The sequence below is a fragment of the Hemicordylus capensis genome, chromosome 6, assembly GCF_027244095.1.
Source record: "Hemicordylus capensis ecotype Gifberg chromosome 6, rHemCap1.1.pri, whole genome shotgun sequence".
Lineage (NCBI taxonomy): Eukaryota > Metazoa > Chordata > Lepidosauria > Squamata > Cordylidae > Hemicordylus > Hemicordylus capensis.
In genome coordinates this window covers 63,330,143-63,618,500 of record NC_069662.1, presented here as the reverse complement: position 1 = coordinate 63,618,500, position 288,358 = coordinate 63,330,143, and the positions used below count along the sequence as shown (strand labels likewise).

Genomic DNA, 288,358 nt, shown 5'->3' with positions numbered 1-288,358 from the left:
TGATTACATTGCACACACTGAAGTTAAAAGAAAAATTGGAAGTGAATACATCAGGAGAGTTAGAAAAATCCTCAAGTCCAAACTCAATGGCAGGAACACCATACAAGCCATAAACACCTGGGCTATACCTGTTATGAGATACATTGCAGGAATAATAGACTGGACCCAGGCAGAGCAAGAGACGCTAAATCGTAAGACCAGGAAAATCATGACCATCAATCATGCTCTGCACCCCTGCAGTGATGTCGATAGGCTATACCTCCCTCGCAGCTCAGGTGGAAGAGGAATGCTGCAAGTCCATCAAACAGTAGAGGAGGAGAAAAGAGGCCTTGAAGAATATATCAAGGACAGTGAAAAAGATACACTTCAGATGGTCAATAATGCGAAACTATTCAACACCAATGAAAGAAAGCAGGCTTACAAGAAAGAACAAGTCAAGAACTGAGCAGAAAATGGAGAAATAAGCCCCTGCATGGTTAATATTTGCACAATATAAGTGGAAAATCAGACATCACCAAGACCTGGTAATGGCTTAAGAATGGCAACTTGAAGAAAGAAACAGAGGGTTTAATACTGGCTGTGTGAGAACAGGCACTAAGAACAAATGCAATAAGAGCAAAAGTCGAAAAGTCAACAATAAACAGCAAATGCCGCCTTTTAAAGAAGCAGATGAAACAGTGGACAACCTAGTCAGCTGTTGTAAGAAGATTGCACAGACTGACTACAAACAAAGGCATGACAAAGTAGCAGGGATGATACACTGGAACATCTGCAAAAAATACAAGCTACCTGTATCCAAAAATTGGTGGGACCATAAAATTGAAAAAGTTGTAGAAAATGAAGATGCAAAAATATTATGGGACTTCCAACTACAAACAGACAAACATCTGCCACACAATACACCAGATATAACTGTAGTCGAGAAGAAAGAAAAACAAGTCAAAATAATTGACATAGCAATACCAGTGGACAGCAGAATAGAAGAAAAATAAATAGGAAAAATATCACAAAATACAAAAATCTACAAATTGAAATTGAAAGGCTGTGGCAGAAAAAGACCCAAATAATCCCAGTGGTAATTGGTACCCTAGGTGCAATTCCAAACAACTCGATGAGCACCTCAACACCATAGGGGCCACAGAAATCCCCATCAGCCAATTACAAAAAGCAACTTTACTGGGAACAGCCACTATTCTGCGACGATATCTATAATAACAGCAATAACATTGATATTGACCTAAATCCCATAGAAAATCTGTGGAGAGATTTGAAGATAGCAGTCCACCAACACCTACCATCCAATGTGACCGAACTTGAACAGTTCTGTATGGAGGAGTGGGCAAATATTGCTCCATCTAGATGTGCAAGGTTGATAGAGAAGTATCCCAACAGACTCAAGGCTGTTATTAAAGCAAAAGGTGGTTCAACAAAATATTGACATTGGGGGGGTGATCCTTTTTCAATCTCAGTAATTCTTGTTTTTTATTTCTGACACTTTTTCTGGACTGTAATTGTGATGTTTTTCAGTTGGATGTTATAGGTTGCATTGGATAAGTACAGCTGGTGAAGGGAATTTTCTTTGTGTTTTCATTTCAGGATGTAAGGGAACCAGAATTTAAGGTCTATCAAAGGGGGTGATTCTTTCCTATACCCACTGTACAGTAAATGTGTTGAAAGTGGCCTTACTGCGCAGGACCAAACCATCAGTTCTTAGGGTCCGTGAGCAGGTTGCTGAAATTATTCCTACTTCCTTGTTAACCAACTGTTTGTCAGAGTGACGGGGGCGGGGAGATTCTAAGTTCAATGTTGAGCATAGAGCTTTTTGGAATCTGCACTTGGAAATATGAACCAGGGTCTCAGGAAACAGGTCCAGGCACCTTGCAACTTGTGCCACCCAGGTGGCTCATGGACCAAAGGAGTTATTGAGCTGATCTTCTGCTGCAGCACCACCCTTGTACTGGGCCAGAGATGGTACTTCTCTTCATACATCCAGCTGGAACAGGTGACCTAAGGAATCAATAAGGGTTGATTTCAGGTTGTTTAAACAACTAATGCTGCCGAGTAACAACACAGACTGCTTTCCCTTGCCTTGCCTCACCTCACATCATCTGCCCATCCTTAACCATGCCTTTGGCTGCTGGACCTTTTTTATTCCTGCCTGCTCTGGAATCTGACTCCAGATTGTCTCAAACAAGCTCCCCCACCTGATCTGCCTGTACCAGAATTAGATCCCACAACTCTGTGGCCTGACTTATTGCATGTGCCAGCCAGTGATGATCCAAACTGGCCCCAAATAATGCAGTCCCTCCATCACACCACAGTCTCTTTTCATATGTATCCTGCTGTCTTTTAATCTAATGTTGCAGCACATTGCATCATCTTTCCCCATCTCCACTCAACTTATTTTGGGTTTAAAAGCATTTTAAAACACTTTTCGAGTTTAAAAAGTTTTTAACGAGCCTCTTCAATTTGTAAAAGCAAACCTTGTCTTCTAAAGAGCCTTTAAAATCTCTTTCTGAAATGTGTTAAGTTTTAGATGCTATGTCAGATTCAGAGATCCTTTCTCAACAGTAAACAAGTAGTTAGTAAGCCACCACGATTGATTTTGTGTTGGCACATGAAGTTGAGATGGGGGGCAAGCAGGGCTGGAGGTATGCAAACTCTTTTCCTTACCTATATTATCTTTTTGGTTAGGACAATAATGACTTTGAACACTTCTGTAAGCAGAGACAATTGAGGCTTTCCATATCTCCTGTTTAAGTTTGACATCTTGCCCATAAGGAGGTCATTCACACAATCTAAAACTGTGTTCTAGGGATATGCATGGTTCAATTCTAGTCTGTACTGGCCTGGGCATGTTTGATTTTGTCACACACACACACACATCCTCTGGTGAAGTTCGGATTGTTGGGCAGGGGTTCGTGAGGTTTGTTTGTTTGTTTGTTTGTTTGTTTTAATAGTTATGCCCATTGGGGCCTAACCACAGGAGAGGCAAGGAGGAGGAACATCTGCCCCCAGGCAGACCCCAGGGTGAGGGTCTGGGTGCCTGCCTGTCTGCTTCGACTTCTGCCTCCCCTGCTTACTATCTGCCTCCCAGGACAGGCTGCTGGACTGTGGTGAGGCTTTGCAGGACTGAGGCCCACAGGGGGTGACTTGGCAGTTTCCTGGGCTCCATCTGCTGGAGCTTGCTGCTCAGGGCTATTTAGGGTGCTGCCAGAGCCAGCGGGGTCACCGTGAAGGAGCAACACCAAAAGGGGTTGCCTGTTTGGGGGAGCCACTTCAAGGGACAGCGAGGGTGAGGGCCAGGCCTCCTGGCCCAGGTATTTGTATGTGGGGGGGCATTTAATATTGGGAGTTCTGTTTTAATTAGTCCTGGGCGAAATTGTTTTAGAATGTGTCTGGGCTTACCTGGAAATGGGGAGACAGAGGGGCATGTCCACTGACTGGAGCGGCAATTCCAGTGGTGGTGGGGAACAGAAGAAGTAACGTTTGCAGGTCAGTGGGTCATTGCAGGGGAAGGGGACTTGGAAATCTAAAAGCTGTTTCCCCTTCCGGTTGTCCTGCCAAAGCTCTTTGACCTTGGGGATCAGTGCCAACCACTAGGGATGTGCAGAACCAGTCCAGCGGTCCGTGATCTGACGGTTTGGTCCGGGGGTTCGTGGGTTTGTGATCAAACCGACCCTCCTCCCGGTTCTGTCCAAACTGGAACCGGACCGCCAGGTCCAGTCCAGCAGGTCCGTGAACTTTTTTTTTTTTTAAAAATTAAAATGTTAAAAGTAACTACCTGTAGCCCCTTTGAGGGGCTTGCTGTAGCCGTGGGGGGGGGAGTGTCCGTGTAGGTTCCCTCTCCCCCCACCGGCCTCCCTCATCACTGCCACGGCCAGGTAAACGTAGTCTTTTTGGCCCTTTCGGGCCTCCGTAAAAGTGAGCGGCCACCATTTTGGCCGCCACCGCACATGCGCAAACACCCTCTGTGAGGCCTGGCATGGCCTACAGCCTCACAGAGGGCATTTGCGCATGCATGGCAGCATCCAAAATGGTGGCCACTCACTTTTATGGAGGCCTGAAAGGGCCAGAAAGACTAAGTTTACCTGGCCGCAGCTGTGATGAGGGAGGCCAGCGGGGGGGGGGGGGGAGGGAACCCACGTGGACTTCCCCATGGCTACAGCAAGCCCCCCGAAGGGGCTACGGGTAGTTACTTTTTACATTTTAAATATATTTTTAAAAGGTTCGCTGACCGGTCCGGGACAGGACCGGGGGGGGGGGGCGTTCAATGGGGGCCGGACAGAACTGGCCCAGTTCCGTTAGAGGCTGGTCCGGCCTTGAACCGAACTGGGCCAGACGGTTCTGTGCACACCCTACCGACCACCCTTGGAACCTCACCTTGCTACTCTGTGATGCCAGGTCAGTCCAGAAGAAATCAGAAACCATCCATGATTTAATTCTGGAAGGCGCTGACCTGGTATGTTTTACAGAGACCTGATTGGGGGCAGCTGGTGGCCTGGTCTGGTCCCAGCTTCTTCCTCCAGGGTATTCTCCCTCGGGGGACGGGCCTTTTCTGCTCCTGCCCCAGGGCTTTGGAACGTGCTCCCTGCTAAAATAAGATCCTCCTCATCTCTGACAACTTTTAAAAAGTCTTTAAAGATGCACCTATTCACCCAGGCTTATAATTAAATATTATTTTAACAGTTTTAGCATCATTTTAAAATCTTGTTTTTAAAAATATAAATTGTAATGTCTTAACTTTTACTATGTCATTTATTTTGTTTTAACTACTGTTTTAAGTTTTTGTTATTTATTTTAACTAATGTTTTAGCTTTTTGTTTGTTTGTCGTAAACCAGATGGACACTCTGAGAGTGACGGTCTAGACTCCCATCTCTGTGCTCCTTGGACTACATGGAGCCCGAGGAGACACACGATCCCAGCAGCTGGGTTAAGGGAGTGCTTGCTCCTGTAACCTCAGCTAAAAGCCAGGCTTAGGAACAAGATTAGGCTTGGCAGGAGTGCCAGGATCTGCACGAATCTGGCACTCCACATGAGCAGCCTAGCCCTGGTTAGGCTGCTCTTGAAAACAGCCCCAAGAACTTCCAAGACAGAAACCAAAAGTCTCACCTTGCCCCAATCTTGCTTAGTTTTATGTCTTGCCTTCTGAAGAGAAACATGTTTTGCCATCTGTATTGCTTGGGAAATAGAGTTTGTGGTGGGATGTCAGATGCACAATTAGTTCCCATTAGTTTATTAATCCCAAACCAGATATGACATAATTTTAACTGCAGGATTTTCCCATTCAGATTTAATCCTGGACAATTCAGCATTTGTGTTTACTGCCTTGAATACACCCAGGAAACTAATAAACACCAATTACAGATGTGGAGGGATTACAAGATATTAAGCTATATCTTCCAGATGGAGCATCAATGGATATGAAAACAGCATTTACCAGCAATAATAGATGTTATCATTTTTGCATTGTCTGCTTACTGGGATTGGTTTTATACTATAAGCACACAAAAAAAAACCCTACACAACCCTTTGGCTAAATTTCTGTCTTTGTAGAGCATTTGAGGTTGATCTGTGACAATGAAACCTGTTGCTCTCTCAAATAAAAAACTGTATTTACTGTGTCAGTTCAAAACTATAGCACAGTATACTTCAGTTTGGTTGGTGTCACTAAGATTTTCAGGAAAAGCTGCTATTAATCTCTGAGACCTGTGTTCTTTTTGCTGGGATCACTAGTACAGCAATGGGTGAGTTCAGCCAATAAGTTCATTCTCATAATTGGCTATACCCAGTTGTGAAAAACGCTGGGATTGGCCCCGATCCCAGCACTCTGCTACAGAGTAGCCTGGTGTTTTTTTAAACCCAGGCTAATAGTGAAGTAGAAGGGCACAAGCATGCTCTTCTACCCCACCATCCATTGTATGAATTCTCAGGCTGCCTGAGGCCTGAGTGTTCAGAAAGCTGGGAGCATCAAGGGTGCTATGTCTCCTCACATTCCACACCACATAATTTTGTAGGAGGTTGGCTCAGATAAAGAGCCCCCAATCTATGGTGGTGGCGGCGGAATTGGTGGTGGCATTGATGATGATGATGACAATGATGATGATGATAACAGGCTCTCAAACAGTTTTTAAAACTTTAATAGCCAATATGTTTCAGGCTTCATTTAGAAACGTTTCAGTAGTTCTACAGTGTGCCAATGGTGGGATAGTTTCTGTTTATTATGTGCCCAAAGATAAGAACTTTATTATGTAAAGGCATCTTGTCAATATATACATATATTGGACTTCTAAGTAAGAAAAAGTCACATAAACAGCAGATGAGCTGATAAAACCATTTCTGAAACATACTGAGGCTATTCTCACTGGAAAGCGGGCTAAGCAGGGGCGTAACTACTATTAGGCAAGGGGAGGCGGCTGCCTGGGGGCCCCCACGCCTCGAGGGGCCCCCCAGAGGCAAGTCACATGACTATATATTGTGAAGTGTGTGTGTTTGTATCAGCGAGGGGCCCATTTTAAAATTTTGTCTCTGGGCCCACTCCAGCCTTGTTATGCCCCTGGGGCTAAGGGAACTGGCAGGCGAGCCCAGTGGTCCCAAGGCAGCTAGCCTGCCGAATTACCCCTCTGCTTAAATGAGGTTAACGGAGCGAGCGTTAACAGGCTTTTCAAACTGGCTTTCGGGCGGGCTATGGGGTGGAGACTGCCTTGGTCAGCCTGATGGATGATCTCCAATTGGGAATTGACAGAGGAGGTGTGACTCTGTTGGTCCTCTTGGACCTCTCAGCGACTTTTGATACTATCAACCATAGTATCCTTCTGGAGTGTCTGAGGGGGTTGGGAGTGAGAGGTACTGCTTTGTGGTTATGCTCCTACCTCTCAGGCAGCTTCCAGATGGTGTCTCTTGGAGAATTTTGTTCTTCAAAATCTGAACTTTTGTATGGTGTCCCTCAGGGCTCCGAATTGTCTCCGATGTTGTTTAACATCTACATGAAACCACTGGGAGAGATCATGAGGAGATTAGGTTCAGGGTACTATCAGTAAGCTAATGACACCCAAATCTAGTTCTCCATGTCAACTTCATCAGGAGAAGACATAACCTCCCTAAATGCCTCTCTGGAGGCGGTAATGGGCGGATCCAAGAGGATTCCAAGAAGCCTTGGAGGGATTTAGTGTTGGCTCTGCTGGTGACTCTGAAAACACTCTGGTGGAGAATTGGAATAATCAACTCACCAGGGCAGTGGACACGATCGCTCCTAAGCGTCCTCTCTGACCCACTTCAAAACTGGCAACTTGGTATACAGAAGAACTACGGGGGCTGAAGCAGCGAGGTAGATGACTAGAGTATAAGTGGAGGGAGACTTGAATCGAATCCGACAGCTTATTACATAGAGAGCATTTGAAGATCTATGCTCAGGCGATACGTACGTGTGGCAAAGAAGCGATTCTTTTCCTCCCATATCGCGTCCACAAGTTCACGTCCGGCAGAGTTGTTCAGAGTCGTGAAGGAGCTGATGTGCACCCTTCCCCCTTGAATCAGTACTTAGAATCAACAATTATTCGCTGTGATGTTTTTAATGAGTTATTTGTGGGGGGAAATCTCTTGTATTCGGGCCAACTTAGACTCAAACTCCACAACTGATACCTGATACCGAGGTGTCCAGCAGCTCCTCTTATGTGATGACCCTGGATAAGTTTCAGTTTGTGACTCCTGAGGATGTGGACAAGTTGCAAGACCACCTGCCCTCTTGATCCTTGTCCAACATGGCTAATACTATCTGGCAGGGAGGCTGTTGTAGAGGGCCTGGTAGAGATTATAAATGCTTCTCTGAGGGAGGGCAGGATGCCTCCTTGTCTTAAGGAAGCAATCATTAGACCACTTCTGAAAAAGCCTGCCTTGGATCCCTCAGAATTAAACAATTACATGCCTGTCTGCAACCTTCCATGGTTGGGCAAGGTGATTCAGAATGTGATGGCCTCCCAGCTCCAGGCGGTCTTGGAGGAAACTGATCATCTAGACCCGTTTCAAACCAGCTTTCAGGCAGGCTATGGGGTGGAGACTGCCTTGGTCGGCCTGATGGATGATCTCCAATTAGGAATTGACAGAGGGAGTGTGACTCTGTTGGTTCTTTTGGATCTCTCAGTGGCTTGACCATAGTATCCTTCTGGAACATCTGAGGGGACTGGGGGTGGGAGGCACTGCTTTGCAGTGGTTCTGCTCTTACCTCACAGGCAGATACCAGATGGTGTCTCTTTGAGACTGTTGTTCTTCCAACTCTGAACTCTCCTATGGTGTCCCTCAGGGCTCCGTATTTTCTCAAATGTTGTTTAACATCTACATGAAACTGCTGGGAGAGATCATCAGGGGATCTGGTGCAGGGTGTTATCAATATGCTGATGATACCCAAATCTATTTCTCCATGTCAACATCATCAGGAGAAGGCATAACCTCCCTAAACTCCTGCCTGGAGGCAGTAATGGCCTGGATGAGGGATAACAAACTGAGGCTGAATCCAAGTAAGACAGAGGTACTCATTGTGTGGGGTCGGAACTCAGGAGACAATTTTGATCTGGTGGTTTTTGATTGGGTCACACTCCTCCAGAAGGGACAGGTGTGCAGTCTGGGGGTACTTCTGGATCCAAACCTCTCCCTGTTCTCTCAGGTTGAGGCGGTGGCCAGAGGTGCTTTTTATCAGCTTTGGCTGATACACCAGCTGTGTCCATTTCTTGAGATAAACAACCTCAGAACAGTGGTTGGTAACCTCTAGGCTGTATTACTGCAATGTGCTCTATGTGGGGATGCCTTTGTATGCAGTCTGGAAACTGCAATTTGTTCAGAACGCGGCAGCCAGGTTGGTCTCTGGGTCATCTAGGAGAGACCATATTACTCCTGTATTGAAGGAATTGCACTGGCTGCCGATATGTTTCTGGGCAAAATACAAGGTGCTGGTTATTACCTATGAAGCCCTAAACAACTTATGCCCTGGATATTTAAGAGGATGTCTTCTTTGCCATGAGTGCCACCGCCTGCTCAAATCATCTGGAGAGGTTCGCCTGTGGCTTCTGTCAATTCATCTGGTGGCTACATGGAAACGGGCCTTCTCTATTGCAACCCCTAGACTTTGGAATGTGCTCCCTGTTGAAATAAGAGCCTCCCCATCTCTGACAACTTTTAAAAAGGCACTGAGGCATTTTAAAAAGGCATTTATTCACCCAGGCTTTTAATCAGATTTATAGTTTTAAATAATTTTAATATTGGGTTGTAAATGTTTTAAATCTTTTAAATGATTTTAATTGTTAATTGATTTAAAGTTTTAAATGATTTTAATTGTAAACTTCCCAGAGACACATGTTCTGGGTGGTATAGAAATATTTTAAATAAATAAAGTATTTTTGGTAATGATAATGATAATATTTCCATTTATTTCCACACTGACTACTCTCAACCTAAGCCATCCAATTTTAGGTCATTTTCCCTGCACTAAAGTGGGCAGTCTGGAAAGGCTCCTGGTAAAGGTGACCTACAACTAACAACCATGTGTCAAAAAAGTATAAATGAATTGCTAAAAGGTATAAGTGGCAAATTTAAAAATCCCAGCCTTTGTCTGAGCAACTAACTGCTTTCCGCATCTACCCCTGCACTACACTTCCCAAGTGGCATTAAAAGAATGTGCATGAGTTCCAGAAAGGAGTCACTCACAGGCAATAATCAATCAATCATCTTTATTATGGTCATAGACCAGCACAGTATAAAGTACAGATACAATATAATAAAACTCATGCTAAATAAAATATAACTCTGGAAGCTAAATATGATTAAAATATTTATAAAATTTAACTCTAAAAACTGTAAGGTAATTAGTAAAACAAAATACTACTGGCTAAGCCTAAAAACTGTGGGAAGATTAATAGAGTAAATGTACAACTATCCTTAAAAGTAGGGAAATGTAAAATGTGAAATGTATAAAATAGCATATACAAGCGACATAAAAGCAATATAGAAGCTATGAAGTAAACTGCAGATTAAAATTATAAAATCAAGTAGGAAAATGCTCAATAGTCATACATCTGTTGCCAGGGGTATTAACTGGTGATCAGGACCCTGCAGATCTTGCACACGTCCCCACAGAACCTGGCAACATTGTGTTGGGAATTCTCTCTGGTAGGAGAAACCCTTTTTCATTATAGCAGAGTGCACAGAAGCACAACACAGCGGAATTTAGTTAGGCATGTGTGTATGCTAAGAGTAAATTAACTTGGAGCCAGTTCATAGTTCCAAATCAATATAAATTGTATTTATTAGAGAACTCCATTCTAGATAGGAAAGTGAGGAGTTAGGATCTCTAATCTATCTAGCTAGCTGGATGCAGATGGATTCTGCATCTCTGCACACATGGTGCAGGGGAGAGGATCTTGCATGTTGCAAGGTAGAAGGAACAGGAAGAGAAGGGGAGAGAGGAGGAAGTGCAAAGCAGGAAGGAAGGAAGTTAGTCCCTAAGAGTAGCAATCTACATTCCAAAGGGATAGTGTCAGAGCAGTAGAGAAGGGATGACCAATGTCTTGACCCTCTAGCCCTCTGACTCACTAGTCTGTCCTCCACTGTCATTGAGACAAGAGACAGCGCAAAGTCCTTCACTTCCAACACATTGTACATGAAGGACCGATTGTCATCTGAGAGCAGCATCTTGGCGAAGACTTGACTGGAGCGACTAGGGTATTTAAGAAGCAGGGGAAAGATGAGCCGGTCCCAACTGTCTTTATAAGTTTTACTTATAGTAAAGTAAAACTTTATAAAGTAAAATGTTATAAGTTTTACGTCTTATAAGTTATAAGACATAAGTTTTGGACGGTATAGAAATATGCTAAATAAACAAACAAACAAACAAACAAATAAATAAATTATAAGGGACATGAAAGGAGCACATGCGCTATGATTTCTATCTCCCCAGAGTCACAAGGACAGAGCCTTTCCATGAATGGGAGCTTCTTGTATTTGCCTTCCAGAATGGCAGAGGGAAGGGCATGACACCGAACAAAGGTGAATGCCCTTCTATGGCTTGGTATTTCTAACTGTGCCAGATATGCCGAGGGGGAGACAATAAACCTATGACTGTCTGGGGCCAGAAAGCCTGTCGCCTTATTTAAATCATCCTGGTGTTCCGTTTCCAGAATCCTCTGTTTGATGGCCATTTTCACCTTATCCCAGCCCATTGCAAGCAGAAGGGACAGAGAGAAGCCCAGCTGTGCCATTTTGTTGAAGACTGCCCATTTCCATGAGGACTGAAAGTTGTCTTGCAGGGACAAAGGGCTAGTTTGAGGCAGTAGTTGAGAACTGTCATCCAAACCTTTTCCTCCACTTTTATCATGCCAGTTTCCAGCCATAGGGTGGCATTGGAGACAAAGCAGGTCACTTGAAAGGTCTCTCAAGAATTTAGGTTGAACACATTCCAGTATGGCAAGATTGCCGCCATCCTGGGTGGGCGTCATATAATAATTGTGCCAGCAACTTGGCTTCATATTATTTGAGCGCTGCAGGTACATAGTGGCTGCCTCTAGTATGAAAGAATTTCACGATGGCAGAGGAGCTCCTCTGTGCTGCTAGGGCAACATGTTCACAATGGGCCCTTCTTGAGCCAGAGGCATGAAGGACCACCTCCAGGTACGTAAAGCAGGTGACCTGCTCAATTCTGTGCCCATCAATATTCCAACAGTGGATCTTCAGTCTTCTAGTGAAGGCCATGATCTTGGGTTTTTTGATAGTTTATTGCCAGTTGTTCACTGTTGCAATGCTGAGATAGTGTTGCCAGTGCCCTTCTGAGACTTGCAGGAGTCCTCGAGAGGATGACAGCATCATCTGCATAGAATAAGATGGAGATGGCTCTTCTGGCCAACTTGGGAGGGTGGAAGTCAGGGTTGCTGAGGCAGCTCACCATGGCATTGATATAGAAGTTGAACAATAGTGGGGCCAGGATACATCTTTATTTAACTCCCTTCTGAAGTAGGGTTTGTAAGGTGTCCTTGGGGGCTACATCTCACCTTAAGAGATGTGTCTGTGTGAAGGGCGCAGATCAGATAAAGTAGACGTCGATCAATTGAGGAGGATTCAAGCTTTTTCCAAAGCGTAACTCGGGAGATAGAGTCAAATGCAACCTTAAGGTCTATGAAGGCAGCATAGAGGGAGTTAGATTTGTTAGAAGAGTACCTTTCAATGAGATGTTGGAGCACCAGGCACTGATCAGTCATAGATCTGCCTTCCCTAAATCCCGGTTGTTCATCTGCCAGCATCTCCTCTTGCTCTAGCCAGTCCTTGAATTTCCCATGTATGTGTCTGGCATACAGCTTGCTGATGATGCTGAGCAGGCTGATGGGCCTATAATTGACAGGGTCATCCCTTTGTCCCTTTTAAAATATGGAGATGATAATTGCCCACCCCCAGTCCTTGAGGATGTGGCCCTGGCAGTCAATATGGGTGAATAATGAGACCACGACTGGGGCCCAGCACTCCAGGTTACTTTTTATAAGATCTGTAGGGATGAGATCTCCTGGGGCCTTTCCCGCTTTAGATGGTGTGACAAGGGCTCAACTTCCACTGCAGTGACAAGTGGCCAGCTAGGCAGGTCTTTTATATCCTCTGGAGGGGAGCCTAGGTTTGCCATTGCATCCTTGTATAGGCTCTGGAAGTGCAATTCCTAAGATGTTGGATGGATGTGGGAATCTATTGGTGTCATGCCATTGTAGGAGACTTTGGCTGTGATGCGCCAAAATGTGGAGGAGTCCTTATCCTTGGCCGCCTGGATGAGTCATGACCAAGTGGCCCTCATGGCCTCTCTCTTCTTGGATGTCAGCAGATGTTTATATTTTTTCTTAAGTTGTGAGAGGCCCGCTAGGGCGTCAAGCACTGTAGGAGAGGGTAGCGGATGTAAGGACTTTCTTTGCTTCTATGCAGTCCTTATTGAACCAGGGTTTGGATGGGCGCCCAGGAGGCTTTGAAGCCTAGACTACCTTCCTAATTAAATTATGTTGGCATTCATGTACTAAAGCATCATACCTCTCCAAAGGGGCATGAGACGGCTCCTTTGAAGTAAAGTCTTGCTGATAGGTCAGGAAGGGTTCTACTGCAAGCAATTCTTTTATCGTTTGATCGAGCTGAGGTGTCCATTTAGCACGGCATCTCCCCTGACCCTCTGGTAAAATATTGGGAGTGTAGTGAATCTCCAGATGTAACTGTTGGGCCAAGGCCAACATTGGAGGAAGAGTGGAGAATGGTCACTATCTACATGAGGGATGGGTTCAAAGTTTATCACCCAAGGGAGCAGTTTCCTGGTAACAGCAATATAGTCTATGGTGCTTGTTTTGGTACTGGATAGATATGTGAATTCACCAGGTTAGTCACTATCCAGTGAGCCATTTAGGATCTGCAGATTAAGTTTGGCAGTCATTTGCACTAGGCAGAGTCCCGCAAAATTTGCTCTCTGGTCTTTGGACAGGCAGGTCAGGGGTAGGAGCTCCTGAGTGAGGGGAGGATAGCTGATGTTGATTAAATAAGGTGTGATCATCGGGTCCCAACCTAGCATTGAAGTCATCTCCCATCACCACCAGTGCTTTGGGGTTTGCCAGCAGTAGGTCATTTGTGTATTGCTCGAGCTCAGTCCATAAAGAGCAAATTACAGGTTTCTGTTGCTGAGGTGGTAGATATACATTGATTAGCAGCAGCGAATTGGGGCCACAATGGATTAACAAGGCCATAGCATATTGTTTTAATGAGGTGAGGGGGGTCAGTGTTGCTCACAGGGAGGTGGAGACAAGTATTGCCAAACCTCCTTTGAGCCTTCCACACCCAATCCCAGGTACCACCACCAAAGAGAATGAGTGGAATCCGTTGAGTGTAAGGTTGGCTTCTGTCCATGTTTCCTGAGCTAGGATAATATCAAATTGTGAGAGGAAGTTGTTGCAGTCTGTGTCTCTGCAACAAACCCAGCCGGCGAGGTTCCATGATATGAGCTTGATTCCCATGCTGGTCTGGGGGATGTCACAAGTTCAGGGCAGCTGTAAGATTAGCATGTTCATCGGCAGGTCCATTGGGGGATTGCAGTTGATGCCGGGGTATGGTGCCTCTATTGGCACCCTTCCTGTCCTCCCAGGGGGCTCTGCTGTGTCACTCTGGGATCCCATTGACTCCTTCAGTATCTGTCCTGTCTCCCTTCTCTGGGGCTCAGCAGGGAGGTCATGTGAGTTCACTGTATTGGTTGGCTTGTCAAGCATGCTCCACATGCTATCGGACTTAAGGCCCCAGCAGTCCTGGAGGGTCATGAGTGTTTTGCCAGGATCATGTCCCTGGATGTGGCTGTCCTCTGCAGGCTCTGGGAGACCTTGCTGAAAGATGAGTCGGGATGACTGGGCCCTCTGCATTGTCAGGCTGTCTGGAGCAATCAGTGCAATGAAATTGTCAAAATGGGGATCGCTGGCATAAGGCAGTCCTAGGGAGAGGGGCATTGTGCAGAAAGCCCAAGGTCCTTCTGAGCTGAAAACATAAGGAGGGACTGGGGCAGTGGATTATCATCTGGGTCAGCCTGCATTCAATATGTCTCCTCTGCACATAATGGAGTTAACAGATGTGGGCCCACCCTGGGGGTAGGGACATCAGCATCAAGGAGAGAGGGGGCTGGTGGCATGGGTCCCATCCCCAGCATGGGCTGTCGTGCAGGAGGAATGAATGGGCCAGGAGATTCAATCTCAGACTCATTATCTGAGGATATGAGTTCGTCAAAATGCACTGAGAGTTTTCTTTTAGGCTTTCTGGGTGTATTCGCATTTGTAGCCCCTTGCATCTCCATATCTCTCCCTGAGTCAGAAAGGGAGTCCTCTGTGCCAGTAATGATCTTGGTTAGAGCCTCTGAATTGTACCTTGCTTCTGCTATTTTAATTTTTAATTCAGCAAGATCCTGGTGAATTGCCTTTAACTTGAAACTTTGTAAGGGAGGGTTAACTTGCGGTGAGCTCAAAGAACTGGGTGCTTTGACAGGCGATTTATTCCAGTTTCTCCTAGCACAGAGTGGTCTGACCTCCACATCCATAAAGCAGCGCCAGGCAGCAAGGCAATAAAAACTTAGATGGTCAGTCAACCTTGAGAGGAGTGAGGGAATAGCAGCTGTTTTAAAGGTGAGAAAGGGTCTTTTGTAACCAGCTCTAGAGGGAAGGTAGTGAAAATCTCTCAGTTCAATGGTATCAAGCTGCAGTTTTAGAAGCTCCGATAACGAAGCCAGTATGGATTTCCTGTTTGCCCAAAGTCTAGAGTCCCTCCCAGGCAGCTCAGTAAGGACTTGGTGTAGTTGCAGAACTCTATCGTGATTTTGCCTGATGCCAGCATCCGGCTGATGTGGCAGTTTTCTAGCCCTCACAGTGGGGGCTGTGGTATCAAGTTGAGATTACAGTCTATGTGTGGGCATTGCCCCTGTGTAAATAGTTCTACATTAAGCCTGAGTTTGTCCAACTTAGTTGATATTTCATTCCATTTGGCAGTCAAGGAGATCAGAGTCTGGGCCGTTAGGAGACACGTGTCGCCTAAGCAATGAGCAAGGCATTCCCGGGGTGATGGGTTCGGGCACGGCAGCTTTAGGGCCCCCTTTTCTCTGTTCCTGGGGACATGCCCTGTTTGGTCGATTTACTGGATTGGAGGTGATAGGATTTATCTGGAGCTCCCCCATGCAGTACTTGGTGGGTTGGGGAGAGGGGCTTTCTGACTTTGTGGGTTGGGGAGAGGGGCTTTCTGAGCCCTGTGGACAGAGCTGTAAAACTGTTCAAAGTATGTGGGATGGTACTTACTGTTTCTCTTTGCTTCAATGGTGAAAGGAAGAGATCCAGTTTAAGCTGTTTTCCCCTCCTCCTTCCAGATTAATTTTGGGCACTGTTTTCAGTCTCAGGATTTTATTTGTTATCCCTGCTTCATCCCCCCCACCTTTTGATGACATGATGGATTGAGGGAAAGGTGCCCTTGGAGGGAGTTCTGAAGGGAGCCTCTCTAGGTAGCTGCTAGCCGAACGCCATCTTGGCTCCCACATGCAACAATAATGAGGCAACTTAGAACTCTTAAAAGAACAACACTGAGGTTTGTTTTGTGCATTTTTCAGTGCCGCTCGTAATTGCTGACTCATTTCCAATTCATGGTGAGAGGAGTGTGTTCCTCTCTAATTGTGATGCACCCCCAGCTCCTATAGAAGCTGGTGTCATGGTGCAAGCAGCAGGTGCTTAGTGTAGAAAGCTGCCAATTACCGAGTCAGACCATTGGTCCATCTAGCTCAGTATTGTCAATATTGACTGGCAGCAGCTCTCCAAAGTTTCAGGCAGGAGTCTTTCACAGCCCTACCTGGAGATGCCAGGCAGTGAACCTGGGCCCTTCTGAATGTAAGCAGATGCTCTACCACAGAGCTACGGCCCCATCCCCTGAGGGGAATATATTACAGCAGACACACTGCTCACATGTAGTCACCCATCTGGAAGCAAGGTCAAGAGTAGTCAAAGGGGAAACAAATGGAAATAAATGTTTTCAGGCATAATCGGGGTAAATCTGGGGCTGTTCATATTCCTCTATCTTATGAAGTTTGACTATGTTTCTGTACATTTTTTCCAAGCAGGGATTATTCATACTTCATGCTCTCCCAGCCATCCTTCTGGTCTATTTTTGGCCAATGGGGTAGGCATGCACAGAGGCTGGAACCGGACCCTCGGTAGCCTGCGCTGCTGGGGTGGAGCACCTGCTTCGCAAAGGGGACAGTTCATGCCTGCTGCCATAAGACCAGCTCTTCCACTTTGTCTTTCCCATTTGTTCAGCTCTTGGAGGAATGTATATGTTCATGGTGGCTTCTGTTGGCTATGTACATGGATTTCAAATCTGCTTCCCTGAAGCTCTGCTGGGGAGAAGCTTGCAATGAAGGACACTTTATAGGTCGCAGTACATTAAGAATCAAGACTTGTCAATAGCATATGGAAATAAGATCTCAGAAACACAAATGAATTCAGCACCAAGTGAGCGTTGCTAATGCTTTCCTATCTGTGAGCTCCACTGGGCTTTGCTTTGCTTCCTCAGTATAACAGTTATGCCCTTCATACTCCTCAGGCCTTCATACTCCTCAGGACTGTGGTTTACATGTTCCATTGATTCACACTTGGAAGAAAATGGGGCCATTCACACAACCTACCAGGCGGGTGGGCAGCAGGCTTCCCAAACCTTGCCTTCCCCCCAGATAATCACTTGTTGCTTGGTGGGAACACGCTTCCACATGGTCAGCCCTGCACTGTGTAGTGGAGAGCAGGGTGGGTCGATCTGAGGCTGGGACTCATCATCCCAGCCTCTGTGAATCCCACAATGGACCATTCAACATGTGCAATGCATTGGGGGATTCCTCCAAGAGATAGGTGCTCTCAGTGTGTGTCTGTGTGTGCAGCCAGGTTGGAAGCATCCTGAGTCACACATAAGCAAGCAGTGCAGGTTTAGGGAGTGCTTGCTCCCTAAACCTCAGCTAGCAGCTGGGCTAAAAAGCTGGCCTGTGCTGGCAGTGCTGGCCTGCCAGAACTGGGCCAGATCCCAGTGATTCTCATGTGCAACCTAACCCAGACTGGGTGTCCCTAGCCTGGGATAAGCTGTGCATGGGAACAGCCTCAATATGTGCCATTCTGAGGCAAATATAAATTAAAGACAATGTTTTCATGTACAAAGAAGATGTGAAGAAAGGTTACATATCTTTGTGGACCTTTGATGTTCTGTTTTGACAAGATTGCAAGCCCACAGGACACTCAGAAAGACCTTGAGCAGGAAACAGGCCTTAGAGGGCCTCAGATAGCTTCCAGTAAGAACTCTCCCACAAAAGGAAAATAATAGTATTTAGCATTTATATGTTGCTTTAGAGTGTCCAAAGCAGGTCAGATACATTATTTTGTAATCTTCACAACCCTGTAAGGTAGGTCAACATGATCGTTATAGATGAGGAGCTGACGCTGAGAGAAAGAGTTCTGTCTAAGGCCACCTAATGATTTAATGATGGAGATGAGAGTCAAATCAGAGGATTCTAGATCCATAGCTCAGTCACGTAGCCACTACAGACTGTGGTAGCACTGTATTTCAACAGGCTTCACTGAGTTACTGAGGTGTGTTACACTAGACTAGTGTGTTACACCAGTCTACTGTAACATGCCTCAATAACTCAGTGAAGCTTGATAAGTTTCAATTTAAACGTTGCCTGTATCTAATGAGCAAAACAGGCATAATGACTTTGGCATATTCTTGATCCCTTTATGAGAATGAACAACACTTACTTGCAAAGGCAGTGTGGTAATAATCACAGCTGTCAGAAAGATCTATTCTCATGTCCTGAAAGGGTGATTAATGGATCTTGACAATATCATTGCTTTGCATACTTAATCTGATTACACATCTGTGAAGAGTGGCGCACACTTAACATCTGTAGTCAAACCCCCACAAATCGACATTCAGATCGTGGTGACATCCAAAGCATGTCTCACTATTTGTGTCAATCTTTTGTTGACAAGTTAAAGCTGTGTCCCCAAACCATATAAATCATAGCATTAAAAAGGCTTCAGTTTTGAATCTCTAAATCCCTTATATTGGAAAAGAAGCTAAGGAGGTATTGGGAAAACCAGTGGATGCAATCGCTTTTAGACGAAGGCTGCTGAGGCCTACATTCCCATGGGGCTCTAATTTCTGGCTACAGTTAATAAAGCTGCATGCATGCCTTTCTCTGCTACAGCAGCTATAACAACAACAGCAACAATATTAGTAATACACGTTTATACATTTCTTTAGAGTCCTGGGATTAATGGATACTTCTGGATATTTTAAGGTGCACAAGATATTGGATAGTCCAAGGAGTCACCTACAGGGCCTGACAGAAGGTGGCCATTGATGCTCATAGTCTTGGATGCTGTGATAGGAAGGTTTCCCATACTTTGACCTCTAGCTGTAAAGCACAGTTATGTCAGACAATGGCTGTGCAGGACAATCCCACAAAATCAGTGTGAAAAGGTGCTACCTCCAAGAGGGACAAGGATAGGGCTCTATGCAGTAGGGATGCTGGGGTTTTGTCAGAAGGACTTTCTATTAGACTATGCAGGTCCAAAATAAACCAAAGGGGTAGGGGCCAGTTCATCTGCCTTCACCAGGGACTATATCCCCTGCTGGACTATACCCTATATCAGGACTATACCCTGTGCTGGCCTTCTTGAGTATACTGAGCGTGCAGGAGGGAGCAGGGAATTAACCTAAGGAACCAAAGGGCATTTTGCCTGACACACATGGAATCACTTTGGCAGGACTCTGTGTTATTCTTCTTCAGGTCTATGGGTAATGCCTCAGATTTGGGGGGAAACTTTGGGGGCAAATTCAAAATAGAAAAAAGGCTAAAACTGGCTTGTTTCAAGCCAAAGCTTTACAAAAGGTTCTGGATCTGAAGCCCTCCTTATGATCATCATTCCACTCACATGTGGAGGGATACGAATATTCCTTAGATTTTATATTAATTTTTGCTTTCCCCACTGCAGAAGCACAACGTAAAAGTGAAAGTTCTTTGAATGTTTCTGTTTTTGTGGTTAAAAAGAATATAACTTTCCCTTCTAGCCATTAAGGGGTTAAAAGGTGTGAAGTCCTTTTAATCCCTTTTAAAAGGTCTGCTGGTTCGTGCAATGGAGAAGGAAAAAATTAATATAAAATCTAAGGAATGTCTTTATTTTTCACATGCTGATGGAATGATAGTCCAAGGAGAGGCTTCAGATCCAAAACCTAATGTAAAGTTATGGCTCAAAATAAGCCAGGTTTGAATTTTTAGCCACCACCACCACCCCGACACACACAAAGTTGACAAAAAATCAGAGCAGTGACCCTTAGCTGGGGGGTGGGGGGATACACAGAGTCCTTCCAATGTGGGCTTTGTATTTGCCAGATTTCATAGCTGTATTCCCATCTATTCCAGAAATATTAAAGGAGTTCAAAAGAGATATGCTGTTACCCCTTTTCATGAAGGCAAAGGGCAGATTCCTCCACATGCTAGTGAAATGATGATCTAAGGAAGGTCTTCAGTTTCAGATGCTTTTGTATATTCTAGCTTGAAACAAGCCAGATTTCATCATCTTTAGCCATTTTTACAAATAATTCAAAAATTCATTTTAAAAAATCAGGAGATTGATACATTTTCTTCAAATACATGGCAGGGGTCCACAACTTTCTTCCCCACATGTGGGGCCAGTTTCAAGGCTCTGGTACCAAACAGGGTTTTTTTGTTTGTTTGTTTTTTTGTTTTTTGGTTGATTTAAAAAAAAAATTCCTAATCAACATCAAACATGTTTTGATTACATTTGGATTTCCCCCATGTTTTAACTTGGGTTACTATGCTATAAATCTTTTCCATGAGTCATCACCAATGGGCTGTTATCCCTTTCAATTAGGCTAGAATAGGGCACACATGGGGATGGCCTCTTTTTCTCTCTCAGTATAAGAACATAAGAACATAAGCACAGCCCTGCTGGATCAGGCCCAAGGCCCATATAGTCCAGTATTCTGTTTCACACAGTGGCCCACCAGATGTCATTGGAAGCCTACAGGCAGGAGTTGAGGGCATGCCCTCTCTCCTGCTGTTACTCCCCTGCAACTGGTACTCAGAGGCATCCGGCCTTGGAGTCTGGAGGTGGCCTATAGCCCTCCAACTAGTAGCCGATGATAGACCTCTCCTCCATGAAGTTATCCAAACCCCTCTTAAAGCCTTCCAGGTTGTTGGCTGTCACCACATCTTGAGGCAGAGAATTCCACAAGTTGATTATGCATTGTGTGAAAAAGTACTTCTGTTTGCTGGTCCTAAATTTCCTGGCAATCAATTTCATGGGATGACCCCTGGTTCTAGTGTTATGTGAGAGGGAGAAGAATTTCTCTCTATCCACTTTCTCCACACCATGCATGATTTTATAGACCTCTATCATGTCTCCCCACAGTTGTCTTTTTTCTAAACTAAAAAGCCCCAGGTGTTGTAGCCTTGCCTCATAAGAAAATGCTCTAGGCCCCTGATCATCTTGGTTGTCCTCTTCGGCACCTTTTCAAGTTCTACAATGTCCTTTTTTAGATGTGGTGACCAGAATTGTACGCTGTACTCCAGGTGTGGCTGCACCATCTTTTTGTAAGGGCATGTTAATATTAGCAGTTTTATTTTCAATACCCTTCCTAATGATCCCTAGCATAGAATTGGCCTTTTTCACAGCTGCCGCACAGTGAGTTGAGACGCTTTCAACGAGCTGTCCACCATGACCCCAAGATCCCTCTCCTTGTCAGTCACCAACAGCTCAGATCTCATCAGCGTATACTTGAAGTTGGGGTTTTTCGTTCCAATGTGCATCACTTTACACTTGCCAACACTGAACCGCATTTGCCATTTTGTCGCCCACTATGGTGTTAGAACCCCTTGTTTGTGTTATTAGAAACACAGACAATATAAAGGGCATTACACTAGGTGGGATTAAGCACAAGTTGATTTTATATGCAAATGGTATTTTATGTTTTATTGATGAACCAGAGGTCTTAGTTCCTAATCTTATTTCTTTAGTTTTTGGTAACTTATCAGGTTACTCCATAAATTGGGGCAAATAGGATTTGATGCCTTTGGTAGGGATTAGGGATGTGCGGTTTGGTTCGGATCCGAACCGGTTCATTCCGAACCGGTTCGGATTCGGAGGTTCGATCCCGGACCGAATCGGGCTCTTTTGGGACCGATCTGGACCGAATCCGAGCCGGTTCGGGAGTGCCAGAGGCTTCAATTGAGTGTCTTGAGTGTCTCTGTGAAGATAGAAGTGTGTCCTCCATTTTGTGGCTCATTTCCTGAAACTTTTGCTCCTGGCATCCATTTTGTGATGCTATTTTCAGGCATTGTATTGGCTGTGCTATTGATCCTTTGACTGGCCAGAATAAGTCCTCTGGTCTGGTAGGCTGCTTGGCTGTTGCACTGTTGAGAGCTGGCACCCTGTTGGCCGTGGGGGGAGTGCAAAGGTGGGGGCTTCCAAAGGAGGGAATTTCAAACCTATATAAACCCAAGCCTCTTGCCTAGAAACTTCTCTTGGCTGCAGTTGTGGGATCATCTCTGAGACCTTGCTCTTTTGCTGCTGGTGTCTGCTGTGAGTCCCTGACTGTGTGTCATATTAGTGTGTGTCTGTCTCTCTGCTCTCTCTCTGTGTTGTTGTGTGCCACCTTTTGTCCATCTGCCCTCTGTGTCTGTCTCATCTGTCCAAAGTTACCTCTTTACTTTTCCCTCAACTTTTCCCAACTTTTCCTGTTGTGTTTTCTTCTGTTCTCTTCTCCCTTTACCCTTTCTCTCTCTCTCTCTCACTCATTCCTACCAAAGTTTTTGACTTGCCCTCCCCCCCCATCTTCTGCATTGCTTTGCTGTTTTTGTGCCTTCTTGCCTGACTTTTGTTCCACTTCATTCAATTTTATTGTTTATTGCTTCTGTGTAAATTTATATATTTGCTGCTTTTGGTTTTTAATTAATAACTTGTGCCATTGTTATTGCTGGCTTTATATTATTGCTGCAATTGATTCCTTGGGTTCTGTTCTGATTTTGATTGTTAATTTGTTCCCCTCTGGCCCTGCTCCTAGCTTCCCCCCTCCCTCCCTCCCACCCAGATAAGATTGTTTCCCTCCTCGCTGGTGCTGCTGCCTGTTGAGTCTTGCATTCCTTTGGATTTTGTTGTGGAATTAGGTTCTTCTGGTTTTGGTTTTGCTCGCTGTGTGTGTCCCACCCACTCCCCAGTCCCTCCCTGGTAGTTGTTGCCCCCCCCCCCCCGAGACTTTCTGGCTGCCTTTTGTCCAAGGTTTCCTTTTTAAACTTTGCATATAGATTGTTTTGATTCAAATTTTTGATTGTTCCCCTCTGTGTGTGGTCCTGCTCCTAGCTTCCCTCCTCCCTCCCCTCCAGAAACCCACTCCCCCCACCACCGCTACCTCCTCCACTCCTGCCCTGCCCCCTCCCACCCAGACTGAGTGTTCATCCTCCCTGGTGCTGCTGCCTGTTGAGTCCTGTCTTCCTTTGGATTTTGTTGTGAGATTAGCTTCTTTTGCTTCTGGTTTTGCTGTGTGTGTATCCCACTCCCTTCCTCTGGTTGTTGTTGGTTCCTCCCCCACCCACGCCCCAGACTTTCTGCCCAGTTTGGTCCCAGGTTTTCTTTTTTGGACTTTTTTCATATTGATTGGTTTGGTTTGATTCATTGATTGTTCCCCTCTGTGTGGTCCTGCTCCTAGCTTCCCCCCTCCCTCCCCTCCAGAAACCCACTCCCCCCACCACCTCCACCTCCTCCACTCCTGCCCTGCCCTCTCCCACCCAGACTGAGTGTTATCCTCCCTGGTGCTGCTGCCTGTTGAGTCCTGTCTTCCTTTGGATTTTGTTGTGAGATTAGCTTCTTTTGGTTCTGGTTTTGCTGTGTGTGTATCCCACTCCCTTCCTCCCTGCTGGTTGTTGTTGGTTCCTCCCCCACCCCCACCCCAGACTTTCTGCCCAGTTTGGTCCCAGGTTTTCTTTTTTGGACTTTTTTTCATTACTGATTGGTTTGGTTTGATTCATTGATTGTTCCCCTTTGTGTGGTCCTCTGCTCCTAGCTTCCCCCTCCCTCCCCTCCAGAAACCCACTCCCCCCACTGCCAGCCACCTCCTCCACTCCTGCCCTGCCCCCTCCCACTCAGATTCTGCCCCCTTGACGCACACTAATCCCCCCAAAACACACCCTGCCCTCTGGTCTCTCCCCCTCTTGCCCCCCTGACTCCCTGCTACATACCCCAGACCCTCTGAAACACCTCCCACCCCCCAAACACCCTCTGGTCTCTCCCCCTCTTGACCCCCGACTCCCTGATACATACCCCAGACCCCCTGAAACACCCCCCACCCCCCAAACACCGTCTGGTCTCTCCCCCTCTTGAACCCCCGACTCCCTGCTACATACCTCAGACCCCCTGAAACACCCCCCACCCCCCAAACACCCTCTGGTCTCTCCCCCTCTTGACCCCCCGACTCCCTGCTACATACCCCAGACCCCCTGAAAGACACCCCACCCCCCCAAACACCCTCTGGTCTCTCCCCCTCTTGACCCCCTGACTCCCTGCTACATACCCCAGACCCCCTGAAACACCCCCCACCCCAAACACCCTCTGGTCTCTCCTCTTGGGACCGCTGCTGCTGCTGTCCTCCCACACCCGAATCCCCCCTCCCTGCTGCTACATTACAGCTCCCCGGGCTGCTCCTCCTCTCTTCTTCCTCTCTCTCTCTCTCTCTCTCTCTCTCCTCATCCCTTCACTTCTTCTTCCTCCCACAGCTGCAGCCACATAGTAGCCTACCTCCGACCTCACCTGGAGGTCCCCGCCATCGGTTTTTTTTTTCTTTTGAAAGTTGTTCATTTCATTTGTCTCTGCTTGGGGGTGAGTTGAGGGACACAAATAGTGTTGTCTGTCTCCTCACTTCTGCCCCTCCATCATTGACCTACCCCGGCTGCCTGTGCCTCATGCGGCCACCCTGTTGTGTCCCAGCCCAGGGGTGGCTGGCTAGCGGCGGCGCATCCGTGACCAGCAGTGAGTGGCAGGAGAAGGACCGGAAGAAGAGGGGTAAGTGCGTGTGCAATTGTGCACCTTTTGTTGCCCCCTTTCCCTCCCTAGTTGGCGGTTTTAAATAGGGACACCCCTATTTTGAAATGCATTTGGGTGTGGGGAGGAGGGAGGGACCCTTGGAGAGGAGATGTACTGTTGTAACTTGTGTCTTCTTGCTCAATGAAGAAATTGCTGCTGTGTGCTGCGTTGCATTGCATGCGTCTTGCAGTTGGTCTTTGAACAGGTGCCTTCCAGAGTGTTTCATGGCCTCTGGGGCAGAGTGGGGTCATGGGTTCCGATGCTGCCACTACATGCTGGGCCAATGCCATGCCAGAGTGTTTCCTTGCCTCTGGGGCAGTCTGAGTGGGGTCATGGGATCTGATGCTGCCACTACATGCTGGGCCAATACACACATATGATGATGATGTTCAATCCATGATGCTGCCACACACTGTGTTTCAGTTCACTAAATAAGGGTTTCCTCCTTTGATCTGCAGGTTCCCAAGCTTTGACTGCATCCCTCCCCCCCCCGTAGGTGCTGTGCCCCCCCCCATCCATTCTCCCCATCCCCAAAAATAATAGAAATACCTGCCACCCACACCACAACCACTCCACCCAACTGCCTGTGCCACCCAAACCAGGGGTCCACCCTTTAATCCCCATTAAAAACAACAACAACAACAACAACAACCCAGCCCCATCTCCCCAGTTGGCTTGACACCCAAATTTTAAAAGGTCACCCTCCCCCCCACTTCAATTGGCTTCCCCTCCATATCAAAAAGTCTTCCTTTCCCCCCAATTGGCTTACTTTTTCAAAAACAAACTTCCCCCCCGCCAGCTCCAAATCAATTGGCTTTTTTTTTGCCCCTCACAACCCGCTCCAAATTATTTTTTTGACCCTTTCTGGCCTTCCTCTTAAAGTCTCCCTCGTAACCGAGGCATGTCTGAGCGCCGTGTGGCGGGCAGGGCTCGCTCAAGGTTGGCAGGCAGAGGTGGGAGAGGCCAGGTGCGGGGTGTGCCTGCGGCATGGAGAGGGAGAGGACGCGGGGAGCCCGAGGACACCCCGCTCCTCCCCATTGGGCCAACCTTCGCCCCGGCTCCATCTTTGGTCTGCAGGATCACTTTCCCCCCGCCTGCTGCCAGCAATCGCGGCAGAGGCAGAGGCGTCGTTAGGGCTGTGGCGGGTCCCTCCTCGGTGGCACCAGGTGCTGCTGAGGTACCACCAGTTGTTGTGGTGGAGGAGACTGTGGAGGTGGAAGAGCAGGTAGAGGGCGGGGAGGATGTAGCCATCTTCTCCCTGCCTCTGGGGCCCCTTCCCCCTATCCTTTCGCCGCTCAGTGGGGCCCCCCCTCGTGAAGCCCGCTACTCTGGTGGGGAGCGGTCTGGCGAGGTGGTGGAAGAGAGGCCTGCCTCTCCGATGCCAGTGGAGCTGGGCCCTTCCTCTGGTGTGGAGGGTGGAAGGGGCGGGTTGGGTGCAGGACTGCAGCCACCCAGAGAAAAATGGCCTAGGACGGCGCCCAGGGCACAGGAGGCCAAGTGCAGTGGTGCATGGGTGCATTTTGAGGTCCCTCAAGATGCCCCATTCCACGCCCACTGTGTCCACTGCAGGATGCTTGTCAGCCGTGGAAGGGACCCTGTGCACCTGGGTACGATGCCTATGTGGAGACACATAGAGCGTCACCACCCAGGTCTCAGGGGATAGGCTGGCAGCGCTAGTGCGCCTTGTGCATCTGCAACTAGGGCGGGCAGCGGCAGTGTGCCAGCCAGCAGGCAGGCTACACTGCCCGTCCAGCGGTGGACGCAGTCCTCGGGCAGCCAGCGTATTGTTCGCGTGGACCATCATCACCTCACCCGCCTCATAGGGGAGATGATTAACACCGATGGCCAGCCGTTTCAGGTTGTCGAGAACAATGGCTTCCGCCAGATTCTCCAATACCTGGTGCCCGAATACGTCATCCCCTCAAGGACCACGTTCAGCCGGAACGTGGTCCCCTCCCTGTACCGCCAGTGCAGGGAGCTCGTGTCGGCCGAGCTGCATGCAGCTCCGGCGGGCACCAGCGTGCATTTCACGACTGACCTCTGGACCAGTGTCAGTGGGATGCACGCTGCTTTCCTGGCCCTCACTGCCCACTGGTGGGGACCGGAGAGTGAGGGGACCTCCTCGGGCGATGCTTCTGGGTCCAGCGCGGCTCCCGCTGCACTACGGCACAGGTGGGCCGTCTTGCACATGGAGACGATGGACACGAGGCACACCGGGGAGGAGGTGGCGGCCGTACTGACCGCCAGATAGAGGAGTGGATTGGCGGGTGTCCACACCTCTCCCGCGGCTTCATTGTCACCGACAATGGAGCCAACATTACCGCCGCTGTCGAGACGTTCATGGACTGTGTGAACATACGGTGTATGGCACACACGCTCCATCTGACTGTCAGGGACAACCTTGGCCTTAAGGAGCTGAAGGCATCCCAGGAGAGGGGGGGCCGCCCCGTCCCAGTTGCTGTTGCTGCCACGGCCACGCTTGTGGATAAGTCCCGCAATCTGGCCGCCCACTTCCACTGCAGTGAGAAGTCCAGGAGACTGCTTCGCCACAAGCAGGATGACCTTGGGCTTCCTCGCCATCTCATCCCTTCGGATGTTGAGACGCGGTGGAACTCCACCTTCCTCCTGTTCCAGTGCCTGTTGGAGCAGGAGAGAGCCCTTGTCAGCCTGGCGAGGGACGAGTCCTTGGATGTCTGCGACCTCTCGAACGCAGAGTGGAAGCAGATGTCCGAGGCGGTGTCAGCACTCCAGCCCTTCCAATTTGCCACAAAGGGCTTGTGTGCCGACACCACTCCCTTGAGCCAGGCGCTGCCCACAGCTATGGGTCTGGATAAGCTGATGGGTGAACTCCAGATTTCTCTGACCATGCCAGAGGGTCGTGCTCTGGCTGGGAGGCTGAAGTCTGGGGTTGACAGGCGGCTCATTGGGGTGCTGGGAGAGAGGGAGGAGTATGTCCTCACTTGTCTCTGTCACCCAGCCCTCAAGGGCAATGCTGTGAGTGCCCAGGTGGAGGGGCATCTTGGTAGAGAAGGTTAGGGAGGAGGAGGCCGCTAGGGCCCGCAGAGACCAGGATGTTGGTAGTGGTGCGGGGGCAGCCACCCAACCCGCACCCAGCAGCAGCATGGGTGGCCAGCCGGCGTCAGCTTCTCCTTCCCCTTCCTCTTCCCAGTCCAGCAGCGCAGCATCCCAGGCGGCGCCATCGCAGCAGCCAGTTGCTACCGACTCGAGATCCGCCCAGTGGTTTCAGCGGTTCTGCTATGGCGCCATGCCTGGTATGTGGGAGGCTCGACTTGCCAGGCCCCTCTCCAGTGCTGAGCAATGCATTGTGCAGTACTTGGAGGAGCCTGTGGAGGAAGACGGCGTGGACTGCGCACAGTTCTCGGTGAGCCACCGCCAAGTCTGGCCAGACCTGGCGGTGGTGGCTGTGCGCCTCCTCTCCTGCCCCCCAACCAGTGTCCAGAGCGAGCGGGTGTTTTCACGTGCCGGGGACGTGGTGACACTCTCTCACTCCCGCTTGGACCCTGGTCTGGTGGAACAGCTGGTCTTCCTTAAGGTGAACCTCCCCCTGTTGGGCTACCCCAAGCTGGAGTTTGAGCCGGGCGAGTGATTACCGTGGGTTGCCCTATGGTTGGTCACCTGCCTGGCTCGACCTCTGTGGTTATCCCTCCCCTCCCCACATCCACCTCTAGCTGAGCTGACGTGCCAGATGCTGAGCCGTGCCAGCCAGTCGCAGCATGTAGTGTGCCCACACAGAGATGCATTGGTAGTAGTAGTTGTAGTGCTGCGACTGGCCAGACGTTTACAATGCCCACGCTCACCTAAAAAGAAACCCAATGCTGACCAGCACAGGCCCTTATCTCTCCACCTGTCAGCATTTGGGGACCTGGCGTGGGCACGGCACACACCCCAAAAGTAGCACAGCCCAAATAGTACTAGACTCAGCGGCAGTGGCGGGTATATGTTCTAATGCAGTGTAAATATTGTAAATACTTGTATGTAAATAAACATGTAAATAATTTTTTCTGTAAAACCCCATGTTAAAACCAACCCTCAAAATTATGCAAAAGAAAAAAAAAGGTAACAAAGAGAGAAGAAAATGATTGATGCATGCTAAATGAATTGATTTTATTGAAAATGTTACCAGAAATCATGTGTGTTGGGGGCTTGGTTTACATGGAGAAAATAATTGGATGATTTTTTATAATGAAACGAATGAATTATTATCTTATGTTCATCTTGATTGTGGTCACTGTTGATGTTGGCTGATGGCAAAAAAAAACCCCACCCAAAAACCATCAGAATAGCAATGAACTGGCTGCCAACACAACATATTGATTGATAACTATGCAGGGGGGGAATTGGGTCTGTGTGTGTGTGTGTGTGTGTGTGTGTGTGTGTGTGTGGTGCAGGCTCAGTCTGTCTCTTCCTGTTGTGTGTCTCAGTGTCTGTCTGTGTGAATGGATGCCTAGCACTGTCTCTGTGTGTGGATGCTTTCTGTGTAGTGTGCTGTCTTCTGTGTCTGTGCTGTGTGTCTGTCTACCTTTTTTTTCCTCCCCCCCATGCCTCCCTCCATCCCTCCCCTCATCCTCCCCCCTTCCTCTTCACCACCCTCCATCCTCCCTTCCAGCCCACGACCACCTCACCTGCCCCCAAACCCCGGCCTGGCAGATGATGAGAATCTGGTCTCCCACCGAAGCACATACGTGATCACGTGTGTGCATAATATGTGGCTGACTCAACTCTGAGCCGGACCCTCCTCCCCCTTCAATCCCCTCTGCCACATCCCTCCCCCTCCCCTTCCCTCCCCCCTTCCCTCCCTCCCCCATCCTAGCTAGCAGCGCACACATACACACACAAAACACCTGTGGTTGCAAACACCACCAGCACACATGCACTCACACTGGTGCCACCACCTGCCTTGGGCCTCTCTGTGTCCTTGAGCAAATGTGGTGGTGGACCAGAGAAGCATTTCTTTCAAGTAAGGCAAAAGGGATGCACTCACTGCACACACACACACACATACACATACACACACACACACACACACACACACACGCGAAGAAGAGGTGAAAAGACAAGAAGAGGCAACTTCTAGAACCAGCAGCAGCAGGTAAGTGTTGTGTAATTGTGTTGTTTCCCAATGCCACTGCCAATGCTCAATGCTCAGTCTGCTGAAACTAAACTAGTAGCTACTATCATCCTCACACGCAGCTCAGCTGAGCTGCTGCACAGCACTCACTAACTAGACACTACAGCTGGTGGTGGTAGAAAAGAAGAAGATGTCCTGTCCTGGTGGATTTTAAACTTTCAAATCTGTGCTAGGATTGCCTCGCCTCCTCCTCCTCCTGCCTGTAATTGCGCCCTCTCCCCTTGCAGTTGCGTCGTGATGGGTTGGTGTGCGTGCGCCATCTACTTAGGTCTCCTCCTCATGTTGGCTTGGCTTGCTAGGCACTGGCTGGCAGCAGCTGTTGGCTGTGTGTGCTAGGCTCAGGCTGTGGCGCGCGTGACTGGACTGGGAATGTTAGTGTAGCAGCAACACTGGATGTGGTGGTAGCAGTAGTAGTAGTAGTTGTTGTTGCTGGGCTGGTGGCTGCTGGCCTGTGCTGACTCTGCGCACTTGGTCTGGTTTGGATGCAGATGTAGGGTGTGTGTGCATCATCCATGGGGAGCAGCAGAGTAGAGCAGAGCAGAGCAGGTTGGCTGGCTTCTGTCTGTTGGGCCTAGTCAGTGGCAGGCACTGAGTGAGGCGGTGGTTTCTTTGGACATCACATCACCCATCATGCAGAGCAGCAGGTCTGCTGCTCTGCTGCTCCGCCTCCTGCTTCTTCTCTCTGTGTGTGCTGTTGTGCTTAGTGTGCTGCTCCACTGCTGCTGCTGTGCTAGCAGGCAGCAACAGCAGTGGCCTTTTTGTTAGATCAGAGAGTTGGTGTTGTCTCTCTGAGTGTCCTCTTAGTTGCTTGGATAGGTGTGGTGGTAGTAGGTAGGCATTAAGGTGGACTGACTGGGTGTTACGTGTTAGGGCGCCCAGAGAGAGGGGCAAAAAAAGCTGGGGTGGCAATTGTTGGGTTGCCCCTAGCATTGTTGGTGGATTTCTTGAAAAGAAGAGAAAAAATCCCATTGGCTAGCTAGATTGGGATTTTTTGGGGGGCAGCCCCGGACCCGCCTCTGTGGGGTGGCAGCACCCCCAAAGTAGGTCCGGGGCCATGGCAAAAATGGCCTCGGTCCCTCCCAGCAATCCCCGGAGAGATAGGAGTGATGGTTTTTTTTATTAGGATTTCCTAAGGCATTAAATGAGTAACTGTCTCTCTATGTGGCTTCATCACCTTTCACCCAGTGACACACATTCTATTCTTTCCAATTAGATATTATTTAATGCCTTAGAAAATCTTAATTAAAAAAACCATCACTCCTATCTCTCCGGGGATTGCTGGGAAGGACGGAGGCCATTTTTGCCATGGCCCCGGACCCACTTTGGGGGTGCTGCCACCCCACAGAGGCGGGTCTGGGGCAGCCCCAAACCCCCATTCTAGCCAATGGGAAATTTTTTATTTTCAAAAATTCACCAATAATACTAGGAGCAACCAATTGCCTTGGGATTTTTGGGTTGGAGGACACCCATGGGTGGCTACCACCCACCCCAGCTTTTTGCCCCTAAGTGCTCCACATTGGGAGTTATGGGCAAAAATTGAATTTTTTATAAAAAATTGTAAAAAATCAGAGGAAGGTCCAATCAACTTGAAATTTGGGTGGCAGGTAGAACACAAGGTCCCCTTCAAAACCAGCTACTTTTTGAGATCTGAACCAGTTCAGTTCGGATCCGAACCGGTTTGGATCCAAACCAGACCAGGGGGGTGGTTCAGCAAAACCAAAACTGAACCACCCCAGTCCGGTTCGGACCCGGTTCGGATCTGAACCGAACCGGGAGAACCGGTTTTATGCACATCCCTAGTAGGGATGTGCAAGCTGCTTGAAACTGAGTTGGTTCTAAGACTTGAGCTCAAACCAAACCAGCCACATAAAGAATGGGGCCGGTCCAAGGTCAAGCCAAGTTGAGCCCGGTTCCATTGAGCTGGCTCGAAGGTGGCTTGATGGCTCAAGTGGCTATTTCATGGAGGGTGAGTGGCGGTGGCCATTTTATGACATGATATGTAAGTTTTCCCTATTGGCTGTCCTGCCACTGCCTGGATTGGCCAGCTGCATCCTCTGCTCCGTGTGTATGGCCCACACTCTGCACCTGGTGGTGTTGGAAGCCTTTGGCCTCAAGAAGGCCAGGGTGCCAGAGTGCCGGGCAGCCCACCAATAGGTCCTACTGCCGCCACAGCTACTCTTGTAGAGTAGAGCCACAAGTTTACAGCCTATTTCCATCTGAGCGAGAAAGACATGCAAATGCTTCATGTGCAGCAGCGTGAGCTTTACTTCCCTCAACACCTCATCCCAGGGGATGTCAAGAACCAATGGAACGCCACCCTCTAGCAAAAGGTGGCCCTCCATGACTTGGCAAGGAATCGTAGCTGCCACATATGCAACCTCTCCAACTCAGAATGGAAGCCCATGTTTGAGTCAGCCTTGACACTCAAGCCCTTCCAGTTTGCCACAAAGAGCTTGTGTGCTGGCAACGACTCTGAGCCAGGCCTTGCCCACCATGCTTCTCATTGAGAAGCTGATGGGCAAAATCCAGACCTCATTGACCACTAGGGAGGTCAGAAACCTGGCAGGTCAGCTGAGGACTAGGGTAGTGGAGAGGCTATGCAAGAAGTTGGGCAACTCAGAAGACCATGTTTTGGCCCACCTGTGTGACCCAACTATGAAGGGCAATGCTGTCTGCACAGATGACCCGCCTGGGTGGAGGGACCTTCTGGTTGAGCGAGTTAGAGGAAGTGTAGAGGAGGCTCAGGAACCAGGAGGAGGGTGCTGGTGCACCAACTAGTATGCTACTACTAAGTTCTACTACTTAGTAGAACACCCTCTCACACCCAACAGCAGTAAGAGTCTGTCCTCCCCTCTCCTCGACTAGCAGTGTGTTGTCCCTGGCAGCGCCAATGCAGCCAGCAGTTCCACCCATTTGTACCACCCAGTGGTTCAAACAAGGGTGCCTTGGTGCCTTGTTAGGGATATGGGAGGCTCTGCCAACCAGGCCCTGTAGTAATGCTGCCCAGAGTGTGCTCCATTACCTGTGGGACCTGGTGGAGGAAGACCTGGTGGACCATGTCCAGTTCTGGGCAGCACGCTGCCAGATCTGGCTGACCTGGCATCGGTTGCTGGATGCCTCTTCTCATGCCCAGCGACTAGAGCAAGAGGGTGTTCTCCATGGCTGGGGACATGGTGACACTCCATTGCTCATGCCCGAATGCTGGCTTGGTGGAGCAACTGGTGTTCCTCAAGGTGAACTTCCCCCTGCTGGGCTACCCTGAGCTGGAAGTGGAGGGTGCGTGAGTGACTCATGTCTCATGGTCACCCTCACCCACCTGCAACACCACTTCACCACACACCTCACCCTCATCCTGGCCAAAGCAGCTTTGTCACAGTCTGCTGCTAGTGCTGTTGACACACGCAGACACACATGCACGCACCCCACTGGCAACACCATGATAATGACCAACTGGTGCACCTGCCAAGCAGCACTCAGGGGCAGTGGCAGAGCACACATACTAGGAGGTAATTACTGTAAATAAAGTATGGTACATAAGAACAGCTCTGCTGGATCAGGTCCAAGGCCTCTCTTGTCCTGCATCATGCTTCACACAGTAGCCCATGTGATGCCTCTGGGGAGCCGTCAGGCAAGAGATGTGTGCATGCCCTCTCTCCTGCTGTTGCTCCCCTGCAAATAGTATTTAGAGGCATCATGCCTCTGAGGCTAGAGGTGGCCCACAGCCACCAGACTAGTAGCCATTGATAGAGCTGTCCTCCATGAATTTGTCTAAGCCCCCTTTAAAGCCATCGAAACTGGTGGCCATCACCACAACCCATGGCAAAGAATCCCATAGATTCTTTTCACGTAGTTAATGTGTCAAAATGTTGTATATAGTTGCTTTGCTTCCTTCCTCTTAGTTAGCATGCACAATATACATACATGCACCAGCAGTGATGAGTGAGTGGTCTTGTGCCATCATGTGTCTGTGAGCCTTGCAGGATCTCAGCAAAGCTGTGGTGGCCCTGACAGTCCAAGGTGGAATTATTTTTATTATAGCATGCACAAAGAGAAGAAAGAAGACTTCTTAGTAGGTACTTTATTTTAAACTTCCTTAAGCTCTGTGTTTTTTCTTAATGCTTGCTTTTTATGTCGTTTGTATTTGTAGTTTGTCAAGTTTTGGTTAGTGTTTTGTAGTTAGGTTTGTGGTGTGTGTAATTAGGTTTGTGGTTTCCTGAGTCTAGGTTTGTAGATTGTTGTTAATTTGGTTTGTGGTTTCTTGAAACCTTGGTTAGGTTACTGTTTTTTCTGTAGTTTGTGTTTGGTATTTTGGGTTGTGGCATGCCTAGGTACTCCAAAGTGGGTTGGGTGGCAAGGCAGCATGGATGTTGCCTACCACCCAACCCACATGGCAGTAGGCCACTCAGATTATTTTAAAGCATTTTTTTTTAGTTTTTCTGGGGTTTTTTAGCCTACTTTCCAGTAGGCTTATGATTTCACCTGGCATTCTGTGAGTGTGTCCATCTGTCTGTGTATCCCTATCAACTTTGCAAAGCCTAGACCAATATGAACCAAATTGGGCACAGATGTAGGGACTCATACGGACACCTCAATGGTATAGTTTGTGATGATGTCATCCAACCCAATCCAAGATGGCAGATACGTAACCTTTTGAGGCACAAGTGGGCTAACTTGTGAACCTCCTAACTGATTTGAACCAAATTTGCTACAGCTGTAGGGAAACATAGGTATGCCCTAATGGCATGGTGTTTGATGATGTCATCCAATTCAAAATGGTAGCCATGTGAACATCTGAGGTGCAAGTGGGCTAATTTGTGGGCTGCTTAACTCATTTGAACCAAATTGGGTACCGTTGCAGTGAGTAACACACAGGGACACCTCAATGGCATAGTTTTTGATGATGTCTTCCACACTGTTTCAACATAGTGGACACATGAATGTTTGAGGCACAAGTAGGTTACCACCCAACCCGTTTTGGTGTCCCTAGGTGCTACCCATGGAGAATTATGGGTCTCTTCAAATCCCCATTATTCCCTACGGCCGAACCTTTTAGAGCCGACTTGAGCAAGGTTTGAGCTCAAGTCGGCTTGACCAAACTGGTACTCAAGCTGGGGGACCCAGTTCAAGCCCGGTTCTAATTCAAATCAAACTGGGGAAACTGTTTTTGTGCACATCTCTACTGGATAATGAAATTATACATATTTGTGTCTCTGTGTGTGTATTTGTCATTGGATGGCCACGGTACCTAGAATTAGGAATATTTTCCAGTATCAAGGTGGTAAGATGTTTATTAGGTTTGTTGCCTTGCATTTCCAAGCAACTCAGAGCAACATACATGGATATACTTTCATTTTACTTCACACAACTACCCAGCAATGATGAGATGTGTTAGGCTCAGGAACAGCAACTTGTCAAAGTTGCCTAGTGAGAGTCATGGGTGAAGAAGATTTGAACCCTGGTCTCCCTAGCCTAGTTCTGCTATGCAATAGCAGCTCTCTAAATGTTACGTTCCCAAGTAAGCATGTCTATCTCCATTAACGTCACAGAGCACAGTCGGGGCAGATTAAGCTTTTTGCCACCCATAGGCAAAAGGGCTTTTGCTACCCTTTTACCTTAAACAAAGGTTTGCGCTTTTTTTAACAAGGTAAAAGGGGGGACTTTCTGCTCACCCACTTCACCCTTGCTGCAGCCACTGCTGGCCACAGAGAGGGGTGGCAAAATTTGAGGAGGGGCAAAATTTGCTGCTCCTCAAATTTTGCTGCTGTAGGCAAATGCCTACTCTGCCTCTCCGTTAGTCCACCACTGAGCTCAGTTTCTCCTTCACAAGTTCTATTGGAATGGATGAACTTAAATGTAATTTACCATGACCTTGTAATGTTCTAATGAATTTCTATGAGTTTGTGCAGTTCTTCCTGGTGAATTGTTCCCATAGAAACTTAGAACAATTTTCAAAGGTTCCTCCTATTTTTTAAAAAATACATGGAGATCAAACACATTCATTAAAAAGCTGTTTGTTAATGATATCACTACATTTTTATTTATTTTTTAAATCCTATAAAACATGAATGAAGGTGAGAAAAAGCAGTGAGGGGAAGGTGGCCATTTATTTTATGGATTTATCTAGAACCCCTACAACCCCAAGTCCAAATATGAAGCCAATTTACCCCAAACTTCTGATAGCTGAAGTACACTATTTTTCTGAGTTAAAATTGGAGACGTGTTCAGAGCAGGGACTCATACCGTGATGCAATGAATGACCTCCTCTGAGGGAGGATTATTCTGATTGTTTTCTGTTTTGTTTTGTAATTGGGGTATGATTGAATCATTGACTTACTTCCAGAATGCAGAGTCAGCAAAATTATTTGCCCTCTTAGGAGGGTGATTAAAATGAAGGCATTTCCACAGCTTCACAGGAAGCTCTGGTTAATAGAAGTGCTTAAATTAATTTATTTCTTGGAGAACAAGAGCAGTTCTTTCAAGTCACACTAGTATGGTTTGATGCAGTTTGGGGAGAAGTGTCTCAGCCAAGCCATTTGCTCCCTTGTAGAAAGGTTATTCCTCCTTCAGGTCCTCTGAGCTCATCCATTTAATTCCTTTCTAACCCAGCAAAAATGTGAAGGCTGTTTCTTCTCCTGATATCTTTGATTCATGCTTGTGCTTGACCCTAAGCATATGTTAGGTCAAAGGAAGAGTGATATAAAATGAAGATATTTGTGGGCTGAAATCCATCTCAAGCCCCAAGTGGCTATGGATCACTTTACATGAGAATTGATTATTGATTCTGAACAAGCCAGTGTTACTTGCCTTGAGTAGCCGTCTGGCAAAGGGGAAGAATCACTCAGATCATTTGCTCTGTGGTAACAACCTTTGAAGAAACAAAACTGCACTGATATCATCAGGGGAGTGTTTAAAAGCTCTCACCAGAATTGTGAGAAAAGCATCCGCAAGATGGTGTGATTTTGGCTGGAGACAGTAGCTCTCACAGAGAGTTGAAAGCAGGCTGAAAAGGGGATCACAACTCAAAGTGTGTATACTGATCACATGTTCACTGCTGAAAACAGGTTTAATAGACTTTTATTTTAATGTGTTTGACCAGCTATGATTTGAAAATAAGTCTGCCAGCTTTGATTGTGGGACAAAAGAACTGTGCATGTATCGAATAGCAGTTGCCTCTTTCCATAATTTTAGCACTTCTAATTATTATTGTCCATCTAGGGGGAAAGCTCCTTCTTGGAAACTTTTGAGAGGCTTGGGTGGTCCAGTTTAAATTTTTTGGCCATTGGCTCACACCAAGAGCAGATTACAGAACCATTTGGAATATCTTCAAAGTTAAGAACAAAAGAAGAACCTTGCTGGATAAAACCACTGCTTTCCACAGTGGCCAGCCAGATACTTCTGGAAAGCCTATAAGCAGAGCATGAAGGCAATAGCTCTCTCCTGCTATTGCTAACTATTGCAAACTAGTATTCAGAAATCAGGCCTGGTGTCTGCACCCACCCCTACCCTACGATGATGAATGGACCTGGCACCCCACTATTTGTTTTTGGGTTCCTCCTCTATGCCTCATTGGTTGGGCTTCAGTCCTCCTCTTCATCATTCACAACTCTTGGAAGGGTAGACCTTGGGTGGCAACTCATAGGAGCATAAGAAGCTGACTTTTACTGAGTCAGACTATTGGTCCATTGAGAAAAGTCACATTGTCTACACGGGACGCCTATGCACATTTGAAAAAGTCAGATTGCACCAGGATATGACCTGATCATATTCCATTCTATGGCCACATTCTATGGCCACTGGCAATGTCAGATATCAGACTGGAATTGGATTTCTTGTTGGCAATCCAACATAAAATTGAATTTCCCCCCATAGAGGTCAATGGGGAAATTGAAAATAATTCACAAAAAATCAACAGCTCGACCTAGGGCCTTGATATTGGGCCCACATGTGGGGGAGGATGTCAGGGGTCTCTGTGTTTAGTTTGAAGTGGCTTGGGCAATCTTTTGATTTTTGGTGAACTTTTGATTTTTTTTAAAGTATAAAAATTTCCCAAACTGGCTTGTTTCAAGCAGAGAATTACAGAAACTTCTGGAATTGTAGCCCTGCCTTGTGTTGCATAGTAATTAACTATCCTTTATCAAGCCAACTTTAACTGAGGAACAAGAGTTTGATATTTATCACTTTCTAACGTAGGTTAAGCAAACAATAAACAGGCTCACAGTCTCTTATGGAGATATATGGGGGAGAGAGGGGGGAGAGGGGGGTCAGAGGGGGAGAGAGGGGGGAGAGAGGGGGGAGAGAGGGGATCTCTTCTTATGACTGTTAAGAAGAATTCTGGGGTGGGCGGTGGGGAAGGCGGGTTTAACTGACCTTCCCTGCATATGATCTCCTCCAATGGACCGATTGCCAACCCAGATGACCGGTGGCTCCCCTGGCAGCTCCTGGGCTCGGGGTGCCAGGACATGCTGCCACACATCACCCCCCACCAATAATGCTCCAATAATGCACTGCATGAGTGCATGGTACATTATTGGTTCACCCCCCCCCCCCGTGTGCCAGCCGTGGCTGCAAGCTGCCACGACTGACACACGATCAAAAAAATGAAACACAATTTTAAAAAATGAAGTTAAGGGAGAGCTCTCTCTCTCTTCTCATTTTAGAGCAGGGGTGGGGAACCTTGGCCCTGCAGCTGTTTTTGAACTACAACTCCCACCATCCCCAGCCACGATGGTGGGAGTTGTAGTTCAAAAACAGCTGCAGGGCCAAGGTTCCCCACACCTGTTTTAGAAGGAGGCTACTTAGGTGTGTTTGCTGCTGTATAGCTGCTGGGATCGGGCCTGATCCTGGTGGTTCACATGCAAGTGCAAAACTGGGCTGGGCTCCCTTAGCTCAGTTTTGCATGCTTGTGTGAATAGCCTCAGAGAGAACCTCTCAGTTTGAATTTAAGTCAGCAAGTGAGGAGACAGAGTGACTCTACCCCCAAGACAGTGCACAGAAACATTCAAATATATACAAAACATGTCAGATCAAGAAAAGAGACAGTGCCTATAGCAAATCCCAACACCTTCGGCCATCATTCCATCCCTATGTGGAGTACTCTGACTTTGCCTTCATGAAAAAGTACACCCTTCCTAATTTTTATGACAAGCTTTCACATTTTCAGAAAGGCTAGCCATGGAATGCTGAAACTGGCCACAAAGTGTAGTCTTGAATGGAAGGACTCTTTTGCCTTTTATTTCAAGGAAATCCATCAATCCCATGATTTTTAATGATTTATTTTCTTCCTCTGAAGCAGGGAATTAAGAGGAAGCAAACCACCAGAATGCCTTAAGGAGCATACTCGGTGCAGGGGGGGACCCAATGGATTGAGACTTCTTGTTTTGTTTTGTTTTAAGGGTACACAAGCAGCTGAGATCTATTTAATTTTATAACCAAGTTTAGAAACAAAATCATATATATTTTTCAAGACCAGAGAAAATAAAATCCCTCATTGTCTTGCCAAATCTTTCTTCCTATCAAAAAATGCTAATTTGCAATTCTAAAGGCATCTGAGCAGCTGAAAGTTATTTTGCAATCCGAAGGGAAGAGTTACTAACTGGTATTCAACACACCAACTAGGGGTGTGCACAAAACCGGTTTGCCTGGTTCGGTTCAAATTTGAGCCAGGTTCAACCCGGGGGGTGGTTCGGTTTTGGTTTTGCTCGAACCCCCCTTTGGTTTGGTTTGAATTTGAACCTTGTTTGAACTGGTTTGAGCCTCCCAAACTGGGTTAGGTGGTAGGCACCCATGGGTGCCAGCTACCACCCAAATCCCAAAGCAATTGGACACTCCTATGATGATTTATTAATTTTTGATTTTTTATTATTGCCCATTATTTCCTATGTGAAGTACCTAGGGGCAAAAAACTGAGGTGGGTGGTTGGCACCCATGGGTGCCTACCACCCACCAAACCCTAAGGCAATTGGGTACTCCTACTATTAATGGTGAATTCCTTTAAAAAATCCCCATAAGGAACAATGGGAATTTGGGGCAGCCCCAAACCTCCCCTTTGGGGGGTGGCAGGGCACCCCAAAGTGGGTCTGGGAGCACAGCATGGCTGGCCTCAACTCCCCCCAGCTACCCACAAATCGATAGGATTGATTGCTCTTTATGAATTTTTAAAGATTTTTTTAAAAACTTCATTAGAACCAATGGTGGGAAGTGGGTCAGTAGGTGAAATGTTACTAGTCAATGCTTTCCAATGGAGTTTTAACAAATAATCTTAAAAAATTCATAAATAAAGAACAATCAATCCTATCAATTTTGGGGTGGCTTGGAGGAGTTGAGGCTGGACCTGCTGTGCCCCCAGACCTACTTTGGGGAGCCCTGCCACCCCCAAAAGGGGAGGTTAGGGGCTACCCCAAATCTCCATTGTTTCCTATGAGGAAATTATTATTTTTAGGAAATTCACCATTAATAGTAGGAGCACCCAATTGCCTTGGGGTTTGGTGGGTGGTAGGCACCCATGAGTGCCTACCACCCACCCCCTCTTGTGCCCCTAGCAGGCCTCCCTAACACCCAGGCCAGGCCACCTACCAAAAGCAACTGAGATGACACAAACCACCAACTCCAAAGCAAACTAAAAAACTACTGCCTACTGCCAGCCACCGCACAGAAGCAGACCTGCTCTGCTCCTGCATCATGCACAGAAAAACCACTACCCCAATGCCCATTGCAAGCCACCACAGAAGCAGACCTGCTCTCCTCCTGCCTCATGCACAGTTGAAAAAGCCAAGAAAGGGACCAATCCAAACAAAACCACAGACTAGCTACACCAACACCACTAATACAGCACAAGGCAGTAATAGCCAACCCGTGACACAACTACAAGAAACAGGGGAGGGCATATAGGCAATAACACACACACTAAAAGGAACTACTACCACATAGTGCAGCTGAAGGTCATAAGAACTTATAGCAACACTCACCTGCTGGTTCTTTCTAATCTGCTCTTCTCTTTAATTGCGCAGTGCATGCCTTTTGCCTTGGGGAAAGAAATGCCTCAGATTGTGTCTGTTCCACTACATCTTTGCTCTAGGACAGACAGGTCCCAGGCAGGTGGTGGCACCAGCGCATGCGCATTTGCGTTTGGTGTTGTGTGCGTGTGTGTGTGCTGCTAACTAGAAGAGGAGAAGGAGGGGGAGGGGAGGGGAGGGGGTCTCAGAAAAAATTAAAGGGAGAGGAATGTCCAGCTCTCAGAGTAGGTCGCAGGCCACATGCACACACACACACACACACACACACACACACACACACACACACACACACACAGAGCTTTGGTGGGAGACCATTTCTCATAAGCTTTCCAGACCAGTGCATGAATGTTGGTGTGTTTGTGTGTGTGCGTGTCAGCAGAAGCAAATGAGAGGGAAGAGAGCGGGGCTCAAAAAATTAAAGGGACAGGAAAGTCTGGCTCAGAGGTGGGTCAGTGGAGTCAACTTGGAGGCGGGTCGCCCAGAACTGTGCATGGTCCATCGTGGTGCCTTCCTCCACAAGCTCCTCCAAGTACTGGGCAACACATTGCTCAGCACTGGTGGGCGTGGCAGGCCGAGCCTCCTGCGCACCAGGCAAGGCGCCAAGGCATACCCACTGGAACCACTGGGCTGATATTGTGGGAGCAAGTGCCTGCTGCATTGGTGCTGCTGCCTGGGATTCCACACCACTGGTCTGAGAAGAGGAAAGGGAAGGGGTAGCTGACTCCTGGCCACTCATTCTGCTGCTGGGTGTGGGTCACTCAGGGGGAGTCGCACCCACACCACCCTCCTGGTCCTATTGACCTCCTCCTCCCTAACTCTCTGGACCAGGAGGTCCCTCCACCCAGGCAAATCACTGGCATGGACAACATTGCCCTTGATGGTTGGGTCACAGAGACAAGTGAGGACATACTCCTCCCTGCTACCCAACTCACCAACAAGCTGCTTGGCCATCCCAGTCTTCAGCCTTCCAGCAAGAGCATGACCCTCTTGCATGATCAGTGAAGTCTGGAGATTGCCCATCAGCTTCTCAAGGCCGAGAGCTGTGGACAGCACCTGGCTCAGGGGAGTGGTGTCAGCACACAAGCCCTTCGTGGCAAGCTGGAAGGGTTCAAGGGTCGACAACATCTTGGACATGTACTTCCACTCAGCAGGCGCTGGAACAGGAGGAAGGTGGAGTTCCACTGTGTCTCTCCATATGTTGGGATGAGATGGCAGGAAAGCCCGAGGTCACACTGCTTCTCATGAAGCAGGTGCCTAGACTTCCCACTGCGGTGGAAATGTGCAGCCATCTTGTGAGCCTTCTCGACAAGAATGGCCATGACAGCAACAGCAGCTGCAGGGGGGCGGACCTGTTCCCTGGTTGCCTTCAGCTCCCTAGGGCTGAGGGAGTCCCTGACAGCCAGATGGAGCGTGTGTGCCATACACCATATGTTCACACAACCCATCATTGTCTCGGTGGCAGAGGTCACATTGGAGCCATTGTCTGTTACAATGAAGCCCCGGGAGAGGTGTGGACACCCATCAATCTACTCCTCTATCTGGCGAGGAGTACAGCCACCACCTCCTCCATGGTGTGCTTTACATCCATGGTCTCCACATTCAAGATGGCCCACCTGTGCTGCAGTGCAGTGGGAGATGTGCTGGAGCCAGAGGCAGCGCCCAAGGAGGTCCCCTCTGTCTCCGGGCCCCACCAGTGGGCAGGGAGGGCCAGAAAAGCAATGTGCATTCCACTGACACTGGTCCAGAGGTCAGTCATGGAATGTATGCTGGTGCCAGCTGGTGCTGCATGCAGCCTGGCTGACACAGACTCTCTGCACCGTTGGTACAGGGAGGGGAACACATTCCGGCTGAACATGGTCCTTGAGGGGATCGTGTAGCTGGGTGCAAGGTATAGGGGAATCCCGTGGAAGCTGGAGTTCTCAACCACCTGGAAAGTTTGGTCGTCGGTGGAAATCATGTCCCCTATGAGGCGGGTGAGGTAACAATGGTCCACCTGACCAGTCCGTTTGCTGCCCAACACCCATGTCCACCGCTGGACTGGCAGGGTTGCCTGATTTTTGTCACCCACCCCACTTCCGCCCTGCATGGAGGAGGAAGGGCCCAGTTTCACTGGCAGAGGAGAGGCAGGCCTCCCCACGACCTCAGCAGACCCATGGGCATCATCCCCAGGTGCTTGGCATCCTTTTCCCAACTGACTTGTGCCCTGCAGTGGACACAGCAGGCAGTGGTTGAAGCATCTTGAAAGACCTCAAAATGCCACCAAACATCGCTGCCCTGGGAGGCTTTTGACGCCCTGGGCATCATCTCTTGCTCTTGGGTGACTGAGGTCCTATGCAGGGGCTGCCACTGCCTGCCCATCACTGTCACCCTCCCTTCTGCCCTGAGTGGAGGAGGAAGGGCCCAGTTTCACTGGCAGAGGAGAGGCAGGCCTCCCCATGACCTCAGCAGACCCTTCCTCATTGGAGCCAGAGTGGGAGGACCCAGCACTGGCCTCTGACATGACTACCTGGGCTTCCATGAGAGGTGGCACTGAGCGGCAAAAGAATTGGTGGAGAGGACCCAAGAAGGAGGGAAAATCTGGCTGCACTGGCAGCCATCACATCCTCCCTGTCCTCTGCCTCCTACCCCACACCACCAGTCTCCAGCACCACTGGTGGTGCACCACCACCTGGCTGAGACGGACCCGCCACAGGTCTAGGGCCTTGGGTTTGGCCTTGTTCGGCGCCAGCAGCAGGCTGATGGGGTAGTTCAGTCTGTGCGCAAACACCTCACCTGGGGCAAAGAATTTCCAAATGGGGAGGACTCTGGTATCAGCGGGCTCCTCATGTCCTCTCTGCTCCACAGGCACAGCCCAGCCCCAGTCTCTCCCACCTGTGCCTGTCAACCTTTTGTAAGGCCTGCCTTAAACACAGCACTCACGTTGATCAGACATCTTGAAAATTTAAGGAAATGTGGGAGACTTTAAGAGAAAGACTGAAAGGGGAAATCAATTTTTTTGTGGGTGGGGGGAGGGGAGTGCCAATTGGGGAGGAGGAAAACTTTTTTGGGGGAAAGCCAATTGGGAAGAGAGAAAACTTTTCAAATAAAATTGGAAAGGTTAGGGATGGTGGTGGGGAACTTAAAAAAAGAGAGAGAGAACACCTGGAGTGGCAGGAAGTTGTAACCACTTAAGAAACCAGGTGGAAGAGTGGGGGGAACCTTTTTGGGGAAAACAAATTTGGGGGGAACCTTTGAGAACTCCTGCCAGCCCTTAAAAAAAAAAGGAAGAACCTAAATCAAATCAAAATTTCTCCATCTTTCTAATTATTATTTTTTTAAAAAAAATTTAAAAATTAAATATATATTTAACTAACCCCTTTTAACACAAAAACCTACCCACAGCAATACAATAAATAATGCAGTAAGCAATCAATAACAATAACCTACAGTGAGGGAGGGAGGAACCTATAAAAAGAGAAACATGCAAAAAAAAGGAACCTGAAAGAGAAAACAATAGCAAGCAAATAACACACAAAATATCCCTCCCCACACCCAAATGCAAAATTAAGGAGGCCCTATTAAAAACCAACTGGGGGGAAAGGGGACAACACAAAATCTGAACACTCACCCGTCTTCTTCTGGTTCTTCTGCCCCATACTGGTCAAGGCAAGGACAAAAGAGAGAGAGCCCAGTGCCAGTAGGCTGGCACACAGCACAGGGAGGCACAGGCGGTGGGCACAGCCAGGGCAAGGGGGAGGGCCGAATGAGCTGCTTTCCAGTGACTCACCCACCCAAGCAGCAGACAACTTAAAATAATAACTTTTAAAATAAATTAAAAGTCTGGGTGGTGTGACTGGCTGTGAGGGAAGGGAAGGGGGTGTTGGCAGCAGGCAGCCACCAAAAGAGGGAGGGAGAGAGAGAGAGAGAGAGAGAGAGAGAGAGAGAGAGAGAGAGAGAGAGAGAACAAACAACAACGGGGGCAGTTAAAGTTTAAAGGGACTGACTGTCTGGGACAGAGAGAGAGAAAGGGAAGGAATAAAATTATCAGCAACAAAAACAGCAATAAGAGAGGTGAGACAGAGCTGAATGAGCAAGGGAGGGGTGATGTAGGTGGGGAGGAGGGATAGCAGAAGGACCAGGCCCCAGGCAGGTGGTGGGCCTTGGCCAAAATTTAAAGGACTGGGATGGGAACAATTAACACTAACAGAACAGTCACACACAAATTTATCAACAGTTAAAATCAAAGCAAAAACCAAACCACAGAGGGGGAGGCAATGCAGGTGCGGGGGGAGGAATGACAAGAGTACCAGGTCCCAGGCAGTTGGTAGGCACTGGCCAAAATTTAAAGGACTGGGATGGCAACAATTAACAGAACACACACACACAAACAGTTAATCAAAGCCAAATCCAAAGCACAGAGGGAAGGGAAGAGGACAATGCAGGTGGGAGGGGGGATGGCAGGAGGAGGACCAGGCCCCAGCCAGGGACTGGCCTGGGACGGGATGCAGGGCAGGCAGGAACAATTACGGAACACACACACACACACACACACACACACACACACACACACACCCCTAATCACTGCAAAAAGAAAAGCACAAAGGATGCAGGGGGCAATGCAGGTGGGATGGCAGGAGGAGGACCACTGGCCCAAGCCAGGGACTGGGATGGGATGCAGGGGTGAGGCAGGGAACAATTAATAGAACACAATAAACAAAATCAAAGCAAAAAGCAGCAGGTCATAGGACAGGAGAAGACAAGGGAGGTAGGGCAATGCAGGTAGGGTGGAATGGGGGGGCCTGGTAGGGCCCTGACCAAATAAAGGAAGGAATGAGAGAGAGAGAGAGAGAGAGAGAGAGAGAGAGAGAGAGAGAGAGAGAAGAGGGGAAAAAACCCCAAACTGGGAAAAGGTTTAAAGCAGTGAGGAGGACAGGACAGAAAGAGAAGGCAAAGAAGGGAACAGGATGGGAGGAATCAAAAAATCAATCTCTGCAAGGACTCACACACCAAGCAGCAACTGCAGCCAGAGAGAATTTTCCAGGCCAGAGCTTGGGTTTAAATAGGTTTGAAACTCCCTCCTTTGGGAGCCCCCACCTTTGCACACACCCCCAACCAACAGGGTGCCAGCTCTCAAACACTGGCACAGTGAACAGCCTACCAGACAGCTAGACTCATTCTGGCCAATCACAGAATCAATAACTCAGCCAATGTAAAGTCAGCAAGTCTCACAAAATGGAGGACAGCCAAATTGAGCAAAACAAGTGTCACAAAATGTAGGACAGAACTCAGACAGACCTGTATGGACCCTAGGAGCTTTGAACCGGTTCGAACCTGGGGCTTTGGTTCAAACTTGGACTGGCACCCCAGAACCGGTTCGAACGCAAACTGGTTTGCACATCCCTAACACTAAACCCTCGGGGCGGGGGGGAGGTGGGCGGGTGAGGCCTTTTACTGAATTATACATAGTGTTCCTTTGGAGCATGTGCTGACCCCTATCTGCATTGTACGCATCTAAGTATGTCCATATTTCCTGACCATGTGCAGTGTCATATATATGTCCATAAACTTGGCTACACAATTAAATAGATTATATCAACCACTTGTGGGGTGATTCTCTTGCCCCTTTATAGAAAGCAATCAACAATCCAAGAAGTTGCATTTGTTTCTTGCCCCCTCCCCCCACCCCCACGGTAGCCCTGCTTTGTTTTTTTCCTTCATTTTCTTCTTCTGAATGAGAGACATGCTGGGCGGGGGGATCATGTCTGTAAAGTCAGCTGCTGTGTTCAAGAAAAAGATCCTCATGAGAATTTCAGAGATCACCCAAAAGTGCAGTAGAAATTTCTCAGAATCTCCCTCTGAGAAATTTTGGAGAATATTTGGGATTTTCTCCATGTTTGGTAGTCTTTTCTTCCACTAAAATATTTTGGAGACAAACTAAATGAAGTATCTGAGATGTCACTGACTCCCTGCTTGATATAGCTTAATGGTAGAAGAAAAGAGTTAGAATTCTTTACTTTCAAAGATTTATCCTAAGCCTTTTACTTGCAGCAGAACTGTGTAGCTCAAAACACTCCAGTGTTTATTTCGATTCAGTGGATTAATAATTGTTGGGATATAAACAGAGACTTGCTGTGCATGGCCAGAGGATTTTTTTAAAAATGCAGATTCTAAGATGCCTGGGTTTCTATTCTTAGCTACAGATGGATGAGTGCTGAAAACCAGATAAATATAAAATAGCATGCTTTCTGACAGTCCCTCTAGGATTTATACTGCAGCTTGTGCTTGCCCAAGCTGTGGAACTGTTTGTGTGCAGTGGGGGTGGAGTGTTGTCAGGAACTGCTCTGCTTATTTGTTAATTCACTATAAAGCATAAAAAACAAATACACTATAGATTTCAGCTGATTGTATTTTCCCTTTAGCAGGACAAGTATGACACTGGCTCCAAGAGTTGGTAGAAACTACCCCAGATGTTTGAAGGAAAGTGAATAATGGAAGAATGTTAGAATTGGATTAGGCCAAAGATCCATCAAGTCTAGTCCTGTTTCTGTGAAGGCTCAAAAAAGCAATTCATGCTCCTCCCCTGTGGCTTGGCCCCAGTATCCAGTACTCAAAAACATACTGGGGCTGTTCTCACCACCAGCCTTACCCAGCCTGGAGCAACCCACCCTGGGTTTTGCCAGTTGTGAAAAGTAGTGGGATCCACACAGATCCCTCTGCTTCCTTCCTGCCTAACCCTCCTAAATATCCCGGCTGTTGGGTACCATGTGTCTCCTTGGGCTGAGTTCAGCCAGAGGAGACACAGAGAGGACTTATAGAGCACCTGTCTGCAGGGCCGGCTCTTACCAGTAAGCAGATGATGCACCGCATCAGGGCGCAGTCTGCAGAAGGGCATTGAGCCAATGAGTCAGGGCGTTGCTTCCCAACTGCGAGGCGCACCTGTGCAGTAACTGCACAGGCACGCCTCGCAGATGGGAAGCAATGCCGGGCGAAGCAGCAGGCCACGACATTGCTCTGATATCTTCTGCCACCGGGGGGGGGGGTAGAAGGACACACACGCACCCCCACAGCCATCCCCTCAGCCTTGCGGCAGCTTGAATTGGTGGGAGGCGGCGAGAAGAAAATGGCCCCAGATGCAGTGATGATGGAAGAGGGAGGAGGAGAAGGAAGCGGCCGGCGGTCTCATAAGGGAGCCTGGCGAAGGGCGGGCGAAAATGGCAGGGAGGGAGGGAGCCCGGTGGGGAGAGAAAGCGTTGTCGGGGGCGGGGGAAGCTGCCTCTGGCAGGATGTGGACGGGGACCTCCAGAACAATGGGGAACTGACTCTCTCTCTTTTTCTCGCCAAGACTGCTCCATTCTCTCTCTCTCTCTTTCTCTCTCTCATTCAAGCCAAGACTGCTCCATTTTCACTCACTCACTCAAGCCAAGACTGCTCCATTATCTTAAATACCCAGGGCCTAAGCTGTGTAGGGCTTTATAGGTTATAACCAGCACCTTGTATTTTGCCCAGAAGCGTATTGGTAGCCAAATAGCTCTTTAAGTATAGGAGTAATATAATTATAATTATATTATATACATATTATGTACATAATTATATTATATACAATGTTATATACATAATTAAGTAAAATCTTTGTGTATTAAATTTTGAATACACACTAATTGTAATTATTTTGAATTTTTATTTTTTACTATAAGGGGGGGGTGCTCAACAGAATGTTGCCTGGGGCGCCAGATCCCCCAGAGCCGGCCCTGCCTGTCTGATGGGGGAATCCCCCAATGCAATGCATGTGCTATGTGGTGCATTGTGGGATGCCCAGAGGCCAGAACAAGTTCCAGTTCTGGACCCCCCCGCCCTGATCCGTGTTTCATAGAGCTTCACAGAGCAGTACTGCCCATGTGGGAGTGCTGAGTGAGCTCCCACCACCTTCACCTTGCTCATCTGTGAGGAAGGTAAGATTTATCCTGCTTTCCCCACCCCCGCCTACCTGTGCAACCTGGTGCTCATGATAACTGCCTCAATGTCTCTTCTCATGGAGGTTCCATTTCACCATCTTGGTGAATAGCCATTGATAAACTACACCGTACCATACTGAGTGTTCATTTACACGCACAACGTTTATCCTGTCATCAAAAAATATTCAGTTTAAGAAGAGAGTTCAGATGCTTTGCATTTTCACTTGTGCTCTAAAAAGCATGAAAATTACAAGTTAAGGTGCCTGTCTGAACTTCTGTGCCATATAAGCTGTAATGATTTTGTACCGTCTCATATATTATACTGATTCAGAAATGGCTTTATGCACCCATATCTTTACATATGATTTGCTGGTTAATGACCGAATAAACTTATAACTAAAATCTTTACATATGAGAAGACCACACCCTTACTTGCAAATACACCCCATTACCTTACTTGTGAGCAGACCCACAACTTTACTTTTAAGAAAACCTTGTGTTCTTTGTTGTGAGTAGCTCTCTTGCTTATTCATTAGTAAGAGTGAGTAGGTTACTCATGAGTAAGCAAGAGGCCCGCTTATGACTACCCACTCTTACTCATTAGTAGATATGGAGCCAGGTCTCACGATCAGTGAGGCCCAGTTTAGAAGGGTGCATGGGGAGAGTGGGCTAAGCCTGCTCTCCCCACACATGAACAGGGAGGGAGCCCTGGGCGGTTGGATTGGCCACCCACATGATTGCTGTCTCCGTGATGGAGCCGGTGGAGTGGGGGCCGATCGGCCCCCAGAAGTTCCAGCATGCTCTGCGCGAGTGTGCAGGGCATGCTGGCAAGATCCCCGGAGCCGGGAGGTGGCTTTTCACCTCCCCTCCAGCGGTCTCCTCATGAGTAGCCACACTGTGGAGCTGTGTCGCAGCTACTCAAGATTAAAAAAAACCCCGGGTTTGCAGAGCATTCGCTCTGTAAACCCAGTTTTAGGGGAGGGGTACTTGAGCGGGTTACCCGCTCTAGAACCACTGGGCTTGCAGCTGAGCCCAGTGGTTCTCACGACTGCAGAAAATTGGGCTAGCGGAGGCTAGCCCAATTTTCTGCAATCGTGAGAATAGCCTCGTGTTCTTATGAGTAGACCCCACATTTACAGGTAATATTGATGATCTATTCATGCGTAGGGCTGTCTACTTGTGAGTAAGGATACACCCTTACTTACCGGTAAAGTCCTAGCTTCACTCAAGTAGACTGCACCCTTACCTGTGAATAGACCTGCAACCTTTCTCAGAAATAAACCTACTCACACGTTAAGAGTGAAGCCTACTCATTGAAGAGCTACTTACAAGCAAGGATGCACTGCTACTCACAAGTAAGTTTGAGAATCAGTTTGTGAGGAAGGCCAATTGTCTACCTATGAGTAAGGATGTGTTGTTTACACACAAATAAGTACAGGACTACTAGGAAGTAAGAATGGAAGGTCTACTCACAAGGATGCAAGGCTCTCATAAGGGCACGGGTCTACTCAAAAGTAAAGGTGAGTGTAAAGGCTATACTATGCATTTGGGTGAAGCACTATGCCTTTTGGAAATGCACCAAACACAAAACCATCAGGTATATCTGCAGGGAATTATTGTAGCTGCATTGGGGACCTCTTAAATTGGACATTTACTATGCAAGTGGCATTTTGGGATTAGGAGTACTGTGCCTTGTAAAGATACCTCAGGCAGAAATGCACCGGGAGAATCTCTAGCAAGTAATTGGGGAAACTGCACTTGCTGAATTTATGCCTGCATGCATTCCTTCCTATCCCAAAGTCCAGTTGAAGAAGCAAGGCAAAGTGTGGGTACATGGCACCTAATTTTTAAGGCAGCATAATATATGAGAGCATGCACAGTCTTTACAGCTTATATGGTGCAGAAGTTTAAGATGGGCACCTTAACTTGCAATTTTCACACGTTTTAGAACCCATTAAAATGTAAAGCATCTTAACTCTCTTCTTAAAGAGAGTTCTTTAAGTTGGGAAGCAGTTCTGTAGTTTGGAAGCAGCTCTTGAGAAGACAAGGCTCAGATGAGGAATGGCAGCAAATGTTTGGTGTTCTTTCCCTCACGCAAGCAAGCAAGGGAGAAAGGACAAGGTGAGTTTGTTAGGGCTAGTCTTTTCTAGAGCTTGATTTCTGGCTGGCTAGGGTTCGTTTTTGACAAGGCATGTTTCAGCTTCAGTTTCAGTTCTGCCTAGAGAGACAGTGAGTTGGGATTAACTGCAGGTGAGTCACACAGCTTCTGCGAGGGGCCACATTCCTAAGAAGGCTCTGTTTGGAAGCAGTTCTTGAGAAGACAAGGTAGCTTTGCTACCTGGAGTTTAACTCTAACATTTAAAGCCCTACACAATATGGGCCCTCCATACCTCCAGGACCGCCTTGTTCGATATGTCCCTCGCCGGGTCCTGAGATCGGCCACAAGTAATACCTTGGTGATCCCGGGCCCTAGGGATGTTAAACTGCAATCAATGAGAGCCAGGGCCTCCTCGGTGGTGGCCCCAGCTCTATGGAATGGCCTCCCGGATAATATCAGAGCTCTCCATGATTTGTTGGCTTTCTGTAAGGCATGCAAGACGGAAATGTTCTGTCGGGTGTTCGGTCTCTGAGATAGCTGGTCATAGAGTAATCCGGTAATCCATAGTTATTATGTCTTGTAATGAGTACTGTATGGGGTTGTGGTTACGATGTTATGTATGTTGTATTTTATAGAACTGTGTTGCTTTGTATGTTATTGCTTGTAAGCCGCCCTGAGTCCTATGGGAGTAGGGTGACATATAAATCTAAATAAATAAATAAATATCAAGGAGCTTTGCATGTTTAGTGGGGAAGTGTGTGCAGAAGCACACAAGTGGCTCCTCTTTATCACAAAAAAGACACTCAGCACAAGGAGAAGGTGAGTACTACTCCACTCTTGTAATTTTTGTAAAGGACAGTGCTTATTTATTTAATGAATCTGTATACTGCCCACTACCAAAGTCTCTAGGCAGGTTACAGCATAAAACCAACCAAGAATAAAACCAGATTAAAATATCTGTTAAAAACACCAACTAACTAAAATGCTTGGCTGAAAACATGTGTCTCTTCTGCTGTTTCCTAAAAGCCAACACAGATGGAGCAGCTCTAATCTCAGCAGGAAGTGCATTCCACAGTCCTGGGGCAACTACAGACAAGGCACAGCTTTGTGTCGCCGCCAGATGAGTTGGCGGCTAGGGACATGCACGAACCTTTTCAGAGGCCCTTTCACAGGCCTCTGAACAGGTTAAAATACTGGGAAGTTTGAAGGTGGGGGGGGGTCTCACTTTAAGGGTGGGGAAGGATGTACTTACCCCTTCCTCCACTTTTCCCCCACCGGCACTCGGTATTTTTAATTTCCTATGGGGCAGCAGCATACTTCCCTGCCACCCCATTTGTTTTGTGGCCAGAAGTAGCTGGGGGTGTGTGTGACTGCTGGGCGCTTGCGCACACCGTGCTCACCCACCTGACGTGCACAAGCCCAATGTGTGTGTGCCTGGAGGGCACATGAACACTAGCTACTTCTAGCCACTTGTGGACAAAGAATGAACGAGGCAGCAGAGAAGTACGCTGCCACCCCATAGGACATTAAAAATACCGAGTGCCAGAGGGGGAAAGTAGAGGGAGGTATAAGTACACCCTCCCCCACCCTTTGAAGTGTATCCCCCCACCCAGCATCAAGTCATTCCCACCTGGTTCCATGCACATCCCTGCTGGAGGCACCCTCAGACAAACCTCCCCTGAAGACCTTAATAGGTGGTGGGGTTCATAACAAAGAAGGCGTTCTATTAAATACCGTGGGCCCAAGCCATTAGGGCTTTATAGGTAATAACCAGCACTTTGTATTTTGCCTGGAAACCTAGTGCTTGAAACCTTTAATTATCTGACAACTGCAGCTAAGACTTGGCTTTCAAGTAATCGAGCTCTATATATTCTAAATAACCAAGAAAACCAATTATGTAGAATGCCACCAGGGAAGGGGGTGCTTCCCATTGTATTGCATGGAGTGTTGAATGTATGACTATCTGCCTGACGGGGAGAACCAGGGGTCATCACATGAAACTGAAGGCCAGAAAATTTAGCACCGACAAAAGGAAGTACTTTTTCACATAGTGAATAATTAATCTATGGAATTTTCTGCCATGAGATGTGGTGATGGCCACTAGCTTGGATGGCTTTAAAAGGGGCTGAGACACTGTCATGTAGGACAGGGCTCTCAATGGCTACTTGTTGGTGCTATAGGCCACCTCCAGCCTCAGAGGCAAGATGTCTCTGAATACCAGCTGCAGGGGAGCAACAACAGGAATGGGGGTGTGCCCTCACCTTTTGCCTGTGGGCTTCTCGGAGACTTCTGGTGGGTCAATGTGTGAAACAGGATGCTGGACCAGATAGGCAGTGGGCCTGTTCTTGTTTTCTTAATTTCTTAAAGCAAAGGTTTTTGGATGGCTGAATTTGCAGGTTTTTTGAAAAAGAAGCTCTGACTGGAACAGTGTGAAAGGGAAGCGTAACGGTAGCTCTTTCCCATCATTCCCAGCTACAATTTATTGTGTCTGGGGTGATGGGAGTTGCAGTTCAGCAATATCTGGAGGAACTCTGGTTGGAAACCACTGCTCTAATGTATAAAGTTCATGTTCTATCACCGCTTGGTGTGCACACAAAGGCACACAAATCTTGCCTCTGTTGCCTCTCTGTCAAGTCCATTTGCCACCTCACCCCACCTTGTGTGTCCTGACAAGTAGGGATGTGCACAGAACTGGCAGAGGCCAGTTCAACAGTGGTGGGGGAATAACTTTGAGGGTGGGGAGGGTGCACTTACCCCCTGATCGCCACAATTCCCCAGCGGTGCTCGGTTTCCTCAAAATCTGTCGGGGTGGCAGCATACCTCCCTGCCGCCCCATTGTCCCCTTTACTGGAAGTAACCAGAAGAATTCGACATGCCTGTGTGTGTCAGGGGTGCGTGCATGTCGCACTCGAGAGAGCACATGTCGGGGGCAGTGTCTCTTGTCACCTAGCTGATGTTTGCATGTGGTCAGGTAGATTTGACATACTTTTTGATTTTATGACCAATAGAACATTCAGGGCATATAATGGTAGTGTTGAAATAACTTCTCATCTTAACTATACTGTCACTACTGTGCCAGTATAATTTCAACCCTTTGCAGAGGGGGCAGGGGGAGATCAATTTTTTGAAAGATAAAAATTATTCTGTGAGAATGTAAATGACTATAGCTGACAGTAAGCAATTCCGAACTGATCAGACACAAGTTTCTCTTTCCCGTTGTTCTGCTGTAGGTATTTTTAAAATGCCACTTAGCATTATAAATCCTTCCAAAACTTAACAGCCCACAGGAGCTAAACTACCAATGTGATTTACAGAGCCCTGTTATAGGCAGTAACCTATTGCCCTCATTTTATTTTCATTTCATACAGTTCCCCTGTAGCTTATTTCATTTCATTCTCAGGGAATATTAATTCAGTCACTGCACAGCTTCCCTTTAGGTCATGGAAAGGCCAGGGAAGCCCAGAAACATCTTGCCAAGCTATTCAGTCATGGGAGCTGATGCTGAGAACTCCAGTAGCATCTCACCGTTTGATGTCTACAGGTTCTCTATCATAGGGATACCTGGAAATGGTCTTGGCTAATTCATAAAGTGCTATTTTTACCATTTGCTAGTGTTATGGGGCTGATGTAAGCAGAAGGTTGCCTGTGCAATAGCTAACTGTGGCATGGTTCACCCAATAATTCACAGGCCTCCAAGTGACTGTAGAAGCAGCTGTCAGAACCAGTAGCTAGTTAAAGACTCTCACACAGAGCTGCATTTTAGTCCTCTCAGCACTTCTACCCACTGCTTCCTTGCTTGCTTGCTTGCTCGCTCACTCGCTCACTCACTCACATACTTGCTCACTTGGCCTCTTCTAAAGACAAAGGTGAAAAGGGAAGTCATTGTGACATATTCCTCCTCTCTGCTAGTGCTTTTCAAAACTCCTGCCTTTGGGTAACCCTTTCCACGCCATCTGGATTGCAGGGAAACTCTGGTGCTCTATGCATATTTGGGCCCAGGTCACATCTTTCTTGACCCAGGTACATTATTTTCTTCATATACATGAAACCTGAACCCCTTCAGCCATTATTGTATGTAGAGATGCTGTATTCATGTTCAGTATCCCTCATGTACAGTATCCCTTGCAGGTGGCAGCACTCCTGAAAATGCCACTTCCATCCATACTGATATACTCTGAACATAGAGAGAGAGAAAGAGAGAGAGAAAGAGAGAGAGAGAGAGAGCGCGCGAGCGAGCTCCATGTTTACAGCAGTTGTCTGCAGAGGCAAACGCTTTGCCCATGTAGAGATTCTTCTCATGACTGGAATGTTGCAGCACAGTGTTTCTCTCTGAAAACCCTGTAACCATGGAGGGCGGGTGTGTGTGTGGAATTTTGAAGCACATCAGTGTGGGCGAAGAGCTTGCAAACACACGTTTGGGGGTGCTGCACAGAATCACCAGATGCAATAATGGCTGAACAGGGCTATAGTTTAGCCATTCATGCCCCCCACTACACATACACTCCCAGGGGTGTAGTGTTTGCCCCTCTCCCTGGCAGCTCCTCAGAGTGAAGGAGATAATGAAGAATATAGCGAGGGGAGGAGATGGGGGGGGCTGGGTGCTTTGAACCCATCTGCTCAATTATAGCTACGCCCCTACACACTCCTTTGCCTGGTTGGAATGGCCATGTTAATGGCTTCTATCTGCCAGCATTTTCAACAACCAGTGGGGCAAAATAATCTTACTTGTTTATCTTTCCATGGCTCATGTTGTCTCCCAGAGGGAAAAGGAAGAGAAGCTGCCTCTGGGGCCATCTAGTCTTCAGCCCATCAGTCCATCTAGTCCTCAGCCATTGTGCCTACATTTGCAAAGAAGGTGTTTATTATGTTCTCTTGCAGTGGCTGCTCTTAAGATGGTTGCTGTGGAATCAGCAAATGAAGCAGCAGCAGAAGCAGAGTGCCTGACAAAGAGAGGAGCAATGACTGAGGACTAGGTAGTGGGAGACTGGAAGTGGTAGCAGAGCTGTCCCTGGGTTGGCCCATGCCTGATGCCAGAGGCAGGGCACCAAATGCTGTTGCCCTCCTAGCTGGTGGAGTATGACACCTTGCTGTGGCAAACCCTGCCCGCAGCAATGTGAAACGAAGCCACTTCTGCTCCTCCTCTTTCCATGCTCCCTGAATTTAAAAAGGGAAGAGGCTGATAGAATAGAGGAGAAAGTGTCTATACTTGCTCTTCGGCTCTGCTCCACATTTATAGCGTGGGAGGAGGAGGAGGAGGAGATGTGAAGGTGGAGGGCACAGCTAAGCACATCATGATGATGATAGCCAGTGTGGTATAGTGGTGGACTAGGACCGGGGAGACCCGAGTTCAAATCCCCATTCAGCCATGAAACTAGCTGGGTGACTCTGGGCCAGTCACTTCTCTCTCAGCCTAACCTACTTCACAGGGCTGTTGTGAAAGAGAAACTCAAGTATGTAGTACACCACTCTGGATTCCTTGGAGGAAGAGTGGGATATAAATGTAATTTTTTAAAATAAATAAATAAATGATGATGATGATGATGGCGGCAGTGGCACACCCGTGGCCCCTACTAATCCATTGCCTCAGGTGACAGCCTCAGTCCACCAATTAAATGGGCTGTTCCTGAGCTTCTTTTTTCTCCCAGAGGGAGTATGAGAGGCAAGAAAGAAAGAAAGAAAGAAAGAAAGAAAGAAAGAAAGAAAGAAAGAAAGAAAGAAAGAAAGAAAGAAAGAAAGAAAGAAAGAAAAGTAAGCACCGCTGAGATGCAGATGGATCTCCCTATAATATTATATAATGGCTCTCCCTATAATATAATATAAACCGCCCTGAGCCATTTTTGGAAAGGCGGTATATAAATCGAATGGATGAATGAATGAATGAATGAATGAATATTAATCCTAAAATAGCTCCAGAGTTGGGGTTTTTTTGTTTTTGTTTTGCATGCACTGACTTTACTGTAGATTTCTCTGAATTTTCATGGATTTAATACTGCATTAGAACCCTAGTCTTCATTTCCACCTTTGAGAAGACATAGAGGCTCTTCTCACACACAGCCAAGACTGGGCTAGGAAAGCCAAGTCTTGGCTGCGCCCGATTCCGGCGGCACTTTGGCAGCAAGCCCACCTGCAAAGCCAGCCTCTTAAATAAGATTAATGGAGGGAGAGACTGCTGAGACCCATTTCCCTGCTTGTGTGCCGCGCCAGCTGCTCTTACCCAGCACTGTAACACTGATGGGTGCCCACTTGTCACTGGGGAGGATCCCCACAATGCACTGTGCACTTGCGCGGTGCATTGTGGGATTTCCAGGGGCTGGGACAATGTGCCCCGGCCCTGCACCTTGGCACTGCTAGAGCCAGCAACAGTGTGCAATTTGCATGCTCAGCAATGGCGCACCTATCATTAGCAGGGAAGGTGAACTTTTCTAGCCTTCTCCCCACGTGCCCTCAAACCCTTCTCACTAATAGTGAGAAAGGACTCATACTTTAGTGTTATAACCTCAAGACAAAATTGCTGTAACATGTTATGCATGGGGTTTCCACATAATTCTATTAATGGGCAAGATTGTCATTTGCCCTTTCTGTTGTTTCAATTGTATTTGTAAAATTTTGAGAAAATACACAACCTAAAGTTTTATGAAAAGATAGGTCACTAATAAATTATTAATTACATCAAGGTCTGCACAAGCTTCATTTTTATCTTCTAACTTGTTGCATGGTTGGGTTCCATTCTTTCCTCCTTATCATCAACCATCATCTTCAGGATTATACAGAGTGCTCTCCTCAGTGTATCATTTACTGTGACGTCTCACATGTACAAGGCAAGAACACAGTTATGGTATTTCTAGTACCCAGCACATAATTATGGAACCCTCTTTCCCTTAACTTTCCCTTAACCATAACTTCCCATAACTTTCATCACAACTTGATCCATTGATGAATCTTGCCTACCAGTCCCTCATATTAGGGAGAAAGACCTAATTTCAATGTGCTGATAGGTAGGCTAAAAGTGTTTATTTGTGTGGCACAGGGCCAACTTTATCCTTCATTCAAGTACACAGGTGCTCCATATGTAGCATTACTATGTCAGAGCTCTGTGGTTACAGTGGAGATCATACTGGCTTGCCAAAACTGCATGCTTCACTTCACCCAGTTTAGAGTTGATGCTAAGCATGTGGCACCCATGCAGCTAAGTTTTCATATGCTCAGTGTTATTCTAAGCCAGTCTCAAATTTCTATGAACTCAGTAGGACTTGCTTCTGAGTGAACATGCATAGAATTGCAACTTGTAATGACTGGGGTTAACCCGATATGGCAGTTTTGTTGAGCTGCCATTTGTGGTGTTTTGGGTTAATCCATCCCTTGATCCACATCAGCTTTAGTTACTTGTATTCCAGTCCTGGGGTAGAGGCAGGGCTAACAAAACAGCCAGCAGCAAGAGCACAGAAAAGCAGTCTGCATTTGCCTCTATGTACGTAGTATCTGTTTCATTAAACTATTAATACTCCTGATTCCACTCCACTGCCTTGTCCTTGCACGTCACAACTCTTTCCCTTGGATTCTGTACCATTTAACTATTGTAACTCCATATGAGTCCTTCAGAAGGTGCAGGCTGCAAAATGAAATAAAGAGATAACAGCAAAATGCATTAGGAAGCCAGATGTCTAACCTCGAAAGGCAACGTCCTTAGATATACAGCAAATCTGATTCAACAAACATGAGAAGAACTTAATTAGCAAACTGCTCTAGAGGGACTCTGTACAATGAAAGACAAATACTAATGGATTTATGTAGTTTCAGAACAAAATTAAGCTTCTACATATAAGTCTGTACTTCCTGTAGACATTGCTACTAAAACAATTAGCAATTCAGCATTGTCACCTGAGAATATCTGGAGCAGCACAGGCCAGCAAGTCAAATAGTAAATTTGTGAGAGGAAATGCAAGTATATTTCCTAAACCATATTAGGCTTATTAACTTTAACAAACTGAACTTTGTCAGTACATTGAAATGTGCCATATGGGTGTTTTCTTTAAAAACTACTTTCCAGATGCTGAAATCTGAGAAGTTGTTCGGAGGACAAGGGAAACCGTTTCAGTCTGAAATTTCTGAAGGCTAGAAACTTATCTTTTAAAGGACCAAGCCTCTTAAATATAAGGGTTATAATGAAGTTCCAAAGAGCTCATTGCCCTGCAACATTAAAGGTGTTCTAGCCCCAGTTTCTTTCTCCAGTTTTTACCAATGAGACATGCATTTACTTCTGTTCATTACATTTGAGATTAGGAATGTGCAAATCTATTCAAATCCTAAATGATTTGACTCAAATCTGGGGGGGGGGGGTTCAAGTGATTCGAATTCAAATAGAATCACCCCTTGATTCAGCAAGGGCAATTTGATTCAAATCCAAATCAAATTTTTAAAATTCTTTTCAAATTTGATTCAAATGCCATTTGGCACCTTTAAAAAACAATTCATGACCCCTGATTGGTTAAAGGTGCCAAAACAGGGTCAAATTGATTCAAATTCAATTCAAATTAGAATTTAATTTCCAGACCAGACTCGAATTTGATTTGAATTCAAAATGAATTTTCTGAATTTGATACAAATTTGAAATGAATAAAAAAATCCATTTTGTGCACATCTCTAGATGAGATTCTGCTTTGCCTTGATCTCAAAACAAAGCTTACTCTTGCAGAAGTTAATATAATACTGTTATTGCTAAAGATGCTGTGATGAAATAGTCAAATCAGTGCAAATAGCTCATGCATCTAAGCCTTGTTTTTTTCAAAGGATGTGTGCACTCATGCTCCAATTATTTCCACTTCTTTGCACAGTGTCTATTCTTTTGGACAGGAACTGCACCTGATGAAGTAATCTCCTATGAAGGCTCATACTAGAATAAGTTGTGCCATCTGATATTCAATATATGCCAGCTGGCGCACTGTAGAACTTGGCATAAGATTTCTCTGCTTGCAATGTTGTGCCGACATTGGGATTATAACTGCCAGCATAATGTTACACTGGCATATTCCTAAAGTCAGCGCTGTTAGTGTGTAGGCCAAAAGTGGGCAATGTCTCACTCAGTCCCTGCACCTGGCCCCTGTGCTGATGTAAAGTTACACTGACAAAAGAAATGGTGTGAGTCAAAACACTCACACTGAACTCAGTGGAGAGCCAAACCACACTGCTCTCCCCCACTACCTCCTACTTTGCACACACTATCAATATAGATTCCCAATAGACATCCATGGCTTGAACCTGCAGTTTTCTGGACCAAGAACTGGGCTGTTGGCAGAGGCATTCTTACCCCTGGACCTTGGGGCTCTGTGGCCCCAAGGACACTCCGGAGGCGTTCTTACCCCTGGACCTTGTGGCTCCGTGGCCCTGGCCTGTGGCCTCCAAATGGCCAGTGGGGGGCTCCTGCTGCCACCCTGCACCTGCCCTGCCACTGCCCCGCCACTGGGGTTCTTTTTCATAATTTCAACCACCATGTGTGCTGCCGGCGGGGGGGGGGGAGTGAGCCAAGCAGGCCTTCCCTCCCATGGTGGCCAAAGATGGAGTGACCACTGGGCCTATCCGTCTGGTACAGCAGCTCTTGAGAACTGTGAGGTGGTCCACCACACCTGTGCAGTTGACATAGATCATCACATGCCCATGACAAGGGGAGGCTCACAGCAGGGGGGCCTCTGAAGCCTTTCAGCCTCAGGTCCAGGTGCCAAAAATACCTAGATGTGCCCCTCGCTTCACACAAGCATCCCTACCCAGGTAGGGCTGTGCAATCCTGGGTAGGCCTGCTTGTGTGAACAGTCTTATCTTTTTGTTTGTCTGATTAAAATAGGACACATCTCCTCAAAATGTTTTAAAACCAGCATTTGCCAACATAATGAACTGATTGCTTTATTTATATAATATAATTTTAGGTGTCTATCATCTATGATGATAGATGTCAGCTATGAATCATGCTTAAGGCATTTTCCCTAATCAGTGAAGTTGCAGATTTTAAAAAGAACCAGAAATATTTATAATAAATGCATCTTGCCTTTCTTTTTTGGGAAACAACTCTCAATCTACTTTTGGCTTTTCTTGTATCCTATCCTATATCTATCTTATATCCTACAGTTTTGTTATTTGCATGGTGGGTCTTGTGTATTTTATGTAACAAGCATGCATTTGTCTTTGAATGAACAAAATGCATTTGTCTTTAATAAACAAAAGAGAGGGAGAAAAGGCTCTCAGGGTCTTAATGAGACAAACAGATTTCTCAGTGGTGGATCAGCATCAATGGAAAGCTTGTATCACATGATCCGTGCTAGAACCAGATGCTCTTAACAAATATATATATATTATAAATATATAAATATAAATAAATATAAATAAATATATATATATATATATATATATATATATATATATATATATATATATATATAAAATTGGCATGGGACTAACTGTACAAAGCCAGGAGGCGGCTGATGTGTCCCTGCAAGCAGGTCAGGAGTCTGACAGTTCAGCTCTGTACATATTGCAATTTGATATAACTGATAAAAAAAGCCCAGCTAACAAGGAACTGCAGCAATCAGATTGTTCAAAGGGGCAAAAATCAATGGGCAAACAAGGGTTTCAATCTTCTTAGGAGAAAACATAAATGAAGGCAGGCTGCATTCCTCCAGCAGAGCTTGTGGAGTGGGGATCAACCATGGTAAAAATTAATCTCAACGATGAAAATTCATCAAAACACTGTTTCTGTCAAAAATAAGTAGAAGAAGTTTTTGTTATAGACAAAAGCTGTTCAGAACCAGTGTAATGAAGGGCTGAGCTGAAACTACAAATCTATTTTTGTGTTTATTTTCACCAATTGAGGGGAAACCCCATTTATTTTTAAATATTTGCCAATGCTCTCTGTGTTCATATGAATTTTTTTTTATTTGCATGAAATCAAATTGTAATTGTGGACTTGGTTCATGTGACTCCTGTGTGTTTCCTAATTTTCTGTCTTTGCTGTCATATCAGTCAGAGAATTTAAGGCCTGTTGGATGATACTTTGAACCACTGTACTAAATGCATGGGACATTGCATTTCTTCCTCCACACAAAAGCCTTGTGCCTACTTGTGTCTTCTATTTGCACATATTCATCCAAACTACCCTGAAATGCATTGATGAAGTGCTACAATAGCTAGTTTGCGCTTTTGCCCCCGGCCTGGTTAAGAGACATTGCATCAGCACATTGCTCTGGGAGGGAGATGAACACATCTACTACCCTCCTCCATTCACTGAGGACATGCATTTCGTGTATCATCCTGTGATTTGCATCAGCATGTGATAAAGTTTTCAGCATAAAACCTTATTAGCTGCATTAGGTTTGGACCCTGGATACCAGAGGGACCATCTGCTCCACGAGTTGCTGCCCACTTGACAAGGTCATCTGGGTGCGCTCTGCTCCAGGTGCTCACAATGAGGGAGGTTCGGCTGTTGTGCACACCGGACAGGGCCTTCTCTGTTGTTGCCCCCAGACTCTGGAATGCTCTCTCAGTGGCCATCTGTTCCTCAATCTTCATCACAGTTTTCAGAAAGCATGTTAAAGCTTGGCTTTTTACCCAAGCTTTTATATGATTTTTTCTGTTGCCACTGCTTTGTATTTTTTAATGGTTATATTGTACTTGTTTTTTAATCTTTTAAATCAGATTTGTATTTTCATATTCTATCTTAATATTTTAACTGTATAATCTTTATAGTCTTGTTTATAACTTTTGAGTGAACTGCCTTGATTGTTTTAATGAAAAGCGGTATAGAAATTTAACAATACATATATACATACAATCATAATTTTAGGGAATGTGTGTGCCTCAAGGAAGGGGAGAATAGAGGTGATGAATCTCCTTCCCCGCTTTTAAGAGATTCATTTCCCTCATCCTAGAAACCATGTCTAGGATGACAGGTCTATCAAAGGCTACTGGTCTTGGGGCTATAGGCCATCTCCAGCCTCGGTGGCAAGATGCCTCTAAATACCAGCTGCAGGGGAGCAACAGTAGGAGAAATGGCATGCCCTCCTCTTGTGCCTGTGGGATTCTTAGAGGCATCTGGTGGGCCACTGTGTGGAACAGGATGCTGGGCTAGATAGGCCTTGGGCCTGATCCAGCTGGGCTGCTCTTGTGTTCAAAAAGAAAAGTTAAACATTGTAGCTTTAAGGAACTCATAATTGTCCTATTGTCCAAAAAGGGGCTCCAATGTAAGAGTTGTAAGAATGTCCCCACTATGATTGTCACATTCTTTGTAAATAATTCCTGGACACAACTGTCAAAACTGAGGGGAAGCGGGGTGTGTGTGTGTGTGCAGATGTTAAAACCCTCTATTTTTTACCAGAATTGGAAAGAGTGCTAGACAGTGGTACCGGGTGCCTGTTTTGCACACTTTTCCTTATAGCATTCTTCACAGGAGAGAGCTAGGAGCTCTTCTCCTCAATAAACACAATCAAATATGTGAAATAAATATACTGACAGTAACAGAAGTGCATGTGAGAAATGCAAGAAACCTATATTTAGTATTTACTTTATAAAGTGGCCATTGTTTAAATACAGTTGGACTTAGAACATTTTTATTTTTTCCTTCTATGCATGGTGTCTCCTGTTGCTGTCTTTAGCAAATCTTTTTGATTTGTTGCCAATTAGAAAAGCAGCAAATTCTGAATGGGTTTCACTGAAGTTCATCCTCACTTGTAGTTCTGCCTTCACTAATTCTACAGTCATTTTGTGGCCACATTAGCATGCAATGCAGAACCACAAGTCCAATGGACCCACAGTTCCTCTCCTACCCCACCCCCACCCCACTTGCCTGCCTGCATTTGGACGAAACAGAAAGCAGGCTCTCTGCAGTAAGGGAGACTGCAGAGAGGAGGGGGAACTGGCTGTGCAGGCTTCCTTCTTGCATGAAGGACAGCCACACAGCCAACCATGCCCAGAAAGTGGGAGGAGCTTCCTCCAACAATTCCAGTTTGACAGAATGCAGCCTCCCATGCTGCATTTGCATGTAATGGTCCCAGACTGAAACCCTAGTTTTGAGCTGTGAAACTCATTACAAACCAAGGGTTCAAATTGCAGTCTGCAGAGTGCAACCTTGGGTTGCTGGACAAACAGGACCAGAGTTGCATGTATCTGGATGTAACGATAGGGAAACCTCTGGCCCCTGCAACTCCAGTTCCACATTATGTGTGAATGTGGCATGTTTCTTTCAACCACAAGCTTGACAAATGTCTGAAGAGCTAAACCCAGAGGCCCACTACCATTTTCACAAATGCTAGAGATGACCCAGAAAGGCAGGGCAGGGGTTTAAGTTATGTAGAGTGAGCAAGTTGGCAGCACTGGTGCCAGAAAGAAAGATTATAGGGTTTTAAAACATTGACACCATATACTACAATGCCTAGAAAGAAGCACCATAAAAATGGGTAAAATGCTTTAAAGCAGTTTTACAACCCAGATTTCTGAACATGTTGTGACTTAGACAATACATGTCCTATATCCTGGACTGGAGGATGTCCAGTTCCTAGACTTTTCAAGCAAGTCCTGGACAAATGGTAACTCTAGTCTCCAATGCTCTTGACTGGTTTAGAAGTTCTGAAAGGACTACTGGATGTGGACAAGCTTTTACTTCTCTAGGTGCCTGGGGAATGTAGAGAGAAGAGAAGGGGGCAAAGGAAGTAAAAGCTCATCCTCTTCACCAGAGCAGACACAAGGAATGTCTTAACAGCTTCTCTGGAAACTGTTCTTATACTTTCCCCATCTGTTTCCTTCCCACTCACTGGTAATGGCTTGGTACGGGAGAGGAGATTGGGTGAGTTGCAAACAAGCACCTCCAGACTTGCAGCTTTCCCTAGTCCCACCATGCATTGATTCACAACACCATTATGCATTGCAGGTACTAAAGTGATTCCCCTGTAAAAGTATACCTGAGCTGGTCTGAGAACCAGGGGGGCCAGTCTGGTTCGAATTTGGAGCACCTGAACCAGGCTGGCTCGATGTCAAGCTAACCTGAAGCGAGCCAGCTTGCACATCTCTAATTGTCAACCATAGAAACCCAGAACATTATGGCAAGTGTTGGATTAAAAAAAGGAGTACCACACGTGTATATAAAGAGCAACTATTTTAGACATAAAAATAATTGGAAAGAGAGAGGAAATCACAAAAATTTGGCACGGTACGAGTATTATCCCTTATACATAGAATGTTACACACATAATTTAAAGAAAGCTAATTAAATTCAGTTTTCAGCATCATGTGAGGCTTAGAGAAAGGACCTCATGGTGGCAGCATCAAAAGATGTAAAAGTGGAATAAATATTATAAAGCAGCCAAAGGCTGTAAAGGATGCTGTAAATTGGGCAATAGATAACAGTGTAAAACACTGATTACACTACTAATTCTGAGAAAAGAATTTCAGACCCAGTGCATTATATGGTCATGCATGGAACTGAGGGGGAAGCAGGCTGAAGAGAATAAGGATTAGTCTCTAGGGGGCAGCTAAAAACGAAATCAATTCAAAGCTGTTCTTGAAAATCCAACATGCGTTTCCAAGCATGATATTAAAATTTCATGATCAATAGTGCTGAAAGCTGCATTCTAATGTCCAGGCTAACATAAGTGCTGACAATTCACTGACATATGAAATGTCATTTACTAGTAGACTCGAACAGCAGCACCTTTACTAAATTATCTCTTTGATTAGGAACAGTGTCAACCTTTCTGGTTGAAACCTGTAGGGCATGGTACCTTTATACAGCTGCTGCTAAGAGCCTGTTGGATGATGTGCAAGGTCCAAGGGGAACCAGTCTACCACTAAAGACAATCGGTAGTAGGCAGTAGAACACGGAATAGAGGGAGTAGAGGGAGTAGTAGGTAGAGTACAGGGAGTACTGGGAGTAGTAGGAGTAGTAGGCAATAGAACAGGCAGTAGAACAGGGATCAGTTAGCAGAGGGCCAGTCAGGCTAGGATGTTAGTCTTTTTTCATGCCTATTAATTCCTCATACACATATTTATTCAAATCAATTCATTTATTACAATCAAAGATTGGGTACATTGGATACTCAATGCAGTTACAAAAGAAAAAAACCTATTCAATTTAACTACCACATTTATTTGATTTGTTTATCATTCTGCAATTTTCACCCCCATAATCTTTTGAAAATCTATAATCATGGAGGGGGCTGGAGGTGGTATCCCTGGCCCAGTCTCCCGTTTTTAAGCCTCATAAGACATGCTGCACAGATGCCTGATCAACCTCCTTGGGGAGAAAAATGACTGAGTGCTCTACTGTGCACACAGAAACCGAGAATAAAAAAGCAGAGCAAGTTATTTGCTGTTAATTTACATGTGAGCTGGTGTATATAGCCAGGAGTTAATAAAATAAAATAAAATGTTGTGGTCTGCAGATGAACAGAATTTTAGAACATGTAATGGTGAATGAGGAAGTGTCATGCCATAGTATTACCAACCACTGTTCTTGAAAATACTCGAGGAGAGCTGGTCTTGTGGTAGCAAGCATGACTTGTCCCCATAGCTAAGCAGGGTCTGCCCTGGTTGCATATGAATGGGAGACTTGGTGTGTGAGCACTGCAAGATATTCCATGAAGCCGCTCTGGGAAAAGCAGAAGGTTTCAAGTTCCCTCCCTGGCTTCTCCAAGATAGGGCTGAGAGAAATTCCTGCCTGCAACCTTGGAGAAGCCACTGCCAGTCTGTGAAGACAATACTGAGCTAGATAGACCAATGGTCTGACTCAGTATATGTCAGTTTCCTATGTTTCCTATGTTCCTATGTAACCACGCACAACAGAAATCACATATTACAAAGCCTATGGAGCTCCGAAATTTGTTAAGACCAAAAACTGAAGTGGAAAAAAGGTAGGAGGGCACCTAAAAATAATAATAATGGAAATGCCAGGTATGGAAACGGTTTGGGAGAAGTATTATCTTGATTCTTAGCAAGAAATGAGTAAGCTGGTGGTGTCTCTAATGGGGAAAGATTACTGCCCCATGCAGGAGCGTCCATCAATGACAGGGCAGTTGAAATATGTGTGTCAAAAGGAACAAGTAATTATCCCTAATGCTAAGAGTTTGGAGATTAAGTGGCCAAATTTGTTAAAGCTGGCCATTAACAAGTTTGTCTGAATTAAAAATTTCAGCTGGGAAATGAACATAGAGTAGCATCTATGATCGCAGAGATACTTCAGTTCCATTTTTACTAGAAAATGTATTTCAAATGCAAGACTTCCAGAATATCACCATATTCCAGATTGGGTTTACATTTTGAGGTCCTTGTTTCACCCACATTATTTATGGAAATGTTTCAGAGATTACTTATGCAATGTCATTACCTTGAAGTACCATCCCTTGTTGACACAGCAGGGAGTCCAAAGAGGCATGGCAGAACTGTACTAGTAGCTCAGTGTCACAGGTCATTGCCACTTGTTGCGATGTGGGGAGCTTCTCTGAGGAATTGTGTTAATGTTATCAAAATGCTTTTGACTTCACTCAACATTCCTCAGGTGCCTAGATTCCCCCAGATCTCATCAGAGAGTCAATCTGGAATGTGGGCTGAGCATGGAGGAGAGTTGGTCTTGTAGTAGCAAGCATAATTCCCCTTAGCTAAGCAGGGTCTGCCCTGGTTGCATATGAATGTGAGACCACAAGTGTGAGCACTGTGAGATATTTCCCTTAGGGGAAGAAGCTGCTCTGGGAAGAGCAGAAGGTTTCAAGTTCCCTCCCTGGCTTCTCCAAGATAGGGCTGAGAGGGATTCTTGCCTGCACCCCTGGAGAGGCCTCAGCCAGTCTGTGAAGACAATACAGATAGACAGACCAATGGTCTGACCCAGTATATGGCAGCTTCCTATGTTTCTATGTTGAGTCCAATATACCCTCTGTTGAGAGTTGTTGGAGGGAATTCCATCACAACAGCAGGGAGCCCCTAAAAATTTGACTCCCTGAGGTCCTAGAACTCAATTGGAGATCTCTGTCGGACACCTCTCCCCACTTCGGTTGCCAGATTTGGCTTTTTAAAAGCCAAATTCTGGGTTACGGCCCCTATTTCACATGTGTTTTGGCCCCACCCCCGGCATTTTGCTGCTCTCTCCTTCAACTGTGTGAGGGTAGGGGGCCAGATGTACTCACCCCCACCTTAAAAAAAATCCCTTCTAGGTTCTGTGAGTGGTGCAAGTACTTCTGGGATTGGTAGTTTTCAGAAAAAACTTGCACCACTGTAGAATTCAAGGGAAAGAGTTGTGGTATGCAAGGACAAGGCAGTGGAGTTTAATCAGGAATAGTAATAGTTTAATGAAATAGATATTATTTTAAATATAATGTGCAGAGAGGCCAGTGCAGTCTACCTTCAGTGCTCTTGCTGCTGGCTGTTTTTTTAGCCTGCCTCTAGTCCAGGACTGGAATACAAAAGCTGGCCTGGATCAAGGAATGGATTAACCAAAAGCACCACGCACTCAAGAAGGGATTTAAAATAAATAAAAATAAAAATAAAAGTAAAACCCTGTCCCTTTTAAACGCAATCTGCAAAAGGCAGCTCCTTGTGTTTACCTGCTCGTTCTGGAATGAAGATCAAGCAATGTCCTGTTCTCTGCCCTCAGCCAGGCAAATGTAAAGGAGGAACAGACCTCCTTTACTCTTAGTGGCACAGTCCACAACAGTCAGTATATACTGGGGATGTGAGAAACGTTTTGGGTACAAAACTATTTCAGGTGATTTGTCACCAAAACAAATCACCCTTTTCACCATCCAAAAATTTTGGCAACAAAACAAATTGTTCTTGTTTCGGCTCCAAAAGTTTTGTTGTTTCGGAGCCCTATTTTGTGATCTCTGAGTAGTTTGTCTCCAGTCTCCATTTTGTGTTTGATATCAGTTTGAATTTCCCACCCTTCCAGCCTGCAGATTGGTAAATTAAAGCATGGGCTAATCTGCTGGAAATTGTCTCCTTCTTTCCGGTTGGCTCTTTTGGCTCTTGCAAGAGTAAAATTTACCCCCATTGGCCAGCGGGAGGTCAAAGAAGCGGCAAGGGTGAGGGGAATTTTTGGAGGGGTTTTGCACAGGGTAATTAAAGGGGCAGCAGGCACAATTTCTTCCTTTCTGCTGCCTCGTGTGGGAGAAGAGAGAGCATTGACCTAATTGTTCAGCCTTGCCTCCATTGTTCATCCTTGCTTCCAGCCTGCCTTTTCTCCTGCATTTTTAGTTTAGTTTAAAAAAAAAAAGAAAAAGAGAATTGGGAGAGAAGAAGATAATTCATTTTTAACCACTGTTCTGCCTTGCTGCCAGCCTGCTACCTGTGCCAGCCTGAGGTGGATTCTCTCCTGCATTCACACCACACCACACCACACCACACACATCTCTTGAATGGTGTATTCTTGAAGGTTTTTTTCCTGTTTGGAGGGAGGTTTTGGTTTGCAACTGAATTTTAAAAGTTGTGTGCTATTTATTTAGAATAAGTTTAAATAGGGGTTCTGTTTAGCTTTAGAGTTGAAATAGGGATCCCCATTAGCTAGCTAGTACTAGTAGGTGGTTAGGAGGTAGTGTTGCCTTGTGTTTTTAAAAAAATAATTCTCTTTTCCCTTTCCAAATAATTTTTTTGCATTTTTTTAAAAAAGAGGCTTATCTGCCAGTGCCCTAATATATATTAAATATTGCTATTCTCTGCCCAGCAGCCTAGGCTCTGCAGTGGGGAGGGCACACACTTTGTGTTGTTTTTAAAAAACAGAAGCTTGCCCCATCCATCCATCTAGTGGTCTTCTGTGCCCATTTTATGAGCAGTAGTATATTATTCTCTGCCCATTCTCCGTGGTGCTGCTGTAGCCTAGCCAAGATATTTTGTATCTTGTTGTTAATCGCTAGTTCCCTAATTGTATCAATCTGTGTGTCCAGAATTCCCAGTTACATTGTATTTGCTGATGTTGGTTATTGACATTCTATCTATCCATCTGTCCTGGCTCCTAGTAGTTATTGACACATTGTTCCCTTTCCCTTCTAATAGTATCTGATTCTGGTTACAAATAAAGTTCCTGAATCTCTAGCCTGTATATCTATCTCTGTTCTACTGCCCAGCAGCCCCTACAGGCAGGCACCACTGACTGAGTGAGTGAGTGGGCATTCCAGTGCCACCCACCCCAACTACAGCCTTAAAGAAAGCAGCAGCAGGCACCACCACCACAACCCATTGGCACTAGGTGTGTGTGTCGGGGGGCACACTCTGCTGAAGTCAGCCCAGCCCTTCGTGGTCCTTCTCCCAACTGAGTGTCCCTGTCCTGAGACACTCACCCATCCCACTACATTTACACCACTTCTGCCCCTTGCCCCCATCCTTTAAAAAAAGTGGGGGGTTTTTGGTCAGGGTTTTAAAAAGAAGCCCCAAAAGAGATGGCTGGGAGGGGTGGAAGAGTGCCAGGTAGGGGGGGGGATGCCAGGTAGGGGGAGGCTTTTTCCTGCTGGTTGTGGTTGGGGGGCTATTCCCCAAGTCACCCTGCCCCTGCTTTGGTGCGCAGGCAGGAATTCGCTAGTCTGCCTGGCCCTATGCCAGGGCCTGCAGCCAGGCAGCATTTAGGGGGGAGGGCCTCCCCTGCGAGGGAATAAGAAGTTCTTCTTGTGGCAGATGTGGAGGTGGTGCAGGTGGAGCTGGATGCCAGTCCAGCCAGATCCCCTCCAGTCCCTGTGGGGGATGTGAGCCCCAAAGAGGAGGCCCAGGAGGTCTGAGGAGGCCAAGGAGGAGGTCTGAGGAGGTCCAGGAGGGAGTCCTTCCTGTCTCTGGGCCTTCCCGGGCCAGCTCTGAGGGCAGTGGTGGTGGCATTCCCCAGAAAGAACCAGCACAAGTGCCACCAGCCAAGCAGCCATGTGTCATGGGAAAGTCCAGCAGTGTGGTCTGGGATCACTTTGAACTTTGCCCTAGTGATCACAGCCATGCTGCCTGCACCCACTGCAAGGCACTTGTCAGCAGAGGCAAGGACCCGAAGCACTTCAGCATGTCGGGTCTGCTACTGCACCTGCAGCGGCGGCACCTGGATGTGGAGACCTCTGCTGGCAGCAGCACTAGGCCAAGTGCCTCCACTAGCAGCAAGCAACCAGAGGCTCCCGCTCCTAGGCAGGAAAATCTGACTTAGTAGTGGGTGCAGCCTCTGGGGAAGCAGTCTGATCGCCCAAAACCATATTTCATAACCTGGGCCACTGGGGAGATGATGGCTTTGGACGATCAGCCTTTTAATATTGTGGAGAATGTCGGCTTCTGCTGTCTGCTCCAGCAGCTCACCCCAGAGTACAAAATCCCCTCATGCACCACCTTCAGTAGGAGGGTGGCGCCCTCCCTGTGCTGTGTTGGCCCGGTTGTGTTCGGCCAGGCCCAGCACCAGTGTGCACTTCACTGTGGATCTCTGGAAGAGCCGCAGTGTGCTGAAGGACTGTGACTGAAGCAGCAGCACATACACACAGGCACCCACATAGCCCTACCCCCACCCACCCCAACAGCCAGAGCCAAGGGTGAGCTTGCTGCTGGTGCCCTCAAAAATGTCTGTCTCACGGAGACTTAGAGAGCACATAGCATTCTGAGGCCATGGCCAAAATTTTACCCCTAAACCTACTAACCCTTTCACAGAGCACGCACACACAGGCATACTATAGTTTTTTGTCCCCCCCCCACTACATAATCTCAAGTTAGCAGTATGCAATTCAAATGCCTTGGTTTGTTGTTGTGCCTATGTTTTGAGGGACCTCATGGGTGGGCAAAAGACAGGTTTGTTCGCTCTCTCTCTCTCTCTCTCTCTATGTCTTTGCGATGAAGATTGGATCATATTGTGAGTTGTAGCATCATCAGTGTTTTTATTCAAAGATTGCTTGCATCTACAATAGGTGCTACAGGCTCCGATCCATTGAAGAAATGTCAAAGAAATGGACCAAAAAATTGTGTTCCGTTGTTTCATCATCACTCTTTCAACTTGTGTAGGTGGGAGGGGGTCCAAGCCGCACTGTTCCACTGGCAGAATGCATTCTTACTTAACCTGCTTTTATGGCCGGGTGCCACTGTTGCTGTGTCTCTGTTGCTTGTGGATGAAAAATGCTTGAGGGAGGGAGGGCAGGGCTCATTTGATGCTATTGTGTTGGCCCTAGTCTGCTGCATCTGTGATATCATGCTTGCTTTGGAAGCCTGGTTCTTTACAAAGCTCTTCTGTTGTTGATATGTGCTGTTAATGTTATTTGGGGCAGAAAGGGGGCTTTGGGGCAGAAGAGTGGGTCAGGTGGTAGTACCCCAATGGATGCCTGCCACCACCCACATTTCAAAGGAATCAGGAAAAGGGCTGATTTTTTTTAGGAATTGTTGAAGTCTACGTGTCTTTGGGGCAAATTTGGGGCAGAAAGAGGACTTGGGGGGCTGAAGAGTGGGTCAGGTGGTAGTGCCCCAATGGCTGCCTGCCACAACCCACATTTCAAAGGAATTGGGCAAAGGGCTGATTTTTTAGGAATTTAGGAAGTTTATGTGTCTTTGGGGCAGATTCAGGGCAGAAAGAGGACTTTGGGGGCAGAAGAGTGGGTCAGGAGGTAGTGCCCCAATGGGTGCCTGCCACCACCAAGATTTCAAAGGAATCTTTCATAGGGCTGATATTTTTAGGAATTTTTGAAATTTATGTGTCTTTAAGATTTCCCCCCCTTAGGGAATAATGGAGGTTTCAGTGTACATAGGGAACCAACAACCTTCATGGGTTGCTAACCCATGGGGTACAGGGTTTTGCTATGTCAGAGGCATTCTGAGTGTAGATTCTCTGGTAGCAAATGACAGTGGATTCATGGTTTGTCATTGAAAATCTCATATGCTACCAAAGAATCTACACTCAGAACACCTTCGAAACAACAAAACCCTATACACCATGGGTTAGCAACCCATGGGGGAAGTTGGCACCCTATGTGCACTACACAACCACTCACTCTGGGCCACCCCAGTGCCCCCTCCAAGTGGAGTTATGGGGCTGCTGAAACCTCCATTATTGCTTATGGGGGGAAATCTTAAAGATGCATAAACTTCAAAAATTCATTTTAAAAAATCAGCCCTTTGCCCAATTGCACTTTGGGTGGTAGTTTCCACCCTTTGGGTACTACCACCACCCCAACTCTTTTTGCCCCGGGACCCCTTTTTTGATCCAAATTGGTTCAGATTGAGAAAAAATAGGGTACAAATGGAATCAGGGGTGATTTGGGGGGTCAGATTCAGACCCAAAACAAATTGGGAGTCTTTTGAATTGGGTACAAATTTCTATTTGGGTACAAATTGAAACAGACAAATCAATTCGTGCACACCCCTACTGTTTTCCCCTGGAAGTCTTGGGCTGGGTAGGCTCCAGGATGTCTTCTACCACTCTGTGAAATGGAGTGTCCCTGCCAGACAAGGGCTGTAAAGGTGTCTGCCCTTCTCCCTGCCTCCCCCCGCCTTTCTGGCATACCTCACATGACTTCACATACTTAGTCACATCCTGGCCAAACCCAGTCTAGCAAAGGTTTTCCCTCACTCTGTCCTTTGTTCTCCCCACCCCCATGCATCTATTTGAGTGGGCATGCACCATCTCTAAGATGTGCAAGTGGTGTCTCTTAGGCACTACAAGTTGCCTCTGGAGTTTGCATCCCACCCTGTGAGTTTTAGGGATATACTCATGGTACAGCAACCCATCCTGGATGACGATCTGGGAGCTCAGTGGTTCGCTGAGAGGTGGTGAGCTTGGGCTCACCTGCTCCCGCAGTTGCGCCAAACTTGGGTCTGCTTTCTGCTCTCTACGGAACTCCTCAGCTCTGCTGCTGATGGCTGCTCCTGGCATGTCCTCCATAGTGCCTCCCTCCTGGACACTTGCCTGCCACACATGCTCAGGGTTGGGGGCCTCAGCCTTGTCCCTGGTTGCAGCTGGACTTCTCTTTCCCTGGGCCTCTCAGCGCTCAAGCTGGATCCTGGCCTCTCCCCGGTGCTGTCTTCCGGTATGACTGCAGCCTGTCTAAGAGGTGCTGGCTGGGACCCGGTACCTTGGTTCAGCCTGTCTACCTCCACCTCCACTGGAACCTTGTCTCCTGGGTGATGCTGAGTCTCCCAAATGTGGACAGCTAAATCTTCTCCAATCAGCATGGCACAGGACCGCTCATCTCCCATCACAGCAAATTCCCATTCTCCCTCCCAGTCAGGCAACCGGACTGGTACATTCACTATGGGCATTTCTGCCCAGCCTCTGGCTAAGAAAACCTGCCCCGGGAGGCCTGGGCAAACTTCTGGGCCTTGAGAGGTGTATGGCCGAGATTGTAGCCCCAGAGTCCCTCCAGGCTGTGACTTGCTGGCCATTAACCCAAACATTCACTTGCCACCTGAGTGGAATGATGTCCACATCAAAACAAGGGATTGACCCCCTTCTGTGCTGCGGCCGCTTGGCTCCTATCACTGTCCTGGTGCATTTGGAAGGCTTTACCCTGAGGGCCATCTCTCCCAAAGTGTCCTGCATAACCAGGCAGTGACCCCTTCTGGGCCTCTGCCGCCTCTGGGCTTCTATCCTGCATCATTGGGACAGTCCCTCTTGAAGTGTCCCCTCTACTCCACACAAAGTACTTAGGGCTGGCCTGCTGAGTCACTCTGTCCCCTTGTGGTTTAGCAGGTGGGGTGTGACTCATGTCCCCTGGGCTCACCTTGGTCTGATTCTTGGGCTCCTCCTTTTGCAGACACTGAGACTCTTCCTGCTTTGAAACAGACTTGGGTCGGTTCCATTGCGGCACCTCTGCTGTCTCCCTTACCCTGGTGTCAGCCAATCTCTGTGCCAATTCTCCAGCAGCCCCAATGGTCTGGGGCTCCTGAACAATAGCTCAAAACGGTGATCTGGTAGTTGGGTAAGGAATTGCTTGATTTGAATCAGTTCTGTGACATCCTCCACTGTCTTCACCCCTGCCCGTTCCAACCATGAGCACAATGCCCTCTTTAGCTTGTGGGCATAGGTCTGATAAGACTCTGCAGCCTTCTTCCTCAGACCCCTGAAGTTATACCTGGCAGTTTCTGGGGTAAGTCCTAGTCTGGACTTAACCATATCTTTAAACATCCCATAGTCATCCATGTCATCAACTGGCATCTCAACACTGCCAGAAGAGAACCAGTCAAACAAGGTCTCAAGTACCTCATATACAAGCTCTCCTCAATCCAATAGCTTTTGCATGTCCTTTCAAAATTTGTCTGGATCCTCACCTTCTTTAAACTCTGGGAACTTGAGTTTTCCATCTGGAGGGTTGGCTGGAGTAGCTGGGGCTCCTGCTTGCCCTTTCTCTATCCTGGTGAGTTCAGCTGCATTGGCAAGTTCAATTTTTCTTTGTTCCAGTGCCCTCTCTTTTTCTCTTTCAGCCCTTTGGAATTTGTGTTCCTTTTCTCTCTCCTCCTTCTCCAGCTTTCTAATTTCCAGCGCCTGCTGCCTGTCTTTTTCCTCCTTTTCCAGCTTTTTCAATTCCAGCTTAATCTGCCAGAAAGCTATGTCCTGGGGGTTTGCCTCTGCTGGCATATCTGCCTGAGCAGCTTCCCCCTTTCCTCTTGCTTGAGACATCTTTCTTTCTGCTGGAACCTTCCTTGAAGGGTGCAAGATTCCTTGCCAGAACTCAACAACATGAAGTGGCCCCTTTCCCCTCTCTAATTCCTAGCTATTCTGTCGATCCTGAAAGCTAAAAATTAAAATAAGAGTGTATGCTTACAATCCCTTTTGTTCTCAGCCAACACTTAGGCTCCCTGGTCAAAAAACCAAAATTCAAAAGGAAAGAAAATCCCTATTTGTTTTCAGCCAAAGCACTTAGGCAAAACAAACAAAAAGCAAAAAGCAAAAGCAAAATCCCTGTTTGGAATCAAAACCTCCCAAACAGAAGTCTCTCCTGCTTTGCTGCTACAAAAAGGCAAGCAGATAGTATAACTGGTCACTGCCTGACAGACAGGACAGGGCTCCCTCCTGGTTCACTCCTTAGGGTAAGGGAGGGGCCAATTGCTACAGATCCTCATTCAAGGGATGAAGAAAAAAACAATAGCAGCCAGCCACCATTGAGGGGAACAGAAAGAATTGAGGCTTCTTGGATCGTTGTATGTTTTCTATAAAAAAACATGATAATCACTCCACAATTGTCTGATATAATCCATTCAATTTTATAGCCAGGTTTATGGTTATAAACTTTGACTCTGCACATGCAGTAGGGATGTGAATCGACCGAGGTTCATGCGTTGGTTCAGTGCCGTGGGAAGGGGAGCAGCAAGTGGGATCTTTTGAAATGAGGAGAGCAGGTCCTTACCTGCTCTCCACCATCACATGCACCCTCCCTGCTCCTTAAAGGTACCCCCACACACAAACCGCTGCTGAACCATCTGCCCAACGGTTTGTGCGCATCCCTAGTTGATGTTGTGCTGATTATGACTCTTCTCTTTGGTTCAGCTACTCAGGTGCCTTTAAAATTGCAAATTAATATTTTTTGGTAGAAAGAAAGATTTGTCAAGCCAAAGATTTGTCAGGACAATATAAAGACAATGTTTCTCTGATCTTGAAATAAATATGATTTTATTCATAAAATTGGTTTTAAAATTAAATAGATTCTATCAGCCACTTGTGCACCCTTAAAAAAACCCAGAAGTCTCAGTAAATTGGGCCTCCCTCCTCCGGAATGCTGCTTAAGGCATTCTGTAGGGCTGATTCCTATATTAGTTGTGCCCCCACAGAACCATTTATAAATATGCAAATTATAAGCATTCTGCCCTCCTCCTAGCCAGGTGAAATATGTGAAAAAACAATGGCCAGAGAATATTCTCGTATTACCATATATAGCAAAGAATAATTGTCCACGTTTAGTTAAAGGTATAGCAAAGAATAAAGGAAAATGTGTGCTCTGTAAATGCTTTATCTTGTTTATTGAATGCTCTCCCCAGGGCAGATTGTCTGATGTCTGTTTTGATGTTCTATTGGCACCAGTTGAAGCGCTTTTATGTTCCCACATCTTTTAAATCTCGTAACCATTATGATGGTTTGACAACAGCTTCATCTGCTGCTCTTTTGTTTAGTTTACATTATTATTTTTTCCTAATAAATGATCACCTTGCTTATTTCACATACTGGAGTCCTGCAAAGGGTGGGGGGTAGAAGTCAAACTCATTCAAAGACAAAGGGGTGAGTGCAAAAAAGCCATGTAATGGGCCCCAATTGTGTGGTTTCTGGAGTTAAGGAGTTCTGGACATGAAGTGGGAATTTTATGTTTGAAGGTTATGACTGAGCCTAGGTTTACTATTTGGGCTTGTTTCTCTTCAAAACCCTCTTGAGGCACCATTTGGGCTTGTTTCTCTTCAAAACCCTCTTGAGGCACCGGACAAAACAAGCATGAAATAAGCAGCATGAACCCTCTGGAATGGACAGTTCTCATGTTTATATCATTCTGTCTTTCTGACATTGCTGCATTTTAGGTTCTTGTCTTTGCCCTGGCTCCAAACTCTGGTAGTAACAGCAGCTAACACTCGGACCCCTAGATTGGAGAACACATACCAGGTTTGGATTCTGGCCTGGACCTTATACCTGAGTAAAAAAACAAACCATCATCCAAATACTCTAAGACAGGGTTTCTTAACCTTGGGCCCCCAGATGTTATTGGACTACAACTCCCATCATCCTCAGCCACAAAGGCCATGTCTGGGGATGATGGAAGTTGTAGTCCAACAACATCTAAGGGCCCAAGGTTAAGAAACCCTGCTCTAGGATAGGGTGGGCAAACTTGGCCGTCCAACTGTTGTTGAACCGCAACTCCCATTATTCCCAGCCATAGCTGGGAATGATGAGAGTTGTAGTTCAACAACAGTTGGAGGGTCAGGTTTGCCTGCCCCTACTCTAGGAAGCAACTGCAGGGAAACAGCTTTTATGCCACTGACAAACAATGACATCTGCATTTTCCCCAAACTGTATTTGAGTTGCTTAAATAAGAGCTGGCATCAGGTTCTTGAAGCTCAAATTCTACTGGTGCCTGAGTGAATGGAATACATGAGTAATTGCACTGCTCCCTAGAAATGTCACCTTTAAATATATATTGCAGCTTACAAGTGCTAGGACATTTGAATCAATAAAGATGTGGGCACAGTCTTGCTTACTAAGAGGGTTGTGGGGTGCCTTTTAATTTGCAGACTGGAAAGTTAAAGATTTACACTAGAGAGGGAAGGAAACTTCCATGAATGTGGAGCAACTCTGACCTTTTTGACCTTTTAACATGCTTCCTTGATTAATTTGCTTAAGGCGCCTATTTTACATAGCAGTTCACAGCCGCAGTAAATTGATTTATCCCAGTGATGGCTGCTGCTGCTGACCAGAACAGTTTTTGGATTTTTAAATTACTTTGCACACTCTAAAAGTGACTTACTTATTTGGAAAGTTGCCCAAGTTTCATGCCAAACTGTGAAATGATCAAAAATCATTCTATCAGCCAATAAATAAGAAGAACTTTGATAATATAATATGGTTGCAGGACCTCATAAAAAAATCACATCAATGGCCCCAAAGCCTCAGGTGAGTAATTAGAAGTTGCAAATTTGTAAATTGGCTGGGGAAAATGCAGAAAAACAAGGCTGGTACATCTCTGTGTAAGCTTAGCTCTTCTGTTTTGACAAATGCAACTTAAATTATTTATTATAATATTGTGTACTATAGCACTGTTATGGCATAGTACATCTTGTAAAAGTAATGGAGGAAACTTCAGCATGGTATCCTGCAGTTAAATCTTTGCTGTGAAGTGAAGGGAGGGAATGGGAGGATTCCAGTGGGAATAATTCTTCATGTAAATTATTGGATTTGAGGATTACGCAGCACACAGATTGTTGATTTTCAGTGCATCACGTAGAGAGGAATTTAGGCAGAAGCAAAAGCCTATCCCCCAAATCCTGTCATTTACAATGTTTTTCTGTGTTTTTAATTTGACTGTATGCCCTTGGGCCAAAAACACTTTATAAACAAACAAACCCAAGCAAAATAGTACCTGGGGCTGTCAACTAGCCAGCATTTTACTAGACTAGGCAGTAAAAAAACTACCTGATAATCAATGCTGAGAATGAGTTACTACTACAACTCCTACTAGGATAGGCAGGGTGGGGTGGAGGAGACAGTGACCAAATGTGGTTGCTCTTCAGGAGCACATATATATCTATGCTTTTAGTTATAATGATTTTTTAAAAAAGTAACCAGAACAAGTCCTTTTGAAATTATTCTCTGGGTTTGTTTGTTTGTTTTTTAATTCTGGAATAAATCCAAGAGCAGGCTGTGAGGGCATGGTGGGGGTTAGGGCGACTGGACCGGCACGGGCAATGGGAACGCTCGGAGAGCCTTACCTCTCCATCAACATGTTGGGCCAGGGAGTCTCTCAAGACGAGGGAATCAGCACACCCTGCCCAGCTGATTCCCTCCACTGGCCCCTGGGATGGGAGGATGAGAGCCCAGCTTTAAGAAACGGGGTCTCGGAGAAGCCTGGTGAACTCTTGCAAGATCTCTGGGTGGGATCTTGTGGCTGGCTGAGATCTCACAAGACTTTCACAGAATGTCGGTGGGGGGGCTATTTAAGGAGGTGCTGGCTGATGACGAAGGGTCAGTATAAAATGAGAGCTCGACCTTGGAAGAGCTCTGGGACCTGTAAAGGGGGCAAAGAGTGGCTATTACCCCTGTAGGCCTGTGAGGTGAACAGGCCCAAGGGAAAAGAGGTTTTCCCCCTTGGCCCCTCTCTGCCAACATTCTGAGGCCCACCTTCGGGGACAGAACACTGTGGAGGGGAACAACGTGGGAGCTAGTGAAAGACCCAAGGAGAGAGCCTCACACAGGCCTTTGAATCTTGCTGCAAATCACAATCCACTCCAAACTGAACCTAACATGAATGTGCCAGATTTCTTCGTGGAATTGCCCCAGGTGGTCAGATGCTGTCATAGCCCTTCCCTTCTTGATTCCTTCTTCACACTTGCTGGTACATGGTGGTTGTTTTTGCTGTAGTTATTTTTTAAATGCCTAAAAAAGAAGGTGCAGTAAAAACATAAGATTAATTGTATAACAGCTTTCCTCATAAACACAATGTAATCAGAGGTAGATTTAACTAGGATTTTATTCAGAAAAACTCTAGTTTCTCCTTCCCTTCCCTTTTCCTTCACCCTCCCCCAACACACACAACCCCCCTCCCTCCAGGATCCCCACTGGGACAAACTTCTCAATGACAAAACGTAAAGGATTACTAGAATATAATTAACAATGATAAGGTATGTTTAACATCTATATAATTTCATTGCTATATACTTTATTAGTGTAAAAGTTGTACAATCTATGTAGAGTGTAACATAGATACAGATCTTAATGCAGCTATAGTTAATCACACATTATGTACATACATATACAATGTACACAGGTACAGCAACACACTTCCTATTTGTGTCTGTGTTTCAGGAGGCCTGCATGCAGGTTCACTTTTTAAATGAATGCAGGCACTATCATTCACACTAAAACATGTGCGTGTGTACAGGCATTACATGTGTACAACAGTGTCTGAACAAGCCTTTGATGAATGTGTAAACTAAGTGTATTGAAAATAATCAGGTCTGAGGTGACATAAGTGTGAACTGTCTGTCTATACTGTCAAATATGTGATCCCGATTCCCACACGCAAGTGTCATCACTTGATGTTGTGCCCGATGCCAGCAGGCCAAGCACCAAGTAATGAATGTTGCATGTACATAGTAACGAAGTGATGTACATGCACACATGAATCAGGGGATATCTCTCTCTGAAATAATGTCTAGGACATAATGTAGCAGTGTGCTTTCCTCATCTGCCCTTTCCCATCACCACAATTTCTCCTCCTCCTCCTCACTTCAGCTGGCTGGGTTGGAGCTCACCACTCATCATCCTGTGGATACAAATACGACAAATATTTCTATGCTGCTTTTCAACAAAAGTTTCCCAAAGTGGTTTACATTGAAATAAATAAAGTAAAGAAATAAATAAAATGGTTAAAATGGCAGCACTATCAGCAATGCTGCTATGTGGGAAAGGCTCAGCAGCTATATAGACAAAGAGGAGCAGTGATGGAAGAGGGCAAGATGATGGCCAACTGCTCTTCCTCACTGCTGCCATCTGGAGCTTTCCCAGACAGCAGGCTTTACCATGGGTTTTCTGCGAGCTTTTGCAGCAAGTTGGAAGTTGCAAAAGAAGAAGAAGAAGAAGAAGAAGAAGAAGAAGAAGAAGAAGAAGAAGAAGAAGAAGAAGGGGGGGGGGGAAGACGCAAAAAGTGGATTTTTTTAACAACCCTGGATATAAATCAGACTACACTCTAACACATAATGAAAAATCTGAATTGTGGGTGAAGTGCTCCTGATAGCTCAAAGGGACTTCAGGGTAAATCTGGCTGATATGTGAATGCACATCCTCCATTCTGGAGAAAATGTAGATTAAAAGCCGGATGTGAAAAACTCCCTGGTAGGTCTGGCATCAACAGCTGACAGTGCTCCCCCTGCCTCCTGTGATGGTTAGGAGATCTCATCTGTAGGATGGAACACTATTTCTGGATCTCTCTGGCTTTTTCCCCCACTGTGGGCAGGGGAGGCATCTGGTTTTTAGCCTGTCTCCATGACTGCTTCCTTCTTCTCCCCCAGCTTCCTACTATCATCCATTGTCCAGTGGAAGCTGGAGGGGAGGTCTTCTGCAGCTCACTGTGGCTATGTATGGGTCACAAGGCCTATGCTGGCTGCTGCTTTCAGTCAGCCAACAGAAGCAAGGGTCCAGCATGTGCCACAGGCAACTCAAGGTGGTGCCTAATGGCACCACCACCACAGTGATGGTGAGGAGGAGAGAAGAGCAAGTGGGTTCAAGCGATGCTGAGAGCTGGTCTAGGGGAGGACAGCTGGTCTTGTGGTAGCAAAACCAACAGGAGTCACGCGATAGTAACAAAAATAACCAAACAACCCACCGTGACTAGAACAATCTAAAGAGGAGTACTCAGACCGTCAACTTAACTTCTTTGGCTCTGATATGTTTATCAGATAAATTTATTGTAGAAGTTAAGTTGATGGTCTGAGTACTCTGAGTACTACAATCTTTAGATTGTTCTAGTCACGGTGGGTGGTTTGGTTATTTTGGTCTTGTGGTAGCCAGCATAACTTGTCCCCTTAGCTAAGCAGGGTCCACCCTCATTGCATATGACTTGATGTGTGAGCACTGTAAGATATTCCCCTTAGGGGATGGAGCTGCTCTGGGAAGAGCAGAAGGTTCCAAGTTCCCTCCCTGGCATCTTCAAGATAGGGCTGAGAGAGATTCCTGCCTGCAGCCTTGGAGAAGGTGCTGCAGGTCTGTGTAGACAATACTGAGCAAGAGGGACCTATGATCTGACTCAGTATATGGCAGCTTCCTATGTTCCTATGAGGCTTGTCTAGATCAGAGAGGGATCATAAGCAGCTCAAGCCATGGGTCTTGCTGCCTGGGGTTATCCCTGGCCTGGACACATGAGAGAAATGGAAGAGAGGAGCAGCAGCAGAGCTAGCCAGGATTGTGTGGAGGCAGTGGGTATGGCACACAGAGGCAGGCAGCACCAATGAGGCTGCAGCTGATGACCATTCTACCACACCAAGCCAATGAGAAGGGGAGATGCTATGAGTGGGACTCCCTGTGCATGTGCAGAGAGGGAGGGAGGGATGGCCAGCCTATGTGGGATGGGATTGGGAAGTGTAGGCTTTTGTTTTATTAAAGCATATCTAGTGGAAAAGACTGCCGTGTGTGTGTGTGTGTGTGTGTGTGTGTGTGTGTGTGTGTGTGTGTACAGATGCACACTTTGGTAGACTGAGGGAAGAGGTGGGGGCAGGATCATGAGAAGGGTATGCAAATACTTCTAGCAGTATTAGGCGGTGCTGTGAAACTAAAAAGCTGGCGAGAGTTGGATAATGGAACATAAGAACAACCCTGCTGGGGCCCATGTAGCCCAGGACCCTGCTTCCCACAGTGCCCCACCAGTTGCCTCTGGGAAGTCAAAGCCCACAGGCAAGAGATGAAGGCACATACCCCATCTTCCACTGTGGCTCTCCTGCAACTGGTATTCAGAGGCATCCTGCTTGTGAGCCTGGAGGTAGCCTATAGCCATCAAGACAAGTAGCCAGCCTCTTTTAAAGCCATCAAAGCTAGTGGCCATCACCACATCCTGGGGCAGTGAGCTCCACAGCTTATGTATGCAGTATGTAAAAAAAAAAAGTACTTCCTTTTGTTGGTCTAAACTTTCCTGGCGATAAGTTCCATGGGATGACCCTGGATCTGGTGTTGTGAGAGAGGGTGAAAACGATCTCTCTCCACGCCTTGCATAATTTTATAGACTTCTATCATGAAGGATGAAGGTTTTTACGTTTGTTATATCTTTTTAAGGTGTGCCTTTTTGAAATTCAGAAATGCTTATTGGATCCTGGACACAGTCCTGGGTGGGTCCAAAGAGATTTGTATCTCCCCACTGAAATTATCCTATTTTTAGCAAAGTGTTAGATTACATCAATTAACATATGCAATTCTATGCAAATTTTTATGCAAGGTGGAGACTTCTGGATACATTTTTTGTGAATAGCACCAAATATTTCCACTTTTTGAGGGGGATGGATTTAGACTTTCCCCCCCGGTGATCACATTGCTGACTTCTGATGCCAGGTCTGCAATTACAGCCAGTAATTGCAAACAGAGGTTTATTTGAGGAAACACAGTTTATTACAAAGATTCAATTGATCATCACACTATTTCAGTTGTCATTTCTTTCATGACTATGATAGTTAAACTATCACCCAACACTGCTGACAAGTATACCAGCATGATACATGTGGTGGCTCTCTTATATTTACTAGGGGGGAAGCAACTGTCCCAATTCAACCCTGTATGGTGTTCCTCTCAGTGACTGTTGCTGATCTCTCTCATGTTTCTTTTTCGATTGTGAACCGCTTTGGGACAGGGAAACAGTTATTTGCTATGTAAACAACTTTGAGAACTTTTTTGTTATTGAAAAGCAGTATAAGCAAAAACTGGTATTTGCAGGGGTTTCATTCTCAGTAAGTGTCGCAGATATCGAAACAAGTACTGAGGCATTGGGGCAATGCAAATCCAGGGGTTAGGTTCCAAAGGGGTAAAAACAGCCAAATATGGGGGGGGGGACAACAAAATATAGCCAGGTAAAGTGTCGTACCATGCTCCATAGTCATCTAAAATGGGTCCCTTTGGTCTTATCTGTCTGAAATTTAGCAGACTTGATCCTTGGGGGTGGGGTCTTGCTAAAGCTTGACATTGAGAATGGACATTGATCTTTAAAATGGGTGGGGTCTTGCTAAAGTTCGACATTCGGAATAGACATTGATCTTGTCTATACTCACACTGTGTTAGATAGTGAAACATGCATTGAATCAGATATAGTAACAAAGAAGTTCACAGTTCTGCGTCTTTTAAAATCATCTTAATCAGTAGGGTCATTTTATGTGTGTAAAGTACTTGACTGTCTCAACTCCCTGGAGACTTCTGCAATTTAACTGGAGAAACAAAGCTCTGAAATTCAATAGTGCCATTTAAGATCTAATTAATAGCAAGATAGTGTTACACACCTCCTTAAAATCATAATATATAAATGTTGCTTGGTTGTGGATTTTCTTTGACAGTGAGGTGAGTCTCACAATCAGTGAGACCCGCCAGGGGGTGTTCTGCGGGGAGAGTGGGCTTAGCTATCAAGGTTGCAGCCCTGGTTGGCTGGATCGGCCACCCACATGACTGCTGGCTCCATCATGTAGCCAGTGGGGGTTGCGGGGATCGGGGGCCGTGTGTCCTCCAAAAGTTCCAAGATGCAAGCGCGTGGGGCATGCTAAAGAGACCCCCGAGCCCAGGAGGCTGCTTGCAGCCTCCCGATGGGTGTCTCCCCATGTGTTGCCATGGCGTGGAGCCGTGCCACAGCAATACACAATCGGAAAACCTGGGTTAGCGGAGCGCTTGCTCCGCTAACCTGAGCTAAGGGGAGGGGTATTTAAGTGGGTTACATGCTTTGGGGAAACCAGGCTCACCTGCAAGCCCAGTGGTTTCCACAGTCCGTGGAAAGCGGGCTAAGCTCCCTTAGCCCGTTTTCTACTGATCGCGAGAATCTCCTCAGTGTCTACTAAGGCATGGATCATGTCACAGTTCAGTTACAATTTCACATGTAAACTCCCAGAACAGACAGAAAACATTGGCACTGGAAGGAAGGAGCACAGATTTCTGCAGACTCTGTAAAATAAAGACCTCTTGATCAAGTTTGGGAGGCCACTCCCTGTATATCCATTTTATATTGGTGTGAATTCATAGCATGGTTAACCTGCTGGCTTTGGCCTTAATGCCAGATGGAGCCTTCCCAGTTGTTCCCTCAACCAACCGTAAGTACTGCAAAGTGGACAACGATGAATATTTATATACCACTTTTCAACAAAAGTTCCCAAAGCAGTTTACATAGATATTAATAAATAAATTAAATGGCTTCCTGTCCCCAAAGGGCTCACATAAGAAACATAAGATAGACACCAGCAACAGACATTGAAGGAATGCTGTGCTGAGGATGGATAGGGCCAGTTGCTCTCCCCCTGCTAAATAAAGAGAATCACAATTCAAAAAGGCACCTCTTTGCTCAGTTAGCAGTGGAGAATGGCCACCTCACAGCAGGAACAAGGGACCTTATCTGGACTAGGGTGCAGCTTAACCCTCAGAGAAAGCCCAGTTCCAAGTCACCACCAAACAAGCCGGCAGCAACCATAACCAGATCTCTCCAGAAAATTGTAATAGGTGGCAGGGTTCATTGTTGCTATGTCCCATAATTTTAGTTAGCTATTCCTATCTCCAGGAATTCCAGGTTCCTTCCAAACTTGTACTTAACTCTTTCTGCAACTAGCAAGTTTTAGACCAAGATTTGGTTTCTAATTGGAATAATTGTATGGATACTTTTCTTTCTTTTAAAAAAAATCTATTCAGAATGCTTGATGTCTATAGTTTACTGCCCTTTTCTGTGTCTTTTCCCCCTTACAGGTTACCAACATAATGCAGATACACATTGATTATAATAGAATGCAAAAAGAAATATTGATGGGATCACATGCTCCCATCAAGATTCCATTCTTTCTGTGCTATGATTTAATCAAGTACATAGTCAGTCATGCAAATGATAACTTTCAGAGAAAACGCAAAGACAAGAACTGAAAACTGGTTAGTTGAACACATGATGAACCTGAGATTTATTTTAGACATTCCTCAAGTTAAACAGGAAGGCAGGCATCTGAGCACAGGGCAGCACCAGCCCACAGAAAAAATACTGGAGTGGGGAACATCCAATAATTTCCTTACTGAAAGTGGGACTGGAAGATTGAAGGGGAAATTTTGGTGGAGATTCCAACAAAGGAGGGACATAAAGAAAATCTAGACTCTCTTTAACATACAAAAGTAGTCTGGAATTTCACCATAGTTTTGGTGAGGACAGAAAGCCAATTATCTCAGGAAAACATATATTGTATTTCATCTGCATTTCTTGTCTAGGGCGGGAGTGGAGTGGAATACCGATTGCTTAACATAAAAATGCTGAAGCCATTAGTACAGCCTCATAAGAGTTGAAATAAACATATGTATTATGTGTCGCTAAGTCCCAGGGGACAGTACAACTGGTGTTATATTCCACTATAGATCCATTAGCAACATAATGACATCTAACCACTGGCCATGTTAATGGTTTTAAGTTAGAACATTTGGATATAAAAAAGGAGAGAAATCCATGGTTACTCATTAAAGAGAAGTATAAACTTCCATCAAATAATCCTTCAGATTTGTCAAACTGAATAACAAGAAAAGAATGGGAATGTATAATATAATTAAAATATTTATTAAGTTCCAAAGATCACTAGGTGCTGTACATTAAAAATTAGGATATTGGGCCCTGCCCAGAGACTTACAATCCAAATAACATAAAATAAGGAAGGAATATAAATAATAGAATAGAGAAGAGAAAAGAAATAGTGTGTGTTGGGGACAAATATGGCAAGCAATGCTGCAAGAGCTAAAAATACAGTCTTGGTGCAATTCTATGCATGTGTCTATGCATGAGAAATCCCAAGTATGCATGCATAGAATTGAAGCTTCAGTTAGCAAATTCAGTCCTAAACATGTTTACAGGTATTTATTTTATAAAAGAGACATTGTGAGAAGATATTTGATGTCACCCAGATACCAGAATGTTTGATGAAAGATGATCTGGCCACTCACCTCTAAAAGACCCCTCCAATGATCTCAAAATAGAAAGGTTTGTATTACTGAAAACATAAGAACCTAGCTGGGTCCATCCATAGACTCTATGGAAGCCCACAAGCAGGACTTGAAGCAATAGCTCTCCCCCATTTTTGCCTTGCCAGCAGTTGCTGTTCGGAGGTATATTGCCTCTGAATTTGGAAGTTCCATATAACCATCTTGATGGCTAAAGCTATTGTCCATGAATTTGTTTAATCACCTTTCTAAAGTCTGTGGCCATCATGCTGTAGTTATTCACAGGACTGCTGCATGTGGGGCTGGGGAATGTGGAGGAAAGGCAGGATTGCACCTACCTTCCCCCACATGACTGCCTGTTTCTTCCCAGCTGCGCTGCTCACATGCCCACATAAACACCACTGCAGTGAGCAGCTTGATGATCTGGAGCCAGGGGGAGTGAAGCCTCTGGGAATCCCACAATGCAATGCACAAAGAGCACACCGCATTGTGGAAATTCTAGAGGCTGGGTTGCTCCTTCCACTGGCCTCTATTGTTTTAATGGCTGCCTGCAGCCTGGTTGCCCACATGACAGGGTGGTGAGGAAGGGGGGTGGGTGTCATGAGAGCTCAGAGGAAGGCAACCATTATAGGTTACAGCTACTTTATTGTAGCATGTGTTGTAGCAGCAAATTCCACAAATTAATGATGCATTATGCAAAGAAATATTGTCTTGTGTCTGTTCCAAATTTCCTGCCAATCATTTTCACTGGTGATCCTGAGTTCGTGTATTATGACTGCTCACCTGCAATTGTTAAGCTTGTTTGTTTGTTTAATTAATTAATTTAGGTTAAAGAGTACAGACCTCAAATCTCTCAATTGAAAGAACTTTCTATTACCGTTTGCTTCCCATTGTTTAACCCATAACCTGTCCCTTATCCCAGCCTGCTTTCAGAGCTAGATAAAGACATTTTTATTTTACAAGCAAGTCCATCACTGGAGGTAGACAATAGTTTATGAAATAAATTGAGACCTGAATGATTACCCTTGTCTCTCAAACCATATTGGGCTGCACCACTTAGGACTGCAGGTGGAGGCTGACATGACTGAACAGTTTACTCCATAAGGGAAAAAAATCCCTTCACATAGAAAACTAGATGTCAGTCTAGCCTTCTCTCTACCATACTAGGTTTGTATATACAGGTGGTTTTTGTTTGTTTGCGTGGAAGCATTAAAATTTTTTTTCATACCCTAATGCCTCCATCTGCGGTATGAAGCGGTACATCTGCAGAAACGTCAGTGAGGACTACAGCATTTATGATATATGTCACACTACCTTCAGTTTCAACTCATCCATTTCCAACCAATGATGCTACTTGAAATAATGATAGCATAGTACAGAAGCGTAGTAATAAAGATTGAGAACTGTGAACCAGGAAATACCTGACTTGTGCTCAACTTTGGCAAGGGGGAACCCTTTATATGTAATTACCCATAGCTTATGTAGTTGTAAAAGTTTCTGAGATTATTATGTTGTTCACACATCCCTAGCTTCTGGGGCTGGGGGTGAGAGGCAGGAGCTTACCTGCCTTTCCCTCACACAAGCAATGGACTCTACCATGCTGCTGGCCCACATGACTGGCATGACAGCAGAGTCCCGTGGTGGGATTGGAAAGAAGAAGTCCTTCCACATCCCACAAGGCACCACACAAGCAGTGGAACAGCTTCTCTCAGTAGTGCAGCCACTCCACTCTGCATTAGGGATGTGCAAACCTGTTCAAGTTCGAACCCATCCAAGTTGGTTCGAGCTTGGTTCAAATTCGAACCGAACCAAGGTGGTTCGAGCAAAACCTCCCCTCCCCGGTTCAAACCTGGTTTGAATTCGAACTGAACCAGGCAAACCAGTTTTGTGCACATCCCTACTCTGCATGGCTGCTCCATACTTTGGCTCACCACCTAAAATGGCAGTGAGTCAATTGGGATCCCAGCTACCTGGGGGCAATCGTGCACACGATCACCTACCGAGGTAGAACAAACATGCAGTTCGTTCTACCTTGGCAAAGAGCTGGGTAGAGATGCTGGGCTCCACAGGTCTGGAGCAGCCAGGATTGGAGGGCTATTGGTGTTCCAGATGACACAGGCTGCCTGGGGTGACACAGGCAGCTCATGTCGTGCAAATAGTCTCAATGTGTGTGAAGCAGCTTGAGCATTAAAGGAAAGTGCTGCACTGCAATTTACAAGGTGGTGCCCCTGAAAGAGCGTCCTCTACAAGTTCACCCCCATGGTTGCCATAATATGTACATTGTACTTATCACATGATTTGACTCCATCGTGGGAAGCAATGGAACTGGTTTCTTCATTTAATACTCGTTTGTATTTGTATTTATTTGTAAAATGGATGCATGTTTTGCTTTTTAAATGTGTTTAAAAGTCAGCCAAAGGTTAAAAAGTCAGCCAAGAACCCAAAGTATAGGCACAATTGAAAATTAAAACTAAGTGGACAAGAGGAAATAAATTCAATAATGTAATAAAATGGCATGAATTGAACAATGCTGTGTATCTTGAGACACAATAATGTACAAAGTGGAAACAATGAGACAAATTCAGAATCAGTGTGTGAGGTAGTAAGTGAACCCCTAGTGTCCTTAGCACAATTAATGGGCTAATCACAATCAGGTGCCTAACCGATTGGGTAACTATACACCACTCTGCATAGGAAAGCTGCATGACTTTCCTCATCTTGTCCTTTATAAAGGTCCTGAGTTGGGTCTGTACCATGCCAGTCAGTGGGAACTCATCATGCCACGATCAAAAGAAATTCCAGAGGATCTATGAAAAAGCATGGTTGATGCTCATCTGTCTGGATAGGGTTACAAGGCCATTTCTAAGCATTTGGGGTTCCACCCACTGTCAGGCAGATAGTCTACAAATGGAAAAAGCTGAAGACTACAGTGACTCTACCCAGGAGCAGTTGTTCTTGCAAGATCACCCCAAGAGCAACCCGGGAAATCATCCACAAAGTAACAAAGAACCCAGACTAACATCTACAGATCTGCAGGCCTCTCTTGTTGCATCTGTAGGAGAGTTTATATGTCAACCATGAGGAAAAAACTGAATGGGAATGGTTGGTGTTTATGGAAAGATAGTAGGAAGAAACCACTGCTCTCTAAAAAGAACATTGCAGCCTTGCTCAGGTTCGCCACAGAGCATCTGGATGACCCAAAGGCTTCTGGAATAATATTCTCTGAACAAATGAATCAAAAATTGAACATTTTGGACACAATCACAAATGTTTTGTTTTGCAAAAACCAAATACTGCCTTCTGAAGTAAGAAACTCATCCTGACTGTCAAGTATGGTGGTGGAGGCATCACGGTTTGGGACTGCTTTGCTGCATTAGGACCTGAACCAGCTTGTTGTCATTGATGGAATCATGAATTCAGCTGCATTTCAGAAAATTCTAGAGGACAATATCAGGCCATCTGTCCGAGAGCTGAACCTGAGCTGAAAGTGGGTAATGCAGCAAGACAATGACCCTAAACATTCAAATAAGTCTACCACACAATGGCTGAAGAAGAGATTTCATGTTTTGGAGTGGCCAAGTCAACGTTGCGACCTAAATCCTATTGAAATGTTGTGGCAATTCCTGAAGCGAGTTGTTCATGTAAGAAAGCCTTCAAATGTCACAGAGCGGAAACAGTTTTGTATGGAACTATGGGGCAAGATTCCTCCAAGCTGATGTGAGAGATTGATCACTCGTTACAGGAAATGTTTAATTGCAATTACTGCTGCACAAGGAGGTCTACCAGAGGGGTTCACATAGTTTTTTACACATGGATGTATGTTTTTGAATCTTTCTTTTGGGTGAATATTCAAAATATATCCTTTTTGCCTGAGTTACTTATTCAATGGGGTGCCTTTCTCTCTTATCTGGGTTTAGCTTGATCTAATCATGTTTTGCATGACAATTGTGCTGAAATATAGACCACCCTAGAGGACTCACAAACATCTTCTTAGCACTGTATGGTTTTGTGTGTGTGCACATGTGTCAGAAGAAATTTTAGACCTTTCTGTAATATGCCAACTTGGTGTTTTGTTATTTATTTTTTGAAAGAAAAATCCTACCTTGTTGAGTCATTCTGGGTTTTTGTTGTTTTTGTTTCCCATCCTGGCTCTACCTACAATCATAGTGAGACTTTTAAAAGGTTTTTAATGCTGTTTAGCCTCTGCAAAGTAAAGGTAAAGTTGTGCCATCGAGTCAGTGTCACATCCTGGTGACCACAGAACCATGTGGTTTTCTTTGGTAGAATACAGGAGGGATTTACTATTGCCATCTCCCACACAGTATGAGATGATGCCTTTCAGCATCTTCCTATAGCCATAGAAAAATAATTTCCCAACTGGTGGCAGCAGTAGAAGCCAGAGAGAGAAAGGAATAAAAAGGTGGTTTGGCTCATCTCCCCTCCCACTCTTGGTGCAAGCCAGTGATGAGCCATGACAGATACTTACTACATGATGCAGCTGTATCATGTTGTAAGAAGTTGCGCACATTCATTCATTCATTCAATTTCTATACCACCCTTCCAAAAATGGCTCAGGGCAGTTTACACAGAGAAATAATAAATAAATAAGATGGATCCCTGTCCCCAAAGGGCTCACAATCTAATAAGAAACACAAGATAGACACCAGCAACAGTCACTGGAGGTACTAAGCTGGGGGTGGAGAGGGCCAGTTACTCTCCCCCCGCGAAATATAAAGAGAATCACCATGTTAAAAGGTGCCTCTTTGCCAAGTTAGCAGGGGCAGCATTACAGTGGGGAGGCAGAATAGGCAGCCTGAGACATTGAGGCTTTGCACACGAGCACCCAAACTCAGGCTAGGGCAGCCCAGCCTGGGTTTGGCTGACAATGTGCACCACTGGGATTAAGCCCGATCCTAGCATTGCCCTCGTGGGTCGCCCAAGCTTTTTACTCTGGTGGCTGGCCATTACCCAGGGTCTAATGGTATGAGCATGCCCTTAACCCCCGCAATGGGATTGCATGTAGCCCGAGGATACACAGAATCAAGAGCCCAGAACGCCCAATTCCTCAGGGAATCCCCCAATGCACTGTGCTCATTGTGCAGTTCATTTTGGGATTCCTAGAGGCCAGGAAAATGAGTCCTGGCCTCCACTGAATGATGTGTGATGGTGCACTGAAGAATTCAGACACCATCCCTGCCTTCCCCCCACCTGCCTTCCCACCTGGTCATGTGAATAGCCTTATTCTGGTTTTGTAACATGTACCCTAGTTCTAAGCTCATGTAAGGGCTGTTTGCTTGAGCAGCCCTATCCAGCTAGAGCTGCTTGTGTGGAGTGCCAGGGTCAGGCCCAATCTTGGCATTGCCACGCTGGGTAGTCCATGTTTTATCCCCAGGCTTTTACCGAGGTAGAAGGGTGCAAACACCACCTTCCAACCCAGGCCCTGATTGTGTGGCTGCTCAGGCTACCTGCAGGCAGTTAGAGTGTCTGGCAGCGGGGAAATCTCCCAATGCACTGTGCTCCTCATGCAATGCATTGTGGGAAGTGGGAGCCCATAGCCTGCTCCTCCCCCCTCGCTGTTCTCAGAGCCATTGCATGCCGCTTGTGAGGGCACGTGGTGATAGGAAGCCCAGGATCAGGGTTGGTTGTGGGGGGGAAGGCAGGAAGGCTCCTGCCCCCCACCCAGCCCTCCCCAGGCTGGGTAAGTCGGGGTCATGAGAATGACTTTATATTCGCACATGGAATGAGGTGGGGGTCTTGCTCTTGAGCAAACAATGTAAAAACATCAATCACCCCATGTATATTACTATAAAACTGCTGGCTAGGCTACATTGGGGTCTCTATCAGCAACACTAATCCTTTAAATATAAGTTCCTTGGAAAGGAGCTTGTAAAGGAACTTGTAAAGTTCCAAGGAACTTGTAAAGTTCCAAGTGTTTTCTTATACAGTCATTGCATTGACAGAATATTCTCCTGTGGCCAGAGTTCAAGGCTAGATACATGTGGCATAATTTGCTGGAGAGATGGGAGGATTTTTAATTTTACCGTTTAAGACTTCAGACTTGCAATTTTCAATGATCCTAGATGTGCTCTGTATTGAATGAAGGGCATTCCCCCCCCCCCGCTTCATGTAAGAGAACATTTACAAACATAGGGGCAGCATCCAGACTAAGTTACACCTTGTCCTATTTAAATCAAGTAGTCCTTTAGAGTAACTCCTTTAGAGTACTCAGAAGCATGGGGAGCTTGGCTACAGCCAAAGGATGAAGTCCTACAGTGGCTCCCCCATCTCCTAACCTTTACAATCATGTGCGTTTCGTGTGCACTCCCCAATCCACGCCTTCTGTGTCTGATGTCAGATAAAAAGGAGCGGGCCCAATACTGAGAATGGGCCTGTCAGCCCCAGCAGTGTTTTCCCAGTGAGCAGTTTGTGGAATAGCTGACCGGGAGCTCCTTTCCTGGCCTTCTCAAGAGGTCATATAGGGGCTCAAGAAGGCAGGGAAAGGAGTTCCCAGTCAGGAGGGCCTTTATTTTACCGCGCAGCCACACCCTCCCATCAGCCGTTCTAGAAGGCAGGTTCAAGAAGATCCCACTTGTGGAGAGACTATGTCCTAAGTTGCGACACAGGGCAGATCGAAACCACAGCTCATGTTCTCCTCTTCTGTACCTTCTATAGAGATAGCCACACCAACCTCATCTCACTAGTAAATTTGCACAAATTGCACAAGTAAATTTTATACCTTGCTGCTGCTCTTGAATGAAGACCCCACCATCATGCACGACACTGCAGCGTGTCCATGGGGCCCTGACAGCTTCCACCTAGAGGGAGTGCAGGCTGAGCCTACATAAATCCAGTCTCGGCCTCATAAATTATTGAAATCTCCTTTTAATTGCTTATTTTTAATCTCTTCTATATGCTTTTAAACACCTGTAACTATTAAAGTAGTTGTATGTGTTGAGCCCTTCTGGCCTACTGCTTTCTAGGCTCTAGACTTCTTCCCTTAGTAATTTATATATTATATTAGCTGACCCTGCACAGAGCATCTGTGTGCTCTTTGGAGCTGGTGGTTCCCCCCTCCTCCCAGCTTCTGCCCCAACCTCTCTCCTGCCCTCCCCTACCTTCTGCCCCAGTCTCTCACCTGCCATCCCCACATCTTCTGCCCCAGTGTCTCTCCTTGCTTCACCTCCTTCTTGCCACGGCCTGGCCTTGCTGCAGCCAGTTCCAGCGGCTCTTCCTCACCCCAGCCCAGGCCCAGGATTTTTTTGGATTTTTTTGGAAAAATTGGATTTTTTTGATTTAAATCGGATTTTTTTGATTAAATCGGATTTTTTTGATTTTTATCCACCCTGCTAGTGATTTAAATCGTGATTTAAATCAGTTTGATTTAAATCAAATCCACCCTGGCCTGGGACCTTTTGGCTCGTTTGGACCCTCTCCCATCCTCACCAGTCAGCGTTTCATTGAAACACTGGCTGGGGAGAAGAGGGACTTGTCTCACACTCCCAGCTGGCTAGTGCTTCATTTGATGGCTGGGTGCGGGAGGGGGCAAGGGGGTACCCTGTCTGAGGGCATTTTGTCCTTGGTTGGGGACCCAACCCAGACCCTGGCACCTGGGGAAAAGTCATCCTCCCTTGCTCTATAGTCCCTATGCCCCTGGTAATACTATTGAGTATCTTGGTCTGAACGCTGGTCATAACCTCCTCCCACATTCTCAAGTGGTGCAGCACAAAACCTCAGCACCTGTGTAGCTTTTGGAGTCTGTATAGATTTTGGAATGGTTATGTGATAGAGAAGCATCCTGAATTTTAAATAGAGTGAGGTGGAGAATCATTCCCTGAGAGCTCCCACTATATTATGCTTCAAAGCTCCGTGAGAAGTATACTGAAAATTGAGATCATTTTGTGCTTTACTCCTTTAATTAACCATTTATCCTAATGACAACTCAAAGGATAATCTATGGTGTTTTCTCTCCATCAGCAGCTTTCCTACATTCAGTCCTCCATCATGTAAATGGAAAAGCCCCCCAATACACACAATGAACCTTTTTACCATCATTGTTTGTGTTCTAAATTGAATGATGAATGATACTACATGAGTTGACTGAAGCATACACAGTTGCTAGTGATGATGGAAAACATGGTGGAATTAATTAATGTTGTGAGAGACACAAAAGACAGTAAAGTTGCCTCATCAGACTCAGTGACAACACTCTAAGGCCTTGTACATGATAAGGTTGATGTCGTGACAACAGTATAATAATGCCTAACCAACATGTTCCTATTTTCCCATGCAGGTGAATGGGAAAATAGGAACATGTTGGCAGGTATGGTATTAACACATAACATTTTGGCATGAGCAGGGCACATAGAATGGCTAGGGCTGCAAAGCAACTGAAGTGGGGGAAGCAATCCTGCTGTGGGGAGGGGGTTGGTATCTGGCTTAGTATCATAATTATTAGTATCATAATTATTGTGGAAAGTTGAATTGGTGGCCAGATTCTTATCAGCTGAAGTTAGCAACACACCATCGCTTTCACTTTTGGCACATATTTGGCAACACATGCATGTACATGAGATACTGAAGCAAGTTCATCAGTTCATATGCTGCTAAATAGAAGTGTGCTTACTCCATAACAACCCTTCCAACAAGATTGCTGGAACCAAGGCAGGCAGCAAAATGTGGCAGTTTGGCAGTGGTAGTTCTGGAGAGTGCTTCTGAAACTACTTTCCTATGTAGTTCCTTTATCCTATACTAGAATGATATACAGACTTAGGCTGGTATGCTGTTTATCCTGTCCCACTGTCCATCCTGAATGCAGAATCCACAAAAGCTTCTTTCTATTCCTACATAACTGGAATAGTGTTTGAACTGCATCATAACAAAACCCAAAGACTTAGGAAGGCTGTGTCTGTTGTGTCTTGTTGTTTTGATCTGCAGAATTTTTTTTATTTTAATTTTTATATTTCATTTTTTGCTAATCTGCATCAGGCACTTATTTATGTATGCATCTTTCATGAAACTGCTTGAAGGCAGTATGCAATCTAAATATACAATAACAATGAAATAAAACATGATATTAAAAAAACAATAGCTTAAACTATAAGTTTTCAACACTCCCTCACCATTTCCCACTGTAATTCCCAAATGATCTAACAACTAATATGTTGCCAATCACAGTACTTTGAGGTCACACAAAAAGGCACCCCTCCCCATGATCTAGTACAAGCATCAAGCTACAGGCTAATCACCTTCAGTAACATAGCAGCCCCTGCCTTCTTGGCATGGGAAGGTCATTATCACAGGCAGAATTGGGCAACACGCGTCCAGGTCAAAGACTAAAAGACAGGAAAAGGGTGTTACAAACTGCTCTATTTCAGAGTAAAGCTGGCTTGTAGTCCATCAAAAGGAAGCAATATTGGGTTAAAAAAAAAAAAAGCTAAGCTCTAGCCCTTGTAAAAGTGGAGTTATGGAGCAAAATGTGTGGCCAATATTTTTCAAGTGTTTGGATTCTTTGTTGTATAATAACTTTCCCTCAATGAATCCCCATGAGGATTCATTACAAACCTTCATTTCTTCTTTTCATTTTGACTGTCTTTTTGACAGTGCCAACTGTCAGTTGCCATGTGCCAACTACACCCCACTCCCACCCGCAAGGCAGTGGGGTACTACTCAGTTTATGTTCTATTATTTTTCCCCCAAGTGATTAGGCTCTTTGGTGTCTAATAACCTTTCCTCATAATGAATCCCTATGAGGATTCATTACACACCAAAGAGTCTAAACACCTCAAAAATTCCTAAAATATAAACCTAGTACCCAGTGGCTTGTGGATTGGGGGGCAGTTGGAATATGGGATGCCACTAATTTGCCACTCCCACCTGAAAAGTAGTGGGGTCAAAATGAACAGAAGAAATGAAGGTCTGTAATGAAGACACCAAAGAATCTAAACACTTCAAAAATACCTAAAAAATAAACTGAGTACCCCAGTCTGTGTGTGTGTGTGTGTGTGTGTGTGTGTGGCGGGGGGGGGGTAGTTGACACATGGCAGTTGACAGCTGGCACTGTCCAGTGATAGTCAAAATGAACAGAAGAAATGAAGGTTTATAATGAATCCTCATATGAATTCATTATGAGGAAAAGTTATTAAACGCCAAAGAATCCGAACACTTGAAAAATAACGACCACACATTTTGCTCCATAACTCCACTTCTGCAAGGGCTAGAGCTTAGCTTTTTTTTTTAAATGAAAGCTGGGGATCTGTGTTAGGGTTAGGATATGGCAACATTGATTGTTTCATATGGCAGAAATATTCAAAATCAGTAAAAAATAAAATAATTCATTAAAAATCAACCATGTGTCCCACTGCCTTGAAATTTGGGTGGTAGGTGGCACCCATGGCTCCTAGGGCCTTGTTAAGTGGTGCGAATTGGTCCAAATCCAAACTGAATCAGAGCAAATCCAAATCCAATCTGTGGTGATGGGGGGTGGGGAGATTTGGATACAAAACAAATCAGGGGTGATTTGTTTGGGGGCACAAATTGAATTTAAAAAATCAATTTGTGCACATCCCTACCCTAGATATGATTTTGGGTTTATTTCCCCCCAAGCCATATGGCTTTGGAATTTGTTATCCAACAAACTCTCACAAGGCAAGCTGTGGTTACTGCCGCCTGCCTCCTTCCCCCTTTTTGCCCTGCCATGCACCCCACTCCCAAGGAGTGCCAGATAGAACTTTGTGCACTGGATGCGTGTTAGGAAGGATAAGTAACACTTCCCACCCAGTGATAGCTATTTCTCCAGGTTCCCTTGCCTCTCTCTCATTCTTTGCTCTTCCTCACCAGGCACTTCCCTTAAGGATTTCTAACTAAGCTCTCATTTTCTTTCTCTAAAATGCCAGGGAAATTTTAAAAGAGTCATAACCAAATTCCCTCTTCTTTCTGTCACTTCCCAATTTTGCCTTAATAAAGCTTTGGAACTCATAATTATGCCTCCCTCTTTCTCTGAAACTTTACAATAGACCTTACATGCTTAAATTGATACTGTGTCACAACTGCACTCAAATTTGAGTTAAGTTTCCCCACGCAAGCCTAAAAGCATAGCCGAAGTGTCTAGCCAGAGCTTCTGTGCAGTTCTAGTAACAGATGCGAGTCAGTTGCACATTTGAAAAGTTGCCATGAAAAAATATTGGAGGACTTCTCTACATATTATTGGTGTGTATGTGGAGCATAGCTCTGTCTGAAAGGTTAACATATCAAAGAAAGCCCTCTAAAGGATTTGTCAAGCAGGATGATTTTTATTCTCTGTAGCATCCACTCATTTATTTTGTTAACAGTTATGAAGATTCTTCCAAACCAAACAAATTACATCAATCCTAATGGAAATATTTATTAGGATGAGTTATTTCTTATGTTTCTTCTGTTTCAGAACAATCTTGATCTATGTTTTGTTTTTCTCATATTTGTTTCTTTCCCTACTGTTTTGCTGGCTGTATAATTCTCTTGTCTTTCATGTAACAAACATTCATTAAACTGAGTTGTTGTTTTTTAAGTTCTAATGGCCCTTCTCCACTGCTGTGACCTCTACCTAGACCTATGCCTGAGGCCACTTTGGCCTCCAGCAGCCAAAAAACTGGACCAGTACTGCTGCTAACGCTGAGGGATTTGGGCTGCTGTCTACGGATTGGACCATCCCTTGTAGTGGTGGCGGCAGATAGTGCTGCTGATGTGATGACAGAACTAGTGGTGTCAACAGCTGTGATTGCTTAAGGTACCTGGCTAGCTGGCTGTCGAGTTCTCTCCTGTCATTTCAGAAAGTGTTTGCTGCTTGAAAGCATCTATTTCCTTTTCTCTCTCTCACTGGAGGGAGAGACAAGGAAATAGATGCTTTCAGGCAGCAAACGCTGCCTGAAAAGGACAGGGGACTACTTGCTCTGGGCCCGGGTGTAGGTGGGGGGAGTTTGCTCAGGGCTCTTCTGGAGCCCAAGCCATGCCCCATGAGTTAGTTAGTTATACGTTTATTCGGTCTTTGACCAGCAAACCATGCCCCCTGAGTATAACCTCGCTAGGGGCTGCTGGGTGGGGCCAGACCCAGGCCTCCATTTGGCTGGCTCCGCACCTGGTTATATATGTTTGATGACTATTGTGTGTAATAAAAAATTGTTTTTTAAAGTTTCAAAATTAGTTTAAAATGGTTTTTAAATTGTTTTATATTGTTTTTAGCACTGTGTTTTTAAATGGTGTGTGTTTTTATGTCTTTTTAAATTTGTTGTACACCACCCAGAGCCTTTGGATGGGGTGGTTTATAAATGTAATAAATAACATAAACAAAATAAACAAAACAAAACAAACAAACAAATAATTGCTTTTCACCAGTTTGACTGGAACAGCTGTTAAATAACCAGGCCTGTCATTTCCTGAATCCCCAACCCCAATTCCTTCTTGAACTATTTTTTTTTATATTGGCTACTCTACAGTGTCCTGGTATATGGAGGCCATTTTAAAGGACTAGTTGCATCTTTTTGTTAGATTAGCAATCTTATGTTTGAGTTCCTGAATAACTCTCAGGTGGATGCTGTCCAATTCTGGGGATTTGCTGACTTTTAATTGGTTGATTAGCTCTCAGCTTAATTTCTTGTGACTCTTCCTGAAAAAGTAAGTCAACGCTAAGTCATCTGTCTTACATCTTCCACAGTGAAGGCAGATGGAAATCAAGATTCTCTGCAATCTCCCTGTGCTCCACTAACATACTTTTCATTCCCTTGTTTAACCAACCACCTCTCTGAGCTGGTTTTCTGCTTCTGATTCATTTACTGAAATAGTTATGGTTGATCTTAATGTTTAAAGTAGTTTAATGAGTGGAGAAGCTAAAGAATTCAGCATTGTTTGCTTCACTTCTACTGCACTTTGGTTCCCTGACAGACAGTACTTCACTGCAAACGGGGTGAAGATGTTACTCCCCAGTAGGGCTGTGCGAAGCTTTGGAGGCCTTTAAAAAACCAAAAAAAACCCAAATACAGCTGGACCTCATTATCCACGGGGGTTCCATTCCTTGGGTAATGAAACTGTGGATAATGAGTAAATGAGTTGATGGGAACATGGGGGGTTAGGTTTCCAGACTAAAAAAAACCAAACACACACCCAAAATCCCAAAACTTACAGCATTTTCTCTCTGAAGAAAGGCTAAAATCAGGGGCATTGAACAAGGGACCATTGAACAAGGGGGGATGACCATCCCTTGGCTGCAAGGGTCTGGGGGAGCACCAAGGCACACCTTCATCCTCAAACAGGGTGCCCCCTTTCCCCCTCCCACATCCAACCAGTGAATTGATAGGAAGAGATCCAGTACTCTGTGTAATGTAGAACTAATTTATGGAGTTCTTTAACATGGAATGTGTTGGTAGCCACTAGCTTAGTATTTGGAAAAGGGAATTAGCAAAATCCATGTAGAAATCTATCTCTGGTTATTGGCCAACAAGGCTACGTGGAACCTCTGTGTTCAGAGGCAATATACCTCTGAATGCCAGTTGCTAGGGGGGCATCAGTACAAGAGGGCTATTGCCTTCATGTTCTGCTTGTTAGCTTCCCAGGAGCATCTGATTGACCACTGTGAGAAAGAGAATGCTGGGCTTCATGGTCTACCAGTAGGGCAGACACTGGTAGCATTTTGCTAAAAGCTACCTCATGAACTGAGCTCAAAGCCAGGGGCGTAGCAAGGTTGGAGTGGGCCCAGAGACGAGATTTTAAAATGCCCCCCCCCCTCAAAGTCCAGGGCCTCCACAAACCCCAGGCCCCCAGGGATTTAAGTCTGATATTTCAAAATAAGTATGCTGCTTAGAAACACATTTCACTGAATACACACAGACACTTCACAATATATAGTGATATACATTGAGTACTATATATTTGTGCTACTTTTAATGCCTAGAACACACTAGCAATGCTAATTATTAAAATGGGACCCTCGCTGCAGATTAGCAAAGGAGACTTTCAACCATGCAGGGTGAGCCTATGTTTGTTTGATTGCAGGAGGTTTTTTCACAGGAGGCTTTTAAAGCCCTTTAACACACATCTCCTCTGGAATGGAGGTGCTGCATTCACATGTTGGCCAGATTTACCCTGAAGCCCCTGAGAGTTATTGGGGAGCAGTTCACACACAAGAAAAATAAAATAAAATAAAATAAAATAAAAGCACCACACATGCTTCACAGTTCTCACTCAGACCTTCTGGGTTGCAAAACAACTTGAGCATAAGTGCATTTATAAATGAATGAATGAATGAATGAATGAAAAAATATAATATTGTTTATTCCAGAAGTGTTTATAATTTTCAGCCATGAAACAAGCCACTTACAGGACTTTTTAGATAGTTTTTTTTTAAGCCAGCAAATTTTCCAAGCTGTTTTAAATTAAATATTCAGAGACTTCTCAGTCTCTCCCCCCTCCATATCAAAGCCCTATGGCAAGTAGATCCCTATATATGGGTGCTGGGGGGGGTGACCACAAAAAGGAGTTCACATTCTACCTGGCAAATGCTGGGCTGGGCAGAGGGTCTGATGCAGAGAGCTGTGGGGGCCACTCTGCCTACCTGCCTGCTTGCTTGCTTGCTTGGGGCCTCCCTGCAAGCCTACTCCAGTTCAGGCTTCACGGAGGCCTAGGCCTCCCTGGAAGCCCCGCCCACCCACCGATCAGCTGAGAGGTGGGGAGAGAAGGAGCTCTTTGCAGGCAGCTTGCCTGCTGCTTCGATTGCCGGCCAGGAGGACAAGCAGGAGAGAGGGCGAACAGGGCAAGTGGCTGAGGGGACCTGGGGCTGGGCTGGGCAGGGGGCAATGGGGCATTATGTGAGGTGTCTCTGCCCCCCCCCAGGCAGTGGGGCCCCCAGGCAACCGCCTCCCCTGCCTAATAGTAGTTAGGCCCCTGCTCACAGCAGAGATGAGATTGATTGATTGAATCTTTATTTTAGTCAGAGAGAGAGAGAGAAAGAAAGAAAGAGATGGAATTTGACCTGGGGAACTTCCAGAATCAAAGCTGACATCCTTAGCCTAGTACTCCACCAGTACTTTGATGAATGGTAATGCAGGAACTGAAACCAGCCTCACCCAATGCCATTGCCTGTCATCTGGAATGGATTCTTTGATGAGTTTGAAAGGGAGGAAAGGCTTTTGTGGTCAAAAGTCCAGCTATGGGTCAGGATTATTCTCTGCTAAGCCCAACACACATGACTGGCAACATGGTGAATTCCTAAAGAACTAGCAGGTAATAACATTGCTAACTAGTGCCACTGATGCCTAATCTTCTATCTAATGAGTGAAGATTGTTCAGGAAAGCCACCCTGTGATCTTTTTACCCTGATCAGGCATGCTCCCAGGATCCTTGGAAACAGACCCTCCCCACACATTGCAGCAATGAAGCAAAGGCAAGGTCAGTCAAGGGTCACTGCCACTGAGTTTGCTGTGTCAGACTTCTCAAAGGAAAGAAAACCCCTGTCCCATTAAATATGAAAATCCACCCATTGTCTGTGTGCTGATTGTATTCTACCTTCCAAAGCACAGTAGGGCTAGAGCCATGGCAACGCAAAGCAGTGGATGTGCATTGGCCTGCATCCTTTGCACGGGTGTCTTTAGCTCAGGGAAGTTTGGTTGAGAAGTAGGGGGAGAGAGAGAAGTGTGAATAATGTCCTCAACTATTATCGCTAATTGGACAGACATGAAAGGGGGACACTTTGTCTGACTAGATAAGCCCGTTGCACAGCTATTAACCAAGCATTCAAACCCTGCTGAATCAAGCTATTATTTCCTCTTGTCTTTGGAAAGCATGACATGTTATTGGAGTGCTACACAAAAAAAAAATATGTGTGGATGTTTGAAACATAGCTGCGCTAATCCTCTAAGCAGCAAGGCAGAAGACTCGGGATGTTTGGGGAATAATTGAATGTGCCGAGGTACCACATTACTGTTAAGTAATGGTGCTTTAATGTAATATATTTATATTGTAGTAATGTATCGTCTTAGCATCAATGACTCAGTGTGATTAAAGTATCTTGATTCCACCCTGCTGCTCTCCCTGATGAATTAATACAGCAGAGAGCATCAGCACCCAGACCCAAATAAGCCACATATAGCAAAGAGGTTTAAAATGCTGCACAAAAAGACAACAATGCCAGCAACTGCAATTATACAGCTCAGCATCTTTTCTTCTCTTTTTCTTTTCACTTTATATGGATTGCACAAGATTCACCCAGCTCCTTCCTGCATTTTTGATGCCAGCTGCAGAAAAGAGATGGGGAAGGAGGGGCTGAGATGTGTGCTGAGGAAAGGTAATGAAAACTTTGACGGCCTTAATATTTATAATTGTACAGTAGAAATTGCTCACATATCATCTTGATTGCTCACAGAGGTCTAGAAATTAGTTCTTCTGCTAAATGGAAGCTCACTTTTTTGGACTTCACAAAAGCAGACCCACTTTCCTCAATCTACAATCAGGCTCTTCTCCCTCTGTTGGCTAAATCAGGATTGTAAATTCCCTGAGGCACTCTGTAAAGCGCCATGTACATCAATGGTGCTGTATAAATGAAATAACAATGGCTGCAGCTACTAGGGATGTGCACAAAACTGGAGAACCCAGTTCCGTGCACACTCTAACCAGGCTCGGTTCAGGTTCAAACTGAGCTGGTTTGATGGGATCAGAAATTTACTGATAAAGTGGAATCCGGGAATACCCCACCCCACCCACAGCAGTTGCTGGCGCTGGTGGCACTTTAAAGGTAATTTGAGAATCCCCTCCTACCCGATTTAGGTTTAAGGAAGCCCCTCCCCCTGCTTCCCCCTTTACTAGTAAAGGGGAGTCCTTACCTGATTCCCCTTTACCAGTAGATTTCAGCTTGGCTTGACCCAGGACCAAACGGGGCCCGGTTCAGCTCTAATTGAGCTCTTTGAGCTGAGCTGGCTTGAACCCGAACCTGGCTCGATCCGAGCTGGCTCACACACCCCTAGCAGCTGCAGCCTACAATTGATGGAGCTATTCAACCCATTGTTGGCTGAATAATAATTCAATAATTGTGGCAATATCAATGCCAAAATGATACAATTTGTGGAGCTTCAAGGTCTCACAGAAATTCCTGATGTCAACATGGCATCACAGCTATGCCAATGGACTGTTATGCCAGCATATCCGCTCCACCTATGGAAGGGCTTAAACAGGGAGACACTGTGGATGTGAGGCTGGAGTAAGCAGACTGATGCCAGAATGTGTTCCTGATTCTGATGTAACAGCATATCAGAGATATGTCTTGACTGCATCTCAGCTAAACAGTATTGCTTTCTCTCTCTAAAACTAGTGGCCTTGTCATTCACCTCTGTGCTGTTCCGTTGAGCTGCCGCTCCTCATGCAACTCTCTTGGCCCCACATGACAAACAGGAAACTCGGTGGAAATAAAGGTTTGGATTCCACATATCCTTAAATGACTTGACTACCAGAACTCTGCATCCATAAAGAGTTCTGTGAATGGTCCTTCCCTCCCTCTCAGCTGCATGACAACGTCTTCTAATGACCCGGAAACACACCACTGATCAGATATTTGGTTAAGGTAATCTGAGCTACAAATGACTTGAAAAATCTTTTGTATGCTGCATTTCTGATCTCAGCCCCTGATCTCAGGATCCTGGGCTGGAGAACATACTTTGCAGGTCTGTATTTGAGTATGGATGACCACAGGCCTGGCCTAGACCTGACACCCTGTCACCTGCACTGATGGGACGCCTCTGCTAAGAGCAACCATTGCTTTGACTTACTGGTATTATTATTAAACCAGACTCCTATAGTATGGCTTGATTTGATTTCCTTAACTTCTCTTTCTCCTGCACTCCCACTGCACTGACCCTATTTACCAGGAACTTCAGTGTCCCTATTTTGTCCCTGTTTTTGTATTATTGGGATGTCTTGTTCAATCAGTTTTTCACAGGAGTTGCTAGAGTTGAAATTCTTCAGGATTCAGCTTCTTCTAGGGGTGTGCACGGAACCAGCTGGACCCGAACAGGACCAGGCCAGTTCAGTCTGGTACCCCCTTGGCTCCCCCCCCCTTCAGTCCAGTCTGGGGTGTGTGTTCGTGAGCTTTTATTTCTTTTCATATTTTAAACTTTACTTTAAATGCACCACCTCTGGGGGAGTTGTCCAAAGTTGTGGTGGCGGTCTGCAGAGGTTCCCTCTCCCCCCACTGGCCTCCCTTAGTCCAGAAATCATGCCAAACCACACAGAGGCCCATTGCACAGATGCAGCAGCCTCCAAAATGGACACCACACCAAGAGGAAAGGCCAAAAACTGGCTGAATAACACAATTTCTGGACTAAGGGAGGCCAGTGGGGGGGGGGTCCTATAGAGGGTAAGTTAAAAAAATTAAAATTGTTGAAGGGAGGGGGACTCGCAAACCCCTGGGGGGGTCAGTCCAGGGTTACCCAAAACAGTCGAACTGAAATAGTTCGATGTCAAACACATTCAACGTTGAACCTGTTTGCACATCCCTAGCCCAGAGTCTCTAGAAATTAAATCCTCATGTGAGCGGGTGGATGCATTTTGTCTCTAGCACACCTGCATATAAATAGGGGCACTGCACAGCTCGAAGACATAAAGAACAGCATATGGCAGGTTGAATCTTGTAATGTATGATAGTGGGGGCTGAAGATGGTATGTGAATTAATTTTTATGAGTGTGTTCCTATTTTCATCTGCGAAATGTTGGAGGGTGTGTGGGCTTGACTCATCTGTTTAGGTAATCTGGAATATTGTGCTCTGCATACACTTTATTACCTGCTCTCCATTTGAGTTCTTGTTTGTGCTCAGAATTGTAGGCCACATTTCCCAGGTTTCTTAACCATGCCCCCTACACATTCAAGGGCATATCCCTATTTTCATTGGTGAAATGTTGGAAGCCATGCATTCCACCTGTTTTAGAGTTCCCTTGTTTTTTCCGTTGTTTTAGAATTTCCTTGTTTTTTGAAATGGGTATTACTTCAGGGGAAATGGAATTTGGTTTCATTTATAATACTTAGCACCTGTGTTTTTAGGTATTAAAACAAGGCTTGCCATGGTTCCTAGAAATTTAACTGTGACACTGAATAACTGAATAGACAAAGCTATTCAGATGTAGAGTTATCTAATAAAATATTTATTTGTCCCAAGGAGCCCTTATTCTGTTCTTAGAATGTTACCTGTAAAGGGAATAAACAGAAGCCCATTTACCTCTCCCCATAATGTCTGTCACTAAGTCCAGTAATTTTGTCAAGAATCCATTATCTGGCTCTTAAATTTTGGGGCTGACTCCTAGCTCCAAACAAATTTGGCAAGGCCTGTTAAAAAGCACTCCACACGTATCGAGGTCATGCACAAAACCTCTGATTGCTGCTCCCAAGGGCTGCAGGGAAGGCAGGAGTTCGCCTGCCTTCCCTGGAAGAAGAGCAGCGGCCGTCTGTGCCTTCACGATGCTGCACACCCACACAAGTGATGGCGCGATGAAGGCTGGAGCTGGAAGCAGGAGGACTTCCCCCCTCCCACACTCCAGGGTGTGCCACACCATGAGTGCAGCAGCTGCTCACATTAGAGCAGCAGCTGCACTCCATGCAGCTGATCCTTCCCTCTGGCTCACTGGCAGAAATGGCGGCAGGCAGCGGGGAGAAGCCTTTTAACCTGGTGGTGATCATTCTTATGATTGCCTGCCGAGGTTAAATGAACCTCAGGTTCATTTAACTTAGTCTTAGGCTATACGGCGGGGTTAAAAGTCGGGTTGGGTGGGAGAGGAGAGCCAAGACTGGGCTCAAACCCAGTGCTGCACACAAATGGCCCAACCCAGGCTAGGCTGCCATAGCCTGCATTAGGCTGCTCATGCAAATAGGCTTATTATCTCAGTAATCTTTATATCAAGTCTGTAATGTAATCTGTATTTGTTATTATCCTATATTATTCCTATTTTATCATAGTTTGCCGAGTTGTTCAAGAACTGCACTAGGCATAGTCTATAATCCATTCTATAGTCCAGTCTCCAGAGAGAAGAAAGGGAAGCCGTTCATAGTTCAGTAAGTTTTAAAATAAATGGCAAATCAAGTGAATATCGCAAAGAGAGAGCCCAGGTCAGTAGAAGAAATGAAACACGCTAAAGACTGGAAATCAAGTGAAGTCTTGGAAACTCCCCACCCACACCTCTCCCTCCCCCACCCTAACACACACACACACACACACACACACACACACACACACACACACACACACACCCCTCTACATACCACATGCAAATGCCAGCATGGTGTAGTGGTTAGAGTGCTGGACTAGGACCGGGGAGACCCGAGTTCAAATCGCCATTCAGCCATAAAACTAGGTAGGTGACTCTGGGCCAGTCACTTCTCTCTCAGCCTAACCTACTTCACAGGGTTGTTGTGAAAGAGAAACTCAAGTATGTAGTACACTGCTCTGGGCTCCTTGGAGGAAGAGCAGGATATAAATATAAAAATAATAATAATACTCCTGAGGATGTGAACTAGCTATTTGGAACAATGTGTCCTACCACCTGCTCTCTCTCTCTCTCTTTTTAAAAAAATATTTTTTATTCAGTTTTTCCACAATACAAAAAGGAAAACACAAATAGAACAAACAAACAAACAAACAAACAAAAGGGGGAAAGAGCACATAAGGACTTCCATCTCATCATTGAAACAAGTATCAATAACAATACCCAGGTCTTGCCTGTAGTTTCATCATTCTCCCCCTGGTAAATCATACAGAAATCAGCTCTGAGATGTTTTTACGCATTTGTTGTTACCCCTCGAAGGCCTGATAAAAATCCATTTTATAATGTGTTTTTAAATAAACAAGAAGAAGGTCCCAATCCCTTTTAAAAATGTCAAGTTTATTTCTTAATGATGCTGTTAATTTTGCCATTTCTGCCAATTCTAATACTTTAAGTATCCAATCCTCTTTACTTGGGCAATGACTGTCTTTCCATTTGCGAGCAAATGTTAGTCTTGCTGCTGCTGTCAGATACATAAAGAGGATCCAGTATTTCCTCGGCAAAGCATTGTTGTCAATGCCTAATAGTATTGTTTCTGGGGTCTTGGTGAAAGTCATTTTAAACACTTTTTTGAGTTCATTATAAATTAAATCCCAATAGCCTTTAGACTTTTTACAAGTCCACTATAAATGTATATAGGAACCCTCCTATTTTTTACACTTCTGACATTTATTTGACACGTTCTTGTAGATTAAGGCCTTCTTGGGAGTTAGATGCCATCTGTACATCATATTGAGATTATTTTCCTTTAAACTAGAACAGACAGTATTTTTCATGTCTTTTATCCATAACTTTTCCCATTTATCCAAGTCAATATTATAACCAAAGTCCTGAGCCCATTTTTCTATAGAAGTTTTCAATACTTCCGTTCTTGTATCTTCCAGTAATAACAGACAGTACATCCTAGAGATTAGTTTTCCTTCCTTGTCACACAACTGTTGTTTAGATTCCGACTTTGATTGGTTAAAACCATTTTTACAGTCTTGCTGTACCACCTGCTCTCTTGACCCTTGTCCAACATGGCTTATATTATCAAGCAGGGAAATTGTTGGAGAGGGCCTGGTTGAGATCATAAATACTTCTCTGAGGGAAGGTAGGATGCCTCCTTGTTTAAAGAAGGCAATTATTAGACCTCTTTTAAAGAAACCTACATTGGATCTCTCACATTGGATCTCTCAGGCAATTGTAGGCCTGTTTCCAATATCCTATGGTTGGCCAAGGTGGTGACTCTCAACTCCAGGCAGTCTTGGATGAAACAGATTATCTGGATACATTTCAAAATGGCTTTCGGGGAGGTTATGTGGTGGAGAGGAGACTGCTTTGGTCAGCCCGATGGATGGTCTCCAAAGCGGAATTGACAGAGGGAGTGTGACTCTGTTTGTCCTTTTGGGTATCTCAGTGGCTTTCGATACCATCGGCCATGGTATCCTTCTGGATCACTTATGGGGACTCGGTGTAGGGGGCACAGCTTCGCAGTGCAAATTTCAGAAGGTGTTACTTGGAGACTGCTGCTTTACAAAGCAAGCAGCTTTTGTATGGGGTCCCTCAGGGCTCCATTTTCTCTCCAGTGCTTTTTAACATCTACATGAAACTGCTGGGAGAGATCATCATTGGATTTGGTGCAGGGTGTTATCAGTATGTTGACGACACCCAAATCTACTTCTCCATGTCAGCTTTATCAGGCAATGGCATAACTTCCCTAAATACATGCTTTAAGGCAGTAATGGGCTGGATGATGGATAACAAACTGAGACTGAATACAAACAAGATGGAGGTACTCACTGTAGGAAGCCTCAGTATGGAAAATGGGATAGAACTGCCAGTTCTGGATGGGGTTGCACTCCCCCAGAAGGAACAGGTTTGCAGTTTTATTATTTGAGAGTGCTTCTGGACCCAACCCTCTCTCTGATACCTCAAGTGGAGGCTGTGGCCAGGAGTGCTTTCTATAAGCTTTGACTGGTTCGCCAACTGTGCACTTTCCTGGAAGTGAGTGACCTTAAGACAGTGGTGCACATGCTGTTAACCTCCAGGCTTGACTACTACAATGCACTCTGTGTGGCGCTGCCTTTGTACGTAGTCTGGAAGCTGCAGTTAGTGCAGAATGCTGCTGCCAGATTGGTCTCTGGGACGTCCCATAGAGACCATATTACTCTGGTTTTAAAAGATCTAAACTGAAAACCAATAGGTTTCTGGGCAAAATACAAAGTGCAGGTTGTTACCTTTAAGCCCTTAACAGCTTGGGCCCACAGTATTTAAGAAAACACCTTGTTCGTTATGAACCCCACCACCTATTAATATCTGAGGGGAGGTTCATCTGAGGGTGCCACCCAGGGTGGCACCTAGGTAATTTTGGTGCCCAAACCTGAAGGGCTGGGGAGCCCCCCTGAATTTTGGAGGCCACGGACTGGGGACCCAAGGTTTGGGGGTAAGAGCACCTCTGGTGCCGCCAGCTCATCTGGTGATGACTCAAAAGTGAGCCTTCTCTGTAGTAGTTGTTGCTGTTGTTGTTGTTATTATTATTTATTACATTTATATCCCGTTCTTCCTCCAAGGAGCCCAGAGAGGTGTACTACATACTTGAGTTTCTCTTTCACAACAACCCTGTGAAGTAGGTTAGGCTGAGAGAGAAGTGACTGGCCCAGAGTCACCCAGCTAGTTTCAAGGCTGAATGGGGATTTGAACTCGGGTCTCCCCGGTCCTAGTCCAGCACTCTAACCACTACACCACGCTGCTCTAGTTGCTGTGGAATACACTTCCTGCTGAGATTGGAGCTGTTCAATCCCTGTTAGCTTTTAGGAAACAACTAAAGACACATTCTGACATGTGTTTTGTGTAAATGCATGTGGTTGTGGCAACACAGTTTTAACATGGCTTGGTGTGATGTCCACAGACCAGGAGGCCCCCAGATCAAGTGCTGGCTGTCCCCAGAACCTGTATGTAGGAATATTGCTCTATGAGCTTGTGCACCACTGAAATGTAAAGGGGCTGTAACACAAATAGTACAAGCTGGAAAGGGGACAGTAGCAAAAAAGTTCAGGTTGGTCAAGGGGAGGGAGAAGGCAATGAAGGACTGTACGCTTGTGCTTGGAAAACACATGTTATTGTAACAAACTAGTTGCTTTCAACACCCAACTTTGAGATATTTCTGTTCTGCTAAAAGACAAGGAGATTCCCCAAATCACAAGCAGACGTCAAGCCTGTGGTCACTGTGAATGCATAAAAAGCCTCTCAGCCTGCTGAGTGCTGAGCATGGTTATCATTATTAACATGGGAAGTTTAACAAGTTGCCTTTTATGCCTCCTGGCAGACTTCACAATTCCATTACTGTCATGATCAGTCTGGGATCCCTGGTCATCCCCCTCCCCTGACTATGCATACAGAAGAAGATAAAAAACAGATTACAGCAAAGATGTAGGGCTGCCCAGAGTGATGTATTGACTTTTTGTCATTGCCTTTTCTCCCTGGCAGAGATCTGGGCATTTTTCACACAGGGCTTTTATCTCTCATCTCCTCCAGAATGGAGGATGTGCATTCACATATTGGCCAGATTAACCTGAAGAAGTCTCTGTGAGCTATTATTTCTTGTTTACACAGTCAGACAGGTGTTATTGACTGGTTTGTTTTATCCAGACATCGAGTCCTTCCCAAGGACCTGGGACGACTGAATTTTATTGTCAATGTTGTTGCTGTTGTTATAGATATTGTCGCAGAATATAGGCTGTTCCCAGTAAAGCTGCTTTTTGTAATTGGCTGATGGTGATTTCTGTGGCCCCTATGGTGCTCTTCAAGGCCCCTATGTGGCCCTATGTGATTTCTGTGGCCCCTATGGTGCTCTTCAAGGTCTTTTGGAACATTATTATTATTATTACTATTACTATTATTATTAATTAGATTTATATACCACCCTTCCAAAAATGGCTCAGGGTGGTTTACACAAAGAAATAATAAATAAATAAGATGGATCCCTGTGTCTAACATGATAGACACCAGCAACAGTCACTGGAGGTACTGTGCTGGGGGTGGATAGGGCCAGTTACCCTTCCCCTGCTAAATAAAGAGAATCACCACTTTAAAAGGTGCAGGGGGTAGCAGGGGTAACCTATGGGGAGCACACAATTCAGGTTTTTTATTACGTGTTAGAGTGTAGCCTAATTTATACTTAGGGTTTAAAAAAAATCAACTTTTTGCATTGTTTTTGGCTGGCAACTTCAGACTCGCAGTAAAACCTCACAGTAAACTTATGGTAAAGCCTGCTGTGTGAAAAATGCCCTGGAGGAGTACCCCCCCCCCCGCATATCTATATCAACACACTATGCTACTATCCAGCACTAGGGATGTGCACAGAACAGCATTTGCGTTCTGTTCCAAGCGGTTAGAAAGTTCTGACCATAAACAGTTCTACACATCCCTATCCAGTCCTTTATGCTGGAAAACTATGAATATTTAAATCACAAATTTATGCAGCATGGAAACCAGGGAGTAAAATCATTTCAAATTTGGGTTCAGTTTTAGTTTGGGTTCATCTGGCACAGTGGAGAAGTAGTTTGCCTAGGGAAACAAGAAGCTGTTAGTTCAAATCCCCGCCGGTGTGCTTGTAGTCACCTACATTGGGCAGCAGCAATATAGGAAGGTGCTGGAGACGGATGCTCACTTCAATGACAACGGCAAAGGCACCATCTCATACTGCGCGGGAGGAAGGCGATGGTAAACCATTCCTGTATTCTACCATGAAAACCACATGGCTCTGTGGTCACCAGTAGTCGATGCTGACTCGACGGCACAATCTTTCCTTTTTTTCTTTTCAGTTTGGGTTCATCAGCATTTTTAAGTCTCCGGTTCAGACACTAAAAGTAGTTCAGCAACCAGTTCACACATCAAACCAATTTAGAATTAGTCTAGATACATTACATGCAGAGTCATTTCAAACTCTTTTGCTTGCAATGTAACTGTAAAATGAATAAGGGCGGAAAAGAAATTAATTTTTAAACTGCTGATTTTTAAAGGGTTTTACAAACAAAATGTTGACAATGTTTTTACTCTTTTTTTGTTCACCATGTTCAACTGTCTTTTGGCCAGGAAAGATGGGATATACATGTGTTAAAATAAAATATAGTGCATAATAAAACCTAGGAAAAGAAAACATGAATCATACAGTGGAAAGCTGAACGCCTGATTATAGAACTCATCACCTACCCCCACAATTGCCAAACAGATCTCCCTATTTTTATTTGTGAACAGGGTGATGAAAATAGCATCGTGTTTGGAGCTGTACTCATGTATATGCACATGTCAACCAGCCCGGAGCTGTAACCAATTCTCTCTCCCATTGACAGGCATACCTGTGTGTTGCACACAAACACATTTTGTCACATTTGCTTATCTACCCATTTTTGTTTCCCCATACTCCTTCTCACTCTCTTTTGCTATAAGGATTGCTTTAATGAAAGGCGGTATATAAATTTAACAATAAAATAAATAAATAAATAAACCCCAAATAATATCCTCCATTCTGCAACACACTTTTTCTCAGTTGTGCTCTTTATAATTGGAACATTTTGAGACTATTCACACAAGCAACCCAACCCAGGCTAGGGCAGCCCAGCCTGGGTTGGGCAGCTTGTGTGGAGTGCTAGGATCACTCCCAATCCCGGTGCTTCCACCTAGGGATGTGCGAACCAGTTTGAATTCAAACTGGTTCAAATTCGAAACAGGGTGGTTCAAAGGTTCGAATTCGAAGCGAACCAGCCATCAGGTTCGAGCTGCAGGTTCGAATTCAAACTGAACCAGGGGATGGTTCTATTCAAACTGGTTTGAACTGGTTCAGACATCCAAAAATTGGTAAGATGGTAGCTGGCACCCAGGGGTACCTGCCACCCAAATCCCAAAGCAATTCAACACTCGTACGATTTTTTATGAATTTTTGAAAATTATTTTTATTTTTTCTCATAGGGTATAATGGGACTCCAACCAGCCCATTATACCTTATTGTGGAGCACCCATGGGTGCCAACAACCACCCAAACCCTGAAGCAATCGGACAGTACTACAATTTTTTATGAATATTTGAAATATTTTCAATTATTTTTCTCATAGAGTATAATGGGATCAGAACCAGTCCATATCCCCTATTGTGGAGGATCTAGGGGCACAAAAGTGGGGTGAGTGGTAGACCGACAGGGGTGCCTACCACCCACAAAACCCCAAGGCAATTGGACACTCCTCTGATTATTGGTGAATTGTTAAAGTATTTTTGAATTCCTCATAGGGAATAATTAGGATTGCAGCAAAAGTATAGCTTCACGTTGGGGGGGGAGGGGTGTCATAGAGCTGAGTGTGGTGGGTGGTAGTTCCTACGGTGGGCAAGGAAGCTATCAGAATTATTTGAAAGGAATTGGGCAAAGGGCTGATTTTTAAGAGATTTTTGAAGTTTACGCGTATTTAAGGTTTTTCTCCATAGAGAAGCATGGAGGTGTCAGCAAATGTATAGCTTCACGTCGGGGGGGAAGGGGTAGCCTAGAGCAGAGTGTGGTGGGTGGTAGTGCCCAAGGGGGTCCAGGAAGCTATCAGAATTATTTGAAAGGAATTGGGCAAAGGGCTGACTTTTAAGTGATTTTTGAAGTTTATGTGTCTTTAAGGTTAGCAATGAGAGTGGATTCATGGTTTTTCATTGAAAATCTTATATGCTACCAAAGAATCTACACTCAGAACACTTCAGAAACAACAATACCCAGTACCCCATGGGTTAGCAACCCATGGGGGTGGTTGGCACCCTCTTTGCACTAGACCACCACTCACTCTGGGCCACCCCAGCACCCCACAAGTGGCTTTAAGGTTTTTCTCCATAGGGAAGAATGGAGGTTTCAGCAGCCCCATAACTGAACTTGGGGGGTGCTGGGGTGGCCCAGAGCGAGGGTGCCAACCACCTCCATCGGTTGCTAACCCAATGTGGCCCTGACTCAGATGGTCAGTGATGTGGCCCTGACACAGATGGTTCTGTCACAAGCTGTGGGCCAGCCATAGAAAACAATTTATTTCATAGAATAGATGTTTCCACCTAACTTCCATCACTCCCAATCCCGGAACTTCCACCCCCACTAGCCCAAGGCTCTTAACCAAGGTTAGAGGGCACGAGCACACCTTCAGCCCCCGGTTCGGGATCATGTGTGTGCTTGGGATGACTCACAGGGGAATCTGTTAATACACCACGCTTGTTGCGTGGTGTTCCTGGAGGTTGGGACTCATTTTCCTGGAGAAATACTATATACTATAGTATATAGAAACACTATATACTATAGTGCATAGAATGGGGGGAAAACAGTGTTGACATTGGCCAGGATATTTCTTTCATGTCCTAATTAGATATGTAGTATAGAATATGCCAACATTTGGTATATGTCTCTAAGCAAACATTAATTGATAACAAAAACCATCAATACACAGCCACACAGGTGCACATGCACACAGGTACTTCCAGGGTTTCATTAACCCTAGCATTACACCAAGGAACAGATGCCAAGGCATGACTATGCAAATAAAGGAGTGGGGTGACACAAATAGAGATCAGCTAAGCCACACAGTTGAGACAGAAGCAAACTTGATCCTGAATTCCAAGCTGACCAGAGTCAGGAATCAGGCTAAGCCCTATCCCACTCATGTTTTGAATGTTCCCTTTACTTTCTTCCCAAAACCCCAAATGTCAACAGGAAACCCTCAGGGAGGAGTGCCAGCACATACACAAATGGGCCCTGTAATATATCAATATCCCTTACACCTCTGCTTGCCCATCAGCCTGCCATAGTGACAGATATTGAGGTCCTTCACATGACCTCTGGCTGCTGCTCAGAAGGGCTGCGGGGAAGGTAGGAGCTCACCTGCCTTCCCCAGCAGATGAGCAGGAGCCATCTGTCCCTCTGCTGCACTGCGTGCCCACATGAGCAGTGGTGTAGTGAAGGCCAGAGCTGGGAGTGGGAGGACACCCCCCTCCCATTTCCCATAATGCCCCACACCATGAGCGCAGCAACTGCTCTCATTAGAGCAACTGCTGCGCTCAGTGTAGCAGCTTCTTTCCTCTGGCTCGCTGCCAGAAATGGCAGTGGGCTGGAGGGGAAGCCTTTTAACCCAGCAGCAATGGTTCTCACAATTGCCTGCTGAGGTTAAATGATCTATAGGTTCATTTATCCTTGGTTGAATTCTGGGTTAAAAAGTCAGGCTAGCGGGGCAGAAGTGCCAGGATCAGGAGTGATCCTGGTGCTCCACATGAGCAGCCATACCCAAGCTGGGCTGCCCTAGGCTGGGTTAGGTTGCTTGTGTAAATAGCCATTCAGTGTGAACATATGCAAGTGAATCTTAGCAGAAGATTCCATGAATGTTCCTATGTTTTAAAAGGGAATTTGTTGCAGTTGCAACTGTCTTGTAGCTTCGCTTATTAGAGCTGCAATAAGCTCTTATAGTTTGGTGGTATTGAACAGGGGTGACGAACTTCTGTTCTATTAAAGCAGAATTAATCTGAACCATGCTGGTGCTGGCACGAAAAGGCAATTAAAAACACTCCAGTACCATCATTTTGAATCAAATTTTTTAAAATGCTAAGGTTGGAGAGAGGAAAACGTTTCCAGAAAAATGATCAGCTAGTTGAGAGCATTCAGTTCTGCTTGCCAAGATCTGTATATCTTTTTGCAGGTAAGGGTGGAACAAGCATCATTTTTCAGATGGCAGCCTCCTATATCTATTGTAGCATCAGTGGTGCCAAGGCTGGAACTGTTCTGCCTTCCCTTCTGTGCCCTGTGCAAATTTAGTAAGGATTACAGCGTCCATGGACAGATTGTTAATATCACTCACCAGCCTACTGGGGCAGAGATGTGTACCAGCCGCCATCTAAAATAGATTCTGAGAGTCAAGGGGGAAGAATCTGTATGAGCAAACATTGGCACAGATTAGTAAATATTTGTTACTAATATTTTTGCATCTGAGCAAAATGCAAACCAAATCAGCTAGAGAGATGGGGAGGGAAAACACACTGCAGGAACTGAACTGTGCTGTAACAGGGACAATCTTTTAGATGCAGTAAGGGAAGGACAGATATTTCTCTGTGTGTTGGGAGGTGAAAGCAAGATTCATAGCAAAGTTTAAAGGCTTGCTCTTAGATATATTCAAGATTACAGTTGCAAAAATGCAATGTTTTCTAAAAGCATTCCAAATTACATTTTAAAATCTAATTATCCAAAAATTCACATTTTTAAAATAAGGAAATGTATTTGTGCCTTTGCCATGCTTACTTTGTATACAGCTGGATATTGTTGTTTGTAACAATATTATTTAATATAGCACCATCAGTGTACATAGTACTTAAGAGAGTAATATAAGCAAAAGGCAAGTCCCTCCCTCGAGGAGCTTACAGTAGAAATGACCATTCAGTGTCAAACAGTGAGTTGGCCAGAAATATAGGTGCTCTTGAGGAATACTCCCATAAAGATGGGAATTATTGCTGCCCTGACTCTAAAACAGTACCCTTTCAACTAGGATGAAAACAGAAACTGTAGATCTGTAACTACTGTTTAGACCTCTTTCTGTGTTTGCATGGGATGCATTTGCACATAATGTGAAACTGCAGTTAAATGGGGCAGTGGATGGAATTTGGGAATGTCTGAATGCGTGAAACAGCAGTTTAACAGCAAAAGGGACCTGTGGAAACCTCACCAAACTCCAATTTGAACCTTCGGTTTGTAGTGAGTTTCGCCACCCCAACCTGAGGTTTGGGGGTGGCAGCATTACATCTGAACACAGATGCCACCATATGCATGGTTTCATGCTGTTTCTGGGACTGTAATCATAGAGAGGGTGGCCCAGACCCACCCAGGATCACATCCACTCTATCCAGTGCTTCTTGCTGGCTGCTTCTCTGAGCACTTCCCCACCCCATCTCCGATCTACTCGAGTCATTGCCCAGCAACAGTGACCCCGCCACATCCTATCCCAAGCTTGTAAGACTGTCAAATGGAAAAGTCACAATGGGGCATGCCCTCTTCCCACTTTGTCCCTTGCCGCCCAACTCCCAGCAATCAGATGACAAGATGAGCACTATGTGCTTTGCTCTCCTAAAATGAAGTGATAAAGAAATATGTTTACAAGTACATGCAGTCACGGTGGCACCATAAACAGGGCAACCTGATTAGATCACTGGGAAGGTAACATATGGCAAGGTGGCAATACCTGGGGCTGGGTTTAAAAGGCAGCCCCAACCAGGAATTTTTGAATGGCTTAGGTCTGTCTTTTGTACAATGATGTTGGGGAAGGGGGGTCCAGTCCCTTCCCATTTGGTTAATCCCTAGGCTTGCTCATGAGAAGAATGGTCCAGCAGGAGGGAATGAGACAACTCTCTGCGGCCAACTCTCTGCGGCCAACTCACTGTGGGACACCTCAGCACAGCTGACTCACTGCAGGGACAACTCAATGCAAATCTCTGACAAACACTTCAAAGCAGCTCCCTGCTCTCTCTTCTCAAACAAACAGCCCACCCCGCACTTCAAGTGCCCCACACTTCAAAACAGTTCCCTGCTCTCTCTATAGGGATGGGAAGTGGGTGAAGGAGGCGGCGAGCAGCCCGCTCCTGCCAGCAACCAGTGGACACGCAATTATTACTTTATTTGAATTTGAGTCGCATCCAGCAAGCCCAATAGTGCCCCGCACTTCAGAACAGTTTCCTGCTCTCTCTATAGGGATGGGAGCACTGCTCCTGTCAGGATATGCCAGTATTCATGCAGCTGAGCTTGGCTGTAAGACCTGCTGTCTAGTCAGAGCAGACAGTCATGTGCTTGATAGTGTTTAGCATTTTACTGATCATTTCTAATTTCATATATAAAGCGTATTGTTTTAATTGTGGTTTTAGCCTGGTCTTTTAACTTTTTAACCTTATTAATGTTCTATCCTATATTGTATCTGTTTTATTAATGTTGTAAGCTGCCCTGTGCACTGAAAATATTGTAAATAAATAAATTGATAGGCTAATGATCTGAATCAGTATAAAGTAGCTTAACACATCCAAGTAAAATGTGCTCATTGCTCTTTCTACATTTGTTGTCAGTACTCACAACTCTTCTTTTTCTCCTACCTGCACATAGCTACTATAGCAGGGCTGCACAACTTCAGCCTCAAAGGTTTTTTGGTCTACAACTGCCATCATAACAGGTGCCATCATAACATAGGTAACAAGGGAGCAGGGCCATTTCATCTGCCTTGCTGGGATTTACCATCTAGCCCCTTTGCCCCCTGTGGACAGTCCAGCACAGACAGAGTGCAGCCTGCTTGTTGGCTGCCAAGTTCCAGCTGGCTGGTTGCCAGCCGCCCAGATTGCTCAAGACTGCTTAAGTTCTACCACCTGCCGCCTGTCCTGGGAGCTGCTTGTGTGAGGAGTGGCTTCTGTGGCTTGCAGGCTTAAAAGCAAGGAGGCTCGCCATAGGCGTAGCTGTTGACGTGGCCATCAGGCCACTTGTAGGCGGCTGCCAAAGCCGGCCGCCAAAGGGGGCCTGCCTTTGGGGCCGGGCCTTCGGGGGTGGGACTGAGGGCTGGGGGGTTGGGTTGGGCCAGGCCTCTTGCAGAAATGTGTTTGGGCTCTCTTGAGGGGGATGGTGCTGGGGGTGTGCCTAGCAGTTCAGGGGCAGCTATTACTGTAGTGGTGGGGAATAGAAGAATTGGCGCTGGCAGAGCAGCTGGCCGTTACAGGGGAAGGGAAGTCAGTAATTTAGTAACTGTTTCCACTTCCAACTGTTCTGTCAACTCTTCGGCCTTGGGGAGCAGCTCCAACGACCCACAGAATCTGGCCTTGCTCCTTTGCAATGCCAGGTCAGTTCAGAATAAGACCAAAATTATCCACGATTTGATTGTGGATGAGGGAGCTGACCTGGCATGTATAACGGAGACCTGATTGGGGGAGGCGAGTGGTCCAGTGTGGGCTCAGCTTCTCCCACCAGGTTACTCTGTTGTGGAACAGGCCAGGGGAAGTGTGCAGGGGGGTGGAGTGGCTGTGGTCCATAAGAATACCATTTCCCTTACCAGGGCCCCTGTGAGACAGCTGACTTATATTGAGTGCATATTTTTGAGGGATAGATTGGGGATTTTGTTGGTGTACCATCCACCCCGCTGCCCAACTGACTCCCTAACTGAGCTGACGGAGCTGGTCGCAGAGTTGGTGTTGGAGTCTCCTAGACTTTTGGTGCTGCGGGACTTCAATATCCACTTTGGGGCTGGCTTGTCTGGTGCGGCTCAGGAGTTCATAGCAGCCATGACAACTATGGGCCTATCTCAACTAGTTTTTGAACTGACTCACGTTGCCAGCCATGCACTCAATTTGGTCTTTTGTTCGGATCAGGGTGGTGTTCCATGGGTGGGGAAGCCAGTGGTTTCCCCATTGTCATGGACGGACCACTACCTGGTTAAGGTTGGTCTCACAGCCGCAAGCCACCACTGCAGGGGTGGTGGACCTATTAGGATGGTCCGTCCGAAAAGGCTGCTGGACCCAGTGGGATTTCAAAAGGCCTTGGAGGATTTTGACGTTGGTGTGGCCGGTGATTCTGTCAATGCCCTCATGGGAACCTGGAACAGGGAACTCAACAGGGCAGTAGACATGATTGCTCCTAAGCGTCCCTTCCGACCTGCTGCAAAAAGGGCCCCTTGGTATATTGAGGAGCTGCGGGGGCTGAAGCGGTTGGGTAGGCGACTAGAGCGCAAGTGGAGGAACACTTGGTTCGAATCTGACAGGATTCAGCACGTGACCCATTTGAAGGCTTATGCGGTGGCAGTGCGCGCAGCGCAAAAGAGATTCTGGTCTGCGCGCATTGCAGCTGCAGGTTCACGCTCGGCGGAACTATCCCGGGTTGTGAGGAGTTTGGTTTCTGCTCCTTCTACTTCCAATCAGTCCCCGGGGTTGCTCTGCTGTGATGCCTTTAATGGGTTCTTTGCGAATAAGATCTCCTGTATTTGGGCTGACTTGGACTCCACTATTTCTGCAAGGTCTATGGAGGAGGTGTCCAGCAATCCTTCTTGCAGTATTAGATTAGATCAGTTTCAATCTGTGACTCCTGAGGATGTGGACAAGCTGCTTGGGGCGGTGCGGCCTACCACCTGTTCTCTGGATACTTGCCCGACTTGGCTGCTTCTATCTAGCAGGGAGATTGTTGGAGATGGCCTAATTAATATCGTAAATGCATCGCTGAGGGAGGGTAGGGTGCCCCCCTGCCTGAAGGAGGCAATGATTAGACCACTCTTAAAGAAGCCTTCCCTGGACCCCTTAGCGATGGACAGCTACAGGCCAATCTCCAATCTCCCTTGGTTGGGTAAGGTGATTGAGAAGGTGGTGGCTGACCAGCTCCAGGCAGTCTTGGAGGAAACTGATTATCTAGACCCATTTCAAACTGGCTTTAGAACGGGCTATGGAGTTGAGACAGCATTGGTCGGCCTGATGGATGACCTTTACCGGGGAATCGACAGAGGGAGTGTGACTCTGCTGGTTCTTCTGGATCTCTCAGCGGCGTTCGATACCATCGACCATGGTATCCTTCTGGATCGCCTGGGGGAGTTGGGGATAGGGGGCACTGCTTTGCAGTGGTTCCGTTCCTATCTCTTGGGTAGATTCCAGATGGTGGAGCTTGGTGACAGTTGCTCCTCAAAGTGGGAGCTGTTATATGGAGTCCCTCAGGGCTCCATTCTGTCACCAATGCTTTTTAACATCTACATGAAACTGCTGGGTGAGGTCATCAGGAGATTTGGTGCTGGGTGTTATCAGTATGCTGATGACACCCAAATCTACTTCTCCTTTTCATCCCCAGGAAATGGCACTCATTCTCTAAATGCCTGCCTACAGGCAGTAATGGGCTGGATGAGGGAGAACAAATTGAAGCTGAATCCAAGCAAGATGGAGGTGCTCATTGTGGGGGCTCAGAATCTGAGGGGTGAGTTAGATCTTCCTGTGCTGGATGGGGTTACACTCCCCCAGAAGGAGCAGGTGCACAACTTGGGAGTACTCCTGGACCCAGGCCTCACCCTGGTATCTCAGGTGGAGGCTATGGCCAGGAGTGCTTTCTATCAGCTCCGGCTGATTCGACAGCTGCGCCCATTCCTCGAAGAGGATGACCTCAAAACAGTGGTGCATCAGCTGGTAACCTCCCGGCTTGACTATTGCAACGCGCTCTACGTGGGGCTGCCTTTGTACGTAGTCCGGAAACTTCAGTTAGTTCAGAATGCGGCAGCCAGATTGGTCTCTGGGGTAACCCGGAGAGACCATATGATGCCTGTTTTGAAACCGTTACACTGGCTGCCAATATGTTTCCGGGCAAAATACAAAGTGCTGGTTATTCCCTTTAAAGCCCTGAACGGCTTGGGTCCAAGATATCTTAGAGAGCGCCTTCTTTTACATGATCCCCACTGCACGTTAAGGTCATCTGGGGAGGTCCATCTCCAGTTGTCACCGGTTCGTTTGGTGACGACTCAGAGGCGGGCCTTCTCTGTAGCTGCTCCTGGACTGTGGAATGCACTCCCAGCAGAAATTCGTAATCTTGATTCTTTGCTGACTTTCAAGAGAGTCCTTAAAACCCATCTGTTTGGCCTGGCCTTTCAGGGTTTTTAATCAGTTTTTAATTGTTTTAATGTTAACCTGGTTTTCAGGGTTTTAATTGTTTTGATAGTTTAATTGTTTTTAAGTTGTTTTAAATTGGTATTTGTATCTCTGTTTTAATTGTTTTTAATGTTTTCTGTTTTAATTGTAAACCGCCCTGAGCCATTTCGGAAGGGCTTGGTTTGATAAACATCAAATCAAATCAAATCAAATCAAATCAACTAACTAACTAACTAACTAAATAAATAAATAAATCATTCCCAGCCACAGCGGCCAATATTCTGGGATTATGGGAGTTTCAGGCTAACATCTGCTGAGGGATATATTGTGCAGCACTGTACTAAAGGATAGTTAGGTTGAATTTGTAATTCAATCCTGAACCCATTCCTAGGAAAGCGATGAGCACAAGAATCAATACATGGTCACAAGCAATGGCAGTTCAAAATGTGTTTATGTATGACAGTAAGGGTATTCACATGTGCAGCCTAACCCAGGCTAGGGCAGCCCTGCCTGGATTAGGATGCACACATGAAACTGCCCTGTTTTTAACCCACCATTTATCCAAGGTTAAGCGATATTTAGCTGTGGTTCACTTAACCTCAGCCAGCGATCATCTGGGCGATCACCACCAAGTTAAACAGTATCCCCCAGGCCCACCATCATTTCTGGCTGCAAGCTGGGGGGAAGGAGTGACCACACTGAATGTGGTGGCTGTTCTAACAAAAATAGCCACTGTGCTCATGCCCTGGGGCATCCAGGGATGTGGAATGGGGATGTCCTCCCATTCTCTACATTTCCTTTAACCACACCACCATTCGTGTGGCCACGCAGCATGGCGGAAGGGAGGGTGGTGGCCACTTGTCTGCTGGGGAAGGCAGACAATCTCGCCTTCCCACAGCCTGCCTGTCCTCTCCAGCAAGGTTCTGTGAATGATCTCAATGTGTTGTTGGCCTTGGGGAAAGTTACTACTGGAAGAGCCAATCAATTTAAATGGTTTTTTAAAAAAAGAATCAGAGACATCCCTCAGTTCTTGAACTGAACAAAATAGCCAAGGAGGTTGTTCACATGACCGGGTGGGCAGGGTGGAAGGCTGGTTGAACTCACCTTCCTCCCAGATGAGTTCTTGACCTTGCTGGGAGAGTGGAGCACACTTCCAGACAATCCATGCTGTGTGGCACAACACAGAGCTCCGGAGGCCAAGATGACATGTCCCAACCTCCATATATCCCACAATATACCACATGACATGCACGATGCATTGGAGGGTGCCCCCAAGAGATGGGCTCTCCAGGTACCCATCTCTGTGTCCGCTGGGGATGAACGTAGCTCCAGTGAACAAATGATCCCAGATCTTGGATTAAGGGCTCACCTGAGCCCTTAACCCTGGCTAAAAGCCAAGTTTCAAAGTGGAGCTAGGCAGTGCTGCCCCACCAGGATCAGGCCTGATCACAGCAGTTCTCATACACAGCCTAACCCATGCTGGGCTTCCCTAGCCTGGGTTAGGATGCGTATGAGAAGCCTCAAGGTGTAGTTGTAAAATATTAAATATCATAATGGGTGATCCGGCAGTGGTGTTTCAGTGCATGAGTGTATCACATTTTTTTGAGAAGCGTTAGTAAGGTTCTCTTTCTGGTGGATGTCAGTTGCCTGGATTCTTTATTTTCCCCACTGATGGACACAAAGTACTTTAGAAGTTGTTAAAAAGTAGTTCTATCTACTCTATTTTTATAAAAGCAATAGTAACTAAACTAATTTTGCAACTACTTCGAAGTACTTAAGTAACTTCAACTACTTTTTAATAACTGCCTTCTTAGGAGTATATTTGGGAGTGGAGATATTAACTAGGCCAAACAAAACAGTTAAGTAGCATTCAGGAACTGTAGACATGTATATTTCTCAAATAATAATATTCTTTCCTGGGCCCTTAAATCCTGTGAACAGCAAACTCCATGTAGGCCTTTCCAAGCTTCTGATGAAATGGCTATCCTCCAGGGCCAGGCAGAACTGCTAGAATAACCTGCCATCCCATGCTGTATACTGACCATGGTATACAATGAGCTGTAAGAATGGTAGGATGTTGCCACACCATCTGCTGGTAAATGCAGGCATACCTGTATTCTTTATAGTGACTGATCTAGTATTTATCTTGGTATTTATATGGGTTGTTTTTTTTTAGTATGATAATAAAAATAAATTATTGAACAATGTTTGTTTTCTAATCAGATTAAGATCATTGTTACTATGGGTAGTTTTTGTTGATAATAGGAATAGCTTTTCATAAAATAGTGAAACTACTAGCTGAACCCGCACAGAGGCTTCTGTGTGGTAGTTTACTTTCTTCTTGGAGTTTTATTGTGAGAATTTGGCTGGTTGTTCAGTTGTTTATTTTTCCATGTGTCCTCCTTGGCTCTTTGCAGTTCTTTCTGTGAATCAGTGCACTTTGTATTTGGATGTTTTGGGGGGGGGGGTTGGTGTTTAAAGTATTTGATCAGGAGTTTTTTTGTCTTGCCTTCCCCCCTCCCTCTTTTCCTAGTGTCTCCCCTGCCTTCCCCCCACCTCTTGCCCCAGTGTCTCGCCTGGCTTCCCCCTACCTTCTGCCTCAGTGTCTCACCTTCCATCCCCCTACCTTCTGCCCCAGTGTCTCGCCTTCCATCCCCCTACCTTCTGCCCCATTGTCTTTCCTTCCATCCCCCCACCTTCTGCCCCAGTGTCTCGCCTGCCTGACCCCACCTCTTGCCCCAGTGTCTCACCTGCCTTCCTCCTCACCTTCTGCCCCAGTGTCTCGCCTGCCTTCCCCCACCTTCTGCCCCAGTGTCTTGCCTGTCTTCCCCCACCTTCTGCCCAGTGTCTCGCCTGCCTTCCCCCTACCTTCTGCCCCAGTGTCTCGCCTGCCTTCCCCCACCTTCTGCCCCAGTGTCTCGCCTGCCTTCCCCACACCTCTTGCCCCATTGTCTCACCTGTCTTCCCCCAGCTTCTGCTCCAGTGTCTTGCCGGCCTTCCCCCACCTCCTGCCCCAGTGTCTCACCTGCTTTCCCCTCACCTCTTGCCCCAGTGTCTCGCCTGCTTTCCCCTCACCTCCTGCCCCAGTGTCTCGCCTGCTTTCCCCTCACCTCTTGCCCCAGTGTCTTGCCTGACTTCCCCCACCTCATGCCCCAGTGTCTCGCCTGCCTTCCCCCCACCTCTTCCCCCAGTGTCTCACCTTCCACCCCCCTACCTTCTGCCCCAGTGTCTCGCCTTCCATCCCCCTACCTTCTGCCCCAGTGTCTCGCCTGGCTTCCCCCTACCTTCTGCCTCAGTGTCTCACCTTCCATCCCCCCACCTCTTGCCCCAGTGTCTCGCCTTCCATCCCCTCACCTCTTGCCCCAGTGTCTCGCCTTGCATCCCCTCACCTCTTGCCCCAGTGTCTCGACTGCCTTCCCCCTCACCTCTTGCCCCAGTGTCTCGCCTGCCTTCCCCCTCACCTCTTGCCCCAGTGTCTCGCCTGCCTTCCCCCTCACCTCTTGCCCCAGTGTCTCACCTGCCTTCCCCCTCACCTCTTGCCCCAGTGTCTCACCTTCCATCCCCCTACCTTCTGCCCTAGTGTTTTGCCTGATTTCCCCCTCACCTCTTGACCCAGTGTCTCACCTTCCATCCCCTCACCTCTTGCCCCAGTGTCTTGCCTGCCTTCCCCCTCACCTCTTGCCCCAGTGTCTTGCCTGCCTTCCCCCTCACCTCTTGCCCCAGTGTCTTGCCTGCCTTCCCCCTCACCTCTTGCCCCAGTGTCTCACCTACCTTCCCCCTACCTTCTGCCCCAGTGTCTCGCCTACCTTCCCCCTACCTTCTGCCCCAGTGTCTCGCCTACCTTCCCCCTACCTTCTGCCCCAGTGTCTCGCTCAGGTGTTTTGTTTTGTTTTTTAGTGTTGAGTGTGGCTACTGTTGGCCCTATGTTTTTCCACTCAGTAGTTTGGGGGCGGGGGGTTGAGAGCCAGTCCTCACAGTCTGGCTCTCTGTAGCTTTGTCCCCCGCCCCGCAGCCCTTCGCTTTCCTCCCCCGCCACTTATTCTGCCCTTCTCTGTCATGTGCTGCCCTACTGTCTCCTTCTCATGCCCATTCCCGTGCCAGTCCCCTGAGTTTTGTTCCCCCCACCACTTGTGCAGCCTTACCCCCTTTGCTCTGTCGTTTTCTTTTCATATACTTTTTCTGGAGCAGCCGCCCCTCTTGCAGCCGGGTCCTACGGCTCTCTCTCACCCCAGCCTGGCTCTGGCTTATTGCAGGCTAGACCTGGCCACTCCACCTTATTGCCGCGCAGCCGGCCTTGCCGCTGCTGGGTCAAGCCAGCGACGCTCAGCCAAGCCTGCCATTTCGCCTGGCGCGGGCTCTCCACCCCCTTGCTCCTGCCAGGTTCAGTCAGTGGTGTTCTGCCTTGATGCTGCCGGGGCTGGCTTGCCCCCATGGCCAGGCCCCCTGCCATCTCTGGCCTCCCTGGCCATGCCTGCCAATGCAGCCTTTTGCCTGCGCAGCTGCCTGCCAGGCCTGCTGCCACTTGCCCCCACCGTCGGGCCCCCTGCCTTCTCGGGCCTCCCTGGCCATGCCTGCCAATGCCGCCGCTTGCCTGCGCGGCCACCGGCCATGCCCACCGCTGCTGCCGATTGCCTGTGCGGCCGCCGGGCCCACCGCCACTTCCCCGCAGCCGGGCCGCCTGCCTCCTTTGGCCTCCCCGGCCATGCCCCGCCCCCCACGCCTCTGGCCTCCTGGGTATGTCGCCCGGCGCCCAGCCAATCACATTCTAAAGGCACACCCAGGAGAAATATATATATAGATTTTAATGTTATTGAATGGTAATAATACTGGGAAAACCTCATTATCCACAAGGGTTCAATTCCCAAAGATTACCATGGGTAATGAAACTGTGGATAATGAATCGTTGAGTCTACAGGAATGCTGGGCAAATTCCCAGACTTTTTTTTAAAATTGCCCCCAAACACAAAAATGGGCCAAATAAAGTGCCCTACCATGTTGTGCAAGCTGTCAGGAGTCCAAGGATGCCCCCCGCAATGCAAAAGTTCCCCCAAATTCAGCTTAAAATCACATTTTTGTTTGTTTTTAAACACAAATGAGCCATAAAATGGCTTCTATCAGTGGTGGTCTTAACCCTAGACTTCTGGGTGAAAGTCCAGGGCCTACACACCTCCTGGGGACCAACAAATCCTCTTTAGTTTGTCCTGGGTGGTGTGGTCACCATGCTGCTGCACGTTGAAATGTTTCTGCTAATGCATATTTGCATAAATATACCTATTTTATATTCTTACATTCTTGTGAATTAAGTTGCTGTTTGTACCCACAAGAACTCACATATTAAAAATACTGTGAGGCTATTCCCACAATCACTGAAAAGTGAGCTAAGGGAGCTTAGCCCACTTTCCAGGAATTGTGGGAAGCACCCGGTTCACAGACAAGCCTGGTGCTCCCCAGGCAGCTAGCCCGCCTTATTCCCCCTCCCTTTAAATGAGGTTAGCGGAGCGAGCACTCTGTTAACCTCAATTTTTTTTTTGCTTGTGTGTCGCCGCGGTGCATGGCGACATACAAGTAGACCCCCGATCGGGAGGCTGCAAGCAGCCTCCCGGGCTTAGGGGTCTCTCCAGGATGCCCCCCGCACTCTCCCCACAAACCCAGAACAAGCTCTTCTCACCGATTGTGAGAAGAGCTTCTGTGTGTGTCACGGTGTGTGTGTGTGTGTGTGTGTGTAGGGGGGTGATTCTTAACTTGCAGTGGGCAGGTGGGGAGGGCTCCAAAGGCCTTTAGGTCCAAGCTCCAAAATTACCTAGGTGCACCTCTGGCTCCTGCGCTCAAAATGGGGGCCAGAAAAGACCTCTGAGGTCATTCCCAACCACCCCAACCCACGGTTATGCAGAATTAACCTTTTTGGCCAGATATTCTTCACGTATGCCAAGTTCGAGTGTCCATTACCCAACTGTGGATACACTAAAATGCAGATGGCAAGTCCATGGATGGATCATTAGGTTCTCCTGTATAATTACTTGTGGTTTAAACATTGCCCATCACTGATTCTCTCTCCATTTCAACTGACAAACCAAAGGGTACTACTCATGGTATGCACCAATTAATACCAGATTGCTTCTTTTGCTACACAAGCATGAAGCCCCTCATTTACAGATAGTTACAAATGGAACTACCCAAACTACATTTGCTTCATTCAGAGCTATTTGCGAGCTCTGCTATTTGTTTGTATTTCATAAGGAAACAAATGGTTCATGTTTTCATTTGTTATCAAATGCATGCATACCAATAATACAAATACTAAATGCTTGAGCTTTGCACAAACCTGTGCAAAGAGATTTCAATTTTGGCAGTATATGAATGTGTAAAATAAAATAAAATAAACCCAAATGAAAACCAATACCAAAATGACAAAGAAGATACTTAAGGTGCATATATATAAAGATGTCGTATCAAAGCCTGATTGTAATCTGGCATAATGCACCATATCAAGAGATGATGGGCATGTCTGATGAAGCAGCCAGAGAGAGGAATGGAGTTGCCATAGCAGAGCTAGCAACAAAACACATCTGCTCTAGTGAAACAAATTAAAAATCTTAAGAAAACACCTGAATGATTCATTATGTAGCTGGGAAACTGGGCAGGCTGTAAAACAGTGGCTGGAATTGGAGGCTCAGAGAAAAGGACACTGTTAGTTTAAGAGGCCTCAAGCTTTCAGCTGAGAGTCTAAGTTTTGCCTGTTACATGAATTAAACTTCAAAAGGATTGAAGAGGAGGGGGGCAAATAACCTAAGTGGGGGAGGGAACTCTCTCTCATTTGCAATAATGTTTGTGCCTGCCAGGATCATTTAATTTGTCCGTTCAACAGCTTTGTTAATGTGTTTATCCCTTTGAGACAGTTGAGAGTGGGGGGCATTCAAGGGTATAGAAATGGAATTCAGGCTACACCAAGCGTGCAGGACAAGGTTCCTGAGCCAGACACAATGAGAAAGCTCATCTGCATAATCCGTCCTACTTGCTTGATATGAGTGGATCGTAGGGATGTCAACCTTGACAGCTTTATTAAAGCCAAGCCTGATGCATTTGTCCAGGCTGCTTTACTACAGCCAGATGCTTGAAGTCTATAGTGGTGGTGGTGGGTGTTTGTGTCTATTTGATTATGGGGACATGGAAGAGCCTTGTGTGGGCAGTTTACCAAATATGTATTGCTAGAACAGCTTCTATTATGGGATGTAAGGAGAGTAAGGACTGGGTAAGCTTGCATGGCCCAAAAATTCACATAAATCTCCCCCCCCCCAAAAAAAACTACAACCCTAAACACATTTCCATTCATTTTGAGGGAAGGTTAATCCATTTAAGCATTACTAGTGCTAATTTAAGAGGGAAGCTGTAGATCCAAGCATCATAGGGCAAACTCCAGAGAACATTGTTGCTGGAGATGGTAATAGATCAAACAACTTTAATCTGCTACCTATGACCATAATATGCAAAGTAATATGTCACATGCAATCATAAATACATCACAAATACTCCATATAAAACCAATTTATAAAATCTGCTCACAAGCATGAATATCAAAGCCATCCACTACAAAATATGAATGAATAGAAAGTTATTTTGTTGCAGAATCCAAGAAAAGTTCCAAAGGATGTTTCTCATAGAACTCTGAAGAATGCCATTTGCTTCAAGATAATTATTGACAATCCTTTGGCATGAACAAGTAAATGCATGCTCCTTATGAAGCTCGACATGATAAGTCAATATGTCCAAGGAGATTCTTGGTAATCTTTTAGCACAAGCCAGATGTGTTTTGATTATGATGTAGTCTTCATCAGTGGCAGCAGCAATATAGGAAGATGCTGAAAGGCGTCATCTCATACTGCGTGGGAGATGGCAATGGTAAACCCTTCCTGTATGCTACCAAAGACAACCACAGGGCTCTGTGGTCATCAGGAGTTGACACCGACTCAACAGCACACTTTACCTTTACCTTCATCAGTGGTATTAATCAGAAAGATACAAACACCTTGTAATCCTATACAATCACGACATGTAGAGTGACTGTATTGGATTACAAGGAGTTTGAATCTTTCTGCAAATAGTTATAGGAAAAAACTCCTTTTGTCCTTTATCAGCTTCCTTGGTCTCCTCCCAAAGCAGCATCCATACATATTCATCCTTTGTTACTCTCTTCATCTGTTTCCATGACCAGCCCCATCAAAGCAAGGGTCTGCATTCAGCCTGTGAACTTGCCACCAGCAACAGTACGTTGGGAATTCCCACAGCCAATGGCCTTCTGGTTCTTCCTCCCATCCTATTTACTGCTATTGTGTATTGGGCCACATGAAGTGAAGGGTGAGAGACAGACTGGTTGATGAGGTGACCTGAGACAATAGCCAAAATATTTTGGCAATCAAGCAAATGAAGATTGGAAAGGGGGCACTGCTGGATATGATGAAGGAGGCCTAGCAATGTGAAAAGGTGAGGCAAAATAGGAATGTCAAAGGAAGCCAACATAATTTTAATAAGGTCATCACAATTCCTCAAGGGGACATTTTCACTTTCCTCATTCTGAAGTCCATGGCATATTGTTGTTAAGGCTATTTAGCAAATGACTGTTTAATATAATGTAAAAGGAGCACAATATGGGGCAAAGCCAAGAGTGACACTTTTTGTGAAGAGCGGCACTTTCATCAGTGGCAAAATTTTGACACCCACAGAGATATTTCAAAAGAGGGGTGAAAGTGTTTGGGCATTTACAATACTCATTGTAAATGGGCAAACATTACCACCCCCTTCTGCAAAACCCCTATGGTTGTTGCCCACATTGCCCTCACACTCAGACTGTTTTGTGACATCACCACATAGCTTAATCTGACTGACTACATAGTGTCAACCTTTAAAGTCCTAAATTTAAAGTCCTTTAAACTTTTAAACAACTTTTAAACAACCTTTAAAGTCCCAACCTTTAAAGTCCTAAAATGTCCATGGCTTGGATTACCTGAGAGAGCACCTTGCCCCATATGTCCGAACCTGGACCTTAAAATAGAGGCCCTCCGCTGAGTGCCCCTGCCAAATGAGGTGAGACAGGTGGCTACTAGGGAGAGGGCTGTTTCAGTAGTGGCACCCCATTTATGGAACAGCCTCCCAAGTGAGGTTCACTTGGCTTTATCACTTTGTTCTTTTAGATGCCTAGTGAAGACCTTTTTGTTCACTCAAGCCTTTTAAATTTAGATTTTTAAATTTGATTTAAACTTATTTTAAAAGAGTTTTAAAATTGATTTGTATTGCATTTTGTATTTTCTTTTGTTTGTTATGATTTATTATTTATTTGTTTACATTTATATGCCCAACCTTCCTGCAAGGAGCCCAGAGAAGTGCACATAGTTATGTTTATCCTCACAACAACCCTGTGAGGTAGGTTAGGCTGAGAGATACATGACTGGCCAAGAGTCACCCATTAAGTTTCATGGCTGAATGGAAATTTGAATTCAAGTCTCCCTGGTCCTAGTCCAACACTTTAACCATTATACCATACTGCCATTTAATGTATTATGTGTTTTTATCTTATGTTTTAATGGTGTGGTGAGCCACCCAAAGAACAATTAGTTATGGGGCAGCTAAAAAATAAAGTTTATTGTTGTTCATGAGGATGTTACATTTTGTTTTCTTAAAGGCTGGGATGACTGTTCTCAAGAATATGACCTGGGTTTTGTTTTTTGGGGTGGGGTGGGGGCATTAATTGATACCAAAGCACTAGCTAACTGCAGGATGAATAAGGAGCTACAGGTTGCAAAGAATATAAGCCCCTGGGGTGATTGAAGAACATACTGTATCCCTTCAGTCCCAGCACTACCTTTGTACCCAAAATAAAAAAGAATACAAGCCCCTGGGGTGATTGAAGAACATATCCCTTCAGTCCCAGCACTACCTTTGTACCCAAAATAAAAATGGGCATATGTTCGGCATAGCTCTAGTAGCATTCCTTCATTTTTTCAAAATGAATTTTAGTTCATGTAGTGCCACTTAGAAAAACAGAGTATGTCTTATGGGAGGAGGTAAAATGCATGATTGACTTCAAGTTTATTTTTTTTTAAATGACATTATCTCATCTCAGACTCCTTCACATTTGCATAGATTTTGTATTTATAACAGAAAATACTTCAATCCCATTTCTTATTTTGAATAAGTCATTTCTATCCTGGTGTATTTGCTAACGTGTGGAGTTTAGAAACGATTCAAACATGATGGTGCCATTTCCCATCCCCCTGGAAAACTAAGATTTTGCCCAAGTCATTGTTCCTTTGAGAGCTCATCTTATTCATGCTTAGAGAAGCTTTTTTTCCTCCTCCCCCCTTTTGAAATTCCAGATTGCTGTGCTGAAGAAAATAGGCATAGTTATTCTTTACATTACATGAATAGTGCAGCAAGATTATCTGTCACAGATAAAAGTACTATATTTATGTCTCATTATCCACCATTCATTGCTTTATGGACTCAAATCCCTTCAGGGAGTGTCACAAACTCGTGTAATTTTCTTGAGTACCACATTTTGCATTGGGATTTCTTATTTAGCTGACAGAGGTGGAAAAGCACATGAAACCAGACAAATCCCTTGTGAACGCACATGTGCAGATGCTGAAGCCAAAGATGGTCATAATTTTTGTTCTGAACACTGCATTCCCTTTTTGTTTCTATAGTATTTTTTTTTAAAGATTGCTTTATGAAAAAGATAGTTCTCTACTGATGTAAGTCAGTGCCATAGTCTTCATAGGATGGGAGGATTTTCAGCCAAAGAAAACCAGTGCATTTCCACTGCAGCATGGAGCTGCATTTGTAACTATGCGTATTTCTTATTTCCATTGGTTCACTACACAAGTCTGGAATTTGACTAAAAACTATATGCTCCAACTATCGACCTCTATTTTTGCCTTTGGGGAATGTCTTACTAAAACATGGTTTGTGTAACTTGCTAGAATTGTTGTCATTCTTCAGTATTTAGTCCCTCCTCAATTAAATCTCTGAGAGGGAGGGTAGATGCATCTTATCACTAATTTATACACATGTGAGTGAACATTAGCGCATTAAGGCACTATACATTGCAAAGTTTTAAACTCTTGCACATCCCAGACAATCATACAGATCTGGTGGGCAAACCTCCCCCACCCACACCCACACCCACCTGAAGTTTGGTCATGGTGAAATTCTGCTTCTGTACATAGGGGTTCCATTTACCTCCCATGTGTTAGAGTCAACAGGAACATAGGAAGCTTCCTTATATTGAGTCAGACCATTGGTCCACCTAGTTTAGTATAGTCTGCACTGACTGGCAGTGGCTAAAAAGCCAAGGTTTCAGGCAGGAGTCTTTCCCAACCCTATCTGGAGATGCCAGGCATTAAACCTGGGACCTTTTGCATGCAAAGCAGATGGTCTACCACTAAGCTACGGCTGCAGGAGCTTTCCCAGACAGCAAGGCTTTACCTTAGGTTTTCTGTAAGGCTTTACTGAAAGTTCAAAGTTGCCCAAAAAAAAACTGACACAAAAAGTGGAACTTTTTTTACCCCGGATGTAAATCAGGTATACTCTAGTAGCTATTAAAACAAAAACAAACAACAACAACAACAAAATTATGTGTGAAATGCTCCCTGAGCACTTGCAGGGACTTTGGGGTAAATTTGGCTGATATGTGAATGCATACCTCTGTTCTAGAGGAGATGCAAACTAAATGCTGGGTGTGAAAAACTCATAACCCATGCCTCTACTTGGAGACCAGGAATAGACCAGTTCTCCAAGAATTTGTCTAAACCTTTGTTAAAGCAATGTCATCATATAACTGATTTATACCTAAAGAAAGAAACCTAACCAAAGCCACTCAGCTTACAATTTATGCAAACAGATATTTATTTGTTTATTTATTTATTTATTAGATTTGTACACTGCCCCAAACTTTCATCTCTGGGCGGTTAACAATTGCATAAAACAGTTTAAAACACACAAAAACTAACTGGAGATGGACCTCCTCAGATGACCTCAATGGGCGGTGGGGCTTGGAGTGAAGAAGACGCTCTCTTAAATACCCAGGGCCTAAGCCGTTTAGGGCTTTATAACTAGCACTTTGTATTTTGTCCAGTAACCTATTGGCAGCCAGCGTAGCTCCATCAGTAAAGGAGTTATGTGGTCTCTCCAAGATGACCCAGAGACCAACCTGGTTGCCGCATTCTGAACCAGCTGAAGTTTCTGGACTATGTACAAAGGCAGCCCCACGTAGAGCACATTACAGAAGTCAAGTCTGGAGGTTACCAACAGATGTACCACTGTTTTGAGGTCATTGATCTCGAGAAACAGGTGCAGCTGGCGTATCAGCCAAAGCTGATAGAAAGCACCCCTGGCCACCGCCTCAACCTGAGAAACCAGGGAGAGGTGTGAATCCAGAAGTACTCCAGACTGCAAACCTGTTCCTTTTGGGGAAGTGTGACCCCATCTAGAACAGGCAGATTGAAATCATCTCTAGAGTTCTGAACCCGCACAATAAGTACCTCCATCTTATCCAGCTTCAGCTTCAGTTTATTCTCCCTCATCCAGCCCATTACTGCTTCCAGGCAGGTATTTAGGGTGGATATGCCAGCTCCTGAAGAAGTTGACATGGAGAAGTAGATCTGGGCATCATCAGCATATTGGTAACACCCAGCTCAAATTCCCCTGATGATCTCTCCCAGAGGTTTCCCAGAGGTTTCATGTAGGTGTTAAAAAGCATTGAGAAAGTACGGAGCCTTGAGGGACACTATACTTAAGCTCAGAAACTGAAGAGCAACAATCTCCAATTGATACCATCTGGAATCTATCCAAGAGGTAGGAGCAGAACCACTGTAAAACAGTGCCTCCCACCCCCAACACCCTCAGACGTTCCAGAGGGATACTATGGTCGTTAGTTTCGAAAGCTGCCGAGAGATCCAAAAGGATCAACAGAGTCACACTTCCTCTGTCAACTGCCAATTGGAGATCATCCATCAGGCCAACCAAGGCAGTCTCCACTCCATAACCCACCCGAAAGCCAGTTTGAAATGGGTCTAGATAATCAGTTTCCTCCAAGACCGCCTGGATCTGAGAAGCCACTACCCTCTCAATTACTTTGCCCAGCCATGGGAGGTTGGAAACAGGCCTATAGTTGGTAAACTCTGAGGGATCTAATGCAGGCTTCTTTAGAAGAGGTCTAATGATTGCCTCCTTAAGACAAGGAGGCATCCTGCCCTCCCTCAGAGAAGCATTTATGATTTCCATCAGGCTGTCTACAACAGCCTCCCTGCTAGATAGAACAAGCCATGTTGGACAAGTGTCAAGAGAACAAGTGGTAGTCCTCACCGCTCCAAGCACCTTGTCCACATCCTCAGGAGTCACAAACTGAAACCGATCCAGTTGAATCACATAACAGGAGTTGTTGGGCACCTCCACTTCGGACATCAAATTAGTTGTGGAGTCTCCATCTAGGTCGGCCCGAATGAGATTTTATCTGCGAAAAACTCTTTAAACACATCGCAGCGGGTAACTGATGACTCCAAATTCTGGTTCAAAGAAGGGGGAGCAGATACTAGTCCCCTCATAACCCCGAACAACTCTGCTGGGTGTGAACTCACAGAGGCAATACGGGCAGAAAAGAACCGCCTCTTTGCCGCACGTATTGCCTGAGCATAGATCTTTAGATGTGCTCTGTGTTGCAATCTGTTGGATTCGAGTTGAGGCTTTCTCCACTTGCTCTCCAGTCACCTGCCTTGCTGCTTCAGCCCCTGTAGATCTTCCATATACCAAGGGGCCAAATTTGAAGCAGGTCGGAAGGGACGCTTGGGAACAATTGTGTCCACTGTCCTGGTGAGCAAGTTGTTCCAATTCTCAACCAGGGCATCAACAAGATCACCAGCAAAGCCAACACTGAATCCCTCCAAGGCTTCTTGGAATCTTACTGGATCCAATAACCTCTTCGGTCAGACCATTCTAATAGGTCCCTCACCCCTGCGGAGGTGGGCAGTGGTTGTAAGTCCAACCTTAACCAGATGGTGGTCCGTCCATGACAATGGGGAAATCACAGGAATCCACACCCACAGAACACCTCCTTGATCAGAGTAAAAGACCAAATCAAGCATGTGACCTGCTGTTTGCGTTGGTCCAGAGACCACTTGGGATAGGCCCATAGTTGTCATGGCCGCTATGAACTCCTGAGCTGCCCCAGACAGATTGGTCCCTGGTAAGGGAGATGTTATCCTTATAGACCACCTCCCCGCCCACGTCCCCTCACCTGCTCCTCTACAGAATATCCTGGAGGGAGAAGCTGGGACCAAACTGGACCACTAGCCTCCCCCAACCAAGCCTCGGTAATACATACTAGGTCAGCACCTTCATCCATGATCAAATCATGGATGAGTTCAGGTTTATTTTGGACCGACCTGGCACTACAGAGGAGCAAGGTAAGGCTATGTGGGTTGTTGACAGTGCTCCCCGAAGTCACAGAGCTGGCAGGACAACCGGAAGGGGAGACAGCTAAATTTCTGGCTACCCTTCTCCTGGAACGGCCTGCTGACCTGCCAACATTAGAATCTTCTATTCCCCACCACCACCGGGATAGCTGCCCCATAGTCAATGAAGGCACCCCCTGTCCCCCCATCTTCAGATGAACCCAAACACATTACAACAACTTCAACCTAAGTCCCAAACAGCTTAAAACTGATTAAACAGAAACCCTCTAGCCCTTGTCCTCATTCTCCCCCAAGGTGGCTCCCTCAAAGGGGTGACCCCCTTTTGGTGTTGCCCCTTCGGTGGTGGGCCTGCCACCACAAGGAGCCTTCCTATAAAGCCCAAAACTGAGCAGATGACCCGAAGAACAGCTGAGTGACTCAGGGGCTGGTCCCAATCCTGCCCACACTTCCCACAGATGTTAACTTGAGGCTGCAGCCCCACAGGGGAAGCAGAAGCAGGCAGGCAACAGCAGAAGGAACCCCAGAACCCACCTGGTTTCTCATTCCAGGCAGTACTGGGTAGGAAGTGGATGGACTCTCCCTGTTCCTCTCTGCTGGACTTCTAGCACCCTGAAGTCACAAGGAGCCTTTCTATAAAGCCCAAAACTGAGCAGGTACCCGGGGAATAGCTGATTGACTCAGGGGCTGGTCCCATATACATTCATAAAACAAACCAAAAAATAATTAAAAATTAATTAGGAATGCACTAAGCCAATGGCTAGCACTTGTGTACCCTTAGAGGAAGACAAGAAAGGAGGCACCCAGGCCAGGAGAGTGTATAACATCAACTCCCATAGAGACCAGCCCTGGCCTGTGAGGACTGTGCCCAGGCCAGGAAGCTCTTGGCCTCAACTCCTGAAAAGATTGTCAATGGCCTGAGACAAACGTATTTATTTCTAATATTGCAAACCACCTTAGGTTTCTGCTGGTCGAGGCAGGAAGGCGGTATAAAAATGTAATCAATAAATGAGGCAGTGAATTCCATAAATTAATTATGTATTGTGTGAAGTACTTCCTTTTGCTTGTTCTGAACTTACTGCCAATCAGTTCATTGGATAACTTCCTTTAGTATGAGAGCAGGAGAAAAAAATCCGTTCCATCCCCCCTAAACATTCGTAATTGTATAGACTTCTAGTATAAAGGTAAAGTTGTGCTGTTGAGTCAGTGTCGCAAGCCCTCCCCTGCAAGCCCTCCTTAACATACACTCACACTGCCATGTGCCATCCCATCCCACAGGAGTGTGGATATTCCAGCCACATGGAACATGCTGATAGGTACATGTCCCATGTGACTGGTACACTCTGTGGACAAATACTGAGCCTCTGATGGGATTTGCTCCATCTCAACCTGTGGAGCATCCCCAAAGGCCAAGTTTATTTTGCCTGCTAGAGAGACTGTAAGCACTACTTCTTCTATGCCCAAGCAATTGCTGAAATAACAGGACATGTATACTGGGAACATGATCACTGAGACTGAGACATGAGACTGAGGAAGCCATCATAAAGAGCTTTGACCATGGCACCTTGGTCCCTGACACCCAAACGGCAACATCTTCATCCCAGCTACATACTCTGAAAGGCCAAGAAGATGCTAAGGCTATTCTCATGACATGAGCTGCCTGGGGTAACATCAGGGGGTGTTCGGTCCATGGTCAGACCAAACAGGGGGTGCTTTGGTTAGACTCTGAACGGTTGAACCAAACCGGTTTGACATCAAACAGGTTCGACGTCGAACCTGTTTGCACACCCCTACCCCCAAGCCCTCCCAAGTGGCAGCATGAGGTCATGTGAACATCCTCACCATGAACCTTCACTCCTCAGACTGTGCCACAGAGCTCTGCTGTGCCATCCACTGCTAGACCAAAATCTGCAAGCCTGCACTTAATGAAAGCCAAGTGTACATGAAACACCAAAAGAAAGGTTTGAAGAGTCTAAGTGCAGCTGGCCCTCAGCTGAAACCCTAAGTACAACTTCCTGACTAATTGCTTATTGGGCCTATATGAAGCTTCAGCCAAAGCTTAATACTCTGCACAGTTCTCCAGCACCATGTGGAGGCAACCATTCTCTCCATGAAAGGTTGTGCTTTGCCCAGCACCAGTGAGCTCCTTTAAGAGAAACAGAACCATCTTGAGCACCATCTTGGAAGGCGGGCACAGGATGCTGGGAAATGTAGCCCTTCCCAGTGTTTTTCTCTTAGTGCCCTTAAGAGAGAGCACTGTCTCTCTTAAAGGGCCCTCTCAGCACTGTGCAGAGGACAGAACAGTAAGAAATGGCTCTCATGTTGAAGGGGTTTTGTGTGTGTCAAAAGTGGCCCCTGCTTGAAAAATTGGCCAAGATCTGTAGGGAAACACTGTCTGTTTCCATTCCAAACACTTTCCCATCTTCTCAGATGCTCCTGAAGGGGCACTTTAGCCATGTGATTATTTTATTTGACATTTTCTGTGACTAGAAAAAGCACTTCTGAAAACTTTGTTGGGAAAGACAATAAGGATTGTGCACATGACCTCTCTGGGGAGGCAGGCAGGGAGGCTCCTGCCTGCCTCCCCGCATATGATCACCCTCCCCAGTTCACTCTGCCATTTCTCATAGTACACGAGCATTGCATCTGCGATTGGCAGAACAGGAAGCTGGAGGAGGAAGTCCTCCAGCATCCCTCAATGCACCAGGAGCGTGGTGCATGGAGGGATCCACCCTCAGCTGGGTGCTCTTGTTACCTGGCTCTGTATGTGCACAGAGGAGATTTTGCTTCAGGCTACCTGAAGCCTGAGCACACACATGACCCTTGTGCCGGGGTTAAGGGCGCACTCATGCCCTTAACCCAGGCTAAAGGCCGGGGTAAAAAGTTGGGTTAGGAAAGGTGGAGACACCAGGATATGCCTCAGTCCCAGCACTCCACACGAGCAGCCTAATCCAGGCTGGACTGCCCTCTCCTGGGTTATGCTGCTCATGAGATTTGCCTCATTGAAGTCTTGCTCCTTTGCTGAATTCTGTCTCAGAAGGTTCTCAAAGGTAACTTTGCAAGTTCCCCTTGGCACCACACTTATAACTAGTGACAACTTAAGATTCTCACTTGTTATTTCACATTCATCCAGTCTTCTTGAAAGCAGGCAATTTATTTATCCATCACCCTCAAGATGCAGCAAGATGTCATTGAGTTTCAAGATGAGTCTTACATTAAATCCTTTGACGGGCATAATGGAACCTTCTGCCTTCAAACTAATACATGGTAACTAATAATCAATGAACTACTACAGTAGGAGAACTCAAATTAAAATACTGACAGCTCAGGAAGCTTATCAGGCCTGCCAGTAAATAGGAGATTTTGCTATTATTATTGGCTTTTCTCAAACATGCCCCTGCATTAAAGCTTCAAGAGGCCAACGTTTACTTGCAGACCAGTAAACAACATTTACTTGCAGACCAGACAATCATCTTCAGATTATAGGTGAGTTCCCATCCAAGAAAACTTGTTTCCAGAAACATCTGGTAGCTATGTAATGTGGAAATTCATGCTCAAAAGAATCAGGACAAGTTAGGAGCATATGCAGCAAAACCTCTTATGCCCTTCTATTCAGTCTAGAACGGGTTTCTTAACCTTGGGCCCCCAGATGTTGTTGGACTACAACTCCTAGAATCCCCAGACATGGCCTTTGTGTCTGGGGATTCTGGGAGCTGTAGTCCAACAACATCTGGGGGCCCAAGGTTAAGAAACCCTGTTCTATCACAGGGGTGTTGTACATTTGGGATGAATAGTAAAACATAGCAGGACCCATTTGATTTGGAACAGCATCTGCTCATGCCAAGTCCTTCTCATGTCATCCCAAGGGCAGAACATTCATCAAAGGTCCCCTTTCCTTCTCACTGCACTCTGTGTCAATGCCATTTTTCCCATTGTCAATTGGAAACAAACATTTGCATACAAACATTTTGAAAACCATCTAGAATGATATCTGAATCAATAAAACAATATATTAATATTGTAATATACCTCTGGCTTCTGGGCAGAGGAACCCCTCCCTCTTCTTAGTCCACCCAAGTTGCATCCCAGCAAGCTCCATCCTGCTCATGTTGGCAAAGCATCAGCATGCTAGTAAAGCAAGCACTGGCTGCTATGTTAAAGGGAGCATGCTTAGTGTGATCCTGCCTTTTCGAGAGTGTTCACCCACCCTCGGCAGGGCAAAGACAATTTAACCCTTTCCTCACACCACTTGCATCATTGTCTTCCACAGTTGTCTTCCACAGCCCCATGTCTTCCTCTGGGATTCTCGGGCATATCCCTCAGTCTGGTCCTCACCCCCCACTGCACCTTTATGTACATTAAGGCCAAAGAAACCACACTCAAATAATAAGATCTGAGAGCCCCAGGAATTGGGCTAGATAGGGTGTTAGGTCAATGAAAAGGCTCCTTGCACTCTATGCTCCTTCTTTTATTTAAAGAGTGCTTTCCCCAGTGCTGTTCCATCCCTTTAAATGCAGGGATGCGGCATACCTGTTGCCAAGCTGCAGCAGGAGGAAAGGGGACAACTGAGGGTGGGGCATCAGCTCTGAGAGGTGGCCAGTGAGACATGCTACTGCCCTAGAACAGATGCATTTATGGGATGCTCTGAGCCGGCCTCTCAATGGTGCTGGGAGGAGCTTGCACACAAGATCCAGGTTATGGCGGGTGGCAGAATTCTAATAACAAAATGCTGCCTCCTAACCTCAGGTTTCAGCAGCGAAACTCACTACAAACCAAGGAGTCACATTCAGGTTTTGGAGCGGGGGGAAATCCACGGTTGCTTGATGAAACTGCAGCTTCACACTTTCAGATTTTTATATATATATATATATAAATTTTTTTTACAGTGTATACACACACACACACACACACACACACACACACACACACACACACTTAAATCCTGCTCATCCTCCAAGGAGCCCAAGTATATACACTCCAAGGAGTGAAGTATATGGTTATGTTTCTCCTCACAACAACTCTGTGAGATAGGTTAGGCTGAGAGATACGTAAAGTTTATTTAAATTTTATATTTTGGTATTATGTCCAAATAGGGCCATACTGTTAGAGAGCATTATAAAGCTATATTCTCTGCAGCAGGAAAACAGTTCCAACACTGATTGCAACAGGGTGCAGAGTGTGCTGAGAGCTTTCACTTTCAAGCATATTATTATTAATGTGGCAGAAGCTGAATACCACAGTTAGGACCTGATTTATATTTTAATCACAATTTGATTGAAAAATGTTCTGCTTCATTTTAGATATGAAGGTCATTAGCTAGTAAACTTTAAAGTGAACCTTGGTAGAGATCTACCCAGATGCAGGGATAGGAAGTGTACTGCTGTACCCATATTCAGCATAACATGTGAATAACTGTACCTGTTTACAGACCTGTATCTACGGTGGGTATAGGAAAGAATCACCCCCTTTGATAGACCTTAAATTCTGGTTCCCTTACATCCTGAAATGAAAACACAAAGAAAATTCCCTTCACCAGCTGTACTTATCCAATGCACCCTATAACATCCAACTGAAAAACATCACAATTACAGACCAGAAAAAGTGTCAGAAATAAAAAACAAGAATTACTGAGATTGAAAAAGGATCACCCCCCCCCATGTCAATATTTTGTTGAACCACCTTTTGCTTTAATAACAGCCTTGAGTCTGTTGGGATACTTCTCTATCAACCTTGCACATCTAGATGGAGCAATATTTGCCCACTCCTCCATAAAGAACTGTTCAAGTTCGGTCACATTGGATGGTAGGTGTTGGTGGACTGCTATCCTCCCTGGATCCGGTCGGCCCTCCAAACTGGATGGAAGAGCAAGGAGGAAACTGGTAAGAGAGGTTACCAAGAGGCCAATGGCCACTCTGAAGGAGTTAAAGGACTTCATGGCAAAGAGTGGTTGTTCTGTGCATGTGACAACAATTTCACGAGCGCTCCACAGATGTGGCTTGTTTGGGAGGGTCGCAAGGAGAAAGCCACTTCTCAAGAAAGGCCACATTAAAGCTCGTTTGAGCTTTGCCAGAAGGCACCTTGAAGATTCTGATGCCAAATGGAAAAAGGTCTTATGGTCAGATGAGACCAAGATTGAACTATTTGGCCTCAACACCAAACAGTACACCTGGCGTAAATCCAACGCAGCTCACCATCCACAACACACCATACCTACAGTGAAGCATGGAGGTGGAAGCATCCTGTTGTGGGGGTGTTTCTCTGCCTCAGGGACTGGGGCTCTCGTTAGGGTAGAAGGAAAAATGGATGGGGAAAAATACCGTCAGATTCTGGAAGAAAACCTGCTACCCTCTGCCAGACAGTTGAGGATGGGCAGAAGATTCACCTTTCAACATGACAACGATCCGAAGCACACAGCAAAATTGACCACACAGTGGCTGAAGGAGGAAAAAGTGAACGTCCTCATGTGGCCCAGTCAGAGCCCAGACCTAAATCCCATAGGAAATCTGTGGAGAGATTTGAAGATAGCAGTCCACCAACACCTACCATCCAATGTGACCGAACTTGAACAGTTCTGTATGGAGGAGTGGGCAAATATTGCTCCGTCTAGATGTGCAAGGTTGATAGAGAAGTATCCCAACAGACTCAAGGCTGTTATTAAAGCAAAAGGTGGTTCAACAAAATATTGACATGGGGGGGGGTTGATCCTTTTTCAATCTCAGTAATTCTTGTTTTTTATTTCTGACACTTTTTCTGGACTGTAATTGTGATGTTTTTCAGTTGGATGTTATAGGCTGCATTGGATAAGTACAGCTGGTGAAGGGAATTTTCTTTGTGTTTTCATTTCAGGATGTAAGGGAACCAGAATTTAAGGTCTATCAAAGGGGGTGATTCTTTCCTGTACCCACTGTATGTACACTCCACACCAGACTTCCGTCTAAGGTGTGCGCATGTGTGTGCACTCACACATTTTTGATGTCTGCTCAGTCAATTTTAGATCCTTCTCAGGCTGAATCAGGAAGGTGCCACTCTGAATGCATGTGCATGCACACTGCCTTGATACTGCCACCCAGAACAAAACTCATTCCCTCCCACAACTGCCATCACAGAGCAAGAAGGGACTGTCTTGCTCCGAGGGAAGGAGAGAAGAAAGAAGTGAGACTAAGACTTGTGAAAAGATGTCAGTATGTGGACTGATATATTGTTCTTTTTGCATTTTTTTGTAAACCAGGAGATTCACCTGATTCATATATAAGGTTCATGTAACAATAACAATAACAAACAAGTCAAAATAATCAACATAGCAATAGTTGATAGTAGAATAGAAGAAAAAGAAATAGAAAAAATAACAAAATACAAAGTTCTACAAATTGAAATTGAATGGCTGTAGCAGAAGAAGACCAAAATAATCCCAGTAGTAATTGGTGCCCTAGGTGCAATTCCAAAACATCCTGAAGAGCACCTCAACACCATAGAGGCCACAGAAATCACCTTCAGCTAATTACAAAAGGCAATTTTACTGGGAAGAACCTATATTTTGCAATGAAATCTATAAAAATAACAACAATATTGATAATGAAATTCAGCCATCTCAGGTCCTTGGGAAGGACTCAATGTCTGGATAATACAAACCAGTCAATAACACCTGTCTGACTGTGTAAACAAGAAATGATGATGATGATGATGATGATGATGATGATGATGATGATAATAATAATAATAATTATTATTATTATTATTATTGGCATGGTTGTGGGGCTTGTGTGCTCTGAGGAAGGTGAGAGCTATGCCAGAGGTCCAACCATACTGGACAGGTCTCACCAGAGGAGCCAGACAAAGAGTGCCTCTCCCATCAACAATATGGTGAGACGTAACTTTAATAAATCTATACCGGATTGGTTGTTGCCCAGGTCAACAAGGAACGCGCCAGGTGCTATAGTCTCTGGACATCTGGTGGCAAGTGGGCAACAGGACTCAGGATCTTCAGTTGAGCAACCAGGGCTGAAGACTGCAAGGTTACTGGAAGAAACGTCGCTTAACCGAAAGAAAAAAAATACGAAAACTGCCAACAAGGAAATAATGATCTGCTATTACAAATCTAGTCCAACTAGAAGAGGTTATTTAAAAAGAATGTACCAAATTTGGAAAGAGAAGCATCCAGATACAGAAATAACAGAACAAAGGCTAGCAGACCAGAGAAGATACATAATAAGAAATAAAGTATTCACAGGAGTTGAGCTGGAAGAACTGGAAAGAGCAACACAGGCTCAAGGTATGGAAGAAGAATTACCACCAATTGAAGAAGTTGCTCAGGTGCAGGTGGAGGAGGTGTTGGAAATAGAGGATGCCACTGTTACAGAACTTTTTCAAAACCAAAACCAGGCAACCACCCCTTCGCCTTCACCTCAAAAACCCAAATGCCGTTTAGCAGAAAAGCAACAAGAACTAAAGCAAAAAATAACTGCGCTCATGAACCAAACAACCACCAGGGTTCGACTTCCAGCTCTAAAAACAGTTGCCAAAAAACAACTTGCTCAGGCATTAAAAGATGTCAATGCTGCACTTGCAGAGATAACAACCAAGAATTTGCAAGAAAAAAACCAACTAATGTACAGTGCAGCAACAATAACAACACAAGTGCTCGGATATAAGATCAGTGGACCTGTAAAAAAAGAAAGCAGTACATCAATGGAAGATTAGATTAGAAAATAAAATCTCCAGACTTAGATCAGATGCTAGTAAATTGAAAGATATGAAAGACAAGAAGCTGAAGAATGAAAACACCAAACACTATCTGATCCAAAAATACCACCTAGATTCAAGGAAAATTAGAGAAGTCCTGGAAATAATAAAGCAGCAAATAACAGCAGTGTCAAAGAAGATTAGCAGATACGAAGCCAGAATTACACAACACAGGCAGAATCTCCAATTCCAGTCGAATCAGAGACGTTTCTACCAAAGCATAGAAGGAGAAACTGCAAGAAACCTAGAAACACCAAATAAAGAAGAAACAGTGCAATTCTGGGGGAAATTATGGGACAATCCAATAGATTATAATAAAAAAGCAGGCTGGATGAAAGAGGTCAAAAAATGTAACCAACAAATGCAAGATCTAATAATAACACCAGAATTAATAAGTGAAAGAGCAAAGAAAATTAAAAATTAGACTGCTCCAGGCGACGATGAACTGCATGGCTTTTGGCTTAAACACCTAACAAGCCTTCATAAACAACTATCAAAACAATTCAATCACATTTTGCAAGGAGGTGATATTGAACAATGGCTAACAACTGGGAAAACTCATCTCATCATGAAAGACCCAGCAAAAGGTGCAGTTCCAAGTAATTATAGACCGATAACCTGCCTTCCAACAATGTTCAAATTATTAACTGGAATAATAGCAGATGAAGTGATGCAACACTTATTAACTAACAAACAGCTTCCAGTTGAACAGAAAGGAAATTGCCCAAACACCAGAGGCACAAAAGACCAGCTGCTGATTGACAAAATGATTTTAGAAAATTGCAAGAGAAGAAAAACAAATCTAAGTGTTGCATGGATTGACTACAAGAAAGCCTTTGAATCATTGCCTCACACATGGATACTAAAATGTTTAGAAACAATTGGTGTCAGCAAAAACATTCAGATATTTATTTAAAAAGCAATGAACATGTGGAGTACACAGTTAACAATCAATGGCGAGACATTTGGACAGGTTAGCATTAGAAGAGGCATTTTCCAAGGGGACTCAATATCCCCTCTGTTGTTTGTAATCGCCATGACCCCACTTTCACAAATACTAAACAAAACAGGCCTCGGATACCAAACATCTAAAACATCCAGTAAAATCAACCATCTGCTGGACATGGACGATCTGAAGTTGTATGGAAAGTCCCAGTCAGAAATCGAATCACTGCTAAGCACTGTCCGTATATTCAGTAGCGATATAGCAATGGAGTTTGGACTAGACAAGTGTGCTGCATTAATAATGAACAGAGGGAAAATAAGAAAAACAGAAGGAATAGAACTGCCCAATGGAAGCAAGATCAAGAACCTGGAAGAGAAAGAACATTACAAATACTTGGGCATTCTCCAGGCTGATAACATCGCACACACTGAAGTTAAAAGAAAAATGGGAAGTGAATACATCAGGAGAGTTAGAAAAATCCTCAAGTCCAAACTCAATGGTGGGAACACCATACAAGCCATAAACACCTGGGCTATACCTGTTATCAGATACACTGCAGGAATAATAGACTGGACCCAGGCTGAGCTAGAGATGCTGGATCGTAAGACCAGGAAAATCATGACCATCAATCATGCTCTGCACCCCCGCAGTGATGTCGATAGGCTATACCTCCCTCGCAGCTCAGGTGGAAGAGGAATGCTGCAAGTCCATCAAACAGTAGAGGAGGAGAAAAGAGGCTTTGAAGAATATATCAAGGACAGTGAAGAAGATGCACTTCAAATGGTCAAGAATAAGAAACTATTCAACACCAATGAAAGAAAGCAGGCCTACAAGAAAGAACAAGTGAAGAACCGAGCAGAAAAATGGAGATATAAGCCCCTGCATGGTCAATATTTGCACAATATAAGTGGAAAATCAGACATCACCAAGACCTGGCAATGGCTTAAGAATGGCAACTTGAAGAAAGAAACAGAGGGTTTAATACTGGCTTCACAAGAATAGGCACTAAGAACAAATGGAATAAGAGCAAAAGTAGAAAAATCCACAACAAACAGCAAGTGCCGCCTTTGTAAAGAAGCAGATGAAACCGTGGACCACCTAATCAGTTGTTGTAAAAAGATCGCACAGACTGACTACAAACAAAGGCATGACAAAGCAGGGATGATACACTGGAATATCTGCCAAAAACGCAAGCTACCTGTAGCCAAGAATTGGTGGGACCATAAAATTGAAAAAGTTGAAGAAAATGAAGATGTAAAAATATTTTGGGACTTCCGACTACAAACAGACAAACATCTGCCACACAATACACCAGATATAACTGTAGTCGAGGAGAAAGAAAAACAAGTCAAAATAATCGACATAGCAATACCAGGGGATAGCAGAATAGAAGAAAAAGAAATAAAATAAATCACAAAATACAAAGATCTAAAAATCGAAATTGAAAGGCTGTGGCAGAAAAAGCCCAAAAGAATCCCAGTGGTAATTGGCGCCTTGGGTGCAGTGCAGTTCCAAAAGACCTTGAAGAGCACCTCAACACCATAGGTGCCACAGAAATCACCATCAGCTAATTACAAAAAGCAGCTTTACTGGGAACAGCTTATATTCTGCGATGATATCTATAACACTAGCAACAACATTGACAATAATATTCTGGCATCCCAGGTCCTTGGGAAGGACTCGATGTCTGGATAAAACGAACCAGTCAATAACACCTGTCTGACTGTGTAAAATAATAATAATAATAATAATAATAATAATAATAATAATAATAGCAGAAATAAATAAATAAATAATATAGAAACACTCAGAAGACCCAAGAGTTACTTATGTGCTGATTGAGAGAGAGCTAGTGTGGAGTGATGAATGCTAGTTTTTACAGAAGTTGAACCATAGGAGGGAATATGAACTAGTATAAGAGTGGCATCACTTCTTTCAAGAGCCTACATCTCTCTCTTCCCCTTCAGATGGCATTTAGAGTGGGTACATGGTCAAGCAAAATGCAACTTCAAAAATGTAGACAGATTGCTCATTTCAAATTGTTGCTGTTCTGCTGCCAAACTGGAGATTTGCATGTCTGTTATTTGTAAACAGCCCTATTAGATTTTTCTCCCTTTTACAGCTGAGCCTGCTTTAATGAATACCAAGTTTTTTCTTTCAGTCATATCAAGCAATCACATTTGCTTGATTTTACTATAATTAATAGATAGATAGATAGATAGATAGATAGATAGATAGATAGATAGATAGATAGATAGACTTTATTGCGGTCTTTGACCAGTAAAATTTTACTATGAATTTTCTCCTCTTTTAAGAAAATATATTAATGCAATCTAAACATTGCCATGCCTGAATGGTCCATAGAATAGCAAAATAGTTTAATGATGACACTACTTAACAGAATAGCAAAATAGTTTAATGATGACACTACTTAATATTAGCTGATAGGCAGCTCCATATGAAACCACTAGAGGGTAGGGATGTGTGAAGTGATTTTGGTACAAAATGATTTGCACCCGAATCTGTCCGATTCAGGTGATTTGTAGGCAAAACAAATCACCCCTGTCCTCAATTGCCCAGATTCAGGTACAAAACAAATAACCCCAGATTTTGATCTGAAAAATTTGGAGATTTGGACCTCCATTTTCTGGCCAAAGTGGGTTGGGTGGTAGTACCCAATGGGTGGAAGCTACCACCCAAATTTCAAAGAAATTGGGCAAAGGAGTGATTTTTAAAGAATTTTACAAGTTTACGCATCTTTAAGCTTTTCCTCATAGGGAATAATGGGAATTTCAGCAGGCTTAGTCATAACTCCCCGGGGGGGGTGGCACCAGGGTAGCCCAGAGCGGGTTGTGATGGGTGGTTCTGCCCAATGGGTGCAAGAAAGCTACCACCCAGATTTCTAATGAATTGGGCAAAGGGGTGATTTTTAAAGAATTTTTGAAGTTGGCATGAGTTTGGGGTAGATTCGCGGCAGGAAAGGGGTTTCAGGGGCAGAAGTGGTAGTGTCTCAATGGGTGCCCGCTACTATCCAGATTTCAAATAAATTGTTGAATGTGGTGATTTTTAAAGAATTTGTGAAGTTTGCGTGTCTTTAAGCTTTCCCCCTTAGGAAATAATGGGGATCTCAGAAGCCCCATAACTCCATTTGAGGGACACCAGGGTGGCCCAGGGTGAGTGGTGATGTAGTGCACATAGGGTGCCAACCACCCTCGAACCCACATGCCCATGGGGCACTGGGTTTTGTTGCTTCTGAGGTGTTCTTCTGAGTAGATTCTCTGGTAGCAAATGAGAGTGGATTCAATGACAAACATTTAAAAATCACCCCTTTGCCCAATTTCTTTGAAATTTGGGTGGTAGCTTCCACCCATTGGGCACTACCACCCACCCCACTCTTTTGGCCCCGGGACCCTTTTTTAATATCCAAATTGATTCAGATTTGGATTCAGAAAATTTGGGTACAAATAGAATCTGGGGTGATTCGAATAGAATCTGGGGTGATTCAGACCCAAAACAAATTGGGGTTGTTTCAATCCGGGTACAAATCAAAACAAAAATATCTATTCGTGCACACCCCTACCAGAGGGCTACAGTGGATGTGCAACAGGTCATGTTACCACAGAATATTGTCTTGTCTTCTGGATCCATGACATTAGCCCTAACATGAATTAATAATATCACTGGATTTACTTGACCTTAGATAAGGTGAGAAGAAAACATAAACAAGGATAAATTGGCTATAACTGATTTGTTTTGTTTTGTTTTTAAGTCATATCTGGTAGCAATGAATGGTACAACTTCTATCTATCTATCTATCTATCTATCTATCTATCTATCTATCTATCTATCTGTCTGTCTGTCTGTCTGTCTGTCTGTCTGTCTGTCTATCATATTTTTGTACTGCCTGATCTATACAACCTTTAGGAAGGATGGTTCCACTTCTGTCTGTCTATCATATTTTTGTACTGCCTGATCTATACAACCTTTAGGAAGGATGGTTCCACTTCTGTTGCAATCTAGGACATATTAAATTTAAACAATGCATTAAATTATCAAAGCATTTATTTATTCCAATTTTACAGTTGGGAAATTGAGGCTTGGAGATGATGGTACATCCAAGACCACACAAGGAATGATAAACAAATGATATGAAATGAAATTTCAGTCCAGTACTCTAACTGCAGGGACACTCTGGGTTCATTGTATTTCCTTATTTATACACACATTTATATTCCACAGTTTATCAAATGATACTGGGATGGATTACGATGATTATTACAATAAAAAGTAACAATCCATAAAAAGAATGAAGATAGCAGTACATAAACATGACACAATTTGTTCAATTGCAAAAAACGCAATGAGGCAAATCTTCAAATGATCATCCCTTCTCTAAATTTTGAAGGAACAGTGTGATCCAGAGCAGCATTAATATTCAGGACTCTAATTTGCCTCCAACAGATACACCTCTATGAATGTTCAGGGCTTGCTCTTCTATTATTCCCAGAAGTCTACTTGCATGCACAGGCTGCAGCATTACTTTCCAAAAAAAATACTTCTCATATGCAAAAATTACATACAGAAGGGAGATATCCTGTTGTTTATTGGAGCCTGGTATAAATGGGTAAGTTGATTACTTGAAAACCTACAGATAGTAGTAAAGTAAAGAGTGCTATTGAGTCGGTGTCAACTCCTGGCGACCACAGAACCCAGTGGTTGACTTTGGTAGGATACAGGAGGGGTTTACCATTGCCATTTCCCACATATGAGATGATACCTTTCAGCATCTTCCTATATCACTGCTGCCCGATATAGTACCAGTAGGGATTAGAATCGGCAACTGATCGTAAATTGGATCAACTGTGGGGGTCCCGACTTGCTTCAGGAAGGGGAGGGGGATCCCTATAATGCACTGCACACTAGTGCTGCAAGTTCCAGGGGGCAGGGTGATGCAGGGTGATGCACTCCTGACCCTCCAAGCTACCAGCAGAAGCCAGCAATCACCGGGGTGGCCAATCCAGCCACCAGCAACAAGAAGAGGATCATCCATGGGGGTAAACCTTTCAATGCTTCCTCCCCTATCCCCTTGAAGCCCTTCTCATGGATCATGAGAGGCTCTTGTTCTGTCATTCTTGTGCTCAGGTACAGGGGGAATTGAAGTGTGCTGGCTAGCCCCACCCTCCACAATAATGTGCTCCATAATGGCATCCCCAGCTTTCCCCGAGTACAGCATTTGTCTGCATGGAGGCAAACACTGTACCTAGGGAGAATTTCTACCCATGATCTGGCTTTTTGGGGCTTCCCTGGTTGATTGGCTCCACCATCTCTTTTGACAGGAAAAAGAACCTGCATTCACAAAGTGGCATGAGGAGGGGTGTGCAGGAATATAAAACATACAGACATGAGATTGCTACATTCCACCTTGGTTGCTCAGTTGAGGCAGAAAAGGGAAGAATAGTTGCAGGTTTATGCTTTGTGCAAGAAAACACTCACTGACTTCTTCCACAGGGCTACACAAATGGAAATAGCTCTGTGGATATGCAAAAAGATGTGGGTTTATTGCTCAATAGTCTTTCCCCACAGCCCCAGAAGCTGGGGGCGGGGAGGGAAATTATTTTTGCAGCTCTCTCCTCCCTCCAGCTGGAGTTTTTCTCTAGGAATCTATCCCTGAGGCTGTGCAACTCTATATTTCAGGTCTGTTAAGGATTTTAATTAAAGCAATGTGTTTTCCCCCCTGAGGGTATTTTTAGGGATTATACAGGCTCAGGATTACCTATATAGTTAAATGAGTATGTATTTTAACATTCTATCATCATTATAAAGCCTCCAAATTCTATTCATTCGAAAATCAAGACAATGTTTCCTATCCATAGGACATTCTGCAAGTATCTAAACCTACATTAGTCTTCTGCAGATGTTAAAAAAGCAGGAAGTATGTACTTGTATACAACATCCTAGGAGTGTGCACTGAAGCCCCACCCCGAGAGGTGAACCTAGGTAATTTTGGAGCCTGGACCTAAAGGCCTTTGGAGGTCCCCCACCTCCCCAGCAAAATTTAGCATCATCATACTCCGCCAGGCAACCACACCACCCAGGACAGACTAAAGAGGATTGTGGGGGTGGGGGAAGAGGCTGTGGAGGCCCTGGACTTAGGCCCCAAAGTCCAGGGGTAAGAGCACCTTTGCCCACCCCCATGCTGACATGGTCAGAAGCCTCACCCACCCACTGTCCACACTTTCAGCAGTTGTCTGAAGAGACAAACACTGTAATAATGGATAGTTTATTGCCATGATCAGAGGGCTGGGGTGCATCTCTTTACAGTTCGCATGGGCTGAATCTGTTCACAGCTACAGCATTTCCCTCTTGAGACAAACACTGTAAGTGTGGACAGCAGACAGGTGGAGCTTCTGAGTTCATTAGCATGGGGGCTCTCGAGACAATGGGGCTATTCTTACAATCACAAAAATCGGGCTAGGAAAATCCTAGCCCGATTTTTGTGATTGTCAGAACCACTGGGCTCGCAGCCAAGCCCGGTGGTTCTGGAGCGGCTAACCCGCTCCTGAAGCCCGCCCCTTAGCCCGGGTTTGCGGAGCAAGCGCTCCGCAAACCCGGGCTATCTGCTCGTGAGTAGCCATACCACGGCTCCGCGCCATAGCTACCCGCGAGTAGACCCCAGCTCGGTGGTCTCCCCAGTATGCCCTGCACGCTCGGGCAGGGTATACTGGGGCTTCCGGGGGCCATGCGGCCCCCGAGCTCCCCAGCCCCCGCCGGCTCCATCTCAGAGCTGGCCATCGTGTGGGCAGCCAATCCGGCCCCCCAGGGCTCCCTGCCCGCTCGTGAGCGGGAAGAGTGGGCTTAGCCCGCTCTTCCAGCTCACCGCTAGGAACCGGGTCTCACTGATCGTGAGACCCGGTCCAATGTATGTGAGTACAGTGTCAACAGGCATGTGGATAAAGGTGATCTGGTTGACATAGTATACTTGGACTTTCAAAAAGCTTTCAACAAAGTTCCTTATCAAAGACTCTTGAGAAAACATAGCAGTCATGGGATAAGGCGACAGCCAGGTTCATGTGTGGTTTGGTAACTGGTTGAAGGACATGAAACAGAGGTTAGGTATAAATTGACAGTTCTCTAAATAGAGGGAAGTAAGAAGTGGAGTCCCCCAGGGATGGTGCTTTATAATTTATTCATAAATGATCTAGAAGTTGGGGTAAGCAGCAAAGTGGCCAGATTTGCAGATGACACCAAACTATTTAGGGTAGTGAAATCCAAAAGAGATTACAAGGAGCTCCAAAAGGATCTCTTCCAAACTGGGGGAGTGGGCAACAAAATGGGAGATGTGGCTCAATGTTAGCAAATGTAAAGTGATGCATATTGGGGTAAAAAACTCCAGCTTCGTATATACGCTGATGGGGTCTGAGCTGTTGGTGACTGACCAGCAGCGAGAGCTTGGGGTCCTAATGGACAGCTCATTGAAAGTGTCCACACAATGTGCGGCAGCTGTGAAGAAGGTCTGCTCTTCTGCTAGTATATTTTCAGAGTCAAACCAGTCCAATAACCTATCATACAAATGCCTAATGTACATCCTACTTACTATACTTAGAAGGCTGGGAGGGTGATAGTTTGCCGGTAGACCTTGTTAATCTTTTTAATAGATTGGAATTATTATTGCAATGCCCCAATCTTTTGGGACACAGGCCGAATGGTCAGTATATGAAAAAAGGGAAGCAAAGACTGGTGCCCACTGGCTAGCATTCAAGATTATTTCTTAGTTCAGAGGAACTAAAATCATTTCCTGGGGCCTTACCAAATTTAAGCTGCTTGGCCAGGGAAAAGACTTCTGAACTCATTACTGGTGGAGACTCAGGGAGATGGTCTGCATTCGAGTCCAGGATATAATCATGTTCCTCATGAGTATGTATGATTTTAGAAAATGGGATGGGCTAGGAACACCAACATGTGAGGAGTTGAGAGAGGAGGAAGACTACTCCAACCCAAGCAAGGCCCCAAAAGCCTGGCCTCCCCAAAATTGTGGCCCTCAGACTTCCTTTAGAAGCTCTGTGGTGAAAGCTGCATCACACAGGATGGCAGGCTGGTGGGCTAGGCCCCAAGTTCCTGGCCCTCACATTGCTTTTCCCCATGCTCTTCACCACCAAGCTGACTTGCTCAGCAGATGTTCAAGGCCAGTCCTTCACTGTCCCTTCCATTACTCTGCACCAATACTCTCCTGCCTTGTGCTCCTCATGCACTGATAAGCTCCAAACCTGGCCACTGGGACTTTTTCTACAACTCTCTTTGCTCCAGGGACAGTAAGTAGCCATCATAGCCACAGTCAACCTGACAGCCATCCCCATAGCCATGCCCACCCCAACAGCCACACCTAGGTGTCTTAGTAGATGAACTGAACATGAGCCAGCAGTGTGATGCAGCTTCTAAAAAAGCAAATGCAGTCTCAGGCTGCACTAAAAGAAGCATAGATTTCAGATCATGAGAAGCAATGGTTCCACTCTATTCTGATTCAGTCAGACCTCATTTGGAATATTACTTTGTTTGTTTAACATATTTGTATACCACCCCAAATGCAAGTCTCTTTTTATTGTTACAACAAAACAATAAAAACAACAAATAAAAAGGTTAAAACATTACAATTTAAAATTTAAAATGTTAAAACTATTAAAAATCATCAAACTATTAAAACAGTATCTAATTAAAAGCCTGGATGAACAAATGTGTCTTGACTGCCTTTTAAAAAGTTGTAAGAGATGGGGAGGTTCTTGGAGCATGTTCCAAAGCCTCGGGGCAGCAACGGAGAAGGCCCGTCCCCGAGTAGCCACCAGACAAGCCGGTGGCAACCGCAGACGAACCTCTCCTGATGATCTCAATGGGTGGTGTGGTTTATAGCAAAGAAGATGTTCTCTTAAATACCTAGGGCCCAAGCTGTTTAGGGCTTTATAGTAGGGGTGTGCACAGAACTGGCTGGTCCAGTTGGCTTCGAGTCCGAACCAGACACAAACTGGACTGGGCCAGTTCGGTCCAGTCTAGGGAGGTTCACAAACATTTGTTCACCCTCCCACCGCTGGCCTCCCTTGATGCTCATACCGGCTGGCTGGCCAGCTCTTTGGCCCATTTGGGCCTTCCCCCTCCAGTGCAGCGGCCATTTTGGAGGTTGCCGTTCCTGCGCAACTGGCCTCTGCATGACCCAGACCAACAAGTCCCCCAGAAGGGGTAAGTCAAAAATATATGTATTTGTTTATTTATTAACTTTCTTAGAAATGTCTGTGAATCCCCCAAATGGTCAGGAGGTGTTCAGTCCAGGGTCGGATTGAACAGGGGATGGTTGGGTTCGACCCCGAATAGTCAAACCAAACCGGTTCGACATCTAACACATTCAACGATGAACCAGTGTGCACATCCCTACTTTATAGATTATAACCAAGACCTTGTATTTTTCCCAGAAACCTATTGGCAACCAGTGTAGATCTTTTAAGATAGGAGTGATATGGCCTCTCCAAGATGACCCAGAGACCAACCTGGCTGTTGCATTCAGGACCAACTGCAGTTTCCGGACTACATACAAAGGCAGCCCCACATAGAGTGCATTGCTGTAGTCAAGTCTGGTATCTATTTATAGACTACTGTATCTATTTATAGACCGCACATTTTAAGAAGGAGCATGGGCAGCTCGAGCCTGAGGGAAGGAACGAGATGATCATATTTATTTCATGCTTACTTTATACAGCAGGATTAAGTGGCAAACCTTTTCCTGGACTGCACTACTTAAATGTTTTCTCATATATGAATATTCTTGCATACAGAAAAGTAGCATATCAGGGAGAAGAGTTTAACCCAGCATTCTTTATGACATGCTATATTTCTATGGGGAGGGGAGAAGCTTTTCTAATTGTTTGTATTTGGGTTTGTGGTGGTGAGGGAAGAATGTTCAAATATGCAACCTTACCCTAGCTTGAAATGGTTTATTCCAGGAGAGGCTTTATTACTCTTAACAGTGCAGGGTTGCTGGGTTTCTGGCAATTTGCCTCAACTTCAATAGCCTCTAGTAATTGTTAGTAAATAGAAATCGCCAATACAAACTTGCCAATACATAGGAATCACCAGTACATAGGAAGACAGCTTCCTGTGTTCAATACCCTCCGGCATTGCATTGCTGAAAGTAGGGACATACTTATCATTCTGCAAAAAGAACTACAGTGTTCTTAACGTGCAAAACACCTCTCAAGAAATTAGGTGCACAAAACTGGTTTGCCCGGTTCAGCAAGTCCAAACTGGACTCAAACCAAACCCCACAGCTCGGCTCAAATTCAAGCTGGCTCGGGGGTTCTAAAGTTGTTGTTGTTTTAAAATCAACTCACCACCTCCAGGGTATGCTGCAGGTGTGTGTGTGTCTCCAGCAGTTCCCCCTCCCCCTGCCAGGGGGGTTTCCAGTGGGGGGGTCTCCAGCAGTTCCCCCTTCCCCTGCCAGCCTCTCCTGGTCACAAATGACCCAGTTTGGGCAATTTTCAGCCTGTTCTGAGCTTCTCTACACTGGCGGTGGCCATTTTAGAGGCCACCAGCTCAGAGAGGCCCAAAATGGGCCAGAGACAGCCAGAACCAGACCATTTGTGACCAGGGGAGGCCTGCAGGGGGAGGGAGGACCACTGGAGGATCTCCCATGGCCGTGGCAGCACCCCCCAGAGGCAGTGAAATTTTAAAAAATTAGCGTTAGAACCCCCAAACTGGCCCCGAGCTGGCTGCGAGGGTTCAGCTTGACCAGTTCGATGGCAAACCAGCTCAAGGTCATGCTGGTTTGCACATCCCAACAAAAAAGTTGGCTCTGTTCATCAGACAGTCAAAAATATTTTACTTGTCGAGCTATGATGATGCATTACTTCTCAGGATTTCTTTTTGCTTATCAGGCATCATTTTTCACTCATCACAGACAATTAGACTAGTGGATTTCCTGAGTCCTGCATCTCACACATGACAGAAAGTAGAAAAAGAAACTACTCAAATCTATCCACTCTCAGACAAGTGGACTAATACACCTCTCTCACAATACAAGTCCTACTAAAATGTTATGTTCAACACACATAAAATCACTGTATGCATATACAGGGCTGTAGTGTACAGTTTGTTCACACATCATGTTCAATACATGACAGTAATACTGTACATTTCCTGTCCTATTGCTTTGACAGGACATGTACATCAGTGATGGCCCAGAAAAAAAGTCTAAAGATCTGATTCACCATAAGAAAAAAATAGCAATGAAAGAGTCTTGGCAGGTGCTGATATAGGCTTCTAGGATGAAAAATTCTTCTAGATTTTGGTCACTAGTCAGAGGGAGAATAAGCCCCAAACAATCCAAGACCATTACCTGATTCCACCTGGTATTTGGGAATCCCATTTTCGTGCCCGTTTCATGGCCACTCCAGGTTATCTTTATACTACAGATGATAGGGTGAATTCTTCCACCCCAGAATGGCCCCCAGTTCCCCCTGGGGAGATTAATGAATTAGCTGGGCAACAAAGATCTGGGAAAGCACCTGGTACTGATTTTGCCCCCACTGAATTGAAAAAGTGTAATATGGCTTGGTGAGCCCCAATTTTAGCATCACTTGTCATATCTATCAGTCAGACTGTGTGTATCCCTCATGACTGGGGCCTAGCTATAATTATCCCAATCTTCAAGAAAGGCAATAAACTGATCCAGCTAATTATAGACCAATTAGCCTCCTCTCCATAATTGGTAAACCTTATGCCAGACTGGAATCTCCTTGATTGGATTGAGTGAGACCATGTACTGGCAGATGAGCAGGCTGGCTCTAGAGCTGGGTGATCCACCTTAGACTAGGGTCAGACCTGAAGCATCTAATACACAAGTATAAAAATAAGCCAAAGGGTGCACTGTGTGCTACCTTTGTTGATTTCAAGGCAGCCTTCAATCATCTCTCTTGTGATAGATTATGGGGAAATTATCAAATTCATCAATCAACTGAAGGTTCCTTCCGCTAATGAAAAATCTTTATAGGGACTCTCACCTAAGAGTGCACTGCAATCCACAGGGATACTTAACAAACCCCATTAGAGTGGAAAAGGAGGTCCGGCAGGGCTGTATATTAGCCCCACTACTGTTTAACTTCTATATTAATGATATGGTGGACAGACTTTCTAATTTGGAATTTCACCCACCGAAACTGAGCAGTAGACATCTAGCTATCCTTCTCTATGCAGATGATGCCATGATTCTGTCACAATCTCTGGTGTGGATGAGGAAAATGCTGAGAGTTTTGGCTGACTATTGTCATGAAAACTTACTCTCCATCAATTACCAGAAGACTAAGGTGGTAATGTTTGCCAAGAAACCTGTTATGCATAAATGGCAAATTAACAGGGCTGAAGTAGCACAGACAATGCAGTACAAATATTTGGGGGTTATCTTCCTGGTAACAGGTAGCTGGAAAGAGCAAACTAAGGCTATTGTAACAAATGCCCAGCAGACTACTATTGCGATCTTGAAATTCTTCTTTTTGGCAGGGTGCAGATATGTTCCAGCTGCCATTAAGGTATTTCAAACTAAGGTAATCTTGTAGCTTCTAGGGATGTGCACAAAACCGGTTTGCCCGGTTCGGTTCGAATTTGAACCAGGTTCGAACCAGGAGGGGGTGGTTCGGTTTTGGTTTTGCTCAAACCTCCCCCTGGTTCGGTTTGAATTCAAACCGGTTTGAACCGATTCGAACCGTTTTGAACTGGTACAGACACCCAAAAATTGGTAGGATGGTAGCTGGCACCCAGGGGTACCTGCCACCCAAACTCCAAAGCAATCGGACACTCGTACGATTTTTTAAAATGAATTTTTGAAAATTATTATTTTTTTCTCATAGGATATAATGGGACTCCAACCAGCCCATTATTCCTTATTGTGGAGCACCCATGGGTGCCAACAATGATGCAAACCCCAAAGCAATCAGACACCCCTATGACTTTTTATGAATATTTGAAATATTTTTAATTATTTATCTCATAGAGTATAATAGGACCCGAACCAGCCCATATCCCCTATTGTGGAGCACCTAGGGGCACAAAAGTGGGGTAGGTGGTAGACAACCAGGCGTGCCTACTATACACAAAGTTCCAAGGCAATCGAACACTCCTCTGATTATTGGTGAATTTTAAAATTATTTTGGAATTCCTCAGAGAATAATGAGGATTGCAGCAAATGTATAGCTTCACTTCGGGGAGAAAGGGGTGTCCTAGAGTGGAGTGTGGTGGGTGGTAGTTCACAAGGTGGGCAAGGAAGCTATCAGAATTATTTGAAAGTAATTGGGCAAAAGGCTGATTTTTAAGTGATTTTTGAAGTTTACGCGACTTTAAAATTTTTCTCCATAAAGAAGCATGGAGGTGTCAGCAAATGTATAGCTTCACGTCGGGGGCAAAGGGGTGGCCTAGAGCAGAGTGTGGTGGGTGGTAGTGCCCAAGGGGGTCAGGAAGCTATCAGAATTATTTGAAAGGAATTGGGCAAAGGGCTGATTTTTAAGTGATTTTTGAAGTTTATGTGTCTTTAAGGTTAGCAATGAGAGTGGATTCATGGTTTGTCACTGAAAATCTTATATGCTACCAAAGAATCTACACTCAGAACACTTCAGAAACAACAAAACCCAGTACACATAAACTTCAAAAATCACTTAAAAATCAGCCCTTTGCCCAACGTTCGAATTCCAACTGGTTCACACATCCCAAGTAGCTTCTTTATGGCTTACAGATTTTCATATATTGTTACTTTTGTCCACTTGAAAGGATCCAGTCCAAATTTCTCAGGGCTATTTTTTCAACCCCCTCTTGTGTGTCAGATGTCAAGCTGCTACTGGAAGCTGGTTTGTTAAACTTGGAGTCCTCTGCCTGGATTTATATTTTCAACTTCTGGCTGAAATTGATTTCCCCCCTTCTGGCTATGCTCCCTTAATCTTTAAGGATGAACACCCCTCTGATTGGACCCTCTTAATCACTGAAAAATTAAAAGTATATGGACTGTCAATAGAATTTCTTCTCCCCCTGGGCTATGATAATGCCAGAGTGATCCTTAAACAGCGAATTATTGACATGGGACACCAGATATATTTAGGTCGGGCATCAAACTACAGGTGGTTTGAAACAGTTAAACCCTTGCAAAAACCAGCCAACTATCTTTATAATCGTACATAATCCAACCCACAGAAGAGCCCTGATGCTAGCCCAGATGGAAGTGTGGTATTAGAGGGTAGATTTAGAAGGGTTCCTTTTTTGGAGAGATTGTGTCCTTGTGGGAATGGCGATGTTGAAATGGTAGGTCATGTGCTTTCGTATTGCTCATTTTATCGAGATCTTAGGCTTATTGCCCCTCTTGTTTTTAGATAGCCAAATAATTCTGATGAGTTTTATATAAACTTATTTCTTTCTGATATGTATACTGATGTCTTGCATCTGGTGGCCAAATTTTGTACGGTGTGTTGGAGATGGTTAATTCGGGCTCTTAATTCATTTTGTTCTCATTTTGATCTTATTCCATTTTATCTATCTATCTATCTATCTATCTATCTATCTATCTATCTATCTATCTATCTATATGCATGCACTGTTACTGATGTTCACTTTTGGGGACTCTTGTATCTGGATTTGATCTGTGTGCTGATCTTTGATCGTAATAACCTGAATTGAACATTACCAGTCTCATTTCCTTCCCATCCTCCCCTTAGTTTACTGAAATCATTTTTGCTGTCACCCTACTTACTAAACTTGGTTCTCAGATCACTCCAAAGTAACAAAAAGCTGAGAGAAATGCATTTTAAAAGTGGCCTGTCACTGAGGTGGTTGGTAGGACAATCAAGAACCTCCTCCACTTTCCATTTATTTGATCTCTCAGGGAGCCAGACCCCACTCCCCCCAGCCTTATTTTTGGGGCTTTCACTAAGGAAGGGGATACTGTTGAGGGAAGAGCTGAGTCAGCAGCAGCTGGAGAAGACCCTGCAGAACACCTAAGATGTAAATAGACTTTGCAGGAGGCAATCGTCTTAACATTGGACATTGTAATAAAAACAACTGACAGTAAAGGGTGCTCCCCTACCCCACAATTGCAGTAGCTGTGGTAGGCTTAAACTGGCCCTGAGACTAGCCTATACAGGAGAACCTTGTTATTCATGTGGGTTCCGTTACTTGCCTACTACAGCAAGGAACAGAACTGTGAATAATGAGGCATTACCGCCATGGGGAGTAGGGTGGAGGGTAAAAGCCCCCAAATGGCCCCAAACAACCCTTAGCAGTGAAAAAAACCTGACCTTGGCATGCTCTGCAGGTTCCCCATGTTCCAGGAATGCCCCCCAAATGACAAAATGCCTCCAAAACCCACAGAAAATCACCGGGGGGGGGGGGAGAGTCGGATTATTTGAATAAAAGAGCCACAAAATGGCTCCTTTAGACAAAATGGAGGGTGGAAGTGACCTCTCTGGTTGCTTCTGGCCTGTTAGGAAGCGTGGAAATGTGCATTTTAATCCTATCGCGGATATTAGAAATGGGTGTCTATTAGATACCGCTCAGATATGCAGAACCGCAAATAGTGGTTCAACAAATAACGAGGTTCTCCTGCATACAATATACCAGCCCTGGTACTAGCCTATATACAACCTATATACAGTGACCTGGCTCGCATCACTTATTGGGCATGCAAGGGACACACTGCCTACACAGACGGCAGCATTACTGCCTTGCGTCCCTTCGTACTGGGCACAACCACAGCCCAAACTCCCTAATAAGCTGGGCAGGAGTGGAATAACATTGCACATTTTTAAAATATATTAGTTGATTCAGCATTTATATTAGCTTTTACTGTAAATGTATAATTGCAACAAATTCTCAGTAAAATTCTATTTGCATATTCAAACAATTCCGCTGGCTTCAGTTGTTCTCACTCACTCAGAAACTTGATTTAATGGCAGCTTTAAAGTCCTAAAAAGCAGACAGATGTAATGACACAAGTTGGCATTCATCCTGCATCTAAATTCCCATGCCTCTTTTAAACAGAAAATAACGGGGCTCAGACAATACAGTTGTGGAAAAATTAGAGGTTTAACCAAAGGAGCTATTTAGATGAGAAAATTATAGCTGCATGTTAGCACATCTGCACCTTGACAATCAAATACATGAGCACATGATAATTTCCATGAATTATGCAAAAAGATAATTAAAAAGTCTAATGCACTAATCATCTCTCAGGGCCATAACTGGAATGGAATTGTATTAAGGGCAGCTACTGAGGACAGGTTCGTGAAGGTTTCCAGCATCCTGTGCTGTTATCAGAGATGGGGTGCCTTCCTCAAATGGTAGGAGCTTCCTCAGAAGTCCATGTGAGGAGGAGGGTCAAGAGCTCAGGAGTATTCTTGACCCCTCAGTCTGAGGGGCACGGAAAAAGGTTGCCAAAATGCTTGAGCAGAAAGACAGGACACGTGAGCATTGTCCCTGCTACCATGCCCACAGTCCTGTCATACCATGATGTAGTGTAGCAACGCAGGTGTGACAGTGCATCATAGTAAAACAGAGCAAATGGGCATCAGAAATACACACTTGAAATACACACTTGAAATACACACTTAAGTACAGAGGCATCTTCTAATATGCATCCTGGAGAGCCTGTAGCTCTATTCATATGTTATGCTCAACACTTGTCTGTGCACTTGTTCATGTTTTTGTGTAAATGACTGTGCCTTCGTTCATTTTAAACGTGAACCTGATTACATCAAATGCATGGTAAGTGTACTGAATACAGAGAGTGTACTGTTGTACCTGTGTTCAGCATAACATGAGAATAAGTGTACCTGTGTACAGATCTGTACACATGTACATTATACATTCATAGAGTTGCATTTGGCGTGTTGTGGCACCTATCTGCTCTGGGAAGAGCATCTAGGCTCCAAGTTCCTTCCCTGGCTTCTCCAAGATTGGGCTGAGAGAGATTCCTGCCTGCAACCTTGGAGAAGCCGCTACCAGTCTGTGCAGACAATACTGAGCTAGATAGACCAATGGTCTGACTCAGTATATGGCAGCTTCCTATGTTCCTATGTGTGTGTTTCAGCCCTTGTTTTCCTACAGCATACTGTGGTGTGCATGTGATGTGTTGTGGGACCTATCTATGTGTTGAGGTACACATTTGCCTGCAGTGTCATGTGGCGTACTGCAGTGTGTGATCTTGAAGTGCCCTTTATGTTTGACACGTTTCGGTGCCTGTTTGCATGCAGCACCATGCACTGCCTCTTTCTCTGTAATGTATTGTGGCACCTATTTGCATGTTTTAGTGCCTGTTTGCATGTGGCATGTTGTTGTGCCCATTTGTGCATGGTGTGTTGCGGTATATGTTTGCATGTGGTGTGTTGTGGTGCCTATTTGTGGATGGTGTTAACCTGGGGATCCTGTCCCTGTTGGGGACTCCTTTACACACACACACACACACACACACACACACACACACACACACACACACACACTATACCACATGACACTACACACAAATTTGTTTGCCTCAAATGCCTCAACACATAAATGGGTGCCACAACACACCATAGGCAAATGGGTGCTGCAGCACAGCACATGCACACCACAGTATGCTGTACACAAACAGGTGCTGAAACACACAACTAGGTGCCACAAACATGAATCTATGCCTTGAACAGTAATTGCTAATTTTTCTCTCCTTTACCTCCCTCTAATCTTCTTCATTGAGAAGAAATATGAATGACTGCTTCATGCTGGTTTGAAGGATGATATCTGCACGGGTGGGCATGAAATGAGTTGCAAGAGGTTGTGACTCTCTCTCACTTAGAGCTCCTATACCTGACAGTTCAGCCAACTCTACCAATATATCTTATTCTCTCTGTATTTATGATTTGTTCTGTCCATCTGTAAAGGTGAGAGCAAGAGCTCACTTGACCTTTCACATATGAAAGAAACTTGTGAGAGGACCGGAGATCCCACTTAAGGAAGTCTCAAGAGGAATTCCACATCTACTTTCACAACATCCACACACTATAAGATGAAGGACTAAAATATTGAGCTCAGCTGAAAAGAGTTTCTATGCCTCATTCCACAGCACTATGTGTCTACAGTTTCAGCCAAGATTAATTATAACAGAACTTATGCAAAACATCTCATGAAATGGAAACATATTTAATTACCTGAGAGAGTGAAAATACACACTTGATGCAAATACAGAAACACAATGATGCAATTTCAGAATCACAAAACCTCAGTGTATTTGAGTAGGAGACTGTCATTCAAACGACATCTTTTTTAAAAAGCTAGAGCTGCCTCTAAAATTTCATTTAAAACAAAATTCAAGGTGAATTTGCAGGTTCCTGCTCAGGCAAAATCTCTGAAGAATTTTGAGCCAATTAATTTCCACTAGACTGAGCAGATTTCTCAGTGCACTTCACACATCCACTGTGGGACCCTCCCCCCACAGAAAAGAAGTCCTCAAAGTTGCTCTTGCCCCTGGACTTCTGGGCCAAAGTCCAGGGCCTCCACACCCCCGGGGACCCACAAGTCTGTCTGAGGAGGTATGTTCACAGCCTACAGTGCACCAAGAATGACTGTGACCTGTGCCAGGCACCAGGGTGCTTTCCAGATTAGACCCTGCAATGGAGTCACGTTGGAACTGGGAAGTGTGCTTCCACATTTCCTGAATTGTGACACTGCAGTCCCTACGTGTACAGTAGAGTGCCGTTCACATTGCCAATGCCTTGTCTCGAATTTAATCGCTGCAATATAGAACTAGGATGTCATACAGTATATCCAGCATAAGGAAATTGCTGGGTTTGGGGGTTGTTAGTTGCTGCGAGGCTGCTCCACCTGCTATTTACATTTTCAATGTGACTTGCCTGAATGGAGGCATTTTGCTGCTCTTGAGCAGCTAGTCTGTAAAGTGTCCAGGTGTGACCTCTCCTTTAGAGACAGAGAGGGGAGTGCTGAGGGTGGGGGAGATATGTGGGATGGGAATATGTTAAGTTGTATGTTGAAATATTTCTGCTAATGCAGAAGATGCGAGGTTAGCGGGTCTTGTGGTAGCAAACATGAATTGTCCCCTTTACTAAGGCAGGGTCTGCCCTGGTTTGCATTTGAATGGGAGACTACATGTGTGAGCACTATAAGATATTCTCCTAGGGGGTGGGGCTGCTCTGCGAAGAGCACCTGCCTGCTTGCATGCAGAAGGTTCCAGTTTCCCTCCCTGGCATCTCCAAGATAGGGCTAGGAGAGATTCCTGCCTGCAACCTTGGAGAAGCCCCTGCCAGTCTGTGTAGACAATACTGAGCTAGATAGACCAATGGTCTGACTCGGTATCAGGCAGCTTCCCATGTTCCTATACTGGCATAAATATACCTGTTTTATATTCTTACATTCTTGTGAGTTCAGTTGCTCTTTGTGCCCTCAAGAGCCATGTGTTAAAAATACTGTGTGTGTCACAGTGTGTGTGCATAGGGGGATGATGCTTAACTTGCAGCAGAGACAGGAGCTCCAAAATTACCTAGGTGTACCTCTGGAAGCCCTTAGAAACTGGTGATGCAACCATGTGGTGCTGATATAATCAACCATTTAAGAATGGTTTTCCCCCTAAGGAATAACATTATGCTTGAAATGTGCCAGGATCCTTTGGAGAATAAAGCATCTGCATCATGTGGAGTAACCACTCATTGGGTTTGGCATTGACTGTTGAAGCTCTTTTCCTTGTGTATCTACTTCACCCCAGGGAGGCGTATGTATAGAAGCAAATAACCACAGTGTCACACATATTTACTGTATATAATCACTAATTCACTAATTTCACTAATTTGAACATCTTATTTATTTTATTTATTTTATTGTTAAATTTATATACCACCTTTCATTAAAATAATCCCAAGGCAGTTCACACAAAAAATTAAAACAAGACTATAAAAATACACAATTAAATATTAAGCTAGAATATAAAAACATAAATATGACTAAAAAGATTTAAAATACAAGCATAAAATAACCATATAAAATATAAAGAAGCAGCAATAGAGACAATCATATAAAAGCCTGGGTAAAAAGCCAAGATTTAACATAAGAACATAAGAACAGCCCTGCTGGATCAGGCCCAAGGCCCTTCTAGTCCAGCATCCTGTTTCGCACAGTGACCCACCAGATGCCGCTGGAAGCCACAGGCAGGAGTTGAGGGTGTGCCCTCTCTCCTGCCATTACTCCCCTGCAACTGGTACTCAGAGGCATCCTGCCTTTGAGGCTAGAGGTGGCCCACAGCCCTCCGACTAGTAGCCATTGATAGACCTCTCCTCCATGAAGTCATCCAAACCCCTCTTAAAGCCATCCAGGTTGCTGGCTGTCACCACATCCTGTGGCAGAGAATTCCACAAGTGGATCACGCGCTGTGTGAAAAAGTACTTCCGTTTGTTGGTCCTAGACCTCCTGGCAATCAATTTCATGGAGTGACCCCTGGTTCTAGTGTTGTGTGAGAGGGAAAAGAATTTCTCTCTCTCCACTTTTTCCACACCATGCATGATTTTATAGACCTCTATCATGTCTCCCTGCAGTCGTCTTTTTTCTAAACTAAAAAGCCCCAGGTGTTGTAGTCTTTCTAAAACACGCTTTCTAAAAACTATGATGGAGACTGAGGAGCAAATAGCCACCGGGAGAGCATTCCAGAGTATGGGGGCAGCAACAGAGAAGGCCCTGTCTCGTGTGCACAATAACCGAGCCTCCCTCATTGTCGGCACCTGGAACAGAGCCCCCTCAGATAACTTCATCAAGCAGTCAGCAACCCTTGGGAGCAGGCGGACCCTTAGGTATCCAGGGCCTAAACCATTAAGGGCTTTAAAGGTCAAAACTAGCACCTTGGATCCGGAAACAAACTAGTAGCCAGTGCAGCTCTTTCAAAATGTGTGTGATATGATCCTAGCAGGCTGCTCCAGATAAAATTCTCGCTGCTGCATTTTGCACTAGCTACAGTTTCTGAATATTCTTCAAGTATAGCTGCATTTAGAACATGTTACAATAATGATGTGATGTGACTAAGGCATGGGAAACTGTGGCCAGATCTGCCTTCTCGAGAAAGGGATGCAGCTGGCACACTAGCCAAAGCTGTGCGAAGACACCCCTGGTCACTGCCTCCACCGCAATACCCACAAGCTCCATACTTGCTCCTTCACAGGGAGTGCTACCCCATCCAGAAATGGTAGAATCTCCTCATCCCAATTGGCTCTCCTGCTGACCAACATTACCTCCTCCTTGTCCGGATTCAGTCTCAGTTTGTTAGCATACATCCAACCCATCATGGCCTCCAACCCCCAATTAAGGATGTCTACCACCTCCCTAGAATCAGGTTACAAGGAGAGACAGAGCTGAGTGTCATCTGCATATTGCTGACAACTCAGTCCAAGTCCCCGGATGACCTCTCCCAGTGGTTTCATGTAGATGTTAAACAGCATGGGGGACAAAACCGAACCCTGCGGGACCCCACAGGCCAATGGCCATGGAACCGAGCAGTAGTCCCCCAGCACCACTTTCTGGACCCTCCCCCCAAGAAAGGACTGGAGCCACTCCAAAGCTATACCTCTGATTTCCATACTCGAGAGGCGTCCAGAAGGATACCATGGTCAATGGTATTGAATGTCGCTGAGAGGTCCAGCAGAACCAACACCCCTGTCTAGTTCCCAGCATAGGTTATCCACTAGAGCAAACAAGGCAGTTTCAGTCCCATATCCGGGGTGGAAGCCAGATTGAAAAGGGTCTAGATAATCCATATCATCCAAGACCCTCTGCAGCTGGGACACGACCACACGCTTTATCACCTTGCCAAAAAAGGGAAGGTTAGAGACAGGTCTATAGTCATCCGGGTTGGAGGGATCAAAGGAGGGCTTTTTAAATAATGGTGCCTCCTTGAGGCACGATGGCATCCTACCCCCACTTAATGAAGCATTAATAATCACCTCCAACCGTCTGCCTGTTCCCTCTCTGGCAGCTTTTATCTGCCATGAAGGTCAAAGGTCAAGAGCACACAATGTCGCCCGCTTTCTATTCTTTTAACTTTCTATAGGTATAGAAACTTTCTATAGGTTCCTATAGGTATTCTGTCTGAGCATGACCTTCCAAACTTTCCTCATGTTTCAGTTTAGGCATTATTTTGTAGCAGCTCTAGAGATGTGTGAAACCACCCTGAACAATGTTGCTACTTAACAATTTTATTATTTCCCTCTACATTTCTAGAATGGCAAGTACAGTCAAAATTTGCCTCAAATTGTGCAACTTTGCATTTTATCTTCTCAGCTATTCTGTAAAGAGGGAGGGGTAGCTGAGGTGCTAGTAACTACACCTTCTGTCCCAACCCAGACCTTAAGATCTTCTTTGGAGGCACTCCTCCAGGTGTTCCTGCCAAATGTGGTGAGGTGAGTGGCTACTAGGGAGAGGGCCTTTTTGGTGGTTGCACCCCATTTATGGAATAGCTCCCCCAGTGAGGTTCACCTGGCTTCATTACTTTGTTCTTTTAGATGCCAGGTAAACACTGTTTTTTCAGTCAAGTCTTTCAAATTTTAAATTTTGATCTGATTTTAAATGATTTTTTAAAAAAATTCTTTTAAATTTTTTTGTACTGTATTTTGTATTTTCTACCCACCCACCCCTTTTGGTCTGTTATGATTTAATGTGTTGAGTGTTTTTATCTCATATTTTAATGTTGTAAGTCATCCAGATAATAATTTCTTACGGGGCAGCTAACAAACGAAGAAGAAGAAGAAGAAGAAGAAGAAGAAGAAGAAGAAGAAGAAGAAGAAGAAGAAGAAGAAGATTCTGTACAAGCTTGCATATTGGAACTCTAGCACCTTTAAAATTAAAAATTGCCCACTTCAGTAGGGGGCAATTGTAAGTGGAGAAGCAGCAATAGGGAAGAGGTGGTTATTAAGCGTTATTGTACCTGCCATTCCCTACTACATATCATCCACAAAGGACTTTTCACTTTATGGGGTTTCATATGTGTGTAGATGATTATCTATGGAAGTGCATTTTTATTCAATTGAATTATTGAGTGTTCCTTGTATAATTTAAACAATCCCCATTTCATGCAATTACCCTGCAGCAATCAGCTTTCAGTGAAATGGATGTGAGTGTCTCATGAAGGATGAGGCTTATGTGCCAGAAGCCATCAAATATAGCTTTAGAATGATGGAGAAAGGATCCCAAAGGGAAGAAAATATAATCTTTATAATTCTGGCACTTTCAGATCAGCCACACTTGGTGGTGTGGAAGGGAAAGAAAGGTGGTCCTTATGACATTTCTTCAGTCTTGTGTGCAAAGCAAATGCAGGCTGCTTGCTGGGAGTTTAAGACTTGTATCGAGATGTAAGTTTTAATTGAATGTAAATGATGCTCTCAGTATGCAAAATACAGTCCTATCAAGCATCTTGAAGGGGAAGAAGTATGTGTGTTTTGAAAATAGCACCTTCAGAAATCCAGGAACAGCCTGGTTCTATCAATAAGCCGATATTGTCCCTGTGAAGAGATTGTGCTGTAGAATGAGATGTCTTGTAATAAATCAGGATGTTTATCATGCATAATTACTGAGAAGGAGCCATATATTGCTGAGCTGATGCATTCTCATCTGCCATAATAGATTTATGTTCTTGAACATTTCTGAACACAAGAAGCTCTTGTGGTGGAGGAGGGAAAGCTCACTCCTGCCATGCAAACACATTTTGTCTTGCACACCCACCCACATAACTTTATGTGCATGCACCATCCTAGCCATCATACATAAATTACATTAAAACAACTGTCTCAATTTTGAACTATGGTTTGAACCTAACAGATGCCATAAATACTTTTGATTTTCCAATGCCAATGTCAATGCCAATAATCTGCTTCTGTGGAAAAGGGTCTGGGATATGTGGTCAGTTCAAGAATATTATCAGTGTATTTTCAGCAGGAGAAAAAGCAGTGACAGGATGCACAAATAAATAAATGCATTTATTTATTTCATCATATTTCTATTCCGCTTGATATATGCATTTCTAGGCGGTGTACAAAGTTTTAAAAACCCCACAACAAATGTAAAAGCAGAATACCATCAGTTGAAATTAACAAGAAATAAAAAATCTCACAACAGAAAAAACACATCAAATAGTTTTAAAACAAAGAAGGAGATGCTGTTATTTTGACAGGGAGCATATTCCAAAGCCCCAGGGAAGCCACAGAGAAAGCCTGCTTCTGAGTTGCCACCAAATGAGCTGGCAGCAACCAGAACAGGACCTCTCCAGATGATCTTAATATATTGGCGACAGTGTTCATGACAAAGAAGTCACTCATTAAAGTACCCTGGACCCAAGCCATTAAGGGCCTTATAGGTAATCAGCATTTTGTGTTTCACATGGAAACATATTGGCAGCATATGCAACAGTGAGAAATTGTAGAGAATAAGTACCTTCCTAAGTCTTCAGAACTCTACATGTTTGCATTTCTGTTGTGGCCATGGCCGATATGGAAATAAAATTGAATCTGAACTTGAGCTCTAGATTTGTTATCCTAGCACATCCCAATGGTAACAGGATACAGTGTTGGATAATAAAATATATCCCTTTCCCACAACAGATCTCAGCTCATACGATTTAGGCATGTTAATAAAAGGAGAAACATGAAGTAGGGATTAGGGATGTGCAAAAAATTTCGGGCACAGAACGATCTGTGCCCGAAATGAACAATTTTGGGTGATTCGGGGCCGAACTGAATCACCCCCGATGTCCCCCGATATTTTTTGGGCACGAGCCGAATCACCCGAATTTCGGGCATGAAAAATTCGGGTGATTCGGTTCACAGTTGATTTTTGGCGATTTTTTAAAGTTTTAGTGACTTTGGGGCCATTCGGGGGCATAGCATGGGATCTGGGCAAAAGGAGTGGGGTGGAGTGGTAGTGCCTAATGGGTGCAGGCTACCACCCCAATTTCAGGGGGATTGGGCAAAGGGCTGATTTTTGGTAAATTTCTGAAAAATTCATGTCTTTGGGGCAGATTGGGGCATATTGGGGCAGAAAGTGGGGCCTGGGGCAGAATAGTGGGGTGGGGTGGTAGTGCCTGATGGGTGGAGGCTACCACCCCAATTTCAGGGGGTTTGGACAAAGGGCTGATTTTTTGAGAATTTTTGAAGTTTTAGTGACTTTGGGGCAGTTTGGGGGCAGAAAGTGGATCTGCCCCAAAATAGTGGGGTGGGGTGGTAGTGCATCATGGGTGGAGGCTACCACACCAATTTCAGGGGGATTGGGCAGAGGGCTGATTTTTTGAGAATTTTTGAAGTTTGGGTGTCTTTGGGGAAGATTGGGGGCAGAAAGTGGATCTGCCCCAAAGGAGTGGGGTGGGCTGGTAGATAGTGCCTAATGGGTGGAGGCTACCACCCATCCCCAATTTAAGAGTGATTGGGCAGAGGGGTGAATTATGGTGAATTTATTTGTACGAGGTTTGTCTTCATAAGGTGAAGTGTGCTAAATTGATTACTTCCTCATATTATTCATAGTAAAGGAAAGTGTGAAAAAGTGAATGTGGGGTCATGAGAGTTGTTTAATTGGAAAAAATCTCATTTGCTATGATAGAATGAGAATTCACACCTCAGAAAAAACTTCTGAGGTGTGAATTCTCATTCTATCATAGCAAATGAGATTTTTTTCAATTAAACAACTCTCATGACCCCACTTTCACTTTTTCACACTTTCCTTTACTATGAATAATATGAGGAAGTAATCAATTTAGCACACTTCACCTTATGAAGACAAACCTCGTACAAATAAATTCACCATAATTCACTCCTCTGCCCAATCACTCTTAAATTGGGGATGGGTGGTAGCCTCCACCCATTAGGCACTATCTACCAGCCCACCCCACTCCTTTGGGGCAGATCCACTTTCTGCCCCCAATCTGCCCCAAAGACACCCAAACTTCAAAAATTCTCAAAAAATCAGCCCTTTGTCCAAACCCCCTGAAATTGGGGTGGTAGCCTCCACCCATTAGGCACTACCATCCCACCCCACTATTTTGGGGCAGATCCACTTTCTGCCCCCAAACTGCCCCAAAGTCACTAAAACTTCAAAAATTCTCAAAAAATCAGCCCTTTGTCCAAACCCCCTGAAATTGGGGTGGTAGCCTCCACCCATCAGGCACTACCACCCCACCCCACTATTCTGCCCCAGGCCCCACTTTCTGCCCCAATATGCCCCAATCTGCCCCAAAGACATGAAATTTTCAGAAATTTACCAAAAATCAGCCCTTTGCCCAATCCCCCTGAAATTGGGGTGGTAGCCTGCACCCATTAGGCACTACCACTCCACCCCACTCCTTTTGCCCAGATCCCATGCTATGCCCCCGAATGGCCCCAAAGTCACTAAAACTTTAAAAATTCACCAAAAATCAGGATTTTGCCCAATCCCCCTGAAATTGGGGTGGTAGACGCTACCCATTGGGCACTACCACCCCACCCCAAAATCTTGCCCCTGGGCCCCTTTTTACCCCCCAAATCAATTTGGATTCGGATTCGGATTAAATCCGAATCCGAATCAAGGGTGATTCGGGTGACCCAGATTCGGGCACAAAACAGAACAGGGGTGATTCGGTTCGGGTCCGAGCTGAATCACCCAAAATCCCGAATTGCACACCCCTAGAACACAGCTGCTTAATACAAACAGCGCCACTCTAGGGCGGTGGGGGTAGGCAGTGAAGGTCTAATGGAGGGGCAGGTAAAACCTGCCTTTCTCCCTTTAAAATGCCAGCTCTCCACTGCCTCAGATGTGCACATAACACTTTGTGCACATCCCTAACATGAAGCAACTTTAAGCCATTCAGTTTATACTCTGTATCCATGCACCCTGTGCATGAGGTTCATACTATTAGAGATGTACTTCAAAATGTGGGACATGATGTGGCTTTAAAGTGATGGACTCTTGGGCAAGCGTTTGCACATTCAGTCACCATTTAAAAAACTTCCACAGCATGAATGCAAAATAATGATTCACATCTGATTATTCAGATTCAGACCAAAGTGGGAGGGGATGTAACTCAGTTGCAGAACACCTGATGTGCATGCAGAAGGTAACCAGGTTCAATGCTCAGCATCTTTATTGAAGCATCTCAGGGAATGGGATTTGTAAAGGCCTCTGCCTGAGACCTTGGGGAGACATGACCACACAGAGTGGACAATACAAGGCTAGAGCAGATCCTTTTAGGGGGAACTCTATACAAAGCCAACACCTGTACAAATCCAATGGGGGAAATCTCCTGAAGCTTTGGGGTAGCATATCATCAATTTTATTTATTTATTCATTTTGTTTGTTTGTTTGTTTGTTTGACAGATTTGTATATTGCCCATTACCAAAGTCTCTAGGCAGTTTATCCAATTAGGCTGATAATACCCAACTCTATATTTGAATAGATAAGCATCCAGAAATAGTCATCCAGGTCTTAAACCACTGTCTGGAAGCATCTCTGTGATGGGAAGGTATAGCATCTAGACACTTTCAGTGTCTGGAAAGTAGACAATGTTTCCCACCTAATGTAGTGAGGCACAGTAGGGATGTGCACAAAACCGGTTCGCCCGGTTCGGTTCAGATCCAAACCGGGTCCGAATCAGGAGGGGGTGGTTCGGTTTTGGTTTTGTTCAAACCACCCCCTGGTTCGGTTCAAATCTGAACAGGTTTGGACCGGTTTGGATGCCCAAAAATTGGTAGGATGGTAGCTGGCACCCAGGGGTACCTGTCACCCAAACCCCAAAGCAATCGGACACTGGTACGATTTTTAATGAATTTTTAAAAATTATTTTTATTTTTTCTCATAGGATATAATGGGATTCGAACCAGGCCATTATTTCTTATTGTGGAGCACCCATGGGTGCCAACAACCATGCAAACCCTGAAGCAATCAGACACCCCTATGACTTTTTATGAAATTATTTTTCTCATAGAGCATAATGGGACCCGAACCAGTCCACATCCCCTATTGTGGAGCACCTAGGGGCACAAAAGCGGGGTGGGTGGTAGCCAGACAGAGGTGCCTACCACCCAAAAAATCTCAAGGCAATTGGACACTCCTCTGATTATTGGTGAATTGTTAAAGTATTTTTGAATTCCTCATAGAGAATAATTAGGAATGCAGCAAATGTATAGCTTCACGTCGGGGGGAAAGGGGTGTAATAGAGTGGAGTGTGGTGGCTGGTAGTTCCTAGGGTGGGCAAGGAAGCTATCAGAATTACTTGAAAGGAACTGGGCAAAGGGGTGATTTTTAAGTGATTTTTGAAGTTTACGCGTCTTTAAGGTTTTTCTCCATAAAGAAGCATGGAGGTATCAGCAAATGTATAGCTTCACGTCGGGGGGAAAGGGGTGGCCTAGAGCAGTGTGGGGTTGGTGGTAGTGCCAGGTAGGGGCAATGAAGCTACCTGAATTTTTTCAAAGGATTTGGGCAGAGGGCTGATTTTTGGTTAATTGTTGAAGTTTACGCGTCTTTAAGGTTTTTCCTCATAATAAGTTATAATGGAGCTTTCAGCAGCCCCATAAGTGCACTTGGGGGGTGCTGGGGTGGCCCAGAGGTGGTGTAGTGCACATAGGGTGCCAACCACCCCCATGGGTTTCTAACCCATGGGGTACAGGGTTCTGTTGTTTCTGAGGTATTGAGTGTGGATTCTATGATAGCATATTAGAGTGGATTCATGGTGTCTCATTGAAAATCTCATTTGCTATCATAGAATCCACACTCAATACCTCAGAAACAACAGAACCCTGTACCCCATGGGTTAGAAACCCATGGGGGTGGTTGGCACCCTATGTGCACTACACCACCACTCGCTCTGGGCCACCCCAGCACCCCCCAAGTGCACTTATGGGGCTGCTGAAAGCTCCATTATAACTTATTATGAGAAAAAACCTTAAAGACACGTAAACTTCAACAATTAACCAAAAATCAGCCCTCTGCCCAAATCCTTTGAAAAAATTCAGGTAGCTTCCTTGCCCCTACCTGGCACTACCACCAACCCCACACTGCTCTAGGCCACCCCTTTGCCTGTGACGTGAAGCTATACATTTGCTGACACCTCCATGCTTCTTTATGGAGAAAAACCTTAAAGACGCGTAAACTTCAAAAATCACTTAAAAATCACCCCTTTGCCCAGTTCCTTTCAAGTAATTCTGATAGCTTCCTTGCCCACCCTAGGAACTACCAGCCACCACACTCCACTCTATTACACCCCTTTCCCCCCGACGTGAAGCTATACATTTGCTGCAATCCTAATTATTCTCTATGAGGAATTCAAAAATACTTTAACAATTCACCAATAATCAGAGGAGTGTCCAATTGCCTTGGGATTTTTTGGGTGGTAGGCACCCCTGTCTGGCTACCACCCACCCTGCTTTTGTGCCTCTAGGTGCTCCACAAAAGGGGATAGGGACTGGTTCGGGTCCCATTATACTCTATGAGAAAAATAATTAAAAATATTTCAAATATTCATAGAAAATCATAGGGGTGTCTGATTGCTTCAGGGTTTGCATGGTTGTTGGCACCCATGGGTGCTACACAATAAGGACTAATGGCCTGATTCTAGTCCCATTATATCCTATGAAGGAAAAATAAAAATGATTTTCAAAAGTTCATTAAAAATCGTACCAGTGTCCGATTGCTTTGGGGTTTGGGTGACAGGTACCCCTGGGTGCCAGCTACCATTCTACCAATTTTTGGGTGTCCAAACCGATCCGAACCAGTCTGAATAAAACTACCCCCAGTTCGGTTCGAATTCGAACCTGCAGCCCAAACCTGATGACTGGTTCGGTTCTAATCCGAACCGCCGAACTGCCCCAGTTCGGATCCGAACTGGTTCGGATCCGAACAGGTTCGGATTCTAACAGGTTCGCAGATCCCTAAGGCACAGTTGTAAATGCTTTCTGGCAACTTGACTGTGCCTCTTTTTGTGGAAGGAGGAATGAAATTTATAGGTTATCATCAAGGTGTTCCCGCTATCACTACTTGTGATTTGCTCCATTTATAAATCCTCATCAAAAGTGGCATTGCTATAGTGACATTTTTTGCAGAGACTCTATGGAAGTGATCATCATTATTATGCTCGTTCTTTTTACCACTCTTATTATTATTTTAATGTTGCTGCTGGGAGAACCAAAGATAACAAGTTTGGGGAGGGGAACTTTCTGGTAAGGCTCTTTTCCTGTTCCCACATAATGGGTTCTACTGCTGGGTTCTGCTGCTTGTGCACCCACATGAGCAGCATAGTGGCAAGCTCCAGAGCTCAGGTGAGAGTGAGGAAACTCACGCTGAGTCCTCCAGGATCCCACAGTGCGATGCACAAGCACTAGAGTGGCTGCCTTCAGCATTGCAGAAGCTCGGCTCTGCCTGGCCCCTCTTTCCCTCCGACTTTCTGATAAACATGGTTGTCAGCTGCCTGGGAACAGTGTTAAAAGCAGCAGAGGCACATACAACCAGTGGAGGAAGTAGGAATGGATTTGTTCTCCCCCTACCTCACTTTTAACCCTAGCAGCCAATCTGGGCTATCCAAGGATAGAGCTTCTGGGTTGGGAGGGCTCCCGCTGCCACAGATGACCAGAGCTGCCTGGTTAGAAGAGGGATAACCCAGGTAGCTCTGGTCATGAGAACAGTCTTAACTAGTTATACCCCTATTAGCTCCAGCTAAGCTGCCATTTTAGGTTGGATCATAGGGTCCTCCTGCCCAGGACCTAATGGAGTTGTGAAGATCAAAGCTGGGGGACAGGGCCTGGATGGCCCTAATTCTTAGGATGCCATCTTTCTTATATCAGGGAGGTAGCAATGTAAGCTGTGTAACATAGTGGCTGAAAGGATGAGCTACAAATGTGACATACTTGCTTAGAAACTTGCCTCTCCATGAACGCACTATGTGGCCTTAGGAACGCCATTTTCTTTCAGCTTCAGGCCCCTCCACCAACTGCAGAATGGGGATAATGAGACCTGACAGGATTATTATAACACAATGTATGTGAAATGCTCTGGGTATTTGCAAAGGCTACATAAATGCTTGGCATTATCTTTCTCTCTTGAAACACTGCCATTCCCGACTGGAGTTTTTGGCTAGGAGTTGCTTGCTAATTAACTTCTAACAGCTCTTGATAAGGCAGATAGTCCACTCTCAGGGCAGGCCTGATCTATTTGCTCTCATTGGATTGCCCTTCACCTCTTGTCACATACAGCTGTGCCTTTAGCAGGGCTGCCTCTCAGTTTCTATGGGTGTTTCCCCCCACTTTCGTGGCTCTAGTCAGTTTATCTTAGAAAACCAATCACAGTGGTGAGATAGCAAAGAAATTGATAGAAGGTTGGAAGAGTGCCAGAAAAGATTAAAAGTATCATTACAGACAGACAGGTGATGGATTTCCCAAATGTGACAACTGCTGGCAGGATTTCTAACCAAATCAACTTCTAAACACTAGGAAGAGTAAGTTGGTGGGCTGACATCTAAATTCAATTGCATATGAAAAGTCCCATTGAAATTAACAAGACAAGTTAGTCATGACTTAATTGTCTAATTAATTTCAATGGCACTCTTCAGGAGTAACAATCTGGATGTCAGGTGTGCATTTCTTCTGTTACTTCCCTCCCAGGGGCATTCCAAATTTACTCTCGCTCTCACCCTCCCCATTGCTTTCTTATGTTTAGGAACTGTTGAGATGACCAAGACCCAGCCTTAGCTGCATAGCAAATTCAAAACACAAGACATCAGTCCATAGAGCAACATTATCAACTGTTTCCTCTGTCACTGCGGACCAGCCCATCTTCAGTCCACAATGAAGTGAGTGATTTTTTCTATATATTTTTGAAAATACAAATCCACGACCTTCGAAAATTCTTGAATGGTTTTTCCATATACTTCAAAAATACATTTACTACTTGATCTCTACAGTTGATTGCATATGTATGTGAAACAAAGGCTGCATTCAGACATAAGCCAGCATGGTATAGTGGTTAGAGTGCTGGACTAGGACCGGGGAAACCCGAGTTCAAATCCCCATTCAGCCATGATACTAGCTGGGTGACTCTGGGCCAGTCACTTCTCTCTCTGCCTAACTTACTTCACAGGGTTGTTGTGAGGAGAAACCTAAGTATGTAGTACACCACTCTGGGCTCCTTTGAGAAAGAACGGGATATAAAATGTAAAATTAATAATAATAATAATAATAATAATAATAATGCTAAGCAGTGTCCGTATATTCAGTAGCGATATAGCAATGGAGTTTGGACTAGACAAGTGTGCTGCATTAATAATGAACAGAGGGAAAATAAGAAAAACAGAAGGAATAGAACTGCCCAATGGAAGCAAGATCAAGAACCTGGAAGAGAAAGAACATTACAAATACTTGGGCATTCTCCAGGCTGATAACATCGCACACTCTGGAGTTAAAAGAAAAATTGGAAGTGAATACATCAGGAGAATTAGAAAGATCCTCAAGTCCAAACTCAATGGCGGGAACACCATACAAGCCATAAACACCTGGGCTATACCTGTTATCAGATAAACTGCAGGAATAATAGACTGGAACCAGGCAGAGCTAGAGACGCTGGATCGTAAGACCAGGAAAATCATGACCATCAATCATGCTCTGCACCCCCGCAGTGATGTCGATAGGCTATACCTCCCTCGCAGCTCAGGTGGAAGAGGAATGCTGCAAGTCCATCAAACAGTAGAGAAGGAGAAAAGAGGCCTTGAAGAATATATCAAGGACAGTGAAGAAGATGCACTTCAAATGGTCAATAATGAGAAACTATTCAACACCAATGAAACAAAGCAGGCCTACAAGAAAGAACAAGTCAAGAACTGAGCAGAAAAATGGAAAAATAAGCCCCTGTATGGTCAATATTTGCACAATATAAGTGGAAAATCAGGAGACCTGGCAATGGCTTAAGAATGGCAACTTGAAGAAAGAAACAGAGGGTTTAATACTGGCTGTGCAAGAACAGGCACTAAGAACAAATGCAATAAGAGCAAAAGTCGAAAAGTCAACAACAAACAGCAAGTGCCGCCTTTGTAAAGAAGCAGATGAAACAGTGGACCACCTAATCAGCTGTTGTAAAAAGATCGCACAGACTGACTACAAACAAAGGCATGACAAGGTAGCAGGGATGATACACTGGAACATCTGCAAAAAATACAAGCTACCTGTAGTCAAACATTGGTGGGACCATAAAATTGAAAAAGTTGAAGAAAATGAAGATGTAAGGATATTATGGGACTTCCGACTACAAACAGACAAACATCTACCACACAATACACCAGATATAACTGTAGTGGAGAAGAAAGCAAAACAAGTCAAAATAATCAACATAGCAATACCAGGGGATAGCAGAACAGAAGAAAAAGAAATAGAAAAAATCACAAAATACAAAGATCTACAAATTGAAATTGAAAGACTGTGGCAGAAAAAGACCAAAATAATCCCAGTGGTAATTGGCGCCCTCGGTGCAGTTCCAAAAGACCTTGAAGAGCACCTCAACACCATAGGGGCCACAGAAATCACCATCAGCCAATTACAAAAAGCAGCTTTACTGGGAACATACGATATCTATAACAACTGACAATAAAATTCAGCCATCCCAGGTCCTTGGGGAGGACTCGATGTCTGGATAAAACAAACCAGTCAATAACACCTGTCTGACTGTGTAAACAAGAAATAATAATAATGTGGCCCCTCCCCCCGCTTTCGTGTCCAAATTTGGACATCACAGAGAGCTCTCTCTCATGGCCATTTGTGAATGGGAATCGCCATTTGCGACCCCTGCATCTGATATTGGACGCCAAAGCATCTGACTTCAGGTGCAGGCGTGTGGCTTGGGCACTAGGCATGGCCCGTGGAGCATGGCAGCCTGGGTTCTTTGAATTCCTTGTGCAATGGTGGCTATGCCCCTTCAGCAGGCTAGTCAGACTGCTGTCACCATTGCCACCATAAGCAGCTCCATTAGCAATGCTTGGTACACCAGCATTTGGTAGGCTTCCATGTGTTGTGGCTTCCCTGCTGCCAGTGCCTCAAACAACCCCATCAGCTACTAGGCCTTCTAGTGGAGAGTCAGGAGGCCCCAACATATATGCAAATCCTTGAACAAGTAGAGCACCCATTTGTGTGTTTGCACCTCTCAGAAGCAATGGGGGGGAATAAGGTGAACAGGGCTCACAATTAATGATTGCATTAATTGTGGCTTTGTTTAGAATTAATGGAATACCAGGTTATAACCTTTACATCACTTACTTGGGGAAACTCACACTACCTTCTTTTAACCTGCTACAGAATGACGATGATCAGTTTCTCTGGCCTCCCCCACCACTCGCCTTTTCCTGCACTCTCAATAAGCACTTAATTGAAATGGAAAACAATACTTCTTGGCTTCTTCTAGTCTGCTCAGTATAATCAATGTTGGCTTTTGCATCCAGGCAATTACCATCTGAAATTGGACATGTTCTTCAAGAGGAGACATGCAACTTGAGAAAGAAATTGCAATTATTTATTTATTTTATTACAGAGACTTATGTCCCACCTTTCTAGTTCAAAACTCAAACCACTCAAGACAGCTAACAAAAATATATTTAAAACATAACAAAAGAAAAGCAAACAAACAGCGCACAAAATAATTCCAAAAGACAAAGACTACAATGAAAGGAAAAGAGTCAACAGAAATTATTAGTCACGTGAGAACGTTCCAATACTCATAGCACGTTTGCTCGGAAATTATCTGATCTTTCCCCCAAAAAGGTCAGGGAGGAAATCAGGCCATTTAACCAGTCAATTCAAACCTCTTCCACCTTCCTCATCAGCCCTGTACTTAGTAAAACTATCAATATGTACAAGCACAAGAACTTAGAAAGCCCCCCTAGAACTCATAAAAACCTACTTGTCATAGGAACATAGGAAGCTGTCATATACTGATGGACATATATTGTCCATCTACACTATCTCAGTATTGTCTACACAGACTGGCAGCAGCTTCTCCAAGGGTGCAGGCAGGAATCTTGTTCTCTGCCCTATCTTGGAGATGCCAAAGAAGGAACTTGGAACCTTCTGCATGCAAGCACGCAGATCCTCTTCCCAGAGCGGCAACATCCCCAAAGGGTAATGTCTTACCGTGCTCACATGTTATCTCCCATCTGTCCTTTTTGTTTCTTATTTTTCTGTTCATGAGCTATAGTACTATCTAAGACTAGGGCTTAAAACAATATTAGAAGTTGTAAAAGGAGTTTAGCTGAGTCCTTATTTTTCTTTTTGCTGATCAGTGGTATTGAGAGTTATGAAAGAGAACACAGTTGAACTTTTCTGAACATAAATAACATGGGGAATTTAAAGAGCTTGTTTCTTCTTTGAACTCAGCTTTTTGGAACTCCGAAAGTTCTTCTCTGAGTCAAGCTTGGAGATGTTCACTGGGGATCTGGAAATTGAAGATAAGTGTGGCTGAAACAAAACTGTTTTCAAGTGGCAATGAGCTGCTGTCAGAGAGGGGGCCAAGTGGATCTCCTGAGGGAAGAAGATCCAGAGGAGGTGTGCTGAGAACAGTGGCAGATTGAAGGAGAGGAGGTGTAGGCAATAGGGATGTGCAAACCAGCTCGATGTTGAACAGGTTCGACACTGAACTGGTTCAGTTCGATGGTCTGGGGTCACACTGAACCACCCCGTTAGTTCCGACCCTGGACCAAACACCTCCCAACTGTTCAGGGGTTCGTGGACTTCTTTTTAGACTATTTTTTTAATGTCACCCCTTCCGGGGGAGTTGTTAGAGGTGGCGGGGGTGGTGGTCTGCGGAGGCCTCCCCCTGCCATCCTCAATGCAGCCCGAACCAGCCTGCGGCTCTTCAGCCCATTCAGGCCTTCTCCCTCGATGCGGTGGCCATTTTGGAGGCTGCCGCGCCTGCACAATTGGCCTCTTAGAGGCCTAGTATGCTCAGAAAAAAAAATGTTCTGCAAGCATTTGCTGCTTAAAATTGCTTTTTAATATCTAAATGAAACCGCTGGGTGAGGTCATCAGGAGTTTTGGTGCTGGGTGTTATCAGTATGCTGATGACACCCAAATCTACTTCTCCTTTTCATCTGCATCATCAGGAAATGGTGTTCATTCCCTAAATGCTTACCTACAGGCAGTAATGGGCTGGATGAGGGATGACAAATTAAAGCTGAATCCAAGCAAGATGGAGGTGCTCATTGTAGGGGCTCAAAATCTGAGGGGTGAGTTAGATATCCCTGTGCTGGATAGCGTTACACTCCCCCGGAAGGAGCAGGTATGCAGCTTGGGAGTACTACTGGACCCAGGCCTCACCCTGGTATCTCAGGTGGAGGCCATGGCCAGGAGTGCTTTCTATCAGCTTCGGCTGATTTGACAGCGGTGTCCATTCCTTGAAGAGCACAACCTCAAAACAGTGGTGCCCCAGCTGGTAACCTCCAGGCTTGAGTACTGCAATTCGCTCTACATGGGGTTGCCTTTGTATGTAGTTTGGAAACTTCAGTTAGTTCAACACGCAGCAGCCAGACTGGTCTCCGGGGCAACTCAGAGAGATCATATTATGCTTGTTTTGAAACAGTTGCATTGGCTGCCAATATGTTTCTGGGCAAAATACAAAGTGCTGGTTATTACCTTTAAAGCCCTGAATGGCTTAGGTTCAGGTTATTATTTATTTATTTATTTATTTATTTATTTTTACATTTATATCCTGCTCTTCCTCCAAGGAGCCCAGAGCGGTGTACTACATACTTAAGTTTCTCTTTCACAACAACCCTGTGAAGTAGGTTAGGCTGAGAGAGAGGTGACTGGTCCAGAGTCACCCAGCTAGTATCATGGCTGAATGGGGATTGAACTCGGGTCTCCCCAGTCCTAGTCCAGCACTCTAACCACTACACAACGCTGGCAGTCTACAGGTTACCTCAGAGAGCGCCTTCTTCTTCTTGATGCCCACCGCAAGTTAAGGTCATCTGAGGAGGTCCGTCTCCAGTTACCACCAGTACGTCTGGTGGCGACTCAGAGGTGGGCCTTTTCTGTAACTGCTCCTGGACTATGGAATGCGCTTCCTGCAGAAATCCGTAATTCGAACTCTTTATTGGTTTTTAAGAGAGCTTTTAATACCTATCTGTTTGGCCTGGCCTTCCAGGATTTTTAAATTGTTATAAAGCATTTTTAATGTACCTTTTTTTCAGGGTTTTACACTGTTTGATTGTTTTATTGTTTTATGGTATTTTATATTTTTAATTGTTGATTGATTTTAACTGTCTTTGTTTTATTTGTAAACCGCCCTGAGCCAATTTTGGAAGGGCAGTATAAAAATTGAATAAAAAATAAATAATAAATAAATAAATAAATAAATAAATAAATAAATAAAAGGTAAATGAAGCAGCAATGACAACTGGCATGTCCCTCCAGACATGTCACTGTGAGGTTTGCAGGGTGGCAGCTATTAGCAACAGACTGAATTTCAAAAGATATACCTTCAACCAAAATTGTTTTCGGAATCAGGGTCACTCCACTGGCATATAACCATGTATTTGTAGGCCAGCATATTATAAAATATATGCTGTCATGGGTGAGGTAATAAGTAATTACAAGCTGGGCCGGGCGCAGAGCATCTGCGCCTCTAGATGCCTGGCCCACCACTTCCTCCCCCATGCCACTTCCCCACTGCCGCCTCCCCCCCTCCTGCCACCAATGTTTCCCCTGTGGATTTTGGTTTTTCTCCCACCCACCCCCATGCACCTGGCTTCTTCTTTCCCCTGCCTGCTGGCCTGCCTGCTGGCTACCCGCCATCACCACTATTTTGCCCATCCTTCTTCCCGCTCGTTCCCCCACCGTTTTGTCCTCCTGCTCATCTTGCCACCGGCTGGCCGCTGCTGCCCCCACCATTTTCCCCTCTCTCGCCTGTCCCATGGCTAGCCTATCTAGCAGCTCTCTGAACTCTCACGAGAACTGCCGCACATGGGATTAGCCTTAGAGAATTAAATATATAGATGTGATTGTTTCTTCCTGCTACAGTTGTAACTTTCATTGCAGTTTCAGCATCCATAGCAGGGCTGCTCAACTTTGGCCCTCCTGCAGATGTTGGCCTACAACTCCCATAATCCCTGGCTATTGGCCACTGTGTCTGGGGATTATGAGAGTTGTAGTCCAAAAACGGGGGGGTGGCTAAGCTGAGCAGGCCTGATCTATAGAAAGGAAAGGGCAGGGCTTCACATCTCCATGGAGAAGAAGGAGCAAAATCTCTCCCCCTGCCTGAAAAACAATAACAGAATCCAAACCCACAACTTCAGATGCTGAGCATGCTTCATCCAGCAGCACTTGCTGCAGTAAAGATATGTGTTCTGGCAAGAAGGGGATTAATGAAGGCTTAAGTGGAAGAAAGCCCTCTCCTTTCAGTCCACACTTATTGACTCCCTCAATGGGGCCATTCACATGACCTTACTGGGCGGGTGGGCAGACCTCTTTGCAAATCTTGCCTTCCCCTCAGATGATCATGCTTTGCTTGGTGGGAGTGCAGAGCATGTTCCCACACGCTCTGTGCTGCTCCATGCAGTGCAGAGCATGGCAGATCGCTCTGAGGCTGAGCCTCATTATTCCAGCCTCCAGGTATCCCACAGTTCACTGAAAGTGGTGCACTGGGGATTCCCTAAGGGGACAGGTGCTCTAGGCCCCAATCTCTGTGGTCAGCGTGAGCTGCAAGAAGCCCACACTGGCACAAGATTTTGGCAGCTGGGTTAAGGGCGTGTTTGCTCCCTTAACCTTGGCTAAGACCCAGGCTTTGGCGCTGGGTTTGGTGTCGTGGCACTGCCGGAATCCGTGTAGATCCCAGTGGTTCTCTCGGGTAGCCAAACCCAGGCTTTGCTGCCTCACCCTGGGCTTGGTTGGTTATGAAAAAAGCCTCAGTGTATGCTACATACTCCTCTCCCACTAAATACTGACAATGCTAGTCCACAACTGCTGATTGGTTTGTCTACCAATTCTGCAAAGGATCTCAATAATGATAGTAAGGCAGCAACATCAGTTCTTCTGGTACTGAGTGTACGCTGGGTTCCCTGACACAAAGGAACAAGCTGAAAGGAGGCCTGGAAAAAAGCCATGGGAGATCTAAATGGTAACAAAGCTGAATTAATGCAACATTTCCAGGAAAACTGAGAAATGAGCTACAGGATTAGTACATTAATCTGATGGCACAACAATTTGGGCAGTAAAATGGAAGATGATAATTTTAAACACAGACAAGGACAAAGTAAAAGATACAGGAAAAAAGTAATGTTGGCAGTTTCAATTGGTGTGCACAATGATGGGGTCTGAAGTAGCAACTTATGTTCAGGAATAGGATTTATTGACATGGATAATTCACTTCAAACAGTGCCCAAAAACTGCAATTGGTCCAGAATCCAGAAGGTATAGAAAATGTTTACATTGGGCCTAAGGACCAAAAAAGCTGTATATTAAGCAACTGTACATTGTCTATAATATAGTATATATTATAATATATTGTATAATTATAATATAATAAGGTTATTCACACAAGCAGGTGGGCTGGTGGGAAGGTAGGGTGGAACCTACCTTCTCCAGGTGCTCTAGGTGCCAGACTCTGTGTATGTTCGGGCTGCATGCAGCCAAAGCATACACACAATCCTGGTGCTGGCGTTGAGGGCATGCTTGCACCCTTAAACCCTGGCTAAAGGCTGGGGTTAAAAGTCGGGCTACCCACGAGAGCAGCACTAGGATCTTGGCTGCCCTAGCCTGGGCTTGGCTGTTCATGTGCACAGCTTCAATATATATTATAATACACTGTATAAAATAACATAAAATATACCCTTTCCTATAAACATAGGAAGTGGTGGTAGGAGAAGTATGCATGTAAGATATGGATCACACAGCAATAGGATGTGTGAAAGTTCATTGTTCTTATCAAAACTCTTTTGGCTACCCTTAAAAGTCCTCAGATGGTTGATGAGGAAGACTGCAATTCTATGCAAAAATTGGGCCACTCATCCCAGTGTCTGGGTGCAGCTAGCTTGCCCTAGCCTCTCTTCAAATGAAGCATGAGGCAAAGGGAAATGCTGAAAGGCATCATCTCATACTGTGCAGGACGACTATGACTAGTGCATTCTGGGAAGGGGGTAGGTTTGGAACATCTGTTCATATGAGTCCAGATGTTCAGTTTCCCTCTAGCAGTGACGCCTCCCTCCCTCCCTGGGCATAGTATGGGCTCTGTTGGTTGCAGAGGTGCACCTAGGTAATTGTGGAGCCTGGACCTAAAGGTCTTTAGAGGGCCTCCCCCACCTCAAGTTCATCCCCTTACACACAAACACACCATGACACTCAATATTTTTAACACATGGGTTCATGAAGGCACAAACAGCAACTGAACTCACAAGAATGTAAGAATATACAACAGGTATATGTATGCAAATATGCATTTCAACTTGAAAATTAACAAATTCCAATCCCACATATTTCTTTCCACATCCCCCCCCCCCGCCATTGTCTCTAAAGCAGAGGTCACACTTGGCACCCAGCACAGGTCACAGTCATGCTTGGCCACCCAGTGCAGCACGGGCCAGCAGCACAGCAATCACACCACCCAGCACACACTAAAGAGGATTTGGGGGCCCCAGGGGGTGTGGAGGCCCCGGACTTTGGCCTGGAAGTCCAGGGGTAAGAGCGCCACTGGTTGGTTGACCTGCTGGGCGGTGGGTAGGACTTTTTTTTGGTCCCAGTCTAATTGGCCCTTGAGTGGAGTCTTTTTTGTCTAACTCATACTATGTACAATATACATATGTTTCCTGGTCACAACAGCAAGTACAGTACAGAAAGGGGAATATTTTTATAGGTTGGTGTGCAGCTTACAGCATATGTTTGGTGTTTAGAGGAGTACCTGGCTGTTCCCAGACACTTCATGGCTCGGGGAGTCTGACTGGGATTCTCCTCTAACTTTAAAGGTTTTATGGTGTGATGCCTTATGCAGGTGCCTGACCTTAGGTTGGCTAAGAAGGGCACATCAACCATAGGACCTTGATGCTGCGTCCTAGGCTGGGCTTGTACCTGGGTGGCAAGCCTGTCATTTCTACACTGTGGGGGTGGAGAGCCTATCCCCAACCTTTGAATTTGATTTAATTTAATTAATAAAGTTGTGACTCTTTACTTCCAGTTAAGTCTCACATCTTCATTTGGTATAGGTACCATGGCAGTGGTTGAGGAACTTTAGGAACTTGCAGAAATCTCCTACACATTTGTTAACAATTGTGGATGCTCCTCAGACAAATGCTTCTGTTCCTGTTCACTATGTGTATTGACTTCTCATGCTTTGTTTTAATTTTTGCTTCATCAGCAGGCGTGAAGGATAGAATCATTTTTTAAATGGACTTTGCCTAAAAAGAACTACCACTGATCCTATTCTGACCAGTTTCACTGATTTTTTTCCCTTTGTAAAATATTGTTTTTCCTGCCCTCCTTCTCAGGTTCTCATCCCGTGTTTTACAAAGACTGCCTCTGTGTGCTCTCAGAGGAGCCAGAATATTTGCATATTAATTTAATTGTGTGTGTTCATGCAAAACTATTTGACTCACAGCAAACTAGTCACAGTTATTAAAATTAATTTGCAAAGGAAGGATCTGTTGTTTCCCAGCACAGGAAGTGTCACATCTTTTACTCAACCACATGCTAACTTCTTTCCATCTTTACTGCAAGCACTTGGTAGCACACAATCCAGTGGAGAAACTATGTGGAAATGCTCTTAAAGAAGGTATGTGGAAAACATTAGTTGAAATGTTTGATCACTAAAGTCCTGTTCAGCTGTTCTGTAACTGTTTAAAAAAGAGTACCTGGTACAATGTCTTCCTGTAACCCGCACCCCATGCTGACACATCATGTAAGCCCTACTCTTTACATGTACTGCATGTGCAATCGCAGGTGACTGATTTTGGTTGATATCTTACCAGCCCATGTGATTAGAAAGGGTGATATCATAAAGTCTTCTGCAAATGGCCTGATGCCTTCCTAGCACACCCCTTTATCATGTGGTAGGGGGCTGTTTATGCTAGTATTTGGGCCATGTGTAGAGAGTCCATTTGGAAGCACCGCAGCCCCTATGCAATAAAGGGCTGTGCCAGGAAGACAGTAGAAATTACACAAAGAAATTACAATGAGTGCACTCTTGGCACATTCCCTTTCAAATCACATGGGCTGGTAAGGTATTGTCTGATCTGACCTGCTGAGAATCTCTCCCTGGCTGCATTTGTCTCTTCAGACAAACACTGTCTTCGTGGTGAACCAGGAGTGCACTCCCTGGGGCAGCGGTGGACCATCTGGGCATGCAGTCCTCATGCCCAGATGGTCCTTGGCGATCATCTGTAGAGCAGGTGGGCTTCTGCAGCCTTACTTGCTGCTCGCCATCCTGCCCACCTGGTCGTGAGAACAACCTCTAGGTTAAATGTGTCGTTTGACCCTGAATTTTAATTTTTTAACAATGTTTGAATCAGAGTTACCTGGCAGGACATTCAGGATTGGGACTGCAGCATGCAAGAAGGGAGTATTACACTCTTTCCTTCTGCAGCAAAACTCCAACAAAAAGGAAAATGGTGATCAAACAAGCCCAATTTTCAAAAATGGTAACAAATTACTTAGGAGATTCTCATGACCAGCTGAAACCAGGCTAAGGGAGCCCAACCTGGTTTCAGCTGGTTATGTGCTGCAACAGGAGCCACACGGCCCCCAGTGGCAAGACTGCTTAAATGCCCCCCCCAAAATGAGTTAGTGAAGCACACACTCCTCTAACCCCATTTTTCTGATCTTGTGTTGCCACGGTGCAGCTTTGCACCCCAGCGACTTACGAGTAGTCCCCTCGATGGCGAGGCTACAACAAGCCTCCCGGTGTCAGAGGGCTCCCCAGAATGCCCCACGTACTCAGGAAGGACATTCTGGGACTTCCGGGGGCCAGAAGGACCCCAAATCCCACCACCCCAACCAGCTCCGTGATGGAGCCAGTAATCGTCTGGGTGGCCAATCCAGCCACCTAGGAAGGACTGCCTGCTCGTGTGCAGGGAGAGTCCACTCTCCCCACAAACCCCATTCAGGCTCTCCACACTGCTTGTGTGGAGAGATGTACTAACTAATACAGCAGGGGACACTTCAATGAGAGAACCACTTCCCACCACACTGACCTTTGGCTGCACTTTGCCTCTTAAGAGAAAGAAAACAAGTCTCAGCACCATCTTGGAAGGTGCACACAGAGTGTTGGAAATATAGTCTTTCCCAGCATTTTCTGCATAGAGTTCTGTCAGGAAAGCACTGAGAAAGACTATGCTGCCTTCTAAGAGGGTTCCATTCCCCTTAAAGGAGTTTCATTGGTGTTGATTAAAGTGCAGCACTGTGTGGTAGGAACAATAGTCCAATACCGTATCGTTGCAAAGTTGTAATGGTATTGTATCAAATATTATTAGAGGGTGAGGGGCTTATCTTTTGATGAAGAGCCAGCTTCTCTGAAGAAAAATTGCCACCTTTCCTTTCCTGGTTGTGCCCTACAATCGATCAGGAAAGGAAATGATGTCATAACATTGCATCCTTTTCCTGGTGCATTATTGATTAAAGAATGGCCATGCCCTGTAACTACAGGGCGTGGCCATTTTTTGCCAGTAATGCTTGTTACCAGCTGAGCTTATTCTACCTGCTACCAGAAGCCTCCCTGGTTGCACCTGCATCTCCATACTTGGAGATTGCACTTTTGCTATACTCAGGAGCTGCACCACAATGTGAGCTCCCAGTCTATGTTATACATGGGGACAAGTCACTTAGTTAGCAGTAGACTGGTTGTCCCTAGATTTGGCTGCAAGCCCAATAAATTGGAAATGGGATTAGAGCCATACTCCCTCTTTCTGTGAGGTGGTCCTGGCTAAGCAGATTCCAAACTAGCTACTGCAAGCATCTGGCATTCAAGATAATTTCAGACTTGGGATGAAATCTAAACTGCCCTGTTGTTAACAAAGCACTCAGGCCAGGAAGTGAAGGCAGATAAGACAGCAGACTCCATTACAATAGGGATGAGTCAGTGATGTAACTTTGCAGAAGTGCCCATCAAAACCTTTGATAGAACTATTGGGAAACCCTTCACAGCACAGGATGCTCTGGATGTACCTGCACACTCCAATTGTCCTCACAATCAGCCTTGAATACAATAGGCGATTCACACACCTTCATACTTAGGAGGGAAGATCAGACACAATGCATTCCGAAAAGGTTGTCTGGGCTCCCCTGTTCAGCAGAGCGGGACAAAAGACAAGTGCCCTCAAGGGACCTTTTTGGGATATAAATATCCCTAATTCCATGACCCAGGGTGCTTCTTCATATATTATTATACCTGGGACTCCCGCTGTGAATTTCCTTGTGCCTCTCACTCTGGACCCCATCAGACTGCAACAAGAAACTCCAGCAGACCACCTTGGTGTTCCCCTCTTCAGGACAGGTGATATAGCCTCTTGCCCAGCTTCTTCAAGGCTGAACCTATCCCTTTCTCTTATTCCTGAAATCTTGCCCCTCTATCTTAAAGTAACTCTCTAGCCCAATGGGGAATTTACACATAATTTGGAACTTTAAGCTAAATGTGCCTTGCAGTAGTCTATTTTTAAATATTTTTGCATTGCTTTTATGTTAGGTAAAGGTAAAGGTAAAGTGTGCCATCAAATCGATCTTGAGTCCTGGTGCCCACAGAGCCCTGTAGTTTTCTTTGGTAGAATATGGGAGGGGTTTACAGTATGAGATGATGCTTTTCAGCATCTTCCTATATTGCGGCTGCCCAACTTAGGTGTTTCCCATAGTTTGGGAAACATACCAGCAGGAATTCGAACTGGCAACCTTCTGCTTGTTAGTCAAGCATTTCCCTGCTGCACCATTTTACATTATGACCACCTAGTAAATTATATTTCTTTCAATAAACTCCTTTTTGTTAATTAAAATCACTCTCTCAAGCTGATTTTCTTTAGTTCATATGCTTACACAAATTAAGGCTGATTAGATCTGTCTCCACTTTTGAGCTAAATCCCCCACATTCACATGAACTGGGGGTGCAACCAAACACCCTTGAGGCAGTTTCATCAACATGCTCCAGGAAAAGGATGCAATTTCATGATGTCACTTCCTTTCCTGATGCATCACAGGGCACACAACCAGGAAAGGAAAGGCAACAATTTGCAATGCTACCACTTCGGTTGCCCAGAAAGCATCTGATTTATTTAGAGAAGTTGGCTCTTATTATAAAGTTATTCTCCCACTCCCATAAGAATGCATCAAGCCGATACCAGTTATTGGCTTGATGAAATCCAGACTATCCTTTGCATTACATGCATGATGCAAGAATGACCTGGATTGTTATGAGGATCAGGATTGGGCCCACAATTTGCCCCATGCATGTTCTTAATATTTTCTTTGTTTTTGCTGTTATTCCTTCATTCCTTCCTTTCTTCATTCATTCATGAACCAGTTGTGATTAAGAATGGGGATATAAATATTTTCAATAAAAGTAATAAAAGCAATATCTCTTCCAGCAGACATTTTCAGGTGCTGCTTTTAAATATAGTTTTTTTAAAAATCTGCTGCTTTTTCTAACAGTTTTTACTGTTGTATGTGTTTTATTAATGTTATGATATATTCATATATTTCATGTTATGATGTTCGCTGCCTTAATTTTTTTTAATGGAAAGGTGGTGCCAAAATGCTGTGAATATTGCTGTTAGGCATTTATGTACAGTTTTTATCTATATATAAACGTTCTATCATTACTAGTTCATTTTAATGTAAACCACCCTGAGCCACATTTGGAACGGCGGTATAGAAATCAAATCAAATCAAACAAATTAATTAATTAATTAATTTCACTTTCCATGTGGTTAGAAAACTTTAGCAGGGAAAGATATCTGGTCACCATGTGGATGCATGTGTACATGATATGTTTATTGCAATTTCTGATAAAAAGAGACGTCTGAAAGTTATGACATCAATAACTATTGTACATCTTATTAGTAATGCCCAAAAAGAACCCGTGCCTGCTTGCCTCTGGACTTATTACTTTAAACCTGCCTTATCAACAAGAGGAGACTTGAACCAAGAAGTGGTTCCAGAACTTTTCATTATTACTAATGCTCTGCAGCTAAATTGAAAATCTGCTCCTGTAGCCCCAGGGGGTGATTAATTTAGCAGACTAGGAATTTTGATTAAGCAAATGAAATGTCTGACACATGGACTATTTATCAGTTCTTATAATACGGAGACTCTGATCACCGCAGTGGGTAAATGGATTTTCCCCTCCAGTCTGTTTAGACTGGATTATATCAGGCTTGTTATCAGTGTGGGTCTGTACAGCCCTAGTGGTCTCAGTTACAAAATGGCAATGAGACATTAGTAATTTGCTGTGCTCTTTACTCAGGTGGAGATTAGACTGAGATTCATGATGCATGCAGGCAAAGTATGAGTTTTTCACATCTGAGTGTTAGCAAAAATTGATCCCCAGAGCGGCTAGTAGTTGGAGTCAAAGGACCACTTGAACCTATAAGCTCAGGCAAGAGCCAAGAAGGAGTCACCAGCTGTGGTTGCTTATAGGGCTGTGATTATTTGAGGTCCTGCCCTCAGAGCTATAATCAAACAATGTTGGCCTTTGTCATGTTTTAAAACAGAGTAAAGCTTTTGCATTAAATCCATAGGAAGGAATGGGTTATGGAATGTGCTCCCTACAGATGTCTGTGAGTTAACATCTATACCAGCCTTTAAAAGAGCCCTTTTAGCCAGGCTTTTAGTAGTCTTTGAATGTTTTAAAAAAAATTAATTGTTTTAACAGCTAGTCTTATTTTGTTTGTGTTTGTGTTGTGTTTATTTGGAGTCAGGCAGTATATAAATTGCATGAATGAATGAATATAAATGCCCTACATAGTAATACTACAATAGATGGCTAAAAATGGCACTTGATAAACTTATTTGCAGATATCATTGCCTGTTGGGGGGTTTTAAAACAAAAACCAGGCAAAACATCCCTGAACAATATAGCAGATTATAGTGGTTTTCAGGGCTGCAAATTATTTATTCAAAATCAGAATTGCTTTGCATGAAGATGCCTGGCACTGGCCAGTACAGATGTCATCTGGAGTAGTCATCAAACAAACCAAGTAAACATTGAAAGAAGAGAGTGGGACTGGTGGAATAATCCATCTTGGCTGGAACATGCAATGGCATTGAAAAACATGCAGTGGCATCTAAAGTACCTAAACTAACATCCTGTTTTCAAGCATTGCTGGTTCAAGTTTCATGTGAAGGTTTATGTAAATAGCAAATGTTGTTAAATTGATTTATTCACCAAGGTCTCAAACTACTAAAACCACTGCCTGAAATCTAGACTAACGAAGCACCAGTGCAATGGAGAAACACCAGTGATTCTGAAAAGTTCAACTAACTCAGCTCCTCCACTCATTCAGTGGGAGGCAATGTCAACAACCTCCATTCCCTTATGCCACCCAAAAATATGTCTCTAAGAGTTGTGCAGCCTTCAGGGACATATTTTCAGGTGGCACAGAGTGTTTCCCAGGGAGGGGGAGGTCATCAAATATCATACACATCCATGCAAGCATCGGAGCAGCATTAGTCTGCAACTCTTCAGAAGTACTGGTGTAGCACTCATGTTTGATTAGTCTGGATGTCAGTCACTACATATAGGAGCACAAAGCTGGGTATTTGTAAGATGTAAGACTACAATATTTTTTCAAATTCAGCAACTCAGATATCAATAAAATATGTATGTATCAATGGAGTACCAATCAAATCAATGGAATATGTCACATGTCATAATTGATGATGTCACATTCTGGGCACTAACTACTGGGCACTACTAGCTACTGGGCACTCAAGATGGCTTCCACAGTGTGACATCACTCCCTGCAGGATGCAGGGATGGTGCCAGGCCACGGAGAGGTGTGTGTGTGTGGGGGGGGTAGCAGCAGAGCACAGGAGGGGCAGGTAAAACCTTCCCTTCCCCCATCTAAAGTGCCCGCTGGCTGCCTGACTTGTTTATTCTTTGGGAACAGACTGCTATTACATACAGAAAAACCTTCCCACCTTTGAATGGGTTTCCTCTAAATATTTTGTATCCCTCAACCATTTTTGCTGCATACTATCCTGAGGTATAAACTAATTTGAAATTAAACCAGCTATGACAATTTATACTGACTAAAAATTGAGCCAAAACCCACTTTGGGACAAGTGTTTTTTTGTTTTGTTTTTTAAAAGATTTGTTTCATTGAACGATTTTAAGACAAATGTCTGACTGTGCTCAATTGTCAAGCCGCATGCATGAAAAATTGGCCAGCCCAAACAGTGTAATAGTCATTAGCAAATGGAACTTTTGTGTTCACTAAGTGCTTTCTTGTTGTTTTTAAAGGTAGGACAATTATTTATATTGGGGGGAAACTACTGTTTAACTTGATCTTTTTGGGAACCGGACCACCAAACATTACTTGCAGTTTGTGGACAGAAGGTATTTTGACATTCAGTTTTGCTATACAGAAACAGAATGACGTGCTCTCTGCCTGGCTCACTGCTGGCCCTATCCATCTCCAGAACAGCATCCCTACAGTGGCTGTTGCCACTGTTGAAAAATGGTGTATAAATATACTGAGGGGGGCCATTTTAAAATCTCATCTCTGGGCACACTCCAACCTTGGTATGCCCCTGGGACCACTGACTATTTTATGATGGCTCAAAGCTTAGGAAATGTAGATTCTGGAGGCCTATTTGGACAACAAATAAAACAGAGGGTAGGTTTACCCAAGGTTAACCTCAAAAGCCAAGAATCATACCTCAGAAGATGTGGCAGCTGTGGATTGCCTCAACTTGTGACACCCCCTCCTTCTTCCTCTTCCTCTGAATGTGTTATCTGCCTGGCAACCATTGGCCCTGATGTGAGAGCAGATGTGTTTGTGGGAGGAGCTTGAATGCAAACCCCAGGTCACTGCATTCGAATGACAGTGGAGGGTCAGCGGACCTCCGGTTTCAGCAAGCTACCCTACTTCAAACTGAGGGTTCAATCCTCAGTTTGAAGGTGACAATGGAACCACAGTTGAGAAAAAATCGCACATTCAGATTATGAAGAATGCTGACCTCAGGTGAGTGTAATGGGGGGTTGCCATGTCATCCGAACTTGGCCTGGAAATCTAAATGGATTGTGAGACTTACATGACAAGCCAGTCTCTGGAGCAAACATTACACCAAATTCAGACGTAACAGGAAACTGGAGGTCTCTTCATCTCCAGTTTCCTTGGACGAACATCCAAATTCAGGAAACCGTAGTTGAAGGTGAGAAGGAACCTGTGGTTTCCCTCCCTGAACTCCACTCTGAACCTTTGGTTAAGAGTGGAGCTTGGATGCTTCCAGTTCTGGTTCTGCAGTGCCAGCGTTACATCCAAATGTTGCATCCATACATCCAGCTTTACATGGTCCCACAGAGCCAGAGTTGAGGGAGGAAGTTCCTCCCTCACTCCAGCCCAATTGGCTGTGTGGGCTGTCCTTCTGTCAAGAAGGAAGCCCACACAGCCAGCTCTCCTGCCTCTCTGCAGTCTCACTGACTGCAGAGAGGCAGCTCTCCTGCATGTCCTAAAATGAATGGGAGAGTGGGGGGAGAGGCGCAGAACCATGGGTCCACTGGACCCACACTTCCATGTTATGTCTGAAGGGGGCCTTAGACAGAAGCTAGGCCCATTAAAAATAAGATGGCTGAAAATTAATAAAATAATATATTTCATTACCAATAACACTGGTACATACACGTCATAAAGTTAGTCTGGGAGAGAAACCTAGGAATATAAATCCCTTTAGCATTGTAGGTATAGTGTGTAGGCTATAGTTTTGAAGGGGTGGGGGTGGAAGCCTATATGTCAGTGCCTTCTTAGATATGGGAGAATGCTTTAAATATTTTATTTATTTATTTATTTATTTATTAAAACATTTTTATACTGCCCAAAACTTACGTCTCTGGGTACAACAGAATAAAAACAAAGTAAAACATTCATTAAGACAAAAATGGTGGGGGGGGGGGACACACATTACAACAATTTAACAATTTTAAAATGATATTTTAAAACAGCATTAAAACCATTAAAACAACATTAATTAAAAGCCTAGGTGAAGAAATGTGTTTTTAAAGACCTTTAAAAAGCTGTCAGAGATGGGGAGGCTCTTATTTCACTAGGGAGTGCATTCCAAAGCCTCGGGGTAGCAGTGGAGAAGGCCCTTCCCTGAGTGGCCACCAGATGAGCCGGTGGCAGCTGCAGACAGATCTCTCCAGCAGAACTCAGTGGGTGGTGGGGTTCATGCAGAAGAAGGTGTTCCCTTAAATACCCAGGGCCCAAACTGTTTAGGGCTTTATAGGTTATAACCAGCACCTTGTATTTTGCCCGGAAACATATCGGCAGCCAGTGTAGCTCCTTCAGTACAGGAGTTACATGGTCTCTCCAAGATGACCCAAAGACCAGCCTGGCTGCCGCATTCTGGACCAGCTGTAGTTTCCGGACTACAGACAAGGGCAGCCTCACATAGAGCGCATTACAGTAATCCAGTCTGGGGGTTACCAGCAGATGTACCACTGTTTTGAGGTCATTCATCTCAAGAAACAGACGCAGCTGGTGTATCAGCCGAAGCTAATAGAAGGCACTTCTGGCCACTGCCCCAACCTGGGACACCAGGGAGAGGCTCGGATCCAGAAGCACCCCTAGACTGCATACCTGTTCCTTCTGGGGAAGTGTGACCCCACCAGAACAGGCAGATCAAAATAATCTCTTGAGTTCCGAACCCGCACAATGAGTACCTCCATCTTATCTGGATTCAGTCTCAGTTTGTTATTCCTCATCCAGCCCATCACCGACTCCAGGCAGGCATTTAGGGAAGTTATGCCCTCTCCCAATGATGCTGACCTGGAAAAATAGATTTGGGTCTCATCAGCATACTGATAGCACCCTGCACCAAATCTCCTGATGATCTCTCCCAGCGGTTTCATGTAGATATTAAACAACATTGGAAACAGTATGGAGCCCTGGGGAACACCATACAAAAGTTCAGATTTTGAAGAACAGCAGTCTCCAAGGGACACCATCTGGAACCCGTCCGAGAGGTAGGAGCAGAACCACTGCAAAGCAGCGCCTCCAACTCCTAACCCCCTCAGATGTTCCAGAAGGATACTATGGTCGATAGTGTCGAAAGCCACTGAGAGGTCCAGAAGAACCAAGAGAGTCACACTTCCTCTGTCAATTGCCAATTGGAGATGGAGATCATCCATCAGGCCGACCAAAGCTGTCTCCACCCCATAGCCAGCCCGAAAGCCAGTTTGAAATGGGTCAAGATAATCAGTTTCCTCCAAGACTGTCTGGAGGTGGGAGGCCACCACCCTCTCAATTACCTTGGCCAGCCACGGAAGGTTGAAGACAGGCCTGTAGTTGTTCAAGTCCGAGGGATCCAGGGTAGGCTTCTTCAGAAGTGGCCTAATAATTGCCTCCTTAAGACAAGGAGGCATCCTACCTTCCCTCAGAGACGCATTCATAATCTCTACCAGGCCTTCTACAACAACCTCCCTGCCAGATAATATAAGCCATGTTGGGCAAGGGTCAAGAAAACAGGTGGTAGGCCGCACCATTCCAATCAGCTTGTCCACATCCTCAGGAGTCACAAACTGGAACCGATCCAAACTAATCACACAAGAGGAGTCGCTGGACACCTCCACATCAGACACTGAGGTAATTGTGGAGACGGAGTCTAAATCAGTCCAAATACGAGAGATTTCCCCCCACAAAGAATTCATTAAACACATCACAGCAGGTAATCAATGATTCAAGGGAGGAGGGGCACTCACTAGCCCTCTCACAACCCTGAACAATTCCGCCGGACGTGAACTTGCGGATGCAATACGGGCAGAAAAGAATAGCTTCTTTGCCGCACGTATCGCCTGAGCATAGGTCTTCAAATGAGCTCTATGTTGCAAACTGTCAGATTCAAGCTGAGTCTTTGTCCACTTGCGCGCTAGTCATCTGCCTCGCCGCTTCAGCCCCCGTAGTTGTTCTGTATACCAAGGGGCCAATTTTGAAGTGGGTCAGAGTGGACGCTTAGGAACGATCATGTCTACTGCCCTGGTGAGTTTGCTGTTCCAGTTCTCCACCAGGGCATCAACAGGATCGCCAGCAGAGCCAACACTAAATCCCTCCAAGGCTCCTTGAAATCCTATTGGATCCAATAACCTTCTCGGGTGGACCATCCTAATAGGTCCCTCGCCCCTGCAAAGGTGGGGTGTGACTGTGAGTCACAACCTTAACCAGATGGTGGTTCGTCCATGACAATGGGGAAATCACAGGAGTCCCCACTCACGGAATACCACCCTGATCAGAGTGAAAGACCAAATCAAGCGTGTGACCTGCAATTGTGTGTCGGTCCCAAGACCACTTGAGATAGGCCCATAGTCGTCATGGCCGCTATGAACACCTGAGCCACCCCGGACAAATTTGTCCCAAAGTAAACATTGAAGTCCCCCAGCACCACAAGCCTGGGGGACTCCAACACCAAGTCCGAGACCAAGTCCGTCAGCTCGGTTAGAGACCCTGTTGAGCAGCAGGGCAATTGGTACACCAACAGAAGTTCCAGTCTATCCCTGGTCCCCAGACTTAAGTACACGCATTCAATATGGTCTGACACTCTAACAGGGATCCTGGTAAGGGAAAGGTTATTCTTATAGACCACAGCCACTCCACCTCCCTGCCCACAGTCCCTCACCCGCTCCTCAAAAGAGTAGCCTGGAGGAAGAAGCCGGGACCACACTGGGCCCCCAGCCTCCCCCAGCCAGGTCTCTGTAATACATACCAGGTTTGCGCCTTCATCCAGAATCAAATCATGGATGGTTTCTGATTTGTTCTGGACCAACCTGGCATTACAGAGGAGCAAGGTGTGGTTCCAAGGATGATCAGCACTGCTCCCCAAGGTCAAAAAGCTGGCAGGACAGCCAGAAGGGGAAACAGCTATTAGATTTCCAATAAGTCCCCTTCCCCTGTAATGGCCCGCTGACCTACCAACGTTACTTCTTCTGTTCCCCACCACGACCGGAATGGCTGCCCCACAGTCAGTGGGCACGCCCCCCGTGTCTCCATTTCCAGTTAATCCCAGACACATTCTAAGATTGTCTCACCCAGGACAAATTAAAACAGAAGCTCCACTATTAAATGCCCCCCCAATACAAATACCTAGGCCAAGAGACCTGGCCCTCACCCTCGCTGTCCCCTGAAGTGGCTCCCCAAAAGGGGTGAGCCCTTTTGGTGTCGCCCCTTTGACGGCGACCCCGCCGGTGGCGGGCCCGCCGCCACTGGCAGAAGCCTATATAGCCCTGAGCAGGCAGCTCTAGGCAGCTGGAATGCAGGAAACTGCCAGGTCACCCTCCTCCCCGGCCCCAACCCCGCAAGGCCTCACCTCAGCACAGCAACCAGTCCTGGGGGGCAGACAACAGACAGGGGCAGCAGGACAAGCAGGATAAGCAAGCAGGCAGGATAAGCAGGATAAGCAAACAGGCAGGCACCCAGTCCCACACCCTGGGGTCCACCCGGGAGCAGATGCCGTCTCTCCTCTTCTCTCTCCTGCTCAGATATGGCTCAGATATGACACCCATTAAGATGCACCACATTAATAGTAGAATGACCTAAAATGCTGGAGAATCTGTGGCGAAAGGGAAGTATTCACATTTGGTGGGACTGTAACAAGTTTCTGGGGAGATTTTTTTAAAAATAGGAAATATCTAAAACTGCACAAAAAATAAACCCCCCGACTCAGCTCTCATATGACTTAAGGAGCTGCTTCATAAAGATTTACGTGTAGCATATCTAGGAATCTCAAAGCAATGGAAAAATTGAAACCAAACCACACTGTAACTGTTATATCAGAGGGCGTGGCACATTGTTCTCTTGGAAACTAACACAGAGATTTCATCTACCTGAAGGACAAATGGATCTCAACGCATTTCTTTCAGTTTTGTATATCTTTATTCAGGGGTGTAGCTATAATTGAGCAGATGGGTTCTAAGAACCCAGGGCCCCCAGCTCCTGAGGGCCCCCACTTAGGGTTGCCAACATTTCATTGCCAGAATGAGGGACACAAGTTGGGGGTGCTGGCTGGTGGGGTGGGGTGGGGTGGGGATGTGGGAGATGTATGCAGTGGTAATCAAGAGCCTGAGTATCAATGATGTATATGTTATTGAATTATATGCTATTGAATAACGCCAGCATTGTTATTATTTACAACATATTCAAGTTATACCACTTTTCAACCAAAAACTTCTCAAAATAGTTTACATAGCAAAAGGAATAAAATGCCCCCTGCAACTATTTTACACTTCATAGTGGATGTTATTTGTAAACTGTTCTGGTTGCTGTTACAGTAGCACATGGGGGAGGGGAGAGTGGAGAGGAGGGTCATCAAGTTCTTAAAACAAAAATAAACCATGTTAAGAAGAAAGGTGGGAGTCAAAATCATGCATCACTCAGAAACCTACAAGCAAATCCCTATCTACCTTTTGCTCACCCTAACTATTCCCCAGAGCAAGGATAGCCAACCTGGAACTCTGTAGCTGCTGTTGGACTATCATTCCCATCATCCTGAGCCACAATAGCTGGGAATGATGGGAGCAATAGTCCACCAGCAATGGCAAAAGAGTCCCAAGTTGACCACACCACAGTGAATGACTTGCAGGAGCTCTTTTTACCTCCAGCAGTATTAATTACACCCACAGGAAGCTCCAGGTAAGTTTGCAGCCAAAGAACTTTCCATGCTGAGTCTGGCTGGACTCTGGAGACAAAGCAACAAGAACTTGCCAGCAGCAGCATCTCCTTTTTGGCACAAAAGAGCCAGAGGAAAGAAATAACTTTAAAAGTCTCTCCGTGCCCCACCTCCCATACCCTGTTCAGGTTGTTGCAGGCAGAAGAACTCTGGCAAAAAAATTCAATACAGAAGCCAGAGAAACAGAGCTCAGCTATTCAAAGGCTACAAACAATAAATGTGCTAATTTCTCATTCTTCTAGGCACTAATAAGAGGCTTAGCAAGGCAGTTTTAGTTCGCTCTGCATTGAAAAGACAGAGTGGAGTGCGTGGGGGACATAAGACAGTGGAAAAAATCCACATGGGGAACACATGGCTGTAGCAGCCTGCTTCCTTTACTCCCTTTTTGCCTTTTACTTTTCCACACGCTTCCCTTTTCCAATTCCTTCCACCTGTTGGAAATTCTCTGTGGTGAGAGAATCCCTTTTTCATTATAGCAGAGTGCACAGAGGCACAACACAGAGGATTTAGTTAGGCATGCGTGTATGCTGAGCGTAAAGTAACTTGGAGCCAATTCATAGTTTCAAATCAATATATAAGGCATTTATTAAGGAACTCCATTCTAGATAGGAAAGTGAGGAGTTAGGATCTCTAAAATATCTGTCTAGCTGGATGCAGATGGATTCTGCATCTTCTCTGCACACATGGTGCAGGGAGAGAGGCTTGCCATGTTGCAAGGTAGAAGGGCAGGTAGGGAAGAGAGAGAGAGGAAGGAAGTTAGTCCCTGAGATTAGCAATCTACATTTCAAAGGGATAGTGTCAGAGCAGTGGAGAAGGGATGACCAATGTCTTGACCCTCTAGCCCTCTGACTTACTAGTCTGTCCTCCACTGTCTGAGACAAGAGACAGCGCAAAGTCCTTTAACTTGCAACACTACCCATCCCGGGCCAGCCCAGATAAGGCCAGCCCGGACAACCTCCGTACCTTAAATTTTATTATCAGTTTAGTGTTGCTGTGAAAAAGAGAGAGAGAGAGAAAGAAGCAACCACGATAGCGAGGATGAAGCTGCTAAGACTGTCTCCTGTGCAAACCCCATCCACCCACCTAACAGCTGATTAACGGGTGGATCCCAGGCTCCCAGTTCCCCTCAGCTCAAGTTACAGCAGCAGGGAAAGGAGCAACACAGAGCAGTGAGCTGAGGATGTCTGTCAGCCTGCCTCTGCCCACCCCCTGCCTGCAAAATGCGGGAGAAATGTGGGATATCCCTCTTGCTCCGGGACAGTTGACAACCCTACCCCACCTCCACCCCTCTATATTTTCTTCATGATCTCCCTCACTTTGAGGGGCCACCGGGGAAAGGTGTGCACACGGGCCCCCTCTCTCCTAGCTACACCCCTGTCTTTATTACATATTTTAGCAACTCTTAGAGTGAACATGATAAGAATACACTCCATAATGTTGGTGTTGGACTCTTTATTGTCACTGCTCCAAAACTGTTTCTCTCAGCTATTGCACTGCTGCCTAGGATTTTTTCTGAAAATAAAGCCTATCATTTTTTAAAAAAAAATTCTGGTGTAAAATCTTATGGGCCTGCTGACTTGTTGCTCTTTAATTTTCTAATAGGATGATTAACTTCTGCCTCTGAAACATTAATGTCTAACTGATTGTTTGTTGTTATTCAAATTTCAGCTGGTGTACACCTTTTAGAAAGCATTTTATTTTATGTTCATCAAGATTTGGAGAAGTGTATAAATCTGTATAATCCAAAACTTCTTGGATATTTCATTATGCGTAATAGCAAAGGTTTGAATAGCTGGCCTTTATTGGGGGAATAAGTTGTTTCTCTTGTTCTTTTTTTAATCTATATGCTAATAACTTACCTCCTTCATCTCCTGATTCAATATATTTCTGTTTTATATATAACATAGTTCTGTTTATCTTGTGTATTTCTAATGCTTGTAATTTTAAAAGTATACTAGTTTACAGGTCCCGCAGCATGATGCAGAGGGTGCCAGACCATTCTGGGGGCTGTAGGGCTCTAAAATAAGCATTAATGCTGTTGCACAAAAGGGCAGTGCCAGGACTGATTAAATGTCAGGTGCTATTTTCATTACTCCCAATGAAAGTAGTATGTGAGGTATGATCGTGCAAGAGCTAGCAGTCCCAGTACTACACTCTTGCACAGCAGTGTTGCTGCGTATGTTAAAGCCCTGCAGTAGGACAGTTGTGGCATGCTACAGAACATGTGAGCCAATATTTGAGCCAGGTATTATAATGGAATGGGCCTTTGGTCAGCCCAAAAGCTCATTTAAGTTTTATATCGGAACTTTCTTCAGTTCTAAAAGCCATTTTGGCCTGGCCTGGCTGTTTTGGGGGGTCTTGCACTAGCCTGTTGTGATTCAGTTAACCTCTGTAGGCCAGGAAGACTCCAAATGTTCTTAAGTACCCATAAGGTAAATGGGGCCCCTATTGTCTCAGGAATCTGCTACTGTCAGGGGGAGACATTAAGCTTTTGAAATAAGTGTCAGGAACAATTGGATACTAGGATGTTCTTCCCATTTCCAAGGGGAAGATTGTTAACATAATCAGAATGATAAAAATAACAACAGGTAACTAAAAGATGGCCACAATTAGGCCTGTGCCCTGGAGAAAAAGTTGATCCTGATCTGACAGTAGGACTGTGGGATTTGACAGTAAGATTGTTGGATTTGACATGATGCCCCCGCCCAGGTTCTTGTTTCATGCTGCATTTTAGGTTGTGTGTGGGGGGGGGGGTTGTTTTTGTTTGTTTGTTTGTTTAATCCAGCTGTGGTCAGATTTCCATAAGAATTTTTGTCAGGGATGGAGGACCTCCAGAATGGCTGGGCATAACAAGTACTTCCACTTTTGATGGTCCATGCAGAAAATTCTCAAACTTTCATGGTGGTAGTACATGGTGAGAGCATTAAGTATGTGAAGTTTGAAGGATTGATCCCTTGGTTTTTAAAAACTACAGTATTTTTTAAAGATACAAGTGACACAACTGCCTTGTTTGATGCCAGAAAGTTATTGTGAAACTTCCCCCCACAGCTGCCCTCCCGCAGTCAGGGGTAAACAGGCCTCAGGGGGTGGGGAGGGGGTTATCAATCCTCCTCCACCTGTCAGGGAGAGGGGTTACCCCACTCCTCCCTGGGAGCCTCCAGAGCTTGCCAGCTCCTGTCTCCACTGACTTTCTCACCACTGGCCAAAGCCTCTTAAATAATGGCCTGCCTCTAGGGCAATCAACAGCCTCCCTCCCTGGATCCTCCCTGCTGACCAGGCTTCCTCCCTAGTTGTCCCCCAGGCAGCCTCTAAGGCAATCGGCCTTCTGGGACCTGCCCCCATTTCCTGCATTGTCACGCAGTGTTGTAGCAAAGAGGCAGTTGCAGCTCTCCTTCCGGCACAGCCAGGCAAGGGCCTGTCAGGCCATGCTGGTCCAGCCATGGGTGGCGAGCCCCCAGGCCTCCTCATACTCCAGGGACAGGTGTTGCCGATTTCCAGCAGGGTCGAACTGATTGGGGCCTCCACTTCTGCTGCTGTGCAGCTCAGTAAGTGTCTCGCCTTGGCGGGAGCCAGCAGGAGGGCCCGACAGTTAAAAAATATGCAGGAAGTGAAGCCCCCACTCTGACCATTAATCATACTGAGTTTGAAGGAAATTGTTCCTTGCCAGGGTTGCACGTTTTGTATTTTTTCTGTTTCGATTCATACCAAATCCGAATCAACCCCATTTTGTATTTTGTCCAAAATTAAGCCTTCCAAATCACCCCAGATTTGTTTTGTATCCAAATTAATCCGAATCCGAATTAATTCAGATTAAAAAATGGGCCACATGGTCAAAAGAGTGGGTGGGGGTTATAGTGCCCAATGAGTGGAAGCTACCAAAAAAATTTTCAAAGGAATTGGGCAAACTGCTGATTTTTGGTGAATTTTTGAAGTTTGTGCTTCTTTCAGTTTTTCCCCATAGGGTATGATGGAGGTTTCAGGGAAAGTATAGCTTCACGTGGGAGGGGTGGCCCAGAGTGGAGTGTGGTTGGTGGTAGTGCCCAGTTGGCACAAGGAAGCTACCACAATTTTTTCAGAGGAATTTGGCAAAGGGCCGATTTTTAAAGAATTAATGAAGTTACGAGTCTTTCAGATTTTCCTTGTAGGGTATAATGGAGGTTTCTCAGTCCCATTACTCCACTTGAGGGGCCCTGGGGTGGCCCAGAGCAAGTGGCAGTGTAGTAGGGTGCCAACCACCCACATGGGTTGCCAACCCATGAAGTACAGGGTCTTGTTGTTCTAGAGGTGTTCTGAGAGTAGATTCTCTAGTAGCATATGAGAGTGAATTCATGGTTTTTCATTAAAAATCTCATTTGCTACCAGAGAATCTAAACTCAACACCTCAGAAACAACAAAGCCCAGTACCCCAATGGGTTGGCAATCCAGGGGCGTGGTTGGCACCCTCTGTGCACTACACCACCACTCGCTTCAGGCCATCCCAGTGCCCCCCAGGTGGTGTTATGGGGCTGCTGAAACCTCCATTATTCCCTATGGGGAAAAAATCTTAAAGACACATAAACCTCAAAAATCCCTAAGAAATCAGCCCTTTGCCATATTTGGAATCTGGGTGCACCACCCTTGGGGCACTGTCACTCAACCCACTGTTTTGCCCCTGAAGCCCCACATAAACAAGTTGAAAGAGTGAAGAGAATGATGAACAACAATGACACTTTAATTTTTGGCAGTTATTTTGAGAATTTTGCAGCGGGTGTGAGCCTGTCCCTGTGTCACTAGCACAGCAGCACGACCCATTTGTGGATTCAAGCAATCTTTCAATAAAAACACCGCCCCCCCATGGAACAGTGACCACAGGTCATTTGAGATAGCAAGATAGACCAATGAACTGCCTTGGTACTATGGAACAGCTTCAAATGTTCATTTAACTGAAGTGGAGTGAGCCGTAGCCCAAACAAATCAGCCTACTGTTCAGAATTGTTGAGATTTATCATCACTGCATTTAAGAAAGTGCAAAACCATTGTCAATTTGAAGTGCAAAACCATGGATCAAGGTTACAAGAAAGAGAGAAGCAACTAAGATTCCTGAGGATGTCAATAGATTGACAGGGGGTATTCCCCACCCACCCCTCCTTTTGTCTCCTGTAGTCCCATGTGGATGACCTGTCCCTGCAATAGCAAAAGTTGTGAACCACTGGCAAAGACATCATGTCCCACCAAATTTAAATTACATTAAACTGCTCAACTTGGGCAACAAAACTTAGACACCACTATACTGTAACTCATAAAAATCAGAAGAAAAACAAAATAGCTCTTCAAAAGAGCCCTGAACAAGTCAAGAGATTCTTTCTAAACCTTTGGAAAGAAAAACCTGTGTAATTTCAGAACTTTCCTAACCAGCTTCTCGAAAAGCTTCTCCACACAATTTATACCATGGCTTTTAGCAAGAGCTTTGGAATTGCATTGAGCTCCCAAAGATATTTGGGTATTTCTGTCTCAAAATGCTGTCTTCCAATCCCTTTGCAAGGTCAATTTGCATTTCAATCACACTGAATACAACACATACTTAAGTAAACCATTCATGAGCATTTTTTGCATATCTTTTTGCATATCTTATCTTCTGCTAATCACTCAGTGCCTCAGCTGGAGTGGAGAGAGTCAGAGAAGTCAATTTGAATTGCAATGCTTTCCCGAAGAACAGAGCATTCTGTCCAAAACACAGTCATTTCGATTTGGAAGCAAAAATCTCTGGGTTTTGATTCTTGATTTTGTTTTGGTTACAAAACCTCCGAAATTGCCATAGTTACTAATAACTAACTAACTAACTAAATAGTTGATGTAACAGAACACACATGGACAGATAATGATCTTTTAGGTAGCATAGCAAGGGAATGGAGCACTGTCGCTAAAAAGGGGAGGAAATGCTCATTTCATCTGAAGGCAAGGAATAGGCTTGTGCATTTCAATTCAGGTAAAAAATGTTTTGTGCCCCAAAATGGCAATTTTGAAAATGGCAATTTTGGAGGTTTTGTAGCCAAAACAAAATCAAGAATCAAAACCCAGAGATTTTTGCTTCCAAATCGAAATGACTGTGTTTTGGACAGAATGCTCTGTTCTTCGGGAAAGCATTGCAATTCAAATTGACATAGTTAGTTAGTTAGTTAGTTATTATTGAATTTATATACCACCTAATATAAAATCTCAAGGCAGTGGTGTACAAATTTATCAAAGATGCAATTAAGTTTGGATGTCTCCTACAGAGCTATTTATATTTTTACTGGAAAAGACTACAGTTACTGGTGGCCAGCATGTCACTATGCCTGACATGCACTACTTAGCCCTCATGCACTATGTGTCAGGGAAATGGGGGGAAGGTCAGGAAATTTAGGACTGACAAGAGAAAGTACTTTTTCACACATGGCCACTAGTTTGGATGGCTTTAAAGGGGGCTTAGACAAATTCATGGAGGACACGTCTATCAATGGCTACTAATCTGGTGGCTCCAGCCTCAGAGACTATGGTGGATTAACGTAGTAGCAAATGTAGCACTTGCTATGGGCCCCGCATTTTCGAGGGCCCCGCCACAGGCCCCGTCTTCCTACTGGGAATTAAAGTTTGGTCCATGTTAGATAAAATATCCCTTTTCTGCTAAATGTGCCTTTTAGGAGAAGGCCCAGCACAGCATTTGTCCAGTGGCTGTTGCTGGTGCCTACCACATTTTTCTTTTTAGAGTGTGAGCACTTTGGAGACAGAGAATCATCTATCTACTCTTTATTTTTCTATGTAAACCGCTTTGAGAATCAGAAGAAAAACAAAATAGCTCTTCAAAAGAGCCCTGAACAAGTCAAGAGATTCTTTCTAAACCTTTGGAAAGAAAAACCTGTGTAATTTCAGAACTTTCCTAACCAGCTTCTCGAAAAGCTTCTCCACACAATTTATACCATGGCTTTTAGCAAGAGCTTTGGAATTGCATTGAGCTCCCAAAGATATTTGGGTATTTCTGTCTCAAAATGCTGTCTTCCAATCCCTTTGCAAGGTCAATTTGCATTTCAATCACACTGAATACAACACATACTTAAGTAAACCATTCATGAGCATTTTTTGCATATCTTTTTGCATATCTTATCTTCTGCTAATCACTCAGTGCCTCAGCTGGAGTGGAGAGAGTGTGTGTTTTAAAGAGTTCACCAACAGCTATTTACTTTTGTAACTAAGTTGTTGTGTTTTTTTGAGTACAGAAAAACCAAGTCCTGCATTGTCTTGGAAAATCTTTCTTTCTGTAGGCTAGTGTCAGAAAGTATTAATTTGCAATTCTAAAGGCAACTGAGCATCTGAAAGTTATTTTGTAAACCAAAGAGAAGAGTCAGTAACTCTCAGTACACCATCAATCCATCTTGTCTCTCTCCATGCATTCAGTGAGGCCTGTTGCTGAATTATGCATTCTGTTCACCCAGAGCATGTGCTGAGGACCCCAATTCACTTTGTATGAATCTAAGTATGTCCACAGTTCCTGAACACGTGCAGCATCATATGCTTGTTTATAAACTTGGTTATAAAATTAAATATTATATCCGTGCTTGTGGAGTGATGGTCTTGACTTTTTATTTAAAAAAAAGAAACAATTCAAGACATCTCAATTATTTCTGTCCCCCTCCGTGATGGCTAGCTGCATTCATTCATTTATTCTTTCTTTCACTTTAATCTCCTGAATGAGGATCACGTTGGAGAAAAATGGTAATTTCTGGAAAGTCAGCTGCTTTGTTGAAGAAAAAGACCCTTATGAGAATTTCAGAGGATATTCTAAAATACAGTAGAAATTCCTCAGGATTCACCCTCCCCATATTCTCCCCCTGAGACATTTTGAGGAATATTTGGTGGGCATGTTCTCCCCAAGTCTAGTGAACCCAATGAAGTCCGGTTCCCAAGCCCACCATCCAACATTTGCCTGACTTCCGTAACCAAGATTTGAAGTATCTCAGATTGAAAATGCTGGGTGAATGTCAGGCACAGACCTTGGGGACTGGACTTTGGCAGGTTCACACAACATGTCTGCGAGGTGCATGTGCTTCCCAGGAACCTACAGTTCCTTCCAACTTACTTGCCGGTGAATCATGTGAACTGACCCAGCATGTCTAAAACTGTGTCAATCAACAAACTGTGGTTTATTTTGGATAGTCAAACCATATTTTGAACTGATAGTTTGAACTTGGTTTGTTTGTCTCACATGAGACAAACACTCACAATTGTTATTTCCTCTTGGTTTGTTTTAGTCACTCCATCCTTGCAAGATACTCATATAGGCTGAGTTCATACATAATGCAAAACGGAGGTTTCTCCAGCCTGAGATATACTTATCTCTGAGCTCCAGCTCTCCATCATCTCCATAGTCCCATCCAGGGGCAGAACTACCATTAAAAGGTAGGTTTCAAAGAAGGGCCGTACAAGACACCCTGTGAGTGTGTGTGATGTCATGTGCACGTAGGCATTGCCCAATCTCCAGAGGTCCTGCCCCAGCCCTCCTGAAAGCTGGCTGGAAATGAACTCTGGAGAGCTTGTTTGGAGATCTCTGGACCCTGGGCACACCCATGAGCATGTGACATCATGTGCATGGGGTGTCATTGGTGGGGCTGCCAGCGGAGTGGGATGGTCTGCCGTTTGGCTGGCTCTGCCAGTGGTCCCACCATGGATTGCAGTTCTTGATTGTGCTAGAATGGGATGCTAGAATGAAGCAGAACCCAGGAACACTTTTTAGATTAAACACTGCTGTTATAAAACACACACACACACACACACACACACACACACGGGTTAAAAATAAAGATCAAGAGAAACCTGTCTGAAGACTATGCTGCAGCTCTCAATTCATTGCACATACCCTTACCATTTATGATTTGGGCTATTCTATTACAGCTTTGCTATTCAGCATAAAGTGCCCTGTCCACTCTTGTCTTCAGAAAACACACACTGGAATCGATCACTTCATCCATTCTGCCTTAAAACAAAATTATATTTTGTACTATATATAACTCATACTTTACCTTTGTGTTTTATACCAGAAGTCAAAGTAGCCATTACATTCTATTAAAGAACCTATCTGTTAAAACATGCATATAAAAAGATTTGTGATTGAAGTACTTCTTTGATAAATTTAATAGGAGATAAAACCGCTAACCCCTTTCAATAGGAGATGCTTTACGTGCATTAGCAGTAATGTAATAATGTCTCTCTACTGTGCAATTGGCCATTAGCAAATTTCCCTTTTCTCTTTTATTAGTTATTTTTAAAATTTTAATGTAATCCAAACACATTAACTTCTTTCCAGGGTTGCAAATGCTGAAACTAATAAAGTGGATGTTATTATGACCGGTGGGATGTGTATGAAAGGAAGCTAATAAGTGTTCTAGGGACTTCCTCTCTCCATAAGGTCTCTGTCAGTGGAAGCTAAGCTGTCTTGCACCGTGAGGTTAAAAGGTTTTTCAGCTACCATAATATTCTCTCCAAAGTCAGTGCTTTACTTTCCCTTGTGAGACAGAATGACATTCACTGTTATAGAAAGAAATCAAGGATTCCTTCAAGGAACCTTTGGGCTGGAAACTAACCCTGCCCCAGTGACTGGATTATCTTGGCACAGGTTTTGCCTCATCGGATATGTGTCAGACCAAAGCCTATTTTACTTTTTACCGCAGAGCACAATATATGCCAGTGAGAACTTCACTCGCCATATGTACAGTTCCATCCTGAGTCCTATTTCTTGGTCACACTAGAGTATGAATTTGCCTTTCTGTGCATGAGAAGTGACAGAGACCATGAACTAGCTTTTACCTGTGTATTGACCTTGATAGGTGAGTGAATGGGTAGGAGAAAGTGGTATTTTGTGTATGGACTTAGGCAACAACTATCACATTCTGTGAACATAGGAACACAGGAACATAGGAAGCTGCCATATACTGAGTCAGACCATTGGTCTATCTAGCTCAGTATTGTCTTCACAGACTGGCAGCACTCCTCCAAGAGTGCAGGCAGGAATCTCTCTCAGCCCTGTCTTGGAGATGCCAGGGAGGGAACTTGGAACCTTCTGCTCTTCTCAGATCGGCTCCATCCCCTAAGGGAAATACTGTATCTTACAGTGCTCACATATCACGTCTCCTATTCATATGCAACCAGGGTGGACCCTGCTTAGCTAAGGGGAAAAGTCATGCTTGCTACCACAAGACCAGCTCTCCTCTGTTGTATTAACATGTATTTACTCCCAGAAAAGCCAAGCTAGCTTGTAGCAATTTATCAAGCCCTATCTTAAACTGGATGCTAAGATCTTTGCAGCACCAGAACTGGATGTTGCCAATGCACTGTCTGGTCTTGTTATATTGGATGGTATTCACACTATGTTGCCTGAGCAGGTGGACAGGCTGCTTGGAAGGCTGAGGCCTACCATGTATGTCCTCGACCCTTGCCCTTCATGGTTGGCCCATGGGTGGTGGGGGTGGTAAATGTCTCTCTAGAGCAGGGGGTGGCCTCTACTTGCCTGAAGGAGGCAGTCATTAGGCCCCTCCTTAAAAAGCCCTCATTGGACCCCAATGACTTAAATAACTTTCAACCAGTTTCAAACCTCCCCTTCTTGGGCAAGGTGTTGGAGAGCGTTGTGGCATCTCAGCTCCTGGCAGTCCTGGATAAATCTGATTACTTGGATCCTTTCCAGTCTGGCTTCTGACCTGGATATGGGACTGAAACTGCCTTGGTCACCCTGGTTGATGTCATGCCCCCACCCGAGGACATTGGAGAGGTGTGGGGGGCAGGGGTCTTACTAGAAAGTGGGGAGGAGTCTGAGGAGGAGCAGGGCTGTGATTTGAATGGGGAGGTAGTTGAGACAAGCCAGGGCAAGTGTTTGTCACAAGAGAGGTCAGCAGGGCCGGGTGATCTTTGGAGAGAAGGGTCAGGATCTGAGCCAGACATTGAACAGCCACTATCAACTTGAGGATGCAGGCAGGGAAAATGCCAACAGCAGGTGAGCGGATTATGGAGAAGTAGTCGACTGACAAGAAGGCAGCAGGAGCCGGATTGAATCTATGGCAGCTGGCAGGGGTGGAGTGTTGATTAAGTGCACGTGGCTGCTGACTATAAATTTGGCAGCCTGTGCCTTGAACAAATGGCTGGAAACAACACGTCTAATCTGCTTGGAGCTTGTGTCAGAGAATTTTGTGGCTCTGGAGTTTGGGCTTCTGAAGTTTATTGGAAAGCCTGGGTTACCAGATATGTACTGGGTGCTTTCACTCTTTGTTCCTGTATTCATGATGAGACTGTTAAAACTTACCATTTCTCAGTAAAGCTGAAACTTGATTTACAATTCCAACTTGTCAGCTACTTCAGTAGAGTGAGCTCGTGACAGTGGATGACCTATGCCGGGAGATAGACAGAGGGAGTGTGACTCTTTTGATTCTCCTGAGGCTTTCGATAGCATCAATCATTTCGATACCATCAACCATAGTATCCTTCTGGGATGTCTCTCTGGGTTGGGACTTGTGGGCATGGTGGTTCTGCTCCTACCTGGAGGGTCATTCTCAGAAGGTGGTGCTGGGGGATGCCTGCTCCACCCCTTGGCATTTGGCCGATGGAGTGCCACAGGGATCTATTCTGTCCCCCATGCTGTTTAACATTTACATGAAACCCCTGGGAGAAGTTATCCATGGGTGTGGGCTGCAGTGCCATCAGTATGCTGATGACACCCAGTTCTACCTATCTTTTAAGTCAGCAGACGTCAGGGAGGCAGTGGATGCTCTGAACCAGGGCTTGGAGGCTGAACTGGAGGGGGGCAAACAAACTGTCACTGAAAGTTAATACAGATAAGACGGAAGTGCCCTTGGTTGGTAGAACTGTTCATCTGAGTAAAGAGGTAAATCTGGTCTTGGATGGGGTCACACCCCCTCTGAAAGACAAAGTCAGCAGCTTGAGGGTGCTTCTGGACCAAACGTTGTCCTTGGAGGTGCAGGTGGCAGCAGTGTGCAGAAGCACCTTTTACCAATTATAGCTGATACACCAGTTGCGACCCTATTTGGAGAAGTTGGACCTGACCTCAGTCACTCATGCTTTGGTAAAATTCAGATTGGACTACTGCAGTGTGCTCTATGTGGGGCTGCACTTGAAGACTGTTCGGAAGTGTCAGCTGGTCCAGAATGCTGCTGCAAGGATGCTCGTGGGTGCAAGTACTTCATGAGTATCACATCCATCCTGCAGCAGCTTCAGGTTCATATGTCTTCAGCTTCAGGTTCATATGTCTTTAAAGGTCTTGACCTTTAAAGCTCTACACGTCTTGGGGCCAGGGTACCTGTCAGACCGCATTCACCCATATGAACCTGACAGCGCCCTCTGTTCATCATCTCAGGCCCTGCTCATGGCCCCACTACTAACAGAGATCCGGTTGGTGGGGGACTAGAGACAGGGCCTTTTCGGTTGTGGCACCTCGGCCTTTTGTTGTGGCCCCTCGGCCCCAAAGCTCCCTGAAGAGCTTTGCCATGCTCCCTCCCTCACTGTTTTAAAGATGTAAAAACACATCTTTTTAAAGAGGCTTTCTAATGCCCCTTCTGTGTTTATAAGCCACCTAATGGCACAGCGGGAAAGCAGCCTGCCTAGAGAGCAGGAGGTTGTTGGTTCAAATCCCTGCTGGTGTGAAACTCCTATATCGGGCAGCAGCAATATAGGAAGGTGTTGAAAGGCATCATCCCATACTATGTGGGAGAAGGCAATGGTAAACCACTCCTGTATTCTACCAAGAAAACCACATGGCTCTGTGGTCGCCAGGAGTCAACACTGACTCAATGGCACAATCTTTCTTTTCTTTTCTGTGGTTATATCTGGTAGGTTCTTTAGTTCTTTCGTTTTTATAATTCTCAATTTTTATCTTTAAAAAATTAAATCTCCAATTTAATACAGATTGTGGTTTTCAGCCTGACTTTAACTCGTTTATTTAATTTGGTTAATTTTATTACTTTTATTTTATATTGTCATCATCATCATCATCATCATGTTTATTTACGGTCATAGACCAAAATTTATATTGTATCTATTTATTGTTGTGAGCTGCCCCGAGCAGTAATGTACTGGATGGGCAGGGTATAAATATTTTTATTATTTATAATACAATACAATACAATACAATACAATACAATACAATACAATATCTATTCTGGGATGTATAAAGCTCAGGATTCGAGGAACACTGTATTTAATTTCAAGAGTTTTAAAAAGTCTTGGCAATAGGGTTTAGTAATCTGCATTATCAAATGCAGTATATTATGTTTAAAATGGTCTGAGTGGTAGGTTCTCTTTCAGCAAGTGTACCTCAATTTGCTGTCAGGGCTGGTGATCTAGAGAAGCTGAGGCAAGGCAAACAGAGTTTTGCAGACAGCTGGAAAATAGTTGGGCTGCAAGACAGAGGAGCAAGTAGATCACCCTATTGGCCCTTTGTGTCATCTGATCCCCACTGAGTTGGTAGTTGTACCACCACCTTCTGGCCATCTCCAGTTGTTGCACTTAAGTACAGGACAGCAGCTCCCTCTTCTGGTAGGATGCCATGATAGCACAACAAGGACGATGTTGCCCAGGGTCACCAGGTCTGAAACTCCCCAGCACGTATACTTTGCAAAGATAATGAGCTACCACCACAATTTACTTTAAGTGCCTTCAACAGATCTACAGAACTTATCCAGAACTGAACTTTGGCCTCCAGCTCAACCCCCCCCCTGAAAAACCTGAAAACCAACCTAAAAAAACAACAGTCTCAGAGACTGTATCATTCATTCCACAGAACATTAAGTCATTGTGTTATGCTGTCCTGCTGTTAATTAAAGAGTCAAATGCTTCCCTCCTGAATATGACAGATATTGCTGTCGGAGCAGTGACTTGCCTCTATACAAAATTAGTAGCTGGAGGGAAGCTGTTTTTGAGGTTTTGTCCTTCAGCCCTGCTTGCCTGCTAGAATTTTAAGAGGGAAGGGAACCCAAAATTACTGGGCAATGAGGAAAAAATTAATCGGCAAGAAAGGCCTGGACAATCTGAACCCAATTATAAAGCAAAATTAAACGAGATCTGAAAAAGAACACCAGAGATGCATAAAAAGAATGACATGGATGATAGATCAGTTTCTGTCCTCAGTTAATTCCAAATGCTGGCTCCTTAGTTTACGATCAAAGCCAAACAAGACATGATGCAAGAGATCTATGATCAGAGTCCTTTGTGGGTATGGCATGTTTTTAGCATGCAGCTGCATCAGAGACTAGGGAAGTGGTGCTGTGGAAAGGAAGATGTTAGCCTTTTCCAGTCTAAATAAGTCCCTGTAGCTGCTATTAGCTCTGTGAGGAAAAACATACAGGCACTATATGTCCCCCCACCCCCAACAAAGCTAATAGGAATGGCTTTTTTTCCTTAAGGAAAAGCAGCATTGGGAGGAGCTAATTTGGCACAGAGAAGCAGCAGAGAGTATAGGCACTTAAATCTTTCATATTGTTCCTGCCGCCCAGCTGCTTTTCTCCATTTGGGTCCCATGGTTTCCCAAATACATGCCTGGAATCCAATGGTGTAAAACATAGAAAAGCAGCAGGCAGGGGAAAAGTTACCTACTCCTACCACTGCTTCTCTGCTCCAAATTAGTTCCTCTCAACATCGTTTTTTCTTAGTGGGGGGAAGGCATCTAAAACTAAATGATCTCACCTAAAATTAAATTTGTAATAAATTTAGCTACATTCTAGTCCTATTCACATATTGGCCTGGTTCACACAATCATCCAAGTCAGAGTAGGAGGCAGGTTACTCACATTTTTGTGATCGCATCAACCAGGGGCAGATCCAGGGTGTGTGTGTGCAAGGGTGCAGTAGCACCCCCTGTAAATTTGCATGGAGTTGACCTTCCCCGCCCACAGGGCAAGCATACCGTTGCCATCATTACCTCAGCCTGGCCACTAGAGAGTTGAGAAGAGAAAGAAAAACACAGCTCTCACTTTCCCTGCAACTGCTTGGGCAGGGATGGAGGGAGTGTGCTGAGTCTATTCTGAGTCTCCTCGCTCTCAAACTGGCTCGGGAGGGAGCGGGGGGGGGGGGCTGGGCTGCTCTCACTGACTGCCCTGAGTCTTGCTCTCAAACTGACAGGCTATGAGGGAGGGAGGGAGCGCAGGTGCTGGGCTACCAACTTGTAAGGAGCATTTCAGTTCTCCTCCGCCAACGTGATGGCCACAGCACACACTGCACATATGCTGTGTACAGGCACCATGTGACCTTTACTACCAGCTTGCGGCTGCATTTTCCCTGGCTCTCGTTTCTCCATTTGCTCCTCCCCCACAGCTGTCTAGTGCCTACAGGAAAAGGGCGGCAGCAGCAGCAGCTGTAAAAAAGGCTAGTTAGAGACTCCTCAGAGTTAGGAAGGAGGACAACAGTCATCACCACACATTTTTCATCCCCATCCAGGGTGGTGACTGGCTGGAGTACAGAACTTAAGATAGTGTGTGTCATTGTCTCTCAGGCATTTTATTCATTACTAGTATTTTTAAGCCCGTTATAATAACGGGCGCTAGGGTCCCCCCCCCACCCTTTATTCCTTCTTCCTTTTCTCTTGCCCTTTTTTTTGGTTTCTTTTTTATTTATCTCTCTTCCTTTGTTTCAATAAACTGCAAAGCACAATTTTTTACATCAGTGAAAGCTGGACATTCTCCCCCCCCCCTTGTATTTTTAGAAGATATTCTGAAGGAGACTTCCTACTGACTTGCAGAAAGATACCACAGTTGCATAGAGAATCCCGCCACTTAAATTAGCAGGCTGCTCAGCATTTGGAGGCCCTCCCCATGCCTGCAGGAGACTGGACCTCCATCTGGAGTCCAGTCCAAAGAGCATCACTGCAGATACCAACACTGCCCACCATGTTCTTTTAAGATTTGGTGGCTGCCCACTGTATTGCATTGACAGAGTTGTTAGTCAAGTCCAGTTCTGGACCTGCTTACCTTCAAAGGCTTCTCCTACCACTGAGGTGTGCTATGATGCTAAGGGATGTATAGGGTCAGGGATGGTATCACTTGTTGGTTTATCTTGCACTACTGCTTTCAACAGGCAACATCATGGTGCCACAGTCCAATATGGGATTTGCACTTGGCACATTGTGCCAGCTACAACTGTGCCAACCCAATAGCTTTTAAGAATGTGTGTCTCAACTCAGGATTGTCACATTAAAGAGGCAGAAGGTATACACACAGCCTTAACCACCTTTTCCAGTGTAGAAATGCTGTTTCTCTAGCCAGTACCAAGATACAGTTTGGATATTATACTCAAAGGTTTTTCAAGTGGCGGGGGGGACCTGAACACTTTGGTAAACATCATGGTACAAATCTAAACATCATTGCTCTTTTCACGAGAAGTGCAAAGGCCAGCCAAGACTCAGTAACTCATATCAAAATTCATATTCAAAGAAGTACTTGCCGGTTTCAGATATGTTCCCTTTTTGATTTGAAACATTAGAACGTCTTGGCTTAAAGGGATTAACTGGTTGCTGCTTTTTGCCCTTTTCAGCTGCACTTCTTTGAGATTTAGGATCAAGTTAGACTGAGCTGTCCTTTTGGAAGGTGACATGAAAGGTGCTGGGGACACACACCGGAAGGGAGTTCATTGTGCAATGATCGCTGTGATGTTGATACTAAGGAAGGCTTTTCCAGTCCATCTTTAAATCCATGCTCTGTTCTCAGAGCTTGGCAATCCAGTTCATTTACAGAGCTGCAAGTTGAACCCAGTTCTGAAGGCGAAGGAGTCACAGAATAAGGCAGAGCACAGCTGTGTGGCCCATGTTCTCCTTGTTCTGCCGTTCCGGGGCTGCCGCAGCTGCTTCTCCTCTCCCCGCGGCTGGACTGAGTGCCGCCCATAGTCGCCGCCCATAGTCCCCAAAGTCTCCCCCCCCCGGTGGCGACCCCCCCGCACATGATTTAGGGCCCAATCGGCCCATGTAAATGCCACCGCCGCCTACCGCCCGCCCTCCCAGCTGCCCGATTTACCCATAAAAGTCATTATTTAGAGAAGGAGAGGGAACTTGCAAGCAGAGCTCCTCTCTCTGAAAAGCCTCTTCCCGAACTGGAGCTTTGGCGCTTCCTTTGCGTCCATAGCGCCAGTTCGGGCAGTGACTTTGCACAGAGAGGAGCTCTGCTTGCGAGCTCCTCTCTCCTTCTCTAAATAATGACTTTTACGGGTAAATCGGGCAGCTGGGAGGGCAGGCAAGGGCCCCAAAGTCTCCCCCCCACCTGGCTTCGGCGGTGCCGCTAGGCCTCGGCGGCAGCTCTGCCGCCACCTCAACCAGCTCCCCCCGCCGCCTCTTCCCCCCGCCCGGCTTCGGCGGCGCGGCCAGGCCTCGGCCATGGCTCCGCCGCCGCCTCGGCCAGTTCCCCTGCCACCTCTTCCCTGGTTTGGGGGGGCTTCCCCGGCTTCTTCGCGGCGGCCGCTTCTGGCCGCCCAACATGGCTGCCTGGTGTCAGCGGTCCTGTCTCCCTTGGGCTGTTCTGGGCCTGCGCTTTGCGCAGGCCCAGAACAGCCCAGGGAGGCAGGGACGCAGATCCCCAACGATCCAAGGCCACGGCCACTCACTTAGCCTTTTATTATATAGGATAAAATGTAGGGGCTTTTATTTCATTTGTAATTTTGGAATTTCATGGTTCTCTTCAAATCCACACACTAAAAATGTTTTTTTAATGGGACATTCTTTCAGCAACAACAATAATCATAATATAATTTTATATCCCGCTCTTCCTCCAAGGAGCCCAGAGCGGTGTACTACATACTTAAGTTTTTCCTCACAACAACCCTGTGAAGTAAGTTAGGCTGAGAGAGAAGTGATTGGCCCAGAGTCACCCAGGAAGTATCATGGCTGAAAGGGGATTTGAACTTGGGTCTTCCCGGTCCTAGTCCAGCACTCTAACCACTACACCACGCTGGCTCTCATTATTATCTCTCTAATTATTTTATTTATTTATTTATTTGTTTGTTTGTTTTGTTATATCTCTAATTATTTTTGTTGCTGGATTTTCAAAGACAAAGACAATAATGAGAACAAATGAGAACAATAATCAGAACAAAAGCAATCAAAATTCAGTTAATTAAAATAGGAAGAAAAACCACAGGTTTTTTTCATCACTTGCCATGACCAAAAAAACACCTTTCCAACTTCAAACCCCCAAATCATTATTCAGCTGTCTCAATAACCTATTTCACAAACATCGTCACACATGCATGCGTGCACACACACTTTATTTAATTTAAGGGGCCCCTGCCTATCCCCATCTGGATTATATCTTTTGCATATCTGTACAATTTGTTCCAAAGATAAGTGCTGTTCCTCAGGATTCCCCTAATGCAGCGGTCCCCAACCTTTTTGGCAACAGGGACCGGTTTCATGGAAGAGCATTTTTCCGAGGACCGTGTGTGTGTGTGTGTGTGTGGTGTTGGTGGTTTCTGTGCACTTTATTTCTATTGTTACTATATTGTAATACATAATGAAATTATACAACTCACCATAATGCAGAATCAGTGGGAGCCTTGAGCTTGTTTTCCTGCAACAAGACAATCCCATCCGGGGGTGATTGGAGACAGTGACACGCAAAGAGTGTTGCTTATGTCCAGTCTACTCCGTAAACTTGTTTTAGTTGCTGTCACTGAGAAAACCCTGCTTCACAGGGATAGGATTTTGGAAATGGAAGCAGGCTTTTCAGAGCTTTTGTGGCAATCTCAGGATATTCCGCCTTGACTTTAATCCAAAATGTATGGAGATTTGAAGTTGTTTCAAACATACTTTTAAGGCCACCATCATTTGCAATCTCAAGCAGTTGATCCTCTTCTAGCACGGACAAAGTTGATTCACCTGGCTTATTCACAAATGGGTCACGGATCCATTCCTTCCCAGTTCGGGGGTCTTTTGTGGTTGAGAAGTAATGCTCAAACTCTTTTGAAAGCTGAGATACAGTAGGTGATCATGCAACAGCTGGGAGAAAGAAGGCTCTGGCTCAGTTTCTTTCAAAAGCTCTGCTAATGTTTGGAACATGTCAAAAATCCCAGTGTTCACTCGTTGCCCCCATAATTCCAGTTTGGCTTTGAATACAGCCACTTTATCAGCCAACTTGAACACAGTTGTCATTTTCCCCTGAAGTGACAGATTGAGTTCATTAAGCAGGTTGAATATGTCACACAAGTAAGCAAGTTTTGAGACCCATTCTGTGTCACTGAAATATGCTGCCAGTGGTGACTGTTTTTCTAAAAGAAATCTCTGGAGCGGCTCCCGTAACTCAAAAACTCTGGCCAGTGATCTACCTTTAGAAAGCCAGCTCACTTCTGTGTATAAGAGAAGATGTGTGTACTCTGTGTCCATCTCCTCACAGAGCTGCGCAAACAGACGTGAGTTAAGGGCATGTACTTTAATGTGGTCGATAATTTTAATCGCATCCTGCAAAACATTCTTAAGTTCAGGTGACATTTTCCAGCTAGCCAGCATTTCTCTATGGAGGACACAATGTGTAGACTCACATTCAGAAGCGACCTCCTTGACCCGAGTAGTAAAACCAGAAATCCGTCCAGTCATGGCAGCTGCTCCATCCATGCATATACCGACACAAAATGACCAATTCAGTTTTCCTGATATGTATTCATTCAAAGACTTGAATAGTTCTGCAGCTGTGGTGTTGGTTGGCAACAAAAGTGCACATAACATATCCTCATGCACATCCTCCTGAAAAATATATCGCACATAAACAAGCATTGTTGCCTTGTTGTCAACATCAGTAGACTCATCAACCTGGATTGCGTACCATGGTGACTCATTAATCCTCTCTAACAATTGTGCCTCAATATCCTCTGCTATTTCATCAATTCGTCTAGTTATTGCGCTAGCCGAAAGTGGAACACGTGCCACTTTTTGAACTGCAGCCTCTCCTAAAAGTTCAAGGCAAATGTCCTTAGCAGCAGGCAGGATCAACTCTTCACCAATAGTAAAGGGCTTCTTAGCTTTAGCAATGCAGTTAGCCACTAAGAATGATGCTCTCAGTGCAGACACATTTGTTGAAGCGGTGGCCTTCAATAATTGCTTCTGTTCTTTGTGTTCACGTTTTTTTTCTTTTGAAAAACTCCAAAGGCTTGTCTTTTAATGCAGGGTGCTTGGTCTCCATGTGGCGAAGCAGTTTTGAAGGTTTCATGGATTTGTTGGATAGCCGTTCACCACATATTATACAAAGCGGGCTTGGAGAATGTGAATCACCTGTTGCAATTAACCCGTAATTTAAGTAGGACTCTTGGTATTTTCTTTTAAATGCAGCTTTCTTTTTGTTGGCAGTCTTAGAGTGCTCTGGTGTCTTGTCATTGGGTCTTTCTCCCTTTTCAAAGAAGCTTTTCAGAGACTTTTGTTTTTTACTCATTTTTATAGTCAGAGGTCTATAAAATTAAGCAAAGCAAAACTGATACAGGAAAACCGACCTTGTTCAAAGCCCATTTCAGTTAACCAAAGCCAGCCTCCTTCTAAAACATTCCTAACAGAACAGTGCTAAAGCCAGAGAAGAGCAAGCTCTCCTTTTTTTGCTCACTCAACAAGCTACCAGCTTGGAATGTCATTTCTTGATGAGCGCATGCGTATTGCAACTGTTGGGTTGATACACTTACGCGCCGCGAGGAGCAGAACAGCGAGCGGTATGGGTAGTAGTCGATCTTGGCACGGTTTCAGTTTCACACACACAGGTGAGGCTGTTGTGTGTCGACTCGTGACACCCGTACCTAAGCAATCAACTCTCGCGCTAACACTACACCAGACCTGAACAATCAGCTCTCACGTATCCTGTTGCAAGTCGGCCGAAGGATCTTAGTAACACACGAGAATGGATAGGGAGAAATCTGCTGCATTTGTCTGCGGGGGTGGAAAGGGGAGCAATCTTTCTTTTCTAATCATTGATTCTGTCCCAAGTCATTTCCTGCCTACGGAAAACCATCCATTTCACAGGTTCTTCCACATAATTAACCTAGCACCCTCTTTTAAAAGCAGCGGGCACGCGCCCATCCAGGTCTTTCCCTGCAGCCCACTAAAAAACACGCTGCAGACCACTACCGGTCCGTGGCCCCGGGGGTTGGGGACCCCTGCCCTAATGTATCTAGTTGTAGGGCTCTTTTAAAAAAAATCACCTGTTTAAAGGAGAACCCTAATCTGTAGTTTAGTTCCTTTCCTTTAAACTTAAGAGTCACCAACTTTAAAAGTGTAACAGCACAACCCTGCATGCATTACTTGAGAATAAACCCCACTGATCTAAAGTATATGTGCACAGGATAGAGTTGCTAATTTTCTTTATAATTGCAGAAGAAAAGTCTGATCAGATCTGGATGGATGGGTCTTCCGTTTCATGCTGGGGGGTACTCCACAGAAGTTGACTGGATCAAGTTCTTCAACTTGAGGAGAATGTCTGAAAGGAAATTATTAGAAATTTAAGGTAGAACTATTTAATCTCAATATAGCTTTTATTCTAACCTGATTCACTCAGTCCAAAAAGCAGAAAAGCAAGCCAATGGTCTGCCAGTGATTGAAGTTGTTTACTCTTAATCCTTTCTGGATTGGAAAATTGTGTTCTCAAATTGTTTCCTGTTTGTTTTCCAATGCTTCCAATGGTTCAGACAATTTCTTTCAAAATTGTCAAATTTAAGCCAGCTAAGGCTATAATCCTGTGCTCCATGGGGCTTACTTCTGAGTAATAGGATTGTGCTCTTAGATTCTCAACTACTACTACTACTACTACTACAACAAATATTTATATACCACTTTTCAACAAAAGTTCCCAAAGCAGTTCACACAGAGAAATAGTAAATAAAGAAGATGGATCCTTGTCCCCAAGAAAAGTGCTCAAAGTGGTTTTACATAGAAAAATGAATAAATAAGAATAAGATGGTTCCTCCCCCTATAATTTTCTGCTTTGTCCACCCCTGGCGTCCATTCACAAGAATCCCTTCAGCCCAGGTTGCTCATTGCAGGGTAACCCAGCTTTCTTACCCTGCTCTTAACTGAAGTTGGAGGAGAGGAGAGCTCTTCTATCTTGATTCTCTAGTTGTATGAACCCACTCACCTCTTCTACCCAGGCACCAGGAGCCAGCAACCACCCCTCATATGGAAACAATAGAAAGCTGTGGCTACAGGAGCTGTTGTGCCACTCTGCAAAGCATGCTTTATGATCCTAAAGCTGGAGGAGCTATGGCAAGGCTGGTGCTGCCCCTCATCCTTTGTGGCCAGTGGGAGGTGTTGTATTCTATCCAGTATCTTTCATGTTTTGTTGTTTAGAAGTTTGTTACAGTTGGGATCCAGTGAGAGAGTGGGTGTGTGTGTGTGTGTGTAGAATCAGACAGGAAAAGGGAATGAAAGAGAAGGAGAAAATGGGGTTGTTTCTGAATAAACTCTTGGCTAAATCTATATAAGATCATTTTGTGTTTGTGAGGGAAGCAGCTATCAAACATTTGGCGACAAGATTCTGAACCAGCTAAGTGTGTGAGCCTGCAAAGCTTGTGAATGTTCCTGCAGCTTCATTTCATGACATTACTGGATCTACATTCTTGAACTACTTTCTACTATCATTGCTGCTGAATGTTTCTCGAACTTCCTAACATGGACAACCTCTGAAGGGACTTTTTTCTTATCAATCCTGGACTCTGTTGTTCACTGGATGCTCACTGCAGCATGGCTCAGAGCCCACCACCACCTTTCTTTTCTTGTCCACCCCAGGACAACCTGCTCGTCCCTGGAAACAATGCAGTTCCTCTTTCTGCAATTATCTCCTCACAATACAAAGCCCTGATTTTACTCCAACAAAGCAGAAGGATATATTGCTTCACTGCCTGGGCCCTGACCACCAGATAATATGTAATCATTTGCCCTTTCCTGCCAACTTGGGAGGGGATGCCAATTTTTATAAAGCTGCTATTCAAGCCTCAGGTGATGGTTTCAACTCTACTTTGAATGTGATTGCTGAACATTACAAGTTCTGTTCTAGATCCCAACTGCCTGGTGAATCTATCAATCAGTATTCCTTAAGTGTAACCTATGGGTTTGCCAACTGGTTAGGAGGGTGGAAAATGCTCTTCACTGTACCAAATCACTCTCTTTGTTACCCCCAAACCAACCTCCTGAAATCCAGGCTGTTCAGAATAAATCCTTCCAAACTCAATATTCTCATAAGCCACTGCCCCAGAAAGTGGCAGCATAAGAAAGTAGGAGCTACCCAGAGGCGTATCTAGGGAAAATAGTGCCTAGGGCAAGCACTGAAATTGTGCCCCCTGTCCAAACATCTGACACCCATCTTTCAGATAACTTTACCATAATATCAGCTGAAAAATATAAGTCTGGTTCGTTAATCTTTTAATATTTCAAAAACTATTTAGCAGTGGATATAGCCAGACCAAAAAATGCTGGGAAACTACAAATTTCATTATGCTGGGGCTCATGAAATACCCAAATACTATGTGGAGGTGTACTTGGAAAACTAAACAGAAGTGCCTGTCTAATTCTCTACTATGCATTGTAGCATCACTATTACATAAGTTTTAAAAATAAATTGAGAATTTGACTTTTCCCAGATACTCTGAAAATAATTAAAGGATATGCAGAGTAAACTGTGAGACTGCTTGGAATTTATTCTAGTATTTCAGAAAGACAGTTAAAATGAGAGAGAGAGAGCAAGAAACTCCCAGTGGGCCTTAATACTAAGGATTTCACACTGATTCAAAGACAAACTCACCATTAATAGCCATATTATTAAGACATCTCATTTAACTCACTTATCACAAGAAGCAAAGTAAGAGCAAATGAATACCATCGTAGCTCATAAGCTTCAGCTCATTATTCACAAGCCCTGATTCTCCGTACATAGTGCCAAACTGAATATGTGTACAGTGATTTATATTATATTAAATTTTAAAAATACCCATAGCCCCTTCGGGGGCTTCATAAAGGCTGTGGGGTGGTCTGCAAAGGTTCCCCCTCCCCTCGCTGGCCTCTAGGGCTTTGCAGGGACCATTTGAGCATGTGTGGTGTGTGTGTGTGTGTGTGTGGAGAGAGAGAGAGAGAGAGAGAGCGCGCCACTGAAAACAAAATGGCTACCGTGCATGCTCAAATGGCCTCTGTGAGGCCAGGCATGGCCTAGGGCAGGGATGGGGAACCTTGGCACTCCAGCTGTTTTTGGACTACAACTCCCATAATCCCCAGCCACAGAGGCCAATAGCTAGGGATTATGGGAATTGTAGGCCAACATCTGCAGGAGTGCCAAGGTTCCCCATCCCTGGCCTAGGGCCTCACAGCGTCCATTTGAGCATGCACAGTGGCCATTTTGTTTTTGGTGGCCTTTTGTTTTAATTTTTAAAAAGGCGCCCCCCTTCAAGTGGTGCCTGGGGCACGTGCCCTGCCTGCCCTACCCTAGATATGCCCCTGGAGCTACCAGGTTACTGATGTGGAGATTCTGCCAACAAGGCCAATTTTGCTCGTTCTCCTGCATGGAAGGTCACTTGCAACAGATGCAAAAAAGGAGACATTTTGCTATGGTTTGCAAGTCTGCAGTACACTCCATATGACAAGGATAAGGCAGATGAACCACTTCTTGACAGCGTTTTAAGTGTGACAGAATCAAGACCTGCTTTTCTACATTGACAAGTGTAATGGGCATGAAGTTCAGGTGCTGGCTGATTCTGGTTCTCATTATTTACCATCTGCTTTATAAGAAACCCCTTACTGTATCAGATCTGCCCCTGCAGCCTTCAGACATCAACCCATGGGGATATGGAGGTTCCCCTATTGCCATAAATGGATACTGCATTGCTGTCCTGGAATACAAAGGAAGTAATGCAGAAGGGGAAAAGGAGTCTCCGTATTGGGCTAGAAACATCAGAAGGATCTACAGATTGTGTTAAACCCAAATAGTACGGAAGCCGTATTACAGATGATGGAGCATCCATATGTTGAAACGACTGCTGATTTCTCTTGACTCTACCACTGAGCCATGGTTCTTTACCCTAGATACACATGAATATATGGAAATATATATTAGGGTTGTGCGTTTGTTTTTTTTTTTCTGTTTTGTTTTTGGCCCGAATCTGAAACACCCCCATTTTGTTCTTTGTTCAAAATCAGCCAATCCGAAACACCCCAATTTTTTGTTCTTTTTTCAAAATTGCAAAATCCGAATCCAAAACATTTTGGATTTTAAAAAATGGCCCTGGGGAAAAACTACTGGGTGGGGGTGGTAGTGCCCAATGGGTGGAAACTACCACCCAAATTTCAGAGGATTATTGGGCAAAGGGCTGATTTTTGGTGAATTTTTGAAATAGGACTTTTCCCATAGGGAAGAATGGAGGTTTCAGCAAAAGTATAGCTTCATGTTGGGGGGGAAGGGGTGGCCCCGAGCAGAGTAGGTTGAGTGGTAGTGCCCAGTGGGGGCAAGGAAGCTGACAGAATTATTTCAAAGGAACTGGGCAGAGGGCTGATTTTAAAAGATGTAATGGAGTTTGTGCATCTGTAAAGTTCTTCCCCATAGGGAATGATAGACCTCCATAATTCCTACCCCATAACTGCACTTGGGGGGCACCAGGGTGGCCCAGAGCGAGTGGTGTTGTAGAGCACATAGGGTGCCAACCACCACCATGGGTTGCTAACCCATGGGGTACTGGGTTCTGTTGTTTCTGAGATGTTTTGAGTGTAGATTCAGATTCTGTGGTAGCATGAGAGTGGATTCATGGTTTGTCATTGAAATCTCATATGCTACCAAAGAATCTACAGTCAGAACACCTCAGAAACAACAGAACCCAGCACCCCATGGGTTAGCAACCCATGGGGGTGGTTGACACCCTATGTGAACTACACCACCACTCGTTCCCGGCCACCCCAGTGCCTCCAGGTGGAGTTATGGGTCTGCTGAAATCTCCATTATTCCCTAGGGGGTAAACCTTAAAGCATAAACTTCAACAATTCCTAAGAAATCAGCCCTTTGCCCTATTCTTTTGGAATCTGGGTTGTGGCAGGCACCCCTTGGGGCACTGCCACCCAACCCACTGTTTTGCCCCTCAAGCCCCCTTTCTGCCCTGAATCTGCCCCAAAGACATGTTAACTTCAGAAATTCTTTAAAAATCAGCCCTTTCCCAATTCCTTTGGAATCTGGGTGGCAGCAGGCACCCATTGGGACACTACCACCTGAACCACTCTTCTGCCCCCAAAGCCCTGAATCCACCCCAAATAACATCAACATCACACATTAACAACAGCAGAGCTTTGGAAAAAATCAGGCAGATTTCTAAAGGTCATGCACATCTACACCCCCAACCCACCTGAAATGCAATTGATCTACACACAACAGTGTGAAACAACAACAATGAAATGCAGACTGCCCCCCAGCCAATGGGGGTAAATGCACACTGCCCCACTAGCCAATGAGGGTAAAATTTACCCTTAAATTTGCTTAAAAGGAATAAGGAGGCAATTGCCAGCAAATCAGCCCATGCTTTCGCTGGCCAATCTGTGGGCTGGAAGGGCTGGAAGGGCTGGAAATTCAAACAGATGTCAAAACTCAAAATGGAGACTGAGGGAGAAAGACTTTTTGCGATTGCAAAATGGAGTTCCAAAACAGCCGAAACAACACAATGTTTTGTATCCAAAACAGGGATGTTTTGTTTTGGCTACAAAGTTTTCTGTTTTGAGCATTGGGTGTTTTGTTTTGGCTACAAAACAGCCAAAACGGCCTGTTTTGTGCACAAAACGTTTTGTATCCGAAATGAAACGCACATCCCTAATATATATACTAACCTTTCACACACATCTCACCTTTCATAATGACATTTACTTGTCCATGGGGCTCTTCAGATGATCAGTGTAATGTCAGGTCAATGGGAATCTGCGATCCCTCTTGTGCATACAGTCCCACAGAGTGTATTGTGTGAATCTTAGCTTTTTCGCCAGTCTCCAGTTGGCAACACACTAATCCAACATGGAGCCAAGATCAATAAACTAGAAAATCTTTAGTACACTGGTCTATTTTGGATCCATGGTGAGTTGACATGCTGCCAGTCAAAGATCACTGAAAAAGTCTGGGTTCACACAACATGCAGCACCGGAGCACTTAGGTCACCAGAATATCCAGTCTTATCAAAATGACATAGTGGTGATCATGTGAAGAGCCCCACATATGGAACTTCTGTGTGCATTTATCATTTGCATTCCATACCAAGCACGTGGCCTATAAGCCTGATGGCAACCTTAAGCCATTTAGTTTTCACATTTATTGTTATTGTTATATATAATTCCCTATATAAGCAAAGAAGAACAGATAGGTTTTGGCACATGAATCCCCTAACGGGATTATGAACTCCATGCAGAGACTGGCTGAAGAAGTATCCATTGTGAATTTTATTTCAGCAACCAATAAATCTGGGCCATGTGAATTCTATGCAATGTCGTTATAATGTGAATTTTATATACGTTAAGGGTTGCAGTCATTTAAAATCCCACAGAACAGAATTCCTGGCATTTCCAGATGCCCAAGAATATTTATAGGCCTACAGATGTGAAAGCAGTAAAAGAGATATGATTTTCAGAGAGTGGTCAAGGATAAAATATGTAATACACTTAGGGTTCAGCAAGATCCTTGTCACTGTGCATGATTATTGCTAGTGATAATGGGGCTAGAGATAAAAAGATTAAGGGACTCAGATGATTTCAGTTGTATGTGATAAGATGGCTCAGAGCAAACAGGAGATAAACTAACATTAGAGATACTATTGCTAGGATGCTGGGCTTAACTGTTGGACATCTATACAGTATATATTTCTTCAGGAGTTTATTTCTTTATATTTTTAATCATATTGGCTGACAAGTTGAGGAAAATTACTCAAAGTAGCCCCACTGAAATTGAAAGAACAAGTTAGGCAATGGGGCTACTTTAAAGAGTTTTCCTCATTGTGTCAGCCAACAGAACTTTATCCTAGTGTATCACAAGGCAGTAGAATATTTGTTGATTAAAGCACATTGAATTTATCACATTAATTTCCCCACTTCCTCTGAAAAACTCAAAGCACCATAAAATGGGGTGTCCCAATGAATCCTCACAACCATATAAATGGTTATAGGGCCCAGAAGCCAGTAAATAAAAGAGAAAAGCCTTGAGAGTTAAATAGAAAGAAAAGCAAAAAGAAAAGCTTTGAAAATGGAGAAAGCACAAGGATTCCAGATGACTAAAAAGTTGCAAGGTCCTAAGTACGAGCTCTGGTCTTTCAAGATGGAGATGCTACTCAAAACTCATGGACTTGGCAGTGTTCTGCACACCCACCTATTAAGTTCCAGGCTATTTGCATCTCACTGGGCTACTTGCATCTCACTGGGCTACTTAAGTTCCAGGCTATTTGCATCTCACTGGGCTACTTCTGTTTTCGTAGCCCTGCAGAGAATGTCAGTCTGTGCTTTTCTTCCTGGAAGCCAGCCCATAACACCCCAGGGAAAGAAGCAACATCACGACATTGGGCGGCTTCACATGTCACACCAAACCTGAAGTTTGGCAGAACAGCCAAAGCACATGCGCTCAACTTCTGGCATCATTGAAACTGTGCCAAGATTGAGCATGTTGTATAAACATGTCTGTCTTGGCATTTTCTACCCTATTTACAGTGTAGAAACCTGACATCTGTCCCTCACCATATAGATGCAAGTACTGCAAGTCGGATAGAATATGCCAAGTTTGGCAGGTCCGTATGATGCAACCAATCTTGGCATATCCTTTTCAAGACCAGAAAGTGCATGTTCCAGATGCCCATTGTGCTTTCCCTGGTGCATTACTGGGAGGTGGGGGTGGGGGTGGAAATTGCCTCCCTCTGTGAGTATGCTATTAATTCCATACATCCCCAGGCTCCATCCCTGAGACACCAGGCAGGCACAGCCAGGCTCTTCCTCTGGCCCACCAGGTGCCATCTTTTGCCCCCATCCTGTACCACCTTCTCCTACTAGACTGCACACTATAGCTCCCAGGCTCTGCTCCCTGTGTGACAAGAGACCTGCCATCGATATGATACAGCTGGCTAAAAAATGGAGGTAATGGAAGAGTCTATAAGAAAAGCTTGCCACATATGTATGCTGCCCCTTCTAACTTTAGAAAAAGATGCTTTTGAGGGTCATGCCCAGGAGAGCCAAATAGCAATCCTTCAGAAAAATCATTTATTCAGTACCATCCTCTTGTGGATATTACAGCAATGTTATTAATCATTACAGGACTTCATAACATTTTGATGAACAGATACTAGGAACTGAGATCTAATAAAATTTATTGTTGCTGTTTGCAATTTGCATTATTAAATCAGATCAAAAAAGAAAGAATATTGCCCCAAAAGATCATATATCCCTTGAGACAAATGAAAATCTGATGTGGAGAAACATATTTGTTGGGTCCCTTAACTCATTTTGAATGGAAGAAAAACACCACCATGAGCTACCATGTGAATGCCTTTCAATATCAATAGATGCCTAATTTATTGGAGGCTGGTAGGGAAGGACCATAGTGTCCATAGCGGCAGGAGTGGTAAAGGCCTCTCTGAAATAGTGGGTGGTGCCGTCTCAGCTGCAAGAGGCAGTCATTAGTCCCCTCCTTAAAAAGCCTTCATTGGACACAGATGATTTAAATTACTTTTGACCAGTTTTTCAGCTCCCCTTCTTGGGCAACGTGTTGAAAAGTGTGGTGTTGTCTCAGCTCCAGGCAGCCCTGGATAAATCTGATAATGTAGATGCTTTCCAGTCTGGCTTCCAGCCTGGATATGGGATGGAAACTGCCTTGGTTGCCCTGTTGTATGACCTACGCAGGGAGATAGACTGCATATGACTCTGTTGATTCTCCTGGACTTCTCAGCAGCTTTTGATACCATTGACCATGGTATCCTTCTGGGTAATCTCTCTGGGTTGGGACTTGGGGGTATGCTTATATGGTAGCTCTTCTCCTACCTGGAGAGTCATAGTCAAAAGGTGTTGCTGGGGGATGCCTGCTCTACCCCTTGGCCTTTGGCCTATGGGGTGTCACAGGGATCTGATCTGTGCTCTATCCTAACATCTACATGAAATCTCTGGGAGAGGTCATCCATGGGTGTGGGCTTCAGTGCCATCAATATGCTGATAACACCCAACTCTACCTACCTTTTAAGTCAGCAGACACCAGGAAGGCAGTGGGTGCTCTGAAATGGGGGTTTGAAGTTGTTCTGGACTAGATGGGGGCAAACAAGTTGAAACTTAATCCAGATAAGGTGGAAATGCTCTGGGATGGTATAACAGATCATCTAAGTAGTATGATAAATCTAGCCTTGGACAGGATCAAATTCCTCCTGAAAGACCGCGTCCACAGCTTGAGGGTATTTTTGTACCCAATGCTGTCCTAGCTCTTAAAGGGGGTCAGCTCCACCAGTTTTAATTTGTGCAAACGTTTGGATTCAAGAAATGACTTGATTGAGACAAGGTTTATAGTTTCAAAATAAAAAGATATATATTGTAGGGAAGCGTACAAAAAGGAAAGAAATATGTGGTTAAAGCAATATTACTACCAAAAATACATTTAACTCCAATGAGGTGTTTTAGCTTAAAGTCTAATTGGGTAAGTTTCCAGGTGGGCAAAAGAAAGAGGCTTGTGAAAGAGATAGGGGATAGCTTAGATCTATGAAAGGGATAGAGAGGGCCCAGTTGCAGGGCAAACGTTCACCTTCACCTGATCCAGACGACAGGACCTCAGGACTCGGGGAGGGCTGCAGAATCTCGTCCTCCAAGACAGCTTGATTGGAAGCAGGAGGGTTGCAGGGATTAGTAGAGGGAGAGGTGCCCATGGGAAGGGTACCTCCATGGGACCAGCTTCTTCTGGCAGCTAGGCAAGCTGGATGGATTGGCAGAATGACCAATCCAGTTAGGGCTGAAAGGGGACTTTTTCTCTGGTGCAACACACACCTCAGGAGCTCAGCAGCTATTAGTTTTCTTCCCACGGGTAGGCTTGCATGTGGAAGGTTTTTGCATTTAGCTTAAAGCAATATAAAGGGAATAAACCCTGGGTTTTCCACCCCAAGCCTAGGGAGGGTCAATCTCTGTGATAAGGGGGGGGGAGGTGTCAGCCATTTTTGAAACTACCAGAAATACAGGAAAATTCAAGGAAAAGCCTTATTCAGAAAGCATAGAAGGGATGATTCAGCATTCTTTCGCCTCACATGGGCTTGCTCTGAGACAAAGGCTTTAATCTGCTACATGAACCTGCCAGGACCTTCACTGAGCATCTCAGGCCTGGCTCATGGCCCCGCCACTAACAGAGATATGGTTGGCAAGAACTAGAGACAGGGCCTTTTCAGTTGTGGTTTAAAAAACAACAATTAAAAGGCTTTTAAAAGGCTTCTTATAAACCTGTTTTATCAGCTTATATCTGGTAGGGTTTTTTAGTTCTCAGTTTTTAGCTTTTTATTATTTATTTTATTTAACACATTTGTATACTGCCCAAAACACTTCTTGCATTTAATAACTTTTCATTAGTTATTAGTTTTTTATTAATAACTTTTAAAATTTGTAATTTTAAATGTGGTTTTAGCCTGGTCTTTTAATTTGTTTAATTTTATTTTACATTTCATTGTATATAATTTATTAATGTGAGCCACCATTATTATCAACAACAATCACTAGCCACATTAATACTGCAAAATACTATAAATAAAAATTCAATGATGAATGAATTAGACCAGAAACTTTACATTAAGCAAAAACTGAGCCTTCTGAGAGTATTGAGCAAGTACTTCATCACACATTAATTTGTGGAATCCAATGTCACAAAAAACCATGAGGGTCACTAGTTTAAGTGTCTTTTAAAATGATCAAATAAATTCATAGAGGATGGGATACATGCTCAGAGGCAAAATACTTGCTGCTGAAGTCAAACAACAGAAAGAGACTGCTATACTTTGGACCAACCCAATTGTGTCAAATTAGAGTACTAGTCCCACAACAACATGAGGATCAGTGGTTGAAAAGACTCATGTACATACTGGCGAAGCTTAGTTTCCACAGGGGTTAGGGATGTGCACAGTTTGTTGCCAACCGGTTTGCCTTGAACCAGGCCAGTTCAGCGGTTCATTAGCAGAACCAGGCCCGGATCAGGTGAACCAGTTCAGTGATGGCTGAGTGGCCAGGCAGCAGCAGCAGCAGCAGCAGCAGCAGCAAGAGAGATAATGATCCTTACCCAGCCGGAAGGGCAGCTGGTGCCGCTTGCTACCACTCACCCTCCCTGGTGTGGCCCTAAGCATGTTCTTCCCTCCATTACCAAGTCACCAGCTTGGCAGAAGCTCAGTTCTGGCCTCTGCACATCTGCGGAGGCCAGAACAGTTGGCTTGGTAAAGGAGGGAGGAGCATGCTTAGGGACACATCAGGGAGGGCAAACAGTGGTGAGCAGCAGAACTGGCAGCCATGCTGGCTGGGTAAGGAACTTATTACCTCTCTAGCCACCTTGGTCTGGCCACCCCTTACCTTTTAGAAAATTCCCCCACCCCTGTACCAGTAAAGGGTAATCCTCACTGGATTCCCCTTTACAAGTATATTATTTATTATTTATTTATTATTAAAACTTTTATATCACCCTTCCAAAAGGCTCAGGGTGGTTTACATTAAACATTACATTACATTACATTATTAGCTGCCCAAATAGCCAAACCAGACTGAAGCTGTTTGGCACAACACAGTTTGGTTTGAATTGATACAAATTCAAATGGAATCATGTTTGTTGGTTCTGTACACACCCCTAGTGGGTGCATACAAAGGCATTGAATCAAAGGGATTCAGGGGGGTTAGGTTCCTAGAGGTTCTGGAAACTGTGGGAAATGGTGAAAAGGGACCGTAATAACCTGGGGAAAGTGCCTTACTATGCTCCAGGTGTCTAGCAATGCTCCCCAAAAGTCCCAAATCTGGCTTCACCCCACCAAAAATCACATTTTTAAAAAAATTAAATGAGCCACAAAATGGCTCCTGTGCTCAAAATAGCTGGAAATTACCTCAGTGGTCATTTATGGCCACCCTGAACCTGTGGATATACAGAATTAACCCTTTTAAAAACCATTTTTTCCTGTGTATGCCAAGGTCGGGTGTCAATTACCCAACCTTTTGGATATGCAAAACTGCGGGTGTTAGATCCACGAATGGCAAGGTTCTCCTGTATCCCAGAATCCTAGGAGCTGCTTCTCCCAGCCAGAAACCCTTTAGCAACCTTTTGCAACAAGCTCCAAATGCTGACACTTTAAGCTCTCTTCTCCTATCCAAAGTTCAGAAACTTACAGCCCCCATCTAAACAGGTGGGTTTGGGGTAAGGAATACTTTGGATAACAGGGTCTGGATTAACAGTCTTCATCATCCCTGATATCTGTATTATACATTTGCATAATAGGCTCTGCACCGCCTGATATATTCCTTATGTGCTCTGCCCATGGCTTGACTCTCAGCAGTCCTGGCAACTTTAGCAGTGAATGAAAGATCTTTAGCCAGATCTACCTGGAGCCAGATCCGCCAGATCTACCAGATCCACTACATGTCTTTCATTCTGAGATTTCACTCAGAATGAAAGACATAAAGTATACAATGGTAGATGCAATGCATCTATGTTGTTTGTTCCATTCAGTCAATTTTATGTTGAGCCTGTCAAATTCCAGTGTAGAGGAGCCTTCCTTGGTAAATTCACTGTTGCCTCTGAATGCACACAGGGAACTTCAGAAAGGGAGCTTAAAAATATAAATAGAAGTAGTACAAGTAGTGAGGGAATCCAACTATTTTCCCTCTGTGAACTGAACTTGTAGAGATTTGAAAAGCCCTTCTTGCTGGCTTTCTCAGCTACTGATACTTTGAACAGTGTTGAGAAGTAAGGCTGGATCTTATCACCTGAAGGAAAGATTTTTTGAATTTCCTCAATAAACATTTTTTATCAGTCATATATACTAATTTTAGTGCCAGAAGTAATCACACACACAAATCTTGCAGCCACATGAAACCGAAGCTGTTTGGATTTCTTATCAGTGGCTTTCCACTCTATGAAGTTATTCAATTTCGAGAATTGGGTAACATTGCCAGAGTGTTCAGAATAGATTTTTTCCCCTTATTTTGCTGGGAAATAAGAAGTCTGTGTGTGTGTGTGTGTGTGTGTGTGTGTGTGTGTGTGTGTGTGTGTGTGTGTTTTACCAAGACAGCTTGTTAAAGAACATTTTAGGGTAGAAAAGCAGTGATGTTTCAGCAGGTGAAATGGATTTAATCCCATACCAAATACTAAGCTGATAGGCATTTCCTATGCTGAGCAGATTTGATATCCACCCTGACCAGGGATGCGGAAGGCATCCGTATTTGTCTGCTTCTGAAGCAAAAAAAATCTATTATTGTGGAGGAAATGTCCCGTATAACCAGCAAGTTTGTGACTTTTACCACCAGATCTGCAGGGCGGAAAGGAATGCAAACTGTTGTCTAGAACAATTGTAAATTTATTTAGGGAACCAGGATCCCTGCTGGGAATTAGCCTATATAAATGTGTAAACTTAAGTCTGGGGACCAGGGACAGACTGGGACTTCTGTTGGTGTTCACCCTGCTGCTCAACAGAATCTGAGCTAACTGACCTGGTAGCAAAGTTGGCACTGGAGCCATAGGAACATAGGATCATAGGAAGCTGCCATATACAGGTGAAACTCGGAAAATTAGAATATCGTGCAAAAGTCCATTAATTTCAGTAATGCAAATTAAAAGGTGAAACTGATATATGAGACAGACGCATTACATGCAAAGCGAGATAAGTCAAGCCTTAATTTGTTATAATTGTGATGATCATGGCGTACAGCTCATGAAAACCCTAAATCCACAATCTCAGAAAATTAGAATATTACATGGAACCAATAAGACAAGGATTGAAGAATAGAACAATATCAGACCTCTGAAAAGTATACAGTGTACTGTGCTTGATTGGCCAGCAAACTCGCCTGACCTGACCCCATAGAGAATCTATGGGGCATTGCCAAGAGAAGGATGAGAGACATGAGACCAAACAATGCAGAATTGCTGAAGGCCGCTAATGAAGCATCCTGGTCTTCCATAATACCTCATCAGTGCCACAGGCTGATAGCATCCATGCCACGCCTCATTGAGGCAGTAATTGCTGCAAAAGGGGCCCAAACCAAGTACTGAATACATATGCATGCTTATACTTTTCAGAGGTCCGGTATTGTTCTAGTCTTCAATCCTTGTCTTCTTGGTTCCATGTAATATTCTAATTTTCTGAGATTGTGGATTTAGGGTTTTCATGAGCTGTACGCCATGATCATCACAATTATAACAAATTAAGGCTTGACTTATCTCGCTTTGCATGTAATGCATCTGTCTCATATATCAGTTTCACCTTTTAATTTGCATTACTGAAATTAATGGACTTTTGCACGATATTCTAATTTTCCGAGTTTCACCTGTACCTAGTCAGACCATTGGTCCATCTAGCTCAGTATTGTCTACACAGGCTGGCAGTGGCTGCTCCAAGGTTGCAGGCAGGAATCTCTCTCAGCCCTATATTGGAGATGCCAGGGAGGGAACTTGGAACCTTCTGCTCTTCCCAGAGCGGCTCCATTCCCTGAGGGGAATGGTTCACCTGAGAAGGTTACTGGATCCAATAGAATTCAAAGAAGCCTTGGTAGGTTTTAAGGTTGGTTCTGCCAGCAATTCTGTCTTTGTTTTAAGGTTGGTTCTGCCAGCAATTCTGTCTTTGACTCGGAATAATGAACTCACTAGGGTGCTAGACACAATTGCTTTTAAGCACCCTTTCCAACCCACTTCTAAATTAGCCCCTTGATATATGAAAGAACTACAGGGCTGAAGTGGCAAGGCAGGAGGTTAGAAAGCAGGTGGAGAAATACACAACTTGAATCTGACAGATTATAACTCAGAGAACGCATGAAGATCGATCTATGCTCAGGCAATGCGTGCAACAGTTCTTTTCTGTGCACATTGGATCAGTTTCAGCGTATGACTCCCGAGGACATGGACAAGTGGCTGGAGAGGTTCATCTTACCACCTGTTCTTTTGACCCTTGCCTTATATGGCGTATATAATCTAGCAAGGAGGTTTTTGGAGAGGGTCTTGTTAGTATCATTAATGTATTTATAAAGTAGGGCAGGATGCCTCCTTGTCTCAAGAGGCAATTGTTAGACCACTCTTAAAGAAACCTGCACTGGATCCCTCAGAGTTAGGCAATTATAGGTCTGTTTCCAGTATTCCATGGTTGGGCAAGTTGATTGAGAGGGTGGTGGCTTCTCAAGTCCAGACAGTCTTGGAAGAAGCATATTTTCTGGACCCATTTTAAACCAGCTTTTGGGCAGGCTATGGGGTAGAAACTGCCTTGGTCAACCTGTTGAATGATCTCCAATGAGGAATTGACAGGGGGAATGTGACTCTATTGGTCCTCTTGGATCTTTTGGCAGCTTTCTATACCATTGACCATGGTAATCTTCTGGGCTGCCTGAGGGGGTGGGAGCATGCACTATTATCTTAGCTGTGGATTTCCCTTGGAGGGTATATATACAGTTGGCAGTGTGTCATGATTGGCTGCAGAGTTAAGCCCTGTTCATACAACCAATGTACATACCATCTGTGTATACTACATACAATTATTCACACATTTTGTTCAACACATGTACAGTAGTACCTTTCCTATCTGCACCCTGTGTTTGTGGGAGCCTGTACCCAAGTTCATTTTTAAATAACTGCATGTCCAGTCATTCACACAAAATTATGTGTACAGAGACACATTTACACATGCACAGCATATTGTCTGAACTGGGCTTTAGTTGGAATCCAATCCTCTGCTGCCATCATGGAGACGGAGACAGAGCAGGAAAAAGAGGGCAGTTATTTTTGGTTTTTCATTGACCCTGATGAGATTGTTTAATACCACTCCTTTTGCTGTAACAAAAGGACATTACACCATTGTAACATTACACCATTTGTGGGAGGCAAAACCATGGTCTGAGAGAATAGAGGATACTAAGCCCAATTCCACCCCACCAAGCTGTTAGTTTTGGATATTTTCCACTTTTCAAGTCAAAATGTCTCTCCTCATTTCATGGGATTCTTCCTAAAAACCTCCCTTTCATATCTGGTGTCACTGGGACCTGTCCACATCTGTCAATAAACATCCCCTCTCCCTGATCCACCAGGTGTAAAAGTGAATATAAAAGGCTTTGCGCAATTAACACCACTTGAGTAGCACATATCTTTAGCACTGTCCCATATGGTGTGAATACATTCAGCTTGTCCTTGGCAAATGGCTGCTTCATCTAAAAACAAAAAACAAAACAAAACAAAACAGATTGGCATTTAATTAATGCAAATTGCCTCAACGTTTGAACTGGCTTTCTTTTTTAAAGTTCTTTTTTTGAGCAATCAGACCACCTTTGTTGTGCAGAAGCGACATCAGCAAAATGAGCTTAGAATGGAAAATCTTTTGCTGCTCTTTAGTATTGCTAAAATTTTGCTTTGCATCTTCATTTAGAAATTCAAGCCATGGAAGTGTTTGAATGTTCTAATCTTATTACATAGGGTTGAAGCACATGTTACAGTTGCCTTAGGGAAGCCACCAAACCCAGCTACCAGGGATGTGCACAAAACTAGTTTAGCCAGTTCGGTTTGAATTCGAACCAGTTTGGGCCTAGTTTGGGGATACTGGGTATCATTAAATTTTGTTTTTAAAATGTTTGACTTACTGCTGTTGAGGGCTTTGTCAGCTTTGGGGGGTGCTGCTGCAGCCAAGGGGTGTGTGTGTTCTCCGACAGCTGCCCCTCCCCCACCAGCCTCCCCTGAGTCTCCACAGGATGATTTGGCCCGTTTGCGGGCTGTTTTGGTCCTGTTTCCACACACGCCAGAAATTTTGCAGACTGCTGTGCATGGGTGTGGGCCATTTATGTGACTGGATCATGATCTGGGTCATGTAAATGGCCTGCACGCATGCGCAGTGGCCCAAAAATTGCTGATGTTTTCATTGCTGATAAAATGGCACCAAAATGGGCTGAAGTCGCCCATGGAGACTTGGGGGAGAGAATGGCAGGGGGAGCCACCAGAGACACCTTGTGGCCACAGGAGCACCCCAGAGGCCACCAAAGCCCTTGGTAGTGGTAAGTCAAACTTTTAAAAACAAAATTTAATGGTAGCTGGTACCCCCTAAATGGGCCTGAACTGGCCCAGGGGTTTCGGCTCAACCTCAAGCCAAACTAGTTCAAGCTCAAACTCGCTCAAGATCGAGCCAGTTTGCACATCCCTACCAGCCACCCTTTGATGACCGATCTCCCCCTGGCCCATCACATTTAGAAGCAGGTACAGTTTGAAGCTTAGTCTCTCCCCCCCCCACCTTTTAAAGCGTTGAGTCTTTGCAGTAGTCTTCCACATTCCAGGTAACCACTGGAAAAGTATATTGTCAGAGTACTGTTGACCCTCATGTCTTCACCCTGAAGATAATAATTTCAAATCCTTAAGCCTTTATCATGGATCTTTGCAAGTGTTCACAACCACCAATTACCCATTATTTTTTCTCTCTGCTGCTACTTCTGCAGAGTAATTTTGTTCTTCATTTCATTCTTCCCTATGTGATGCCAGCCAATTGGCATTCATGTACTGAAGGTGATGACGTTGCCACACTTTGTAGTAATTGAGCTATACACTGACGTCAATAATGGCAAATGAAACCTACTATATTGGCTGCATTTGCATGTAATGTGAAACCGCAGTTAAATGGGGCAGAGGTTGACATTTGTGTGACATTTGCCCAACCAGGAGTTCTTGAATGGCTCAGGTCTATTTTTTGCACAGTGAAGTTGGGGAAGGGGGCCCCAGCGCATTCCCCTTGGGTGAGCGTTTGCAGTCCTTAGGCTTACTCATGAGAAATACTGGTCACTGCAAATTGGACTGCAAATGAGGCTGCATGCTTCCCAACAGGGGAGACCGAGGAGTATTTTAAGGGGGTTTTCACAACCCCCCCCCCGCAACCCTGGATTAAAGGGTTTGGATCAAGATTGCCCACAGATTCCCCCTGACCAGCTCCTTATCTTAGAGCTGTGCTGGAGAGCACAGTTCTGATTTAAGTTGAGCGGTGGGGGCTGGGATTCATCAAGCTACATTCCTCCATCGGAAATCCTTTCAACTGAAGCCGGTTGGCATCTAATCTCTATTGGTTTGGATTATAATTAATTACTTAAAGTTTAAGAAGCTCACCTCTCAGCGTGATTAAGGATATCTTGCTGGAATTTCTCCTGCTTTTGTTGGAAGGACTTTACAGATCTAAAGCCATTGTTGTGAAGAAGCTGTAAGTTTCCTAACTATAAATCATGGATGGAAATTCAACCCTCTTACTAAATGCTGGAATTAAAAATCTGAACTGATGTCTAAAAGTTTTAAAACTTAAAAAAAAAAACATATTAGTGGGAATTATTAGTATTCTCTTTCAGTGCTGTTTGAGAGAGTTTAATTTATGGAAGAAGTGTTTTGCTCTTTGCTATTGAATATGTCTATCATGAAGCCAACCAATTAGAGGAAGAAGGTGTTTTACTGTACCGTGGGAAAATTTAACTGGCAGTGATAAGACATAAGAGCTGTGGTGTGGAGCCGACTCTATTTGGAAAATAATTACAGGCTTTTACTCCCCCCCATCTTTCTCTCTTGAGACCAAGGACATTGAACCCTTATGTGAGGCTGCTGGAAAGTTTTTTTTTTCCCTTAAGAAAAGAGAAAAAATAGCAAAAAAAGCAACAGCAGAGTCAAATACAAACCCACTTACAACCTAGGAGACTTTCTGTTCCAAATCCAGGTTTGGGTGAAAGGAAAATGTCTACAGAACTAAATGAGACATTAAGGCATAAAACAACTACTGGAAACTAACACGACCACCCTTCAACAAGTTAGTCAAGATATACAACACGTTAGGCAAGATATGCAAACATTAAATGACAAAACATCAAATACTGAGGAGACGGTTAAGAAATTGGCACTAAATCAGAACTAAATGAGACATTTAGGCATGAAACAACTACTGGAAACTAACACGACCACCCTTCAACAAGTTAGTCAAGATATGCAACACGTTAGGCAAGATATGCAAACATTAAATGACAAAACATCAAATACTGAGGAGACAGTTAAGAAATTGGCACAAGATAACAAAGAATTCAAAATAAGGGTTGATACTCTGGAGCACGATGTGGGGTCACTAAGAGATGACAGAGAAAAATTATTAGATCAAATGGCATTGCTGGAACTGAGACAAAAAGAGCGATTCTTAAGGTTTAGAGGAATTCCAGAGAAAGCTGGTCAAGATATTTTAAAAAGCTGGTCAAGATATTTGCCAAAGCCCTCACTATTGAAACTCAGCAGGTAAAATTTTTGAAAGAAATACCACCTAGGATTTTAAGGAAACGTAAGGATTACAAATTTTTGACAGATACTTTGAATGCTAATGGAATACATTTTAGATGGGAAATACCTGAGGGAGTCTCCTTTTTTTTACAAGGGCAAGAAGAATAGGTTCACAGAGCTCCTTAAAGCGCAAGAATTTTGGCGAAAATACAAAAAAAAATATTATCTTCCGAGCAGCCAGCCCCCCCAACACATAATTCTAATTAGACTAGATGGATTACAGGATAGCTTCATGGAACATTAATGGGTTAAATACCAAAATAAAAAGGAATAAAATTTTTCATTTTCTTAAGAAACAAAATTTGGACATTGTATGTTTACAGGAGACACACATTAGAAAACAAGATAGAAAATTTTTGGTTAATAAGGCTTTAGGACAAGAATTTGTTTCCTCTGATAAGAAAAAAAAAGGAGGGGTAGTATTTTATGTTAAACAACAATTTGAACACAAGTTGATTTTTAAAGATGAAGAAGGCAGGCTGCTAGCCTTGGAAATTTTAATTTCTGGAATTAAAACGGTGATAATTGGAATTTATGCACCTAATGAAAAGAAAGTTGAATTTTATAATTATTTAGAACAGAAGATGGCTGAGTTATCGAATATTAACTTGATTATATTGGGAGATTTTAATGGTGTTGTCTCTACATCTTTGGATAGAAAATCTGATATACCTGAAATGAACCTACAAGACAAGCTTCCTAAAGCGTTTTTTGATTTAGCAGAACATATGGATCTTTATGATTTGTGGAGAATTAAAAATTCAAATGCAAAAGAATACACTTACTTCTCTGAAAGATATCAATCTCATTCAAGGATAGATATGGTCTGGACATCAAAATCTATTACGCCATGTATAAAAAGAACGTACATTTTGCCCAGAACTTTTTCAGATCATAATCCAATTTGTTTTACATGGAAGAAGAAAGGAACAGTTTCCTTTCACTGGAGATTGAATGAGTATCTGCTGAAAAAATCAGATGTTGTGGAGAAAGCTAATAAGAAGCTAAAGGACTATTTTGAACTGAATTTAAACCAAGGAATGGACAACAAAATAGTCTGGTGGGATGCAGGAAAAGCAGTTATGAGAGGTTTCTTTATACAACAAAATGCATACTTTAAAAAGCAAAGAAGATTGGAAAAAAGAGACATTATTGATGCAGATTTCTAAAAAAGAAAGAGAATTACTATGGGCCAGGGATAAGATGATTACTCAAGCTATCAAAATGCTCCAACAACAACTTTCTATGTTAGTTGCAAATGAAGTTGAACGGAACTTAAAATATGTCAAGCAAAGGTCATTTGAGTTTGCAAATAAACCAGGCAAGTTGTTGGCTTGGAAAATTAGAACTGGGGAAAAAAATAATTACATATCCAAAATACTTACAAAAAATGGGCTTTCCTATGATGGTAAGGAAATAAGAGGAGAATTCTTTAGATACTATTCAGAACTATATAAAGGAAATATAGTAAAAGATAGAAAAATTGAACAATTTCTTAAGACTAAAGATATCCCAAAACTTTCTAAGGAACATATAGACATTATGAATGTTCCGATAACAATAATGGAAGTAACAGAAGCAATAAATCAAAGTAAGGCCAATAAAGCGCCAGGACCTGATGGGCTATCAGCTTTGTACTATAAATCATTTAAAGATCAAATTCTACAGCCTTTGCAATGGACTATGAATGACATTTTGCAAAGAGGAATTATGTCGGAGTCTTGGAAGTATGCTAATATTGCAGTAATCTCAAAAACAGACCAAGATTTAACGCAAGTCAAAAACTACAGGCTAATCTCACTTTTAAATAATGATTATAGACTTTTTGCCGCCATTTTGGCAAGAAGAATTAAGGCTATATTAAGACTCTTTATTCATGAGGATCAAGCTGGCTTCTTGCCAAAGAGACAATTAAGAGATAATGTGAGAACAGTTTTGAATGTATTGGAGTATTATGAAAAACACAATGACAAACAGATGACTATGATTTTTCTGGACACAGAGAAAGCTTTTGATAATCTTTCCTGGCAGTTCATGTGGAGGTTATTAGATGTAATGGGCGTTGGTAATAATTTTACTAGGGCTATCAAGACAATCTATTCGGAGCAATATGCTAAGATTATTGTAAATGGGGAATTATCAGACAATTGTAAAATACAAAAAGCAACTAGACAAGGATGTCCACTTTCTCCATTACTTTTTATATTAGTATTAGAAGTGCTCTGTAGAAATATTAGAGAAGATGATCAAATACAAGGCCCGATAATTGGGAAACAAGAGTATAAACTAAGAGCCTTTGCGGATGATGTCGTGTTTTTTTAATAGAAAATCCATTGGACAAGATCGGAAGACTCTTGGAAAAGATACAACAATTTGGCCAATTGGCTGGGTTTTATATAAACAAGATTAAAATGAAGGTGTTGACTAAAAATATGGATCAGAAATCTAAGGATAGATTTTTTGAAATAAGTGAACTGAAAGTGGAGAAGAAAATTAAATATATGGGTGTTTGGCCGACAAATAATAATTCTTTGTTGTTCTCAAATAATTATATTAAAATATGGAATACAGTAAAAACTGACTTACAAAGATGGTCTAATATGAACTTATCTTTAATGGGAAGAATTTCAGTGGTGAAAATGAATGTCTTACCCAAAATGTTGTTTCTTTTTCAGACTATTCCTATAATTAATACTTTAACTTATTTTAAGCAATGGCAGAAGGACATAACTAAATTTATTTGGCAAGGGAAAAGACCAAGAATTAATTTTAAAAATTTAACAGATGCAAAAGAAAGAGGTGGTCTTACCCGACCAGACTTAAGGTTGTATTTTGATGCTGTTTGTTTGACGTGGTTAGGAGAATGGATAACATTAAGAAATTCTAGAATACTTGATCTGGAGGGATTTGACAGAAGGTTCGGATGGCACTCCTATTTGTGGTATGACAAAAGTAAAGTACATAAAGATTTTCTTAACCACTATATAAGAAGGAGTTTAATGAGAGTTTGGGTAAAATATAAAAAATGGTTGGAACCTAAAACTCCGTTATGGTTATCCCCGATAGAAGCTCTAGTACGTAAAGAGGTAAATATGCAATCGCAATGGGGTACCTATAGGGATTTGTTATGTTTTCAAGAAAAGGACTGTAAGTTAAAAAGTTTAATTGAAGTACAAAATTTGGTTAGTAATTGGTTTCAGTACCATCAGTTAAATGAAGTTTATAAGAAGGATCTTAAAGTTGGATTTGAGTATCAGATGTCGAGATTTGAGAAGGAGCTGTGTGAAAATGATGAAAAATTAGTTTCTAAAATGTATAAGCTCTTGCTTTTGGAGGAGACAAGAGATGAAGTGGTTAAAATGACTATGGTAAAATGGGCTCAAGATGTGGGGTATAATATAGAAATGGCAGCCTGGGAAAAATTTTGGATAACTGATTTAAAGTACACTGCATGTTATGTTTTAAAAGAAAATTATTATAAAATGATGTATAGGTGGTATTTGACACCTAAAAACCTGGCATTAATGTATAAAAATGTTTCAAACAAATGTTGGAAATGTGGACACTCTGAAGGAACTTTTTTTCATATGTGGTGGTCTTGTAGGAAGGCTAAGGCCTTTTGGGACATGATATATAATGAGTTAAAGAAAAATTTTTAAATGACATTTCCTAAGAAGCCAGAATCCTTCCCGCTGGGAATAACGCAAGGAGTGTTTTCTACATCCAACTTAACATTCTTTATGTACGCTACCACGGCAGCCAGAATAATATATGCGCAGAAATGGAAGAGTAATGAACTGCCCTCAAAAGAAGATTGGCTGATAAAAATTTTGGAATATGCGGAGATGGCAAAACTTACAGTACTGACAAGAGACCAAAATTTGGAATGCTTTAAAGAAGATTGGAAACCATTCTTATTATACTTAAATAACTATTTTCCTAATATTGATTTTACAACAGAGTTTGAAATTTAGTAATATTAGCAGGTTGGGTAGATCAAAATCGAGTTTGTAAGGTTTAAGATATATGTTTTGAATTATTATTATAGCAAGGGTTAATTCTATAGTTGGTGATTCATGAGGAGGTGTGAGCGGGAAGTCAATATTTGTTTAATGTGATGTGAATGTTAAGATATTGTTAAAATCAATAAAAATTTAAATTAAAAAAAAGAGAGAAGGGCTGGTCAGCAGGATCAGTACTGTCAACAGTGACAGGGAAGATTCCTTCTCTGTGATGATGATGGATGATGGATGCTGGCCCTGAGCAGACTGCTCTCTTATGAGAGTGGAAAGCCATGGGGATACCCCTTCACAACTCATGAACAGAACTGTCTGGGGGGCAGGTGTGTCAGGCAGAATCACTAATAATGTGCAATGGATACTGGGGTGATGGATACAGGGATGATGATGATGATGATGATGATGATTACATTTTATATCCTGCTTTTCCTCCAAGGAGCCCAAGTACCACATACTTGAGTTTCTCTTTCACAACAACCCTGTGAAGTAGGTTAGGCTGAGAGAGAAGTGACTGGCCCAGAGTCACCCAGCTAGTTTCATGGCTGAATGGGGATTTGAACTTGGGTCTCCCCGGTCCTAGTCCAGCACTCTAACCACTGCACCACGCTGGCTCCTGGTTTCATGATGAAACCTAACATGATGAACATGTTAGGCTCCTGGTTTCACTATAATTTAGGCAGATAGAGGAGGGATTCTGGATGGGGATTTTTGGAGGGTTTATGCCAATTCTTGGGTGTATTTGGAGAAACCTATTTTTGAATGTGGGCCCCAAGTATGCTTCAAAGAGGGAGACTGCCTATAAGGTTTTTTGCTCACATGGAGACTATGGCTGATAAACCCAATTGTCTCCACCACTGACCACCAATTCTTAGGTCAGAGACAAACACATTAAGAGGTTCCTGGTGGCTCCACTTTACTGGTAAAAGATTTTCAAGATGGACATAGAAGAGATCCCTGTTTTAAAGTGTGCAGCTGTGCTGTATCTACCTGTTTCACAGCTTTGCCTTGTGCTGGAGGAGCTGGAGATCTGCTTGGCAAGGGAACTCCAGGAAGCTAGGTTCTTGGCTTGTGAGGCATTGAGGGTCCCCAAAATATGATTTCAGCTCAGAGATTCTCAAGCTTGGGAATCTCTAGGAGTCTATCTGGGTTTTCATAGGGGTGAATGGTCAAGAATTAACAAGAATTAAGTTAACAAGAATTAGGACAACCTCAATCCTCAAGAACAGTGGGCTTGGCTTGGAAGTAAATTCAACTGAGGATTTAGTTTTGATAATGTTGACTGTTCTCCTTTGGACACACAATAGGAAAGAGGCAAGTACCACTTGCATTTCTCTCAAGGGCAACAGTTACCACTCAGCATGACAGCCATACAATATGCTCCTGCACTTGATCTTACTTACACTGGGAATTCATGTGGGACTTTGTGGCTTCTACATAATTGGTACTTTGGGGGCTTTAAAACAGTTTTTCTAGAAACAGTTTTGCGAAAAAATGCTGGGCGAAATGGTGAACAGAAGTGGCCCCACAGGCAATGAACATCCAAACACTGAACAAAGTACTAATTGGGAGGGAGGCGTTATGGGAGGCTGGGCTGAGCACCTTCCACCTTCTGGAATCATAATCTATTGAGCTATTGTTTCTGTGTGAATTCAGATAAGCTGAATTGCTTGGGTGGAGAATACTATGGCTATGAGGCTCAACCTTTGGGACTGATCTACTCATGAGAGGATCTGGTCCTCAATGTACATTTTAATCAGTTGGTGGTGAAATGGGTTTTACATTTGGATAAGGAGATTGTTCTGTGGAGGAATTTTGTGAGTGTTTATCTTTAATTTTTCTGGGGAAGGTGTCTTAGGACATGGGTGTCAAACTCAATTGGGTGGTGGGCCGAATTTGATTCCAAGACACCTCCGGGGGCCCAAACACATAGCCTTGAGTTGCCTTCTGTCACCTTCTGCCCATCCTCTGCCTTCCTCCTCCTCCTTCCTTTTTCTTTAACTCTCTTCCATTCTTTCCCCCCTCTCCTCCTTGATTTGCCACTTAAATTAACTGAATACACTACTTTTTATACCATAATATGCTTAGGAGGAAGTTGGATTGATTTTTTTTTTAGAAGAAATTCTGAACGTAACCATCACAATCTAACTGATATTGTTCCCAACAGCTTTTAACACTCAATAATTAGATCAATAATTATTCCAAAGCAACAATATGCCCAAGATAAGCAGAACCCTTCTTCCCCCTCCCTTACCCTTCTTTCCGCCTCCTCCTCCACCTCCTCCCTGCTTTCTTTCATTCTCTTCCTTTCTTCTTCCTCTCCTCCCAACCTTGTTGAGAGAAAAAGTGCCCTGCACCATCCTTTCACTTCGTATTTTTCCTTCTTCTCCATCTTTCTCTCCCTTCTTCCTCTTCTGAAGAAGAAAGGCCATGTGGCAGAGGAAGGAAGCAACCAACCCATGGATTCTGCTTGGGTGCATGGGCTGTGGGGGAAAAGAAATTCCAGAGGCAGGGGGAGGAAGGAATCCAGCTGGATATGTTGTTGCTTTGGTGCATACTAGCGGGGAAGAAATGTGGCAGTGGCAGTGGCTTGTCAGCTGTTTCAGTCATGTCAGTCAGTTGAGATCAGCAGGCCTGATCTGGGCCACAAGCTGGCCGTTTGTCACCCCCTGTCTTAGGATATGCATGACAAACTTGTTTGTGGTTGTTCTATGGTCCTCCCAAGTCATGTGATTCACTCAGGGACCTGTTCAGTGCTTTTGCTATGATTATCAAGCATGGGGAGAGGGGTCCTGCTGCCAAACTTCTCTCACCTTCCATTGTTAAGTGTCTTTTTCATTTTGGTCTCTGCTAATGTCACTGTGGACCTGAAAAAGTCCTGGTACTGTCTGGGAAAGTCATAAACATAAAGTTTGGGCCAAAATGAGGATTACTCTTAACAAACATACCCTCCCCCTCCCCACAATGTCCATCACTAAGACCTGTAACCTTGTTTTGTGTCCATTGCGTGCCATGGTAGTGCTGACCCCTACCTGACAAGCCCCCAATGTCACCCATTGTCAGTCCCTCTACTAGTAGTATGCCTTGCAAAACACTGGTGTGGAGTCCCCAATGCAACCATAAATTTGGAACTATTACTTCAGGTGGCTTAGTGGGGATCCCAAGACTCCCCAGCTGATATAAATGGACTACCTTACTGGGACTTATTATTATTCTATAGAATACAAATAGTTTCCATTGAGATCAAATTTTGGGAAGACATATCTGCCTTGCTCTGATCCAGCAAATCAACTGTAATGTTCTTATGTTGATTTGATGCAGCTGTTGACTGTAGAAATGAGCAACAGAGGACTCTCTGTGTCTAGATGTTTTCTTTTCTTTCATGGAAATGTATAAGCCTCTCTTATCATATTACTTTGTGCTCTTTTCTACAGCTTCCCTCTTTGTACATATTTGCAGGTTGCCATAATCCCCCAAATGTGATTGCTGACAGAATGTTAGCACCATCCATCAAAGTCGGAAGCTGCAAAAGCTAAAAATAAAAATTTGCAGGGTAAATAGTCTTGCTGAATATTGCCTAGGGAAATAATCTAGGGGATTTTTTTCCTTTTGGTAGTTAAGTTAAATTGCCATTAATATATGAACCAATTTCCTATTGATAATCTTACTTAAAACAAGAGTCTTCTGGACATGTTTTAAGAATAACAGCTGAACCACCAAAAATCCTTTAGTACCTAGGTATGTCATATTAGAAGATATTATTATGGATCTGCCTTAAAGCTATGCCTAATCAGGATCTTAGATTTGACAAAATAATGTCAATGTGCCTTAGTGGTCAGCAGATGTTTCTTTATAGGAGTTACTCGTAATGTGAGAGAGATAAAAGTTGGCAGAATGCACTTTTTGTGCAAGGGCATTTCTATCTGGCAATCTATTGTAAGGTTTTGAATCTGCTGCTTGGTATGAGTGCATGCTTTTTGCCTTCACTGATGCTCTTATATATTTGTAAATAAAGCAAATATTACTAAAGCATCTTAAGTCTCCAGTGATCTCTCTTCCAAAGTATCTCATTATGCATGCCAATAAGCTGATGACACCCAGTTCTACCTCTTGTTTCCAACAGCCAATACTAGGGAGGCGTGGAGGACTAAAGGCTGAGTTCAGACACAGAGGATAACCACAGCTATAGCTGGCTGAGGTTGTAACTGCAGTATGCCCGAATGCATGAAACCACGGTTACAGGCCAAAAGCTAACTCCAGTTTGCCTCACCAAACTCCATTTGGAACCTTCGGTTATCTCTAAGTTTCGCCACTGACAACTGAGGTTTTGCCACCAAAGCAATACGCCTGAATGCTGACTCAGCTATAACCACAGTTTTGTGCTGCTGGTGCTGCTGGTGGGAGATTCCTTTGCTCTGGATGGTGAAGTGATCCACGACCTGTCTTTGATGGGGCTGCACTCCACCTGAAAAACTGGGTACACAATTTAGGACTGCCGATGGACTTAGCATTAGCCCTGGATATCCAGGTGACTGCTTTGGCCAGGAGTGTCTTCTTCCAGCTGTGGTACATCAGCCACCACCCTATCTAGAAGAAGGACCTGGTTTCAATTAGCCATGCATTGGTTAAATCTAGATTGAACTACCATAATATTCTCTGCATAAACCTGCCTTTAAAGACAATTTAGACACTTCAGCTGGAACCAAAACATGTGCTCAACAGAGTACTGCTGGGAGCAAGTCAGCTGCAGTGTTACGAGGGGGTGCCATAGGGGGATGCAGGGCATGGTTATAAAACAAGCAGTCCTCCTATAAGAACTGACATGCACAACTTAGAATCTGAATAAATTTATATTTTATTGAATACAGCTTTAATGATTAGAACATGTGGGACATTCCCACATGACACTTGAATATGTAAGATGAGACATGTGTCTATGTGTTTAACCTTTATGTTTAGTTTATGTTTGGGTTACTGGCTACTTCACCATGTAGAATGTGAGTGTGTGTGTGTGCATGGGGGGGGGGAGAGAGAGAGGGATTAGTGGGCATATTGCATATTTTATAGGGTAAAGGGTGGCATTCCAGGGGCAGTGGAAAAAGCCTCTGGTTATTATCAGAGAGTGCTTCGCATGTGTGACAAAAGACAAATCCAGGAAACAAAAGGAGAAAACTGGAAGCGAAAGGTGTTAGATGGGGAATCTGCTTATCTGAGTGACCAAAATTGGTTTCAAGAAACTGAGACCAAAAAATGGATCAGTCCTGATAATGAAGACTGGTATCAGGGAGGCATTCTGTTTGCTTTTGGGCTTAGGGAAACCAGAGGAGATGATTCAATGGAATTGCCATTTGGAGGAGGAATGTGCAGGAATACAGGGATATATTGGAAATTTACAAGCAATGGAGAGCTGAGCCGCATAAGTCTCAAAAATGGCTAAGAGTGACCATATGGCAGTGTATATTTTGGATGCTGGGGGACCTTTTGCAGACCCACAAACAGATAGGAAGTAACTGCCACTGTTCCCTCTATACCTGACACCAATGCTACTCTTTAGCGCAAACACGATTTTCTCCTGGACCAAAGTAAATGTGAAAACTAAGCTACTCCATGCCAGACACCCATGCATGCATGTCCAGACAGATTCAAAAATGAGCCTCCATAACAGCAGCATATGATGTTGTTTTTATTCCAGCTTCATTGGCTTCCAGTTTGGTTCACAGCTGAATTGAAGTGATTATGTTAGCCTTTAAAATCCTAAATAATCTGGGATCTTAAGGACCACCTCCTCCATATGAACCTGTCCAGCGCCTAGACTTCACCTCAGAAGCTCTGCTCTCTAGCCCACCATTTCAAAAAATTCAGTTGGCAGGTAACAGAGACAGAGCCTTTTCAGAGGTAGCATCACACATATGGCCTCCAGGCATGCATAGAGGCTGGGTCCAGGGCGCACTGGAGTGCCGGACCTGGTCTGGAGATTGGAGGAGTTGCATCGCTGCTGCCACATCCTCTGATGCCCCATTAGGAGTTTTTTATAGGCAGGCAGGGTTCCCTCAGGGTTCCCTCTCACTGGATTCCCCTTTACAAGCATGTCCTTCAAACTGCCGAACCATTTCCAAACCAGTTCCATTAGAAACAGAGCTGGTTCAGCTCAAATTTGGTTCCACACAACCCTAACATCAACTGTTGCATGTCACACGAAAATATGCATGGCAGCACACAAACATACACTTGGTACCTGTAACCTTCCAGAAGCTACTGCCACTCTGTGTAGTCAATACTGAGCTAAATGGACCAATGGTCTGTTCCTATGTTCCTCTTTGGGAGGACTGCTGTTCTTGTGGTAGCAAGCATGAATTGTCCCCTTTGCTAAGCAGAGTCCACTTGCTTGAATATGTGAGCACTTTTAACATATTCCCCTTAGGGGATGAGGCCAAACAGGCATCCTTGATCTGAATTTTCTAAAATTTGGTCAGATTATTCTGCTCGCAAAGAAAATTCTCCAAGCTAAATTATGCAGGCCACTTTCTTACAACTATGAATACGGTGAATATTTATATACCGCTTTTCAACCAAAGTTCCCAAAGCAATTTACATAGATATAACTAAATAAATATGGCTCCCTGACCCTAACAGGCTCACAATCTAAAAAAGTAACATAAGATAGACCTCTGTAACAGCCACTGGAGGGATGCTGTGCTGGGGATGGACAGGGCCAGTTGCTCTCCCCCTGCTAAATAAAGAGAATCACCACTTTTTAAAGGTGCCTTTTTGCTTAGTTAGCAGTTAGAATGATCATGGTTAAAAATGGCTATTGGTGAACCCCTCATGCTCCCACTGAGTATGTTGTGAGAACTGGAATTTCTGGGGAATCCCAGTTAAATTGATGTGGTTTACCAGCCTTTAATCAGGATTGCTAACCAGAATCGGATCCTGGTAAGCAATCCCAGTGAAATGATGGTTATTCACAGTGATTTGACCAGGATCCTGATTCTCACAATATGCTTCAAGGGAGTGGGCAGGGCTTACCAATCATGGTTAACTCTTTAACCATTATTATTCTGGTCAAAGAACACGGCCCTACTATTACCGCCTTGGGGTTGTCTTTTAACGAAAGGTGGTATATAAATGTAAAAATTAATAAAAATAAATAAATTATGACCAGTTGTTTTGATATTTTGATGAATATAAATTTGAGGTTTTACAATGAAAAAATGCTGAAAACCCCATTTACTTAACCATGCAGGCACTGTATAATCTTTAAACAATTAGGCAATATTATCTAGAATATCACTTAATGTATTTCAAAATCACACTAAATTTACAAAGACAAAAGACTGGATTCTTCCACTTACTATTCACCCTTGGTTACCCATTTATCACACATAATTAGCAAGTTAGATCTAGAAATTAGATGCTATAATTTAGTAATTATACAACAGTCTGGTGTGTGTTTTAACCCTTTTTTGGTCAAAATGCTATGTCATGTTTTTGTGTCTTCATGTTTAAAAAGGAAATCAGTTATGCCATATCTCTCTACTTTATTTTTTAATGTTCATTGCTTATTGGGATGCCATTTGGAAAAGAGTTCTCTGTGCATCTCACAAATTTTTCCAAAAAGTTAAGGCTTTAGAAAATGTTACACTCAATCAAACCCTGCTGCTGTATAAAGAAAGGCTGTACAGTAAAGGTCTATGAATACATTATACATTTTAGCATGTGCCTAATTCAAAGGCTCTGACATGTATAAATAGAAATTCCTTAGTGTGATTGATACACACACACACACACACACCCCTCTGTGTTAGTTGTAGAAGACATTTTCAACATTCCTCAGTTGTTTTTCTCTTTTAATTTAGTTATTAATTCATTTTAATTCATTTTCATCTGGCCATGTATTTAATTATGACACTAAACTAGGCAAAAAGAAAATTCCTTAAATCATGACAAAAATAGCAAACTATAGATGCAATTTGGATTATTAATGAAATCAATAGGAGCTTGCCATTCAAAAGCTGTGTTCAATTACTAAGGAGTAAGTCTTACTGAACTTGGTGGGGCTTACTTGAGAACTGCACAATGAAGAGGAACTGTGGAAATGATTTTTGAATCACTACTTATGTGAAAGAATTGAGCATTCTATCCTATTATTCATCTGTGATTGAATTCCTACTGGGAATAGTTGTTGCCAATTGGCCAGAAGCCCCCAGTTTTCCTGCTCAGTGTTTAAAATTGCAGTTTAAGGTGCAGAAATCATCAGGTGACCTTTTCACAACAAGGGATAAGCATTAGTCCTGTTCATGAGATCAGCAATGAAATCAGTAAATGGATGCTCCATCATCTGTAATATGGGTTTCTTGCTATTTGGGTCTATCCATAGATCTCTCTGATGTTTCCAACCCAATATTGAGACTCCTTTTTGTGACACATACACTTTCCCTTCTGTAGTACATCCTTTGTATTCCAGGACCTCAGTGAAGTATCCATTGATGGTCATAAGGGAACCCCCACATCCCCATGGATGGATGTCTGAAGGCTGCAGGTGCAAATCTAACGTAGTAAGGAGTTTCTTGTAAAATAGATGTTAAATGAATGTGTATGGAGAACTATAATCAGCCATCATCTGCACTTCATGGCCATTAGGTTTTACTTTACAATGTGAAGAACCTACTTCTCCACATTGTCAAGTAAAACTTAAAACTTAACGGCCATGACGTGCAGATGCTGACTGATTCTGGTTCTCCATACACTACCATCTACTTTAAGAGGCTATTCACACGATGGGAGAAAATCGGGCCAGCGGCGGCTAGCCCGATTTTTTCCCATTGTGTGAACCACCAGGCTTGGCTGTGAGCCCGGTGGTTTGCAAGCGGGTCACCCGCTTCTGTAGCCCGGTGCTTAAACCAGGTTTGTGGAGCGAGTGCTTCGCAAACCTGGTTTAAGCAATTGTGAGTAGCCGTGGCGTGGCTCTGCGCCGTGGCTACTCATGAGGAAACCCCCGGCCGGGAGACTCAAAAGCAGCCTCCTGGGTTGGGGGTCCCTCCAGTATGCCCTGCTCACTCGCGCAGGGCATACTGGAGCTTCTGGGAGCCACGCAGCCCCCGAACCCCCTTGCCCCGGCCGGCTCTGTGACAGAGCTGGCAGTTGTGTGGGCGGCCACTGTGGCTGCCCACAGGAGACTGCTGCTTGTGTGCGGGGAGAGCGGGCCGCTCTCCCCGCAAACCCCCTAGAGGCTCTTCACACGAATCGTGTGAAAAGCCTCTAAGTCTGTTACACTTAAAATGCTGTCAGGAAGTGGTTCAGTTGCTTCGTTCTTATCAAATGGTGAATCAGTAATGGAGTGGACAGCAGACTTGCAAACCTTAGCAAAGTGTCCCATTTTCTTGCACCTATTGCAAGTGACCTACCAGGACAGTGAGTAAAATCAGCTTTGCTCACAGTGAGCAAAACCACAGAATCTCCACAGTGGTAGCAGTGCTAGCTCCTCATTTATTGTGCTGCCACTTTCTGGGGCAATACCATATGAGAAGATTGGGACTGGAAGGATTTAGATTGAATAGTCTGGATTTAAGCAAGTTTGTTTGGGGTACCAGTTAGAGCAATTTGGCACAGTGAAGAGCATTTTCCACCTTTCTAGCCATTTCTATAGCTTTATCCAAGCTACATTTCTGTTTGAATAGCAGCTTTTCACATAGTTTGGAGCAGTTTGTTTTCATAACAATCAGATCCATTTCATCAGTAAAGTTGGCAAACTCACAGGTTACACTTAAAGGCATGGAATGCTGTGACATACCGATCGATAGATTCACCAGGCAGTTGGAATCTAGAATACAACTTGTAACATTCAGCAATCACAAAAGTGATCATCCAAGGCTTGAAGAGCAGCTTCATATCATTGGCATCCCCTTTCAAGGCAGGAAAGGGCAAATGAGAAACAGTCAGCAGCAATAGGAGAAAGCAGTTCAGGAATGATCCACTTGTGGAATGCTCTGCCTCAGGAGGTGGTGACAGCCAACAACCTGGATGGCTTTAAGAGGGGTTTGGATGACTTCATGGAGCAGAGGTCTATCAATGGCTACTAGTCGGAGGGCTGTAGGCCACCTCCTGCCTCAAGGGCAGGGTGCCTCTGAGTACCAGTTGCAGGGGAGTAATGGCAGGTGAGAGGGCATGCCCTCAACTCCTGACTGTAGGCTCCCAATGGCATCTGGTGGGCCACTGTGCGAAACAGGATGCCGGACTAGATGGGCCTTGGGCCTGATCCAGCAGGGCTGTTCTTATGTTCTTATGAATGTAGGCCCAGTAATGCTGTGAAATGAGACTGCAGGAACATTCAGAAACTTTGTAGGCTCACAGGCTTTAAAGGTTCAAAATCTTGTCACCAAATGTTTTATAGCTGTATCTATCATAGACACAAAGAAATCATATGTAGATTTAACTAAAGGTTTATTCAGAAGCATCTCAATTTTTAGCCTACTTTCTAGTAGGCTTATGAGACCACCCGGCTTTCTGTGTGTGTGTCCGTGCGTGTGTCTGTCTGTGTGTGTGTCCCCCTCATCAACTTTGCAACGCCTAGACCAATATGAACCAAATTGGGTACAGTTGTAGGGACACATAGGGACACCACAACAGCATCATTTGTGATGATGTCATCCACCCCAACCCAAGATGGTGGATGTGTAAACTTTTGAGGTGCAAGTGGGCTAACTTGTGAACCACGTAACCAATTTGAACCAAATTTGTTATAGCTGTAGGGATACACAGAGATGCCCAAATGGCATGGTGTGTGATGATGTCATCCACTCCAATTCAAGATGGTGGCTGCATGAACATCTGAGGCACAAACAGGCTAATTGGTGGACTGCCTAACCCATCTGAACCAAATTGGGTACAGTTGCAGTGAGTGACACACAAGGACACCTCAACAGCATAGTTTGTGATGATGTCATCCACCCCAAATCAAGATGGTGGATGTGTAAATTTTTGAGGCTCAAGTGGGCTAAATTGTGAACCACCTAACCGATTTGAACCAAAATTGCTGCAGCTGTAGGGACACATAGGGAGACCTCAACCTCAACAACATTGACTGTGATGATGTCATCCAACCCAATTCAAGATGTGAACTTTAACATGTAAACTTTTGAAGCGCAAGTGGACTAACTTGCGGACAGTCTAACTGATTTGAGCCAAATTTGGTACAGTTTTATGGACACATAGGGATGCCCCAATGGTGTAGTTTGTGAAGATGTCATCCACTCCAATCCAAGATGGTGGACACATGAACATTTGAGGTGCAAAAGATCTAACTTGTGGACCTCGATTTGAAGCAAATTTAGTCCATTTTTAGAAACAGTGAAAGGAAAGTAGGCAGATTAGTTCTTACTAGAACAACTTGTTTTCCTTCTTTTTCCCCTCCCTTTTCCTTTCTGACTCCAACCCCCAAACTTTCTACAGGATGCCCACTGAGACAAACTTCTAATTAACAAAACGTAAAAGATTACTAGATAGAATAAAACACCCCATCACTTCATATTCATTCTGGGTGCTGTTTGATCATCACACTAAAATGTGAACTACAATTTGGTCTGCAAATCTGCACCTCCTATAGTGAGATAGTGAAGTGAATGAGTGAGTAACTGTAAGTGAGTGAAGAATTAGAAGCTGAGCTAAAGCCTTGGTTTGCACAGCTTGCTCTTGTAATACCTTATGAAGAAGAAGAAGAAGAAGAAATAAAAATAGAAATGTTAATGTATGTTTTCAGATTGTCAAAGCAACAGCTTTAGCGCTAGTCAAAGTCTCTCTTTCTCTCATTATCACTTCCAACTGATTATTCTTATTGGGCAGCTCAAGTTGTGGAAAAAGATATGTCATTTTTCCAGGGCTGCTAGCAAGATGCCACTATTAAGTCTTCGGTTAGCAGCATTTGGACTTGCTCTAGCTAAATCACCCTAATTAGCATTCCAATTAATATTTTGTTGAGCCTTCTTCTTTAATAGAAAAAGTCCCTTGGTTGAGTTTTAAGACTGCTAATTTTGCCTAATGGCAAAGACAGGAAGTGCTGGCAAACTGCTCTTTCATTTATTTGATGCTACTAATGGTCAGACTGAGACAAGGTCACTTTTAGAAAACTACTGCATGAAATCTAGTGAACAGCTAGATTTTGTAACATGTTCCAGTATTTTGTTTCCTAGAAAGTTGTGCATAGTGTTAGCCAAGTTGGGTGCTGAAGAAATCATCCAGAATCATAGGCCCCATTTGGACATTATTGTGAACTGCTCAGGGACTTTTTTGTATGGGGCAGTATATAAATGTACTAATTAACTAAATAAATAAATGCCAAACTGGAGGTAAATGTGCCAGAAGTTAAGTTTATGATCATCCAAATGCATGAAGCCGCAGTTTCGCCACCCAGCTGCAGCTCCATTTTCATTTCCAAACCTGAATTTGAACCCTTGGTTAGTAGTCAGTTTTGCTGCTGAAACCTGAGGTTTGAAGTTACCACTGTGTCATCCAAATTGTTCTGCCACTATAACCTGGGTTTTGTGTGCAAGCCTCTCCCACAACCATAGAGAGGTTGTCTCAGAGCAGCCCAGAAATGCATCAGTTTGAGGGTGACCACATTTCTCATTGGCCACCTCTCAGAGCTGATGCTCTGCCCTCTGCCATCTCATTACTCCTCCCACCACTGCTTGGCTACAGGGACGCCATGTCTCTAGAGCAGGCCTGCACAACTTAGGCCCCCCAGCTGTTTTTGAACTACAACTCCCACAATCCCCAGCCACAGTGGCCAATAGCCAGGGATTATGGGAACTGTAGACCAACATCTGCAGGAGGGCTGAAGCTGAGCAGCCCTGCTCTAGAGGGACAGAACTACATTGGAGCAAGCCTGCTTCCCCTCGAGGATTTTGGACCTCATGTAAACTACATCCATAAATCTCCCCTTCTCTTTAAGTTTGGATGCATAAAAAACACAGGGGTCATTCCTCCTGACTTAAAGTGGTGATCACATGGCTTCACCTGGAGCTGCTTTTCCGAGCAGAAAACAGCTGCCCTAGGCTCTGGGAGTGGCTGTGTGGATACAACAAAGCAACAGTTTTTCTGGTCCATCCCTTCTCTCCCCCACCCAGTCACCAACCCACCACACCCTCACCCCAATTTCTCAGTTGCTGTTCTCTCTGCATCAGTCCCTCAAGACTCCATTGCTATCTGGAAGTGCCCCTTGCTATCCCAGGGTATCATTAATTATGTTTGTGCATGACTCTGTAGCTATGGGATTTCTTGCAAAGGCAGTGGTGCAAGTGGTGTGAGGAAAGGGGTAAAATGTCCTTGTCCTGCTGAAGGTGGGCTATCAATGCCAAAAAGGAACGATCACATTGAGCATGCCCCCTCTAACATCATAGCCAATAGTTGCCATCGTAGACAATAGTTGCATGCTTACTGCAATGCTGATGCCTTGCCCACAGTCTGGCGATGAATGGGACTTGCTGGGATGCAGCCTGGGCAGACTAGGGAGAGGGAGTGGTTCCACTGTCCAGAATCTGGAGGTTGTCAAACCACAGTTGATCAATCATCTCCAGCATGATTCTGAGTTTCACAGATTAACCACAGCTTCATCTAGCCATGGTTTCATATGTCTCATCAGGGCCATAGTTTATAAGAAACTTTACTTCAAATAAAGAAAACCTAGCTCTGTTTTGAATGGAGAAAGAAGTCTGTGTCTATGAGTCTGTGTGCCTACCTGACACAAAGCTGGTTTTCAAAGAAAACACTTACATATGAATCCTCCGTACCCATCTTCTTCAGGTCTAAGATAGGACCCTTTACTTTCTGGCTGGGAATAATCCAACTGCCATTGCCATTTTCAACACATAGAACAACAACAACAATCCCACTCTACAGATAGATCTAAAACTATAGGAAAACACAATCAATAGGTTCAAAAAAATGCATAAAAAGAGTGACCAAAAAAGGATTTCAAAACTAAAATACACGCCACATTCAGAATGTAATCATGTGTCATAAAAGGTGAGTTCACACATAACGGTGGCAGGTAAGTACAGAAGAACCGCTGGTTCCCAGCAGGCTCCTGCTCTTTTTTGCTATATTGGGTGGAGAATGTCAGTTACCCTCCTCTGCCCAACATTCCCCAACATCTCAACTCAACATTTGAAGTTGGACAAAGAATATTGAGCAGAGGTGGGTATCTGACATTCTCCACCCAACATTTCTGAATTCACATGACATGGAAAATGGTGGCAAGAGCAGGAGCATGCATGCACCAGTCTCATTTAGTATCATTCCATATTTACTTGCCACTATTATGTGTGAACCCACCATAGATTCAATTCACAGAACATGTGATTGTCATGTATGGATGTTGAAAATTCAACAGGAGGCTGGTGAACTCACCCAGTTTGGATACAGATGCATTTATGAGTAAGCCTGGGTGTGCTAGCTCACACACAGGGTGGCCTGCCAAATCAACTATTTGGCATACAAAATAATGATTATGCCAATTCAAACAATAAATTATGCCATGTTCATGTGTGACAGTATATTTTCTGCAACCAATACATTTCCACTTTTATCCAGACTCTTGACTTCCTGGGCCTTTCCCAGATGGCTTTACTACCAGATTAAGTGGGATAAAGTAGAGTGAGTTATGAGGGCATATATTAGCTGCATATAAGCACAGTGAAGAGAATTCAGAGAAACCTGGAGGCCATTCACATAGGTGCTATTTTAATAGGGCTCCTCTACATTCCTTGACATTTTGCTCCCCAGTCTTTCTCTGGCCCCTTCAGACCAATGGCTTTCTAGAGGAGGTGGGATGCCACTACTCCTTTTTCCTACCTGCATGTGCATGGTGAGATTCTTTGAAAATTTTCAATTGGGCAGATTAAAATTTATTTCAATTTCCTTTTAAAAACACACACACAAAAAAAACTTGTTTTGGAGGAGACTTCTGCAATACTAATGACTTGCCCAACCAACCACATTGGCACATTTTTTCTCCATCATAAGGCCTGTGGTAAAAACGCTGTCTATTGCCAACAAGTGGCACTCTTCCAGAGTGGAGTTGTAATCCATTACTCAGCAGTGGCCACCAGCATCTCTTTTCTCCCCACCATTCATGGCAGGGGTAGCTGCAGGGGCATGGGAGGCAACAGAAGGGGTAGGTTGTCCGGCCTCCGCTGCTCAGCCACCACTGCAGCTGCCACAGCCACCTCTTCACACACGTAGGTTCCACTCTGACATACTCTTACACTTCAGGGGGAGCACTTCTAGGCCCTCATTGTATATTAGGGATGTGCATGAATTGATTTTTTAAATTCGATTTGTATTGAATAACCCCCAATTTGTTTTGGGTCTGAATCTGGCCAGCTAGTACAGGGACGATTTGTTTTGTCCACAAATCTCCTGATACAGGTAGATTCAAGTACAAATCATTTTGTACTCAAATCAATTTGGACAGACAGCAGGAACAGGCAGTGATTCTCTCAGCATCAGGAAGGGGTAAAAATATTCTGTTCTCTTTTCCTCAATCAGGAAAGCAGGAACAAAAAGCAAAGAATCCACTTCAGGCAGCAGGTGGGGAAGGTAAAGCAAAGCTCCTCTGGCAGTCTCTTCCTCCCATGAGGCAGAAAGGCAGAATGGTGGCTGCCTGCCTCATTAAGTATATTTGAAAATCGCTCCTTTGAACTCCCCCCCCCTTTGTCCTTTTTTTGACTTTTCCCCTAGCCAATGCAGGGTCAGTCATCCCTGCCAACACAAGATTTGAATGGGAACGAGCCAATCTGGAACCAGGGATGGAATCACCAGCCAATCATTGCACACGGCAAGTCATCAGTCTGAAGCTTGGGAAGGCAGGATATTTTTTTTAAAAAAATTCCCGACACAAAATTGAGACAGCAAGAGAGATTGCCACAAAATGGAGGTCTGAATCTATGGATTTTTCAGGTCCAAAATCTGGGTGATTTGTTTTGGACGCAAATCTGGCCAGCTAGCACGGGGGTGATTTGTTTTATCCACAAATTGTCCAAAACAGGTAGATTTGGGCACAAATCATTTTGTACCCAAATTGATTGGCACGTCCATATTGCACATTCCCATGCCTTGATGACTATTGAGTGTGCTTGCATCCCTTCTCTGCCCGCTGGCAGGGACAGAGCAGCCTACCCTGGGCTGCTCCCTCAGGGAGGCTGCTGTTGCTGCTGCCGCCGCCACTGCCAGTGCCAGTGCCATGCAGGGGGGAGAAAAGATGTTCCTCACGCACAATGGAAAAAAGGGGTGCTGCAGGGGGCCTGCTGGGTTGGGGACAGGCAGCCCAAACATGGGCTGGCATGCCCGCCTTATTCCACTGTCACACTCAGCTTTCTTAGCCTGTCTTCAGCCAACTTCAGCACAGGTGTACATACCAGGGCAGAGCTGTAACTGTGTGCAAAGGTTCCAAGAACCCATGCACAGCTGCCGTCATGGCCCTCACATTTGGTGGCAGCCCCCAGCAGCAGCCCTTCCCACCCCCATTGCACATAGTGGCAGGGGTGGCAGCAGCAACAGCCTCCCTGAGAGAGCAGCCCGGAATAGACTGCCTTGCTGCTGCCACTCAGGTTTAACTCTGATATAGTTTTACAATGGCGGGGGTGCACATCTAGGCCCCCATTACACATACCCTCCCCTTGCTGACTTTTGGGTGTGCTTGTATAAACTGCTTCCTTTCAGTACATATATATCTTCAACTTTTGGTTGAAATTGATTTATTCCCCTTCTGGCCTAGCTCCCCTAATGAACATCCCTCTGATTGGATGCATGATTTTTCTGATTTTTCTTACTGAAAAGCTAAAATCATATGGGCAGTCAATGGTATATCTTCTCCCTCTGGGCTATGATAACGCTCTGGTGATCCTTAAGAGGAGTATTTTTGATATGAAACACCAGTCAGATTTAAGCCAGGCACCAAGCCATAAGATTTTAAGCCACCGAGCCCTCACAAAAATGAGCTAAATACCTGTATGGCCTGATATATCCAGCACACAGAAGAGACCTGACATTGGTTCAACTGGATGTGCTGCCCGCTGCAGTACTAGAGGGTAGGTACTGTAGAGGAGAGTTCCTTATTTGGAGAGACTGTGCCCTTGTGGAAGTGGGAATATTGAGACAGTTGCCCATGTGCTTCTGTATTGTTCTTTCTATCATGAGCTGCATTCCAAATATATTGCTCCTCTCATTCTTAGATACCCTGCCAATTCAGATGAATTTCATATAAACTTATTTGTTCCTAATAAACACACTTATGTCTCGCACTCAGTAGCCAAATTCTGTATGGCTGCAATTAAAATTTGCTCATGGTGTGTCAGAAATGGTTAATTCTAATTGTCCCTCCTTTTTCTTTTTAATTTGGTTTTATCCTATATATTTTGAATCTCAATCTTCTATGTAATCGATTTTTATATGTATATGCATGTATGTGTTTATATTGATATCTACCCTCCGGGTAGATTTATTTAATCTGGATTGTGTACTTGATCAAAGATCTCAATAAACTGAACTGAAATGAACTATGTACCTTCTTTTTCTGCCAGGCAGACGGAGTGCTCCTTCTGTGCCTGCTGTGCATGCAGTGGGTGGCAGCAGTGGTGGCTGAGCAGCAGGGGCAGTGCAGCCTAGCCTGAGTTGCTCCCTCAGGGAGGCCCTTTGTGGTGGGAAAAGAAGGGGCACCACAGGGGGAAGGTGGCTACAGGAGGTACTGCCAGGTTGGGAGGATGGACAGCCCAAGCACAGGTTGCCTATGCCCTTCCTATGGCACTGCACTCTTCTGCTGGTTTCTGTGTTTAGATAGATTTATCTGGATTTCTTTTTTCTTTTTTTGCTCCCCCTTCAGGCAATCAATTTTGCAAAAGATCAACAAGATACGTGGGTGAATTGCTTCTCCTCCAGGCAGTCAATCTTCCACAAGATCACCGAGTAAATATATTTTAAAATTTTTTTAAAGAAAAATGAGACTTTAAGAAACGTCACTCTATCAGTATGACCCCTCTGTACATCTCAGGATATATCAGGATATATCAAAGTATCCAAAAAAAGGTGCCATAAAAACTTGAATTTTTTAGCATGCAGGCTAAGCTCCAATGTGCAGGGTGAAATCTGAATTGTTTATGGACAGCACCTTGATTTCTCACATGGACTTCGAAATAAATCCCCCCACCCCGTCGATATATGAATGTACACCCACCTTTTCTGTGGTGAAACGAAATAAAATCACTGCCTGGAAATCCAGGCGTCTGTTTTAATTGTAAACCACCCTGAGCCTTTTTGGAAGGGTGGTATTAAAAAAAAAGATCGAATAAACAAATAAATAAAGGGCCCTGGTAATTGGACTGTGTTTATAGAGGAACTTTACCACACCAGCTTACAGGACTTATATGTTGTCTGTACCAAATTGCAATACTACATCTAAGGAATCGGGCCTTTTCTGTAGCTGCTCCTGTGCTCTGGAATACACTCTCTATGGCTATTAGAGGCTTAAGAGTTTTAGCAGCCTTTAAAAGAGTCCTAAAAACCTATCAAAAAGCCTGGCTTTTGGTGAGTACTGAAATTATTTTAAACTAGTTTTAATTTTGTTTTAACAAGTGATTGGATTTTTAAAATCTGTTTTTAAATTTATGAACCGCCTGGAGCCATTTTAATGAGGCGGTATAAAAGTCTAATAGATAGATAGATAGATAGATAGATTAGATAAAATGGGAGGATAAAGAATGTTTACTTGACTGGAAATATGCTTAGGAACTGTCAGAAGTGACTGATAGGTAACTTTTTTGTAGAGACAAAAACAGGACAGAGAAATCTGCAAATGCTAAAACTGTCAGACTTCTAATTTGTAAACATTCAAATCTCCCTCATTGCCATAATCACTGAAGGGTTCTGTGTGGAATAGGTCTTTCACAGTGTTGGATACTTTGGCTAAAATACATTTGAGTTGAAGATTGGACCGTTTATAATGTTAGTCTCCCTGAGTTGAGGCCTGGGCGGTTTATAATGTCCATCTCCCTTTCCCTACTTTGTCTCTCTCCTCACTCCACTTGATCTATTTGGACTGTGAGGGAGAAATGAAAATGAAGGTGTAAAAATGAGGCATATATGTAATTTAAAATATTGATATATATTTATATATTTATTCAATTTCTTGTCGATCTTTTGCAAAATTGACCACCTGAAGGGGGAGCAAAAAAAGAAAAAAGAAATCCAGATAAATTGATTCGATATGCCTTTTCAACAAAACAAACAAAAAAGCAATTTTCCCATTTACATAGCAGATAAATGAAAAAAAGATCCCCTTTACTGAAAGGGGCTTACAATTTTAAAAATACACACACACATGCATATGCATATACATACATACTGGGAGGTAGAAAATCTTGAAAAAAATTACTAACTACATCAACAGTAATTCACCAGCATCAACACCACGGAAAATCCACAGATCCCTTTTCTGGATGTTCTCCTTATGCTAGAACAATGTAAAGCAGTAGCAGATTTATACAGCAAATCAATGCCCATTTATATTTGAAACATAAATCCTGCCACCCAAAACACATCAAGAAAAATATATTGTATATGCTAGCATATATAGTCTGGAATCAAACGCATTTGTAATAACGTTTTAAAATTCCTTGAAAAAATCAGGAACTGAAAGAACATATTTTAAAACATGCACCCTCAGGTGATCCAGATTGCAACTCATGGAAGCATCAGCCATCATACTTACAGTACCTCCCCCTTCAATCAAGCAGGGCCATAAGCAGAGGCGTAACTAGGGAAAACGGCGCCCGGGGCAAGCACTGAAATGGCGCCCCCCCGCGCCCCCCCCCACCCCCCCAACATACTACATTATACTTAGGTTTTTCCTCACAAGCGCCTGCCGCCGCCAAGCCAGGCCACTGACTGGCCGCCAGGTGCCAGCAAAGCAATGGGGGTGGGCGCGGGCGGCACGGAAGGGACCGCTTGTGGGGGAGGGGGCGCCGACGCGCTCCCTTGACTGCTGCAGCGCTGCTGCACTGAGCAGGAAACATTTGTATTAACAAAAAAATAAAAATAAATAAAAAAGAATTTTTTTTTGTCATGGCGGCGCCCCCCACGTGACCAGAAAAGATGGCGCCTGGGGCACATGCCCCCCCTGCCCCCCTATAGTTATGCCTCTGGCCATAAGTATGAATGAGGAAGATGGAGGGGATGAGTGGTAGCATGGGGTAGGGGTGTGCACAAAACCGGTTTGCCTGGTTCAGTTCGAGTCCAAACCACACTTGAAATGAACTGGGAATGTTCGGTTTTGTGCCCCTGAACAAACCTCCCAGTTCGGCTCGAATATGAGCCAGTTAGGGGGTTCTAAACTTAAAATAGATAGATAGATAGATAAATAAATAAATATTCACAGTCCAATGGCCTCAGGGGGTGCTGCTGCTGCTGTGGGCAGGTCCCTGCCATTTCTCTCTCCCCACCACCAGCCTCTCCCCAGTCTTCTAAGGGCCATTTTGGCCCATTTTCCAGGCCATTCCAGTCCATGCTCCAGTTTGGGTGGCCATTTTGGAGGCTGCTGTGCATGCTCCCTGGCCATTTGTGTGGCCTGGGTCATGACCCAGCCACATAAATGTCCAGGGTGTATGCATGGTGGACTCCAAAATTGCCACCAAACCAGAGAAAGGGCTGGAAAGGCCCCAAAATGAGCCAGAACAGGCCTTAGAAGACCGGAGACTTAGAAGACCTTTTGAGTTCAGAAGGGGAAGAGGAAATGGTGGAGATCCCCCCATGCCCACGGCAGTACCTCCCAAGGCCACCAGACCCAGAGGTGTTTTTAATTTTTAAAAAAACATTAGAACCCCCAAGCTGGCCCTAAGGCAGCCTAGCAGGTTCGGCTCGTCCTCGAGCTGAACTGGGCCCAATTTGGCTTGGGGGTGAGCTCTTGAGCTGGACCAGTTCAATAGTGAACCAGGTCGACCTTGAGGAAGTTCACACATCCCTAGAGCAGGCTGAGACTTCCATCCTACTTTTGCAGTTCTAATCACGAGCATGGCTGGCACTCATAACCTATGAATAGGGCTATAGTCTCACTGAAATGGAAATATTTCCTATTGAGCAACACACACTAAAACTATCTTACATCCATCCAGGGGCGTAACGATAGGGGGGGCAGGGGGGGCACGTGCCCCAGGCGCCACCCCGGCAGGTCACGTGGAGGGCGCCAAAAAGTGGCTCCCCCGCCCCCTTGGATCACCCACCAAGTGTGGCGGTGGCGGCGGGTCGCCCGCGGCTTGCTTTTTCTTGGCAGCACTGAGATTTACAGGGTTGTAAATCTCAAATCTGCGCAGTTGGGTTGCCCGCGCTTCCCAACTGCGCAGGCGCGCCGGGCGCCCAAGTTGGGCATCTTCTTCTCCCTTCCCCCGCTCACTAAAGAGCGGGACGTGGCGGGGGTGGGGGGAAGAGAAAGCAGTTTGCTTGCTGGCTCCAGCCCTTCTCCGGCAGCGGCAGCAGCAGCAGCAGCAGCAGCAGCAGCTCCTCCCCCCTCCTCATCTCTCCTCTCCCTTCCCCTCCTCCCCTGTTTTGTTTTGTATGCGGCGACTCCGGGTGCGTGATGGAGGCGCTCAGAGGAGCGCTTATGCAACCGGCTGACTTACTACTAACACACATTCGCCAGGTGAAGGAAGTAGGGCGCGGCAGCAGTGGAGCTTGGAGAAGGCGCGCGGCGGCAGGGCAAGAGAAGCACCGCGGATCCCTGAAGGGCCACGGCGAGCGAGAAGGCAGGCTGCCTCTGCCCAGGTACCCGGCGAGCTCGGGGTGTGTCTGCACTCATCTGAAGAAAACACATTTGTGCTTGTGCGTGCGTCGTAAGACGTGATCTGGAAGGATGGCTTAGGCGCGACGGTGGCCTATGCTAGGATCCTTTGTCTTTTACCTCCACCAGTCAGGTTTGCTATAGCAGCTCAGCTGCCTACTGAATAGCTTCTGAAGAGGTTAAAATCAGCCCGGTTTAAACCGTTTAGGGAAGCCGCTGCCGGGGTGCTTAACACGTGACCCACCCCCGCCGGAGCTCCTGCGAAAGCAGCTGCCTTGTTCTGAGCACAAAGCAAACAAGGCATCCCGAGGGCGGCCCATGCCTTGCCTTTCTGCTTCTCCCTCCGCCTCCGCCTCCCCTCCTTCTCAGTCAAATGCAAAAGGGGAGCCCGCTTCAGGCCTGCCGATCACCCCGCTAATTACTGGGGGAGGGGAAGCAATGGATTGGGAGGAAGTTGAAAGGCTCTTCCGCTCTGGGAGGAAGGGTTTTGCCCCCCACCTTTTCTTTCTTTCTGGGAGCCTTGAATCCTCCCACGCTCATCCTTTTCAATGTAATCGCCTCTCGCTCGTTCGTATCGCCCGGGCTGCAGTCAGCTCCAGCTGGCAACATCGAACTGGGAAGCAAGACAGACGCCTAGTACGATACCACTAGGTTATATTTGGGTATAATGCCAGGCGAGCGAGCGCTCCTTTCCCGGGGATTTTGCGAGATGGTGGCGGGTGCTGCTGCTGGGGTCTGTGTGTGGAGAGAGCGCCCGGATTGCTTCCTTGTGTTTATGTTCCAGCGGCGAGTGTGTGCGCGGCTGTCTGCCCATGTGCGTGCGTGCACGCACGCTTTGTTTGTGAGAAAGGCATATGGCATTCAGCGAGCATGTGGCTCTGCTCCCCCCCTGCAACCCCCGCTGTGTTCTTGCGTGTTCATCCGATCCCCCACAACCCCCCAATTCCTGATGCATCTCCAGTGTGCTACAAGCGCCTATGGGCGTTCACACAACCCCATCCGGGGAAATTCTCTTGTGCAAGCAGTTCCCTCACCCCTGAAATGAACGGTAGCCATGCAACAGCTGCATGGCTTCGTTTATTTCTTTTTCTGTTTTCTTTTTTCCTCCTTTCTTTCTTTGCAGGGCGTTGAGTGTTGTGTATGCTTGTGCGAGGCAGCCAAGCCCTGAGGAGCCTCAGGAACTCTGTGATGCAAAAGAGTCCCTTTGTTTTTTGGCAAGCCAGTTTAAGAGAGAGCATAGAAAGGGGGCAAAAGGAAGATGCTGCTTAATGTATTTGTTTTAGTTTATTGTTGCCTTAACAAAATAATTAGGCTGAATTAGGCTTGAAACCTAGGATCAGCATCAGGACCTCTAGCTTTGAAATATGTGATGGAATAGTGCCTCTGATCATGTACAGAGTGCCTTTACCATATCACAGCCTGTCACGGCATAGCAGTGATGAAGTAGTGAACAAGTGGGACAAGGCATCTAGGTTAGAGAGTGTAACTTCCAGGCAGACTCAAGCCCTCCTTCTGCAAATGAAATTGTCCACCTGACCACAGGAATGTGTTATGAGGAAATGTGTAATCTGGTGACTGGGTGACACAACTCACAGTAAGGCTCCTCTCCTCCTTACACAAATCCTTTGAACTTGCTGTTTGCATACATCTATACATTGCATACATCCCCGCCCCTGGTTGGACCATTGACCAATTTCTGCTTGCAGCACCTAGTACCTCCTGGAAGTTATTTCAAAGAATCCTGAACTAGGCAGCAAGCACTTGGTCTGAATCCGCAAGAGGGTACACTTGGGATCCCACAACACAGATCAGTTATGACTTAACTGTTAAGGGATGCTGAGTATGTGTGCGCTCTTGCTTTGTTCGTTTAAAGCATGTTAGTGGACCATAGGGATTCTAGTTTAAAACAAACAAAACAACACAAAACTGAAGTTAGCTCACTCCTGCCATTCTATGTACACTCTGTGCTAAATATAAATATATTCTGGACTAGGGTAACACAGATTCTGTACCAAAAATGCAGAATTCTCTGTATAAATTAATCAAATATTTCTGCATAAATTTAATTAACTTTGTATGGTTGAGTTTACTTCTAACCATGTGGAGGGGCACTAAAGCCCCATCTCAACCACTGAAAATCTTGCTCAGTCCAACCTCTTATTTTTAGGAGCAAAGTGTTCAAAATACAGCATGTGAGCTTTTGAGTTACACAGAGCTCTTCTTCAGGCTACATGTGGGAGAACATTTATTTCAAAAAGAAACAGAATAGATATTTCTGTTTATCCTAGTCCAGTATTTAGTTTGTGTGTCAGTCAGATGTATTTTGGGGTGGGGTGGGGTGCCATTTCAGTGCTTGCCCCGGGCGCCGTTTTCCCTAGTTACGCCTCTGCATCCATCTATCAGGCATTCTCTTCTTGTCACCTGCCCTGGAACTCTGCAAACACCACATTCTTACCACCTTGTGAGCTGTATGTGCTCACACTATCTTTTAAAAATAATCCATCTGTTGCTGATGATAAACTAAAATGTTCACCTAAAATTTGTATCTCATCTCTCAGTTGTGTGGTGTGTGTGTGTATTATATATAGTAATGAGTAATGAAGTATTTGAATGGAAACCACTTGTTTCAGTTTTTCAGTTGTTATTGAATAAACACACACCAGAATAATGTAAATATATCAGAAATGTTCATTTAACTCTCTCTTGTGAACTATTGATGATATTTCTTCATGGCAAACTTCCTTTTTAATAATAATATGCATTTATTAATTTTTACTTATTTATTTTTCAAATGTGTATGCTGCTGTTTGCCTTGCAAATCCAAAGTAGCTAACAACTTAATTTTTAAAAAACTGTAAAACAATTAAAACAATAACACTTTGCAAACCAAAGCCAGAAAAGACAACAAAAAACCAATAGTATATCAGAGATTCAATAACTCAATAAACCTAGTAGAACAGATGTGTCTTAAGTTAGGGATGTGCACAAAACTGGTTTTGCTGTTTTGGCTCAAATCTAAACTGGATTTGGGCCAACCTGGCCTGGTCCAGTTTTGTGCACCATCGAGCCAGACCAGGTTTGAGTTCAAACTGAATTGGCCTGAAAGGGCTCAGAGCCCTACTGGTAAAGGGGAATCCCCTTTAACAGTAAAGAACAAGGCAAGCAGGGGGGCTTCCATAAAGATGTGAATGGGAGTGGAGTACTTATTTGCATGGCCTTCAGGTCATGCAAATGGCCTCTTTGCATGTGTAGAGGCCATTTTAGTGACCTCCACACCTGTGCAGAGGCCCAAACTGGCCCTGCCTACTCTGAGGGAGTCCGGCGGGGTGAGGGGGAAGCTGCCTCTGCCACCCATCCACCTCCAAGGCCACCGTAGCTGATGGTGGCACTCGTAAATACTTTCTTATTCCTCTCCCACCTGCTCTATCTTTAGGGAAGTGCCCCCCCTATACTGGTAAAGGGGAATCCTCACCAGATTCTCCTTTACCAGTAGACTTCTGAGCTGGCTCAGTTCAAACTTATCCCAGTTAGATTTGAACTTGGACTGGCTGAGGCTGGTCTGGTTTGACCCTGAACATGTCAAGACCAGCTCAAATTGAGCTGGCGTGCACACCCCATTTTAAGTGTGCATCTGATGGCTGGGAAAGAAGGTGCAGTATATACCTCCTGAGGAAGAAATTCCATAGCCTGGGGGCTTCCACTCAGAAACCTCAGCCAGTATTAGAATGCAGAGCTGAACTTCTCCCGGGCTTTTTTCACACAGGGCTTTTAGCTTGTATCTTCTCCAGAATAGAGGTGTGAGTTCACATATCGGTCAGATTTTCCCTGAAGTCCCTGTGAACTATCGGGGAGCACTTCACACACGATTTGGGTTTTTCATTGTGAATTAGAGTATAGCCCAATTTATATCCAGGGTTAAAAAATCCACTTTTTGTGTTGATTTTTTAGGGCAACTTTGAACTCGTAGCCTTACCATAAACTCACAGTAAAGCCTGCTGTCTGAAAACCCTCCTGGTTTTAATAGGCCAGTAGCTACCCACACATCACCAACATCTTGTCCAACAAAAACCAGATTCAGAATGCGTCCTGCTACATGAGTGAAATTAGCCAAGGTAGGCCCATGGTAACCATTTAGTATGCTGATTTTTGGAATTAGTCTTCAGTGACTCACAACATACAATAACATATGTTTTAAAACATCAAGAAAAACAAATAAAAAGAACAGCATCACAGAATAAACAATAGGGCAGCCAAAGAGTCTTTTAGCTTGTGAGCCTTTTGAGGATGGGGAGCCATTTTGTTTATTTGTTTATATCTACACACTCCGCTTTGGGAACTTTTGTTGAAAAGCGGTATATAAATAAATATTTGTCATATGTCGTATTCATATTCAAAGAGAACTGCCTTATTCAGGGGGTACAAATCCAGGCAAAGGGATGCCACAGCCAAAAAGGTCTTGTAACCATCAATCTCACCTCAGATGGAACAGATCTCAGATCTCAAATATATGGAAGAGAAACACAGAACAGTCCTCCCAGCAAATCTAAACAGGGAAGCGTGGTCATATGGGATCAGGATCATATGGCAATAATCACGTACTTTGCACCCAGGCCATTTATTAATAATAATAATAATAATAATTTGATTTATATACCGCCCTTCCAAAATGGCTCAGGGCAGTTTACAATTAAAACAAGCCACTAAAACAATAAAAAGCTAAAACAAATTAAAAACAATATAGCAATTAACAATTTAAAAACATTTTAAAACAGCAATTAAACAGTTTACAGTGATTAAAAGCCCCAAAATCGGGTTAAAATTTAAAAACCCTGGAAAGCCAGGCCAAACAAATATGTTTTAAGGGCTCTCCTGAAGGCTAATAGAGAATTCAAATACGGATTTCCGCAGGGAGCGCATTCCACAGCCCCGGAGCAGCCATAGAGAAGGCCCACCTCCAAGTTGCCACCAGACGTGCTGGTGGTAACTGGAGACGAACCTCCTCAGATGACCTTAATGTGCGGTGGGGATCACGCAGAAGAAGGCGCTCTCTAAGGTAACTTGGGCCTAAGCCATTCAGGGCTTTAAAGGTAATCACCAGCACTTTGTATTTTGCCCGGAAACATATCGGCAGCCAGTGCAATTGTTTTTACACCTATTTTGAGGTGTAATATGGTCTCTCCGGGTTACCCCAGAGACCAATACGGCTGCCGCATTCTGAACTAATTGAATTTTCCGAACTACGTACAAAGGCAGCCCCACGTAGAGCACATTGCAATAGTCAAGCCGGGAGGTTACCAGCTGGTGCACCACTGTTTTGAGGTCATCCTCCTCAAGGAATGGATGCAACTGTCAAATCAGCCGAAGCTGATAGAAAGCACTCCTGGCCATGGCCTCCACCTGAGAAACCAGGGTGAGGCTTGGGTCCAGGAGTACTCCCAAGCTGCGCACCTGCTCCTTCTGGGGGAATGTAACCCCATCCAGCACAGGGAGATCTAACTCACTCCTCAGATTCTGAGCCCCCACAATGAGCACCTCCATCTTGCTTGGATTCAGCTTCAAATTGTTCTCCCTCATCCAGCCCATTACTGCCTGTAGGCAGGCATTTAAAGAGTGAGTGCCATTTCCTGAAGATGAAAAGGAGAAATAGATTTGGGTGTCATCAGCATACTGATAACACCCAGCACCAAGTCTCCTGATGACCTCACCCAGCGGTTTCATGTAGATATTAAAAAGCATTGGTGACAGAATGGAGCACTGAGGAACTCCATATAATAGCTCCTGCTTTGAGGAGCGACTGTCACCAAGCTCCACCATCTGGGATCTACTCGAGAGATAGGAACGGAACCACTGCAAAGCAGTGCCCCCTATTCCCAGCTCCTCCAGGCGACCCAGAAGGATACCATGGTCGATGGTATCAAACGCCGTCGAGAGATCCAAGAGGACCAACAGAGTCACACTCCCTCTGTCGATTCCCCGGTAAAGGTCATCCATCAGGCCGACCAAGGCTGTCTCAACCCCATAGCCTGTTCTAAAGCCAGTTTGAAATGGGTCTAGATAATCAGTTTCCTCCAAAACCGCCTGGAGCTGGTTAGCCACCACCCTCTCGATTACCTTGCCCAGCCAGGGGAGATTGGAGATTGGCCTATAACTACAGTATCCATCGCTGAGGGATCCAGGGTAGGTTTCTTAAGGAGAGGTCTAACTATTGCCTCCTTCAAACAAGGAGGCACCCTACCCTCCCCCAGCGATGCATTTATGATATTAACTAGGCCAGGGGTGGGGAACCTTGGCACTCCAGCTGTTGTTGAACTACAACTCCCATCATCCCCAGCCACAATAATTGTGGCTGGGGATGATGGGAGTTGTAGTTCAACAACAGCTGGAGTGCCAAGGTTCCCCACCCCTGAACTAGGCCATCTCCAACAATCTCTCTGCTAGATCGAAGCAGCCAGGTCGGGCAAGGATCCAGAGAACAAGTGGTAGGCCGTACCACTCCAAGCAGCTTGTCCACATCATCAGGAGTCACAGATTGAAACTGATCCAACCTAACACTGCAAGAAGGATTGCTGGATACCTCCCTCACAGACCCTGCAGAAAGAGTGGAGTCCAAGTCGGCCTGAATACAGGATATTTTATTCGCAAAGAACCCACTAAAGGCGTCACAGCAGAGTGTCTCTGGGAGCTGATTTGAGGCAGAAGGAGCAGAGATTATACTCCTCACCACCCGGGATAACTCTGCCATATGTGAACCCGCAGACGCAATGCACGCCGACCAAAAATGCTTTTTTGCCGCGCACACTGCTATTGCATAGGTTTTCAAATGGGTTCTATGCTGCATCCTGTCAGATTCGAGCCGAGTTCTCCTCCACTTGCCTTCCAGTCGCCTACCAAGCCGCTTCATCCCCCGCAACTCCTCCGTATACCAGGGGGCCATCTTAGAAGCAGGCCTGGAGGGATGCTTAGGAGCGATAATATCTACTGCCCTGGTGAGTTCTCTATTCCATGTTCCCACCAGGGCATCGACAGAATAACCGTCCGCACAAACATCGAAACCCTCCAAGGCCTTTTGGAAACCTGCTGGGTCCAGCAGCCTTTTTGGGCGGACCATCCTAATAGGTCCATCACCCCTGCAGGGGTGGATTGTGACCGTGATACCAACCTTAACCAGGTAGTGATCCGTCCATGACAATGGGGTAACCACCGGATTCCCCACCCACGGAGCACCCCCCTGATCCGAACAGAAGACCAAATCCAGTGTGTGGCCAGCAACATGAGTTGGTTCAAAAATTAATTGGGATAGGCCCATAGTTGTCATGGCCGCTATGAACTCCTGAGCCGCACCAGACAAGCCAGTCCCAAAGTGGATATTGAAGTCCCCCAGCACCAAGAGCCTGGGGGACTCCAACACCAACTCCGCGACCAGCTCCGTCAGCTCAGTTAGGGAGTCAGTTGGGGAGCGGGGTGAACGGTACACCAACAGAATCCCCAATCTATCCCTAGTTCCCAGCCTCAAGAATACACACTCAGTATAGGTCAACTGTCTCACAGGGGCCCTGGTAAGGGAGATAGTATTTCTATGGACCACAGCCACTCCACCCCCCCCCACTTCCCCTAACCTGCTCCACAACAGAGTAACCTGGAGGGAGAAGCTGAGCCCATACTGGGCCACTCACTTCCCCCAACCAGGTCTCAGTTATACATGCCAGGTCAGCTCCCTCATCCATGATCAAATCATGAACAATTTCGGTCTTGTTTTGAACTGACCTGGCATTACAAAGGAGCAAGGTCAGGCTCTGTGGGTAGTTGGTGCTGCTCCCCAAGGCCTGAGGTTGTCAGAACAGTTGGAAGTAGAAATAGTTACTAAATTACTAATTTCTCTTCCCCTGTAACGGCCAGCAGTTCTGCCAGCGCCAATTCTTCTATTCCCACCACTACAGCAATAGCTGCCCCAAGGCTGCCAGGCGCACCCCCTGCATTATCCCCCTCAGGAGAGCCCAAACACATCTCATCAACTAGGCCTGGCACAACTCAGGGCAATAAAAACAGTACTTAACCCAAAATATCCACCCACCCACAAAACAACCAGCCCTCAGTCCCACCCCCGAAGGCCCGGCCCCCTTTGGCGGCCGCCTACAGGCAGGCCACCGGCCATGCCGCCAGCGTGCCTTCTGCAGTTTTTATAACTCTTAAAGCTTCCCAGCAGCTCCCTCTGCCACAAAGGACTGCTGGCCGACACAGGTGTTAATTGTCAGGCTATTTTGAAGACAGCAGGCTGGCAGGCAGCTCCTCGTCAGGGCAAGATGGTAACACAAACCCAGAGGGGCCAGATGTAATATCCGAGCGGTGGAGGGAGGGTGGTGGGAGGGAGGAAACAACAGCCGGACCCTCAAACCTTTCTCCTCCTCCGTGCAGCCAGCGTGCCTTCTGCAGTTTTTATAAGGCTTAAAGCTTTCCAGCAGCCACCTCTGCCACAAAGGACTGCTGGCCGACACATTTAGAGTTTCAAAGGCCATAACCCCAGCACTTTGAATTGGTCCCAGGAAACATATGGGGAGGCTTTACAGATCATGAAGCAATGGGGCTTCATGCCCTGGATACCATGCCAGCAGCAACAGCATTCTGAACTCCCTGGAGTTCCCAAACATTATTTCCCAAAAACTCATCAAAAGCAGCCCTACAAAAGCATGTTGATTGATTGATTGATTGGTTAAGTGTCATCAATTCGGTGTCGACTCTTAGCGACCACATCGATAGATTCTCTCTGGTGCACAAAGCATGTTGCAGTAGTCTAAACAAGATGGATCCAAAACATGTGCAATCGTGGCCAGATCGGCCTTCTCTAGGTTCAAAGCACTCCAGAATTACTGTACATCCTTGCAAGGTATTATTATCCCCATGCTACAAATGGAGGGAGAAGGCTGAATGTAGGTTGTTTAAGTTCATGTAGCAAACTCACTGCAGAGGCAAGATTCATACAGGGACTTTCTGAACTGAAGAGGTTCACCCCTGTGCTTCACCAGTTCCCCCTTTCCCCCTGTGATGCCTAGCATGTCCATTGGGTGTGTGGCTATTTGCTTTCTGTAAGGCTGCTTTATTATTGCAGCAGCCAATGAGCTTCAGCACTCACTGAGTTAATGGGGGGAGGGGGATCAGCTCTGTTTTCATGGTGCAGAAGTGGAGGTTTATGTGTATCAAACCCTAGACAAATGTTCCAGCACTTAAGCAAAACTTTGTTTATATTGCGTGCCTCTCAACAGAAATTAAGGACTGTGGAAACAATTCATGCAAGTGGCTGGCAATCTGCTCTGGTTTTCCTTTAGTGAATATGACAAGCTCACCTGCTGTGGGAAGCTGGAAATAAAAGGACAATCTTGCAACATTAATAAAACATAAGAGATGGTCAAATCGCAGGCCCCGTTGCCCTCCAGAGACTCAGTGTAATGCTTAATTTTGTCGATGACGGGAGTGCTTTAGCCTGAGGTAACTTTTGTGGAGGCCATGTTTGCGTGCAAACCTTCACTTAAAGCAACACAGCCTGGCAAGGCTAATGTTCACACGAGTGTAAACTTACAGAGAAATGCATGAACCGCATGAGATGTTACATCACTCAAGCCCGTCAGCATTGGTAGTGGCCTAATGTTTTATTGAAGCTAGCTCCTCAGAGGAGAGCTAAAAATTCACTCAGCATCTCTGAGAAGTGTCTGTTTTGGCTGCAGAGAATGGTTCCCAATCACGGAAAGATAAAAACATCACAATAAGCTCATATGGATATGCCTTGAAATTCAGTCCCAGTGGGTGCAGAGCCAGGCTCTGGGAGGCTACATTAAGCACAGATCAAGGGTCTGGAGCACGCAGGCGCATAACTCGCTAGGCAAGATACTGAGTCAAGCAAACAGTAAGTAAGTGAAGGCAGCCAGGCAAGGGAATTATCTAGAATGAAAGTGGGGGAATGAGCAGGAGACAGAAAGAACAGAAAGCAGAAGCAGCCATTCCTATAGTTTATGAAAATATTGCAAGGGTGAACGCTCCTGCCATCTCAAATGTTTTATTAATGGCACAGGGTTATCTTCTTATTTCCAGGGCACTAGTCCAACCAGTAAAACTATAATTGATAACTAATACAGAGGGTGTGTGTGTGTGAGAAAACCCTGAAACCTTACATTTCTGACCTGTTTCAATCCCTGATCAATTGTATTCCTCCAGGCTCTGCTCCTGAATCATCAGATTTCTCTAAGCTTTCCATAGCCAATCAGGTTCATGCCCAGAGGGGGCAGAATTATTTTTTTTTAGAAGTCAAAAGTTTGCAACCCTTTAATAAGAATCAGAAAACCAAAGAACAAAACACTCATCCCCTTTCCACTGTCCATTTAAAGCATTAACAACCTAAACTGGTTTCTTCGCATACAGTGGCTGAATACAGACATAACATGAACCTGGAGGTTGGTGGACCCACCGTTTCAATTTTAAACTGTAAAATGCAGCTTCTGGCCAATCCCAGAAAGCTCCATGGCCAGACTGTGGGCAAAGTGTCAGCACATCAGTGGAGCAGCCACAATTGTTCATGATCTTGAAGGGGGCATGCCAAGTGTGATCTTGCATTTTCAGAGTGGTCTGCCTGTCCTCGGGATGGAAAGGATGGACCACTTTCCATGCTAGTCCGCCCATGCCATGCCAGTGCTTTTTCAGACAGTGATGGCACTGCTGCCTCCCAAAGATCCTTGCACCAAAATAGTCCCGCAAGCATGATTCTGGGAGAGGGGGTTGGGGGAACCAGTTCCCTGTTACTCAGGAATAGGAAGGGAAAATGAAGACTTCTTAGGAAGGGATATGTATATGAGGGAGGGCTAAGGATCCTGGGGGTCTGTCCCGCCATGACCTTGGATGCTGTTTCAAGGGATCACCCCATTAAAGCAGTCCATGCAGACCAAACTACACTCCTGATCCACAGACAGCTTACTGCTGATGAGCTATCTCTCTCATGAGAAAGCTAGCCTACTGGGTAGAACCATGGGGTTGAAAACCCTAGGTCTCCCATTGGACTGCAAGCTCACAAGTTGAACTAACCCTACAAAGGGGGACACACTTGTCTGGGGGGCCCAACTCTCAATGATAAAAGATAGAACAAAAATGCTTCAATCCCACCCCCTCCCCCATTCCTTGTGAAGCCTTGCATGAACCCAATAGAGATTTTGATGCTCCAGGTGTCAGAGCTTGGCCAAATGTGTGGATAGTGGCAACATAGGGTGTGTGGATGGATCTTTGAACCCATTCAAAATTCCCGAGCTTAGTCCAGTGTTGTGCAGTATGTAGATCTGCCGGCATAGGAAATTGTGGTAGAGGGGACCCCCAATTTCCAGGAACCCCAGGAGAGCAGGGTTGCCATTTGGGGGCACAAGGAAGGATGTACAGGCCCACCTGGGTAGACAGGCTAGCAGAGGGGCAAGCTTTGAGAGGTATTTGCCAGCAGTTGCCAAGACAAGGAGAGCAGTCACCAGGGTATCCATCCCCATGGCTTTCCTTCATAGAGCAACCTGGCTTGATATAGAGCCCCAATGGCCTGTCAGTCTTCTGAGAGGGCTATCCATGGGAGAAGTGGTTGTTTTGTCATCACACATTATTAGTAATTCTGCTCAGCCTCTCTCTCCCCTCTGATGGTTCTTCTCATGAGTTGTTAGGGGGTGCCCCCATGGCCCGACACTCTCTTGAGTGCGATCTGCCCCAGGTCATCATCTGTTGTCATCACATATGTCAAATTGCTCCTTTGACTGGAGCAATGCTGACCCTGCTGCCCAACCCTGCTCATGAATAAGCCTAGGGACTGCAAACCAGCAAGGGGAAGGGGCTGGACTGCAAGACACACTTACCTAGGAGAAAATCCCATTGAATTCAGAGGGACTTACTTTCGAGAAAACCTACACAGGACTGTGTTGTACTGTAAGTTGTGTGTGTGTTTCCAATTCCACTTAGTTACTAACAAGCTACAAAACATTTTCAAACTGTTCCAGGGGAACCCACGTTTCCTTGGAAACTTATGAGGCAGGTTCTTCAGAGTGAGCATTGTTAACAATGTAGAGAAGTTCCCTGACAGACAGCTTGCCTACCAGTACTGTTCTTCTGCACTGTGCAGCTGTAGGGGTATGTTCTAGGTGGATGCACCCTTTGTTGATGCAGGGCAATGGTGAAACCCAATAAGCCTGGCTAAAATTCCCACATGAACCATGTATGTGCTAGATAGAACTTATGTCAGAATCTTCTCCAGTGTGCCAGGGTTTAATGGCATCAATACAAGGATTCTTCAGTTGACAAGTCAATTAGGATGTGTTACCAAGATCAAAAGCTTCTACCCCCATGCTATCAAGATTCATTCCCTGATCTGCTTACTACTGTAAGCAGTATACTATTCTTTTAATCTGTGGTTTATAGTGTGAGGTTGCCAGGTATCAGGAACCAGAAATGCCTCAACGCTGACCCTTAAGAAACCTCCTCTGGAGAAGGAGCTGGGTTTTGCTGTGGCATCTAGCACAGAGGGGGACCCTCTTGAGGCAACAGGACAAACCAGAGACTGCTTCTCCCAAATTCACTCCATCTGCAGAAGCTAAGCTATGGGGGGCCCAACCCACATTTCTGGATCCCTCCCCAGTTCTAGATCTCCATCTATTTCCTCCATGACTCCAAGAGCAGTGGCAACAATAGGCGAGATCTGAAGCCCTGAACTGGAGACAAAACCTTCCTGAGGATTCCTTTCCCTTCGCCCAATTCATGAGGAGGACGCAAGGACAGACATATGCCCTGGTTCAGGACACTGCTAAAGATCCAGGAAGCTACTGCCCTAGTCTCCAGTTCCCCATTCCTTCTTAATACATCAGATCCCGTCCAGTTCTAGCCTTGCTTTCTGGTCTACATCCCATTGTTGGGCCTCCAGGGATTCCCTCTACTTCCCCAGGATAAGGGATGCAGACACCAGACTTTGGAGTTTGTCCTGAGATCTCAAAATTTCCAGGTATAGGGAGTTAAGACCTCAGAGTGAAGTGTCAGAATCAAGTGGGCAGCTGCTTTGCTGTTTGGTTTGAGAGCTTTTCCCATTTACTACCCCCTCTCCCCATGTCCATCAAGCCAGGGGTCATCCTCTGCCCCCATGCTATCAAGATCCATTTCCTGATCTGCCAAACACCAAACAGCTTGCAGGCTCGACCTCCTGAGACTCAGAGCCTGGGTTTCAGAAGACCTGGTAACCCTATGGTGATGTACAGGGTCTGGAAAGAGATACCATTATGGATAATGTGATAAATTAGTACCACTATGTTAAAAGGCGACTTCTTTTCACACTTGCTATTTATGTTCCTACACAAGGCTCATCACTTCACCTGGCTCAGGAATAAAATAGTTAATGATATACTTCCCTCTCCTCCTTTCTCTGCTTAAGAAAGGATTAGCATAGTTTTTACAAAGCTCAAGGGTCTTGCTTTTTTTTTGGTAATGAAACCTGTTCAAATACAAAATTGATAGGCAGGCTACTAAACAAATTTCAGAGCTGGAGAGACAATGCTGTTTCTTTTCTTTTGGTTTAAATAAACTATCCTCCTTCCCTCTGCAAATGATCCCACCTCTTAATGTCAGCCATTTTGCTTTGTGTAACTTACCCAACAGCTCCCTGCATTTTGTAATTAAACTGGAATGGGTGAGAAAGGCATTTTTAATCACATGCACAAAACAGAGCATGTGAAGGGCCAGAGAGTGACAGAAAAATTGGCCGTGGGAGAAAGTAAAGAGTAAATAAATAGCACATCAACATTTTTGATTAGAGTTAAGCAAATATCACTTGGAAGGTCTGCAAACACCCCGTCAGCTTGTCTGAAGCAAACTTCCCCAACAATAGCTGCCATTTTATTATGTCCCCACGCTACTGGCAGAGGTGAGGGGAAAGAATGGAGGGGGGGGAATCAAGAGTAAAACTGATGCATGCTTTTTGAACTGGAAATACATATTTTTGTTTTATGATACAATAAACCCTATATTTTGGTTGTAAACATTATTTGTTAGATCAAAATATTAAAAATAAATAATAATGATGGTTATTATTTTTATATAATAACCGTCAAATAAATCCTAAGCACTTTAGATAAGAAAACTGCAGCATGGAACTATGTGAAACCCTCCTGAGTAATTCTGCTAATCTTAAGAAAATTCTAGTGAAGTAAAATGTATTTCAGGCCACAGGTAATCTGGGAAATTTTCTTATTTTTATTAATAAATTTTGTTTTGCATTTGCATTTGCTTTGTACTCAGAAGTACTTTGTACTTTTGCATTTGCTTTGTACTCAGAAGCTAGCCTAACCTCATTTTTAGGTTTACTTAAGCAAAACCATCTCAACCAAAGCAAAGAGTTGACACATATAAATAGCTCCAGCCTTCTGTTATTCCAGTTTACCTGCTAAAGGCCATGTAGGAAATAGCCACATTTGCACATAACACAGAACCCCCACCCACCCACTCCCCACTCTCCTGTCCACATTCGGACGAAACGGAGAGCATCCTCTCTGCAGTCAGGGAGACTACAGAGAGGAGGGGGAACTGGTTGTGCAGGTCAAGGTCTGGAAGGTCTTGCTTGAACTGGCTGTGTGGGCTTCAAAGTCTTGCTTGAAGGACAGCCCACATAGCCAGTCATGCAGGGAGAGAGCGATAGGAGTTTCCTCCCTCGACTCCAATCTGGCCAAATGCAGCCTTCAGCAGAGGCTCCATGGTCCCTCAGTTTTGAGCAGTGAAACTCACTACAAACCAAGGGTTCAAACTAGAGTCTCCTTAGAGAAACCTCGGGTTGTGGAAGGGACTATAGGAATTATAGGAAGCAACTTTAATTGAGAAACAAAAGCTTGATATTTGTTACTAATTAAACATTAGTAGAAAAAAGTAAACTAACTGCCTCTTATGCAGAGAGAGGGAACCTCTCAGTTAGAATATAAGTCAGCAAGTAAAGACAGAGCAGACAAGCAAACAGTGACTCCACCCAGCAAGCCATACACATAGACACATAAACTACAGTACTGTATATAGAGAAAAGCACAATGTACACAATGGAAATTTTCTCAACATAAGGTAATGCACATTGGGGCAATAAATAAATAAATCCCACCTTCACACATACACTGATGGACCTCCTGGACTGGCCAGGAGAGGGACCTTGGAGCTGGGGTGGACAGTTCACTGAAAGTGTTTGACTTCATGCTAGGGAAGGGGCCTGAAAATAAAACTATTAATATACCCTGTTTCCCCGAAAGTAAGACCTACCCCGAAAGTAAGACCTAGCAGTAATTTCTGATGTACCGCTAATTGCCCTAGTGCATTTTTGGGGGCTAAAATTAATATAAGACACTGTCTTATTTTCGGGGAAACACGGTAGTAATATCATAATGTCATTATACAGATCTATGGTGCTCTTGTGGAAGACTGCAGAATTGCACAAACTGAGTTGTTCAGAACTGGAAATGGAGATTGGTGACAAGCCCACTAAATTCTAGATGCAGAACAGGACCTCGGGTTAAGGCTATCCTTGGAGCAGGTGTGTTGGGCACTCACCCAAGGCACTTTCCTGAAGGAGGCACCAAACTGAACATGGTGGCTTGCTATTCATTGAGTGAACCGTGGGAGGATATCAAAGGCACTCCTCACCCAGCATGCTATTTATCCCAGGACTGGCCCTGCCTTAGCTTGTTTCTAAGTTATTTCAGCTTTGACACTCTTGATACACTTGCATTTTTTAAAAAAAAGCTACTTTGTGGTGATGCTGTAAAGGTCTGTGCAAGGAGTGTGTGCTCAGAATGTCTAGTCTGCTTTGGAATAAAGAAATATTGAATTCTCTTTAATATGTAGGTTGAGCTTGTGAGTCACAAGTTCCTTAAGCAAATAGATGAGAGATTTCTCCCTGCATCCCAGTGGGTTCTTTTACCTCCCTCTGCTGGCTATCATCCTGACTTGTGTTGGAATTTCTTAGGGCACTCACACATACCTGCAGTGCAGATGGAAGAGTTTCCAAGACTAGTTTTGTTTTAAAGTACTTTGATACTGGACTTGTGTGAGGGTCTTGTTGTTTTTAATTGACACTGAATAAGACTGTGTTGCAGTATCATGTGTGTAGCAGTATTGTGTAGTAGGAGGGAAATCAGGTCTACAAAGCTAAGCATAGCCTATCAGCCATCAATGGTAGCCCCACTACCCCAATAACCAACAGGTTATTGATAACCTACTGTTTTTGCTGCCTGAAAGAACTTCAGAACTTTCAGGATGCAAATGCCTGACAATTAGGCTTTACATGGCTGGTGGGCTATGCTTAGCTTTGTGGGCCACAAGTTGACCAGTCTTGGTGTATATGGTAGAGAAGTGTAACTAGGAGTCTTTTTCTCCTATGTATGTAGTTTAATGTAGTTTAAATCAGGGGTGTAACAAGGCTGGAGTGGGCCCAGAGACAAAATTTTCAAATGGGCCCCTCACTGATACACACACACACACACTTTACAATATATAGTCATGTGACTTGCCTCTGGGGGGGCCCTCAAGGCGTGGGGGCCCCCAGGCAGCTGCCTCCCCTTGCCTAATAGTAGTTACGCCCCTGGTTTAAATGTAGTTTAAACAACAACCCTCAAGGGGTTCGCCATGCTTCCAGCTTCACTAGATAACTCTGAGGAAATTATCTATGCAACTCAGCTGTGCTAATTTTATTTCTGAACAAACAGAACTTGCAAGGGGACAGGAACACCTGCTTGAGGCCAAAGGTGTGTAATAGGCCCACTTCCAATAGTTAATCAATCTGTCATGTTTTATTACATATTTCTAAAGTAACAAAATAGCTTCCAAGTTTCATGTGGAACATTAGACCTTGGCACAATGGTTCTACTGGCTTGGCCACCCACACAACAGCTGGTGTGGGGAGCAGGTTTGCAGTCAGGCAGGGAAGAGGTGAGGAAATGAGGAAGCAGATGGTGGCATGTTGCTGGCAACAGCTATCAATGGTAGGTGGATTTTAAGCAGGAAGACATATTTTCCAGATGTTCTTCACATGCAGCTATGACATAGATAACTTCAACCTGTGAGGGAGCAACTGTATGCCGGAGTATTTTAAGCCCCAGTGAATAGCCCTGGCATTGTCAGTGGCAGTGGAGTGTTCAGTGGGACAGATGAGGGGGCCTGCCAGAGTGCAGGTCTGAATTATCTGTCTATCTATCTATTTGTTTTATATACCGCCCTCCCAAAAATGGCTCAGGGTGGTTTACAACAAAATAACAGCAATTAAAACCAGTTAACAAGTAAAATCAAAATGATAAAAACAGAATAAAACCAATTAAACAATCAAACAGTTAAAAACCCTGGAAAACCAGGGCAAACATTTAAAGCAATTTAAAACAGTTTACAACAATTTAAAAACCCTGGAAAGCCAGGTCAAACAGATAGGTTTTAAGGGCTCTCCTGAAAGACAATAATGAAATCAAATTACAGATTTCTGCTGGGAGTACATTCCATAGCCCAGAAGCAGCTACAGAGAAGGCCTGCCTCTGAATCACCAGCAGATGAACTGTTGGTAACTGGAGACGGACCTCCTCAGATGACCATGGGGATCATGCAGAAGAAGGCACTATCTAAGATAACTCGGACCTAAGCCGTTCAGGGCTTTAAAGGTAATAACCAACACTTTGTATTTTGCCCAGAAATGTATCAGCAGCTAGTGTAACTGTTTCAAGACAGGCATAAGATGGTCTCTCTGGGTTGCCCCAGAGACCAATCTGGCTGCCACATTTTGAACTAACTGAAGTTTCCAAACTACAAAGGCAGCCCGATGTAGAGTGCATTGCAATAGTCAAGCCTGGGTGAGGCTTGGGTCCAGAAGTACTCCCAACCTGCGCACCTGCTCCTTCTGGGACTGTGCCATCCAGCACAGGAAGATCTAACTCACCCCTCAGATTCTGAGCCCCTACAATGAGCACCTCCGTCTTTGCTTGGATTCAGCTTCAATTTGTTATCCCTCATCCAGCCCATTACTGCCTGTAGGCAGGCATTTATAGAATGAGTGCCATTTCCTGAACATGAAGAGGAGAAGTAGATTTGGGTGCACCAAACCTCCTCATGACTTCACCCAGCGGTTTCATATAGATATTGAAAAGCATTGGTGACAGAATGGAGCCCTGAGGGACTCCATATAACAGCTCCCACTTTGAGGAGCAACTGTCACCAAGCTCCACCATCTGGAATCTACCCGAGAGATAGGAGCGGAACCATTGCAAAGCAGTGCCCCCTATCCCCAACTCCACCAGGAGATCCAGAACGATACCATGGTTGATGGTATTGAACACCGCCGAGAGATCCAGAAGAACCAGCAGAGTCACACTCCCTCTCCGTCAGTTCCCCGGTAAAGGTCATCCATCAGGCCGACCAAGGCTGTCTCAACCCCAAAGCCAGCTCTAAAGCCAGTTTGAAATGGATTTAGATAGTCAGTTTCCTCCAAAACTGCCTGGAGCTGGTCAGCTACCACCCTCTCAATCACCCTGCCCTACCAAGGGAGATTGGAGATTGGCCTGTAACTATCCATTGCTAAGAGGTCCAGGGGAAGGCTTCTTAAGGAGAGGTCTGACAATTGCCTCCTGCAGACAAGGAGGCACCCTCCCCTCCCTCAATGATGCATTTATGATATTAACTAGGCCACCTCCAACATTCTCCCTGCTAGATAGAAGCAGCCAAGTTGGACAAGGATCCAGAGAACAAGTGGTAGGCCGCACCGCCCCAAGCAGCTTGTCCACATCCTCAGGAGTCAGTGATTGAAACTGATCCAACCTAATACTGCAAAAAGGATTGCTGGACGCCTCCTCCATAGAACTTGCAGAAATAGTGGAGTCGAAGTCGGCCCGAATACAGGAGATCTTGTTCGCAAAGAACCCATTAAAAGCATCACAGCAGAAAAACCCTGGGAACTGATTTGAAGTAGAAGGAGCAGAAACTAAACTCCTCACAACCCGGGATAGCTCTGCTGAGTGCGAACCTGAAGTCTCAATACTCGCAGACGAAAATATCTTTTTCGCTGCACAAATAACCACCTCATAAGTCTTCAAATGGGTCACATGCTTCTTCCTGTCAGATTCTGAGTTCTCCTCCACTTGTGTTCTAGTCACCTATCCAACCGCTTCAGCCCCTGCAACTTCTCAAGATACCAAGGGGCCATATTTGAAGCAGGTCAGAAGGGAGCAATAATGTCTACTGCCCTGTTGAGTTCCCTGTTCCTGGTTCCCACCAGGGCATCGACAGAATCACCAGCCACACCAACATCAAAATCCTCCAAGGCCTTTTAAAATCCTACTGCCGCCAGCAGCATTTTTGGATGAACTATCCTAATAGGTCTACCACCCCTGCAGGGGTGGATTGTGGCTGTGAAACCAACCTTAACCAGATAGTGGTTTGTCCATGACAGTGGGGAAACCACCAGATCCCCCACCCACAGATCACCTCACTGATCCACCCCAAGACCAAATCAAGTGCGTGGCTGGCACATGGGTGGGTTCAGAAACTAGCTGAGATAGGCCCATAGTTGTCATGGCCGCTATGAACTTCTGAACCACACCAGACAAGCCAGCCCCAAAGTGGATGTCGAAGTCCCCCAGCACCAAAAGTCTAGGAAACTCCAACACTAACTCCGCGACCAGCTCCAGCAGTTCAGTTAGGGAGTCAGTTGGACAGCGGGGTGGATGGTACACCAAAAGAATCCCCAATCTATCCCTAGTTCCCAGTCTCAATATGCACTCAGTATAAGTCAACTGTCTCACAGGGGCTCTGGTAAGAGAGATGATATTCTTATGGACCATAGCCACTCCACCTCCGCCCACTTCCACTAGCCTGCTCTATGACAGAATAACCTGGAGGGAGAAGCTGAGCCTATACTGGGCCCCTCGCCTCCACCAACCAGGTCTCAGTTATACATACTAGGTCAACTTCCTCATCCATGATCAAATCGTGGACAATTCCAGTCTTATTCTGAACTGACCTGGCATTGCAGAGAAGCAAGGTCAGACTCTGTGGGTAGTTGGAGCTGCTCCCCAAGGCCTGAGAGTTGACAAAGCAGTTGGAAGTGGAAAGAGTTACTAAATTACTGATTTCCTTTCCTCTGTAAAGGCCAGCTGCTCTACCAGTGAAAATTCTTCTATTCCCCACCACTACAGTATTAGCTGCCCCAGAACTGCCAGGCACACTACCACCACCATCCCACTCCAGAGAGCCCAAATACATACCTGCAGAAAGGCATGGAACAACCCAACCCCCCAGCCCTCAGTCCCACCCTCAAGGGCCTGGCCCCAAAGGCCAGCCCCCTTTGGTAAGCCTCCTTGTTTTTAAGCCTGCAAGCCCTGATTGCCATGCCTCCCACAAGCAGCTCCCAGGACAAGTGACAGGTGGTTCAGTTCAACGGAGGCTGGCAACCAGCCAACTGGAACTTGGCAGCTGATAAGCAGACAAGCAGGCTGCTCCCCGTCTGGGCTGGGATCTCCACAGGAGGCAGAGGGGTGAGTTGGTAAGTCCCGCCAAGGCAGATCAAATGGCCTTGCACCTCCCATTACCTTCCCCATGCAATGTGTCATAATCCAAGGGAAAGAGTTGTGGTATGCAAGGACAAAGCAGTGGAGTGGAACCAGGAATATTAATTAAAATAGATATTATGTACAGAGAGGCGAGTGCAGGCTCCTGTTCCTTGCTCTTGCCGCTGGCTGTTTGTTAGCCCCACCTCTACTCCAGGACTGGAATACAAGTAACTAAAGTCCTATTCAAAAGCTGGCCTG

The 288,358-nt window shown here is 44.9% G+C and overlaps 1 protein-coding gene across 1 annotated transcript; it reads right to left on the bottom strand.

Annotated features, from left to right (window-relative positions):
- Positions 1 to 77,723: 77,723 nt before the first annotated feature.
- On the bottom strand, positions 77,724 to 221,392 carry LOC128331584 (SCAN domain-containing protein 3-like). Its single transcript, XM_053265160.1, has 2 exons — positions 219,778 to 221,392; positions 77,724 to 79,858 (listed from the first exon to the last, which is right to left on the bottom strand). Exon 1 carries the CDS (start codon positions 221,012 to 221,014, stop codon positions 220,133 to 220,135), a length of 882 nt encoding a protein of 293 aa, XP_053121135.1. The 5' UTR covers positions 221,015 to 221,392; the 3' UTR covers positions 77,724 to 79,858; positions 219,778 to 220,132.
- Positions 221,393 to 288,358: the final 66,966 nt, after the last annotated feature.

What these genes read in the sequence shown, in the direction of transcription:
- LOC128331584 (XM_053265160.1), bottom strand. Translation starts at nt 221,014, where the DNA reads ATGCTTGTTTATGTGCGATATATTTTTCAGGAGGATGTGCATGAGGAT.